Consider the following 288,358-nt stretch of genomic DNA (forward strand, 5'->3'; position numbering starts at 1 on the left):
AAATGTGGCTAGTGCAGCTAAGGAGCTAAATTTGTAAACTTGTTGAATTTTAGTCAACTTAAATTTAAATAGCCACATGTGGTTAGTAGCTCGTGTATCAGATAGTGCAGATCTGGACAACAGAAATAATTCTCCAATAATAAAAACACCAAAGCGGTTCATCACAGGCTGCTGAAATTGGAAGGGACCTTAGAGTTTATTGAGTATAATTCTCTTATTTCACAAATAAGAAAACTAAGGCCTAAACAGAAGAAATGACTTGCATAAAACCACTGCAGCAAGAGAGTGGTAAGGTAGACTAGAGCCATGGCCTGCCCTCCGGATCCAATGTCCTTTCCATTTCACAGGCTGCTTCTGGGACTGATGCAAAAATACCTGCAACTTTGTTTAACTCTGGGGTGTGGAATCAATGCAGCTTGTGGGCAAAGACAAGGAAAAGATCATATACCCCAACCCTGCCGCTAAGCGAGTCATCGCAAACATCACTGGGGAAGAAACTACATCAGATTTTGTAGTTGCAAATAGTGGAACCCACTCTAGTTAGTTTTAATATGAAAGGAATTGATAAAAGAAGAGTCAGCAGTTTGTACCATGTCTGAGAGAGGGTCCCAAAATCAGGTTAGGAGGCTATGCAGTCAGGAACTGCTGACAAATTACACCACCACTGCTCTGATGGGGGTCCTACTGTCCCGGGCACTGGGCTCAGGGGAACGGCCCCCAGTCACCAGAGCTGGGTAACGGGCTCCACCCAGATATCTGCTTCTTTAAAGCTGGACCTCACTGCTTCCTCGGCTCACCAGAATGTGCTCCACACGCCTCGTCCTTCCCCAGGTCCTTCTCATTAGAATATAAATAGAGGGGAGAGGAAATCTGAGACCCTTGCTACAGGGAAGGGAACCAAGTTTCTGCCTTCTACCTCGTGAAGAAGCCCCACAAAACAGAATATTCCCCAAGCATTAGGAAAAGAATTTTTAAAAAGGCACCACCATCCTGCTCAGCAGAAACCCTGACTCAGAGCTTTGTACATAACGTTTTTATATTGCAAATTTTCTCAATTATTTCATCAGTGGCTCTGTAATTTTTTTTTATGTGATTGTTTCTCCTTTTTAATTTCCACACAAAACTTTGTAACACAAACCATTTGTAAGTAGGGAACTTCCTGGGATATTGCTTACTGACACAGGGAAGAATTTTTATTCCTGATTAAGATTCTGACATGCCAAGACTTGGCTCTGAGCTTAAGCACCCAATACTCTTAGAAAATCTCTCTTTCACTTCATGGAAAATTGGTGTTCCTGTTCCTTGGTCAGGTTTCTTTCTGTCTCACCAAGTACTTCAGTGTGAAGGTAAAATAAAACACTGTTTCTATCTTCAGGTGCTTGCATTCTAAATCTTAGCTCTAATTATGAAACAAAAAGTTGTATTTCCTAGCTTTACGAATGGCTTTTCCTTGATTGTGCGTTGGCTTGATTGCTATAAACCTTTGACTATTTTCCAGAGCATCAACAAAGTTGGTCCCGGCATTCTGTCTCTCTCTTTTTTGGATGCTGCTGTGGGAGAATGAGGGCCTGGAGTTTCGTAGTTCGTCATTTTTCTTACCGCTCTTTAATTTAGCCACAGTCTTTTTATAACCTAATCTTGCAAGTGATATACCATCACTTCTGTCCTATGCTCTTGTTCTTACAGACTCACCCTGGAACAGTGGGGGAGGAACTACACACGAGTGTGACAATCAGGAGGTGGGGTCACTGGGACTCATCTTAGAGGCTGCTTACCACGGGACAGGACCAGGACTTCCCTCCAGAATCATCTTGGTTAAAAGCACAGTGTTTTAGACATTGAAACTAGAACCTGAGTTTGGAAAGTTTTAAAAGAGGGTGTTTAGCTCAGATAACAATGATTACTGTTTGCTCTGGTCTGTCACTGATACTCTGCTAGACGGTGGACTTACTGGAATGAGTCAAGCACAGCTTCTGCTTTGAGGATCTCCTGGCCAGCTGAATAGATCATTTTAAAGCAGCATGACTAAGTCCTGTACAGAGGGCCGGGGGGACAGGGGGAGTAGACTTCACTCCACCTGGAGGGTGAGAAGTGTTCCTATGCCACATAATTTTTGGATAGAACTCTGAGGGATGTGAGCTGGAGAGAGAGGGCTGTGGCCATGTTGGAAAGAACTCTAGGCAGAAGGATCTGCGTGAGGATAGGTTGGAGGCTAGTAATGAATGCAAGGTTAGACTTTCCGAGAAGACAATTCACACGGTTAAATTAGAAACTAAATAGGATAATCTGGGTAATTTATCTTTTGATAAATGCACGCACAAGGTGTTATGGGAACCCTTCAGAACTTCATAGGAAGAGGTAGGACAGTCCTGTCATGGGAGGTTCTTGGGCTAATTTTGTCTGACTGGAAAGTAGCTGGGTGAAAAGGTCACTTCTTACAGAATTAAGAGCAGGCATAAAACGTAGGGGATGAGAAACTGTGACGTTCCTCTATGAGGAACTGCCAAGGAGTTCCTTATGACTGGCGTGGACACTGCTTGGAGTAGGGGCTGCACAGTGGAGGGGAGGGCTTGTCGAGGGGTTTGTGTCATAAAGGGCCTGTTTGATGTTCCATCCTAAAGGGTTTGAACTTTGCTGAAGTTAAAGAGAACCACCAGTGAGGTAGTAACCTAATTATCAGGATGGTCACATGAGTACTCTCTGTAGTCCCTTATAAAATACTTTAAAATATCAAAAATACTTTAAATGAAAAACGTTTTTTCCCCTCATTTTAAAATCAACTCATGTTCATTATGGAAAATTGGAAAACGCCTTAAGGACAGAAGAGGGAAAAGCCCCTTAGTCTCACTGTAGCAAGGAGCTGCTCGTTCATATTTCAGTGTCTATTTTCCAAATATATTTCTATATATTCAAAAACCAGTCTCCAACTCTACAGATATTTTGAAATAAAATTGAACAATTTACATTTTGAAATTAATGTTTTGTAACATCATCTACTTCTTAGTTGAACACTGAACTGTAATGTAAATTGAAAAAGTTAATTGAGCACTTTTGTAATAATTTTTTAGATAGAATTTTAGAAGCTGGGTCAAAGAATATAGGTATACTGTTCTATTTGCTATATGTTGCTGAATTACTTTTGAAAAAGGGTTTATCAATTGTGTTACTGGTATTTTGTAATGGTCATTCTTTGTGTTATTTTTAGTGAATCACTTTTAAATAGCACTAAGGAGAGACTGTGAGAGCCCCCCAGTGGCCGAGCTAATTCCTGCAAAAACATCATCAGTGGATTAAAAAAGAATTGTATTTAGTTGTCAAATCTTAATGTCAAAAAAAGGAGAGTGACTAGAAATATCTTAGCTGTTAAAAAGGCCTTGTAATTAGAGGAAGAAATGGCATTTGCTTTCCTTTCAAATTCTTGTACTTTTGCTATCAGACTATGAAATGTTTTAAATTTCACTGCTGTGTAATATGAAAGTTAAGATTATATTGATTTCAAGTAGGTTTACAATCAACTGATTAACTATTTTTGGTATAAAAGCTAATATTTATTGAATATTATCTGTGTTAGGCACTGCTCCAAGCATTTTACATGCAGTAATGCATTCAATTCTGATAGCTATCATGAAAAAATTACTATTTTAAAGACCATTTTACTGGCAGGAAACAGAATATTAGTTACTAAACAGAGTTACTTAACAGAGAGGTTAAATAACTTGCCCAACGCCACACAACTAGTAAGTAACGGAGCCAAGATTCCAATACAGTGCCCTTGACCTCCCTGCTCTGATATCCCCCTTGGATCTCGGTGTCCATGAATGATCCCATTCAGGCTAATTTCATAAAATAGGATCTTTATTTATGTAAGAAACAAAGAAACAAAACTATTGGTATAATTGAGAAATGGGCTTCTCTTCTAGCCATTTTTTTTTACAGAATAGTATAGTGTTGGTAACATAATTTGTGATTTTATATTATGTACTGACTGAATAATAAGAGGAGACGTGATAGTTTTGGTCACTTTATAATTCATACATTTTCAGTAAAAGACTTAAAGACAAGTTGCTCTGTGTTTTGTTGTCTTAGATAGCTAAATGCAAACACCTCTTCTTGATATCCAAGCAAATTTAATGGTGTGACTTTCTAGTTAATTTCCCTTTCATCCTTACATACCATATTTCTATTATATTGTCAGAAAATGTGACCTCCAGTTTGAGCTAAAACTAAGGACTTTTACTGCTCTTCAGAAAGTGTGATCTCATTGCTTGGATTAGACATCGTACCATCTGAAACTTCTGGTAGAGAAGCAGATAAAGAGAATTGGCTCTTTGAAAGCAGAGAGATAAAACATTCTGGAAAAGACTCAAACCTAACACTCCAAGTAAAGCTTTTCATCATTTTGCTTTATCTCCAAGTGGACAAAGGGGAAATTTGAAATAATATGGCTTCTGAAAGAATGGCATTTTAATTGCACCATGAAGGCCAAGAAATGGGACCCTAAATAGGCAAAATTTTCCCTAGTGGAATTTGAAATTCTAGATGGAAGTTATTTGTGAATGTGCTGCTCTTCTCTTGATGGAGAGACCTTGACTGAGGCCAGTGTCTCGAGGTAATCAGAGCTTTTCCTGCTTGGGACCCGAGTAGCACACATCCCTCCTACTGAAGAAAGCTCCACTTTACCAAGCACAGCAGATGGGTACAGAGACCAAGAGAGGTCTTCCCTCTGACCTTGCCCATGTATGTCCTATGTTTTCATGCTTAGTTTCCTAAAGAGATGCATCTTTCTTAATATATGAGGAAATCTTTCACAGATAAATGTACATTCCATTTGGATATAGTGATAACACATTTGGAATTTGCGGTTAATCATGTTTGCCTACAAGTCATAGGCCCTTTTACACAGAAAATGTTTTTATCAGCTATGCAATGATAGAAGAAAACCACTAGTAGGCACTGTGAGTCCACTCCTTTGGCCCAGGCTTTGCATTCAACGAGCACTTGTCTGCAAACACGTTTGCCAGTATGACATGCATTTGTGCTCCAACGCTCAGGCTTTTTTTTTTTTTTATCTATGTATTTTTATTGAAGTATAGTCAGTTTACAATGTTGAGTCAATTTCTGGTGTATAGCATAATGCTTCAGTCATACATGAAAATACATATATTCGTTTTCATATTCTTTTTCGCCATAGGTTACTACAAGATATTGGATATAGTTCCCTATGCTATAAGGTATGAACTTGTTTACCTATTTTATATATATTAGTTAGTATCTGCAAATCTCAAAAACTCCCAATTTATCCCTTCCCACTCCCTTCCTCCTTTGGTAACCATAAGTTTGTTTTTTATGTCTGTGAGTCTGTTTCTGTATTGTAAATAAGTTTGTTTGTATTTTTTTTTCAGATTCCACATATAAGTGATATCATGTGATATTTTTCTTTCTCTTTCTGGCTTACTTCACTCAGTTTTACTTCACACTTAGTTTTATTAACTATTTTTAGGTGTAATGGTAGAAAGAACAGTTAACCAGTCTGTTTCCTTTGTTCAGTGCACATCTGGGGTTTAGGACGCTGACTGTCTTTCTAAATCTCCCCTTTAAAGCTCTTTGAATAAGAATAAGGTTGAGGAATTTATGCTCAAGCCCATAGGAAATATACTTCTTAGATTTTCCAAAATGGAAAGAACATTGAATTTAGGATTGGAAGGCCTGGAATTAGATTTCACATATACCTTACTAGTTCTGATATATACTATAGAAATGTGAAGAGATGGCATGGCAGGATTTTCTAAGAGAAAGTTAACTGGAAAAGCCTTTGTCTGGGAGGTCTGCAGATCCATTGTTGATATTTATCAGGGGTAACTGGACCCTGAGAGACTGATTCTCACAACTAAAGGGGTGCCTGGGACTGTGATAGACCTGGAATGTCAGTTTATTAAGTTATGCTATGTGGGAAGTCAGATTCTAACCACAAGGAGGGCTAGGGAAGGGAAGTAGAGTCACAGCCAAAGAATGTGGATGCTGTTAGGAAAAGCCCTTTGGCTAAGACAGCCTGAGGGACATCCCCACTTTACAGAGAACCTTGCCAAAGGGACCACACCCTCAGATTCTGTGGCCACAATGTCGCCTCCACATCCTATGGACAGTAGAGGATTCTCAGGGCCTCTCTGCTTCTTGCCACTTCTCTGTGCTTCCATGGCTGCCCAACTTCCTTTCCAAGGGACACACTCTCTTTATTTATGGCTAATTGAGTCACACAGGTATACTTTGCTGGCCTCCCTTGAGTGGCCTTTTGTATATCTATGCTGTGATCGTTTAGACCTTCATCTTAGGACTTTTTCTCCCATTAATAGATAATGATAATAATAACCTAATCATTTTAGTTTAAGTCTTTATCAAAGGCAACTCATATTTCCAATCTTTCTGTATTGCTTATGAATAATACCAACAGTAGCCAACATTAAAGAGTGCCCACCTGTGCTGGGCACTGTGCTACGTACTTTGTAAAATTATCTCACTTCATAATTCTCACAATGACCCTATGGGAGCATCTGCTATTCTGACTTAATAGATGAAAAGCCAGACAGTCACATAGGTTAAGGGATAGCCCAACTGATAAAGTTGGAATATGAACTCAGGAAGTTACATCCCAAGATCTTAACTTCACAACTCTTTCTGCCAGTTAGTGCCTGAGTTCTGATACCTGACTCTACAGATGCCTCTGTGTGTGACCTGTGGGTGATCTGGGCTTTGCTGAATTATGATTGGTTGAATTTTTATCATTAGAATATCAAGTGCTCATGGAGTCACAGAAGTGCAGATTTCAGACCTGCTTTTTCAATAAACTGATGTTGCTTGTGTTTTGTATTTCATGTTGTACTTCATACCAAAGCTCTTTTTTTTTATGTTGTAAGGAAATACCTGAAAACACCCAGGTCAATAGACCCTGGTGATGAAATGCCCCCGAACACAATGACTCGCTGAAAAAGGGACATCTTCCTGTAATATAGTAGTTTCCACAAATCAAACTTGTGTGAATTCGTAAGAGTGCAAAAGCAAGAGCTCTGAATCATCATATTTGTATATCATGTGTAATAGTGGCCCAGGTTCCCTGGGGCCTTACTTTGTACCAGACATTGTTTAAAGCTCTGTATGTGCACACATAATCACATGATCATCAAGAAACCTATGAGTTAGGCATGATTTTAATTCTCATTTTACAAATGAGGAAACTGAGGCCCAGAGAGGTGATGTAACTTGAACCCATGGCTAATAAATGGTGGAGACAGGAGTTGCAGCCAGACAGCCTGGCCTGCATTCTCTCCTGGGTAATTATTGCAGCTCTGGTTCTTGACACTCTGTCATCTATTACAGAGCCTTTTCAGTCTGTGCACTTGATTTCTTTGGGGTCTCCTCGAGGCCAGTTTTCCCTGAAAACAGGGTGATTTGCCCTGACACTCAGCATAAATATGGGAAAGCTTAGTACCTGCGATTTATGATCCATCTCTCAGAGTGCTGAGTAGGAAGTTTCATGCTTACTAGAATCCTTCTCACCTTTAAATCTCATGATTGTTGATAAGCCAACTATATCAAAGGGAGTTAAAACTGTTTAATGTAAATATAGCCCAAGGAGGACTTCTCCACTTGACACGAAAGTACATGTAATGGATCTTATTTGAATGCATGGAGAAAAGGTGTCTTGAAGCTGATGATGATGGCCACGATGGTGGTGGTGGTGATGATGAAGATGATAGCTTACCCTTGCAGACCACTCACTCTAGGCTACACAGTATTCTCAGTGGAGTACAGATACTAACTTATTTATAGTAAGTAGCTTTTAATGTCGAAATCGAACACTTTAGGAATTTTCAGAAAGTGATCATCAGGACAGGTTCTCAGGAATGGTGAGGAGGGGTGAGATGGGCCCGTGGAGTCTACTCCTTCCTTGCTATGTGAACTTGGGCAACTTACCCTCTGCTGTTTGTCCATGAATATCATGTGTGACATTTGTTCACAGAGGGTTGTTAAGAGAATTAAATGAGATAATACACAAAGTCAAGCACACAGTACGTGACACAGATGCATATATGTGAGTTGCTTTTGTTGTTGTCACCATTACCATGGCCATGGCCGCCTTAAAGATTTTCAACCACGGGGAAAGGATCATTTTCTTTCTACCAATAACCATGGTGTGCTGAATGCTTCGCATCTGTTCCTTGGGGCAATGCTCAGCTCATCAGTTACAATCCTGGGCGAGGAGAAACTGGCACCCAGGGAGTACCACGGTCCCTGCTCTCAGCTGGGAGGAAGGAGCGGGTAGGCAGAAGTTGAGCAGGGATGGAGCGAAGCGGAGACTCAAGGACTGAGATGAGAATGAAGCAGCAAGAAGAGAAATAATTCGCAGCAAAATACAACTCGCGCCCGACGCGGCCCCTCCTTTGCTTGGACCTGGATCGAAATATTTTACTTTCCAACTCTAACCGTGCGACGCCGGCGGGCGGGCTGCGGGATTGGCCCCCCTGCCTAACCCGGCTCCCCTCCACACCCCACTCCGGACCCCGCCCCCCGATTGGCCGTCTCGACCCGGGGCCGTCGCGGATTGGCGCTCGCCTGCCGGGGCTGCGGGGCTTAAGAAGGGGGGTGGGGGTGCGCTGCCCAGCCGAGCTGCTGTCCCCGCCGTGCGCCCGTCGCTGTCCCCGCCGTGCGCCGCTCGCGCCGTCGCAGCTGGGCTCGCAGCGTCTCGTGGCCTCCCGCCGCCTCCAGCGTCCCGCATCGCGCCGTCGCCGGCCAGCGGCTCGCGAGCGCGGGAGCGAGAGGACCAGGGCAGGCGCCGTCCATCCCGGGCGCGGGCACAGCTAGTGAGCGGCGAGGCGTGGGGACCCCACGCTGGCCACGATGGTGGCCACATGCCTGCTGGTAGTGGGCTTCGTCACGAGCTTCGTGGGTTGGATCGGCATCATCGTTACCACGTCCACCAATGACTGGGTGGTGACCTGCGGTTACACCATCCCCACCTGCCGCAAGCTGGACGAGCTGGGCTCAAAGGGGCTGTGGGCCGACTGCGTCATGGCCACTGGGCTGTACCACTGCAAGCCCCTGGTGGATATTCTCATCCTGCCGGGTAAGGACCCCGCCTTGCAAGTGGCTGCTCCTAAACCCTTACTCTCCAGGCAGACGAGGGAGGGGGCATTAGGCGGCGCTCACAGAAACATTTGGGGGCTGGAAGACTTTGGGGCACGTTTTGACACCTTCAGTTCCGCTTTGCTGTGGCGGCATTAGGCAGCCCTGAACTTAGCTTCCATAAGCCTCGGTTTTCTTATCTGGAATTTGAGATGACAGAGGTAGCCACTGGCCGAGTCACCCTGAGAAGGTAATGAACTGAGACATAGGCGCATAGTTGGAACTCCGTGCCGGTTTATTACCGTCGCCCCGCCTCCCCATGCTCCCACTGTCGATGGATTAGCAGTGCTTCATCCCGCCTTAGAATCCACCGCAGGGGCGAGGAGGAACGGGAGGAAAGCATTCCGGCGATCGAACAGGCGCAGGCTGTTTCCCTGTCCAAGTTAGGGCCCTCCTAGCTGCACCAGGTCGGTTCCCGCAGACCCCGGGCCTATCTCACTTCCCCCGTCCTTTGCCCTCGCAGTGGGGGCGTCGGCCCGCGGGCCGGCGGTGACTCTCCTTCCCGCCCCCACACTCTGGGGTCCCAGAGGGAAGAGCGGGCGCCCCTGGGAGGGCCCCCTCACCCTGGGGAAAGGGCCGCCTCGTCGCCTCCAGCTGTGCCTCGGAGTGAGGAGGAGAGAGACAGTTGCCTGGTCTCCACTCCCCTGACGCCAGCGGGACGCCCTATCCTCACCTAATGCCCCGTTGAAAAATTCTGGGCAAGTTTCCATTCAGATTTAAACCTCGAGCCAGTTGGGTGATTTGGCAAGGTCGGGGGCGCCCCTTCGGGTTCCTGCTTGGAATCTTGGTTTATCCCGGTCCTGGGCCTAAGCCTGGCTGTCTTCTGTCCGGCTAGCCTTTAACGATGGTGCGCCCTTAAAGGCCTATCCCGGTTTTCTTAACGAGCGGAGTAACTGGGCCCCGAGGCCGGCAGCCTGGAAGCCATCGGCTTTGTGCCTTCTTCCGAATGAGTCTTTAGCTTCCTGAGACTCTGCCCTTCCTTAAGCCTCCCCTCAAGTGCTTCCTATTTCCAGGCCCTTGCAGTCGGATTCTATCCCCACTTCCTCCTTGCTGCCCTGGTGTTTGACACTTATCCCCATCAGTGCACGTTTCAACTTTTTTGTTCGTTGTTTGTGAGTCAAGTTCTACCGCATTTAAAGTTCCCCAAAGATATGGATGGCTTCCTACCCTCTTCGCATCTTCCCACCCTCTTCGCATCTTCCCCTGCACCGGCAGTGCCCCTGATGCACAGCAGGTGTGTGCTCCATTTTGCCCTGCCCTGCATTTTTAACTTTCAGGATGACAGAGGTCAAGAGACCCCTTTAACTTAAGGTGGGCCCACCTTAAGTTAAAGCTGCTGTTGGTAGACCTGTCTCAGCGCTCACAGTCTGAGGATTTGGGACAAGATACTAACCTCTATGGACTGCAGTTGTCTTCTTTTAAAAATTAAAATCAAACCAACCACCTGACTTTCAGAATTGTTTGAAGGATTACACGAGATGAGAAATGTTAACCTCCTTAGATGTAGGAAATGCTCTAAAAATGGTAGCTATAATTTTTATTAAATCTGGGCATGGAATTTGCAGGACTCTGACTGTCACATAAAATTCTTCTCTGTTTCCCTCTCCTGAAGTTAAGTTTGCTGAGCATTTAGTGCCAAGTGGTTTATTTTCAGAGAACATAGACCATCCCGCAGATGGAGTACATTTTAGGGAGGGCCTAACGCTTCCTGCAGTCCCGTCCCTCACACTCTAGGTGGGGACAGGGACAGATCTCAGTCTCCATCTTTAGATTCTCAGACATGGCTTTGGCACCTAGCACGTGGATAGCCTGCACTGTGAATTTCAGAACTCAGGTCTCTAGTTGACTCTCTCCTTTGTCCCAGCTCTGGCTCTCCGACCAGCCACAGTGGCATAGAACTATGGTTAGAGGTCTTGTGTCAGACATCCTATGGCTCCTTTCTGGGGGTGTTCAAGTTAACAAATACTTGATTGATTACCCTTAATTCAGAAGAAACTGAGATGGGAAATGGTTGGAAGAGTGTCCTTGTGGAGTCTAAATTCTGGCAAAACACATCCTACTAAGAGACAATCTTGCAGTTGGGTCTTGGTGCACAAGGTAGGCTGGCCAGGTTTGGTATGAGGGTCCTGGCATGGGTGGCAGAAGCTGGGGCTCGTTTTTGGCTTTGCCATGAACTCTGCCTCCTCCAGGCCACTAGCTCTCCTTTTTTCTGAGTAAAGACGGAGAGTAATAAATACAACTCCCCCCTTTATTTTGAAGAAGGGAGAGTGTTTTAATGAGAAACAATATATTTAAGTTTGTCATGTTCTCCCAGCATCTTATCAGATTTATTTCACATAAATATTGTGCATATTATCATCTGTCTCTTAATAAAGTAGTTACTTGGCATTTTATTTGACAGTATAAAGTTCAGGTAGTTTTGCTTCATGCTTTTTATTCAACTTGTTAATTCCTTCATTTGTAATTGTGTGTTTACATCATCTGTTATGGCCACTATGTTAACTCATGAAGACCAAGGCAGGAGTCTGTCCTCCAGGAATCCCTAGGGCTGGATACATGCCTTTAAGGGATAATGGATCATTGTAGAAGCAGGCCCAGGGCACAGTGGTGGAGGCAGGAGATGGAGCCTGACCTCCTATAGGGGCAGGATTCATAAGCAAGACAGCCTGTGGAGAGATACCAGGAGAGGAAGACTGAGTCTTAGCTTAGTCTATTTAGGACCACACACTGTTTATATACAATGTGAATTAAAAGCACATGGTTAAGGGACAAAATCGTGTGATACACCTGGAGATAAAACTACTGCTCTGACACAGAATAATGCCAGTCATACCGATAATAATAGCTAACCTTTCTCGAGTATTTAGCATGTGCTAGGCACTGTTTTGAGCACTGCGTGAATTAACTAATTTAATCTTCATCAAACTCTATGGAAGAAGTGTAGGTACCATTATTATTTTTCCTCCATAGAAGAGGAAAGTGTCAAGACACAGCAGTTCAGTAACTTGCCCAAGGTCACACAGGTAGAGCTTATCAACAGCAGGCTGGAATCAACACAGACCATCCCAGAAGACTGCTTGGAAGATTTGAATTTTAATCTGAATCTTTCACAAGGTGATGTAATAGTGTAATTGGTCTCTTGGCCCCTTCATCTTGGAAGCTTGATGAATGGTCTAAACCAGGGGTCCCCTTTCTGTCTCTCCAGCCCCCAACCTCCTTTTTCGTCAGAGTCACTTTAATAGTTGAACATGTGAGGGGATCTTGGACCCCATTTAACATATTCTAAGTCCTGTAGTGGGGCAAGAGGGAGGAAGGCGAATGGTGCTGAATTACCAAGGGGCAGGGTTCAGGATCCAAGGGGACCCATGGCCTAACCCCCTCGTCTGTGCTCTTGTTTCCAGGCTATGTGCAGGCTTGCCGAGCCCTGATGATCGGTGCCTCAGTCCTGGGTCTGCCGGCCATTCTCCTGCTGCTGACAGTTCTCCCCTTCATCCGAATGGGCCATGAGCCAGGCGTGGCCAAGTACAGGCGGGCCCAGCTGGCTGGCGTCATGCTCATTCTGCTGGGTAAGACGGCTTTCTATAGAGCACCCCAACTGCGGTGAACGCAAAGAATCTCAGGTTTTGCTACTGCTTCACTGAGCTCAAGAGACGTGCACAAGGAAGGCATGGATACAATGTGTATCCCTTCATGTTTCCTGGGCAGTTGATGCAGAGAAATAAGTAATCTGTAAGGGTTACTGAACATGAAAATAAGTTAAAAAAACAACAAAAATAAAAGGATTTTGAGACACAGCTAAGAGAGAGACCAGAAGCACGTAAGAGAGTTACATGGTGGTTCTCCACTTAGGCTTTGCGATGGAATCCCTTTTTGGAAACACTCATGCCCAGGTCCCACAGCAGGTCAATGGAGTCATAATCTCTGGGCATCAGGCCAGGCAAAGATATTTTTTGAAAGCTTCCTAGGTGACGTTTATGTGCAGCCAGGGTTGAGAAGTTCAGTTAACATATAAAGAAAGACCCAAGAGAGAGGAGGGCAGGAGAAAAGTCAGATGTTGAGGGTGGAAGATCACTAGGTGATGATTCCATCTTTCATTCCATAAACATTCATTGAGCACCTGCTGAGGGCCAGGCACCCAGGTGGGCTCCGGGGATATTGGAAAAAAGAAAGCCATCTCTGCTTTGAGTGTACTTGGACATCTTGGTAGAGTGTGGTATGCGCTCATCTATAAAAGGTACCCAGGCTGTGCACACACATAGGAAGGCACCTGACCCAGACTAGAGGAGCTTCCCAGAGCAGAGGAGTCCAGCGATGAGTTTTGACAGTTGGAGAGAAGGTGGTCAGGTCATGGGTTGGAGGGAGGGACAGCACAGGTCAAAGGACACAGTGTGTGCTCGTTCAGTTTTTCTGATTACACCTGCATGCAGGGGGCTTGATTTAACAACCCAGGGAGGGTCTTCCTAGCTCTGCTGTCATCAGTGATTTCATCTCTCTCTAGTCTTTTTTTTTGAAGGCTAATTCCACCAGCACATTCTAAATCCTAATAGAAGATATGCATTTTAAGAACAGCAGCTGTTGTTGCAGAGTGCACTGATAATTCAGTGAGAAGACGTTAGTCTGGATGTGAGTTAGATATAAAGTCAGATTCTCCTGGGACAAGGAATTCCCATCCCCCAGCTGGCATCGGACTGTGTGTTTGAGGGGGAAGGGTAAGGAGTCAGGATTTTGTGTGGGTCAGTGCCACTTAGTGAAGGTAACCCACAGTGACACCAGTGAGGTGAGGGGACATGAGAGGTAGGGGTGCCATTTCCCTTGATTGCAAAGGGATGGAAATTTTTAGGGGCTTGTGAAGCCACAGAGAATTTAGAGGAGGGGCTTGTGTCTGTGTAGATGTGTATGTATGAAAAGGAGTGAAGAGACCAGAAAACCTGTAATTTCCAGAGGAGAATCTGGGCATGGACATTTTGGTTCCAGCTGCATAGAATGTGTGTGTGAGTGCCACATGGAACACACTGTCAGCATTATGTGCTTCATCCAACTCACAGGGTCCATTTCCATCATGCTTTTTGGTGGTCAGATCTTTGTATCTGAACTCCCTTTCCAGTAGGGAGACCAAAGCTCTACAAGTAAACTGGTTTGCAGAATCCAGGTGAAACCCTTCTCATCCGAGACGTTGGTGGTTGTTTGTAACTTTCCTCACATTCCAACAGAAGCCCCACAAGGCTCTCTCTTTGGCTTTGAGGATGCCAAAGCCAAAGCCAAAGCCAAAGGATGGGTCTGTTGTGTTGGGTGAATAGTCACCTTTAGAAATTCTAGCCTTCTATATGAGAGTCACAGAATACCCACATGTAAGAGAATACATTAAAAAAAAAAAACCCACCAAATCCAGTAGAAAAGAAAGATATAAAAGCAAAATCATACACACAAATTGGTATTTTAAAAAAGCCTGGGGGAAGGGTATAGCTCAGTTGTAGAGTGTGTGCTTAGCATGCATGAGGTCCTGGATTCAATCCCCAGTACCTCCATCAAAATAAATAAATAAACATAATAACCCCCCCCCAAATAAAATAAATATATTTTTAAAAAGCCTGAAAACCATTGAATTGTCCAGTTGAATATAAGGGTTACTGAAAAAAAATAGCAACCAGTTGTTTGGAACTTCCTAGCTGAATTAAATAAAGTCTACCTTTTTCAAGGGGGTTGGTGGGTACAGACAGAATCATAGAGAGTAAAGTGAGAGGAGGGCAGGCAGTGCTGTGAGTTCCTCTGCTTGCTGCCTGGAAGGAAATGACAGAGGGGGTGCTGAGTGATCTGCTACCCATTCCCCAGGGATCGGCTGCCCCGTTCTGGCCACTCGCTGTTAGGAGGGGACGAGAGCACCGCACCTGGCCCTCCTGTCGCCTTGTGTCTCCAGTGTTACCTATGTCCTCATTGATTGTTCCTGACCAGATTTATTTCCCAGTGGGTCACCACCTGCCTTTGGGTTGGATGTTGTTTTGACTGGACCGAGCTAGCTCTGGAAATGTAAAGCTCATTGTCTCAAGTGTGGCACCTGCTGGTCTCCTCTGGGTCTTCTCCGCAGGGAGCCCGAGTGCCTTGTTTCCCCTGCTGGCAGGGGGTGGGAGGAGCCAGGGAGTGAAGGCTCCCTTTGTGTGCTGGGGATGGGCTCTGTCGCTGCCCCCAGAGAAGCCAGTGCTGGGTGCTAGGGGTCACTGACAGTGCTCTACTTGAGATGTGGTCCCTCACCAAAGGGGGACCAGGCATACTGGGGTGTGGGGACCTGGGAACTGGAAACAGGGTGAAAACTCATCTTGGTCTGAAAACTGTAAGAACTATTAATTAACATCAATTCTTCCTGAGCCTGAAAATCTTTAATTGTTTTTCTGAAAGCTTAAAAAAATTATGTCAGCTTTATCTTCTTGGCAGTCTCAGTTCAGCGGTGTTTGGATTTGGTTCCTGCTGTGAGGGAGGGACTGGGAGCCTGATGCTGCCGGCTTCTTAAGCCAGATGAGTAGCTCAAGGAGCAGCAGGCTTCCAGATCCAGGATGGATCTGAGGCCAAGCTAATCTGTGACTTTTCAAGAACCCCTGCCAAGGCAGGAGGTACCTAGGCCCTGGGTTGCTGTGTCTTATCATTTGGAGTCAGACCAACTGCACTAGATCTTGGAACTACCATTTTCTAGCTGTGTGAATGGGGGCGGTTACTTCATGTCTCTGAGCCTTTAGATAAAATGGGGACAATACTGTCTACTTTTGAGGTTGCTAAAAATAGGGAAATGATGTACGTAAGCGATAAGTCCTCAGCAAAAGGTGGCTTTTTTTTACTGCTGTTGTTAGTGAGAGGAAATAGAGAGCTAACCTAGAAGGCAACTGGTAGTCCGTCTGTCTGACTTCTGCAGAGTCATCTCCACACGTGGAACTGGTAAGGGGAGACGGTGAGCTGTTCCTGGAAACACCAGGTCACAGCCTAGTCTAATGGAAGTATTTCCTTGCTTTACTTTGTAGAAACCAGAGTGTAGGATCAATAGTTTTGAGTTTTTTGCTTATTCCATTATGAAAAGCGCCACCATAAGCTACGCAGCTGAAAATGCTCAAGCTTAGTTCTGACTGAGTCTAATTCTCACTTTGCTGTAAGTTAGAAAGTACTTGATTTGGGTGTTCCTGGGGGAGACGGGGTAGGGAACAAAAGGAAAGGAAACGTATTTCCCTTCTTAAGTGGAATCCTTTGTCTTCTCTTCCCCTTTTAAAAAACATGGCCCCAGGAATCCTATTTGCATTGGAAAAAAAGTTTTTAACTTGAAACTTATAGCTTAATAATGAAATTGCTGTGAAATAAAGGGTATATTCAAATGTGGGACAAACTGAGCTTGTCATGCACGCAAAATAAGATGTCCTCAGGGACTGGGAATCCTTGGGTGTGGAATAAACAGTGATGCCCTTAATCCTGCAGCATTAAGACAATAGTTAGAAAAAGTCTTCTTCCAAACTCATTAGCTTTACACAAACAAGTTCCTAATCTAAATCAAATTCCATTTGGGTAGAGAAAAGTATGTGGCATTTTGGTGTGGTTGTGGCTTAAAACGACCTTATCAGTGAAACTGGAGGAATGAACTGCTTTATGAGGTCTCTCTTGTCTCTAAATTCTGTGGGTTTTTTTTTTTTAATTGACAACCACAAAGCTGACTTTGAAAAAGTGTTATAGGAAAAAAAGAGATAATGATGTGTGGAATAGAAATAAAGGGGGAAAATCTTGAAAGCAGGCCAGGAAAATAATGTACTCAAATATTCCACTGACTTGATGAGTGTTATAAATATTAGATCTTCATAAAAGTCATTGTCTAAGAGGTGTGGGTCCTTTGGCAGCTACATTTTCTTCAGTCAAAATTTAGAGAAGGACAAATGAAAAATAAAAATCCTCTGGTTTCAAATTATAAGGAAAACAACAAATACATATGACTCCAACCGACAGCTCGTTAGAAATCTCCTTGCTTATTGCCTTGAGTCAGCTGACTTCTTTGTGAAGAGCTAAAGTGAATTGGTAGTTACAGCACGGGATGTAGTAGCATCAGTCATAGAAGACAGCATTCAGTGCATTGTAAATGTTAAACGGAGGGAGATTTTTAAAAAAGTTTTTATTGTGGAAAATGTTAAACACACACAAACATAGAAAGCATAGTATAATGAATGCCCAGGAACCCAGATTCATTCCCAGTCATTCCCATCAACTCACGGCCAGTGTGCTTGGTCTTTGTACTTCTCCTTTTCTTCCATCCCCAGATTTTTTTTTTTTTTTGAAGTCAATCTCAGATATCAGATCAAGGAGGATTTTTTTTCTTTTCCTCCAGTATTACTAATGTAAGTCAGAATAATTTAAGTGATTTCAATGAAAATAGTGTTTTGTGCTAGAAATGATGTTTTTAAAAGTCCTTTCAGTGCTTAGTGCTGAAAGTGACAAAAGCTGGAAAACATGTGTTCATTGGAGGAAGGAAGAAATGTGAGGGTCTACTTGTCTCCTGTCTTTCTGGGCTTCATTGTCTGTCTATCTCTGTAGGTTGTTACCGTCAAAACCAAACACACCTGTACCAACTATGTTTAACTTCATCACATTTATTTAGCTCCATGTATTACCATGTATCATATAATCCCTAAAGAGATGAAAAGCTACACTTAATATTTCATTGCTTGAAAACTGCCTTTTCAAATATTTTCTGTGTTTGGCTACATCAAGATCATTGCTAACTTTTAGTAAGGTTGTTTTCTATCAACTAAAGTACTGATTGCATTAGATTATTTGAAACTTATCAAAAGAGGCAAACAATTTTATTCTATGAAGAGCAACGAATACTGCTTATGAGAGGACCCAGTCCAGATCAATCTATACCTACACAGTGCAGCTTTCTTCCCCCCTTCTTCTTTTGTTTTTTAAGATGAAGATATCCCCAATTTTCACTTTCTACCCTCCCACAAGTGGCAGATTTTTTTCCCCTCTTGTGCAGTTAACTATCGCATCTTCTGAAGGCAGAAGAGGAGAAAGAATGAAAAATTTGCATGTTAAAATTCCCCGACTTTTATTTCTAGAGACTTCATTTAAAAATAAATTCTCATGACATAAAAAGAAACAAAAATTCCCTTTATCTTCCTTCAATTTTCCTTACCTTATAGGTAGCTGTGACTTTTAAAGAACATTTTCTTATTTTTCCCCAAATATGGAGAGAATCATTACAAACTGTATGTGTGTGTGTGTGTGTGTGTGTGTGTGTTTGCAAATAGAAATAAATCTAGCAGGCCTTCTATGTCTTTAAGAAAGCCAAAAATTATTGCCAGTTCTATTAATATTTCACATCTTTTAGTTAAGTATGGTATGACTTGCATTTTTAACTTTACTGATTGAAATATAGTCCCTTTTCCCTTTAAATCATGCTGAAGCTGAGTAAACGCTCCTTCTTTAGTTTTTAAACATTCTTCATTGTGAGTTCAGTTGAAGGTCACTGTTCCCAGCAAACCCCTCATTTCCCTTCATGTTGTGTGGCGGTCTGTCATCTTTCAGTGGTTTTGATGTGGTCCATCTTTCAGAGCCACAGGAATTCCACCCAGAGTTCAATTATCTACTAGGAAATAAAGAGCCTGCCGGCACTCATTTGCCTTGTTTTGGATGCCTTGTAAAAGCAGGAAATCTTTAATGAGGTAAATCGAGAGCTTGTCGCTTTAAGTGTGTTAAAGTCACATTAAGGTTTTATAATTTTGGAAGTCAGTTTTGGTGTGGATGAGGTGGAGAATAGACTAGAAATGAGACGGTCTTTCATTTCTCCATCTGTCTGTCCATCCATCCGCCCATTCACTCATCCAGTCCTATGGGTTCATTATTTAAATGTTTAGACAGTTTTCTGATTTTTCCCTTTTTCTAGTGAATTATTTTGGAATAAAATCTAACAAAATCCCTGAAGGTTACTTTTGGAAAATTGAGGATGATTCTTTCCCTACCTGAAGATAACCTGTTTTATTACTTTGCTTAGGCAAAGGGGAAGAATTCAGTGAAATTACAGGCAATTAAAAAAAATCTTATTCTATAAAATCTGAACCAAATCTGAAAGTTAGGTGAGGCGTACATGAAATGTGGAGAATGCTTTTGTGTGTGTGTGGTATGTGTAAATACACAGTAATTGAAAAATAGAAAACTGAATTTGAACCATAACCTCTTTTGAAACAAGTTAATTGTTTATAGGAAAAATCGATTGACTTGAACCAAATCAGTTGGGATCAAGTCTTTTTTTTTTTCCTATGAAATTCAGCTCTTCTCTCCCCACCTTTTCCCTCTAATCAAGCTTGGGTGTTTGGAAACCCTTGCTAGGTTGCTGGTTTTGCCTCCTTTTGGCTTCTAGGTGTGTGTAGCTGGATTGTGTATTGATATGAAGAATCTAGAACAGTTCTTGTCTCTGGCTGATGGAGAAAAGGTATCTCTCTGTGCTTTGTTGAGAGTGTAACCATGACAATAGCCAAGTGCTTCTCCAAGAGTGCCAGATTTGGAATCTGTGTCCAGAGGAAGAGAGAAAAAAATACCTTTTCCTGTATCTCAACATAGTCAAAGCCTTGGGCTGGAAATCGACCAGATCAACTGGTCTTCTTGAGAATACTCTATTTGCAGGAGGAAAACATGTCTTCTCATGATACCTCATATAAAAATTGTACAGAAACTGGCATGATTGTGTTTTACTCTTTAAATAAAATGAAGCCATTAACACATGGGTAGATTTTAGCTTCTTAGATAATCTGTACAAACTCTGTAAATGTATGAATAGTTTAGAATTAATGGAATGAATTTAGGCTGTTAGAAAGCCAATTGGAACAATTTAGAGCCCCTAAATTCACTTTTATTATCTTTGAATTCTACTTGGGATCTATAGTTTTTTAAGGGTAAGCATTACATATACTTATGTATATGTGTACCCACTTTGTGGAGGCGGGCTTAGTCTGTTGTCAACAAAAACATACATGTTATAAGCTACACAAATGCAATAGGATAGTTTAAAAGGTCTTTCAAAATGGGTAAGACTTGAATCTTTTCTTCAGTTTAGAGCTAGGTGGGGGTGGGAACAACTCAGTGGTAGAGTGCGTGCTTAGCAAGCACGAGGTCCTGGGATCAATCCCCAGAACCTCCATTAAAAAAAATTAGAACTAATGTACAGGGCTATTAGATTTGAGTGTTATGTTAAAGAAAAATTACATTTCTTCTCTGTGGGCACAGAGACAAGTTAAAAAATTACTCAGTATGAGCAGAAATCAGAAAAAGTTTATTGAGTTAAAAGTGACAAGGTTACCCCAGGTAGCAAACATTGCAACCCACTGCTTTGAATTTGCTAAAGGCTTTCTGAATAATGATTGGACACATCATCATCATCATTATTTTTTTGGACTGTCAACTTTAATGTGCCATCCCAACTTAAAGCTTTGACTAAAATTTCTGTTCTGCTGCAGTTGTGAGAAATCAGATGATATTAAAAAAAGTATGGAGTTACTTTGTCTAAAGCTTTGTTGTTTAGTACATTAGCCACTAGGCATATGTGGTCATTTAAATTTAAATTAATTAAAGTTTAAAATTTGGTTTTCAGTCTCACTTGCCTCATAAGAAACCTTCAGTAGCCCACATAGCCCACTGTCTATTTGACAGGGTAGAGGTTTGAAATATTTTTAAGTCTTTATAGACTCCTGCCTGCCCTGTTTCGTTACTTTGCTTAGGAGAAGGGGAAGAATTAAATGATGCAGAGGCTGTTTCTTATCTTATTCTTTAAAATCTAAACCAAATCTGAAAGTTAGGCTGGTTGGTGCAAGACCATAAAGTTCTACCATTGTGACCCACAACAAATATCATCATTATAAAAATCCTTCAGTGGATAACTTCTTTTACTCAGAACTGTTCATGTGTGTTGATATCTTGTGATTGTGAACAGCATAATGCAAACTCAGATTCTTAGCTGATACTCCGCTGATGTCCAGCAGTACTCACCACAGCAAGGGAATTTGCATAGCTTCCTTGGGTCTTTGTACTGTGAATTGACCAAAATGAAAAAATGGAGTACAAATTGAAGTGGGCACCATCTTGTTTCTCATTTCTGAATAGCTTAAGTCATCCATCATGTCACTGGTATACACTGAGCACATACTATGTGCTTCTTGCTTAGCTAAACACTGATTTTACAAACATAAGTAAGACATGGACCTGGCCTTCAAGGAACTCAGAACTTGTAAAGAGATAATTATAATGCAATTAGGTAAGTGAAATAATAAAATTATATCAATAGGTATATATAGTCAAGATACATGTGTAAATACAAATACATATTTTTTGGACTTAAATGATTTGTTTCTAGGTTTTTACATTGGAGTTGTTTTGTCTCTGCCACCTGTTGAAAAAATACGGACCTAACAGTCTGACATAAGCTTTTGATCTGCTTATTCTGTAGGTGCAAACTTTCAGGTTCAGATTGCCCCTGAGGGATCAGAGCTGTATGTACTGAGTTTTGGGAGTTGGTTGGAAGCCAGAGGGGTGTGTACGTGGAGTAAGGGGAGCCTGCTCGCAGCTTGGTGTGTGATGGGTATGCCCAGTCACAACCCTCTCCATGTCTCCCCAGCTCTCTGTGCCATGGTTGCCACCATCTGGTTTCCCGTGTGCGCCCACCGTGAGACCACCATCGTGAGCTTTGGCTACTCCCTGTATGCGGGCTGGATCGGTGCTGTGCTGTGCCTCGTGGGTGGCTGTGTCATCGTCTGCTGCGCTGGAGATGCCCAGTCGTTTGGTGAAAACCGTTTCTACTACTCTTCCGGCTCCAGTTCCCCTACTCATGCCAAGAGTGCCCATGTATAAGAGAGCTGCTGGCCTGCCCACAGAGGTGCTGTCGATACTGGGCCCCTGGCCCTAGGTTTGCTTGCCACAGTGAGGGGGTGGGAAGCCCACTCCTCTGCTAGGCTCCAAAGCCAAAGGTCTAAAAAAGCATCCTATCTGGCATTTTGTAGTCTTAACACCCCACTCTCCTTTTGTTGCCTTACAAGAAATCTTTAGCTCAAATAATGCCACATATGTTTTTCATGGTCTTGCCCACTATTAGCTCTTCTCTCTTAGGTATTCTTTTGTCATATGTATGTATATGTATGTATACATATACATATATATATGAAAAAAAAGTTCCTCTCTCTCTTTAAATTTTAAATGTCTTGCAAACATTGCTGAGCTGGGTGTGGGTAGAGAAATAAAAGACACTTTCAAACTGTTACAGATGACAATGGGAGCCTCATAAAGATGCCTCTCTGTTCCCTCCCTCCTCTCAGCTCCAAGGTCATTTAGTTGTAAGCAACAGAAAAAGACAGAATTGGGGACATGGGGCGGGGGAGGGAGGGGAATCGTGGAACTTTCCCTCCACGGGGAAGTTTCCCTTTTGTAAGTTGAGGGCAAGGGGTGGGGATGTTTTTTAGTTTGTGGTTTTACATTTATCTGTACATACTTTTTCAAGATTGATCATTTTTATAACCATGGTTTTCCTGAAATTCTCAACTCGTCAGTATGAAGGAAATGAACCAAACAGACTTTAATGATACCATAAGTAACAGTACAAGTGAGTATAACTCTGACATTCCACAAAACATGTTTGATTTCCAGGTTTGTATGATGTAGTTTTTAATCCTACACTTGCATATGCTTCAACTTAACACATTTTTAAAGCTTTTCTCCCTTTCTCTCTATTTTCATTCTGTTAGCTGTCTTGAAGTGATATTGTTTAACATAAATTGTACTGTTGAATTTGGCTTTACGGGTGTAAACACTAGTGGCGTATCAGTATCTGAGGCCCTAAACTCTCCAAACATTGATGGTGCATTTTGTTCTTTAAATGAAATCTGTGCAATAAAATAACAGACTGTCTGCAAAACTGGCCTTTAATATTCTGTTGCATCCAGAGGTATCATCCATCAATATGAAATTTTTTCATTAATCTCTACTAGTAATTTATAGGGAACCTGGACAGTGATTCAAGAACAAGTCATTCTGCACTGCCCTGAATAATTAAAAAGTTATATTTTATTCACTGTATCATGGTGGTAATGCATGGTGATAAAAGTATAACCTAAATGCTCTCTAGGTTTCTTAAGTGGAGCGATGTTATGGATCCTCTGTCATAGATAAAAAGGCAGCCATTGTGTACCAAGTGCCGAGCATTACACGCTAAAATCCTTTATCTACTCTGAACACTTAGTAAAGAAATTGCCTACGTATAAAGGGAACTATAAAACAATCTCATTTTATTGGATCTTTAGGTAAAAATATCTCATGCATTTCACTCAAACATATGCATGTAGATGTTTGGGAATTTTGAAGAAAGACAAATATATTGAATGGATTTTTGTTTATTTTCTTTTCTAGAAACTCTGTCTAGTTATGAATCTGCTCTAAAAAAGAAAAAAAAGATTACAATCTATTTTGGCAGTATTTTTCCAAAAGTACTAATTTTGTTAGCTGATAGTATAATAATTGGCAAAAGTTTCCTCTTTGGAAATATCCATTTGGGTTAGTCATTTTTTTGTAGATATTTGTGTACATTAGGAGATTATAGCTTAGTGGAAACAATTTCTAAATTACTTATGGAGAAAAGACAATCTTCATGTTGACCAAAATATTTGCTGAGTTATGATACAGTGTTTGTAAGGACACAAGTTATGTGATGATGTTGGAGGGCCGTCCTTGCCTCATAAAAACTTGTCAGAGTGAAATGGCAGTGGACACGAATGGAGCAAGAGGCACTGAGGGGCGTGGACAAGGAGGGCTGTAGGTCCCCACATCCCTTGCCCTCCTCACAACCGCTGGCTTGAATGGGAAGTGTCCTCTTACGGATGCGTGTGCCCACTCACCCGCCTCCTTCTCCGAGGCTGCTGCCTGCCTTCTCACGTGAGGGGGTGTGCTGCCTGAGCCCCACTTTCCCCTGCAGCAGGAGGAGAGGCGCTCCCAATCTCTCCTAGTGATCGCTGCCGGCCTAGTGAGAGAATCCCATTTTGGAGGTCATAACTCCAGCACAGGGTTTTATTATCAGTGTGAGGGAGGCGGTGGGGGGGGGGGGCAGCTAGCTGTTCCTCCAGAAGAGCACTGTCCAGTAGAAATATAACATCAACCACACATGTGATTTAAAATTTTTCTAGGAGCCACATTAAAAAAGCTAAAAGCAAATGAATGAAATTAATTTTAATATATTCTATTTTAATCCAGTACATCCAAAATATTATCATATCCTCATATGGTCAGTTATTAATGGGATATTTTATGTTCTTTTTGTATTAAGTCTTTGGATTCCAGGGTGTGTTTTACACTTACAGCACATCTCCGCTGACACTGGCCATGCTGCAAGTGCTCAGTGGCCATGGATGGCTAGTGGCTGCTGGATTGGACATCATGGTTACAGAACAACACATTCTGTCTCAGTAACAAAAGAGGGACTCAATCTTGATGGTTTTAGCTGCCCTCATTACAGCTCCATTATAACCTGGCACTTACAGTGACAGTAATTGTCACCAGGGGAAGACAGTAACCCCAGTCACAGGTAAAACAGCAGACCCAAGGAGCTCTACCTGAAAAACAGGAAAAAGGGAAGTCCTGCTCTTTTTTTTTTTTTAAGTCCTGCTCTTGAGATCTGTTTGTGCTAAATCCTCCCCACAGTCCCCAGTGTATAGATGAGGAAAATGACATGTAGAGAGTGTAGGTTATTTGTCAAGGTCAAGTTGCCCCTATATAGAACTAATATTGGATTTAAGTCTAATTGTGAAGTCTTTGTTCTCCAGTATAAGAATCACTACTGGGACGTCAGGTGAATTGCAGATTCTCTCTCTTCACCCAGGACACCGACTCAATAGATGTGGGTTGGTACCCAAGAGTCTACATTTTTATTCTGCATCCCCAGTGATTCTGACGAGGTGGTCCCCATGCCACACTCTGATAAACAGTGAAGGGCAGGCCTCTTTCTCACATCCTTCTGTAGTGCAGCCAATCCCCTCCCTCGTCCCTCTTGGATGGTCCTCGGAGGCAAGATGACTGAGAGTTACATCCAGCTTCCCCTGAGTCTTTGTCCTGTTCTGAAGAGACCTGCATGCAGGGGATCTTTGATTTGAAATGAACTAGTTCTGCTCACGCTATCTAAGAATTTGATAGAAACCAAATTATAGAAAGAATGTTTCAAGGAAATCTCTGAATCTATGAATGCCAGTTACAACGACAGCAAAAAAAAAAAAAAAGAAGACTGTGTTCTTTAAGAATACAAGTTACATATTTGTGTTGAATTGGTGGTTAGGGATAACAATAGAACAAGGTTTGGTTTTATCTTGCCCTGTTTTTTCTTTTTTTTTTTAATTTCAAATCTGCGTGTCAGTGTTTCTCTATACAATGTACACAATGTAACTGCAACATCTTAAATGTTTGGCAGGACATTCATGCTCATGACATCACATGCTGGGAGGACAGGGAGGCCACTGTAGGGTTGGCCCCGGGCAGAGGGAGCATCAGTGCTGCCATTGAGATGTCCCCACAAAAGAGTGTGTGACAGCCAGATGTGCAGCTTCAAGGAGACTGCACCAGAATTGTGGGTGGAACATTGGCACATGCTGCTTAGGGCTTGAATAGCAGCTCTTGAGGAATCTATATTTCTCTACCTCACGCAGAACCTCAGAGCTCAGGCTTTGTGGCCCCGGGGCTGGGGGAGGGAGTGGAGACGGAGGGACTTGTCACTGCTCCATGCCCCATTGTTGAAATGAAAAAATAAGGAAATGTTAAGCTGTTTCTAGAGGACTGTGGAAGGTAAGAATTGCGTATGATTTGCATCAAAATTACCTTCCAAATGGCAACGAGCACCCGATGGTCACTGTCTGAGACTTTCTTTAATGAAAATATTATGTTGAGTTGTATTCAGCTTTGCTGCTAAAACTGTAGTGTGCATGCAGATCACCTGAGGGTCTGGTTAAAATGCAGATTCTGGCTCAGCAGGTCTGGGGTGGGGCTTGGGACTCCGCATAGCTAACCAGCTCTCTCATAGCTAACCAGCTTTCAGGGGATGTTGATGCTGTTGGTCTGGACTCACATCTGAAATGGTATATGCTCATCAGAAAATTTGAACCCTGTGGAAAAAGACAATTTACAAGCTCTTAGAACTTTGGTCATCTTAAAATGGGTTTTAGGAGCATCTGCTAAAATTATTTATTTGTTCATTCACTGGTTCTTTTGTTAATTAGTTAATTAAGTGAACATTTGATGAACATTTGTTAGGTGCCAGCCACACACTAGCCACCAGATATAAATAAGGAGCGCAAAGTCAACCCAGCCCTCTGTTAACTCACAGCCTAGAGGTATAGTCAGGAACACCGTGAATAATGATGCCGTGAGTTTCTTATCATTGTCATCTTTAATCTACTCTGGGAACATATACCATGACAGAGAGGGAAAAGAAAATACCAACAGAAGCACATTAGTGCGCTGATTAAAGATAAGAGCTTACGGATGTTTGATATATAAAGGCATCATGACCAGATCTCCTCCCAACTTGGCACCTTTTTTAAGGGTGTTGAAAGTCAGCCAATCCTGACTCCTTAAAGTCTGTCGATTTAATTCTGTGCAGCACAGTGAGGAAATGGCAGAAAAGGCTCCTCCAGGCTTCTGCACAATGCCCTGCTGACACCTTCTGCAGAGGAGCACCTTGTTTCTCAGAGCTGGAATTTAGTAGATGGTGTCAATACTCTCTTGTCTGAATGACTTAAAAACTCCCCCTGCAGGTGTTAGAGCTCAGCTTTTACTGTGATAGGTGCCACAGAAACAGCGGAGTCAGGTGACATCTGCATAAAAGGCCCTGTCCGGTCCAGTGAGCAGTGGGAAGCGGGGACTTGCAGCAGTGACCCCCGTGCTGGGGATGGCAGATAGTCTGAGGGCGCTGAACTGTTCCTAAGAAAGATATGAAGAATAATATTTCTTTCCTTAGTTCACCAAGAAACAAAGAATAAAAAACAAAATTCTAGGCATTCATTGAGTGACTGGTATAGACACACACATTCACATGAGTCATTTCATGGAATCCATTCTACACACAGGCTTGGCCTGTATGGTGGTTCCTGTTCACAAAGCCTCAGGGACCCTGGCTTCTCCCAACTCACTGCTTTACCAACCCTGGGGGTGGAGGGGCTCTTGAACCCATGGTCCAAGATGGCAGCACCTACCTACCTTGCAGGTGGAGAAAGGATCAAAGAAAAGGGGCAAAGGCTGAAGCTTTTGAAGCTGCCACAGGAATCTGCTTGCAGGAAGTCACAAAGCTACATGTAGCTGCCAGACAGCCAGGGAAATATGGTCTTTATCCAGGTTGGCTACATAATTTGCAGTGCCCAGTGTAAAATGAAAATATGTAGCTCCTTTTACAAAATACAGAAGTGTTAAAGGTACTTAAAGTGTAAAGCTTTCCCCCTTTTTTGTGATCTCTCTCTTGACTTGTCATGGTGTTTTTTTCTGAGTAAAGAAAAATTAAAATTTTAAATTACTAGCACTTGAATTTTACCAGTCTTTCTATTGTGCAATGTCTGTTTTAAATGCAAATGAAAGAGCATGCCACTTTCATGTGGAAACACTGAAATTCCACACTTTGTACTTGGTAGCATGTACACATATTAGGACTTCTTATGAGAACAGTGGAAACTTCCCACAAAGCTAACTCAATTATTTTTTATTTTACTTCTTGATGTGCACACTTCCTGCCAACACCCTCTACCTTCAGCTTACCGATGAGGAAGGAAGCACTGAAAGAAATAGGAGCAATAAGTTGCCCTATCTTTCTCTTTCCTTCTATGTCATCATTCTCATTGTAAACACAGGTTGGCGAACACAGGGAGTTAACACAAGGACAATGTTCCTTGGTCATTCATGTGTCTTAGAGCTCCATTGCCTTTGTTTTCTATTTGAAGAAAGTTGTGGTTTGAATGGTAAGTGTGGCCTCTGGGGACTGTCAGTGCACTGTTTACTCCATTTCAGCCTGTGCAGGCTGCTACAACAAATACCACAGACTGGGAGCTTATAAACAACAGAAATCTATTTCTCACAGTTCTGGGACATCCAAGATCAAGGCACCAGCATGGTCACCTTCTGATGAGGACCCTCTTCCTGGTTCAGAGCTGGCACCCTCTTCGTGTGTCCTCACATGGTGGAGGGCGCTCTGTGAGGCCCTTTATAAAAGCACTAATTCCATATCTGAGGGCTCCATTCTCATGACCTAAGCACCTCCCAAAGGCCCTACCTCCTAATACCGTCCGTTGTGGGAGCTGGGATTTCAACACATAAATTATGGGGAAACACAAACATTCACCATGAAACTCATAACACACACTTACCTCTGAACTTGCTTTGAGTCCTCCTGACTCCTGTGTACTGTGGGCCCACCGGAACCCTATGCTCTCAGGGCATCGTGAGCACCATGTGCAGATAAGGTGGCAAGAAATGGAGAACACGTGCATCACACGTATGTTCTTTGCTCACCCACATGCTCCACTGTCCCATCAGACTTCACTTACAAAACACAGGTTTCATGATAAAATTATGAAGAATCCAAGATGCCAACAGCAGAGAATTAAACCAAGTGCAGGGTCCTTCTGCTTGTGGGGCATGTGAGGCTATATAGGTCGCATGTCCATGAGGCTGGCCCTGGCCTTTATTCTCTCTGGCTCTGTGCCTGGCTAAAATTTTGATGAAGTCTGTGTCTGGAGTCTGAGGAGGACTCTTCCTGGTTTGCAGAGGGCTGCCTTCTGGCTGTGTCCTCATTTGGTCAGGATTGGCGGGGGTTGAGGAGAGAGAGAGCACGAAAAAGCAAGAGTGTGCTGTAGTCTTTCTTCTTAAAAGGATACAAATTCCATCGTGGGGGCTCTCCCCACATAACCTCATTTAAACCTAATTACCTTCTAAAAGGCTTACCTCCAAATACCATCACACTGAGGATTAGGGCTTCAGCGGATGAATTTTGGGGAGCACACATTCAGTCCATTCAGCTACCAGCATCATCCTTTTTTCTGTGGAGAAACTGGGGCTCAGGGAGATGAGGTAATGAGTCTAGGCCCCAGAGCTAGTAAGTATCAAGGTTGAGATTTGAACCCATCTCTTCCAGTGCTGAGGCCGGTTCTCATACTGCTACAGCATACTTTGAATTTACAAAACAAAACCAAATTATGTTTAACAAAATATGGTAGAATGAAAATGTCAAAATTAAGCATCTTTCTTATAGGGTATTAAAGAGAAGCAGGGGGAGGGTATAGCTCAAAGTGGTAGAGCGCGTGCTTAGCATGCACGAGGTCCTGGGTTCAATCCTCAGTACTTCCTCTAAAAAAAAGTAAAAAATGAGTAAGCTTAATTACCTCCCTCCCCACCTCAAAAAAAAAAAAAAGAGACACATACATTTTACTTAAAATTGTAACATAGAGTGCACCATACATGTATTTGTTCATTTAATTTTTACAGCAACTTCATGAGTTAAGGGCTATCATATGCCCATTTTATGGATGCAAAAACAGAGGCACAGAGCGGTTAAGTATATTGTCTAAGGTTCCATAGCCTTGCAAGTCTGACTGTAAACCTGAAGTATTACCCACCACTCTAGCTCTCAAGAGGAATTTATTCCCTAAGAAAGTGGAATGAATTACCATGGAAAGTCATTTAATGAATGGACAGATTCAAAATTAGCATAAGTTTCTTTAACATAAATATTCTCCCAATTGAAAATGTTGGTTTAGGGGTAGGTTTAAATTCTGGACCTGCTGGTCTTCAAAACAAACGTTCTTAGAAAGGGATCCTTTATCTGTGGTCAATTGGGAAATAAAGGGAACTCAGGCTTCTCTATGGTACAAAGGCTATTGAACATTTCTACCTCTGGAAAGAGGAAGAGTAGACTCATATTCTCCACTACTCCACAAATGGATTTTCAGGAAATAAGGGAAATCAGCTACCAAAGGGAGTAAACTCTCTTGTAGGCTTTGAAGTCCTAATGAATGACAGCGCTCATAATCTGCATGGAAAAAGCAAAGCTCAGAGGGGCACTTTTTACTAGGAATGGGCCACTGTGGTCACTGCTTGTTAGCAGTTCCACCATTAAGGGGGCGAGGGGACAGCGTCCAGACTGTGGGTTTGGTTTGCAACAAAGGCCGAGATGAGTGAGTACACCATGTTTTTAGCAAAGAAATCATTGGACTGGAAAACCTTCAAAATATCAATCATTCAATAAGGCCTCCTTAGGAAAACAATGCCGTGATTTTGGCACAGAGCTCCTTTGAAGTTAACTAGTTTGGGCTTAAAATTTGCAAATAAAATAAAAAAGAGCACTGTAGGTTAGGAGGTCTTTCTGAGTTACTTTCAGTCCCAAAAGGCCTCTTGAAGGGAAGTAGGGCCTTGATTTTATTTTAAAAAGTCTATCTGGATGGGAAAGGGAGAAGCAGGGTTCTGATTTCTTAGTCAGATCCTTTCCTCACCAGCCCAAGGAAAGCGGTCAGTGCCGAGACCTGGGAGGCTGTCAAAAACTCCCTCTGTGTAACAGAATTTGGAATTTAGTTCTGATGTCATGACAAGAACGAAAGAAACTCACTCTGTGTCAGGCGTTGTCACTGCAGCGCCCTGAGGACAGAGGAATGGGATTTGAGTTCTTGAGGTCTGTCTCTAGAGCCTGGAAGTTTCCCTAAGCAAACCTGATTTTTATTTAATAACCCTTTAGAAAGTAATTCTCCCCAAGTGTGTCTGAACCCTCTTTGAACCCATTTATGCTTCGGTGAGCACTGTCACTTGGAGTTAACATTGTTCCATATGTTTACCACCCAGGGGTGAAATGACTTATTCCTTTTATTTGTCCTCAAATTGTCTCTGGTAAGGCCGTTGCTTTATCTCATCAAGGGCTCCCTTGGTCACCACTAAGTTTGCTCATCTCCTCCCATAGGTCGAAAAACTGATCTCAGCGCCGGAGAAGGAGCAGCTTTTGAGATGCAAGCTTGGGGAGAAAGACAGGGGAAGCACTCTGCATCTACCGAAGATCTGGGCACAGCAACAAGTGAACGAGCTTCACATGCATCCATCTTCTAATCTGTTAAACTAAAGCTCCACAGAGTTTGAGAGAAGACAACAAAGCATGTTTCAATCTCATTTTCAAAACACTACATAGCTACATAATGATAAGCGATAAAATTGCCTCTAATTTCCCTCTATGTTCTTTTCACCAACTGGCTGAGTACTTTCTGGAAAACAGAATTTCATCATATTCATGAATTCAAATTAGTGTGTTCTTAGGAAAGGTACTAACACGTGCCTTTGTCTGGTCAAGTGAATTCATTAAATAAGGAGATCTTAAGAGTTTGCCAGAAAATGCCACTTAACTTCAATGTCTAATTTCTCTCCTATACATTTTCTTAGCTAGATATATAGTTTCCCATTCTTATCTGTTATTCAGTGCTGCAGTTTATATTCTAGTCTACTCAGTGCTGTAGTTTAAATTGTAGGACACCAAAATTTTTAGAGAGGATTTCTCTCCTTTTGATTATTACAAAATAAACAGACCATGCTCTTTTTATGTCTTTTTCACATACTGTGCACAGGATCCATGGACACTTTTTATATCTCTGCTATTAAATCTAATTAGAAGATTTTCGTTCTGCAAACTTTAGTTAACTCTCTCTCCTATTTCTAGGTATACCTGTGTATGTTTATTTACTTACCTCTATAGATGAGTAACGGTATTATTGTATTATGTGCAGTACAAAATGTACAAAAAATTAAAAGAATGGGGAAAATGAAATAACATTTTAATTTTATTTCATATTTTTTAATGATACAAACTCTTTCTTCTCTTTATATTAGTAATAATGTAATCATGAGAGCAATGAGCTTGAACCTACTTCATTATTTAACACTGAGATAAAAACATTCAGAAGTCTGATTCTTAGTTCAGTTAATTTCACTATTTGGTTTTAATAGCTACTTTGGCTGGAAAAAGGTACCTTACAGAAATGCATAGAACCATCACTGACTACCTTCTTCAATCAATATACTCTGGTGTCAATCTCCTCCACCAATTTTGCAAAGATTTGTATTAAAATTTGGCAATTCTCCAACTTCCTTGGTGACTTTCAGTTGTTTTTTCAAACTAATCAGGTCAATTTTTTTTTTACTTCTAAAAAATTGTTTCAAGATCCATAGAGACTCTTTGTAAAATTTCTTAATCAGATTTAAAAATGAAAAATTTTCTATGTGTACAGTAGAACTTTTTATAGTTGATACATATTATTTTTGGTAAGAAAATCACATACGTGAACAAACAACTGTTTTCAAAATGATCTCTCCATTGCACTAATTTTCTTCAAAAAATAGTTGCTTTTTCATGAATTGTTATAAGATCATAGATTAGCAGTGTTTATTGAAAATTCTTGCTAGACAGCAAACTTTTGTCCTTTTGGCTTCATTATTTTTGCTGCGACGGTTTTTTGGATTTCTTTGTAGGAATCTTTTAAAATGACTAGCTCTTTTTGTGTGGTTAGTTTGATAAAAACAGATAATGCAATCTATAAATCCACTTAAATGGGTATTGGTACCATATAAAACATTGCAACTTAAACGAAATAGCAAAGGTGGTGAGGGTGGGGCCGTTTACCTCTCCTCATTGAAGAGGATGCTCTGTCTCCAGGAGCTTGAAGACCCAGATGCCCAGTAGCCCCTCAGAGGGATGCCTGCTGAATATGTGGCTCAACAGCATCCATAGTAAACTTCATAGTGTAATACAAACCAAATTATGCTTCAGATTTAACACACAAAACATACTGTATGTTAATATATAAATGACACATTATAATATATTATAATAACAACGTATTATAATATATTGTTATTAACATCTAATAATATGTTAATATTATATAATGCTATATTGATATCCTGCTTAATTTTCTTCTTAATTTTTAGATTAAAATATTTCTAATATTTTCTTTTTACTCTTTTTGGGGGCTTCTGATCTATAGCAGGAGAGAGACATAAACAATTGGATTCAACATGTAAAATGCTACATACATTAGAAAAAAGAATATTAGGGGAACATGTGGTGGGGGAGGAGAGAATTGGGCAGAGGTTAAATTCGGGAAATTCAGAGGGGAGATACATTTGAGACGAGCTGGAAGGATGAATGGGAGTTTGCTGAGTGAAGAAGTGGTGAAGGGCATTCAAAGATACACAAGGGAACAGGAGAGTGTGCCCAGGAAACACTGAGGAGTCTGCTGGGTCCAAACACTGGACACCTGGGGGTGAGTTAGACATGAGACCAGGGAGATGGAGGGGGTGCAGGCTGTGAAGGGCTTTATTCTGTTGGTCAGTGGGAGCCACTGGAGATTTTAAGTAGCAGAATGACCTTAGCGAAGGTTGGATTTCATTTATAAATCATGAACAACATGTATATTTTGAAAATAATTACATTTTTGGCAGGTTTGTGTGAAATTGTTTAACCTGATTTAACAAATAATTATTGACCATATTCTGTGTGACAGACAGTATCCCCAAGGCCACACGAATGTATGTTGGCACATATTTTACTCGGTAGAAGGATTAAGCTGAATATTTGCAATTAAATACACAAATATCTTCATTAATCCTTTAGCATTGTGATGTCTTTTCAACATTCTTGTCATCTGGAATGAGTTAACACTAGCACTTAATACTTAACAATACATATGTAAGCCAAGTATCCAAGCTTATAAACTCCACTTGAGCATGGATTCCTTTTGCAGAAGGAATATAAAAATCCTAAATTTGTAAGCGCCAGTGCAGTGAGAAAAGTCTGTGGTATGGCTTTGAGAGGGCACATTCTATTATTTGTGTCATTGCTTGTGGGGAGGTGCCAGGGTGCCTTCTTGGTTTGCCATTTAGGACATGACAGATAATTTAAAGGGTCCATATTTCGTAGGAAATAAACATTAATTACATTTTATTTTTGAAAATAAAAGTAAAATATATTTTGAAGAACGTTTGGAAAAAATAGAAAAGTGTGAAGAAGAAAATGCAAAACTACCCCAAATCAGACTTCTTAGAGGTAACAATGGTTAATAATTTATACAATCTCCTAAATATTTCTCTATGTGCATATATCAAATATATGCATTTTCTAAACTAAAGACATATATAATCTCTACATCTGGCTTTAAAAATGTAATATAATTAATGAAGATTCTCATGTCATGAAACATTCTTTGAAGACATTTTTATATGGCTGTATAGTGTTGAGTTCTAAAGTTACACTGTAATTTATTTAAACAACCTCCAGTTTGGGACATTAGATTAATTCCATTTTGAGGGTTTTTTTTTCTCTGTAATTATAGAGACATTTTTTGGCATAAATGTTTGACCATATCTTTGATTGTTTATTTTCTTAGGATCAATTTCTCAAAGGGATTCCAAGGATCTGAAATCTGTCAGGGAGGTGAACAGTTGAATTTTTAAATAGAGTGATTGAAATTGTTTTCCACTTTGGCAAAAGTATAGGGAGGGCCTCTGGATGATGAGAGAAGACTTAACTTCTGTTCATCCATTCTTTCAACAAATATTCATTGAATGCCTCCTGCATCTCATGGGTGCCAAGGTGCAGCAGGAAGCAGGAGAGATGTGTTCACTGCCCTCATGGCAGTGCACTGGAAAGTTAGAAATCACGGGTCATCTTCTTGTTTACAGATGAGAAAACAGGGGAAGAGGTTTGCCCATGTTTACACAGCCAGCGTAGAGCCCGGGTTTACCTAGCCTGTGGAAAGCCAGGGTTGGAATACAGATTTCTCTCTTGCACCCCACTGTCCAACCCTCTTTGCACCTCACCAGCCATATCTCCCCTCAGAGCGATCTTGAGGGCATCAGCTCAGGGCTGGTTTATGGCATCTTCTGCCCTTGCTATATTTAGATCTAACTCTTGGCAAGGTTGCAAAGTGAATGGGGCCAAGTGTGTCTTTGGGACCCTGACCTCTCCCTTCTGTGCCATTTCCCCTCCTGGAGTCCCCCAACCCTCTCTCAGGCACCCAGAGACCTCATAACTTTCTCATGACTTGTAAAAACCTGCTTTCTGGGAAGGAACTGGTATCAGTCATTCATATCTCAATGTCAGTAAGTTAAGACACTATGTTCCTTCTTCCAAGGGGAGTTAATTGTGAAGACATTCAAAGATCTTTCTTATCGAGGAATGCCGGACTTTGTTTCTAGTGGAGGTATTTGGGTGTCAGGGAGCAGATAGGACAGAAGTGACCTTCCTCTGCTGGTCCTTAAGGCTCACAGCACATCTTCCCATACCCTCTCCACCACGATTAGTTAGCCCAACCCTCATCTTCTTAACCACAAGATCGACAAGCCTGCGTGTGAGATTTGAGGACGTTGTATCTGCACCTTGAACTTATTTCCAATACGTTAAAGGGGCTGCTTTGGATACAGAGCTTGGTAGAACAGGGAAACCCCATTGCTAGGAAACTCCCTTCCCCCTCCCCACCTGCCCTGAGGAGTGTCTCCGCTAGGAAGGAAATTCAATTACAGTCTTCCAGTCACCAGAATTGAATTTGGATGGACTATTTCCTCTTTGGATTCTGTTCCAAATTGTATTCCCGTTGCTGTGTTTGAAGTTAATTAGAGTCACAAATCATTTGTATTTCCCTTCTCTGAAGGAAAGCCTGCCACAGTACTTATCTCATCCAGTTAACTGACTTCCAGAGGGCTCATTCCTTCCTGAAAACACTCTAAATGGCTCTGATGGGTAAGCATCAGGCTTACACATATTTGTAATAAAAGCTTGGAGAATTCAAATTTCTAGGTCACAGAAATGGGGGCATGCAGTTTTTTCTCTGAGCCTCATAGTTTAGAGTCTTTCCTGATTCGATTGAGGCCATTGTGAGAATGGAAGGAAACTATCCTCAGGTAGATGCATGTGGGCTAAGGAGAGGAAGGGAACTTGCCACAGAAAGGACTCTCAGTGAACTGCTAATTGTTAGAAATTAAACATGGAAGAGCTGTCAATTTAATGCTTGGCATATGGGGATTCCTTAAACTTCAAATGGGATATTTAGTTTTTAAAATGATTTTGAGTTACAGCCTAAGGAGAGGATGCCTCTAAAACAGCTTTGATACCCTGAATAATCTTTTAATTTTGGGGGGTCAATTTTTAGAAATATGGGAATATATATATAACATAAAATTTACTGTATTAGTCATTTTTAAGAGTATAGTTCAGTGGTATTAAGTTCATTTATATTGTTGTGCAGCCATCATCACCATCCTCTCTCAAACTCTTTTTGTAAAACATCTTTTATTTAGTTATAGTCATTTTATAATGTTGTGTCAAATTCCAACATACAGCACAATTTTTCAGTTATACATGAACATACATATATTCATTGTCACATTTTTTTTTTGCTGTGAGCTACCACAAGATTTTGTATATATTTCCCTGTGCTATACAGTGTAATCTTGTTTATCTATTCTGCATATGTCTGTCAGTATCTACAAATTTTGAAATCCCAGTCTGTTCCTTCCCACCCACCGCCCCTTTGGCAACCACAAGTTTGTATTCTATGTCTATGAGTCTGTTTCTGTTTTGTATTTATATTCTTTTTTTTTTTTTTTTTAGATTCCACATATGAGCGATCTCATATGGTATCTTTCTTTCTCTTTCTGGCTTAATTCACTTGGAATGACATTCTCCAGGGACATCCATGTGGCTGCAAATGGCGTTATATTGTTGGTTTTTTATGGCTGAATAGTATTCCATTGTATAAATATACCACATCTTCTTTATCCAGTCATCTATTGATGGACATTTAGGCTGTTTCCATGTCTTGGTTATTGTAAATAGTGCTGCTATGAACACTGAGGTGTAGGTGTCTTTTTGAAGTAGGGTTCCTTCTGGATATATGCCCAGGAACGGGATTTCTGGGTTATATGGTAAGTCTATTCCTAGTCTTTTGAGGAATCTCCATACTGTTTTCCACAGTGGCTGCAACAAACTGCATTCCCAGCATCAGTGTAGGAAGGTTCCCTTTTCTCCACAGCCTCTCCAGCATTTGTCATTTGTGGACTTTTGAATGATGGCCATTCTGACTGGTGTGAGATGATCTTCATCATAGTTTTGATTTGCATTTCTCTGATAATTAGTGATATTGAGCATTTTTTCATGTGCTTATTGATCATTTGTATTTCTTCCTTGGAGAATCCCAAACTTTTTTCATCTTGCAGAATGGAAACTCCATATCCATTAAACATCTCTGTACTTGCCCCTCCCCCCCAGCCCTTGGCAACCAAATCACCATTCTTTTTTTTTTAAATAACATTTTTTATTGAGTTATAGTCATTTTATAATGTTGTGCCACCAAACCACCATTCTTACTGTCTATGATTTTAACTATTTTAGGTGCCGTATGTAAGTGGAGTCATATAGTATTTGTCTTTTTGTGATTGGCTTATTTCACTTAGCATAATGTCCTCAAAACTCATCCATGTTGTCAAATTATATTCCTTTTTATGGTTGAATAATATTCTGTTGTATGTGTAGACCACATTTTCTTTATCCACTCACTGATGGGACACTTGGGTTCCTTCCATATTTTAGCCATGGTGAATAATGCTGCTATGAATAAATACCTCTGAGACCCTGTTTTCAGTATTTTTGGATATATGCCTAGAAGTGGAATTGCTGGATCATATGGTAGTTCTATCTTTAATTTTTTGAGGAATTGCCAAGTTGTTTTCCACAGTGGCTGCATCATTTTACAGTGCACAAGGGTTCCAGTTTCTCCACATAGTCACCAGTACTTGTTATTAAACAACTTTTTAACTTCAAGACCCATGTGATGAGGTTGTATTTTGGAACAGTAATCCAATTATTTTTGATCCTGATAACTCCCAGTTGCAGGCTGTCCTGTGACTCTTCTTGGAGACAGTTCGTAAACAGGCAAATGGGCAACCCTCCTGCCAGTAAGATTAAATTAAAAGGCTTACTGCCCCCAGGAAGGAAGACAATATGTAAGGGAATCCTTGTTAGACTGAAAGAAAGTGGAAAGTCAGCCCATGCTGGTCCTGCTGGATGGCGGGGAGAGGAGGAACAGAGCTAAGAGGGAGAGGGAAAAGTACTTGTCCAGGTTACCCCTACACCCTCCGTGGGTGAGGATGTGATAGGAGTGAGAACAGGAAACATCGGGTTATGGTTATACTTAGCTGGAAGGGATATAAGCCGTGGTGTGCTTATAAATGTTTAACAGACAGCTCTCTGGCATAAAAAACAACCAACCAACCCTGATTTTGCAGCATTTTGCAATTCGCATGGTGTAAATACTCCCACCATGACTGATTTCAAGCCACCAATGCAAACTCACTGAACACGGAGTTGGGAAGAGATGTGTCATAGCACATGATCACGCAGCATTTCCCCAGAGAGATGTAACAGTGGTAAATAACCTCAGGAGCAGAGACAACAGTTACAGGTAGTAAAATAGTTACTTCTGAGTATTCATTACCTTTGTTTCCAATATAACCAAGTTTAAGAAGTTAAGTTTATAGAAGTTAAGTTTTAATAATGGTTGTGTTCAGCAGCTGACTCCCAAAAGTCATGAAAAGCTGACAACCATTCTGATGAGCTGGCTGCCGCACGCCACTGGCAGTAAGCCTCAGCGAGCAGAGTCCAGTGATGAGAGTGTCTCATTAGTGAGGCTCCTGGTGGCTGATACTTGGGCCCCAGGTGGTGCTCCTGGTTCCCCAGGCCCTGGGGTTGGGGGGATGCACGGGGTTCTGATGTAGAAGTGCTGAGGCCTCAAGTGGACCAGCAAGGCCTGGAGTCCATATGGGAAGCATCAACGTGCAGGAATTCTTATGGAGTTAAAAGCCAGGCCTATGGACTTTGGAAGTGAATGTCACCATGAGCACAACCTTTTTCAGTGGTCACCTGTCCAGGGAGCCATTCAGTGGCCATTCTGCAGCAGTATCCATTAAGAGTCCAGAGCACCCTGGTTCTCATAGGCAGGCCCCCCTCCCCAGCAGGAGCTCATATAGGTTCTGTTCCCAGATGCCACTTCGGAGAGAAGCAAGGGGGAGGGGAGGAAATCCCAAAGACAGAGGATTTATCCCAAAGAGATCTGATCACCTAAAAAGAGACCAAACTGGAAGACAACTGTGATTCCACAAATGAACACATTCAAAGTTTGTTTTTCTCTCCCTTGCTACTTATGTGGGTGGACCTTTGCAAAGGAGATTGAGGAGTTGTAGGAAATAAAGACATGGCAGGTTCTTCGCACCTCACTTGGTGTGGAAAATACGTAACCCTGATATGCCCCTCTGTCTTTTCTCCAGGTGCCTTCAAAAAGTAAAATAAATTAATGCTACTGTCATTAATTGGGTTTGAGACTACAGGCAGGTAATTTCCTGCCGCTTGTCCATAAAACGAATGCAGGCAATGAGTTGAATGTTCTGTGGTGCTGAGGGTGAAGCGGTGTGCGGCTGTGACTAGGTGTCCGTACTGGGATGGGGTAATTTCACAAGGCAGTGTAGTCAGCAGGGTTCCAGGTAGAGCCCTGTACCTTGTTAGAAGGAAAACAGTGAGAGGGAGATAGAACCACTTCCTGGTCTCCCAAGAGTCTGTTAAAATGGAACTTTCAGTTTCTTCATGGATGTAAAGTGAATTTAAAAAGGTAAGATGGCACTGACTTTCTTCAAGTTTAAATTTTAATAGTCCATTAGCTGTAATTTTTAAAATATTTTTATTCTGAAAACGAATTTTCCACAATAATGCCATTAGTTCAAAAAAATGAGCTCATTTATCTGGCTTTTCTACAAAGGATAATTGAAACATTTAAGGCAAGATTCACTTATTCATCTCCATTTTAGAATGGAAAGAAAGTAGCAGACTTCAGGTACTGGCTAAGGTTAACAAAATATGGGAAAGCTCCTTTTCTTTTTTTCCTTTTGGTCATTTCCTGTGTAAGAGCGTTACATTACTATGGATATTTTATATTAAGACACTTTTGTTTCTGACTTGCTTTATAAACCCACTTTAAAATTTAAAGGCACACAATAAAGCTTTATGCATTTATTAAAATATACACATTTTGGTAAATTTTCCCTTAGTTTCTTGATAAATCAATATATTATCAACACCACAGTCATTTAAAAATAAAACACACTTTATAACATATCTGCATATTATTTCTTTCTCCATGACACTACACACCCCATTGTACAGTGCACCAATGGGAATTAGAAACCACAAGACAAACAAACTTTAACAAATACAGCAAGTTCATACCAGGAGAAAAAAAAAAAAAGCAGAGAACAACACCAGAAATTACCATTTGCAAAAAGCAAGTTGTACTTCTCAAGGACCAAACAAAAGTGAAACAAGTTAGTAAAATTTACAAGCTGTATTTATAACTTTGGATATGAATTAAACAGTAACGTTTCCTTTCCACAGTGAGAAAAGCTAGAACGTGAGTCCTGTTGTAGATGGTGTGACTACATGGGATGAGGACTGTAGCTGCTCTTTAAAAGACCTGCAGCCCCTTCTACCAGCCCAGACAGTTGAGGTATTTATGCGCCATTAGAGTATTAACTGTGCCTTTGCTTTGGAAAGTGAGGGATTATGATTTCCAGGGTAGATTCTAGCCTTCGGAGTGTTAAGGTGAGTGTGGGAAACAAAACATCGGCAACCGCCAAGATCAATCAATAGGAAATGTGCAAGGAACAGCCTCCTCACCCCAATATCGGAATGAACACAGTCCTTCCTAGTCGGCACTTCCACAATTCCCTTTAGCCAGTCATCAATGCCAATGTCAGGAAAACAGGAAAGAAAAGAAAAGAAAAGAAAAGAAAAGAAAAGAAAAGAAAAGAAAAGAAAAGAAAAGAGCACAGAGGGAGTTCCTAACAAAAAAATGCAGGCTGCCCGTCTCCTAGTTCTAATATAAAGCCATTTTCTTTCCTTATTATACCAAAATGCACGCAGTGTTCTTGTACAGTAGGAAATTACAGCTACCCGCTTTCGGAAGACTTTAAGCCCAAAGCTGTCTTTGTGAAAGCCCTTTGTGAATTTTGTAACTCCATGCACAAAGCATGCGGTTTAATGATTTCTAATACTATTTTAGTTGATACTACAAAATACATGTTCACTTTTGATGGGCTTCACAATTTCCGCTAATCCCTTTCGGGCCTTAAATCCTAAAAAACAAAAACAAAAGCAAAGCAAGCAAACAAACGAAAACCCCAAACATTTTCTTAGAGAAGTAGTTTTGGCAAAAGGCAAGCGCCTAGGTATTTCACAACAATGCCTGAGTCACTGAAGCCGGGCAAGACGTCGAAAGCATTTTGGAAACGAGGTTGCTCCTCAGGGTGAAAAATATTACAACAGCCGCACCTCTAAAAGCTTAGCGAAAACAGAAGTAGACACAGGACTACCAGTTTTGTACACGAAAGGAGCTTTTTGCTACTCATCACCGTTGAGAAATGGAGAGTGAACGCCCAGGTGAAACAGCATCCACCCGGGGTCCCGCGGGCGGCGGCCTTGGGGGGGGTGGGCTGCTTCTGCGCCTGCGCGCTGTTTAATGATTGGCTCTGGGACGGCCGCGCCCCCACGGGGGCCAGTTGGCGCCCCGCTCTCTCTGAGGGACCCCAGAGGGCCCTGTGGACAAGTGTGTCCTCCGCATCAGGGAGGCGCCTGCACGCAGGAGAAACCGGGCCTGCGCGAAAATTCTGGCTAGAAAACTCCTCCTTGACAAGTCGAGTTCTAAACGGCATGAAAACGGAGTGCGAGTTCCATGAGGCGAATTTGGAGCATGTGTTTCCTTTGCTCTGCCCTCCCCGCCAGCGTAAGAAATGAAGGCCGTGCTCCCAGACCCGAGGGCTGAAACCCAGGAGTGGACTGTTAACCGCTGCCCGAGCTCGGTGAGTTGACCCTAGCCGTGGCTTCAGACACATTTCCTGATTTCTGACATCTCCACCCAACAAGACGTTCTAATCTGAGATACAGAATTGGTAAACCTGTGTCTGACCCTCAGTGGGCTTCCACTGACATCTTGGTCCTGGTAAAAGCTGGTGGAAAAGGGGACAGCAATTTCCTCCAGTGTTTTAGTCCGATCCTCAGGCTCTTGTAGCTTCTCTGTAACGCGGAGAAGAGGTCTACCTTTGTAAGGTGGACTTCCAAGAGGGATGTAAAGGAGGACAACTTTATCAACCCTTTTCAGGAGAATAAGGGATTTCTTTGAAGGAGTTTGTATTCTGTTTCCCAGTAATTACTGGGTTTGTATCCTGACCCATTCACAGGTTCTAGAGAAGCATGGATCATTAAATTCAACAATTTTTTTCCTGTTTATTAAACAGGCTCATCATGAGCGTTATGTGGACATTTGGTTAGATATTTGTTTGTTACTAAGAACTAGAACTTCACCTAATTCTGTCATTCAATTCCTTTCACTAGTTTTAAATGGGTTGCACTTAAGTTGAGTAAAACTTGGAGCTGAGGTTTTACTGTTTACATCAGATAGATATAAACTCTTGTTAGGTTTGGTTGTTTAAACTAACTGCTGAAAATTTTAAAGGGGCTGCGAATAACTCTGTGTCGTCTGTCCACGTGTTAAATGACCATATTTCTTGTATGTTATTGATGAAATCAGACAGGACTCAAAGGAAGAATCATACATTGCTTTGATATGGACAATTTTTTCCCCCTTTAATACATTAAGTCTGCTTTGAGTGTGTATGTGATTGACTAGCTCCTTGCCTTTGGCAGATGAAGCCACTGCCCCAGCTTAAAGTCCAGCCTTCCCTGATTCATAGTTTCATTTCCTTAAATGCCTCCCCACCCAAGGAGAGCCAGCCAGTTTACTTCAACATTCACATCTACCTGTGCGTGAGCCCTGACCTGCTTTCTCAGCAATATTGGCTGTAGTTCTATATATAAATCATGCACTCCTGTCAAATGAGCTTCTTGTTTTCCCTTGAAGGAGGCACTGTACAAATTGTTAGTCAGAAGACAGCTATCAGCCACAGCCTACATTTTACTCATGCTAATCTTCCCCTTGGCAAGCCTCTCCCTCATTCCTACCTGGAGAAATTCTGCCCATTCCACAAGGCTCAACACAAGGGCTGCATTCTCTATAATCTTTCCAGTGGAGGGAGGTCTTTTCCATATTTGAGCGCCACCCCCACCATGATAACTCCCTCAGCTCGCCTGTCACTTTCACTATTGTTCTTTATTTACATATCCTATTTCCCCTATTTCTTATGCCACAGCACATAAGCTCTGCACAAAAAGATTGTTAAATAAATATTTCATTTTCCTTTCATCCATCCACCTATGCATCCCATCTGATCATCAGATACTTATTGAACATTCCCTATATGCCAGTCACATGTCGTTGGCAAAATCTAGCTCTGAAGCTTATCTGTGGGTTTCAACGATATATGCTACTGCAGTTCTCTGCCCTCATGGGAAACAATTTGTTTTTATCATGCAGGAATACTTCTTGCTGTCATTACCAACAATTCCTTATTTTTTAAGTTGCCCCCTTGTTGGCAAATTTAGCAATGCATAGCAGGGATCTGCATTTGTGCACTAAATACACTTCTAGCTTTGTCTAGCCTTTCTATTTATATTTTTATTTGTCCCAGTTTCCTCACTGAATTCTTTTGTATTATATATATTTTGATAGCCACCTCACATCCTCTTGAAATGAAGCAGAGTACTAATAAATAGAATACAGTTTTAAAAAATCAAGTTATTGGCTCCAAACCACAAATCCGCATGATGAAATCTCACTGAAAGAGCTCTTGCTATAGAGAATTCAATAAAATATAGATCTTCCTTGGACTCTGTTCAAGGGCTAATTTTCTGAGGTAATTATAGGGTGATCTTACTTTTAACATAGTCCCACAAATGTGGTCTTAAGATAATTAATTAGGAAACACTAATATAATCATTCTAGTGATGAATGGTATTTGAAAACTGCATTGTGAAATCTGGGACTGTTTCACAGAGGCTGATAAATGTGAGGGAAAAACATGTCTATTTATCTTGAAAAACTTTTTCTATCATATTAGCTAATTAAAAAACATTCAGGTCATTGGTGAGTGAGATGACTAATTTACTTTAGGGCAATAAAGAGAGCAAAGCTTAAAAAATATAGAGATGCTGGGGAGTATGTAGCTCAAATGATAGAGCACATGCTTAACATGCATGAGGTCCTGGGTTCAATTCCAGTACCTCCTCTAAAAAAAATAAATAAGTAAACCTAATTACCTCCCTTCCAAAAATAAAATAAAATAAAACTAAGTTATTTTAAAAATATGGAGATGTTATTTGAGAAATGACTCCAAAAATGAGAGTAGTTATAGAGAGGATCTTCATGAAATTAATACCAGTAGGGTTAACCAAAGCATGTGTTCTCTCTTCTTGGGCTACAGAAACCTCATACCTCTCCCACCAGACAATTGTTACTCTAATACCTGCATCTCACTAGTGAAAGGAAGCTCTTTCACTCACTTTAAGATTTTGTTATTTTGCATTCATCTTTCCTTTTGAACACTTTTAATGAATATAGCCCCACCCCATCTATCTGAATGTATCTCACGTTTAAGAGATTGTATTTAAACTAGGCAGATTTGTAGAGTCGTAAGACCAGTTCAGAACTTTGTTTTTACAAAAATTGCTGATAACTAATTCAGTCCCCAAGGATATATTTCACACACCAGGCGCTGTATCTTTATGGTTAAGTTTAGGGAAGAGAAAACACGCCATTGCCAAGCATTACATTAAAATGACAAAATGACCTCAGGAAACCAGAGTTCTTAACAGCTGATACAGTGGAAGGCTTGGTTTATCTACATTCAACATCGTGGGGCTGTGAGCCTCCAGGGTTTAGATGTTACATTTCTTTTTTTTCCCATCACTTAGGACTTGGTACATTCTTGATCAGTGTTAGTTTCATAAAAAAAGTTTACCTCCTCTATAATTCCAAAGCATGCCAAGATGGTACAAACTTCAACCTTTAAGAAAGAGTAGACTTAAACATTAGTTGATCTCCTGGAAAATTTTTCGGATAATGCTAGATCCAGTAGACAGACAGAGCAAAGATTCTGCTATTTTGATCCCCTTTTAGGAAATTCTTATAAATATTTTAGCTTGATCCATATTGTGCCTTCACATACATGCATACACATCTCAGGGCAGTGTTGGAATCCCTGTAACCGAAGACTATAATGCACAGACCATATGTTTTCTCTTGTTGCAGATTTTCTCTTCTGACTTGTTTCTGAGAAAATACGTGTGGGTATTTGGCCCAAATTTAGACCTTACCAGGTAGATTTTTCTCTGGATTTCAGTGAAACTGCTCTGGGAAATAGTAGGAAAGATACATGTCTAAAAGAGAGCTACTCCAGGTAAACAAAGTTCAGAAGTGAAATGCGATCTCATGGAATGCAATTACCTAAGTAGCTGTGCTTCAACAGTTTTGTTTTCAGAGTAGCACCCACCAATCAAGTGGTTGCTTTATCTCAAAAAAAATACAGAATGTATAATTTTAGAAATCTGCAATAGAATTTGCAATGTGATCTCAGTGGCTGGGTCACTTCTCCTTGTAAAATTTTTTATCTGATCATAGAACAAACAGCCTACTTCTTCAAGGCGTATTAGTGCCATGAAATCATGCTCCCACTTTGCCATCCTTCATCGTATCAGCAGGAGCTTAGAGTCTGGGTAAGAGAAGTCATGACAGAGCGTTAATTTCTGCCAGTGCCCTTCTGGTCTTCACTGTAAGAGATGGTTATTTAGGTTTTTTCTGGGCATTTAGGTAGAGCGTTGATGGTGCTTCTTACCATATTATTGGGTCTGCATGACTGCTTTACAGTGAGTCTGAAATCTTTAGGGTCCTGGTCTCAGAGTCCCTGACCTTTGCCACATCCTAAAGTTCTGGTTTGGTGACCCGTGAGAACCTTGGCGCATAAAAAGAAGTATGCATCTCATTGAATTTGTTTTTGTGAGATTTCAGGACAAAATGTTGCCTGCTTAGCTGAGGAAGTGCCAAATGCCACCTGGCTTTGGGGAATGACTCTCAGCCTAGCATACTGAGAATAGAGCTGTGCCCTCATGGTCTCAGGTGGTTGAAATGCTGCCTTGTGCCCACCCCCCACCTGCTTCGGCACAACTCCAGGAGTAGCTGCAGCCTCAGTGTGGCCCAAGACCCTGCTTCTTGGGGTCATAGTAAGAAGCCAAAAAGATTCAACCAGCAAAGCAAAGGCCTGGGAAACATTTGCTGCCATCAGCTCTGATGGTTGCACCTAAGATAGAATTTCTTGTAGCTTCTTGTTTAATTTTTTTTAACAAGGGGACCAGTATGGGACCCTGGTTAAACCCTTCGACAGAACTGTCCTGAAGAGCAGAGGTGGCAAATGACAGGCTATGACTGGGGACTAACTTCGGGGACGGCTGGATTTTTGAAATGAGAGCCCAAGAAGTTTCCACCTTCTAGCCCACAGGTTAAGTTACTGAAAATAAATCATCATCATTTCTACATTTCTTGCATGTTCCCGCCTACTCTGGAGAGTAATCTAACTCATCGTTTGCAATCAGGGCCTCTGAGTTCTGTCTGTGTTTGCTTTTGCTCTTCGCTTTGCTGCTTGTCCGGGTGTTTGCCTGCGCATCTGACATTTGCTGGTAATAGAAGCCTTTGTCTTCCGCTGGCCCGCCCCAGTTCTCCTGGCTCTCGCCCTCTGTGGCGTAGGAGAAACCCTCCTCCACCGAGAAGGGGTCGTCCACGTCGTAGCGCTGGTACATGCTTTGGTGCAGGGCTGCTTCTCGGGCGCTGATTTCCAGGGTGCTGTTCCAGATGCCGTATCCAAAATAAATGAGCATACCTGCAGCGAGGGAGGGGGAGGCACAGGTGAATAAGCAGTTGCTTTGGGATCTATGGGACAAGCAAGGAGGTCACTCTTGATGGTGAATGCAGAGCTGGTGGTGGATGTGTTTTCTTCGGTCTACAGTGTTTTGAAAAGACTCAAATTAGATGCCATTTAAAAATTGGGAGATCTTGCATTAAGCAACCCATATTTACAGCTTCCCCTAAAAAAGTCAGAAGGTCTGACAACACTGCACCCATATTCCTATCTGGAGACTTTTGGCTGGAGGTGAAAACTGACTGCCTCTTTAGACAGGATATGGGCTCTTGAGGTCTCTACTGTCCCCACCTCCTATTTGACATCCAGCTCACTATAGTCACGTAGGTGCCAGACAGGAATTTGCATTTTCTACACTGGGTTAAATAGTTATGGGTCACTGACAGTGTATTCAACCTTCTCATAGCATTATTATCCCACACCTCTACTTAGGGACTCCATCTTTTATTTCACCACTTAGCAACATGCATATATTGCCCTACAATTTACTTTGCCATTTTTCACTTACCAGTGTCATAATACATAACTGCTGTTCAGAGCTGTCCACTTTCTTTTGTGGACTTTCAGAGTGTCTAGTGCATGTCACTGTTATGGCCCTTAGAACATCTATTGTGTGATTCTATCTTATAGACTGCAGAAAATTGGCACTTCATGTTTGTTGAATGAATGAATGAGAACTCCTGATGAGCGTGAAAAGTCCAGTGCAGCCGCCTTGTTTTGATGTCATTCCCAGAAAAGGAAAGAAACCTGCCTGCCTAGTTAAATATATCGCATTAATGTAGACCAATATTCCATTTCTATTAGAATTTTTAGGAAAAAAATGAAAATAGTTTGAGACCCCATTTTCTACCTTGAAAAACCCATGAAGGCTCAGGGCCTGGAACACTGAGAACTCAGGGCCTCGAACACAGAACTGTAGCCTTGGAGGACAGGAGGCATGAGAGTTAAGAGTGAGCTCTGGGTTTAAATCCTGCCTCCACCGCTATGAGCTGTGTAACCCTGGACCAGCTACTGAGCCTCTTTGTGCCTCAGCTTTCTCTTCTATGAAACCATGAGAGTATTGAACCTATACCATGGGTTTGCTGTGAGGAGGAAATGAGACAAGCAGTGGTTCTCAACCCTAGCTGCACCTGGAAGGTCACCTGGGAAGTTTTGGAACAATCCTGATACCTGAGCCTCCTGCCTGGAGAGTCGGATTTAATTACTCTGCAGTGTGACCCAAACATAGGCATTTTTAAAGCTTCACAGGTGACTACAGTGGTCAGCCAAGGCTGAGAATCCCTGAGATCAGGAACGTTAAAGCTCTTGATGCATGTGCTCTGCCGCCAACTCTGGCCATATCGTGGCCGGGCCCCTGGGGGCCCCTGGGTTATGCACCCTCCTTCCACGCCCCAATGTCCTCTTGGGCGGCTTTGCGAACCTTGCGGGCATCTGCCGGGCTGTTCGCTTAGAACCACAAGGTGAAGCTTGCTTTCTGCTCTGGTGCTTGAGGGATCCTGCTCCCTTTTGAATGTGAAGTGTGTCTTTTTAAGCTTGGATTTCTCCCTCCTTGTCTCAAATGACTCTCTCCCCTCCCCCTTCCCCCTGTGAAATCAACTTTCCAGGAGCCAAAGTAAGCAGAGATTTATAGTTCTAATTGGTAGTAAATCCTGGAGTTAATCATTTGCAGATGTAGCTATTACTTCTCAAATAGCAACTTCATTTTTCTGACTATAGATCTACTCTTTCTTGTCTGGGGGTGGGGAGTGGCCACAGCGCATAGTTATTATCCTTGTATAGAACAAGGCACCAAATTAAGGTCTCTTCTAAAAGGGCCAGTATGCTGCTTCTTGGAGAATGCCTCTGTTGGAAGCACATTTAAGATCTGAGAATAAATTTCAGAAGACCAAGTTTATCATCAGGCACACACCTCCATTTGCCCAGGTTTTCTTTCTTGCTGGCTTTTCTCCTAGACATCCAGGCAGGTGCCAAAGCTTGCCTCCTCTTCCTGCTTGGTGTCTATTATATCAGTTCTTTCCTCTTTGATCTCCTTCTCAGACCCTATTTATAAGACTTATTTCCCTACTAAGCTTAATACCATTTTCTTCTTTCCCCCTTGTCCCTAACTTCTCTCCTCTGTACTACACAGGTCATCATTCAAGCACTGCTTTGACGTCTGTTCTGACAAACCTTCCTCTGCCCCGACCAGGTATTGGGGTATCAGGTAGATTGATTTATGGGAATTCTCTGAGACCCTTTGGTGTGATTATGCATATAATAATTGCTATTTAGAGCTGAAAAAGAGCCTCTGTCATTTTATCTATCTGAATACCTTCATTTTACAGAAGAAGAAATGGAAGCTGGGAAAGACTAAGTCGCTTGAGTGGCTCTGAGAAGGGCAACCCCAGCATTCCGTGTGGACAGAGGAAAGGCTCTAGCACGTCCAACCCTCCACCGCGCCCCTGCCCCGGCTGGGCCATGAACTGTGCCTAGTGCAGTAAATATTCAGTATGAGGTTAGGTCTTATTTTTGGAGTGGCTGGGCCTGAAAGGAACACGAGTATGTGCGTGTGTGTGTGTATGTGTGTATATGTGTCTGTGCACAAATGTGTCGACTGTGATTACTTTGGGAAAGCAGTCCATGGAAAACTGCCACATAAATATTTATGGGCGTTTTAATGTTTGCTCCGAGCCCCCTACAGTTTCAAAGGTGTGTTATTCTGTCTTCAAAAATGCATTTCAAATATGAGTGCTATGAGCCAAGGAGGAACTGTGTGCCTGCAGCCTGACAGAATGGGTCGTCGGCCAGACAAACGCAGCTCCTGGGTCTTGACATCCTGTCTGCCTTCATCCCTCTTGCTGGCCTTTGAGTCAACTCAGGAAAGTGGTGTGTGGCAGAGGAGAATTGGAGACAAGGAAAAATGGAAGGGGACAAAGAAACAAGGGAACAAATGAAGGGAGGGAGGGAAGCAGAGGAGAGAGAGAGAAGAGAGAGAAACATGTATTACCATCTGTCGCACATCAACAAGGGCTTTGTGTCAGAGGAGTAAACAGAGCCGCTAAAAGCCTGCTGTGTAGAAGCAGGGTGTTTTGTTTCTGCTACTTTTTTCAGTTGGCTTAAAGAACTAGCATGAGGTAGTTTCTGAAAAATCTGTGGGGATTCTGGGAATCCTGAATCATCTGAACTAGACTTCACCCAACGCCTCTGGTGCTGAGGTCCTAGGATGATGCATCACATCATTATGTCGTACCTTTCTCCCAAAATGTTCTACAGATGTTATTTTGTTTAGACTCCTCCTAGCCTGTTTGGGAATGGTGTGTGTGTGTGTGTGTGTGTGTGTGTGTGTGTGTGTGTGTGTGTGTGTGTGTGTGTGTGTTGGGGGGTGGAGGAGGTTATGATTATATGCATTACACAGGCAGGAAACTTGGGGCACAGGACAAAATACAGAATTTTCCACAGCCGCAGTTAAAACCCTTCTGGGTCCCTCCATGTCCTAATCCAGGGTACTTCCAGCTGTTATTTCTCCCATCTACCAGGGGTGGCTGTGAGGTAGAGATTGATCAGAAACAATTTTGCTTGAATTTACTTTTGAAAAATTCAAAACTTACAGAGGTGGAGACACTTGAATAAAGAAGGCCCTCTACTCATCACTCGCCCCCTCCCCTGCCCCTTTCTCTTTAGCTCATTTTGAAATAAATCCCTTGCATCCTGTTTCATCTGTAAATATTTTCGTATCTAACTCTAAAGTAGACCCCTTTAAAAAACTTAGTATCATTATCACATCTAAAAACAAATAATGATTCCTTAATATCATCTGGTATCCAGCAGCATTAAAATTTCCCTGAATTTTATACAGGTGGAGATAAACTCTTCACCTTTTGAGGCTATACACTTATTCCAGCGATGCTATCATTGCTTGAAATAATTTTTGGACCCTGTATTTAGGTTGTCACTGGGATTGGCACCATATCTTTTGTAAACCCTTACAGATGGTAAAGTTTTATCTTTTGAGAGTGGACTTACTTCTGGCATAAGCCAGAAGTCAAGAATAAGCCTCAAGAATAAGATGGCTAATTGGTAAATAATATTATTTGTTCTATTTGATTATTTGATTCTCCTATTCCTTAAAAACTTAGATCCACTGTTTTGTAGTTACACATCTGATGTTTTAAAACTTAAAGTCAAGTATGATGTTAAAAATCAAACAGGAATCAGCTTTTGTGCTGAGCAGGGTCATGGAGGCCCCCCTGCTGGACTGGAGTGATTTTTTTACTTGATGGACCATGAACAGTAGGGGACAGTCAAGGCAGCAACTAGTTAGCAGCAGGCACAGAAGTGTTTCAATATTTTAACAACCAACATGGCTTGACTGGGCACCTGCTAATGGCCATGAGTCACGTGAGAGGCTGTTTGCGTTCAAGGGAAATATTCAAAGGGAGGCCCTGGCTTCTTTTCCAGGCCAAAGTTCTTCAGTGGAGAATGTGCCTGTGAGAGGTTTGGGTTAGATAAGATGAAGAATCATGCCTTCAGCAATTGAATGGGCTTTCTTTATGTGACAGAACACCTTGTGATTGGAAAGCCCTTTATAGAAACGTACTTTCTCGTCCATCATCCCAGAGGAGTTAAGAACTGCACCTAACACCAGTGATAAAAATGGCACTGGAACTCACATCTCTGGAGTCTAAATGGAGGGCTGCTCCCATCCCACCCAGTGGCCTCCGGGGAGGGTTTAAGGTTGCCAAGCTGCCTTCAATGCCAGGCTCCCCAGCATCAGCTGGAAAAATGCCTACTTATTCCCCCGGTGTTGGTGCATCCTGTGCAAATTAAGCAAAAGACCTCAAACCTATAAGTGAGAGGGGTAGGGTAGTGGCCCTCTAGATCATATGGGAAAAATCCTCGAATAAAAATTCAGTTCGGAAAAGAGGCTGGGTGACCTGGTGCTTGACAAATTTCCAACCCTGCAGGCACAAGCTCAGGTTGTGAAGCAGGTTCCTGATCTCTAGAGTCCCCCAGGAGCTTTCTGTCCTCTGCCCACGGCTCCACGCTCAGGGCAGCTGGGCCAGAAGAGGTGGGCCACCTGACCTCCGGCTGGGTGGAGCTGTCTCTTCCTGGGGCGTGCTTTCCAGCAGGAAGCCCTGCCCGCTGCAGATAACTGAGGCACTTTGTTATGTCCAGAGGTTTTTTTAAATTTATTTTTTATTTTTACTACTCTGGGATCAACTTTCCAAAACAGACACTTGCTTATGCAGAAATGAAGACTGGACGGTAATGAGAAGGTAGCCTCCCTTCCAGCACAATCCCCACCAACTCCCACTCTGCTGGTTATTTTTTAGATACCACCACAAGCCCTGTTGATTGTAATAACATTAAGGTTTGTTTAATACGGCGTGGCCAGGAAGAGCAGGCTCAGGATGGAATGGGGACCAGGGGAGCTTCTTTCCTGGCCCTGCAGCTGATCTAACATAAAGTCACCTTCTCTATGCCACAGTTTCCCATCTGCAAAATGGACCTGGCGACCCTTATTTTATTTGAGGAGTATAATGCCTGTAAGACAGAATGCAGTCCTGTTAAAGAATATGAAAAAGTCTAGCAATCCCACTTCTAGCTCAACAGAAGCCCAAGGGTAATGTGTTTGTGTGTCCACCAAAAACATGTACAAGAATGCTGATAGCTGCTCTGTTCGTACTGGACACATGCTAAATGTCCATGGACACCAGAATGGATAAATCCACTGTGGTACATTGGCACAGCAGAAGGCTAGACCACAAGGAGAATGAAGAAACTAAAACTACAAGCACAATGTGGGTGAATCTCGCAGAGGTAATGTTGAGGGCAGGAAGCCCATAGCCCACTCTTTCCTGGCTTTTCTCTTCTGGGTGCTCCACACATGCCTGCTCCAGGGCGTTCACTGTGATGGGCCCCTCTTCCTTCTCAGCTGCCACTGGGTGCAGGGCCATGGGTCACTCTGCCCCCTCCTCCCCAGGTATCTTCCTGTCTATCCCAGCACCCTGCCAGCCTGCAGCCTCCACAGGGTTCACTGACATCCCCCCTCCTTCTTGGAATCACCCTGACCCTGTTGCCACCCTCATCCTGGCCTCCATGATTTTTCTGAGTGTGACTTTTCTAAGTGTGACTTTGATGTTGAACCTGCCACTTGTTTTCTCGTCTCCTAAAAGGAGAATTTCAAACTTAGGTACAGAACATGTCTTGGTGCCCTCTCCAGTCTCAATTGGTGGCCCCCTTCTCTCCCTCCTCTTCCTATCATCACAATGGCTGTTTGAGTCAATTTCCAATAGGATTTCAGATGAGCACTCAGGCATAGACCATAAAGTGTGCCTTCTCTGTGGGATATTTATGTTTTGGTGTAGGATGTATGAGATCCATTGCCCAAATCACAAGTCCTATCTGTCCTCTAAAGCTATAGACAATAATTTGTTTTCCTCAGAGGGACTGAAAAAATTCTGATGAAAACTTGGCAGCACCCAAGGTAAGGGTGCCTGTGAACTGGTCTAAATGATGGTTAATTTACAGTAAAGGCCCACAGGGACCAGTAGACCTGGCAGATGACTGGAAAACACCATCGTGAAGTATTCTCACTGGTCCCTGCTAGTTTCATATTCCCTGAGACTCTGCCCAGCCCATTGAGGTGTTCTTTTACAAAACTGCATCATCTAAGAGAAGGAAATGAAGGCTGCTTTGTGCTCATTTTGTTGGGATTATTAAACATTTGGCATTTGTGTTATTTCTCTTGTTTGAAGGAAGAGAAACAAGTGCTGGGTAGTCTTGTTGGGACTGTGCCTCGTTTTGATCTGTGAGTTGTGCTCTTCTGAAGGTCAAGAGCTTAGCAAAACATTGTTACAAAAATGCTGTGATTAAGATTCATTTAGAGGAGGTTGGGGGGAAATGTGTCTTAGAAGGTTATCAAGTTATGACTCAGTCTAACCGTGTAAATCTTTACAAAAAAAGTAGCTGGTGTTTCACAAAAAGCTCCATTTAGAAATCTGCTGTTCTCCCCAGAAAATTTATGTTATAAATAGATTAAAAAGAAAAACCTGACATTTTGGAAGCTCAAAAGTATAGTGATGGGATATTTATTCTATAAGATTATCAAAGATTTTGTAAGCTAATTTGGAGTTGTGGGGTGGATGTATTTTATATATGCCAAAATAGGGAGTTTTGTGGTTAAATTATCTGCCCTGCTTGCTAATATCTTCTTATTCTTCTCTCTAGATCAGTGGCTGTCAAGTTTGAGAATGCATCAGAATTACAGAGGGCTTGTTAAAACCTAAATTGCCCCCAGGGATTCTGATTCTGTCTGTAGTTCTGAAATTGTCTTTCTAACTGTTTCCATGTAATATTGATGCTGCTGGTCTGGGACCACAGTTTGAGAACCACCATTCTAGATCATTGTAAATCTGGCTGCTCATTAAAATTACCTAGGGGAGCTTTCAAACTACCCAGTGCTTGGCCATGCCAGATAAATTGAACCAGGATGTCTCTCTTGGGGAATACTGGGCAGAGAACGTTTCAGAAGCAACTCAGGTGATGCTGACGTGTAGTCAGGGTTGAGAATCTTTGTTCCAGCAAAACTGACTCCTACACCAAAGATCATGATACCAGAGCAGTTAGCAGCTGGTGGCGGGGTGCTTGTTGAACTGCAGGCTCCAGTGCCCTCTGTCTGGCCAGCTCAGGCTGCAGGGTGGCGTGCTCCCACGTGAGGGAGTATCAGTTTCTGTATCAGAGCCGGTTTGAAGTCTGTGCTATCGGCAAGATTACAAAAGGTTCTCTGGGAGTTTTCTTCTGCCTGATAACTGGGAAAGCAGCCTGAGTCAGAACAGGTTCACACTGTACTTTGGCATGTGATAGCTAGCTAGTCTGAGGGACAATGAATCATTTTAGATTTTTAAAAGAAAGGCAGGAAATAAATAGTTTTTATTGCTTTCCCCGATACTTTCTTATTTAATCCCCAAACAGCAACCAGATCAAGGTTAGTAGAATTATCTGCATTTTTACAGATGAGTTCACTTAACTAAGGAGAACTTCCCAAGGTCACAGGGAAGTGGCAGAGCTGTGATTTGAGCTTGGGGCTGTCTGACTCCAAAGGCAAGGGCCCCTGCCACATCACCACTTTTGCAAAATTCATCTCGTGCTCCAGAAACATAGATATTATGCAAGACTGACTACATAGTTTTTGAGTCCCAGTGTAAAAGGAAACCATGGGGCCTCTTGTTAAAAAACTGTTGGGGATTCACGAAGACAGCCCAGAGCATCAAACCAGATGTGAGGCCCTGTGTGACTGCACAGGTCATCCACCCGTGAAGCCAGCTCTGATGTTACGTGTTAATCTGCACAGACTGCATATCAAACACTTTGAGCAAATAGGAAGGTCTGCTCAGAGGCACTCTGGTGGGAAGGTAGGAGCCCCAGGTCTGAGCCTGGAGCTTCTGGATTGTAGTAATAGCCCTGTGCATAACTTTGTGTTATTCCTGTTGACCTTGAGCATGGTACTTAACCTCTTGGAGGTCCAGTTTACTTTTCTATAAAATTGAGAGAGGGAGAAGTGGGGAAGTGGTGGACCATGTCAGTGTTTCTCAAACTCTGATATATTTCATTTTTATACCACATTTTTAGTACAGTTGCTGTGATCGTGGACTCTGGACCACACCACCTGAGTTCTAATTTGGTTTTGCTATATTCTAACTGTGTGGCCTCAGTCAAGGGCCTCAGTTTCTTCATCTGTAAAATGGAGATGTTGTGAGGGTTAAATAAGTTAATATATGCAAAGCCCTTGGAACGATGGCTGCTATATAATGAGTGCTATAGTATTAATGATTACTTTGATTCATATGGCACCTGTACGAGCACTAATATTTTTTCTTTAATTTGATTCACTTTTAAAATTTAAAAATAATCGCTAGATTCATGTGAGTGTGCATATTTTTCTAGTATATGTGAAAGAGTATAATAACTATATTTTAAAAAGTTCATTCATATACTGTCTCAAATCAGTCCAGATACTAACAATGGAATGGTCACCACCCTGTGGGTAACATTGTGCTAGATGTTGAAGGCTTCTTCTAGTCTAAATAGTCCAGGAGCAGATGAATAAATGCATGTGTATTTGTATCTGTGCCTTCACTCATTTGACAAATACATGACTCTAATATTTCCACTCACTTCATTTTCTACCCATAGAGGAATATTCCTATTGTTTAGCTTCTTGTTCCAGTGAAAAAAATGTTTAAACAGAAAAGAGGGATTGTGAATAAATCATATAAATGCTTTGAACTTTGACGAGTCAGTGGGGTCCTTTCAAGAGATCCCTTAAAGACTAACAAGGGATGAGGCTTAGAGTAGTGAAAAATTGGTACAAAATACTTACAGGAAGGCATAGTATGGCCTTCAGAGGTGAAGAATTTGCTGGGAGACATAGGCCCTTTCCTTTGAGTACCATGTTCCCCTTACTTCCCCCTACCTAAATCTTATCTTATAGGCTCAGTTCAAATTCTACCTCCTCAAAGGCCTTTCTGGCTATTCTGGCTGGAAGTTTCCTTTTTCTCATCTGAAGGGTGCTTTGTAATCATAGAGAAGTGTTGTTAAGCACGAGCTGTGTTCCAGGCACAGTGGTCACCATGCTGAACACCCATATCCCTGACCTCAAGGAGTTGGTAGGCTACAACTCAGTGCGTCTGTACTGCCAATTCATGTGTATTTGTCTTGCCTCCCTTAAGGCAGGGTTACTTATTCCTTGCTCTTATATTCCTCAAAGCACCTAAGGACCCTCTTTAACTAAGTATTTGTTATTGGAGATTCCAGGGAAATACAAAAATAGTAACTAAGGAAATTTAAAATTAGTCTTCCCTTAAACATCCCTCTCAAGTTATCAAGAGCACCAATCCCCAGACATTTCATTAACATCAGTGATTGTCATATATGATAAACATGTAATGAGAATATAATATAAATTGATCCCCAAGGGAAACTAGAAATCTTGGGAAAGATACAGGACTTCCTGAAGGCAATGAAAGTGAGTTTAGAGAAAGCAACTGTCATTCACTCAAAGCTGTGGACGTTGAGGACCTGGCAGAGTCCTACCAGTTATCAGCAGAAGAAGAGAAAATCAACAAGGATGATGTTGTGATGGGTACTTCCCAACAGAATAACTGGAATATCAAAGGATGAAGAAAGACCTTGGGAAAAGTGAAAAACTCGAATATTTTGTGAAAGTCAATAAAAAGTGAGGGCTGTTAAATGGTGCCATAATGTAATTTTGTCAAAAAATTGTGCCAAAAGCCCCATACTTATCTCATACTTTGCTCATTTAAAAATATGGCATGATTGCTATTTTAATTTAATTTTGTCAAATGCAAGATAAATACAATTTTTCATAATTTTTAGTTTGTCATAATTTTTAGTTTCTATAGATTCCAATCAGCCTTTCCCACCCTCACTTTTATATGTTATTTTTGTCCTTTTTAAAAAATATGGATTCATTTTTAAGTGGACTTTTTATAGTACTAATTATCCACAAGGAGAATGTCCAGCAATAGTATAACAGTATTCAGTGAAGTAATGGATTGATCAGTATCATTCTTCAGAACCAACAACCAAGATCATAACAGGCAGAAAGGGCACAATTGGCTCTTTTGACTCTGAAGCAGAAAGGAAAGATCCACAAAATCAGCAAGATTTCTCTTGGAATGGAGATGCCCAGTCCAGCTAGGAGGTGATTTTGGGATAAGCCTGTTTATGGCCTTAAAAGGGAATGCTCAAGGTTCCAAGGGAAGTTGCTTACCCACAAAGCACCAGACTGCAAACCGGATCCATGTGATGGTGGAGAGCTTTAGCATGAGATATATGTTCACCAGCATGGCAAAGGCAGGCACAAAGGGGAGACAAGGGGCCATGTAGGGCAGCTTCTTGGGGTTCTCTGGCTGCTGCAGGATCACAAACACCAGAGCGCTGATCAGCAGCACCATCAGAACAACCAGAAGGATGGCCCACCAGCTCTTCTCTGAGATGTAGTCGGAACCAAAGATGATGAAGGAGCAGAAGATGAACATGAGGATGAAGAGCAGGAGCACACAGACAGTCACTGTGTGCCCCGTGGCTGCTGTGGGCCGGTCCATCTTGCCTGGAAGGCCCAGCCGAATCCTCATGGTGTAGTAACGGGGCCCAATAAGCTTCTTTAACTTGATGAGATAAATATTTTCAGATTCGTCAGCTTCTATGCCTGTGGTCATGTCCACGGTGCCGTAGTTGGGGTGGTTGACGTTGTAGGTTGATTTGTCTGATTTCCCGATGAGCATCTCATTGTCTCCCAAAGATGGTAAGTTCTTGGCTCCACATGTGTTGGTGGCTGGGCCGGAAAATTCTTCCCCTTCACTCACAGGAGAACAAACTTCCTTCTCACAGTCAGCCAGAATGCCCTCCTTCTTCTTTGTGTGCTCCTCAGACAAGAACTTGACAAAGCCATCAATGTCACTCTCTGGTTGGTATCGAAGGAGCAAGACGCAGACAGAGACCAAAGTGTAGGCGAGGAGAGTGCCGATGGACATCATCTCAATCAAGTCTCTCAGGCTGACTAATAGGGAGAGAAGGGCTGCCAGGAACCCTGACACGATGCAGGCCACCACTGGGGTCTCTGTGTAGGAGCTCACATGAGCCAGGAACCTGGAGGGAGAGGGAAGCAGAAGGTTAACAGTGGGCTATGCACAGTGATAGATTCAGCATGGCTTAACACCCCCTGGTCCTGCTTCTCCAGTTTACTTCTGGACCCACTGCTTTAAGTCAGCTGCTATTCCTACCCCAGGCTTTGGTTCCTGGAATATAATTTAAAGAGAATTCCCTTTAATTCCTTGGTTTTGAGACAGACTTCTTTATTAAAGTTCCTACTTCATTATGTAGTATGACAGATTGATTGATTCTAGGAGGTATTTCAGAAATCTAAATTGAAGCCCAGGCTTTGCTCTGAAAAAAGGGTAGTTGGAGAAGTCATACAGTTGCTTGGAGGTCCTCTATACCTGTGTTACCCAAAAGTGTGGTCCACAGATCAGCAGCGTCAGCATCACCTTGGAGCTTGTTAGAGATAGGTATTTTCAGTGATTGTTGCTACTATTAGGTTCTGTTCAGAGGGTTTTATTCTCTCTTTGATTGTAACTTCGAACTTTTTCAACTTCAGAGGGACAGTTACCAGGCTTCAATGTGAGTGCAAGCCTCAGATACCCCTGGGATGGGTTCTTCCTTCTGGAGGCCACCCAGTGTAGCATTTTGGTACCCATCATCTTTACAGAGGAGCACACGATGTCAAATAAGAGGGAAGGGGGTAGTTGGGAGAACATATCAGGTGTGCTACATAGAAGGACCCAGAATCAAACTGAGAGGCTGTTTTAGGACCTAAGCTAATTTCACTCAAATTCTTTGCGAAGACATTTGACAAGTCCCATGGTCTATGTGACAGACACTCACATGAAAATTATAGTCCGCTGACAGTGGGTAACAGTCCCTGGACAGGGATGGAAGAATAGAATAAATGTCATGGAGCATAGCCCTTACCTGAAAAGGAGCCCATCACCAGCCATGGCATAAATGACCCTCGGCATTGGGAAGAGGGAGCCCAGCAAGCTGACTGTCAGTCCTGCAACTGACCCGATGGCCACTACGAATTTTGCAGCATAGAACCCGTGAGCCACAAACATCTCCATGAGTGGGGATTCTGTGTCAATGGCGTAATATGGCACCATCAGAGTTAAGATCATGCTCACCTGTTAAAACAAGAGGAAACATGGCGGGAGGTGGAGAGGACTGAAGCATGGATGGGTGTCCCATAGGAGAGGAAAGAGGCCTGCACTGGAGCTTGGATCTGCCACTTCTTGGCACCTGCCTTTACTTTAGAACAGTTATTTGGCCTCTGGAGCTCTTGGTCTCAGTATTTTCTCCCCACATGTGAATCTAGTGGGTTGGGCCAGGTGATTACTAATATCTCTCTCTGGCCCTTTCACATCTGAGGAATAAATCTGCAGGTGTTTCAGCTTCACGAAAGCAGAGCTACACTGAGGGTTCAAGTAGATATTATCAGGTAGGAGGAGCTGCAGCCAAAGGCAGTGCAGCCAGGACCTGGCAGTGACCTCGAGCACCTTGCCCACATGGACAAGACTCGTTTCTTTTGCACTTTCAGGGTCCCATGGGGTCTTATCCATACTACTTCTTACCCCAAAGGCCAGAGATCAAAACTCTGAAGATAAGTGCATAGTAGGGCCACAGCTGATTAACTGATGGGACTCATATTTCCATTCCCTCTCTGTAGCTCCGTCCCAGGAACCAGGCAGGCGAAGAAACAAATTATGGCATCAGGATGGAATCCAGTTCTACTCTGGGCTACAACACCACTATGGCTTTGCTTAATCAGGGCCTATTTCTCTTCATATTTCATAGATCTGCCATAACAACCCTCCCTTCATAATTGGCTCCAGGCAATGGAACCACCAGTCGTAAGGCCAGGTGCCCCCCAACCCTGGCCTGTGAAGGCCAATGCTGGCATCACAAAGGGAGTCTAGAGCTTGAAAAGGAGAGAGTGGTTCATTTCTAGATCACTTCTTTGCCTATATTCTCAAAAGCCAAGATCCTCCAGTGAAGCCATGGACCACTGGGGAGGATGGCATGGACTGCCACAGGCAGCACTGTGGCTCTCCTGGTGGTAGAGTGGCAGCCTGCTGACCAACATGAGACCTGATCACTGCACGACATGGTTGTGGCCCATATATTCTGAAAGGGAATCTGTCCCAGCAACGCCACCACTTGCAACGTCGCCTTTGGGGATGTTGAGGGGTACACTGGAGGAGAGTGGGATTGATTCTTACAGCAATTCTCATTGGGTCTCTTGCCTGCGTTAGATTAGGATGGGCCAAAATTTGGGTGCAGAGACTACTCTAGTGTATAGAGCACTATTCTAGGGAAGGAATTGCGATTATTAACGTCACTGTGTGTGCTGCAGTGCTTGACCCCTGCAGGAGGGGGTGTATGAGGGAGGAACAGCAGGGGAAATGCAGAAGAGAGTGTCTCTGCTGCCCCCAGCCCAGCTGTTCCTGATCACAGTCTGCAGAGAGAATCAGGGGTGGACGAGATGAAGCCGGGTGCATGTGTGCATGGGGAGGTGATAACTGACCTGGCCGGGAACGTGGCCGGCGGCCTGCATGCAGCACTGCTCTCGTGTTTTTCTGTTGGCTTCCAGGACAGTCCTGTTTGGCAGCTTGCCTTAGTGGTCCACTGGCCTGGCTTCTGCAGGCTGTTGCTAAAGTTTTTTTTTTTTTTGGCGGGGCTGAGGCGGATGTGCAGGGTGGGAAGGAGATTCTTGCCGCAGGAACAGCAGGGCTGATAGGGCGCACCCTGGCTGGTGACTCTTTCCTAACTGTGGTGACTGAATGGGTGGGACCCCCAGGACTTGGGGGATTTGTGTGACCACACTCCTGTTGGCTTACCAGCTGGTTCTTGCTGTTGCCAGGGGCCGAGGGGATGTTGGATGGGGCCGAACTATTTCTGTGAGAGATTCTGGGGTGGGACCTGTGAGATGACACATCAGAAGTGTGAGGAGTGTCTCAGGGGCGTGATCCTGAGGAGACAAGCCTGGAGGGTTCATTCTGAGGACTTCCCTGAGCAGGGAAACCTGAAGGGGTGAGCTTGAGCCAGTGTAAACAGATGGAGCAAGAGCAGAAAGACATTGCATTCCCCTGCCCCCTCCTAGACTTAGGGGAAGAGCACCTCTAGAGGACGATGTGTTCCCTTCCTCCACTTTGGGAAAGCCTCGCCTCTTTGCTGCTGGGAAGCTCCCAGAAGACAGAGGAGCATTGAGGAAGGTGCACAGAGGCCCACAATGCCTCTGCTCGCACACCCACCCGTTACTGCCAGCCTATGATCTGAGCTCCTTGGACGGCAGCCCACTCCCTGCACACTATTCCCTGGGCAGCAGCTGACACCAGGAGCCTGTGCAGAGGGAGGAGCAGGGGTGCAGGCCCTGGCTGAAGTGAGGGCCTGGGGCTTCTCCTGTCTCCAGTTTGGAGCCCTGATTTTCTTCTTGTCCTCGGCGGGTGGGGTGAGCTTGAGCCAGTGTAAAAAGAGGGAGCAACACGAAACATATGCATACAAACACCAAGAAGGCACAAGGAAAGGATTACTTCCTGACAGAAGGAAACCCAGCCCCAGAGTCACGTTTTAAGGTCAGATATGAAAAGACCATGAGGAGGGCCCCATAAGCATTTGGTACTTACGGACACATAGGCTGTCAGGCAGATGATGAGGGAGGCGGTGATAGCGTACGGGATGGATGTGTTGGGATTCTTGGCCTCCTCTCCGGTGGTGGCAATGATGTCAAAGCCAATGAAAGCATAGAAACATGTGGCTGCTCCTTGCATCACCTGTAGGGATGAAGACATTTGTCACACTCAGTGTCAGGGCAGCACCAGCGCCTAACATGTGGTGCCTACAGTTGCCCAGTGCCCGGCAGACACTACTGAGTGGCAGAGGGGTTAACATGGTGGGACTTGTGCTAAACGCTTGAGTTCTCATCGCTACTGTCTAGCTGTGTGACTCTGGGAAGTTCCCTCATGTGTAAAATGAAGATAAGGATTATAGCCAAATAAAACTAGGTCACTCAACACATTCAAATCAGTTTTGGAAATAAGCAGGGTTATGAATAAATAAGTTGGCTATCCCTACATCTTAGGAACTCATTAACTTCTTTGTGCTTTGTTTTCATTCTGTGGTTCTCAACCACAATCACAGGCTGTATGACTACCCCTAGGGAGTGTTTGGAAATGTGGGGAGGTTCCTGTGACTGTCACAGAGACATGAGGTGGGTGCTTCTGGCATTTAGTGTAGGAGACTCAGATGCTTTTGCACAAACTATCCTACCCAGATTACTGTTAGTGACCCTGGTCCATCGTCTCCGTGGCAACTTTCAGATCTGAAATTGTATAAAAGGTTTTCTGATCTTCAGACATTCTGTTGTCTTCCATGGGAAGACCGGTAGAGATGATTTGATTTTCCTGCTCTTTTTGGGGCCTTGAGTGACCTAGTTGGGCTATAAGGCAGGGGAGGAGATGAGGAGTGAGGCCGTGTGAAGCTGGGGAATGGTATCCAGTGACCTCTGCTGGATGTCTATCTCACAGGAGCCCATGTGATTCCAAGGATGGTTGGGACTTGACAAGTCAAGAAGTCAGTGAAAATCTTTCACTGAGGAGTCTGTGACTTTCTCCCAAAGAATCTGTTGAAGTTTAAATTATGTTTCCCCCAGTTAGCATTCTCATTATCAGCTGAAAGTAAGAAATGTGCCTCTTTGAATGCTTGGGGATGTCATTCTAGGGTAAGATGAGAGAGATTTTTCTGGGCTTGTGTTTATGGGGTGAGGGGACTTGGCAATATGCAAGCTCTAGCCAGGGGTCCGGGAGTGAGGCTCCTTATGGACTGGACCATTTTTTTCCTTTTCTCTGTATTTAGCTTATAAAGGATAAAATTGTAAACATGTGCCAAGCAGAAACCAGTCCCTAAATTTTCACTCTTACCTTTCCCACTGACTTCTCAATAAGTAAAAGACAGAATACTCAGAACTAGAACCTGCAAGGTCATCACAAAATGGAAGGGCATCTCAAACTTCCCAAAGCAACCTTTGCCCGTCTGTAAAATGAGTTAGTTTCTTCTATAGTCTTTCCCATTAGGACTCTAATGTTTCAGTTCTTTAACTGGTGGTTCTCATTCTGGGGTCCACACAATTTGAGGGGGTCTCAGAATTTTGCTGAGAAAAATTATCTTTTTATTTTCATTAACTTTCACCTGAAGGTTATCATTTCTTTCAGTTATAAGTGTAGGTGACAAACTAACAGAACCTGTGACTTTGTCACCAATAACAATCAGTTTCCCATGATGTTAGTTGTTGCAGACATCTTGAAATACCACTTGTGCTCATTGCTCCTTCCAATTTATGACGGTTATTAGATATAGATATTAATCTTTAAAGCACTAATAAAGAAACACATTGTTATATCACAATTTAAAAATGTTTTTACAACTATTTTTCAGTACACAGTTAACCCTTGAACAACGTGGGGGTTGGGGTGCCGACCCCAGCATGGTCGAAAATTCACTTATAGTGCCCCTCTGTATCCATGGTTCCTCCATGTACTCAGTTCCTCTGTATATGTGATTCTGTATCTGTGGATTCAACCAACCCCTGACCAGTGAAGTACCATAGTATTTATTATTTTAAAAAATCCACTCAAGTGAAACAGCTCAGTTCAAACTCGTGTTGTTCATGGGTCAACTGTAATGGATTTCTTTGAAACTCCTATGTAATTAGGTTATTCATTTATAAACACAGTCATCAAAAGGGGGTGCATAGGCTTCACCAGGCTGTCGAGGAATCCACAGCATACACGCACAAAAAGTATCTGTGAATGCCTTATCTATTCTAATAACTCAGGCAGAAAGAACTTCTCAAACCAGCAGTTGACACCAGAGGGCTACTTTCTGGGAGAGGTGATAACCCCCAATTTCACTCCAGTGAAGTCCTTCACTTTAGGACTTGGGAAGTGTCTTTGATCTCTAGACAAGGAGATCAAACAGATCTCACCTTATTGTACACGGAGGTTCACAGATTTGGAAACGTGCTTGTTCTCATTTGTCTAAAAGATGTTTCTGATGTTCAAGGATGAATGGATTCTGGGGTTCCAGGCTCGCTAAGCAGCCACAATCAAGAAAAGCCTTGCTTAAAGACAGCTTTCAGAATACAGGTCCTGCTTTCTCTTCCTTTAGCATCTTTCTTCCCTTAAACACATACACACACATACACACAACTCTTGTAAATCATATAGTGACCTTTTATGACAATCAGTCTGATGATGCATTGCTCCCAATTAGGACATCCCAGGTCTACAGTGCCATGCCAACTTGGTGTGATCAGTTCTGGATGGAAAGGTCATTGACACTAGAAGAGGTCCCTGCTGAGGACAGAAGGGTGGGGAGGTGCTAAATAAGAACTTAGGGCCAAGCTACCCTAGAAAAAAGTGAGAAGTCTGTAAACCATGCCATATGAAGAATAACTGAACAGTTGGGGATATCTAACTTGAAGAGAAGACTCAGTGGAAGATGCCTCCAGACAGAATTGGAGGGACACTTTCCAGTTTTGAAGTATGGACTATGTAGCAGCTGGAGGAGAGGTACACTGTAGGCTGCAGAAGGAATCCCATAGCCATGCATATGGGTGGGATAGGATTTGGTTAGGAGTGCAGATTTTGTAGACTGTCAGACCTAGGCTGGTTCTGTCACATACTAGTTTGGTGACCTAGAACAAATTCCTCACCCCTTGAGATCTCATTTCCTTTATCACTTATATGGAGATAAAAATCCTATTTATTTAACTCATTGGATTGTTACAAGGATTAAATGAGATAATATACTCAACCACAGTCATAGAATACAGTTGGTACTTATAAATATTGCTCTTATTGGCAATATTTTTATTACTGTTGTAAGTTTTTCTAGAACAGATGAACCTAAGGGCACAAACAGATTCCTCCTCTTCTTCCTCCTCCTTATTACTTCTCTTTTAAAGTTCACACGCATTTTATCAACTGCTTCCATGAACCAGGAACTGTACTTGGTGATGTGGATACAGTCAAATGCAAAAGTACTCTGGACTTGACCCGCTGGGGCTTGGAGCCTAGAGGACATTGCAGGACTCAAAATGTAACCTCGACTGTGGTAACAGGCTGAACAGGATTAATAGAGACTATGTATTTGTAAAACACAGACGCTACTATTTCCCAAATGAGTGAAAGAACAGATGGCAATCACTGATAATGATTAGATACCAGAAACTTAACTATGGTCAAGTTGGGAAGAGAGAGAATAAGTTTTGGAAGAGAAAGAATAAGTTTGCAAAGAGAATGTCTGTTAGCTTGAATTTGCTTATGTAGAGCTCGAAAGCAATTGAGGCTGAAGAATGACTGAACAGATGTCAAAGAGCTAGAGGTTCTGTGATAGGCAGAACACGAAGTTTCACTTGGATGGTGCAGATGAAATGGTTTCAGTGAAGGGGCTCTAGGAGGCAGGCCAGGAGGGCCTGAGGAAGAAATACCTCTGCCTCGTTTTCTCACCTTCTGATCTCCTGGTGATGCCTCCCACTGGCTAAGCCCAACAGGAAGCAACCAGCAAGGGGTCTTCTGGGGGACAGAACAGAGCCTGAGGGGTAGAGAGCGGGTGGAAGAAATGGAGGAAAACCAGCACACCTGCCAAGATCAAACAGACCCTGGCCTAATGAGATACAGATTAAATAAACAGATTATCAAAGAGAAGATAATACAATCAGCAAATAGGCTCACCTTTTTACTGAAGTTAGTTTGAATGAGTTTTTCTTGCAAGCAAATGATCCCTGACTGGTAACTACAAAAGAACCATGAAATGAAACTGTGTATGGGTGTGTCTCTACCCAAATAACCACTGACACTGCTTTCACTTCACCTTTTCCAGATCGCAGATCTGGCCTCTAGCATTTATGATTACGATACCTTTCCATGCCTGAAAGAACGTGTGGTACCAAGGGGTGAGCATCTGTGAATAAAAGCGGTGGGTGAAGTGTGTGTGCATGTGTGTATGTATTTCTGGGTATGTCGGTACTTTATCCTAACTTTCCTTTAATGTTTTATGTAAATAAAAAACAGTATTGATTTTCTAATTTGGTGACATAAATGGCAATTGTATTCCAAAATCAACCTGGTAGCTGCTCAGCCGGTGATCCAGGTCTGTCCTCCTCTCTACAGAGCTTTGTGGGGAAGCAGCTCGTGTCTCAGTTGCTGGAGGGCTGCTGCTTAATTAGTTGTCAAAAGAATGTCATTTGTGGCCTGCTACTCAGTGTCTGGAATCCCTAAAAGCTGTCCCCTGTGCCTTGCTGATGTTTGAGAGGTATTAGGGTGAGGCAGCTCTCCATATTCTGCCGTGGTGGGTCTGCCAGATGCCTAGGAAAAAATTAGGCACTTTTATGTAATTCACTCCCCAGGTAACAAGACAAAACTCCAACTTTAACAGCATTTCCTACCACTCTTATTCTCCAGATCTATTAGCAGCCTGTCCACAGGGACAGTGGAATGTGCTAATAGGTTCCAACAAGTGGATTCAAATGTGGAGACGTGGAAAACAACTTTTCCTTTGTTTGGAGGCTGTCAGCATTCCCCACAAATACTTGCTCTGAACTGTTTTCCTGGGAGCTATTTGTGCTGGTGGAGAGTCTTGTTTGGTTAAAGAGAAGCCGTAAGATAGCATCAAGAACAAATAACGTACAGCGAACACACATCCAGCAATGTTCAGGGGCTGAGGAATTGCAGATGGAAGCAGGGGTTCAGCCGAGGGCCAGCAGTTACTTGATACAGGGGAGAAAATGTTTGTTGTTCTTAAGCTCTTCAAGACCAAAGAAGCATTTGACCCAGAACCTGTAAGTGAGTAAACCATTCCTTAAGCTATTTTCTTTGGAAGGACGTGGTTGGAGCAGTGAAAGAGTAGGTTTCTGAGGGGTCCATGGCCAGAGGACAGATTGCTCATTAACTCTTTCAAAGTCCTTGAGACTTGTGTTTCAAGCCATGTCACAGTGTCCTTATAAACCATTCCCTCCACAGTGGTTCCCTCCATCCCATACTACCTGAAGGGGTTGAAGAATAAAGTGGGCTGGAACTCTGAACTGGTCCCCTTGCCAGGTAGGGGTCAGGTTTTCCCTCAGGAGTGAAGTTCACGCAGCTGCCAAGTAGACAACTCACTTTTGTTGACAATTATTCGATAACAGAGTAGGGAGTGTGTTTGTTCACTTGGTGGAGGGCATGCTCATGAGAAGGTGTCAGACCTTAAAAAATAGCATCTGTATTCAAAGTGGCCTTGCTAGACTGGAAAATTGACCTGGAACCAAAGCTGAGAAAGAACAGGTCTAGGCAGTTTGCTGGGGAGGAAATGTACACTGCAGAGATCCAAGGCCAGGCAGATAGCAGACAGGATGAGTCAGCATCATCTTCCCACTGGGCTGTCCTTTGTGCTCAGATGATGTTTTTAGTCACAGCCACTGGGACATATATTTGAATTTCCTGCAGGGAAAATGGATTGGCAAAAAATAATCCAAAATCTCAGCCAGCTTTTTGGGTGGCCAATGACAAGCCTCCTCCAGGTAGTAGGCTTGGGTTGGAGTGAGGTCAGTGGCCAAAGGTGCAGAAAAAGACAGTTGGTCCCACATATCCAAACCCAGGGGTAGAGGAATAAATAGAGACTTTTGCTCATCCAAGACTGGCATTGAATTTCAACTCTATTATGATCTAGATCTGTGACTTAACTTTTCTAAACTTCAGTTATTTTGATGTACACCTGGAGATCATTGTACTTGTCTTGCAGGGCTGTGGTGAAGATTAAATGAAAAGTGTATATGAAAGAGTGTGTCATAAGGAAGACCGTGTTAGGGATGGTATCCTTCCTTTCTTTTTTATGCCTGATTTCTGATCTTCTTCTCTTGCTGCAGAAGTTAGTGAGAACCTGGAATTGGGTAGATGAGGACCCCTTAAGCTCAGCTTGATCAGCTCCTTCCTTAATGAGGCAGCTCCCGACTGAGTGAAGATGTGAAGCCCCCGAGGAGGAGAGGAGACCTGTAAGGGGAATAAAGACCCCAGAACAAAGAACAAAGGGAGAGTCTCAAAGACTTGCTCATCTTCGTCAGCGTGGGCAGAGGGCGTTCACACAGAGCACATTAGCTCTTCTAGTCTTCACATGGGGCCTAGACTGCAGTTTGTACCATTTAAATAGGCTTGTTAGGAAAAGTCTGAAAATTAAACATGATCTGAGTAATTAAAAAAAGTTTTCAAATTGCTCTAATATGATGTGTCAGTAAACAATGCACGTTTGCCCTGAGTCAGCTTAACTATACTCCCATCTGATAAAAGCCTAGACCATCCATTGCTTTAATGTTTCTCCCAGCTCCCATACTCTAAGACTTTGTGAAGGCTTGAAGGAAATGAAAATGAAACCTGTCAGATTAATTACCATATTATTTTTTTTTTTTTTAAAGAAAGGCTCAGAAAGAAGGGGTCATCATACACGAGGCTCTCAATGTAGTAGAAGGGGCTTTAGAGCCATATATACAGCTGAGTGGGGATTTCAGTCCTGGCACCGACTAGCTAAGTGACTTCAGGCAAGTTATCCAGCCTCTCTGAGCCTTGGATTCTCCATCTGTAAGTTGGGGATAGCAGCACCTTCTGTGAAGTTTTGATATCCATGGAGTACAAAGCTGGGCACCCAGCAGGTATGGACGAATGCGAGCTCCTTACTCCCAACGTGATCGCTATTGCAAACCACACAATGTGCACATGAAAACATCTAAGATTTTATTCTTTTTTTTCCAAACATTTGGTGCAATTAGTTTTATCACTTGATAGATGAGGAAACCTGAAAGCACAGAAGTTAACTGTTGGCCAAAGTCTTACAGTAAGTCCATGACCCAGAAATTTTTACATTGTTAAGAAAATGGTGAGAACATTTTCGTGTGCTATGATGAAAATGCAACTGAGTTTTGGGAAAACATTCTTTCTTTATCAGTCTTATAATTTGTTGTTTCTCTTATTTGATAGGAAAGGAACAATTTGTATCGTAAAAAAATACAGACTTGGGAACCCAGAATGGGGTCATCAACAGTGTTTCTTTGTCTCTGCTTCTGGTTCTAACCAGTTTCAGGATTTATTCATTTTCATAGAGGAGGGATGAACTCCGTGGTCCTGTGGAATTCTTACAGATAAGCGGAAGACTAGGAATCTTGGCTTAAATTGCTTCCTTGTTTTCTTTCTCTGCATTGAACAGTGTGGCATAGTTTAAAATACACAGAAGTTACTTTGAGTGTTCTCCAAAAGTGATTTCTGGTCCCTGGACCTCTTCGAGAAAAACCAGCCTAAGCAAAAGCTACAAAAGCAAGACTGGTGAAATCCTGCATGGGCTTCTGTCATGGATCCTGGGAGGCTTTGCATCTCTTGGTCTCAGTTTCTTTACCTGTTAAATGAGGGCATGGGACCAGGTGACCTAAGATCCCTTCTAGCTCAAAATTCTCTGATTTATGTTCTACTGTTAAAAAAAAAAAAGAATGAGCTGGTGAATATTACCAATAAACCCATAAAGTAAGAATCTTAGTCATACTAGGGAAAGAATCCGGGTACAACTTAGAACTAGTACTCATTAGCATAGAGAATTTCCGCTCTGACCTTCCCATTTTTCTTTAGCAGAAACCACACCACCCGATCACAGGGATGAGACTGAAAATATCCTTTTGGTTCAGCACACTCTCTCGCCAACCCCCAGACCACACCAGGTGGACTTCTCTGCTGTAGACCACAGCACTGTAATGGGATCTATACCCAGTGCTCACTCGGCCTGCTCACCTGCCCTCTGACTGCAGTGGGACTCCCCACCTTGGGTCAAACGTTGAGATTAGATTTAAAAACTGTTTTTTTCATAGCTCCATTCCCAAGCAACATTCATCCCTTCCTCACCCGTCCACTGACCCGGCATCCTATACTGCGTTGTCTATTTATGGACTGTCTGTCCCTCTGAATAGACTGTAGAGAGATTCTATATGACTGAGCAGTTCATGTACAGGCTTTGGAGTCAGACAGTTGTGGCATTGGGTCCTGACTTGGGCACTTATGCTGTGTGTTTAATAGCAAGTCATTTGACCTCTCTGAGGGTGAGTTTTTTCCTCTGTAAGACTATAATGTAAATATTTTCCTTGTGCAGTTATTAGGAAGATTAAATGAGGTATTATATGCAGAGCACCTACTGTAGTATTAGGCATATGGCAAGTGACAAATACTTCAAATTTGTATAAAATAAGATCTCAAGGAATGTTTGTGAAACAAACAAATAAATTTAAAAAGAACCACTTCTTTGGGACATTCCAATTAAATTCAGATAAAAGGTGTTGGAGAGGGTGCCATGAAGGTGATGAGACAAGCAGCATTTTCTTGAAAATATGTCTTAGATTAGTCACAGGGTGGAAGGCAGAGCGTGCATCAGGTACACCAGGATTTAGGAATGGACTCACCCCTGACCAGCCGTGGGGCAAGAACTGGCCTCCAGCCCAGTGCTTCCCACTGATGAAGAAGAAGCCTGCAATCATGATGAACACCCACACGGCCAGGTTCAGCACGTTGAGCACATTGTTGAAGCCCACAGAATTCTTCACCCCCAGTGCGACAATGATGGTGACGACAATCGCGATCACCAGAGCCAGAAGGTCCGGGTATGACTGCTCTCCTTTCCCTAGAGGGGAAAGACGTGAGTTAATATTGTCTGGGGGGATAAAGACCATGCAGGCTCCCAGGCCCACCCAAGTGCATCTGCACTCAGCTCTGAGAAGGGTGGTCAGTTTGTCATGGAGGGAGACGGAACTCTGTGTGTGTGTGCGGGAACCTCCACTGTGGTCCACAAGTGTCTATTTGCATATGGGAAGGTTTTGGTATATAGGTGAGATGACCTGATATCGTGGACCAAAAATTGGGATGCTTGATATGACAATTACAGCAGTGCCTATGGAACCAAGTCATAGAACATGTCAAGTCAGGACTGTCCTGGGACATTCAGATGCATATATGGGTCTAACACGTTATTTGAACCATTTTATCTTCATTGTTGTTTACTTTATAGTCCATACATTTTCCATTTTATTCCATCAGTCTTCTCTTTATTAGCAAATTTTAAAATAAGTGTCTTTGAAAATTATTGGAAGAAGGGTGTCCTTTCCATGTGTGTGTACATGGTTGCAGAGAAAATCACCAGTGAACGTGCCCCGCCTGCTTGGTCTTGTCTGTTGGTCAGTGGACTCCTGCCCTCTATAGAGTGGAAACCGCACTGCCTCGGCAGTCAGCCTCCTGTGTTTCAGCTGGACCCTTGCCTCTAACCAGCTGTGTGGCCTTGGGCCAGTGCCTCCTTTCTCTGGATGTCATCTGTAAAGTGAAAGAGTTCAGCTACCTGATTTTGGAGGACCCTTTCAGACCTGAAATCCTGTGAAATCAGTATACTGAGAAAATGTGGTCTTTGTATTTTTTATCTTCTCATGATATCTGGGTGCTCAACATTTCAGTCAATTCTTCTGAGATAGGGACACCAGTCAAGTGACTTGCACACAGCCACTGAATTAGTCCCTGGAAGTTCTGGGGAAGACCCCAGAGTTTCCTTATCTACTGTGTAGCTTCCCATGAATGTAAAGGGATAGTCATCAGGATGGAAGGTGGGTGGCAGACCTGAAGCCTCAAGGTATTTGTTATGTGAGCTTCTGATTGTTTGGTATTCACTCATTTTGTTTCTTTTAAAAATATACTTTCTCATTCAAAAATTAATGTGTGCTTGTTTTTGAACAATTTAAAAAATCTTCTGATGAAACCACTGGAGAAGTTCCTTACAGTTCTTTTTTCTCCATTAGTTTTATTTTTATATAGTTATTAACGTGATGCACATACAGTTTGTATCCTTTGTCATACAGCATTACATCTAAAACATACTCCATGTTTTTTTTTTGAAAAAATGTTCAAGCATTTTTATTTATTTATTGTCATATTATTTTAGGGTTTTTTTTTTCTGGCCGGGGTGGGGAAGGTAATTAGGTTTATTTATTTTTAATGAAGGTACTGGGGATTGAACCCAGGACCTTGTGCATGCTAAGCATGTGCTCTACCACTTGAGCTATACCCTTCCCCCCATACTCCATGTTTTTACAACAGTCTTCCTGGTCATCCTTTTAGTTGCTGGCTACATAACACACTACCATAATTTACTTAATTGTTTGCTCCACTGTAGAATACTTAAGCTGTTTCTGATTTTTTTTGTTATTATAAATAAGGCTGGGATGCACATCTTTTCATATAAAGCTTTTATGGGAATTAAGTTGATTTCCTTAGGATAGATTTATAGGGGAAGAACACTTGGCAAAAAAAAAAAAAGGTATTTAAGGCCCTGCACACATTTTGCCAGATTGCACCCTGAAGGAGGACCCCATTTATTTGGCTAAGTTCGCACGTTGGGGTTAGAGGATGTGGCAGTCTCACCCAGGCCGTTGAGGGTTCCCACACTGTCCACCATCCAGTGGCTGATGGTGTGGTTGGTCAGGGAGTCAAACATGCTGCTCAGAGCACTGGCGCCTGCCGCAGTGCCAATCAGGTACTCCAGGATGAGGTTCCAGCCAATGAAGAATGCCACGAATTCCCCCACAGTGACGTAGCTGTAGGTGTAGGCCGACCCGGTGGTCTTGGGGACGCGGACTCCGAACTCTGCATAGCAGACGCCTGCATGGGACAAACACACATGGATGATGGATTTCCGGAGAGGAGCCAACCTTTGGTGGTTAACCATCTTGGGTAGAAAATACTGGAAATCTCTGGATCTTGGAACAAATACACAAAGTTTATGTATATGAATCAATTCAAAATCAGTTCTAATGTTTTCCAGTTTCACTTCTGAAAACCTTTTTAACCTGAATGCCAGAACTAATTCTAAGAAACTGTCAGAAACTGATCTTCTTCATTAGAAAAACTCCCATTTACTGGCTGTGTCTCTGTCATTGCTCCTTAGTGTCAGCTATCCTGAGTGAACATGGGTCTAACTCATTGTGACCCCCACAGTTGATGGCACCAGGGTTAGGTCATGTGTAGCACTCTTCTCTTTCATTTTTACATATTGCAGAGGCTGCTTCTCATTTGAGAGTGATACCTCAAGCAATTTTTGAAAATCCTGTAGTATATCTGGGGAGGGGATAATCAAAATGCAAATATAAATCAATGCCTAGTTATTAACTAGGAAATTTAGCACATGAAAAATGTAATTTAGTGAATACTTTTAGAGTGCCTACTATGTGCTTGGCATGGTGCTAATCGGTGGGAATTAAAGACAAGTGAGGCATGGCCCTGCCCTCCAGGGGATGTGTACCAGACTGTGTGAGCTCAGCAATGCAGTGATGTACAGGAACAAAGAGAGCAGAGTTGAGACATGTACATCGGTTGGCTTTCAGGTCTATGGAGGAATTAATTGCGCACAGAAAGTGGAACATGAGGCAAAGAAATGGCGGGGAGAGACAGTATGTTTTGGGTGGTGCGAGATGTGCATGGGGAGACTGGGGGGCGGCGAGGCTGGAGAGGCAAGCAGAAGCCATGTGTTTTCTAAAGTGGGTTAGGTTAGGGCCCACTTCCACCAGAATCATCTGTTGAATTGTAATTATAGGAGGTAGAGACCAGGAGTCTGCATTGTAACAAGCTCCCCACTTGTATCAGTGAAAAATAATGATATATTGCTTCATTTTTTTTTTGTTTTATAGAATTAGAGACCAAATTAGAAAGAGACTGGGAATACACCAAACTTCAGGAAGTTGGAAGAGTATTCTACGTTGTACTAGGAGCTCTGAATTTGGGGGCAGAGGGTGGGGTACCAATTGGGAGGACAGACATAAGACAACTTGGAGGAAACACACCAGGAAAGGGTTGTAGGAGGATGTAGAGGGGAACTCAAAGTCAACTTTACCTTCAGTCCTAGTTTTGTTAAGGGCCAACCCTGAGGTTCTCTCATCACAAATCAGGGAACAATGGTTCACTCTTTTGTGACTAAAGGGAACAGTTTTCTTTTCCTTTTGAAAGGAGTGAAATCAGTGCAAGGAAGCAAAAACAGAGATGTCAACAGCAATGACACAGCGGGTGACTAAATGTGATGCAGTTACTCTTTTCCTTTCCCTCGGTGGCATCCGTGTCAGGGTGTCCATATGGAAGGAGCACTGGACCAGCTGGGCAGCGCTCTCTTCTCAATTCTACCTCTCTTCCTTGAACCTGTGTACCCTGTTACGTTGCTTCCTTCTTTGTAAAGTAAAGGAGTTAGGCCGGGACGCTTTCTTAAGGGTCTCCTACCCTGACAATCTAGGATTCTATTGTTATATTGAATTTTGCTACAAAATATATTGAGCATAATTTACTTTTCTTTTACATTCATGACTATATTTTTCTGTATCCTGGAGATGCTCTCAAGGCTAGCAAAGCTGTTAGTCCCTACTTTGAATGGCCTAGGCTGCTGTTTATTTTGAGTTTCTATGTCAGCCCCCTTCCCTCCACTTTGTAAAATGGTTTTCTATCTCCTTCATGGAGGACAGACTGTCAGTTGTTTCTTCTTGTTGCTGTCACAGTCCAAGCTCCTCCTTTTCTAAATCGCTGCTTCTAGCACCTGATGTTTAAGTGGTTAGAGTGAGTCTAAAATTAAGAGGAAGTGGTCTCAGAAGGAAGGCCTGAGGGGAGGAACTCCTCCATGAGGGAAGTACAGAGTGTGTAAACGCTGAGTGTGAGGACCTGGTGACATTTTCTTGGAAGCTTAGGGGACATGTGTGTTCTCTGCTCCTGAAGAGCATTGAATTTGCATGTACAGAGTAGGTTTCTCTTTAAGTGCAGTGTGAGGAGTGGATTAGGGGGCAAGTAACTTATCCTTGTCAGTGTAGGATTTACAGCTTTACCCAGTAATTCTTTTCTTTTTAAAGTTGAAGCACAGTCAATTACAATGTGTCAATTTCTGGCATACAGAACAATGTCTCAGTCATGCATATACATACATATATTCGTTTTCATATTTTTTTATACCCAATAATTCTTATATACTATGACTTCTCTTCTCCATCCTTCTTTACCACCTGACAACGTGCAAGGCTTATACATAGAATTTTTCCAAGCAAAGCTTTTGAAATGGGCATTGATTTGACTGCTGATTTAATTTGGAGAATCAGCATTGTTGAATTTGGGTAATCAAACATTCTCTCCTTGATCTTTGATCTGCCAAATTAAATTTAAAAACACCCAATTCACCATCGGAACCCTTTCACCAAAGGTAATTAGCAGATTGCCAAATCCTCCTTAGGTCTTGTGAAGGGACCAGCCCCTTGCTGTCCTAAGTTGGAGGAAGAGGCCCTGTGCTGTGCACAGTGCAGGTGCACGTAGAATCTTAGTTGTTCATTTTCCAAAAACCTGCTTGGTTCCTGATGACTGGAGTCTGGGGAGAATAGTGGAAAAAACCAATTAGCCTCTAAGCATATAGGACAATTTCTGCTCCCAGAAGTCAATTCTTTGGGGCACATTCTGATTTTGAACATATTATAGTGTAAGAGATTTTATTTTGGCATCCTGATTTATCTGTATGCAAGAATCCAAGCTTTTAGTGGGCACTAGAGAGTATCCAGCCTGGTGCTAAAGCTCAGTGGTGAGGAGTCAGTGATTTTAACTGCAGGTGTCCTGGAAAAGCCTGGAAAATGTTGTCAGTCATTCAGTTTTTATTTCAAAATATCTCGTGTATAAGAGAGATACATTTCAAGGGTATCTTTCTAATTGTAGTAAGAAATGAAAACCACGGAAAGGGTTTTTATATGGTTTTTATTTAGATTATGTGGTAACGGATAATCCAAAGGCAACTTACTTGCCTCACATGGGTAAAAGAAGGGGCAGCTAGACGAGCCTCAGGATCCCTTCTAGTGCTCAGGTTCTTTGGTTTCACAGCTAGAATCAACTTGTAATCATCTGGGTCAATGGGAGAAGTCCTGAAGAAAATACTGCAAGCCAGCTGTCTCAGCTAAGGTGGCACTGTCTCCGAGGGGGAATTTTGGAAGTCTGTGAGGGTGTCTGTGGTTCTTATGATTATCGTGGGCACTCGTGGCATTAAATGGGCAGGTGCCTGGGCTGTTAGACATTCTGTCATGTGTGGGGCCGTCCCACAGAACAAGGCACCGTCTTGTGTCTTACATGATTCTGAAGGTCCCAGTGGACTTTCATGTAAGTCAAAACCTGTTTGTAACTTTTGAGCTTGAATCTGTCTTCATCTTACATATTAATACTAAGCACTTTTATTTGGCATGGCTTTATATACATTGAATTTTCCAGGCTGCGATAACTGGGTGAATTTAGGGACAGTTGTAATTTGTTTTGTTTGGAATTTGCCAGGAGTTGGTCACCATTTGGGAAAACCACATCATCAATGGCTCAAGACATGGTCTTTGAGCACCAAACAGCACGCCTGCGTGAGTGTGCGTTTGTAGCAATTGCATTCGAAGTGGTTCTATAAATGACAGCAGGCAACCAATGATTTCAGTATGTCCCCTAATGTCCTTATGACCCCGCATTCACACATTGAGATACTATTTTTGTTAGAAATTACTTTTCTTTCATTTATCTTCCCTACAAAAGGCATAATGATTTTTTTAAAAGTTAAGTATGTAGGAAGGTACCATTATCTCTAGTTTGCATTGCAGAATAGAAAAAAAGAATTGCAGAGTACTTATTATCTAAAGTTGATTTGGTGTACTGGGATAGAGAATCACTATTCTAAATGAGAGATAGTTCATGAATAATCTCTATTCAATTTAGTAATGCATTTAAAAATTTCTTGCCCCAGAGTTACCTTCCTAATCATATTTGCCTTATGCTATTATCAAAGTGATTTTGCATTCCTTGGCTGTTCATCAAGTGATTCGAGAGGGAAAGGCGTATTGATTCCAAAAGAATAACCATGTAGCTGGAGAAAATCAATACAGAGAACAACGTCGGGGAACAGATGACCGTGAACGAGTGACTGCATGCTGCAGACAGCATGATGGAAGTCTTTCCATTAGAGTTGTTCAAAGGTGGCAAGTCTAGGTCTCTGAGAAATTGGGGGATTCATTTCAGCAGGATTAGAGAGAGTGGGACTGATTCCTCATAGCCTGCAACTCAGATATCCTTTTCAGTGTCCACATTTTAAATATAAACATACATCTGGTTTTATTTTTTAATATCTCTGTTGTTTTGTTTTATTTCTATACCTAGAACTAGTTTTGGTTAAATTGACTAATTACCAGCCTAAAAATTAGCCCAACTTAGGATTTACACGTTGAAAAGAAGGTTGGGACAAGACACTAGAACATTCCATATTTGAAACACTACCAGTCCCCTTATGTGTACCCCAAATGATGTGTGATCTGAGGTTCAGAAAAATTTGGTTCCTTTCCATGTGAATTTCTTTTTAGCTCAGAGGGCCTATGGCTCTGTCATATATAGATATACTAGGCCAGCCTCTGGTTAGATTCTCCCAGAGTGCTTTCAAACAAGGGTGAACTTTCCAAACTGTGCCTAAGAGAGCATGGCCCAATAGTAAACATAATCACTACATGTTCTTCCCCTTCTAATGTCATCCTGTCACTCACAGCCTGCTCTGGTTCCCTGGTTCCCTCTTAGAACCAGGAGGCGGATTCTTCACCCTAAGAGGGTGTAAAGGAGAAACACCCAGCTGAGAGTAGGCGAAAGGTAGAGAAGGGTTTCTCCACTCAAAAAATACATTTTCCTCTTCATTCCACCACAGAGAGTAATCAGACAAATAAGTGCTTTTGAAAAGTGTGCTTTCACCTGGAAAGGTTAAATCTAATGGTTATTTACACCTGAATGCCAATTACTCTACTCAGATAGAGAGGTTTTCCCATTAACATGTGGTTCAGCTTACTAACTAATTCCCTAACGTATTTATCAATGAAGCTACTAGTTTCCCGAATGACTTCTGACTTCCTAATTTCCTTCCTTCCGTGCCTACTGAGTCAGGCACTGAGGTGAGTATCAGAGACATAAATGGTGAGCAAAGCAGATCTCCTGACCTTGAAGCATTTATATTCCAATCGGGAAAGAATTTAATAAACAGATGATTTCACAGGCTGGCATTTAATACTATAGAGTATTTATGAGGTGCTCTGGGAGCCCAGTGGTATGAGTGTGGTTCTTAGGGAGCATGTGTCTTTGGTTGCTGGGGAAGTGGGGAGGCTTTTGAGTTTCATCTTGAAGGGTGAGCTGGGCTTCGCCAGGCAGAAAAAAAATGGGAAAGACTGGTCTCAGGCAGATGAAGGGGCATAGCAGGGATGACATATGCAGGCTACTTTGGGGATTGAGGATGACGAGTCTGCAAGAGGTGGCCTGGGATCAAGTGTTGAGGGCGTGGGACATATTTAATAGGTTGGGGGAATCTAGCTGAAAAGGACTGGACAGTTCATCTACTATTGTTGTAAAGTTTTGTCTTGATTGTAAAACCCACTCTGCACGCACAGTCTGATTTGAGAGCCTAACACATAAATAAGTAAAAGGGTGGCTCTGTCTGAGGAGAGAGTGGGAGACCTGAGGCTAGCCTGCCCAGGATCTCCCCCAACCCATGCCTCCCCCAAATCTCTGAGCATCCTCTGTGGCCCCACAGGGCTGTACTGAGCATGCTGTGGGGAGGGGTGCCGGCTGTTCATTGGGGTTGTTCTCTTACCTGATAGATGCAGCTGAGCCCCAGACCTGAGGCTGCATATTCAGGTAATGATAGAGCTGGGGCTAGAGTGGAAGCCTCCCGATACCCTGTTCTAGGAGCTTTCCAATTCATTCCTTCATTTATCCAAAATGTTTGTAAGGTACCATCTCTATGCATCTCTGTTAGTGTTAGATTTTAGAGACCTAGAGGTGATTAGGAAGAAGATAGTTCCTTTTTTGTGAGTCTCATAGTCTAGTGGAGAAGACAGAGCAGAGAAACAACACTTATTATAAGACAAGAGAGGACATATTAGTTGCAGCAGGTGGGGAAAATGCATGGGCTGCTTCAAAGAACTGCAGCATTGAGTTCTGAAGTGAGGCCTTTGCACAGCCAGAAGGACTGTCCACAGGGAAAGAGGGTGTCAGGAGGTGTGAGAAGGAGTGGAGAGGAGTGTCCAAAAAAAACTGTTAGTCAACTCTACAGTGTTATTCAGGCCCTGGGATCAGTCCCATCTCCTGCATGTTGCTCAGAGGGTCTGTCAGGCCGCCTGAGGTGACCAGCCATGGGTCATAGATACCAGACCTGATTGGTTGTTTGGAATAAGCTGTATCTGTCAGTGAGTCCTCGTGCTTGAAGTCAGTTCCTCCTGAATGCCAATTATCTACTGACTCCCAGACTCAGGAAGGAATCAGCCGTTGGACAACACCAGTGCAACTCACCACTTAGGCCCAAATGTGTCTTTAAGGCAGTCTTCACCAAAGATAGCATTTTGCTCAGCTGGTTGCTATCCATTTTCCTTCTCATTTTCTTGGTGTTCTTAAAACATCTCTGTCCCATGTATAACTTCACAGCAGGGCCAGACCTGTTGTATATATTGCTACGGTAGCTAGTACTGCTTATGTGCAGGTTGGGAGTAGGGTATAAGGAGAATCACGGGATCTTAGAGAGAAATAGAGTGTGAATTTTCCTGGAAACATTTGTTTTCACTGAAGCACTGAATTCCCATGGTGGATAATGAAGTGTCCCCATCATTGCTGTCCCCTCTTTGAGAAGCAGGTTGCTGGATTCTGAGAATCATCTTTTCAGCCCTCTGTTATGTGCAGCGGGACCCTGCCATTCCTGCACCATTGTCCTTTTCCCAATGCTCTTGATCAGCCAAGAAAATTGTGGGTTTCTTTTCCAGGGAGTAATCCACCAGGCTCTCTCTCCCTCCCACCTTGACTGTCTCTTCTACCTGAGTAAACTTGGTCACTCCATCACCTGTCAGTGAAGCCCAGGCAATTTTTACAGATGCGCCTGGAAGAAAACCAGTTTGTCTGGGAACGCCTGTTTCTTTGCGTCTGAGAAGAGACTTACAATTTTTCTGCCAGAGCAGGCCCCAGGTGGACAGTAAGAGTCTTTGTTTAGGGGATGGGCAGCATCTTCAGTCAGGGGGTGTATGGCACTATTATTTTCTGAACCCGACAGGGCTCCAGTTAAAGTTGGGTGGGAAACAGAGAACTGGAAAGTCCCCCAACCCACAGTGCCAATGTATCAACATATAAGTAGAAAAGAAAGAAGCTGTCCTCATAGTCAGAGAAGTGACCCCCCCAAAATAGGTCAAGGAAGTTTAATAATTTACCGATTAAATGTGACCCGACTATCTGTTTACTTTCTTGTCCAGATCTCTCTCTATGAAAATATTTTAGAGCTGTTGGAAGTACAGTTTCCAGAACATGATGAATTCCAGTATCTATTGTCTGGTCATGCTGTTGTTAGTGTTGTCATTAGTGTACATTAGTTTATTTGATTGCTTTATCAAATGATATTAAAGAGGGTAATAATAATAATGATGGTCACGTGGTTGCTTTCAACCAAAGAATCCACAGGGTTAGCTGTTCCCTGAGCCCATCTTCTGGGCCAGCTTGGTCCCTCTTCATTGCCGAGGTGGCAGGTGGGCTAGAACTGCCCTTATCTCGGCTACTAATATTTTTATGTAGGTGACCGTGGGTTAACATCAAAGATATCCTTGGAGGGGAAAAGGTGTTACAAAAGGGAAAGGCGTATGTTTTGGGGCATCTGCCTCTGCTAGGCCCGTTGTACATGGTTCCTTATCTCATGTTCAGGTAAGCTGTGAGGGAGTGCTGGGGCCTCCATCAACAGCCCCTCTTTGCTTTAGGAGAAGCTGTGAGGTGTCATGGGAGCCACAAAGCCTCTGGAGAGAGACCCAGAGACAACTAAATGAGATAATGCACACAGATCACTTTGCCCAGTGCCTTACACACACTAAGAGCTTAATAAATGGTAACCAGAATTATTACTAACTGTGGCCTTGAGCAAGTCACCTCATTCACTGAATCTTAGTTTCTCCATCTAGAAAATGGTGATGGTGATGCCTGCTGTGCAGGCTGTCGTGAGTCTGGGCATACAGCAGGCACTCCTCCAGCAGGAGCTATGGCTGTTATTACAGTTGAGGAAAAAGAATATGAGAGCTTTACTTAGTGGTAGTTTTTGGGGAGTGTTTATGCAGGTGCCCTGCCTCGAAGGTGGGATAGAAGAGGGTTGGAAGCAAGTAGTGTTGGCAGGGATATCAGAAGTCATCTAGAGTCTTGACCAAGCCCTCTGTGTGCTTGATGCTCTTCTAAATCAGAGCCTGGAAAAATTTATTTCCAGGTTTTAAATCGTTAACCCAGAATCGTCTGTCCTATTCTACAAGTCCAGTTAGAAGTTGTGAGGGTGAAGAGAAAGTTCCATTTTCTCGCTCAGCCTTCCTGTATGAGGCCTACTGCCCCTCATCCGATGACTCTGATGACTGGGCCAAAAGGCTTTGTGCAGAAAGGCAAGGGGAGCAGTTGTTGAGGTGACAGCCAGTCAAAGGTTTTCCAGCCCATCACTCTCCAGGAGTAGGCAGTGTCTCTACAGAGGAAAGTGATATGGACAGAAATGGCAGTCCTAAGAAGCTTCTGAGAGGGGACCAGACCACCACTCCCCTTGGCTTGAGAACTTAGTGGACAGGATTAAAAGTGACTGCTAAGACAACACGCTTGAGCCCTTCTGTGGCCGCCTCAGCCCATTTGACGAGCAGGTGGGACCACATTCCAGTGGGACAGGCTGCGTTCTCAGCAGATGCCCAAGAGAGGAAACCCAGAGAATATTCCACGGGCCTGGATCGGCTGTCAGAGGAGAACCTTCCCAGAGACATGAGAAACCCCTCATAAGAGGAGCGCCATCTTGACTTTTTCCCAGACGAGGCCATTGTGCAGGAAGGGCAGCACTGGGCCAGAGACTCAGGATGTAGGAGACTGTTTGAGAGAATCTTCTGGGTGTGGGGATTCGGTTACAACTCCTGCTTCTTTCTAGGTCTCCTCCCTCCTGGGATACAGACACCTACCACGTTCACCTAGCCTCCCTCTCCTTCCCCCTTTCTACTCCCCAGCCCTCAAACTCTAGAAGAATTTGGTGTGAAATTTGTATTTAAAGGAATGAGTGTTGCTGCCTACTGGTCCATGAGGAAGGAAGGATGGTATGCATGGTAAACACTTCTGAGCAGGATCCGGGGCTACTGTTCTTCCTAGATTCACACCTAGATGGTCCTGATGGATTGTTCCCAGTTGGACAGCCCCTACCGATTGCAATAGCAGTGGCAGGATGTTAGCTGACTTTTCTACAGGACGACTGCAGTGAATAGAACAGTGAATTACTTGGATATGTTGATGGTCTCTTAACAGAGGCACTCCCACCAAGGAAAACACTGAGGACTCTTGGCCCGATTCATCATAATTAAAACATGCTTAGAAATGTTTGCAAAGGAGTAGGCATTTGTATCTATCTTTCACATATAGGAGAAATTCATTATATTGTTTATTTTCTTTAAAATTCCTAAGAAATTATAAACTGGGGTATTTATAAAGTCTCAAGATAAGTAAATATAACCAAGAACTATTACTGAATTTATTCCAAAATGGGAAATTTCTTGAGTTGATAGAATATAAAGATATATTTATGTGTGTATATACATACATATATGTAAATGTATACATTTCTATATATGTTTTCATCTACTTTGCAAGGGACTTTTGGGGCCAGATCCATGAAAATGGCCAGTGGTAAAGTATATGTGAAATGTTTGTGATGCATGTTAGCAGATCTTTGCTTTTCCCACACATACAGCCAACGTGGGCACTCAGTAAAGCACAGACACAGACTGTCCAGGGTGAATGCATTCCTTGGGGTGTTATATCAAAGGTTCATTTTATTGCTTGCTGTTTCTTCTTTTCCATGCCAGCTCTAGTTTTTGTGTTTGAATGCTGAGTGGCTTCCGAATCTGAACTATCTACTTCTCATTTGCACTAAGAATGAACCCAGCCTTGTTAGGATGGAGATGTGGCCAGCAGTAGAGTTACTAGTGATAAATTAAGAACAAACTTTACTAAACATTTACTGTGTGCACCAGCTCTACGAAGCACTTTACATACATGATCTTGGTTTTTATGAGATAGTTACAATTAAGAGGCTATCATTATCTCCATTTATAGATAATAGATTCAAGATCTAGGCAGGTTATGAGGACTTCCCAATCTGCTTCACTTGACAGAATAAATCTAGAAAATGACATATGTATGGATGTGGGAAGGAGGTCATGTGTAAAAGGATGAGGTTGTTCACAGGTAGGGGTGACTAACCTGGGGCCTCTGCCACTCCTGCTGCCCTGAGGGCTGAGGGAGCAAAACCTTGGCACACCTGTAATTTTTGACAACCTGCTTAGGAAGCTCTAGGTTAAATACATTTCCCAAATTACACAAACAGTAAACGGCAGCACAGGGCTTGAGGTGCAGTAGATCAGCTCCAGGACTGATTGCACCCAGTGCTCTGATGTTACATGGTGTTGGGATGTGTCTGCAGAGAGTTGAGACATTGGACCTTTCTTTACAAATCTTTCCCCTCCCTGGGTTCTTTATCGCCCTAACTCATACAGGCAACCTAATCCAGACTCTTCATTTTGCAGAGGAGGAAACTGAGGTCAAGGGATATGAATGACTTGCTCAAGGGTCCTGAGCTGCTGAGGGACAGCACTGGAACTAGATCCCAGGTGTCCTGACTTCTGACCCAAGCCCTTTGTCTCTTGAGTGCTCATGACTATTTCATGTGTGCCTGCATTGTTTCTTGGCATCGATGCCAAGCCTTTTGTCTTGGAGCTCTTCCCTATCTTCTGCAGCACCTCTGCTGTGCTGAACCCAAAGCAGGCAGCCAGTTCCTCCCACAGCCACGCTGGGTGCTTTTGGTATGCACTGTCCACCCTAGGAGGTGCTGGAGAGGATGTAAAAGAAGCCCAGATTCTCCTGGGTTTGCTGTAGAAAACTCATTTTCACAATCAGCAATTTGAGAAACTTGCATATTTCTATTATATTGTGCTCCCCCTTTTCTGAACTAGTAACTGACATCCTTCCTACAGGGCTGTCAATCCAGCCCTGCACAGAAGAGCTGCAAGCACTTCACAACAGCCTTCTCCCTGCTGACAGGTGACAGAGAGGTGCTGAGCTTAGAAGTCATTTTCCTGACCTGGGTTACAGAAGTTTTGATCTAGAAAAGTGCTCTCTTAATCAGTAGACTAGAGTAACCCACAGGTTCTTTTGAAACTCCAATAAGAATGAGGCTTTCCTTGATTCATTTGATTCTCTCTGGTGAGTTTTGAGGTGTGTGTCTGCATGAAGGAACGTTGGGTAACAGTCTCTGGAGCAGGAATAATCTAATTTAGACTCTCTTTTTGCCACTGACTACTCTGTGGCCCCAGACAAGCCATCCAGCCTCTCTGAACATCAGTTTTATCATCTGCAGAATGAATCTGACAGTGGTACTTATTTTGTAGGATTTGTTGGGAGGATGATTCATAACTGTTCCGCTGGTGCCTGGCATGTTATCTGTCCTCAATGATTAATGATTAGGCATACAACTGGAACACTGTATCCACCTAGCAGGGGGGCCAAGAAGATCAAATGAGGAAGTATATGCACTATCCAAATACTAGGGCACAGCATTTGCCTAATAATAAAAGCAATAATAATAATGCCTGACATTTAATGAGTGTTTACTAACTTATGTCTTAGAGACTTCATAAACATCAGGGGCAGTTACTATCATTATTAAGATTTCACTCTATAGCTGTGTATTTAGACAGTGTTCTGGAGAGCTAGGCTTCCAGAGGCTTGAAGACTGCCCTACATTTGTTCATCTTTGTGTTTCCTCTGCACCCTCTGCAAGTTTCTGCCTCTCCCCCCCCCCAGTATGGTTAAAAGCAGTTCTCATATATGTTTAGGGGAACAAGTAAATGCAGGTTTGTGGAATGAATGAGTGATCTTAGATCACTGAAAATAGGTCACAAAAGGACCAGCCCTCCTGGTGGGCACCTGTCAAGTCTGGCTTCAGTTTGAGGAGGGGAAAATGGTTTGTTCTGAAAAATAAAACAAGGAAACTCACCAGACTGTCTAAATAGTCCCTAAATCTTTAGTGATCTTTAGTCATGAAAACCCATCCTGAGATGAACACTGGAATGGGGAGACTGCTTAAGCTTTTTGAAGGTCTGCAGACAAGCCCAGGGAGGAGGTTGGGAGCCTCGTCTGTGGGAAAGGCATCTGCTCCACCAGCTCTGCTTCCCTCACCACCTCCCCAGGGAGTCCGTCACCAGGGCTCACCTCGTGACGGGTTAGAAGATGCTAAAGAGCAGTAGAGATGATCATACTAAGTGAATTAAGTCAGACAGAGAAAGACAAATAGCATCTGATATCACTTATATGTGGAATCTAAAAAAATGATACAAATGAACTTATTTACAAAATAGGAAGAGACTCACAGACATAGAAAACAAACTTATGGTTACCAAAGGGGAAAGGGGAGGAGGAATAAATCGGGAGTTTGGGATTAGCAGATACAAACTATTATATGTAAAATAGATAAACAATAAGGTCCTATTGTGTAGCACAGGGAACTATATTCAATATCTTATAATAACCTATAATGAAAAAGAATATACATATATGTATAACTGAGTCACTATGCTGTACATCTGAAACTAACACAACACTGTAAATCAACTATAAGTCATTTAAAAAAAACAGAAGATGGAAAAGAGCAAATGAGGATGGCAGGAAATATAAATTATCAACCCTAGTGCTAAGCCATAAACTAGGAGTGCCAAGAAAAATACTACTTGGTGTGATGGTCCTTTATTGCTTTTTAGAGCCTCTCATCCATTGCAATTTACTAATCCACATCTAATGGGAGAGATTGGATTCAAAGATCTCAGCGGCAGCTTGCTGAAGTAGAGGACCGTGAGTTTCGGAGTCCTGCGCTCTTAGATTTGAGTTCTGGCTCTGCACTAAATATCTGCCTGCCTCTCAGGGAGTTCTTTTAACCTCTGAACCCCTGGCTCCTCATCTGAGGGCAGAACTAAACTCCCCCTCGCTGCTCCACTGTGTTGGTGAGGATGGAAAGGAGGTGCTACATGAAAGCATTGTATGCAGCATTCTACACAAAAAGATTAGTTTACTGTCCCTCGTGGTGTTCTGTATGGATCCTCTTTACCAGAGTTTTCTGTTTCTCCTGTCACTTTTTGTCACCAGGATGGTATTGTAATCCATTATTCTAATGACATTATCTCAAAAACATTCTCATACATTATGTGTCTTTTCTCAGCTAGAAAGAGCATTTATCCTTCTCCCTCACCCTCCCTCATCCAGCCATGCCCAGATCCTCTCCATTGTAAGCTTCCTGTCAACAACCACTGTCAGGACTTAGGGCTTCATTGTCTTTCGCCTGTCCTGTACAGTAGGCACGTAGCCCATTTCTCCGCCTCTATTCTCTCCCCACTGCGTTACTGGAATACAGATCTAGTTGTGCCATTGAACTTCTCAATGACTACAGAATGATAGCTAACTTTCCTGCCTTGGCCCCCAAATCCCTCCTCTAGAACTCACTCTGTTTAAATAAACTAGCTTGGTGGAGCATTTTGGTTAGAGGATGATAGTGTTTGAGAATGGCCAGGATAAACTTGGTGGGAGATAGAGAGATACGTAGACTGCTCTGGATAATATATGGACAAGGGTTTTAGGACTTGACAGTGAGCAGGCTAAGGAGTAGAAGGTGAGTTTGAAGGAGAAAGGCTGCCCATCAGTGGGGCTGGAGGATGGAGCCAAGGGGAAGAGAGGGTTGGTGGGCATTTTCTAAAGACAGGGGAATTGGAGTATCCTATACTCAGTTGTAAGCTTGCTGTCTGCTGGGATGGACTGCGTTATATCTCCCATCTCTGGCCCAAACTTTCCATAAAATCCTCTGCACATATGACCTTACCTTGCTGGTACTTGGGGGAGAGGAGGGATTGCCATCTAGTTGGATGATGTGATAAATAAAAAAGGCAGAAGTAAAATGAAGTGGAGAGTGGAGACAGAGACTCCACGAAAGCAGAGACTCAGAGTTGGAGAAAGTTGGAGGAAGGCAAGCTCATGACTCCCTAGGTTTATTGAGGGAGACTCTAGATTTTCCAGCTGTACATTACTGGGAATCAGAACCAGTTTTACTTATATGTTTTGAAACAACTTGACCTCAGCAAACTGGAGGGCTTAGGGGCTATGCATCCATTATAGATATGGCCGTGACAGCTAGTTTTCCTTTTCTTTCCCACTGACAGAACCCCTGTGATACTTGGGTTGGCAGTATACGCAGTCAGAAGATGACATTTCTCCGTCTCACTTGCTGTGTCTGAGTATGCAGGTCTTCGGCAATGTAGTGGAAGTCATAGGAAATGACTTCTGAGGAAGCTTCTTTAAAAAGGGACAGAAATGTGGGAAATGACCTTCCTCAACTTCCTTCTCTGCTTCCTCCTTCTGGAACTTAGACAGATTGACTGGAGCTTCAGTAGCCGTTGTGGCTCTTGAAGTCACCTTGAAGATGGAAGCCAAGTATCAGATGGTAGAGCAGAAGGATCAAGGGGCCTGAGTGCCCGTGACTGCAGAGCCACAGTAGCACCTCCCTCTAGGCTTCTTTTTATACAAGAAAGAAGTGAAATGACTTCTCATTTTTAGCTTTCTGCTGTATCAATTGAACCTAATCCTAACCTGCTAATACTGGAGCAGGAAAGCAAAGTGAGTAAGCAGTGGGCTCTGGGTGAGACTGCTTTCACTCTCTTCCTTGCTCTGGTACCTCTTAAGCAAGAGCCTTCAGCAAATTACCAAACTTTTCAGAAGCCTCCTTTTTCTCATCTGTAATACGAGGATAATAACACCACTTACCACATAAGGTTGTTGTGAAGACTGAGTAAGATAATGTGTAAAGTACTTAGAACTCTTTTGGTACACAGTAAGTGCTCAATAAATGGGAGCTGCTGCTACTACTACTACTACTATTATTATTATTATTACTATTATTGCTGTAATTACTCATCTGGTTTAGTGTTCATCTCCAATAAGTGATGGGTCCTTTAGGGTAGAGACAACTTCTTATTTATTTTTGGTGCTGCCCCAGGACTGGCATGTGGTGGATACTCAGTACAGCTTTCCTGAACCATATCTTATTAGATTTTTGCTAGTATTTCTTATGAGCAGATGGTAACAATCATTGGTATTGTGCACCAGGCAGGGGATTGATGCTGTGCATGCATAGTGTCATTTAATCCTTACCAAAACCAACTGAGGCTTGGGTTAGAAGGGTTATTGTAGAAACTGCACGAGCTTAGGAGTCATTCAGACCTATACTCTGTTTGAGGTTCAATTTTATTACTATTAAAAGAACTAGAAATAAACTTTATTTCCCCACTCATGTTCATAGGAATCTCTTGGGGCAGGTTGCTTTAAATGGCCAGATTTCCCTGGCACGGAGGCTTTGCTTTGTGTTTCATCCCAAGCCAACTGAACTAGAAAACCTCTGTAAACCATCCTGCCTCCATCCCTCATCTCTCAACAGAGCTGTAGGTGGAAGGAAGAAAAATGATTTCCCCTATCTGGTTTATACAATCTGATATATACAAAAGAGTTTTTAAGGTTTGGCATGGGCATAGGGTCTGGTTGTGGGCTGCTGAGCTATTGAAGAGTAGATAAGACCATTTAGACGAAGGGTAAAGGTTACAGCACAAGCTGCTTCCTCTGATAAGTTTCCCTCCACCTGTGACAGGGCTGTGGGCAGTTATGGTGTTGGGGCAGGAATGGTAGGAGGAGCCTGGGAAGTTACTTGTCAAATTGTGGAGAAAGGTGCTCTCTCTCTTAGTCAGATTTGTTTCATGTTATAAGCTGGTTTGCCTGGTGTGAGGGATGATGACACTAGGACAAAAATTTGAAAAATTTAAAAAATCTTTATCATCTGCTGGCCAAATAGTCTCCATCTTCACATATGTTTCCTCTTTTGTAGTTCATGGCTATAGCAGAGGTAGGTCCTGGTTCCTATAATAGAGTAATTCTTAACCTTGGCTGCACATTAGAATTCCCTGGGAAACTTAAAAAAATACCAATCCCTCGGTTCTACCCTAGTCCAGTTGAATTAGAATCTCTGGGAGTGAAGCCTGAGCATTTAAAAAAATAAACAGAAAGTAAAATAAAGTTTCAAAATGTGTCACAAACTGAAAGAAAATATTTGCAAAAACATATACCTAATAAAGGACTTGTATCTAAAATATATAAAGAACTCTTCAAAGTTAAGAGAATGAAGAACCCAATTAAATAACGGGCAAAAGATCTGAACAAACACTTCACCAAAGAATATATAGTCATGGCAAATAAAGACATAAGAAATGTTCAAAATATTAGTAATTAGGTAAATGCAAATTAAAACCACATTGACATATCACTACACACCTTTTAAAATGACAAACAAACACGACAGACCACAAAAAACAACACCTGACAATTCTCAGGGCTGGCAAGGAACAGAGCAACTGGAACTCTCACATGTAGCTGGTGAGAGAGAAAAATAATATAGCCAAAAAAGTTTGGCAGTTTATTATAAAGTTAAACTACACTTACCACACAACCAGCAGTTCCACTCCTAGGTATTTACACAAGAGAAACGACAACTTGTGTTCACACAAAAACCTGTACACAAATATTTATAATGGTTTTATTCGTAATGGCCCCAGACTGGAAACAACCCAGTTGTTATTCAATTAGTAAATGAATAAACAAACTGTGGAATAGCCATACAATGGGATCCTACTCAGAAATAAAATGTCATGACTCGTTGATACACACAACATGAATGAATCTTACATGTATCATACTAGGTGAAAGAAACGAAACTCAAAAGGTTTCATATTGAATGGTTCCATTTATATGACATTATGGGAAAGGCAAAGTATAGAGACAGAAAACAGATCAGTGGTTGCCAGGGGTTGGCGGTGGCAGAGGGGAAAATCACAAAGAGATAACATAAACGAATTATTTGGGGGTGAAAGGCTCTTCCGTATTTTGATTATGGTAGAGGTTACACAACTGTATGTATTGGTCAAAACTCATAGAATTGTCTGTTTAAAAGGGTCAGTTTTACTGTATGTAATTGCAACTCAATAAAGCTGAGCCCCTCCCCCCTAATCCATTATTCAGAAACAAGTTCTCCAAGTTATTTAAATTCGTAGTCAGGGTTGTTATTTAAACTTCAGTTTCCTCATATGTAAAACTGGAGGTAATAAAACCTACCTTGAAGAGATATTATGAGTTTTAAATGTGATTATTAGTCAAGCTCCTAATACAAGACTTGGCACAAAATAATAATAACCACTTATTAGGTGCTTCGTGCCAGGTGTTGTACAGGCATTTTACAGACATCTCATTTAGTCTTTACAACAGCTCTGTGAAGTAGGTATTATTGTCACCATTTTCAAGGTGGAGAAACTGAGGCTCAGAGAAGTTATGCAACTTGCTCAGGGCCTCACAGCTGGTCAGTAGCTGAGCCAGGTTCCAAGCCTGAACTTACTGTTACTGATCACTGCTGAAATCTTAACTTCAAAAACCCTATTCTTTGTCTTCATTTCTATCCTTCTATTTCATGTTCTTAGTATTTTCATTTCCAGGCTACAGTGTTCTCAGGGTTGAGCCAGAAAGAGGAAAGGACCATGTATTAAAAAGTCTGAGGATAAAGGGAGCCTTGATTATTGCGATACAGAGAAGCAGTGGGAAGTTAGGCCAGGGAGAGGTGATACGGAGATGATGGTGTGGGGTAGAAAGAAGACATTGGAGGGGGACTTTCCTTGGGTTAGTGACAAAGATCATAGAGTGAGGAGCCTGGTTGAAGAAACCTGATCTAAAAATGCTGCTGACTTTGGTACAGTTATTTTGGTCCTGAGCCTGGCTCGGGGCTCTAGGAGGATTCTGGCCAGCCTCAGCTGGGAGATGAGCCAGTTACAAAGCATAGGGAAGTGTTATGGATGAGGCCATCTGCAGAGAGGGGTGTCCCTAACTGGGGGAAAAGCAGGGTTTTCTTTTGGTTTCTGTGCAGTAGTGAAGGCACCAAATACTGGGCAGTATCAGGGCTGTGGGTGGAGCTAGGTCAGTGGTGTGCTGGTAAATGTTGAACCACTCACTCTCTGAAAACAAACAACGAACAAACTGATTTGTAGCATTTGCCAATTTCTGTGGAGTAAACACTCCCACCACAGCCCCAGTCTAGGTTTATAGCACCCACGAGCACAGTGTCAGGAGTCAGGCTCCCAGAATGTGACCGGGCCTTTTTCTGGATTCTAAACACAGTGTAGCGCAATGAAAGATAAGATGTGCGGGATTCACCGGTGGGGCATCGTGGTCTGGGGGACTGGATCGTAATAGGGTGGGGCATAGCGGAGACTGTGCAGTCTGCATTGACTGGACAGGACTCCTAGCCATCTGCCCTTACCCTCTGTAGGACCCATGGTTATATGCCTGCCTTTTCTCCTAACATTGGTATTTTGTTCTGTATGCTAACATCTTTAGATTTATAAATTTCTGGTGAATAAGAATCTGGCAACTTCACCCAAATAATTTCTTTGCCAAATAAGTTTGAAAATGCTTGCAATCAGGCTAATAGAATTTCAAGCATCCACAGAATTTATTCATGTGAATAACTTATTTTCATCTATAAGGAAAAAAAATCCTCTGTTCTGCAGGAACCTCAATTATTAGGATATTCATGCATATTAGAGAATGAATTCAGGAAAAGATGATGGTAAAACTAACAAGGATATGAGCCATGACAGGAGATAAATAAAATCAGCCTGAGAATACCGTCCTCATCAAATTAGAAGAATGTCAAATATAAACCATACACTTTCTGGTTACATGACCCTGGTTTGTGTATCCCATATGGATGAAGACTGTTTAGTCTGAATGTACAATATAATGCAGAACTTTTCTTGGGATGATATGCATTAGTACACAGGACTCCTGATGTAAATTAGCATTCCTAGACACATTTGAAGAGGCCACAACATTCACTGCCAATACATGAATTGACCCGTGTGATCTGCCATCCAAAACTCAGCAAAGCCTCATGCTTTTGCAATATAACCATCAAAAAACAGGAAGTTTTCCATTTCTTTCTTTTTCAAGTCATCCATTGACCCACCCCTGGTATTCTGGGAAGATACTATGGATCGCAGCTCAAGAGAAGAGGAGGAAAAGGAAATAGGAGAGCTGTTTCAGAAACTATCAACATGCAAGTCCCGGTCCCTCATTAAAAAAAAAAAAACAACAAAAACCCTGAGTTTATGAGTCTTTCTCAAGGAGAGAGAAGGCACTAGCTGAGCTACCTCTGCAGAATATCATTCTGTCGAAGTGCTTCTGGCAGATGGTGCTTTGTGATTCTCACAATGGCTTTATGTTTCCTAGCTTGGTTTCCTCCTGCTTGGAGATCACAATGCCAGTCTGAGGCTCATCAGATCCCAATCATATCAGATTTACTGACTTGTCATTTTGTGACTATGCCTATCCATTCTATGTTATTTATATCCTGGCTATATCCACCATCTACAAAGGGATTGACCTACCTTCCCATGAAAGGGAGAGTTAGAATAAAAACAGAGCCATTAGAACCGGACAGGGCATGAGAAGTTGGACTACGGCTAGGCACCAGAATAATTATTTGGATAAAAAAAGCCAAAGAAAAAGGAAGCTACTTCAACTGAGCCAAAACCTAGCACTGAGCTCCCTGGAGTCAAGGCAAAAAGGGAGCACGATAACCATCTCTCTGCCACTTCATGCATCTCGCCACTAAATACTCTAGAAGCGTGGGATGAACAGTCACAGGCTGGCAAGCACGCTTCCCACAGGCCTTCCCCTGCACCGAGACCCTTACCTGATAATATGGACGCAACGGCTGCGATGATGAAGGACACAATGACGCCAGGTCCTGCCATTTCCTTGGCCACCAGGCCGGACACCACGTACATCCCAGTGCCCACACAGCTACCAACGCCAAGAGAGATGAGGTCCACGGTGGTGAGCACCTGGGCTAGCTTGGTGCCATGTGCTGTGGTGGCCCCAGTCCCCTCCAGCATGGATTCCACCGGTTTGGTGCGCAGGATCCTGGAGTGCATGGCATACCAGGCGGCCCCCCACTGCACTCTCCGGGGGTCCAGCGACGCGAGGAAGCCACTCATCCTGAGCGATGTGGGTTGTGGTGAAGGCCAACTGATGGAAGAGGGCGATGGGAGCCTTAGTGGATGCTTCTGGAACTCATCTAGTGAGCAGAGAGCTCCCTTTTAGGAAAGGTCCAGAGGAACTGAAAGTAGTCTTCTCCTGGGCATGAATGTCTGCAGGAAAGAGGAAGATGAGACCAGGTGACTTGGAGGCCTGGGTGGAGGTCAGCATACTGACCTGGTAGAGCAGCTCTGTCCTGTACTCATAATGTGGGAGGCTTGCATTTACCCCTTTGTGTCCCCTCCAGTCCTAAGTGACAGTCCAGAGTTTGCACTGTGCCGTATAGTCATTCTGAAGAGGGTGGTCTGAGTCAGGGCTCTGCCACCTGCAGCTTTCGGACCTTGGGTGAGTTACTACACGTTTCTTTGCTTCAGTTTCAACTGTGTAATGGGGATAATAAAGCCTCCTTCCTTGTGTTCATGTGAAGGTTAAATTAGTGTATATTTAAAAAGAGCTTAAGACAGTGCCTGGCATGAGGAAAATGCTCTCTGTCAAAGTCTAAGTGCTTCTTACCTGACTCCACCAAGACTTGGTCTGTGATCCTTGGGCATGTTCTTTGGCGACACAAGTTCTCATTTTTTACATAAGGATGTAAAATTAAATCTGTGACTCTCAAGAGGAGCAATGCCACCCCATGAAATTGTCTTAGAACTTTGCTGTCAAGTGAAATGAAAAATGTTTTGAGAAATTTTTGCTCTTTTGAAAGATTGGGGTGGAGGGAGTGTTCGTGGCATTTGGTGGTTGGGCCCCTGAGATGCTAAATGTGTGGGGTGGGGTCATAGTATTTTCAAATATCTCACCAGACATTCTTGTAGATGAAAATTCTGCTTATGATGTTCTGAACTTAAAATCTAACTCAGTTCTACGTGGGATTATTTTGAATGGTTTTAATATACAAGCACCTTAACTTTTCTAGGAAGGCAATCATAGAATAAATTGAAGAAAGATTGTAAATTCTTTAGCTTGGAACTTAAGAGGAGTTCATCACCGATTTAGGAAACCAAAGTTTCCTCATGCAACCGCTGGGGCTGCATCTCTGATTTCAGCTCCCCTGTAACAGCCTGCCACTTGAAACTGGCACATTTACAGTGATTTGTCATACAGTGCAAGCATCTTCTGACTTCATTTGTACTTTTCTGAGTGTTTACATACTGAAATATGTTATATACAGGTAGGTTGCCCATGAATTTTGCTTTAGGATATTAAAGAGGGGTGTGACGAAACATTTATTACAAAAAGGGTGTTAGGTCTGATGGACTTGAGAATTATTATATTAGATGATTTCTAAAGTTTTGTCAAGTTAGAAAACGCCAAGGTTATATGAAGTTTCTTTCTTTGTAAAATTCTATAAACAATTTTTGAAGGACAACTGGAACATTGGTTCCAAGTTCTGTGCTGATAACCGTACGACATTTACACTTACAGGTACCAGCCAACGTAATCTACCAACATTATTAATAAATACTACTTAGCAGTTAATGTAACACTTGTCTGCATCTAAAGGCTTTGCAAACGGCCTAATTAGAAGAATCAGGTAAAATGTGGCAGTTTAGTTCACAGGGGTTGAGTGATGGACCTACTGGCTTAATTTCCTCCTAGATTTGACAGCATTGCTTCATACCATGCTTTAATTTTTTGACAACATCTTAAATATCAGTACAGTTGGATAATGCCACGGTATATGCCATAGTCATTCAAAAGCCTAGAGTGTCAGCATTCTTTTTTTTTTTAAGATTTCCAGATTTGTGAGAAGATATATCACATCTATACCAGGAAGGCTGCAAGAACAGTTGCTTCACTCAAGCTCTGGAGCTCTTATGGGGAAATCAAGGTATATATCTGTTTAATTTCAACTCAGCCAGCATATCCTGAGAATCTGTTATGTGACAGGCATGGTGTTAGGCTCAGGGATGCAAAGACTTAGTTCCCGCTGTCTTGGAGCTTCCAGTCCAGAACAGGAGATGACGGACTCCCAAATCACAGTGCAAGGGAGAAGCTTTGCTTTTGTTTTTGCCTGAAAAGCTTTTTATTATTTTTCTTATTACAAAAGCATAGCATGGCTATTGCAAAAAAAATCAGACAATATAAGCAATGACATGCAGTGAGGAGAGACAACACAATTCGTCACAGGGGTAGAAAAAGAAAATCAGATCATTGTAGAGAGGGATAAGGGATATGTTACACGTTCAGTTGTGTCCCCTCCAAACTTATATGTTGAAGCCCTAACCCTCCCTACCTCAGAATGTGACCTTATTTGGAAATAGAGTCATGGAGGATGTAATTAGTTAACATGAAGTCATGCTGGAGTGGGATGGGGCCCTAATCCAATATGCCTGGTGGGTGTCCTTATAAAAAGAGAAAATTTGCACAGGGAGAATGAGACTTGAAGATGAAGGCAGAGATCAGGGTGAAGCATCTCAAAGCCAGGGAGCACCAGGGGTGGCCAGCAGACCTGCAGAAGCTGGGAGGGAGTGCTGGGACAGAGCTGTCCGCACAACCTGCAGAATGAACCAACCCTGCCAACACCTTGATCTCAGACTTCCAGCCTTCAACTGTGAGACAATAAATTTCTGCTATTTAAGACAGAATGCTTTGTTATAGCAAAGTATAGTATGGCCCTAGTACATGAATATAGGCTATGAAGGAAACCAGACAGGGTGAGGAAGGGGCAAGAGGGTCTCTGCGGTCATGGCATTGGCTCCCAAGTGGTGGCAAGGAGCCAGTCATGCCACGTGTCAAGGGAGAGTGTCCTGCAGAGCTGGGCCAGAGGGGAGATGGGTGCCTGCTCTGGGAACTGAGTGAGACTGGGATGGGTGATGAGGAGGATTTGAGTGCCATGTTAGAGCTTTAAGTTTGTCAACCAGTTGAATCCTTATAACCAACCTGCACTTACAGACGAGGCACAGGAGGCTGGGAGAGGTCTGGTAGCTCCTCGGAAGTCACAGAGCCCACAAGGGCAGAGCTCGGCCCCACTTCCTCACTTGCCAAGCTCATGTACTTACTCTCCTGCTTAAGGTGCTTCTGAGGCTCTCACAAGCCAAGACAACAGTGTTTATTCTAAGTGCTGTGAGAAGCCACGGGAGGGTTTTTTTCAGGGGAGCGTCACAATATGATTTACATTTTTAAAAGCTCACTGTAGCTGCTTTGCTGTTAACTGAAGAATCATGCTGGGTGATAAAGCAGCCCCAGGACTGATGTACAAAGGTGAGTGACGTGTGGGCCTGCTGCTGAGTGAGGTGGCGGTGTCTCCAACTTGGCTGCACAGCGGAATTACCTGTGGATCTTTCGGGAACACTGGTGCCTGGCCCCAACCCCAGAAATCCCAGTTTAATTGGTCTGAGGTGCTGCTTAGATACGTGATTCCTTACAGCTCCCCAGGTGATTCTAGCACGGCAGGCCTGGGGTCCACTGCCCTGGGAGTAATTGCTGGTGTGGAAAAGCAGATACTGCCTGTGATGGTTAATTTTATGTGTCAACCTGACGGCTAAGGGATGCCCAGATGGCTGGTAAAACATGATTTCTGGGTGTGTCTGTGAGGGTGTCTCTGGAAGAGATTACGTTTGAATTGGTGGACTGAGTGGAGAGGATCCCTCGTCAGTGTGGGTGCGCGCCACTGGATCCGCTGAAGACTAGAATGGAACAGAGAGGCAGAGGGAGAGCAAGCTCACTGATTCCGCTGGAGCTGAGACGTCCATCTGCTCCTCTCCTTGGGCACTGGTGCTCCTGGTTCTTGAGCTCTTGAGCTCAGACCAGGGCTCACCCCGTCGGCCCCTCCCGATGCCCAGGCCTTCTGATTCAGCCCGAATTCCACCACCAGCTTTCCTGGTTCTCCAGCTGGCAGACAGCTGATCGTGGGACTTCTCGGCCTCCATGACCTGTGAGCCCGTTCCTATAAGAAATCTCCTCATATGTATCTTTGTAAATCCTGTTGGTTCTTTTTCTCTGGGGAACCCTGACTGATCCATTGCCATTTTCCACTTGGAGCCACACGTTAGACAGGTGCTTCTGTTTTCTCTTCCTGGGCGGTGACTGGGCCTTTTGGCCACTGCCTTCTGCGGGTGGTAACTGTGGATGCTGTGCTTTCTGGAGACACCCTTTGGGATATTTGTCCTGATCAGCCTTTCATCAGAAACTGTCACAAGGGCACTGAGAAAAGTATCAGGTTGGTTAAGAGGTGATGACTTCTATTTGATAGATAATTAGAAATTGTGGTGAAAATAGAGAGAATCAACCAAAACCAAGGTTGAAGGCAGTGAGAATTCTTTCCTGGCTCTATTCCCTCCATGTAATTCCTCTGAGTAGCTTGCTTTATTGATGCAAACAGGGGCTTGGGGCATTTCCTTTCTCGGTTGGAAATTTACTGGAGAGAACAAAATGTACAAAAGAAAACATGCTTCTAAGTGACTGTTGACAATATCCATATTCATTACTCCCAGATTATGTTAATCAAGGAGAGTTTTGGAAGCTCATTGCTGTTGTCTTTCCAAGATGAGCAATAAATGTGTGTTGTGCTTTCTCTAGCACTTTAATTCAAGTTTCTCAAAATACTTCACAGCTATAACTAAGGAAGGCTGCAGGGCCTCTGGGAGACGGGAGTCATTGCGGTGTTTGCTGGCATGCTCGAGCGTTCAGCGGGCTCCAAGAATATGACGATAAAAGCAGGTTTGTGTGAGGATGAAAATAATTACGGCTTGGAAGTTCACCAGCTAGGTGGCATTATTGAATTAGGTTGGAGCCTGCCTTTGGAGGTGAGGAGAGGAAGGAAACGAAGGCTAACCAAACAATAAACAGCCTGAAGCCATTCCTGCCTGCTTCTGCGAATACACTAAGGGATTACAAAAACCCCTTCATGACATTCTCCAGGAGCAGGGGCCCAGCCCTTGCTGGAACATCTGGAGCAGCGGGGTCACTGGCTGGTGGCAGCATACCTTCCTGTGGTTGGACCGTTGGGATTGTGACAAGATTCTTCCAATCAGTGTCCCAGGCAAAAGGAGGTTACAGTTAGAGTAAAAGGTGCCGGTTCGATGAGCCCCTCCTGGTGACTGCAGGATCTGAAAGAGGCTTCTGAGGCCCCTCCCCACTGCTGTATCCTGGGTCGTGCACTCGCTGCTCCTCCTCCTCTGGGCTGAGCTCCTGGCTCTTGGTTAATCCAGGGAACCTCCTTCTGACCTTCATGCCTGTGGCTCACTTGGCTCATGCAGCCAGAGTCTTTGATGACAGATTCTCTGCTGAGGTCCTGGCTTCTGTAGCTCTTCTATTCTGTCCAAGCTTGCAAATTATGGCTGTATATTTGTGCCCCGACCGTGGGTGTGCTTGCCTGTCAGTCACTAGGATTTCACACGGGGTGGCCAGAGGCAGTTCAGATGTATGTGAATCCCAGGGCCTGCCCTGTCTGAACAGAACACCCTAGTAAATTGAATTGAGATGTGCATCCTGGTAAATGTCTCCTGTTGTCCCCAGTTTTGCTCTCTGTAGCTGTACAGATTGGAGCGAATCTGTTTACAGGAAAGTCTTCAAGTTTTGAAGGCAACTAACATATCTCTTGGAGTCTTATCTTCCCCAGACTAAACATCTTCAGTTTCTTCAGTGATCAGCAGTGTCTTACATGGTACAGCTTCTAGATCAATCACATTCTGATTTGTACTTCTCGGGCAGGCTGCAGTTTATCATGGTTTATGTTTTTGGACCATAACAGAGTGGTGAGGGAGATGTTTTTGATCGGTCTTGGCTGTGTGTGTGTGTGTGTGTGTCTGTATCCATGTACCTCCTAAATCATACAATGCTGATGCCTGACCAGTTCACCCAGATATACAATTGGCTTTAAAACCAGACTTTCTGATTTTCAGATTGCCAGTCTTCCCAATTATGTCTTTGCTAAGTGTTTGATTGATCAAACCCACTTCAAGTTATTTCTTGATCACCTGCCACATAACTTACCAATGCGCTGGCGCATTTACATTGTGGGATCTCAGACACAGCTGGCTTTGTTTTGCTTGGTCTGTTTTTAAAGGAGTGTTTGAATCTATGACAACTGAGTAGCTATGCAAAAGGGGTTGTATCATTTCAGCTTCCTTTTTGAAGCTTGCTGTCTTTTTCTGTTTCTAAAATGTTATTGAGTGTATTAATTAGCTTTTGCTGCAGTAACAACCCCAAATTTCAATATGCTACCACAATGACATCTCTTTTTTTTGATAATTTTAAAAAAGTTTTTAAGTTTTTAATTGAAGTATAGTCGATTTATAATGGTGTAGTTCCTGGTGTACAGCAAAGTGTTTCAATTGTATATATATTTTTCAGATTTTTTCCATTATAGGTTATTACAATACCTTGACTATAGATCCATATGCTATACAGTGGGTCCCCATTGTTTATCTATTTTGTGTGTAGTAGTATGTATCTGTTACTTCCAAATTCCTAATTTATCCCTCCCCTCCCTTTCCTCCCTGATAACCGTAAGTTTGTTTTCTATGTCTGTGAGTCTATTTCTGTTTTGTAAGTAAGTTAATTTGTACTATTTTAAGATTCCACACATAAGTAATATCATATGGTATTTGTCTTTCTCTGTCTGACTTCCTTCGCTTAGTATGATAATCTCTAGGTCCATCCATGTTGCTGAAACTGGCATTATTTCATTCTTTTTTAAGGCTGAATAGTATTCCATTTTATATATTTATATACACGGGCGCGCGCGTGTGCGCGCGCGCTCGCGCACACACACACAACTTCTTTGTCCAGTCATCTGTCAATGGACATTTAGGTTGCTTCCATATCTTGGCTTTTGGAAATAGTGCTGCTATGAACATTGGGTGTGTGTATGTTTTTGAATTAGAGTTTTTGTCTTTTCCAGATATATGCCCAGAAGTGGGATTGCTGGATCATATGGTAATACTATTTTAAAATTTTAAAGGAACCTCCATACTGTTTTCCTTAGTGGCTGTACCAATTTAGATTCCCAACAATAGTATAGGAGGGTTCTCCTTTCTTCACACCCTCTCCAGCATTTGTTACTTGTAGACTTTTTGATGATGGCCATTCTGACCAGGGTAAGGTGATACCTCACTGTCATTTTGATTTGATTTCTCTAATAGTTAGTGATACTGAGCATCTTTTTGTATGCCTGTTGGTCATCTGTAATGGCATCTGTCTCTTGCTGTGACTTTACTCCAGGCTGTGGATTGGCTTCAGGTCTTTTCCTTAATCTGGACTGTGAATCTGGAATTCAGGCTAAAGGAGCAATCCTGACCTGACCCATGCCATTCTCTCATGGCACAGGCCAAGAACAAGGGACTGGTGGAAATGGGAAATGCCTCTTCTGTTCCTGCTTGGAACTGACATTTCCACGAACTTTCCATTGGCTAAAGTAAGTCACATGAGCAAGACTGAAGTTAATGAGCTGTGTGGTTTATTCCTCCCATAGAAGGCAAGTGATTCACATGGCAAAGAGTGAGATTGTATACTTTTTTTATAAGGGGGGATTTGAATATTTGTGATGATAATATAACTTATCTCACTGAGCTCCTGCTATGTATGAGGCAAAGCAATTGTATTTTGTTTTTGAGGTCCTCCCCCCTCCCTGGAATGGGTAGAAGACTGTACATCTGAGGAATAAACTGAAAGAGACCTTGTATTCATTTGTGTAACTTCTTCCACAATCAATTCTATAAAGGTATAAAGATTTCCTTTAATGAATAGCATGGATCCAAAATTAATTTACTTCTAACACTGAGCAGAACAAAACAGTAAGAAGTCATTTTAACTTTATTTGCTTGAAATAACAAACTTAAAAAATTTTTTTTCAGCCTTATGAGCATAGTTGATCTTTACCTAGTCTAGGACAATATTTCTGTTTAAAAATGTTTTCCATCTACTTCCCTGTATGTCAGCAACATTCCAGGGGTTGAGAGTATTATCTGTGTATGTATTTGACAGAAACTGTTGGGAAGACACTGTCAAGAGAATGTTTGGCCTCTACTTAATGGGAGAAGCGAGGGAAGCTTGTTTAGAGATCTGGTTATTCAGCACCGAGGTACCACCTTCTCCTCCAATACCCTGTTCAGGGAGGATGTTACAGCCTGACGTCCCCTTCCCCTCTGTCCTCCCCCTGACCTCATGCCAGCGCTCTTCCTACTGCTCCATATTTAAGAGGGTTAACAGAGTTGCCTGCATTTTCTTTGTATGACATCACTGTCATGCCAGGCTTGGGATGATCCCTAAAGGAAAATGAGGCATTTGCCCAATTGTCTATGTGGTAATGTTCCTTTAAAGGAGTTGAGGGAAGAGACAAGGGTGTTTAATGTTCCTCAAAACTCTTCCTAGTGACTTGTCGTCAGTAAGAATTTCCACATCCCATCTGGGAGAAGAAGGAATCTCATTGGAGTCTTCTAGCTTTTCAGTAATCAGCTGGCTTCCTCAGCGATGCTCAGGAAAATCCTTAAGTAAATGTATCCCTGCAGCTATTCTCCTTGGATGTGCTAAGCTGAGTTGCCCATGAGAGAAGGTCCCTTACAAATCTGTGACTGCAGTTTGGATAACTGACTTTTGTCTTTGGGCTTGGAGCTCTTATTTGAAACTGCTTTTTTGTTCCCTGTTTACTGTGTCTTAATCCATACCCAGGCCTCTCTGTGCTTTGATTCAGTTATTCTGGAGGCTGGCCGCCTGTCTCTGCGATTCCTTCTAGTGCCCCCAAAGGAAAAGTCTACTATTCTAGAGTCTGCACTTTAAATCAGATCATTTCAAGCAGACCTGTCAAATTTTGAAAATGGCCATTTCTATGTGGTACAGCAATAAACAGAGAAGTGGATAGAATCTTAATTTTATCGATGTAGGTTATTATCCATGCTTCGTGAACTTTCAGTTCTCAGCATGACACCGCATACCCAGCCCAACCCCACCCTCGGTTTGTGCTGTTCTCCATACACACCATCTGCTTTAATGGGTTCAGAGCACCGCCTAAATGTCTGGCCCCATGTGTCCAAGCTGCAGAGACAGAGAGAGGAAGAAGACGCTCTTCCTTGCTCTTGGAGCTCCCAGGCCGGCCGGCAAGACATGCTAGATGATGAAGTAACCGCCTAGTGTGAATACCGCAGTTCTCCCCACTGATGACGATGATTTTACTTCTTAGCCATTAGTTTTTGCTGTTTCCCCCACCTTTCCTCCCAAAGCTACCCACATTTTCATGTTCTTCTGGCACTCAGCTCATATCCCATCTGTCATTAAATGTACAGTGTTAACCACTTGGGCCTCCTCTTCTCTGGTTTCCTATGGGACCCCCAACTCGGCATGTATTAAATTGTCTTGCCACAGATTGTTATACACCTGAAGGCTAGGATCTCCTTAAACTCTCCAAATGGTTTTGTCCTGCAAGGAAAATAAAATCCAAGCTCGTTACAATGGCCTATGGGGCCCTAAGCAGCCTTGTGGCTACTTCATCTCAGAGTTCATTGCCTGAACCCTCCCTTTTGGTTCAGCCACGCTGACCTCCTCTCTGTTCTTGAAACACACTGAACTCTCTGTTGTTTCTGGGCCTTTGCACTTGTTTCCACCTGCCTGGAATCTCTTGTCTCAGGGATTCACGCGACTCTCTTTTCCTTCTGATTCTAGTCTCAACAGAAATGTCACTTCTGCAGAGGGAGGCCTTCTGGGCCACTTGGGCTCAAAGCAGCCCTGGTCTTTCTCTCAAGTTCTATCATCTTTCTCTCTATTTATCTGTCATCTACCATCTACCTAGGTAACTATCCATCCATCTACTTATTTTTGAATGATTCCTCTCTATTTGGCACATATTTATTTACATTTTCATTGTGTGTATCCTCTCTCTATACTGTAAACTCCTTGAAGGTAGGGATTTGTCTGTCTGTGACCGCAGCAGGTACTGACAAACAGTAGGTAATCAACAAATGTTGGTCGAATGAAGATTTTTGCACAGTGCTAAAAAGAGTATTGGGCTTAAAGTCTTTCTTTATAAAAGATATCATTTACAATAGCAATTGGTAATAATCTCCAGTCTCTTGAGACATCTCTTACAATGCATGATGACCTCCTTTGTTGATTGCCTTTTGTGCATACAATCAAAGAACACAAAGCCTCTCAAATCATCTAATTTAATCTCAGATTTTACAAATGAGAAAACTGTATTTTCATTGACTGCCTTCACAAATCCCTCTGGGAAACCAAAGTTATCTATAATACCTAATTATAAACAAGTGCTATTTCTATGTTTTCGATCCTCCAATTTTAATTAAGTCAAGGGAAGACTGATTAAAAATCCACAATATTATAATATTAAAATATTTGACATTAAAATCTAGCTAAGGTTAGTTGTAGTTTTTAATGTAGGCAGTCCATGTAGCTCCTTGGAGACCTCGAACAGTCTTTCACCCAATCAGAGTATAAAAATCTCATAAAGTATGCTCCATAGAAGAGAAGGTAAATCTTTTAGTTTGCTTTATTGCTTTTTTTTTTTTAATCTGGGAAGAAAATAGTTGAGACCTTTGACAGCCTGGAATTTAACATGTTTTTGAAAATAGAGATTTGCTTTGCCCTGTGGGTGCACTGTTCATTTCTAGTTTCTGAGTCTACTTTGAAGATGACACCCACTTAGGGTCTGTGGATCCACAGGCCCCCAGGTTGCGCTCTAGATCCACAGCCCAGAGAACTCCTCTTTGGAGGCAGGTTCCTTTCTTGACTCTCAGCATGTCTTTTCATTAGGAAATCTGAAAACCGGAAGAGCATATTTCAATGCCAACAGTCTTTAACTGACAGAGGACTGCCAGATTTCATTTGGGGACATTTCAGTGAATTTCCAACCTATAAGCTATTTGACTGAAAAGTACTTGCTTCCAAGCTGTTAAATTAAAAGTTTTTGAGACTGCAAGTTCTTGAATGTATTCCTTGCAGAGCACTTCAAGGAGCAACTGTTAATGCAAATATAAATATTCAATAATATGGATCAAAGAAATGGGTCAAAGAAATTATACTTCCATGCACTGGTTTTAGGTATGTGAACTGACGAATGTTTTGGAAAGTCAATCTATCATGTGAAAATAATCAGGTGCAAAAAAAATTTTTTTTCCCAACAGCCACTGCAATATTATTTACGGTGGTAAAAATTGGAGACAACCTAAATGTCCAAAAATAGGGATAGAGTTAAATGGGTTATGAGACATTCAAAGAATAAAATTTTTAGCAACCAATAAAATGCTGTCCTAAAGTAATATTTAATGACACAAATTACTCAGAATATATTAAATTAAAAGCTATAACAGTAAAGGATATTATTAGTGCATAATATATGATCCAATTTCATTCTCTTCTGAAGGCAAAGTGCTGAAATGTGAAGAGGAGGGACCTGTGGGTGGTGGGCTTAGGAATGATTTCTAGTTTCATCTTTCCTGTGGTCAGCACATTTTTTTTTTAAATCGGGGAAAATATTTAATTAAAAATTAAAACAAAACACAGAAGATCCCAGAATAATGAGCATGCTCCTGTTCCTGGCCATGAAGAGAAACGCTTGGCTTTTGGAATCACACTTCTGTGCATCTCCATTACCGGGAACTGTTTTAGGATCTGTTTCCCCCTTGGAATTAGATTAGCCAACATTATCATTATCACTCTTTTCACTTTGGAGAGAGAATTTCCAGGGTATTTCCAGGGAAAGCTCTGACTTGGTTACAGTATCAGTCTTACACAGCAGACTGCAATCACCAGGAGCCTGGAGGTAGGATTTTCCCAGTTGCTACACAAAGCTCAGGCCAATTTGGGAAGATAGTAAGTATCTGCCCCAAAGCAAATACCTCAGTCCTATGACCTTGTAGATTGGTTTTCTTTCCTTCCATGTTGACTATCCCCCGTCTCCCAAAGACAACTAGTCCTGATTATTTCTTGGACTGTTCTAAGAATTTGAATTATTCTCAACAGGTTCATCTTACAAAACAAACAAGTAAAAACATCCCTCTGCCACCAAACACCGTGCCCCCTTTAGCACACTGATTGCCTGCTGTGGACTGAGTGTGTTTCCTGCGGGGCCCAAATTCACACTTCACTGTAGTGTGACTCACTAACAATATTTATGCGTATAATTAATCTGTTTGTTTTTCCAGTATAATTGTAATTGTTTAAAAAAACAATTTCTTTTCTTATTTTCAGTTTCAACCTCTTTACAGTTTTATTTCTTCTTACAAATGAAAACTGTTGCAAATTACTTGTAAAAACCTGCATAAAGGAATGAAGGAAAGCGTCACCTATATCTGGATTACGGGTGCCCTGAGGAAACACAACTGTCACCCAAACAGGGAGGTCAACGTGTTAGGTTTTGCCACACTTTAGCTATTGTCCTTCAGGCTGTCTCCATGCTTCGTATCTTGCCAGTTATCAGCCTTCTCCATTCTGCCTTCTGCATCTTCTTTGTCACCATCAGTGGCTTCTGTGTTGCTAAATTCAGTGGACCCATTTTAGCCCTCATCTCCCTCCCTTGACCTGTCAGAAGCATTCAACATAGTTGTTCACATCCTCCTTCTCAAACCTCTTATTTAATCTTACGGAAGTGAGAGCCATGCCTGTGTGTATGTCACGTGCAAGCTTGTCGGTGACCTCCTATCGTTTGTTTAGGAATAAACCATTGTGACTTTTTTTTTCTTCTTCAGTGTCAGATTTTGAAAGGAAGAATGCATCCTCTAGAGGGTCCTCCCTGCTGATACATCTTTCGTTCATAACATGGTGTCTACTATTAATGGAATCAAAGAATGATATTTACAAATGACCATGTATTTGGTCAGTGTGAGACAACATCAAGAAGCCATTATGCCATGATGCTAAAAGAGTGGCCTAGAAGGGGAAAAGATGCCCTTTTGTTCAAAACGAGAAAGAAATGGGAAAATCTGCTTTACAGATATAAAGAAGAATAAAAATATTCCTGAAGCAGAGGGTCAGATGGTTTAGAAACTTTCAGGTCCATCTGGACTGTTGGTCATCTGTGCACCTTGACGTATTCTTGGTGCTGACCTGTCTGAAATTGTTGCCCTCTCTGAGATCTGAAGCTTGGTTGAAAATGTAAGTTCCCTTTGCCAAGCTAGGCTGGTGGACCTGCTGCCCTGGTGCCTTTGACCCTTTCCCTTTCCCCAGAGACTCCAGCTTAGATCTGACCTACTCTTTTATGTCTCCCTTAGAAGCAAAGGCCATGATGACAGGTGTTTAGAACCAGCCACAGAAGACCCATTTTACTATGTTCTGCATCAATGAGATACATAGGAAGTACAATCTCTCTAGGACTGAGGAAGATGGGGTGGGAAATGAGGTGGGTCAAATTCTGTTTCATATTTTGACAACTGAAGAGTGTCCAAAAAATGAGCCTCAGTGTTCAGAGTCTGGTATCAAGAACACTTAATTGGTTCTACCTGTCATAGGCAAACACTGAGCATGGAATTTCCTGCCTGCGGTTTGGGTCTGACTTGGACCCCCATTCCATTCAGTTAATGAGGAATCTCCATGCAAAAAGGTATGAACCCCCCTTGGGGCACATAAAAGGATTAAAACAGCCTCCTTATTATTTTGAACTCTGGGTATCATTCTGTTGCAAGTGGATAAAGGGTAAAATAGACAAAAAAGAGTCTCTTACTGTGAGGCTAAACACGGAGAGTTTACATGGTTCTATATCTAAAATGGCAGAGGGTCTGCCCTCTCCGCCTTCTCGATTCACACACCTGAGGTTGAAATATTTGCCCATCTTCTTTTATGTGTCAGATGCTTGGATAACCTCCACTTACATAACAGCATTACTTATATGATGCTTACTATGTGCCAAGCACAGTTTTAACTGATTCTATATATATTATTCCTACAACAGCCCTGTGAGGGAGATATTTTTTTTAATCACCTCCTAATGAAAGATGAGGAAACTGAGGTAAAGAGCAGTTCGGCATTTGTTCAAAGTGATACACTAAGTGGCAGAGCTGGGGTTTGAATCCAGGTAGTGGAGCCCAGAGCAGTGAACCATCTAGACCAGCACTGTCCAGCAGCACCCTGTGTTGATGAAATTGTTTTTTGTGATGTCTGGTATAATAGCCATAACCACATGTGGCTACTGAGTGCTTGACATGTGGCTAGTGAAACAGAAGAACTGAATTTAAAATTTTATTTAATTTTAATGATTTAAATTTAGATAGCCACATATGGTTAGTGGCTATTAAACTGGACACCCCAGCTATAGAGTCTGTACTTAATAACTTTCAAAATAACATCAGGAATGCGGTGGTATCCTTTACAGAAGAGGACAGTGAGTGCCAGAGGAGTGGGGGAATTTATCCAAGACTCTGAAGCTAGACAGTGGAAAAGCCAGGAAGCCAGCCTCTAAAGCCACATGCTCTGGTCCCCAGAGATGCACTCCCCCGCCCCATTCACTGTCCGGGCTCCTCATCTCTTTCCAAGCAGGATCGGGAAGCATATCTTTCTTCCTTTGCCCAGAATCTCTTTTTCCCTTCCTCTATTATTAACACAGTAACAATAGAACAGCACTTTGTGACAGAACATCATGGTACATGTGGGGGATGTGGCATGACCCTGTAGAGTGTTGTTTTTTTTTTTCCCAATGTTTTTTAATTGAAATACAGTCAGTTCACAATGTTGTGTCTTTTTTTTTAATTTTAATTTTTTGGGAAGGGAAGGTAATTAGGTTTTTATTTGTTTTCATGAAGTACTGGGGATTGAACCGAGGACCTCGTACATGCTAAGCATGGACTCTTCCCAGTCCCTGTAGATTTTAATTGGCTAAATTGGAACCACTTAACTCGGTAGTAAATGGTGTACCTATTCTTAACAAGTACCTATTCTTAACTTTCTTAAGGGCTTATCTCAAACTACTGTTTTGTATTCTCTTTCTTCTTGGTTATTCTTCCCTCCAACCGACCCCAATTCTTTTATCACTGGTAACAGAATACATGCCCCCAAATCAAAACAGCCTTTGGTTAAAAGTACTAAAGTTATATCTATCCTAAGCCTTGCTATTTAATTTGAAACCACCTCCACCAAAAAAAACCCCCAAAACACAACAAAAAACTTCTTTCAATTAGGATCACATTAGCTAATATTATTATTAAAGGAAAAATATACAATAATGTATGATTTGGGAATCTGTCACTTTTCTCAAGCATAGTTTTGAATAAACCAACCCTGTGTTAACCCATGGTGAGCTGAGCAGTGTCCTGTACCCAGTAACCTCTCAGCGACTACCAGCATTTCATTGATTTGCCTTCCTCTACCTTCCTTTAGTGACTTAGGATTTATCTGAAGTAGGAAACCTCGCTTCAACTACTGGACATGAATGGGGAAAATAGAACTCTGTTCACCAAAGAAAAACCAAATTCAGGTACTGGTGCACCCAGGCTTCAAGCACCCATATAATCTTTTCTGGCATCAGTGCAGAAGAAATGCTGTGACTTCGTCAGCTAGCAGCCTGCCTATCGGATCACAAAGTGGTATTGCTATCTCATCTGGAAACAAGACTCATCCAGCCAGACCGGAGGCAGAATCTAATGTTTCCTGGTGGAGAGGAGCACACCAGTATTTCCAGTGACCTGGAAAGCAGGAGTTCATTGGAAAGCAGCTTGAGAAGCAACTGAGGAGGACTCTTTTAGGACATTGAAAAACCGGGGAGAAAGGGCATCTGTGTCTGAGTCTCCTTGCTGCTTCCAGTTCCTCTGTGACATAGCCTGGACTCGATGGAGCTCAAGTGATGCTTGAGTTATGCAACAACAGCCACCGTGATGGTACTTAAAAATCCAGAGCATTGACGTAATGTAGTGTTCTCATTTCCACTGACTCATTTAGAAAGAACAAATTCACATGATGGTGGGAAAACAGAAAGAGAAAGGGTAAGAAGGCATTTTATAATTCCTCAAGGTGAAATCTAGCATTTTACCTTTAAACAGAAGCTCTTTCTACTCCCAGTCAGACCTCCAAGCCACCTTCTGGAGCAATTCCACCATCAAACTGTGCTGTTCCCTGGTGCGCCCACCAATAAAGCAATCAGAAGGGAGCCCCCTCACACTGATGGACAGCTGGCTCTTTAAGGTGATTTGGACCAGCCTTTCACTTGTTCAATCATTTTTTTCTCTAAAGGCTGAACTTGAGCTAGTATTGTTGATGAGACCCTCAGTACCATGAATAATATCACATACACCGATCTCCTTGGTCTTTCAAGTTAGACCTCCGGGGTTCTCAATCCTTTAGAATCATTTAGAGCAATTTGGGGGGGCTTCTAAAACTAACAATGGCCAGTCCCATGCCCAGGAGATTTATATTTAATTGGTCTGAGGTGGGAACCCGGCATCAGTGATACTGGGAGGCTCCTAGGTGATTCCGGTGCACAGCCAGGGCTGAGACCCTAGATGGAGCAACTAGCAACCTCAGGTCGTCAGGACCCCATCCTCCTCCTCCTTCTCCTCCTCCTTTTCTTTCTTATTATCTCGTGCAGTGACTCAACAAGTCAAAAGAGCTGGTTCCACTTTCTGAAGTGGAGGGCTTTCCCATAAAATGAAAATTTGTATCTGTAAAACTTGATTCAGGCTGCATTTACAGAGTGCCTAATAGGTGCTGGGTGGTAGGAACACCAAGACATATAAGTCAGGGTTCTTGCCTTCTCCTACCCAGTGCTCCTGGGTACTTTAATATATGTAAATATCACTGGGCATCTTGTTAGAATACAGTGTCTGCCTTGATAAGTCCGAGATGGGGCCTGAGATTCTGCATTTCTAAGAAACTTCCAGAAGATGCCTGCACCTGTGCAGCTGGTCTGCATCTGCAGCAAGGTTCCATTGGGCCTTTTCATTAGCTGTGTCATGTACCTGCTCTGTTCTTGTGCACTCTTTGCCCAGCTCAGTTGTTCCCACACCTGACTGCACATGAGAATCACCCAGGAAACTTAAAAAACCGAAAGCACAAACCCAGCTCCTCAGGCTCTTCCACAGAGCTACTGAATTCACATCTCTGGGAGTGGGGTCTAAGAGTCAGTATTTGAAACAAAATCACAGACCAGACTCTTGGAACTGCTGGTTAGGTGGCTCCTACTGACCCCTGGCCTCACTCTGAGCGTCATCTCCGATCTGTGAATGAGTTTGTCCCTGTCACACCCCATAAGCTGTTATAGCACTCTGCACTTCTCCCTTGGAGTCCTCCGTGGGATATAGGAATTAATTGTGTCATTATTCATTACAGTCTGTGTCCCTTTTAGTCTCTGACTTCCATGAGGGTGGAGCTGTGTCTGTCTTGGTCCCAGCACCGAGCCAGGGACTTCTGGCGAGTGGTGGCACACAGGACACAGGAGTAAATGAGTTGACATACCTTATAAAGCAGTTTGTAAATATTTTCATATTCAATTGTCTTTAAGTCTGTAAGGCAGAAAATGCAGGTATTAATATCCCCAACCTACAAACGGAAAAGAGAGGTTTGGAGACAAAGTGACTCGTTAATTATGACCCAGCTTAGATCCAGACTCAGACATTGGCTTCTGTCTGCTCTCTGCCTCTCTCCAGGCTGCTCCTCTACCACTTTTATACTCAGCCTGACCTGGGGAAATTTGTTTTAATGTCCCCAAAGTGACACCTATTAAGATCTCAGAAATTAAGAATGCTAACAGTTATCCCCACCTGACAACCTACAGAGAGGCTTGAACAGTGATATAAAGATTGCATCCTTTGAGAATAAACAGAGGTTCCTGTGGTCATGTCCACGTTATACTTTAAAACGTGAGCAGGGGAGAATATATACATAGATCATTCAGCAAAAATCTCTTTCCCTCAAACCTACAGAGGTGTGGGGAGTCAATGAGGGCCAAGACAGGAAAGCAGTTTAAGCTTTTTATGGAAAATCTTTATAATTGCAGGGGCAGAGGCCTGACAGGTGAATGCTTCAATCTAAGGAAATGCCAAAGCTGGGGCTGCTATGGTTTCACCTGTCTGCGATTTTATGTGCTGAGAGGAAAAGAGGTAGATCTTGGGCTATAATTAAATGATAGTTGTGACTGGCCATGTGTGTAATGAGGGGTTGATGTGAAAATAGGTCAGAGGTCCTCAATACTATTAGCCACCTTTTTTTTTTTTATAGCACACATTACATTATGAATGTGGTGGAGAATCACACCCATTCCTAACCTGACATGAAATTCATAGATAACATAATTAACCCACAAACATTATTTAAGAAAAATCAATGTAGGTCTCACTTAGAAGTAGAAGGCAATTAATTTATAATAAAAATGCTCTCCAAACTATAAATGTTCAGGCACAATATAATGAAATACTCTGACTTGCCCAGAATCACTGTGATCCCAGCAGCCACAAATGATAAAGTTGTGGGCTCTTGGCGATCCAAATACTATTGATGAGGGTTTGCAGATGAAGTGATTTTCTAAAACTTCCAAATTAAACCTTGTATCATTTTCCCTTGATTTGTATGCTAGCTGTCTTTCTGAAAAATGCAGCACGTATAAATTTTTAAAATTGACTTAAAATTCACATGTCCTAAAATTCATTTTAAAGTGTATAATTCAGTGTTTTAGTTGCAACATTCATTACAATTGTCTGATTTCAGCACATTTTATCACCCCCAAAGAAACTCATAGCCATGAGCAATAACTCCCCATTGCCCCTTCCCCCAACTCCTGGAAACCACTAATCTACTTTCTGTCTCTATGGATTGGCCTATTTCGAACATTTCATGAAAATGTAGTAGTATATGTGGCTTTCTGTGTCTGGCTTCTTTCACTTATCATAGTGTTTTCAAAGTTCATCCATGTTGTATCGTATATCAGAACTTCATTTCTTTGTATGGCTGAGTAATATTCCGTGGTGTGGATATACCACATTTTGTTTATCCGTTCATTAGTTGATGTCATTTGGGTGGTTTACACTTTTTGGCTGTCATGAATAATGCTGCTATGAACATTTGCACACAAATATTCTAGGGTCTATTGGGTATATACTAGGAGTGGAGTTGCTGGGTCATATGGCAACTCTATGTTTAACATTCTGAGGAACTGCCAGACTGTGTTCCAAGGCAACAGCAGCATTTTGCTTTTCCACCAGCACAAATGAAGTTTCCAATTTCTTCACATCTTCACCAACACTTGTTATTGTCCATCCTAGGGAGTGTAAATTGGTATCTCATTGTGGTTTTCGTTTCATTTCCTTAATAACTAGTGACTATCTTTTCATGTGCTCATTTGCCATTTGTATATTTCCTTTAGAGATATGTCTGTTCAAATCCATGCCCATTTTTTGAATTGAATATTTGTCTTTGTATTGTTGAGCATTGAGTACTTTATATATTCTGGATACTAGATCTTTATCAGATATATGATTTGCAAATATTTTCTCCCATTCTGTGGGCTGTCTTTTCACTTTCTTAATAGTATCATTTGCAATGCAAAAGTTTTTGGTATTGATGTAGTCTGATTTATCTATTTTTTCCTCTTACTGCTTATGCTTTTAGTGTCATATCTAAGAAACTATTGTCTAACCCAAGGTCATGAAGATTTATGACCTTCGTTTTCTTCTAAGACTTTTGTAGTTTTAACTCTTCCATTTAGGTCTTTGATCCATTCTGAGTTAATTTTTTAATATGGTCTGAGATAAGATTCCTTTGTATTTGGATATACAGTTGCCCCAGCACCATTTATTGAACAGACCATACTTTCCTTCTTGAATTGTCTTGAAAACTTTGTCAAAATCAATTGCCCATAAATGTAAGGGTTTAATTCTGGGCTGTCAGTTCTATTCCATTGATTTGTATGTCTATCTTTATGGCATATGTAAAATTTATGCATAGTATTTACATGTAAAATGCAATATGTTCTGGGCTCAGACAATTGTCAACAGATTTTTCATCTGTATGATTGTCTAGTGAGATATTTAAATGTCATGTGAGAGGCAGGGCAATTCTTCCATTTATGAGACTGTGCAAGTACATCTAGCATTATTAGCTTCTGCCAAATAAAAGCCAGTGTGCCTCCCAGTCATTTTGACAGTTACAATGTCTCATAAATTTCTAGAATACCCCCCTCAGGGAGCAATATTCCCATTGAGAACCACTCTTCTAAAGGTACTTTCTGCAGCCTTCAGCCTATTTCCTTCTCTTTCTTCTCCAACCCATTTCCCACGTGGTTCAAATATTAGCCTTTCCAGGTTTCTTGTAATCTATAATGAAAAAGAACATGCTAATGCTTTTTAAAAAAAATTTTGGGGGGTCATTAGCTCTATTTATTATTAGTTCTTTTTTTAATGGAGATACTGGAGATCGAACCCAGGACCTTGTGCATGCTAAGCATGTGCTCTACCACTTGAGCGATAACCTCCCCCTTCTATAATGAAAAAGAATATGAAAACAAACATATGTATGTATATGTATGACTGAAACATTAGGCTATTCACCAGAAATTGACACATTGTAACTGAGTATATTTCAATTAAATTTTTTTTAATAGTTCCTTATGCCCTGTGAAATGAAATCCAAGCTTTCCAACATGGCCTAAATGGGGCAAAACGTTTTTGTTCCATAAGAAAAGAGGCAGTTTAAAACCCAAATGCCCCATGTGAGATATTCCAGGACAGTGGAAATTTCTGATGAAAGATAAGCAAAGGCTATGGAGAGATGGGGAAGCCCTGGGGACTAAAACAGCCACAGTGCAGGGGACAATTGGAAGAGTAAGTTTGTCTGAAGTTGCAGGGGCTGTGTTTAAATTATTTGTTTGCAAACATTGGCACTGGAGTCAACCTTGGACACTAGTCTTCCTGCTACTGCTCTGATGCCAAGCCACTGTTAAAAAACTTTTTTTGGCATGAAAAAACTTTTTTTTTTTACATTTTAAAATGACTCTTTGTTTGTTCCAAAATTAATACATGGTAGTTGGAAAAAACTTAAGAAGCATGGTTAAATAAAAAGAAACAGCGTCCGTCACCATGAATTCCGCTGCCTACAGATGGCACTGTGAATACTCTGGTGCACATGCTTCCAGTAACTTTCTAATATTTTTAACCCCTCCTTGGGGTGACTTTGATAGTCATTGGGGAAAACTGCAAACTTCAGAGCTGAAAAAGAAAAATAAGGTAAGAGCAAGAAGAGGGTAAACAAGAAATAGTGAGGAGTTTGCCAGCTCTTCTCTGTCCGAGGGCTGTGCTGGGCATGGCCAGGAGTGATTAGAGTATTGATTCTATTACATCTTGCCCTGCACAGCTGTGACGTCAGTAACACAATTCAGAGTGACCAGAATGAAATTAACCATGAGTCAGATGGCAGCTCTTGCTTTTTAAGCTAAGGAGAAATGACTTTTGTTGGGGTTTGTTAATACAATATTTTCTTTTCTATGTCTGTGTTTCATTTATTCAGTACGAAGTCCAAGGGGCCATGCTGAAACCTTAACCAATGCTCAGCATTTTCTTCTCCACAAACGGCCAGCACTAAACCTGTGCAATGTCTCTGGCACGGCTCCCCTCATTCTTCCTAGTGTCCTCACGCACTTCAGCCTTCATGAACCATGGCTGCCCTGACCACTTCTGACGGCCGATTGGCTTCTGCTTTCAGCTCCTTCCTCCCCATCCTCTCTGCCCTATGGCAGATGCTGCTCCTAAAGCCCAGCCCTAGTTATTACCTCTGCTCAGAAACCTTCAACAGATCCCTGATGCAAAAGGAATCAAGTTCATGCCCTTAGCAGGTTATTTGCCCCAGTCTCCTTTCCAGCCTACTATTCTGTTACTCTCCGATGGCTCCAGTGGAAAGCAACCTTGAAAGAGGCTGCCAACTGCTTTGAAAAATATTGCTTGTTTAGTGACATGAAACTTATACATGCTCATTGTAGACAATTTCAAAAATACAGGGAATGTAAACAAGAAAATAATAATCACCCATATCCCACTGCCTAGAACTAGCCACTGTTAACATTTTGGTGCAAAATGGTCCACATAATGCTCAAACTATACATACAATATTGTGTTCTTCAGTTTTCACTTATTATTATGTTATGAACATTTTCTCAGATTGTTAAAATACTCATAAAATATGATTCTGTTGGTTGTGAAATGTTTCATGATATAGTTGTGCCATAATTAACATAATCATTCATCTGTTGTTGCTACTGTTAGACATTTGGGTTTCTACCAAGTTTTGACTATTATAAATAATGCAAAATGAATTTGCTTGCATATACGTCTTTGACTACACTTTTTATATTTACTTAGAAGAGCTTCCTAGAGAATGGTACCTTATAATTCTTCTGCCTATTTATTAATAATTGGCATATTTGTTTTAGCTCCTTTACTAAGTATTTGTTTACCCTGTGCAAACTGGCACAAAGTTCTGCCCAAAGTGGGTAATTCAACCTACAGCTGTTGGTTGAATTAAAAGACAGCTCACCTCTGTGGATCTCAGTTTCTTTATTTGTAAAGTGAAAGCATTGAATTATGTTACCTTTTAAGCCATGACATTTCCAAGTTTTTGTACCTTCAGACTTAAGCTAATAACATATATTTAAGATATGCTATTCACAATTAGTTGAGACCACAGCCCATTTCTCATATAGGTAACTAATGTCCCATGGGGCTCAGGATGGCTTGCAGCCTGTGTAAGGACCAGGGTTAGATGTTGGGAGGCAGTATGGCAAGTTGGGAAGTCCATGGGATTATCTTCCCTTCGTCCTGGCTTCCATGTCTCCTCTGTGTGACCTTGGGCAAAGTACCTTGCCCTCTCGGGATTTCAAGTCTTCTTTTGTAAACTTATTAATCATACCTCCTTTAATGGGAGGACTAAAGGGGGTAATGTATGTAGGGCTCGGTATAATGGTGGGTTTTAATTGCTGTGCTATTTCTGTAATACACATTTCAGTGAATCACTCAGGCATCATGTGCCCTGCATGACGGCACACAAGTGTAATATACCAGGCTTGCTCTTTGAGGAAGGCATTAATCCTCTTTTTCAACATCGGCACAGTGAATGGTGAGTCACTGCATAAGCCTATTTTTTGTATATGTATTTTTAATAGCAGAATCTAGACACAGGTCCTGTGTGAGCATTCCCTAGAAAATCTAGAGGAACCAGGCATTGATTTTGCCTGACCCTAGGCAAACATAGACACAGCAAAGGAAACCAATTCATTGATTTTTTTTCAGGTAAATTATTTCAAGATCTACATTATCCTCATGAAATATAGCCTACCAGCCTCTCCCCCTACTCGCATCACAACCTTGTAACAAAAATAGTAAGACCACTAAGGCACTAAAGGAGGAAAGCAAGAGGAGGGGCCTAGAAGAGGCCAGAGGAATAAATGAATAAATGGGAGCCTCATTAAAGAAATAGCGTTCATGAGGCCTGTCTGGCCCCTCTAAGAATTCCTTTCTTTTCACCTGTCTCTCAGTCCTAATCGGTCAGAGAGGTGGATCAGCTCAGTGGGTTCTCACCACCTGCTCTTCCCAGTGGTTTCCAGGTGGATTATGCAGCACAGTTCGCCTGTTGAGTGTGTTGCTGTGCTAACTCCTGCCTTTTTTGAAATGAATTGGTTGGTCTCCTTCCTGGATGTAGGCTGTCTAGGACTCCCTAATGGGGTGTGTTGTGGGGGTTCACTGGGAGGCTTATCTTTTGGAAGGTGGAGTCCACTTTCCCAGAAACCGCCACATAATGATGGGCAGTTCTACTGCCCAGTTGAGCCCAAGTCCACAGGGATCAGAGCTGGGAGACACAGGCATCCATCAGCAGAGGCAGACAGGCTGAGCTGCGCCCAGTAAAGGAGGAAAGTGTGGCTGAAGAGGGCGGGGTGGGGGGCAGGCTATAAATAAGATAAATGCTTGCTGCCTGGGAGTTGCCCAGATCCTTTCTGTTTGAATCCCAGAGGAGACTTCAGAACAATGCTTTCCTGAGGAGTTTGGCCTGGCCTCCCTCTTGAGTTGGCACTGCCTTTGTGCCTTCTTCCTTCTAGCTGCTGGATCCTAAGAATCATTGTGTACAGCTGGAGTAGGGGTGGGGTGGGGTCTTCAACATGAATATTTATATTAACAAACTGATAAAAAGATTTTGGGAAAAAATCATCAAAATGGTTGGGTTAGCACACATTTTATATCTATAGTAGCAAAATGCACACTTTGGAATAAAACATTGCTGTGTTAAAAGCCTGTCTCTACCTTGTACTAGTGCATAGTCTTAGGTGCCCCCAAGCTTTCGTTTTCTCATGTGTAAACTGTGAGTAATCATAGCACTTATATTACAGGGTTGCTGTGAGCAATTATATAAAATGATGTATGTGTGATGCCCAGTCCAGGGGCATTGGAAATACTAAAGAAACAAACCCAAACAAATCCACAGACCAAGCATTTTATGATTTAAAATATCATGGCTTTAGGCCAGGAATTTTTCAATCAGCCTTATTTGTCACTGTCCCTGAGTTATGTAATTCTGTATTGATTTTAAGAACAGTGCATCTGGAGTTGCCTAATTTTGTTACCTAGGTAAGTTCAATCCCATTTTTCAAACCCTTACCAAGTGCTGATTCTGTCAGGAGCTGAGCTGGGGAGCTGGGAAGGAGATCAAGTGGTGGGACCTCTTTGAGCCTGTGCAGTGGAAGTGTCACTGGATTGGGAGACATAGATGGGAAGGACGTAATGAGACCTAGTGGATAAGAGTAGAGATCTGGCATCCAACTACCTTTGTTCAAATCCCAGCTGTGTCAACGATCAGCCACATGACCTTGTAACTCTCCACATCTTAGTTTGATTTTTCCTTTTGTGAAATTGGGGATAATAATAGCCTCTTCCCTAAAAGTACTGTTGTAGAAATTAAGTGAGATGCTTCATGGAACTTGCTTAGAAAATGCAGTGCTGATAGAAAACATCAGCAAATGTTGTTTAATCACTATCTTTTGAGAGGTAGGAGCCCTGATTCTAGTCCTCTCTTCTCCACTGCTTAGGTTTGTAATCTTGTGCAAGACTCATGTCTCTGAATCAAAATGGGAGGAAGGGGGTTACTGTATTGGCTGAGCTGATTGGTCCTGACTATCAAAGGGAAATTGGGTTGTGCTACACACTGGAGGCAAAGAGGATACGTCTGGAATATAGGGAGGAGCTCCCTCAGAGCATCTCAGTACTCCCTTGTGCTGTATTAAAGTCACTGGTAAATGCAGCAACCCAGTTCAGGTAGGACTGCTCTGAGCTTTGGTAGTCTCAATTTAGAAAATGAAAGGGCAGTATGGGAGGGATTAACTACTTAAATTCCCTTTCAGATTTATAATTCTCAAGTTCTAAATCCCCGTTCTACTTCTAACTTGCTGTGTTTTATACACCGAAATATCTGGGCAAATAGCCAGTTTTATTTTCAGATCACCATGGTAGATGTAAGTAGCTCAGTAATAAGACTGGCTGAAATTCAAAGAGGAAACACACCCACTTGGTATGAAAAATGTCAAATGACAGAGTTAAACATGATGTTTTTCCTACAGTGTCCTTCTGAATGGAGAATTACAAAGTTGGATTTCAATGACTGGGCTTTTTCACTGGCTATAAATATATGGTTATAGTATAAGAATGGCTTGTTTAAGCTTCTCCTTACACCTAAGCAGAAAGAGTGGCAATTCCTTTCTGTTATAACAGTGCTTAGTTCTGATATAAATAGTTCTCCCTGCGTGTGGCCCTGTTCAGCTGAAGGATGTGAGCTGTTGCTTTTCATGCTAGGAACTGCCTGGCTGAATGACTGTCCTGGGAGGTTTATATAGGAGTCCAACTGCATGAAAGTCTGTTTCATAAAACCCACAAATGACAGAGTGCTTTCTCAACTTGTACCTCACAAAATTACTAATTAATATGTTCCTACCAACAGAACATATTGTCAGAATTAATGCTGATAAAGTGCCTGTTTAAACAGAACATTACTGATTGAAAAGGGTTGTTTCAATTTTTAAGTGTGTTCAGGGGGAGAAGATAAAATGCAATTCTTTTCTCTTTTATTTAGAAAGGTGGGTCGGCATTAATTAAAATCAATTTCTTAAGCGATTGTAAGATTCTCTTCCAGATACCAGAAAAGATCTATTTCCCATAATCAGTAGAACTGATTGATTTGAGAAATTCAGTGTTACTCTTTTTCCTTAAAAATTTTTGTTACTATAAAAGTGATAATTAACTATCATTATAGACAATTTAAAAAGTAGGAAAAAGACCTGTAGTCTAATACCTTAACATGCCTACTGTTATACCAGTTTAAAAATTATTTTTATGTAAGAGATGTAGCATTCGCAGAGTAATTTTTTGTTCCTTTCTTTTTTTTCTAGCAAAAATTGTTTTCACCCCTGTATCACTTATTAGTTTTCTTGATTCAAGAATGGGATGCTGATTAATCCCTGTTCTAATTGAATGCCATGGATCTTTTTTTAAATTACTAATTCTAATGACTGGATTATAAACAAGCAAATAGATTCAACTGATGACATGCAGAGTTTCTCTCTCTCCCTCTCTTGAATTTGGGAGGCCACATTATGGTTGGCTTTATTATGTGTGATTCCAGTCTCATAGGGTGTGTAATTAACAACCAAATTGAACTGAACCCTTTTAGTCCACTGGAACTTCAGAGGTGAGAATGACCAGCTCAGTCTTTGCCAACTCTCTGGCCTGGCTGAGTCATCCACTGGGACCAGGAACTTCCTTCCATGACAAAGCACCTATGGCTGTGGCTGCTGGGATCTCCAGTCTCTGAAGAAACAAATACAAATAGGACTGGGCTGGTCAAAGTGTGTGAGAGCCCTGCGTGTGGTACCTGATTGTGTTATCCCCCATCTCTCTACATGCGATTATGACCGCCACAATTCCATTCTCATGAATTACTGGGAAAACTTTTCTCTAATCTCCTCAACCTCACTGAGGCCATCCTACTGCTCTGATGTCGGGCTAGGCACAGTGCCTCAACTTTAAAATAAAACATTAAAAAATTTAAATTATGAAATATTTCAGATATACACAAAAGTATAGAAAGCAATATCATCCCCTCCTGTTTAACAGATTTTAACAATTTTGCTATGGATCTCTCTTTATGAAAATAAATAAAAGCTACCAGTTAATAGCTAAGACTCCTCTATTTCATCTCACCTCTCTTTCTCCATGGAGGTAACTACTATCCTGGAGATGGTATACATCTTTCCTATGGATGTTTTAAACATTTTTTAACCCCATAAATTGTATCCTTATAGATTATTGTTTTGTATGTGTTCATAATATTTAAAAATAGTATCAACTAGCTTTTCACTCAAATTTTTATTTTGGAGATTGATCTGTCTCTATGTCTAGATAATCTATTTTAACTCAGGTATAATATCTTACTGTATAAATATACTAATTTATTTTCTCATTTTCCCAATGCTAGCAGTTTGATTATTTCTCTTTTCACCATGAATACAAACAATGCTGCAGTGAATATCCTTGCATTATATGTCTCCTTATGTGTGTGGTTAGAGTTGCTGGAGTATAAAATGGGGGGACCTTTAACTTTACTAGATATTGCCAAATTGCTCTCAAAAGTGGTTGCAGAAATTTATGCTTGCAGGCATGTGTAAGACTTCTTGTGGAAGATGCTAAAATATCATGGGAAATGCAGACTTCCTGTGCTGTTTCTCTCCACCTCTGATAGCCAATGTAAAATTTGCTTCAAAAGAGTATTTAGAGGCAAGAATATACAATGGAGAAAAGATAGCCTCTTCAGCAAGTGATGTTGGGAAAGTTGGACAGCTACATGTAAATCAGTGAAGTTAGAACACTCCCTCACACCATAACACAAAAATAAACTCAAAATGGCTTAACGACTTAAACATAAGGCAAGACATTATAAACCTCCTGGAAGAAAACATAGGTAAACATTGCAAAAATCTTAGCAATGTTCTCCTAGGGGAGTCTAACAAGACAATAGAAACAAAAGCAAAAATAAACACCTCAGTAACAACAACAAAAAAATAAACAACCCATTCAAAAATGGGCAGAAGACCTAAACAAACATTTCTCCAATGAAAACATACAAGTTGCCAATTGGTGCATGAAAAAATGCTCAATATCACTAACTCTTAAGGAAGTGCAAATTAATCCTATAATGAAGTATTATCTCACACTAGTCAGAAGGCCATCATTCAGAAGTCCACAAATGATAAATACTAGAGAGGGTGGGGAGAAAAGGGAACCCTCTTACTCTGTTGGTGGAAATGTAGTTTGGTGCAGCCATTATGGAAAACAGTATGGAGAGTCCTTAAAAAACTAAAAATATACGTACCATTATGATTCAGCAATCCCACTCCTGGGTATATATCTGGAGAAAACTCTAATTTGAAAAGATACATGCACCCAAATGTTCATAGCAGCACTATTTACAATACCCAAGGCATGGAAGCAATCTAAGTGTCCATCAACAGATGACTGGGTAAAGAAGATGCGGTACTAATTCTATTTTAACATTCACTCTGCATTCTAATTTTTTTTATATGTGGCTTATAATGCACTGTTATATTGAATCTGTGGCTTGTCTTCTTTTTTTAATAGTGTCTTTTATTGTACAGAAATCTTTAATGTTAATGTAGTCAAATTTATAATATTTTCCCTTATGATTTACTGTTTGTATGTTTGTGTGTAATTTGTGTAAGAAATCCTTCCCTATTCTGACATCATAAAGATTTTATTTTATACATTTATATAAAATTTTTTAATTTAGCTTTTCACATTTGAACATTTTATCCATTTGACAACTTTTGCTTTATATATTTTGAGGTTATATTATTAGGGATATACAGTTTCAGAATCATTATATATTCTTAATAAGTTTTTCCTTTTATCATTATATTATTATCATTTTTGTTTATAATAAACATATTTTATCTAAAATTATTTTGTCTGATATTAGCAGAGTTATAACATCCTCTTTTAATTAGTATTTGAAAAATGTTGATTATATTATATCTATCCCTTAATGTTAGGCCTTTCTGTGTCTTTTGTTTTTCAAGTGTATACCTTAAATAAAATATTAAAAATCTACCCTTAGAACCTTAAACTTACTCACTTAATATGTTTAAATTTTTGGAGTACCATAATATTTAGATTTATTTCCACTATAATATTTTGTTGTGTATTTAGCATGTCTTTTTCCTTTTTGCTTCTCCCCTACACCTTTTTTTTCCCATAGGACTGAAGAAGTTTTCCTTTTTACACATTTGGTTATTATACAATCTATTATTTTTCTAGTTACTCTTTTTTTGTTAAAACTTTTTTTTTAATTGAAGTATAGTCTGTTTACAATGTTGTGTCAATTTCTGGTGTACAGCATGATATTTCAGTGGAACATATACATACACATATTCCTTTTCATATTCTTTTTCACTTCTACAAAATATTGAGTATAGTTCCCTGTGCTATACAGAAGAAACTTGTTGTTTATCTATTTTATATATAGTAGTTCGTATCTGCAAATCTCAAACTCCCAATTTATCCCTTCTCACCCCTTTACTTTCTGGTAACCATAAGTTTGTTCTTTATGTCTGTGACCTAAAATATGAAGCTAGTCAATATCTTTGCCTACTTTCTGCATGCAAGAAGTGCCTTTAACTCCGTTTGCTCTTACCAGTTTCCCTCATTCTTCAATGTTACTGTTAGCTACTATTTATTCCTATCTTGTTTTTAAGTCCCCACTGCCTTGGTCATTATCCTCTATTTCTATTCTCCAGCTGTGTGTTATCTTCTCCTTAAGCTTTATATTTCAATAGCCATATTTTCATGTCTAAAAATTCAGTTGGTTCTTTCTCAGACCATTTATTTTTTACCCATGACATCTTATTCTTTCTTTGTGATCCTCTCCCCCACTTCCTTTCAGTTTTTAAATTATTTTAAACTCATTTATTTCATAGTCTTCTTTACATTTCCTGTTATCTCAGGTTCTTGGGATAACCTCCAGTTCTTTGTGTTAACTCAATTCTGACTCATGGGGGAGTATTTCTTTATATGTTTTATAATTTTTGATTGTGAGTTAATTTCAGTGGAATTTGTTTTGTCTGGGACCTCCCATCTGACCTGGGCTGTGGGAGCTTCCTTCCAGAATTGTTTTGCATTTTTATTCTGCCAGATGCCTCATGGGTGTTTGTGGCCCAATTTTTTATATTGAATTCTCAGTCTTGGGATTATCATACTGAGTTGAGTCATGTGAATCTAGACTCCAAACCCTTGCATGGAAAGGCTTGAGGTTTTGATTTTTCATGCTACATTTTTTTTTTTTTTTGGTCTCTATTCAGAACACTGGGCAGAGGTAAGCTTCTTTGATGAGCACAAATGCAGTGGGTAGTATTTTTCAGTTTCTCCTTCCACTACGAATGAGGTCCTTTGAAGATCCTAGATCTAAGTAGGGGTCTCAGTTCCAAATATTCTCTTCCAGTGGGCCTAAATCTACAGTCCCTCCTACAGGGGCCTTCAAAGTCAGCTCCTTAAGCATTGGTGCCCTGTCCTGGGTCTTAGAACTTCTCTTCCCCTCGCTCTCCCATTTTTTTTCATCCAGCTCTTTCTTTCACTGCTTCATTCTCTGAGCCTTAATCGATGCTAATACTGCTTCTGATAGTACATCTTGTGACATCAAGTCCCTTCACAGTCTAAGCCCCACACGGGTGTCAGCTCCCTGAGGACATGACCCATGTTTTAGTCTTTTTCAGGATTGAGGTAGAACCTAGCAAACTTATTGCAACAAATATTTATTGATTGATTCACAAACTTCCCAGTGTGGGCAATTGCTGTGTGTGTATCTTCACACAAAATATATAAGCTGTTACTTAAACTGATACAGTTGGGGGTACCCCAAGCTTCAGATCCTACTGGGGTATTGTGGAGAGAGCACTGGACTAAGAGTCAGAAATCCAGGGTTTTAAACTAATCTTTTGTTAGAAAAATTGTGTCTTTAGACAAATCAATGTACCTTTCTGAACCTCAGACTCTTTGTCTAAAAATGAAAACAGTATATTCACTCTACTTGCCCTGCAGGGTTGTGAAGAGGATTAAATAAGAAATGCCGTGTGGAAAAGTAGTATGAATTTGAAAAGGCTATGTGTAGCGTTTGTTGATAATGTATTGTTGTTTGTGGGTCAGGACATGGTTAACCACAGAGTCAGTAATAAAATTTCCCAGTTCCTCCTGGGAGTTATTGTTTATGCTGGTGTTGTCTGGTTGCCGGCCTTGCTACAAGAAATACTGTTTTCGCTTGTCAAACTCTCTTTAACGGTTAACATATTGACCAAAGCAGCCCTGTTGATATTCTGGATGGCTGAGATGAAGCTTCATTTTTGGCTGTTTAACTCAAAGAATTGCACCATATATCATCTTCTCTTCTAGCAATGTCCTTTCAGTTTGTTTAAAGTCAATACAACATTTACTACCATGATGCCTTTCTAAGCAGAAATGGGACTCCCTCCCATCTTGCCTCCACTTCACCTCCTCCCTTCCTCTCCACTGTGCATGCAGCTCCTCTGAATAGATTCATACCCACAGGGCTCCTGCCACATAGAAGGGACACTCACATCACCTCAGCAAATACCGGTTCCTAAAGGTTGTGTGTGAAGCAAGCTTTTCCAAACAGAGTATCTTACTTTCACATTAAATAACACACATTCCCCCTTTGGTTTTGATCTGCACCCAGTCAAATCCAGTCAGCGCTGGATTCAGTATCCATCTCTCCATCAAGTTCAGTCTCTGACAGACTGTAAACATAAGCTATTTAGGAATCCTGCTGATTCCTTTTATTAAATGAGGAATCCTTGCCGGTAAATAACCCCAGCCCTATCTACCGTTAACACGTTCTTGGAATGGATTTTCACGTACGAGGTGTGTGTGGGTGTGTAATCTTTTATCCCTGTTTCATTTTTGAGTCACTACCCCTTTGAACACATAGATGACAGAAAATTAGGCACAGATCCTCCCTCCAGTGTCGTCAGAAAGTGCTGTGAAGTGGAATGCTGGTGAAATAAACTGCGGTGAATGTTACCTAGGCAGGCCCTGACCAGTGGGTAATCACAGTCACATAAATTATAGGTTCTCTCTGGAGAACAGAATTATTTTTTGAGTCATTTCCAGAGCCTCTGAAGTGGCACTTCCTGTTGTTAGAGATCTATTGTGCTGAGGTAAGATTTTAGCTGCTGGCTCTGTGGCAGAGACATGCAGGAATGAGAAAGCACACTCCCAGGTGCTGGAACTGGGAGAAATAATTGGATCTGAAACTCTCATTTCATCAATAAGGAAAGTGTAACCTGAAAGATGTGCCCAGAGTCACACTGCAGGTTAAAGATGGAAATCCCAGGACCCAAGAGGTCTGCGTCCAGTTCATTGGCTTGGTTTTATTTGATTAGGTTTAAGTTTTCACAGTGTAGAAGTAATAGACTATAGTCTCTGAAGTCAGACAGATCTGTGTTAGAGTCCTTGCCCCACCTGTTACAAGTTTACAGTCTTTCTGAGCCTTGGTTTCTTTATCTAAAAAGTGGGCATAAAAACGCCCATCTTATAGGATTATTGTACTAATTCATGTTAATGTATATAAAGTGCCTGGTACACACTAGATTAAAAGACAAATATTCTTGTTAATACTCGAGGATATGGGGCTAGACCAACTCCTACTTCTAATTTTAATAGTGACTTAACGCTTTTTATAACACTTTTTTGGGACCTAAGTCTTTCCTCAGCTCTCCAGCTTTGGGCTCATGTAGACCCACGTAGGCCTCTCTTGGGAATCGAGTGTTTGATTTTTAAAACATTTCTAGCCACCCAATAATCTGATTCTTGTCACAGAATCCTGGATTTTTAGGAGGAAATCTCTAGTCTCCTTAGGCTATGAGGACCAGGAGAAGTAGATTCTCACTTCCTATACCAGCCTGGTTCTCTTTCTTTTAAGATAATAAAGTTGCCCTTGGAATAGTAACCAGGCTCGTGTAGGAAGTGAGAAACCCAAGTAGTGGGTCGGGAGCCCTGGGCTGGGGGCAGGGGTGGTGTAGGGCAGCAAAATAGGGGAGACTGGAACTGAGCTCGGCTTCAGCTGAGATGAGCAAGACAAGGAGCTGATGGTTCTTAAATGCAATAGTAGCTCAAGAGACTAAATGACTAATTCAGGGTTCCATCCTTTCCTTGAAAGTGAGGCCTCCATGGCTCTGCTGACTCTCTGGATCTGAGCAGGCCAAGCCTTAAGCAGAAGCAGTTGCAGATAGGAGGCTGCGACTGTGTGCATACATGTGAGTATTAATTATTGTCAAGCTAAACTATAGTAAGACTTGTGTAAATCTTCTCCCTCTGTATGATTTTTCTCAGGGAAAAGGGTTGAAAACAATCACCTTGCTTGGCTTGCAGGCAGCGAGGGAGAGAGTTGCCTAAAATATCTGGGAGCCCGCAGCTTGGCAGAGAAAGAAAGCTGTGATAAAAAAAAAATATATTAGGAGGGAGGCTGAGTTCAACTTCCTTTTCTTGCTGGTAATGGGTTGAGGGGCACCAGCAGAAAAACGTGGAAAAGAGCTGGCTGGCTAGACCCTGGACCCTTCTTGTCCTGTCAATAAACAGATGATCTCAGCTTCTTGTCCTATTGAAACAGCCCCTTCCCTGCTGTCACCAGGAAATGAAGGGGAAAAAATGGAAGTGGGGGAAAATACTGCATCAGAAAAATAATGGAAAAATATAGGAAATGGAGGGAGGAAAAATAAAGGGAGAAAACCAAGCCTTTAGGAGCTTTGGCATTTTGTACAGTGGTTCACCCTGGAATTGAATTGAATTGAATATGGTCCATGAAATGCATCTTTAATAATACACTGCTGCTGTGATAAATATCCAAGATGGAAAGAAGTATGGCAGTCATCCATGGTAGCCTTTCTGTCTTACAGATGAGGCATCCCAGGCCCAGAAATGCAAAGAGACCTGTGCGAGGTGAGGCGCACATGGCTGGAGGGAGGCTGACCTGAAACCACCACCCCTTTTGCACTTCCCTGTGGCGCATCCTTGGCACCATGGTTCAAGGCACGCAAAGCTCATATGGTTTTCCCCGTCTCAGCAGTTCTGCCCACCCCCACCAACCCATTTACCACAAGATGGGAGGGGCTTCTGTCAGTTGAGAGAAGAGGGGAGACACTGAAGTCAGGTGTGAAGCCCAGGAGGGAGGGCGCTCTCTCTCTGCAGTCCTGGAGCTGTGCTCATCTCAAGATCTGGGCAACGTGGTTCAACACCAGCCAAGAAATAGCAACAATGGCCCCTGATCCTACAGCTATGAAATGCTCTTTTTCTTGTACATTTTTCATAATTTAATCTCTGGCTTGACTTTTCTATTTCCGCCGTCTCTCTCTGTCTCCCTCATCTTTCCCACTCACTGTCTTCTGTCACTCTTCTGGTCAAAACTTCACTGTACCAAAGCCTTTGGTGGCTCCCACTGCCTGTGGCTTAAAACCTAATCTCCTTAGCTCAGCATTCAAAGTCCAGGAGAGAGGAGCTTTACTAATCTTTTTTTTTTAATTGAAGTGTAGTCAGTTTACAGTGCATCAATTATTTCTGGTGTTCAGCATGCTGTTTCAGTCATACATATACATACATATATTCGTTTTCACGTTCTTTCTCATTATAGGTTACTACAAGATATTGAATATAATTATCTGTGCTATACAGAAGAAACTTGTTGTTTATCTATTTTATGTATACTAATTATTGTTCAAAAATCTTGAGCTTTACTAATCTTATAGCCATCAAGCTTGTAATGAGATACTTCTCCAAAAAACTCCAAGCAACTGGGCAACAAATTCTGGTGAGGATCACCTTATAGTTCATTAAAAACAAAACAAAACAACTAAAAACACCCACAAAAACCCAAAAAGCCAACACTGAGGTCTTTGCTTTAACATTTAAAGCAAAGTTTAAAATGGACCACCCTGAGTGATGTGATGCAGTCAAACCATAACTTACATTTTAGCATTCTATTTATAACTGATACTTTCCTGCTTTTTGATGAGAAACTGGCCATGCAAACAAGCTAAGATGAGAGATTAGGTTGGCAAATTTATTTTATTTTCTAATGACAGTGGTTTCCCCTTGACTTTTAGAGCTTGTTTTTGTTTTGTTTTAGTCTTATGCTAGGAAGGGCTGATGTCCTTGTCTTAAGAGGAGATAATTACCTTAAAAGTCCAAATAGTTTCCTGTATATAAATTAGGCTTCTAAGCTTGGTGAATTTGGGATCATCAGTTAATGGCTTTGTGATGATGCCTTTTGCCAAGTGACTTCTGAAAATTGGGGACATATTGAATGATTCAGAACTGAGAAAGAGCCATCTGCTTATTTACATGTGAGATGTACCTCTTATTCTTAAGCCTGGGACACTGATAAAGACTTTGATTGGGGGGAAGGAAATGCATCTCACTTCTCACTGCCCAGTAAATGCGCCTGCGCCTCCCACACCAACTCTTCCTTTGAAGGAAAAGTACTTTAGAAACAATGCAATCTCTCCTCCCTCCTTGTTTGTTGACTTGATTTTCTTTTTAACTCTCTCATTCAACATTTTTTTAAATATCCTGTAGTCCATCAGCAAGATTAGACTTTAGAATTCTCTTAAACTGAACAAAATGGTCTTTCAAAGTACTTCCCTTCCTTTCAAATCCCCCGTTCTGTTTTGCTTAATAAATATCCCTTTTGCCATCAGTTCTCCCATCACAGCTTATTAGTCTTTCTGTACAATGTTCTTGCTTTAGGGTAATCACATAATCTCAACCTTTGCTGAAAAAAAATGAGTTCCTGTAGGCAAATGAAAATGCACTTCAAAGTTCTAGAATATTAATTTAAGCCTAGAGATGTATTGTGCATCGCTGACTGTTCAGGACAAATTTGTCTTCAGAAACTGTTCACAAGAAGTTTGAGGATCTAGGCCGTTGTTTCTGTGAGTAGTTCCTTGCATTACAGCGGTCACTTGGGGCTGTACTTTTGTTTATTTGGCAGTTGCATGGGAAGAATTCAAATCACTTCACTGATTAAGAAAACTAAACCAAAACGATCCATCTTGAAGGCAGTCCTCCAACCGTAGGCAGTTGGGACTTAGTATTGTTTTTATTTTAGCAACAATATTCTCAACAGTGGTTCCTATTTTTATTAACAGCTCCTAATCGGTGTTTTTTTTTTCTCCCATTGTAGCTTCAGTTTTTAGCAGATTTGTTGAAGAGTGAATAACTAAATGAATAAAGAGCCACTATTTTTCTCTTTCTTAGATGGAGTGACTGAGGTCTAGAAAAGATATGACTTACTCAAAGGTCCACACCAAGTCTTTGGACCCCTGGGTCTAATCCTCTGACAAGACCATGAAGGTAGACCTGCAAAGTTATTCTTATCATTTATGCACTCATGTGAGACACATTAGGCTTGGTCTGCTTCAGGGAGAATTTTTTTAATTGTGGATAGGCAGTAGGGATGGGGAGGATTTGGGTGTCAGATGGCACAGCATTTGAATCTTGCTATCAGACTTTGGACAACTCATTTAAATTCGGTAATTCTCATGTGTAGAATACTACCAACATCACAGGATTAAATGAGTAAATGTGAGCTGTTGTTACTATTATCAGAGGTATTGTGATGTAGCTATGTAATTGTCCTTGACTTTAGGAACACTCAGTAACTTGCCATATTGGAGTCACATGTGTAAGGAGATGACATCATAAGTCTCAACTGACAAGTTCTCCCCAGATTCTTAATGCGCTGTGTTGGCACCATAGTATTATTTATAATGGTTTGGAATAGACTTGGGGGCAGAAGAGAAGAACACAGGCTAGTCACTAGGGTAGTATTGAAACAGAGAAGCCTTGTTTCTATTTTGACAGTCAAGTTTTATAGTGGCATGTTTTAGTTGTCTATATTAGGAATTTATTTCTGGCACGACAGTCTCTACTCATTCAGATATTTTCTTCCTCTGTGTTGTGATGCTGTAATAGAAAGTGTGTCAAAAGTCTATGACTAGGAAAGAACTTGAAATGAATCCCAAACCGTCTGTGTAGTTTGTGCCTTCTTGGAACCAGGATAACTAGTCAGCTCAAGGAGAGCGTAAAAATAGTTAAAATGGTTGTGTGACCTCTTTCAGAGGTAACGATGTCATCGTCTGATTTTTAAAAAAAACCTTTTGAGGGTTGATTCCTTTGGCATTTTTGTGGATGAGTCATAGTCACCCCGTGAGTATTTTCTGTATTGAGAGTGACTAATGAATACAGTTTTAAATGTCAGGGTCCATACACGAAGACTACTGACAAGGATCGACCAGACCCAGTGCTCTCAGAGCGAGGTCAGACCATGGCACCCTCTGAGGTGGAGTAAACAGAATCAGCACAAAGTACAAGAGATTTGCCCCTTCCAGAAATAACCCAACCACTAGGGTGGCTTGTTCATGACTGATGGTTAAACTGGGACATCTACCAGAACTCCCTAAAGGAGACTAGCATGAAACCAATGTAAGATAGGCTGTGAGTTAAGAATTTTTAACATGTATGAAATAATATCCTGATAGGAGATGGGAGATACACCAGACTAGATAAAGTTTCTATCTTCTACTGAACGAATTTTCCAAAATTTCTCCAACACAAGGGAAAGGCACAACTATTTGAAGGGCACAACTATTCTAGTAACCGGAAAGATATTCTTGAGTGGAGTTTGGAAGAATTGTCTAGTCCCAGTTGTAGCCTGGATGGAACATTTCCTGAGGCTGTCTGTCCAACTCCTTTGATCCTGAAGTTGTGTTCAGAGTCACCTTCCATCACTCATTTGGTTTTCTTACTATCCTGATACCAGGGTGGAATGGCCTGGGTGACACTCACAAGCATCCTATGTTGTAAATGACTATATTGGCATCTAGTTAACAAATCAAGCCTCCTGGGATTTGGGGAGCATGGCTTGATTCTACAGAACTAGATGACTTTGGATAGAACTGATAAAACTGAGTTTCCATACATAATAAGCTTGGTCAGGCTGTGAGACAATCATCACCCTACAAAGCCCTGCCTGAGAAACCAGTTCTTAGGTTTTTTTCTTCCCTGATTCTCTTTTCAGTATAATCTTTACTGAAACACCACCTGTTTCTCTCCTTATATGGTTCCATAGAATGAATTTAAACAGAAAATGAGTTTCATTGATTTTTCTTAAAAAGAAATACTATCATTATAAACTTTGTGTACATTAAATTAAATGCACCACACTGATCAATTCAGGCAAAACACCTTGCCCCTGAAGCGGAAATGGTTTGGGAGTTGTCTTTTTTATTTTATTTTTTAACTTTCTAGGCGACTACCAATCTTGCTTAACTCTATCCAATAACCCTATTATCTGGTCTCTGGCATTAGAAATCTAATAACCTGCCATTTACAGTGAATTTTGGGTGAACTTTGCTCCATAATCAAGTGATGGGAGCCATGAACCCTGCCTTCTTTTTTCTTGGGTACACTGTTTTCTGTGGTACAAGGAGAATACCTTGATGGCATTGATCACATATATCCTCTAGACTAGAAATTGTCCTCCATAACCAGCTTCATAATATGATAGGTGGACCAGTACAATGTGGGTGACAGTAAATTGTAGGTATTCTAACAAGGTCTAGAATGAGCCTCTGAGCACAGTATAATCAGTCATTTCCATCTACCTTATGGAATTATGCAATGAATGGGTGGGTGGAGAGTGGGAAAATGCTCTGTTATTTACCCTTGGAAAGCAGCAGCTTGGTGTGGAGGGAAAAGCATGGGACTGGGAGTCAGAGAATCTAGTCTAGTCACAGTGCCACTTTTAGCTGTGCAGCCTTGGGCAAGTGGCTTCACCTCTCTGGCTCTCAGTTTCATATCTTGTCAAATGATTAGTAAATAACTTCTATTAGATGTGTATTGGATGAGAAGTGGCCAGAGAAAGGAAAGTGGAAAATAGGCAATCTCAGAACCTTCATGTTCTGAGACTAACTTAACTATGAAGTGAACTTTAAGACCATAAGCTTGGATAAATTATTAGGAGTGTGCAGATGGGTGAAAAATTTAACCCTGTTACAAAGAGGGCTGGTGCTCCAGAGTCTGAAATCCTACTTCTGACATGCGCTGTGTGCAGGGAACTTCATCTTTCTGAAGGCTCCCTCCTCTAGAAAATAGAGAGGTAGAGAGGCTGTGATCATTTATAGGCAAGCATGAACAGCATATTATTTACAGAATCACCAGAGATTAAGATGCCTTCTGTTCAGGCTGTGCCTCTGTAATCTCTGGCAGTTTGAAATGAGGAGGCAGGGGAGGGTGTGTGAGGCGGGGGAAGAATGCCATGCCCATGCATTGGGTGTGCCGCTTGTCTGCATTTCTGAAGAGAATGTCGTCGTGTAGAAGCAGCCTAGGATCTGATCTCTCACCTGGTTATTATGAAGGAACCATATCCTTATAGGGAGCAATGGAAAACTTGGGGCTTCATGAATACTTCATAGTCACATTGTGTGTTACACTGGATTATGCTCAAATGATGGATAAAATTCCTGAAGATAGTACTAAGCAGGGCGAAATGCTGTGAGGATGGACTAGGCTCTAGTCTTTGTCCTTTTACTAATTTGGCTGTCCTTGGGCAAGTCACTTAACGTCTCTGGGTTTTATTACTTCAATTGTAAAACATAGGGAAAGGAGAAGGCCAGCTGGGATGATTTCTGAGGTTCCTTCTAGCTGTGAGGTTAGACTTCATAATTCTGTTGTCTGTCATGAACCAGCCTTGGATTCAATGGTATTCCCAAAATGTTCATAAAAACCCTTTCCAAAGGATAAACTCTAGGCTGAATAAATATATCCGCTCAGCTGCATTCAGGTTTCTTCAGAGTGTTTCCAATATGACCTTCCACTATTCCCAGCCAGGTCTCTCCTTAACCATGGTAGTCTGCACATATGTTGTTTTCATTCACACTTCTAGTATTTGCTTATGGGGTTCCCATTTCTGCAATAGCCTTTCCTTTCATTTAGTTACATGAGAAAATACTACATGTCATTCAAAGTACAGTTCAACTGTAATTTCTCTGTGGAGGTGAATCATTCCCTGGTCTTTTTTGGAGGCTCCTATAACATGTTATAGCATATGTCACGTCTCATAAATAGTGGAGTTTCCATGTCTGACTGCTGCCATGTTGCTGACTTGATTTCAGGGATTGTGCCAGTGCTTAGCTAGGCCTATGCTTGTCGCAAAGTAAGAACAGAACCCGATGTTCCTCCAATGTACTGCAAAGATGATATTTTTCAGAATCGTAATTCACTGATTTTGGGTCCTCAGATAGCCAGCCAGCCTTTATTCTGGGCCTTGCAATACGGCCATGATAACCTAATGGGACTCCTAGTTCCTGCTGAAATTGGGAGGGGCTTCTTTTTTTTTTTTAATATAAATGATATATTCAAAATATACATAACATAGAATACCTAAAAATAGGGGAAAGCAGTAAGATATTAAAGCATTTAACTCTGATTTTATAAATTTTTTAGCAATTTTTATGGGCCAGGTTCCTTCACAAACATCCTCTCTCTTTTTTTTTTTTTGAAAGGGGTTGCATGTACAAACTTCTGAAGGCCAGTTTGAAAACTGTTGATCTCTGAAAATATATTTTACTTCTCAGTAAAATTATTGGAATCCCAGTAATTCTTCTGAGCTGCTGTAGACCTCACATGAGTGTAGTTGGATGTCACATGGGGAAGGATGCCAAAAGTGAATTCTCCCTGACTGCATCGACTGAGGAATTAGGAAGCACGGACAGCATCTTACCTTGAACACTGTTTCTCAGTGGAGGAGGAGTCCTGCTGGCTTTCAGGGGGATACTTTTTAATGTGCAGGGTTAGTGCAGGATATTCAGCATTCCTGATCCCAGTCCACCAAAGCCAGTAGTAGTACCCACCCCCTTCCCTGGGGTCTGTAACAATTAAAAAAATACCCTTTAGTGAGATAGCACTGCCCTGAGGTTGAGAACCATTGATTTTAGAAGAAACCAGGAGGCTGCCCATATCGTAAATACCATTTTCTGGACATGCAATCTTAGATCTAAGATCTTCTTAATCCTAAACACTTTGATGTAGCTGTCAACTCTGGTTCAGGACTGGATATCAGCAACTTGAGAGCTATTTTTGACTGAGAAGAACTGAAAGGATGGAAAATCCATTCCTTTCTTTTGTAAAGATTTTATGATTTACAAGAAGTTTTAGCGAATGCTGTCTCATTGGCCCTTCTTGTGATAGGGCAGTTTTAGTACACATTAAAATCCACAGTGAGATAGATGAGTATTGTGATGTATTGTATTTGACTGGTTTGGTAAGGTAGGTTTAAAGAGAAGAAAATGAATTTCACACATGATTTTGGGAATTTTAGTTTTACTTTTGACTGAAGCCCACCACCAGGAAATGACACTCTGGAAGCGCTCCCTCCCCGCCTTAAATGTTGTCTAGATTGTCAATCTAAGTCAAAAACGTGGAGGCAAAAGCCAGAAAACTCCACTGAATGGGGAAGACGTGGCAGGCTGACATTTGTAGCTTTAGAAGATGCTGGATCCTGTAACAACATTCATTCATTTCTGGCAATGCAGGCAGTTCATACATTCTGGGAAAAGCAGCATCCTGCAAGGCACCAGGATTCAATACTGAACCATTGAAGCAATTGATTGATGGCATAATTTGCAAAACGACAAGAGCCATCTTGCAGAAAGACAGTGCAGATCCCTATATATCTTCATCAGAACCAGAGACCTGAAGTTCTGTTCACCCTCTTGATTGTTCTAGCCAGAAAATGTAGGTAAAGTAAAAATTCCCCAGAAAAGAGTCTTATGTGTTAAGTGGCCTAAAAATGATACACATCAATTATCTGAGAGACTAGTGTTTTTCAAAGAGGCATGTAGCATGGTGCTTAAGAACACAAACTTGTTAGCTGTATGAATTTGGGCAGCTTATTTAACTACTTTGTGATCTAGTTTTTTCATCTGTAAGAAGGGGATAATAACATTACCAACATTGTAGAGATAGAGTAAATGTAAATAACTCTTAGCTTTTATCATCATCGTCATTATTGTTCCTGGGTGAAGTACTAGCATGAAATGTCAGGGCTTCCAATAAATAATGATGTAAAAATAAGAATCTTCATTTATTTTTGATTATTTGGGCTGAATGTGGCAGCATATGGGCTGTTCAAGTCCTTGGCCCCATTTTCATAGAACCATAGAACGTTATAGCTTGCAGGACCTGAAACACTATTTAAGTCAAATTTCCTGTTTTAGAGATGAAGATGATGAAAGTAAGAGGAGTTATATCCTTCTTCAGATTCTTGCAACAAGGATTCTGAAGTTTTGAGTGCTTTTCTTCTGGCTCACAGTTCCACGCATGAAATTTCTACCTATTGACTATTCTTGATCAGTAGTTCACCTGGTGGGGGGAGTGCGAGAGAATCTGAAATCCAGATACATGCACTTTCCTATCCTTAGCAGCTCAGGTAAAGATTTGGCGGCTAAACTCTTTGATAAAAACAAGTTTTCATGATGAATAAAAACATGCACGATGTTAAAAGATGCAAAGAGCAGTGGATTGAGAGAGAAGGCTCAAGTCTTGCTTCTGCCTCTGTGATTAACTTAGGTGACCATTCTCAGCCTCAATTTCTCTGTTTGTAAGATAAGAGAGTTGGGTTATGTGATTGGCAGAATAATATTTGTATAAATATATTCTCTAATGAACAATTAAGTCTTTACAATTTTGAGAACCATTTTGTCATCAGAATATTCAAACACCTGAATGCAATTGTTTCTTAATTTGCTAATTATTTTAAAAACAAACAAAGGAAAAATACAATTTAAAAAAATGAACAGGCAGTGGAAACCAGCTTGCTCATTTGTAGGACAGTTCTTTGCCTTTGGCAAATGAGAATCAGTTAATTCCAGGCATTTGCTTATTGACTTGCTAGAATAGAATGATCTGTGTTTTTCTTTCATTTTTGTCACTAATCACCAGTTAAAACTTTTAAAGAGAGGCTCAGTTGTTCTTGGAGAAGGATAATATTCTGTGACCTGCCAGACTGTGATGTCATCAGCTCTCCCCTGATTAATGTATGTGTTTTCTTTCTAAGCTAAGCTCCTTCTGAATTTAGGAACAATAGTAACTGTCTGCAACACTCACGAAGGCCAATCAAATACTTCCTCAAAGAGATAAATATCTCTTTAAGGTAAAGTGAAAAATAACATACAACTCCATTTAAGTATTAAGTTTATGAAGTTGCCTCATCATAGTGAAATGCAAGACTCTTGGGCTGATCTGTCCCTTGTTCTCTGGAGGAGGACAGCAAGACACAATCCTCAGTAGCAGTCTGTCTTGGCCATCACTACCTATGTCTTGGCCATCACTCCTACCCAGAGGGGCTAGGAGTGTGGTTGTCAGGGTAAGATTTGATGTTCTATATTTGTCTCCTGTTTATTTACTAAAGAAAAATGCCACAGGGAATACTCATTTTTTGGGTAGGTGAGTGTATGGCATGAACTGACCTGGAACAATGGTCTGAATTCAACAAATATTTATTGAGTACCATGTGCCAGTCTGTAGGAGTTTCAAACACCTGTGACCGCAGCATTTCTGTGCTAATATAGGACACTCCTCAATTACTTGATTGATTAAGCAGATGTTTGTATGGTCCCAGCATGAATTTCAAAGCTACATTGTCAGTTTTGCTTATTTCCTTGAACATAAAATTGGTTAAATCCCTCAAGCTAAAAATAGTGAAAATTAAACTTTTTTCAACTCAGAAATAATATACTTTCTCCCTTCCAAAATCCAGACCCTTCCAAGAGATAAACAACTCCCATGAAATGAATAAACCATGATTCCCAACAAAAGATGTTTACCATTAAAGCCAGAATGATCTGCTAGAGGCCAGGGTTGACAATCTCCCTATGTTCCCTTTTAGTAATGTTATTCCATATGCAAGAATTGCCTGAAAATGGTATGCTTGACCAGCATTAGGCTGAGAGTACATCTCAGCTATTTCTCTGGCAGAGTATCTTACACATTGCCATCCATTCCTTTGTTAAGATTTTAAGATTGATTCATCTATCTGTCTGTCTGTCTATCTATCTACCTACCTACCTATTATATTATTATATATAGTTTACATTATATATATTTAATATATATATACTTGAATTCCAAATAAGAACCTTTAGGTTATTTCTAAGCTGGAATTTAGGAAACCAGCAAGACAGTAAAATGGATGGAACATTTTACTTTATTTTATGGTAAAATGGAATCCATATGAAGCAAACTCCAGAGGTCACCGGCTCCTTCAGTGAGACCTGTGCTCTCTTTGCTAGCCTTATTGCTTGAGCATATTTGGGCTTTTGGGGATGTCCTAGGCACAAATGGCTTTTTCTGCTTTCTTGGTAGAAGTTTTAAAGCAAAGTCCCAAATCCTTATTCCCAATTTCACATTCTCAGTTGCTGTGAGAGTGTTTTTAGGATTTTCCAAAGCAGCATTGTGCAATGGAACTTTATGTAATATTTGAAGTTTTCTATATCTGTACTGTCCAATAAGGCAGTCATTAGCCACATATGATTTCATTGAGCACTTGAAATATGGCTTGTGTGATTAAAAGCTGAATTTTTAATGTTTAAATTTTTATCTTATTAAAATTTAAATAACTTCATGTGGCTAGTGACTACCATATTGGACAGAGTGGTTCCAGAAAGTTTAAGATTATGGTTCTCAGGCCAGCACCCCAGGAACAGTATCTTTGCAGGATCACTCAGTGAGGGTGCAATAGAAGTTATGTATTTAATTACGAGTTATGCCTTAATTGGTTCTAGAAGAAGTTTGAAGGAGAATGTCCTTATTAGCACTAAGAAGGCATAAAGGGATCTTTAAGTAAAGGATAACAAATGATAGGAATATGTTGTGATAAATATTAAGAGATAAAAGAGCAGAATAGTGCCATTTGAATTGAATTTGAATTTCTAAATTCTATATGTTGGAGCAGGATAGAACTATACAATTTGATATAAAAATTTCATCCTTGCCAATGAGATTACTAGGGCTATAAAAATCCAATTAATGAAGGTGAGATTTTTATAATGGGCTGAAGGAGAAGCGAGGAGACATGAACAGAGCATCAGGTCTGTTGTATGTTAGAGTGGACTAGAACTCTAGGACCATTCATAATGAAATTATTTAATTGACCTAATTGTGAAAATTCAATGAAATGATTCATGAAAGAACTTAGCATAGTGTCTAGCACTTGATAGATATTAGGCCTTATTATGATTATTTCTGCCAAGATCTTTTTGAGGCCTCTTCCAAATACCTGTGAGTACATAGGAAGGTGCTTGGGGTAACTGAGTTTGGAAAAAGTTATTTGTTGAAAATAGATCATATAGGTAGAAATATAGACAACATAAAGGCACGCAGAGAAATGCCATAGCACCATCCACATCTGCAAATTGCTGCCATAGGGAGAACAGTTACTGAGGAAGGTGGGTCAGTAATCTCAGTTATGCTGGGTCAAATGACACTGGAATACTGAGGCCAGAGGGGGAAGAACAGAAGCAAAAAGTAGGTAAGAGGACTGCTTGTATTTTAAATGTTTATAATTACTGAATATAGTTCACTCATGCTGATATTCTTGTCAAAGATAATCAAAGAAGACATCATGGAAGAATACTGGAGGCACCATGGGGGTAGTGGAAAGAACACTGGCTTTGGAGTCAAGTCAACTGGATTCCAATCCTAACTCTTCAGTCATATGACAGACTAATAACTGTCTTTTAGTTCCCGATTTCTTTTTATAAAACAATGTTGCTTAGTGGTCTTTAAGGTTACTCACTCAAGGGTGTAATTCTAAATATGAAAGCACAAGTGGGTTCTAGTCGTCCAGATTCCCTGAAGCCCTGCTGCTTTTTCAGGAAAGCCTGCTGTTTTAGTCCTCTAACATGTTTCTGTTATCCTGAAGCTCAAGTTGTGTGAACAGTGGTGTCTCAAGCAGCATGCACAAAAGCAGTTGGTGTGGTGGGAGTGAGTGACAGTGGGTGGGTGAACAGATTAAAGAGGAAAGGGTTGGAAGAGAGAGTAGTGTGTGTGTGTGAAAAAGCAGGCCTTCTAACTTAGACAGACTCTTGCTGTATTCACCACTAACAGCTATCCAAAGCCAAGTGCCAAAATAAGGGCATGAAAATAGCTTGGACTTCAGAGTTAAGCAGACCTGAATTTGAATCCAAGTGCTGGATTTGAAAACATAGCTGCAGTTTTCTTTACTTTGTGATACTTATGGTTAGCAGCTATTGTGAAGCTTAAATGAGATAATATGACCCAGCAGATGGTAGGTTAAAGTAAATATTCTCTTAACTTGGTCTCCCAAAATTGGCTTATTTGAACACAAAATTGTTCCTCATCTAACCTATAATGTAAAAGACTAGTCAGAAACACACAGGACTGCTTAGAGATCTATAGCTAGAGGATGTAAATAATGAGCAGTGGGGAAAGAAGGGTGCTGAAGAGAGAAAAAAAATCTTAGCCAGGAATATGAAACCCAGTCTCTCTGTTAATGAAGCCTCTGCCTTTGTGCAGCCTCACAGTTCTCTGGTTCCTGAAAGCCACAGAAGTGTTTATCAGAACAGTAACTCTAACTGCATTTCCAACACTTTACCCACAGGAAGATTCATCACGTAGGCAGTGAAACAGAACGAGGCACCACATTCATCCCCATTTGAAGTTAGCAGAGCTGGATCCTAGAATGATACCGGCTCTTGTTCCTCTACCCAGGAGTGTGGAAAACCTCCTTTCAAGAGAAGTCCGGGAGAAGGCAAAGAACCAGGGAGTGTACAGCACCTTTACCCGTTTCTCTAGGTCGCTCTAACGCAGTTTCTGCTTTGGAGAAATATTGGCAGCAATGAGCCACCAGTCCCCCAGCAGTATAAGCTCCCGCCTCAGAGAACTTTCAGCACCGCGGACAGCGCTCAGCCCCGCTGTCTTCTCTGCGGCCCAGACTCCAGACATGCTATTCTGCCCCTGGCATTCTCCTGGACCCCTTATTGAGCGGAGGGGAAGAAGGCTGGGGAGGCAGTTTATCATTCTGTGTTTCTTGGTCAACTCCAGCTAGTGACTGACCCCATCACTTCGGCGAGAATCCCCCTCAAGAGACAATGCCTTTGCACCTCTCGGTTCAAGACAATGAACCAAGCTTGACCCAGGTAGTTGGGTGAGGAATGCCAGGAGCAGGCGAGAGCTCTGCAGGTCCAGCCTTCCCATAAATTTCCTCTGCCTTCACTTCGCTTCTAGTCGTTTGGCGACTTCTATCTTACTTTTCAATCACAATACAAAATAATGGCGGGGCGGGGGGAGGTGATTCAAGAGCGAGAAGAAGGTTTGGGGCTGCGTCCAGCGAGGCCACCCTACCTTACTCCGGCCCTCTGGATTCCTAGGACACTGATATGCTTTGGAATGGGGGAAGAGAGGAGACTCTGACTAGGTGGAAGTGCAGTCGATAATCCTCTCCCCAGGGCTGCCCCCTCTGGCCAGGGAGCTTCCCTGGACACTTCACCCATCACGTCCCCCTCGTCGCCCCTGGCATGTCACTGCTCTCCGGGGACAGGTGTCCCTCGGAGCACACCGGCCTGGCAGGTCACTGGGCTCAGCTACAGTCCGTTTGAAGAGTTTGCTCTCAGGTAAACAGACAGACGTTGTCCCCACCCTCCCCTCGGGCTTCGGCCGGAAAAGCCTCTCGTCCTTTCAGTGGGCTCCCTCCGAGGCCGAGAACCAAGCTGCGCGAGCCGGGTGTGTGCTAAAGCGGCGGGGAAAGGACGGGCCCGGCGTCTGTGGAGACCCGAGCAGCCCGGACGCTGCTCGCAGCTCCCTCCTCCGCCTCTTGCTCCCGCCGCGCCTGAAATGTATTTGCCCCAGCCCCGCCTGGCAGCCCCGGCGTGCCCCAACCCTGGATGCTGTCAGGCCCCATTCTAGGCCAGAGTCTTAGAGACCCTGACCTAGCTTCTTCCTTCTTCCAGGGGACCCCTTCCCGGAGGGCGCCCTCAGCCTCTGCGCCATGTTCCTGCTTTCCCTCTCCGGGTCGCTCCGGCTCCTAGGTTCATTCAACGAGCGAGAGGCGATCATCCTATTCCTGAGGGTCCCAGCTCGGATGCAGGGAACACAGAGGGGGACAGACTGCGGCGAAGGGGACGTTCACTCACCAGAGGGCTGAAGGTGATGAACTGGCTGCTGGGACTGGTGGCCGGTCCGCACTTACAGCGCCAGGCTCTGTCTCTCCCACTATGATGCGGAGTGGTGGTGGTAAAGGAAGGCAGGAGGCAGCCGCTGCTGCCGAACAGCTCCTCAATTATTCAGATTGCCCCCCCTATCCTGCACCCCTCCTAGCGGCCTGTCAGTCGTCCCTCCAGCTAGCCTGTCTCCGCCTTCCTGGAATCACGTGAGCTGCCCAACCCCTTACATTATCTAGCTTAAGCCTCTCACCAGACGCCCCCACCCCTCACCCCCAACACACACACACACACACACACACACACACACACACACACACACACACACACACCTCTCTCTATCTGCCACTGTCAACTCCCTGCCCTACTGAGCCTCCAGGTGCCGCTTCCAGTATCTCAGGCTGAGACTGAGGAGCAAGAGATGGGGGCAGTTCTCTGTCCTGGGAAGGGACCAGGCAGAACTCTGCAGAACCCACAGCCTCTGCCAGAAGCTCTACTTCTACTGGGCTTGGCACTGTTTGAAGCTGGCTACCCAGACCTGCTTATTGCCCCCTGAAATCTTCCTCTCTCCTCCACCAAGCCCTTGCTGCTCTTAAATTTCTTCCACCTCCCTCAGCATTACTGAAAAGAAAGGATGGGAGAGACTGATTTCTCCTCCCCTCCTAAAAACAAACAAGACCTTCTTCCTTCTCCAAAGCTCAAATAGGTCAAGTTTGCCTTTGAATTCTCCACATCTTATGAGTAGAAAGAACCAGGATTTGAAATTTGAAGACTGACGAGGAATTCCACTCTGTGTGACCTTAAGGGTATCTAACTTCTCCTAGCCTTTCTTCTCTCATCTGTGAAATGACTCCCTCACAGAACTGTTGTGAGGATTAGAAATGATAATATTCTTAAAATTGCCTAACTCTGTGCTGGACAAATATTTAGAACTCAATCAATGAGAGTTGTTCCTCTGTCTCTGTTAAAATAAATTTCAGAAAACAATGAGATTGTGATTTGTGTCAGTAGAATGAAGGTATCTTTGGAAACTTGGAAGGAGGCATCTGTGAGGTCAGGTTAGACAGGTAACATCTGAGTGGGGACAAGAGATACACAAGGCTTATATTTTTTCATTGGTTCTGTTAAGATGAGTATCCCAGAGCTATGTTATGTCTCAAAAGTATAAGGACTAGATGGTACAAACCCAGGCATGTTTGGCCTCATCAGAGAATGAATTATTGATCATGCGTTGAATAGATTGATGTAGATGGAAAGTACCTACATGAATTCTTATATGTTTGGTCCAAGCCCTTAAAATACATGGGAGCTAATGAGATATAACTCCCTGTCCTTGGAAACAAACTCGTTGGGCTTGTGCTTGAGGAGAATACTGGCTGTTTGACACCTCACCCCTCCCCTAGAATGGAGCAGTTCAAATCTACCTTTAGGTTGTGGATTCTAGCTCAGAGGGCCTGGGTTCTCCCCAGAAAAATGACTAATCAATGCCAGGACAGTCTGGGAAAGACCACCTGGCTTAAGCTCATTACTGCATTGGACCAACATCCAGGTCTGAAGTCTTGAGACGTCCCCGTAATTCAAGCTTATGAGAGTCCTGCAGGGTACATCAGACCTCCTGGGATCCCCAACAAGCTGTGAAACGTTTCAGCAAAGGCGTAGAGTTAAAGACTCAGAAATTTGGAGTCTTAATGCAAGCTCTGCTGGTTACTTATTGTGTGATCTTTGGCAAGTCATTCAAGCTCTCAGAGCCTTATCTTTACAACAGGAATAGAATGTCTGCCTTCTCAATGAGCTAGTTTTAATGTTCAAGTGGGATAATGTATGAGAAGCTATAGCATGAAAGGTGAAGAGTAAATAAATGCAAGCTATTAACATAATAGACTAAAGGAAACCCTGAATTTATTCTAGACCGGATGCATTATGGACATGAAGGGATAGGAAGATGTGATTTGTCACAGAATGAGCAGCTCCTAAAATGTCAGTGTTTTTCCTTAAGTCTATGTGCATGCATATAATTCAAGGGATGTGGTGTTCTGAGTGCTGTGTTTTTACATTTTCACTGTCTTCTGTGATGGATTTCTGTATTAAATCTCTTTTTTTTCCCCCTGGCTTTTCATTTTTAGAACAACACCAGACACAATCACAGTGGCTATGAGTATTTTATATCTGACATAAGTTTGTGGCTGTATTTCTGGACAACAGGTTTAGACTTTTTTGCCTTTCCTAGGTAAAACTGATTTGGGTTGGCAATTCAAAATGGGTTTGATTTCAAAGAAAAAATATTCAGCAGCTAGGAGTAATTTCTAGTTAGTCATCAACACCTCAAATAATGATATGCATCTCTAATCCACTGCCAATAAACTCAATAAAATCTTCACGCAAATCAGGAGCCACTGAGGAATTCCCCTACCTCTAAGCAGACTCTAGTCCACTTTCCTGGTTTTCTTCCTTTTAATATTCCTCAAGTGTCAATCAGACCTCTTTATATTTAAGGACACCAAAAATCCAGATACATACAATTAAAAAAAAATGTCCAGGACAGGTGAAATGCTACCTCTGACTCCTACATACTCTGTGTTGTGAGGAAACATGAGAAATGAAAGAATAAGCATGAAATAATTTAATTTTCCCTCAGAAATGGTTTTTATGAGCAGTTACTTGGATGAGTGTAAGTTTCAGAAAATTTTGGACAGTTTCACCAGAAATTACTCTGGGACTCTGAATAACTTTTTCAAGCTAGTTTTCAATGCCCAAGTCACCTTTCCCAGAACAGGAGAGAAAGGAGCTTGGGGGACAGATCTTGCATAGATTGCAATAGAAAGTTGCACTTTAACAGGATTTCTTGATAAGGTTTCCCTTGGGTCCTACTCCTTTACTTACAAGCTCTTATCTTTTGCCTGTTGACTGTTGCCTTTATGAGCTACTGCAGACACTTTCCAGCTGTAGACAGAGCATTAATGAACCAATGAATAGAAATGCAGTAGATAAAAATGTAATAGAGCATTTAGAGCCACACACAGCGGGAACAGTTGATGCATATCTCAGTTCCAGGGTTAAGCAATGATACTACAGAGTGACTGCCAATTAGATCTTGAAAATATACGTCCTAGTTTTCTTTTTCCAACAATTGGAATATAGAAATGTTGATTCACTTATTCAACATGTTCTAGACACTTGAGATACAGCCACGAACCACACAGGAATGGTTCCTGCTCTCCCTTGAGCTTACAGTCTAGTGGATTGAGTCAGACCCTAATCAGGTAAACAAAGAAGTAGAGATAAGTACCATGATGAAAACAAAATAGAGTGATATAACAAGGAGCAAAGGGCATCAGTTTGGTTAAGTGGTGCAGAACTGACAGAAGCAAATGCCAGGGGCCCAAAAGTTACTACTTTCCAAGGAAGGAGCAGTGACCTCTTACCTAAGGCCTTTTGCCAAAAGTCTACATCATTAGCAGGGTAATCACTAAAATCCTCCATAACTGACCCACATGGATGATAGTTAGGCCACAAGGAGATTGGCTACACACATTAATGACAATTAGCTGTTTTTATCTCATGATTCATGATGATGGATACCGATGCTTTCTTCTAGAAGGATCCCAGGCTCATCAGTGCCCTGACTTTTTTCCTCTAAACAGAGTCAGAAACTGAGAAACCAGAAACACTGCAACAACCTGGCCAGAAGCTGGTCAAGATCCTTCCAGAGGGAAAGGTGGCTTCTGGGCAACAAAAGGAGAGGAAAGGACACAGAACCAGAACCCAGCATTCATAGGCCCACAATAAAGATATATTAAATAAACAACCCAATGCTAGGATTCTACCAATTGGACTGGAATTTTATAAGCCAATTATCTATGAGTAATTATCCTCTGGGTATCTAAATTCCAAGAGGAAGAAGGGGGATGCTGACCTGAGCATGTTCATTTCATTCCTCCCAAATTCACATTGAGGTACAGCACTCTCCTCACCCCAACCCCGAGCAGTGGGAATAAAGTTCCTTAATGATGAAGCTGTGGAAAGAAGTCAGGAGTGTCAAACCAACGGAGTTCCCTAACATGGAAGGAAACATTAACAAATACTTCTTCCCATTTATTATGCATTTTCTTTAAATATGTTCACTTTTCCACTTAATTTATTTTAAAGAGGTGTCTATCACTACTTTAAATAGAAAACTGGCATCAGATTGCCATAAATATGAGATAATCACTTAAATAAACACAATGAAAATGAAACAATGCTATTATAGTCAAGCTAAATACTATTGTCTGTCCAGGAACTTGAGGCTTGCTTTCTCTTTGTTAAAAAAGAACATTAGCAACTGTTAAAGAGGTGTTAAAGACACATTGGCCTCAACCTGAGACTTTCTCCATGAAGTAATCAGAAACATTGAAAGACAAGTGGAAAAGGATGGCTCTCTCGCTGTGTGATTATAAGTCATTTAGTGCTGAGTCCTAGCACTGTCAGTATTTCTCCTAATTTTAACACGGATAGGCATTTTCTTGGGATCTTGTTACAAGTACAGAATTGGATTCAGTAGGTCTGGGGTGAAACCCAAGGACTTGAATTTCCAACACAATCTCAGTGCTGCTGGCGCTGCTGGTTCTTGGGCCACTCTTGAAAACCAAGGATCTAAAGTGCCAGTAATGGTGTGTGTCCCACATTTTGGGGGTATACCAACTCTTATTTTATAGATGGGAAGAGTGAGGACTTGGAGGCTGTAAATAACCTAATGTCCTATCATTAACTGCTAGATGAGCCAGGTCTCAAACTCATTTCACAGGCTTCTCGTTTCTCAGTCCAGTGTTCTTTTCCAAAAGATCTGTATGGTCACTGACTTGCTACTTGGGCTCCAAAAAAACACTTTTTCAAGAGGCTGTGGCAGGAAAGCCAGGGTTTGAACCACTGTATTCTGTGGTAACAGACATGCTCAAACTCTCAGTAGCTTAAAATAACAATACGTATTGTTCACATTACGTCTCCACTGTGGGTCACTGTGGGTTCTGCTCCATAAAGTGTGAGTCACTTTATACCATCTTATGGTGCCCCATCTAAACATGATACTTCAGAGTTGACCTTGGTGGGCAGGACCAAAGCTGGAGGACCTTGCACCAGCAACCAAATGATCTGGCTTGGAAGTGATGCATACCACTATTGCCCGTGACCCATTGGCCAGAATATGACCCCACTCAACTGCAGTTACAGGCAGTGGGTGAAGAAGTATACTTCCATCTGCCTGGAATAAGAGTCAAATCAGACACAGTGAACGCTTAAAGTCCTTACCAAATATATAGTTTTTCTGTCACTAATAATCTTTGATTCTGTTATCTCGATCTTTTCTCTCTTCTCAGGATCTCCCATATCCAATGTCCCCAGGCCAGTGGGGCCACTATTAGCTTCTTTCCCTCGGACCTACCCGTCCTTCTGTATCATACAGAAGGAAAAGGCAGTATAGTGGCAGAGGGGGCGCAGGATACCAGGAAACTTTGGTGATAGCAGAAGCATCAAAAGAGACAGGCCCAGTCAGGGAAAGTGGATGGGAGAGAGGCAGAGATGGTGCCTGGGAGAGAGAGGGGCAGAGAAAAACAGAGGCAAGGGAAAGGAGAGGAAATAACCATTTCTTGAGGGCCTACTAAACATTAGACCTTATATTAGAATATTTATATAATTTTGTCCTTATAACATTCAGGTTATTACTGGCCTGTTTTACACTCCAGGAAACAGAGGCTCAGAGGGCTTATATAACTTGTCAAGGTCAACACAAAGGCTAAACCAGGATCAATGCCAGACTGTAAGCCTAGAGTCTTTCCCAGGAAGTCTAAGAAAGTCACTCTTACAAAGCAAGGCAGGATTGGTCCTGAAGAATAAACTACTTGTTTGCACTGACATTGGAATTCCTAAGACTTGGCTTTGCTATAGCAGATGTGTGCAAACAGCTGAAATGTCCTGATTCCGTAATGTCCTGAATCCACTACGTGGGATTATACAGTCTTCCTGGGAGACCAAGCTTCTTCTGAAACCACTGAGGGGAGGATATAAGGTCAGTTTGAGTGTGGGGGAGTCTTGCTCTGGAGCCTAAAGGAGATGGGGGCTAGAACAGTCCCATATACTGGCGAGGTCAAGGTGAGAGGGAGCAGGGACTCTGGAGTCACATAGACCTAGGCTTGTATCCACACTAAACTACTTATTAGTGATGTGGTATTTGGTAACTCATTCAAGTTCTCTGACACTTAGTATTCCAGTCTGTAGAAGGGGATAACAATTCCTAACTGCAGAGTTGTGGTGAAGACTGGAAACAACCTATACAAAGTGCCCAGCTCAGGTAGTTGCTCAATATAAAGGCTAGTCTTACTGTTATTGGTAACAAGAAGATGCCTTCACCTACCTGAGTGAGTTCAGCCATGGCAGTTTCTTGTTCTGAGCTTCCATTTGTTCTTCAGAAAAATGAGGGAATGGGAGCAGATTTCTCCTAAGAGCTCTCCCCTACACTCAGCTCAGTGTGCCAGGAGTCATGGGGTTGTCCTGTGAGCCGCTGGGGAATGGTCCTGGTGAGCAGCCATACCCTATGCAGCACTGAGAAGGGGAACAGGTGATGCTGGATGAAGAGTCTCTGGGCCCAGTGGCAGGGTTCCTGGGCCTGAGACAGTAGCAGGCTTAATTTTGTTGCCATTGCCACCACCCGATTACCCATTACAACAACAGGCAACATAGAGATGGCTGTGGGCCTCGGGTGGTCTTTTCAGCCCCCTTGCTGATATAGGAAAGGCCACACTGCTAACAGAAGCAGTGGTTGTGGAGACAGCCGCCACAGCAGCAGCTTTGAATACAGAACAAAATGTCAATAAGCACCAGAGAGAAATTGGAGGGAGAGGAATGGTGCTCACATTAATGGGATTGTTAGCTTACTCCTGTCTCAGCAGCCCATGCTATTGCCATCAAGTGGAGGACGGATTATACTGGTGGTGGGCCAATTACGTCCACAGCAGATTTCCTTCATGAGATGGGCAGGCAAATCACTACCCTCTGAGGAAGTATCCATCAGGTAAAACAGTGATTATTTTAGTGTCAGCCTTTTAAAGTTATGTATTCACCTGCTGTGTATAAGCTTTCTCCTGTTTAATTCAGTGACTTTCAGAAAATGAGACTATTTCATTCCATTTACTCATTTCTTAAAGCTCTTAAGAAGACCAAAGACTCTATAAAGCATTCCAGTGCATTAGATGAAAGTGATGAGACAATTTAGAAAAGGGAATGAAGTTCCGGTTTCTGTCTCATCCTGGTCCCAGCTGAGGAAGGCCTAAATCCTCAACCACAGATGTCTGTTTTCAGAATCCCCAGGGAGGGAGAGTTTACTGGCTGCTCCCTCCCCTTTCTTCCACAGAATGTTATAGTGTTTAATTATCTTTGCATAAAGGTTTTTTGTCTCATTGTCTATGTCAGGTACTAGGAGTGCCTTTAAGATGATTCAAGGCAAGAATCCATATGTCTTTCTTGGAGGATTCAGTCATCCCACTCCTTGTTAGCCTTCTGCCTTCAGATTGGCTGATCACTCTGGGCACTGGCTGTTGGCTCTGTGTTCAGCTTGGTCTGGGACACCTTCTCCAAGTGATTTGGAGCAACTACCAGTGAACTTCCAGATCTTGAAACATGACTCAGCCTCTTGGATCAGGTCCTGAACCAACTGGTTCTGACCCTGCAGGCCCCACTTTTAATTATCTCGCCAAGCCCGGTCTTATTGCACAGGAGATATACACTGATTTTTTTCTTGTTTTGATCTATGTTTATATATCCATGTTCAATAGAGGCTTGAGAGTCTATTAAAATGCTGATTAAATAGGAGGCACTGATCTAAACTATAAAAATGCTGTTATGAGAAATAAGAATGGCTCCTTTTATCCTTTCTTCTGACAAGTAATTGCATAGGTTTGCTTCATCCATGAGGTCTGTTTCCAGTCTTGAGCTTTTCCTTCTGTCCTCTGTGATCTCCACCTTCTGATGTGAAGATACAGTGATGCAGATGATGATGGCCCTGCAGGACAGTGGCGACATCTTTCCTCCCACTCCCCACATCTCAAGCCCCCTACCCTGGCTGAGTCTGCTGCTGTTCTTTTCACTAGGTTTAGTCTAGGAAACATTTGTACCAATTAATGTATCATCAGAACAAGTACTTTAAGCTATAATGGGAAATGAGGCAAATAATCCCATCTCACAATAGCTTAAAAACTTTAATTGTTTTGTCCAGAACAGATGCTGACAATGGCTGGTTTAACAAGCAAGTACCCATCTCCTTTGAATTCTATAAGTGGCTTGAACATGCCTGATTCTTTAGTAAATGAACTCTGCATAAAACTTGGACCATCTCACACATGCCAATGCTTTTGGCTGGTTAGGAATCCTCATAAAACAAAAGATAAAGGGTCAATGTGAAGGAGAGCAACAGTAGAATGTTTGCCGTACTCAAAAAGGCGATGTGACCTCTGGCTTTGAGAGAGGTGTGTATCTAGTCAAGGGAATACCACAAAATATTTTGAGAATTAGGTCTAGGGTAAGTGAATTACAAGATGAAGAAATCCCAAGTTGTACAGATTGTGTTCATGTGTGTGTGGTGGGAAAGTAACGTTCCATGATGTGAGAGGTGGAAATAATTGTTATGCCCTGAGACCTCCCCTGATGAGACTTGGTTGGATTTAGGAAGTTATTGGAGGAGATGTTTATTTGAACAAAATGGGAAAGATGCATGTACAAAACTGTCTTTTGGGGGGATAATTTCAGCCCAGTCAAGAAGACCAGAAGACTTTTAAAAATAAAAATTATAATGGTTAACATTTACTGGGTGCTGACTAGATGGGGTTCAGGAAGGTCATAGATATCAGTCATTTGTTGACTGAATTAGTCAAAATAAACTGTGAATAACCAAATTAGTGGTAGAATCTGATGCACGCGTTTTCAAGGAGAACTTCAGAACAGCCACCCTGTGGAAAATTCATTAAATCAACATCAAATAGGTATTTCCCAAGAGCCGGCTGTGCACAGTGACCAGGCTGGACCTTTGTGGTAAACAAAAAGAGGAAAAACAGAACTGCCTAAAACTGAGTTACTTAGTAGAACTAAGAATTTTTTTGGATGTACACCCTAGGATGATGTGTGTGAATGAAGACCAGGTGGAGGTGAGGAGAAATTTGTGTCCAGCAGTTTGGCCAGCTTAGCTGTGATCTGACCTTGAGTAGGCAGTAAGGAGAACATGGCTGTGACTTGGCCTTTTCAGTCTTCCCTGTGAATGACTTTCTAATAGAAGGCTCATGTAACTGGAAAGTTAGGGACTTGAGGTACAGCTGGGTCCAGGTGCCGAGAGAACAGCTGAGAGAACATCACGAGGGAGTCTGTCACCATTCTCAGTTCTGTTTGTTTCCAAGTTAGCTTCACCCTAAGCCAAGCTCTCCTCAAGGGTGGCAAATAGCCACCAGTGACCCCAACACCTACATTTTACCAGGTTAACAACCCCAATAGAAGGAGAGTATCTCTTTTCTAATAGTTCCAGCACAAGTCCCAGGGCTGATATTGGACTGCTGAAGTCATTTGCCCATTTCTTAGTTAATAGCTAAGTTCAGGGAAATGGAATGTGATAATTGGCTGTTCTATGCCCTCTTCCCTCCATGGTTCTGGGAGGTGGGGTTACTACCACATAAGCCACATGGACTGGGAGTGGGGATAAGACACTGTTATTAGGAGAAAGGAAATAGGTTCTAGGTAGATGAAAACAATGGAAATTAAAACTTATTGGTCACAGAATTCTTTTCTTCTTGAGATTACTATTCAGTAGAACATTCTTGGGGAAATGCAGTTTTAAGTGATGAGATACCTAAAAAAAATCTCGTAGTATTCATGGTCTTGTGCCTAGAGATTCTTATCTGACCCCATTAAAGTTATTTTTAAATAAAGATAAAAAATGCATTGCCTGATTTTATATGCCCCTAGGAACCGCCATATTGACAATGATAATAGTGATTAAATTTGTTCTTGAAAGCACCACTCTGCATTTGCTCAATGCTGTACATGTTATTAAGTTTTTCCCCCAGATACCATCTCATTAACTCTGAGATGCTATCAACTGTAGTTAATTACCCAGTGACCTCAGCTACCAAACATCAGTCTTCTTGTTATTAATTGTCAAAATATCATACCTGATTCCCAGCCCCCTTTAACTCTACCTGTCACCTTGCTGGACTCAAAAACTCTTAATGAAGATGTTAAATGTGCTAATTAAGTTTGCCTTGGTGAAACTACCTTTTACTTTAGTGCCATAAGAAATTAGCAAAGGAAAAGAAGGAAGAAGACTGTCAAATTACTGCCAGCTGTCAGTCTGAAAAGTGACAGAAGGTAATGGTCCAGGCTTATAGTTATTTATGTTCTAAAGAAGTGGCATTGGGATGGCTTAGTTGGAGCTGCCACTGATCACTGGGTAAATCATTTTTACCCAAGAATATATAAATGTATGCATGCATATATCTGTGAAGATGCATTTAGTTGCAAGTAAAGGAAAGCCTAACTCAAACTGACTTGAAAATAAAGGGAATTTATGACTCTTATAACCCTATGTCTGCCTTAGACCCTTTTTAGGACAAGATGGATAGATCAATTGATCAATCCTGTGTAGGGTAGTGTTTAAGATTTGTTTGATTCAGTGGCTTAACACAATCATAAGAAAGAGCTTCTTTCATGGTGTAAAAATGGCTACCAGGCTCCAGGCTTCACATCTGAATCGTATGCTATCCAGAAAGAGAGAATGACTTTCTTTCCTATGAGCCCCCAGCAAACCCTCTCCAGTCTCATCAGCCTGGATTAGGTCATATGCCCCCTTTCTGATCAAAAGTTAGAACCAGATGTTTGGATTATGCCATTAATATGCCACCCCTGAAGCCAGACTTGAGATTACTTCCCTCAATCATATGGGGGCTGAGTGAACTGGGTGGCTACCAAGAAATGGGAATTGGATATGGGGGAGGCAACTTCCAGAAAGCCCATTAGAGTAGGAGTGTATTATTGTATTCTCTCTCACTCCCTCTTTACCTCTCTCTCCTTTGAAATATTGTTTATCTTTATTCTACAAAGTATTTCAGGCATACATGGGCCATGATGGGAAGGGCCTGGGGATAACAGAAAGAGCACTGGATTTGTAATTCATTGGTGCCATATCCCATCTCTTTGACCTGGGGCAAGTCCCATATCTCATATCTGAAATTCAACTTCTCTCATTGGATAAATGAGAATATTTACCTTGTTCACCTTACAAGGTTGTTGTGATCAAAGAAAAGATCATGGATTTAGTAGCATTTTCTAGTTTACAATCCAAATGTAAATCATTATTATTTTTTTCGTGGCTGGCATCATTTAATGAGGAAGAGAGATTTCAGAGCAATCACTTAGGGCAGCAGATCTGCTTTGGAAAAGGTTCTATCCCAAACCTCCAGTTGCAGGAAAAAAAAGCAGCAGCAGTGGCTTTTAGATACATGGTGCTAAGAACTGGAAACAATGACTTTGGAATAGCTGGAGAAAGACCAGATGGATGCCTCTATGATGGAAAGAGTTATTTTTAGAAACATGTTCAGTGTCCTAGGATAGTGTCATGTGGGGAGAAACTGCTCTGCAGTATAACGTACTGCATGTACTAGTATTCCCCTTGGAAAATCCAGAGGTAAAAAACATCGGTTTGGGGACAGATAGACACCAAATTATCATGTAACCTTGAGCCAAACATTAACCTCTTTGATCCTCAGCTTTCTCATATGATAAAGGAGATAATAATATAGACCTATAGTATTGGAGGGGAAGTTTACAAGTTAGTGGCATACAGTGCCAAATGGCACCTGTCACATATTAGCTACTTACTAAATAATAACTCCTCTGGCTACCTTCAGTAATCAGTAAATGTGTAAGTAGACAGTAATAAGAAGACCTTATCTCTGAAAGTCTCTAAGCCTCAGAAGTTCATAAATGTTTTGAATAGAACTCTTTAATTTTCTTAATACTAGGAAAAATGATTTGGAGATAACACTAAGATATTTAAAACCAGGCAGTTATGTCTGAACTTCTTAAAATGTCTTAGCATGCTTGGCTCTATGTTTCCAAGTCAATTTCTTTTACCAGAGTGATTTGAATATAAAATATAAACAAGTAGCCATCATTTATGCCTACTTCTTACCTTTTGAAAAGTTTATAGGGTTTCTTTTTAGAAAATAGCTATCCTTTATTTTCAAAATTCAAGAAAGTTTAATGGTTCTTAGAAATTTGGGAAATCAATTTTGGCCTTTATATGCTGGGAATTTATGCTGGCCAGTACATCTGTGAATTGATACTTCAGTGTTAGTTAATATTTGTAATGATGACTCTCAAGACTTTGCTAGTATCATGCATGAATCATCAGACATGGATTGAGTAACATTCAAGATAGATTTAGTGTCAGATGCGTTTTGTTCTGTTTGAATTCTTTGAAATCTGTATTCATGGCACAAATTCTATCTTATCACAAGGTATTTTTATAGGTTGAACCTGAGAACTTTGTTTCTTGGCCTGGAAATACTGCAGAAATCTCAATCCAATTGGGAATTCCACATAGACTTTGTACTCTAATAAAAGTTGTAATTGTGCAAATGAATAGAAGTTCATGTTTAAGGATGACTGTAAACATTTATAAACAGTAATAATTACCCAATACTGTGGGCTAATAGAAAGATCACAGGCTAAGAATTAGGAGGTGTAGGATCTAAACCCTTGAGCAAATCACTTAACCTTCCTGGTTTCAACATCAAAGCCTTGAGCAAATCACTTAACCTTCCTTGTTTCAACTTCTTTATCTGTAAAATAAGGGAATTGCACTAAATGATTGCTGAGATGCATTTAGATTTTAATATTTTATGCTTCTATTTTAATGTGTAATAGGTAGTGTATGTTTTTAATAAAGAACTTAATTAGGCTACAGTTGGAAAACTGGAAACAGCTTGTAGCAAATTTATTAACAGTTACTGCCCAAATTTACTATTTTTAGTTTTAAGTAAGACATTTATCTTTATAAAAACAATTGCTGTTTAAAACCATTGAGTAAGGAACAAACTCCAAATGTATAACTCATCAGTATTTCTGAGATTCAAGTACCTTATTTTGGATAGGCAGTTATGACTATAGCAAGTTGTATTGATAACTGAAATGTGAACAGGTTCATTTTGAGCAAATTTGCTACCTTCCCTTATTAATAAATATTACATTAATTGCTTTCTTCAATCTTGATATAAATGAATAACTTCAATTATAGAGATTGTCATCTATTTATGTATATGCTGTTATAGCAAATGTCTATCAATTGGCTAAAATTCATTAATAATACTCTAATCAATATTTATGCATTTGTTGACACATCTGCTTATACCCTCTAATGGTCTGTTCCTTATTTAACTATTAATCATAAAAATATTTAGCACAACAACAAAAAAGCTTTAAAATGTCTAATTATGATAAGCATGGGATCAACAAACTGCTGAATGTGTAAATAGCCATCAGTAAAGACGGCTTGCATACAATTCTAAAAAGCCAGCATTGAGAGACAGTAACCTGTTGGTGGACTTTGGTCACGGCATGTTCACTCAAGCTGCAATAGTATTTGTGATGGAAACTCCCCCAGGAACAAATGTAACAGCATCAATTTCAGCTGATTAGACTGCTACCTTAAATATGCACCAGCAAGTAACATTTAAGGAGACACCTGACATGTTATAGAAGCTGGAGATCAGACACAACGAGGAATGTATTCAGACTTAAGCAATGGAAAGTCAAAAGATGCATGATCTGTGTCAAGCAGCAAAGCTGACATGATTGTTGAGGTAGAGAAGACATGCTGTGACCCTTACTATGACACCAAGCTTCAATAGAGAATGCAAAGATGGATTTCTGCGAAAGCAGGAAAAAAAGGAAATTTTAATTATAGTTACTGTGGTGAATAGCTAAATATGGAAGTATCCTTAGTGTTAGCCTAAATCCAGGAAAAAACTTATTATTACTCATATGGCCATTTGTATGTTATTTTCAAAGTACTGTCTGGCCCTAAGAAGTTAATAGTATGGCTCTCATTATAGAAAGAAAAAAATCTTTTCAGATCATGCAGGCAAAACAAGTAGGGACCAATGCCAGATGTGTCTGACAAACTGACAACCAGAACCACCAAACTCAAATCATTGTGAATAAAAAGGGAATCTACCTATAATCCAAAGGTAGGTAAAATTTATATAACTTAATAATTTACTCTTTATTTTCCTGATGTTTACTTTATCTGTCTTCACTGCATGGTAGCTTCATGCTGATATTGAGGAGTTGTCCTAGAATTAGATCGCACATCTACTTATGAGAAAATTAAAAAGGGAGAAAAAGTATTGCTTCTGGGGACCTTCTCCAGAAGGTCAAGCAATGGCTTTTCAGGAAGCCATGAGAAAAATTCCTTTTGCATCTAATTAACCCAGTTGACATCATGTGACTAGTATGGAGCCAATTATAGCAAGGAAGATGAGATGGCCTTTAAATGAATCAAGCCCATCTCTGGGGCTAAATGTGTGGAAGGCTTCTGTCAATACAAGGCCATGTGTGGGAGGAATGGATACCTGCAGAAAATTAGGGTTTTGTTAAGAGAATAGAAGAAAGAAAAGAATGGATGCCCACACACCAGTCTAGAAATCTGTCCTCACCAGCTGTATGAGATTGGGCAAGCCAGCTACACACTTTGAGCTCTATTTCCCTTATCCAGATAACAGGGGCTACTCACATACTTGATATCCATTTTCTATTTCCTTAGTAACAATACATTCTTTTTGTTCTGGTTGGAAAATTGCCATTAAAGTCTATACTCAGTCTATTCTGCCACTAAGGCCTTTGGAAAATCTCCTTGAAAGGTGAACTGACAATTGGTATGTGACTTTCTTGTCTTTCTCTGTTTTATGTTGCTCTCTACTTTGAATCATGATGTAATCATTAGTGCCCAGGCAGCCAATCTAGACCAGGAGGTGATCTTGAGAATGGAGACCATGTGTAGGGATGATGGAACAGAAAGATTGGAGGACTCTGTTTCCTTTATGACTGTAGAATTGCCAGTTCAACCTCAGACTTCCTACCTGAGCATTTTTTTATGTGACAGAAAAATTAACTGATAAATCTTTTAAGCCACTCATATTTTAAGTATTTGTTACTAGTAGTAGAACACATTATTCCAAGGATCATCTCCAATCATCAGTGTATAATAATATGTTAGTAGAGTTGATATCACTATGGCAAGTTATGGTCACTCAAATGGATGACCTGTCAAAGCTCCCATATGCCCATGCAAAAATTTTTTCTCTTTCAATGGAGATTTTTTAATGAAATAAAATTCTAATCAATTAAATTATCATGCTTTTTGTTTATTTCTCAGATGAATAGTTGAAAATTCAGAGCATTCATGAGAGACTCTGAATTTGCAAAAAAAATTTTTAAAAGAGTAGAATTTCTTCTCCATATTGCTTCACTCTGAAACAATCTGCATTAGAGTTCATGATTCTTTTAATACTTCAGTACCAATTTTTCACGGAAAAGTGCATCATTTTAAAGGAGAGCACTTCTGTGCTGTTGCAAAACTAAGTGAACAGTTCTTAAAATATCTTAAGTCATATTAAATTTGAACTGCTGCTTAAGTATGTCTGGGGCTACTTAGTGATAGTAGAAATGACTTAGTGCTTTGGTAAGAAGTTGTGTTTATGCCAGGGGTTATTTGTGAATTTTTTTCCTGGAAAAATTACACTAAGGTATATTTGCATTCAGCTTCTCTTAAACTATCTAGATAGATGACTTCCACAAATGGAGTATGACTTGTACTCTCCTTTATGCCTCCATGTTCAAAGATAATGATGTTCACTTATGCCTGCTCTTGCTTCCATCTTACTCACTTTGAATCTGTACTCTGACTTCAATACCTGCTTGTGACTCATTTGGCTTGGAGCACTCGTATATGCTTCTCCTCCTCCTTCTTTTTCTTTTTATGATTTCTTTTTTGATTTCAACAGTTAACATTACTTTGAGTGAAATTATGCCCCTTAAGCATCTGGCCCATTGAGACTGAAATTCCCTTTCACGATCTTTTCAGCCATGCTCAATTCCTGGACCATATTTTTTGAATGGATGTAAACAATTGTTATAAACAACGAGGTCCTACTGTATAGCACAGGGAACTATATTCAATACCTTGTAATAGCCTATAATGAAAAAGAATATGAAAAGGAATATATATATATATATCATATATATATATAACTGAATGACTATGATATGCACCAGAAGGTAACACAACTTTGTAAATGGACTATACTTCAATTTAAAAGAAGGATTGTTTTATGTTTCTTCTTTCAGTTTAAGATGGTGGCCTGAGTGGATGAGGTGGGGAAGGCTTGGGGTTAGGGAGGAAGCCAAGGAAGACCAAAGAAGTGATAGTGGTATTTAGTCCTTGATTTTAGTTTTAAAACCTGTGCTTCCTCTAGATTTTCACTTAGACTCATCATCAGGCTCTAGATCTCATTTATTTAAGCAACCACTTATAGGGCCTCTATATACCAAATGCCATGCTGTTTACTAGGATTAAACATATAGAAGATACAATATTTGCCTTCCAGGAGTTTACTATCTAATGGAGGAGGTGGAGAAGTACACTGAAAATTACAGTTCACTGGGGTAGGTGCTATTAGAAAGCTCTAAGAGAATCAGGGATTGCATAAAACAGTTGTTTATGGCTTTCATTTCATGAACTTGGAAATAAAGTAGGGGTGGGTCAGTTAGGCAGAGATGGTCAACACTATTCCAGACATTATTTTTAAGTACCTTTCACCTGCTGAAGACATTTTCTTTAAACTCGGTGTGGTTCTAGAATGATACTGTCCCCTGCCCTTGAACCTAGTAAACCAACGGTTGCTTTCCTTGGTGCTGAAACAGATAATTCTGTATGGGTAAAGCAGATAAATACAAACAATGCTAGTTTTTAAAACTGGAGTTAGAGAATGAAGATATTTACCTAGACGGCAGGCTAAGTAGAATGTGGGCAGGTTTTGTTTTGACTAATAGAGAAGGAAGTGTTTGTGAGCAGTCATCACTGAGAAACAGAGCACAGGTCCTTCATTGTCTAATTACTTTTATGATTCACTGGCTCCAAGGAAGGCTCAGCACACTAGTGTGGGGGAAGCACAATGAGTGGAGGTGCTCTCTGCCTCCATGTCCTGATGCAGCAAATGACATAGATATGTGTAGACAGCTGTGGGGTGGGTGTCTGGAAACACAAAGTACAGCAGCTGTTCCTGATCCCACTTTCCCAGCAGCTGTTGTCAGGGTTGTGGCCGAGACTGTCTTTATAAATGCACCAATTCTGGGGATACATTAAAAAAAAAAAGTTTAAATATGGAGCTGCTTTCTATCCCTTAGTCAGATGATGTCTAGATTCTTCTGTCCCAAAGGGCTTGTATCTGTTTCTTTTCTTAAGAGCAGTGTGGAGACAGCACAGTCAGTTCCAGACAGACCTGGAAGCTCAGGTTATTTGTTTGCCAGCTTTATGATTTTAGGAAAATTAATTCTCTAAACATTGGTTTGCTAATCTATAAAATGGAATAAGGAGTTTAACTTGTGGAATTGTAGCGAGACTTTTCAGGTATAGCACATGTAAAGTACCAGCACAGTTCCTGACTAATAAATCGTGTTATTAAACTTAAATATTACTATTCCTAGTAAGGTTTTTTTTGTTTTTTCTCTTGGTGATGAGTGTATGGGTAGAGAATTAGAAGATACTACCTTTCAAATAGGATCAATATAGTCTCATTGCAGGTGGGTCTGGAGCACCTTTATTCTTTTATTCTTGCTGGGAAAGAAGCCGACTAGTAGGTATATGGCAGAGACTAGGGCAGTCAGGAATGAACTCATTACGGCTTTGAAGCTAGATTTCCCATCCAAGTAGTCTAAAATGAGTTCATCATTCTTGGATTTCTTTTTCTTCTTTGTATTCTGGAGCACAGAATTGAGTATGTTATACCTATTCCTAAGTTCACACCTCCCTGTCTCCTGAGTCCATGCCTTATTATCATCATTAGCTCAAAGAAACTCCTTCCTTTTTTATATTTTATTTCAATATTTTCTTCCCTTGTTCTCTAATCCCAACCTTCTTTCCTCTATCACTCAAAGATACCCACTCTTGCTTAATTTATGAATATTTTTCTACTTTACTATTCATGTCTATTTACATATATGTATATAAATGAAGACATATAGTATTGTTTTTTTTAATATACAGAAATGGCATTTTGTCAGAAATCTCATTTGTTTCTTATTCGAAAGCTGAGAATTATGTTTTGAACTTCATTTTCATTGCAATGTGCAGCTCTAGTTCATTCTGTCAGATACCTGCATAGATTTCCTTCTTATGCATCTATTGCATTTTACTTATGAAATCCTCTGGTGGTTGTTGACTCTTACTTTTTACTATTTCAAACCAATTAATATTCATTTACATGTTTCCTTGTACACTTGTCTGAGAGTTTCTGTGATTATACATCCAGGAGTGGAATTACAGTTGTCAAGTACACACGTGCTTTGTAGGCTTGGCTGCTTTAAAAATGGCTGCTCTTGTTTGCATTTCCACTAGCAGTGTAAGAGGTTTCTCTTTTCACACATCCTTATCAGCACTTCATATTATCTGCTTTTTTTTTTTTTTTTGCCAATCTTATGTGTGTAAAGTGGCATCTTTCTATTGCTGTATTTGAGTTTCTCTGATTACTGGTGAGGTTGAAAATTTCTTTACATAGTTATTAAATAATTGTGTTTCCTTAACTGTGAATTTTTATTAGTATTTGACTACTTTCCTGTTTGTATTGCAGAATTCTTTATGTATTTTAGATATTAATCTATTGTTAGTCATGAACATTATAAACATCTTCTCTCAGACCGTCACCTCTCTGTTAATTTTGTCTATTGTGTCTTTTTAATGACACTATAAAAAATCTTTTGAATGGAATAATTGAATTTTACCAAAAATATTAGATTGTGTTATAATTGGAATATAACATAGGTATAAAAATTTGTACAAATCATGTGTACATCTCAATGGTTTATCGTAAAGAGAACACTCCTATGTTCATTGTTCAAGACAAGTAGAACATTATGAATGTCTCCCTTTTGCTCCCTTTTCTTTACTAACCCCTCTTTCTTCCCTAAAGTTAACAATGGTGTTATATATTTCTCTATAACAAATTTCCCCAAACTTAATGACTTAAAATAATAAACATCTATTATCTCATAGTTTCTGAGTATCAGGAATCCAGGAGCAGCTTAGCTGGGTAGTTTGAGCTCAGGCTCTCATGTAGTCAAGATGTAATCAAGGACTGTAGTCATCTGAAGACTTTACTAAGACTGGGTGATCCGCTTCCAGAAGGCTCACTCATATGACTATTGACCGGAGTCCTCAGTTCTTCACTGGCTGTTATATGAGGCTTCAGTCCCTCACCACATGAGCCTCACCCTAAGGCTGCTCAGAATGTGTTAGCTAACTTTCCTAGAGTTGGAGTAGGGCAGGGTGGAGGGAAGAAGAGGGAGAGGAGGAAGAGCCATAGTGACTTTTTCTGATCTAGTCTCTGAAGTCACACATTGTCATTTTCACTTTATTCTATTTGTTGAAAGCTAATCTCCTAGTCCAGCCCACACTCAAGAGGGGGAGAATTAGACTCCACCTTTTAAAGGGAGGAATATCAAATAATTTTTAAAAAACATTGCTAAAACAACCTTTAATTCTAATATTGTTTCATTTTTCTTCTTTGTGAACTTTATAGGAATAGAATCATACAATATATATTCTGTATCAGTCTTCTTTCATTCAAAATTATGTTTATGGGATTTATTTTTAGTATAGCAGTATTCTGTTCACTTTAATTTCTGGATAGTATTCCATTATATAAATATATCACAGTTAATTTATTCATGGACATGAGTTGATTCTAGTTTGAAAATAACACTGCATGAATGTTCTTGGACATAACTCTTGGTGCACATATGTATGCATTTCTTATGGGTATGTACTTTCGAGTAAATTCCTGGGTCATAGAATATGCATATATTCAATATTAGTAAATGATGCCAGGGAGTTTTCCAAAGTGGTTATATTGATAGCAGTGTATGAGAGTTCCAGTTATTCCACATTTTTGTTAACACTAGGCATGATCAGTTTTTTTTAAATTTAGTCATTCTAGTAAATGTATGGCAACATCTTATTTTAGTTTTATTTTGTATTTTCCTGATTACTAATGAAATTGAGCTCCTTTTCATTCATTGACCATTTAGATAACTTCTCTTGTAAATTGTCTCTTCAAGTCCCTTGATCACTTTGTTTTTACTGAGTTGTTTATCTTTTTCTTATTGATTTATGGGAATTCTTAATACATTTTCATCATATGAATTGAAAATATCTTTTCCCACTCTGTGGCTTGTTTTCTTCATTCTCTTAATGGCATCTCTTGATGAATAGAAGTTGTTTTTTACTTTAGTCCAATTTTTCAATCACTTCCTTTGTTATTAGAGCTTTTTTGTATCTATTTAATTGATCTTTCTCTATCTCATATTATGAAGATATTAGTCTATATTATCTTCATTAAATTTTAATGTTTTATTTTCTCCAGATAGATCCTCAATCCATTTGGCATTGATTTTTGTGTAAGGTGAAGTAGGGGTCATTTCATTTTTTAAAACATTTAAATAAATAATTGACTCAGCATTGAAAAGATTATTCTTTCTCACTACTCTGCAGTGTCATCTGTGTTATACTCCAAGAGTCCACATGTGTGGGGGTCTGTTTCTAGACTCTGTATTTCATTGATCTATTTATCTATCCCCAAATCAATACTATGTTCTATTAAAAACTGTGTCTTCATATGTCTTGAATCTATTCAAATACTTCCTTTTTTAATAATTTATGATTTTTGCTTATTCTTGACACTTTGCACTTCTTTATTAGATTTGGAATCATCTTGTTCTACTTAGAATTTTAAGTTGGATTACATTAAATACTGAGATCAGTTTTGGGGAGGCTCATTTTATTTACAACATGGAGTATTCTAATCCACAACATGCCTTACATTTATTTAGATATTCTGTGATTTATTTCAGTAATGTTGGTACAGGTCTTGAGCATCTTTTGTTAAAATTATTCCTAGGCAATTGAAATATTTCCTAATTATTTTGCTTATATATAGAAATACTACTGATTTTCAAAATAGTGACTTGGTATCCAGTAACTTTGCTAAATTAAGTTATTAATTCTAAGAGTCTACTCTACTGTATCATGGGCAGATAACAACAGTTTCACTTTTATTTTCCAAACTTATACATTTATTTATTTATTTATTTACTTATTTACTTATTTATGCATTGCACTATCACTTCCAGCACAATGTGTAATAGGAGGAATGGTAGCAAACATGCTTTTTCTATTTCCAGTCTCAGAATTTGAAATTTATGCCTAGTTCTTTGTATTTACCTTCATATTTAGGTATTTAATCCACATGAGGCATTTTTTTAAAAATATCATGAGAGGTAGGAATTCCACTCAATTTTTTCTACATATTGATATTTTTTCCCAGTGCCATTTTCTAAATAATATGTTCTTTCGCTATTGATTTGACCTGTCATTTTGACTATGTACCAGGTAAACAATGAAGGTCACTTACATCAGTATGGGAGTGATAAATTTGGTGGGACAGCCAGATTCTCGGTATTTTTTGAAAGACCTTTTTTCTAATTTAAGTGTTAATACAACCCACAAATACAGAAAAGAGTGCACATACTCTGAGTGTGACAGGAGAGTGATGAGGGTTTCTAAATGTTTTCTTGGCTTAAGAGTACTTCATTCTTATCATAGATACTCTTTGTAAGGAAGGGCAGCAGTTCACTATAAATCTGCTTGATACTAAGAGTCAAGGCAATAATGGATAACCTCCTGACACTATCATATGAAGTTGTTCGTGTGCATCTGATCTGTTGGCAAAGAACAGCAGAGGAAATGTATATCTATGCATGCAGGCTGCTCTAAAACGAAGCTAAATAAGTTCTTTTCCTGAAAGCTTTAAAAAATATATGAATAGATGTTGGACACTGTCAAATGCCTTTTATGCATCTACTGAGATATTTGTGTGGGTTTTCATAGGTAGCACTATAATGTGGTATTGATAGATTTTCTAATGTTCCCTGCATCACTGTGTTTAACCCTTCATGATCATGATAATGTTATATGTAATATGTTATTCAGTTCAGTTAACTAATGTAGTAGATGCTATTTGTGCCCTGCTCATATCCACTCGGGATGAACCACTTCTGTGCATGCTGAGCCAACTACCAGTATCTGTGATTCTTGGCCTGAGAGTTTTCTCTAGTCACTGGAACCTCCTCTGTCTGTACAGGTCAGGCTGCAAGTACCAGAGAGTTAACACTTCTCCTATCCCAGGAGCAGCCCTCAACCAATGGCTGATGGAATTGAGAGGATAAAGGACCCTATTTCCATGCCCCTTGGGAGGGATAAAACTGAGACATGTGTTCTACATTGGTTCCTGCTAACCTAATGGATTAAATGCAAGTTGCCCATAATAGTAACTTGCTTGAAAATGCACTTGCTTTTTTCTTTCATCCTCTTACTTCACGCACTTACTGGTATTTCGTTGAGTCCCCTTCCAAATAAATCATTGCCCATGAATCCTTATCTTAGGGTCTGCTTCTGGGGTATCCCAAAATAAGGTAACTAACATTTTCTTTTGCATTTTGTATCTATGTTCAAAAGTAAAATCAGTCTGTAATTTTTAAATCTTATATTGCCCTTTTCCAATTTTATTATGAAGGTTCTACAATCCTAATAAAGTTAGTTTGATAGCTTTACTTTTACCCCTTATATTAGAGAGTGATTATCTATTCTTCAAAAGTTCAGTAAAACTCATACACAAAACCATCTGGGTATGATGTTTTGGGGGAGGAAAAAGGGAGCTTTGATTGCAATCATAATTTCCTTAATAGCAATTGGTTTATACAAATTTTCTATTTCTTCTGTGTCAATTTTGCCATATTTTATATAATGAAAGAAAGTTATTCATTTTATCTAGGATTTCAAATATACTGATTTATAGTTGTTCATAACAGTCATATAAGTGTTACAGTGAAGCTGGCTTATACTGGTTAATGAGAGATGATGATTTTTAAATTTTCAGAGACTCCATGAGTGGTTAATGTCACCCTGGTAATTGGCCATGGTGGGAATATTTACACCATGGAAACTGGCAAACACCACGTATTAGGAATTTTTTTTTTCTGGTGAACTGATTGTTATAATTACCAGCACACCACTGGCTATTCTCACATTTCACTGGTCCCTTCTTCTCCATCTCCTTTATTGATTTCTTCTCTTTTCCTTGACTCAACATTTCAGTGTCCCATTGCATAGTCTTTGGTCCCCTTCTCTTCTCTGTCTACACGGACTGGCCCTGGTGGTCTCATCTAGTCTCAGGGTTTTAAAACCCACCCATATTCCCATAAGTCCCAAATTTATATCTCCAGCAGCCTGGACCTTCTCCTAAATACTAGACTCATTTGGCTGGTTGTCAACTCAACATCTCTTCCTTGCTATCTAATAGACATCTTAAATTTAACATGATCAAAACCGACCTCCTGATATATTCCCTCAAGCCTGCTCCCCTGGCAGGCTTCCCATCTCAATCATTGGTAACTCCATATTCTAGTTACTCACGCTGAAAGTCTTATAGTCATTCATGATGTCTGTCTTTCTCTCATACCCTATATACAATCTGTTAGAAAATCATGTTAGCTGTACATTAAAATATACACAAATCTGCCAATTTCTCATTATTCTACCCTAAGTCCCCACTATCTCTTAACTGAATTATTGCCATAGCTTTCTAATGGGTTTCCTTATATCCACCCTTTCCCTACCTAGAATGTATCATCAAATCCTTCAGGTAGCTGGAATGATCCTTTTGTCAGCATCAGGTCATGCTACTCCTCTGTTCAAAACTTTCTGATGGCTCCCAGTTTCACTCAGAGTACAAGCCAGGGTCCTTTGTGATGGGCTTCACCTTTACCTCTCTGACCACATCTCCTGCTAAATTCCCCTCCCCTCAAGGCCTGCTCCAGTCACACTGATCTTTTCATTTTTCTTCAAAAAAAAAAAAGTCACAAAACCCACAAAACAACAGGCAAGCTCCTCCCTCAGGGCGTCTGTCTGAAATGCTCTTCCCCCAGGTAACTACACAGCCTACTTCCTCACTTGATTCAAAAAATATGTTTATTATTTATGTTTCTCCCCTCACTGCAATCTTAGCCCTACAAGGGTAAGAATTTTTCTGCTTGTTCACTGATACAGCCCAACAGTGAAGCAGAAGATTGCTGGACATACTGGGGTGCTCAGTACACATCTGCCGAATTAGTGAAGATACGACCTTGCCGCTCTTGTTGAGTAAGGTTCAGGGCTATACCTAGTCTCTCCAGGGTGGTCTCGGGTCACACACTGTCTGTGCTGCCATGTTGCACCTTCTGAGAGCAGCTTCCATGCTGTCCTTTCCTCTGACTGGAGGAAGCAGACCTAGTGTTCTTAGCAAAATAACAGGCAGTTGGAACCACTCCATCCCTTCTTCACCATCTGTAAGTGTGAGATCCTGCTTGGAATGAAAAGAAACTTTATTCTTCGCTGGCTGAGAACCCCACTCTCCTCTGGGATCCCCCAAATTGGGACTGAGATTGGAGATTGGAGAAGGCAGATTTAAAGTTTGGGTAGGTTTACCTGTGCTTACCAGCCTATATTCCCTGAATTAATGGTCTCTATTTAAAGAAAAAAGAACCTACTTTTAATTCCACCCCTGAAGTTAGAAAGTTAGTCCTTAATCAGGCAAATACAAACAGGTAATGATTCAGAAATGGGTTTAACAATTTATTGAGGAGATTCAACTCAGTGGAGTATAACAGTTTTATTTTTTGCAATTACCTCTTTAAACTATGCTCTGATAAGTCCTCCATTTCCTGTTTCTTAACAGCATCTTCAGCTGATTCCGTAACTTTCTTGTCACTCTTGCTAATGAAAAGTCCAGTTCAATTTCAGAGTCTATTAAAGCTCATCCTCTCTCCTCCCTGCAGCACAGGCCGGAGCAGTGACCTCTGGATTATGGAAGCAGAGGGGAGATGCACACATCCTGCCCTCTCCTCTACTAGGTCTCCATCTTTTGGGGTATTAGCAGGCTGGAAGGAGAGATGGTGCAGGCAGAGGTCATCTTACATCACTGGCCACATGAGTGTGGCAGGGAGATGTCCCTGAACAAGCCCTGTTTTGATATGGTTCTGTTTGATGCTGGTGGCCTGGTTTTGCACGGATACCATTCAAGGTATTTTTTGAGAGTGGCATCAAATTTTGTCTGATTCCCTCCTCATTCCACCTTTGGTACCAAGAATCCCTCAGTGAGAGACCACTGGGTCTCTTTTTGGTCTGGCTGGTGGTCTGGGTCTCTGCCCTCCTCTCCTGATAGGACATCAGTTCACGTGGCCCAGTGGCTGCCTTGACAACCATATGTCTCCTCCCTCCTGCTACAGTTTCTATGCCCCTTGCATGATGTCGTCAGAACCCCCGAGGTCTGTCCCACACCCTCTGAGAGTCCTGGGGGCCTGGGCTGAGGCTGTCCCAACGATCATTTCCTTACATGTCATGATACATTATAGTTCTGTCTCATTCTGATAACCTTCCTTAAGAAATATCCAGACAAGAAGCAAGTGCCAGTCTCTAGATTCAGGGTTATCTCCTCTCCCCATCAGTGACTGTCAGGATATCCTAAGAATTCTGTCATCACACATCGGCCCTCCCTGGAACGCAATGTCAGAGCAGGATTTAGATCCCATAGCTCAGCAAGCATACATCTGAGGGTGAGGTAACAGCATCACTTCTTGTGAGCACCTCCAGTATCCATGAAAGGTTCCCTTGGAGCCTCCTCTCCAGCACGTGGCACGAGGAGATGTGGCAGCTGTGGGTAGATGTTTCCTTTCCACAGTAGAGAGATGTCTGGGAAGGAGCTTCCCAACCAGGGACTACAATTCCCAACCCCTTTGTGTCTAGGCCATTTCCTCCTACAACTGCCCAGTGGAAGCTTGAGAAAGTTTCAGGAGAGCACAGTCATCCCCACAGAAGCCCTGCCTAGATGTGAATATAATGTTGCTGTACAGCAGGTCTGATGCCTCAGTTTCCGTGCAGCCTCCCCTCCTTGGAAGCACGAAAGCAGAGGAGGGAAGAACAAGTGATGACAGTGTGGAGTTTCGTGCTACCCATGCGCTTTCCAGATGCTCTCTGGCTCGGCTGAGCGGGAGCTGGTGCGATCTTGTAGATAGGCAGTGGCTGGGATGCTGGGCCAGCGTTCCAGTCCCAGCTTCCTCCTCACTCCTGGAGTAACTGGGAAATCCCAGATTGGATGTAGGTGCTTCCCTGTAGGAAGGGGAGTGGTCCAAGTGCCTCTCATTCGAAACAAATAGGTGTTCTAATGAAAACCGGACCGAGCCTTCAGACAGGATGGAGTTTTGCTACTTAGATTGACTGGTTAAGTCAGGGCAGCAGGGAGAAGCAAAGAAACAGACAAACAAACCAACCTGTGTGAAGAGCTTGGCTCAGCTAATCCGAAAACAGGTCTGATGTTGCTGGGTTTGTTTTTTTCTTCAAACATCTGTGATATTGTTCCTCCAGGGATTTAAACTGTAAAAATGGAGTTGGCAACCTCTCTTTGAATTTTCCCCTAGGATTCTGGGCTGCAGGGAAAACCCAGCCTGGGTCAATGGCCTGGAGAATTGTCCTGAAGAGTCACCTGGCCTGGCATCTGTCACAGGGACCAGCAGTCAGGGGGCAGCCCTGCTGCCAGGGACAGAAAGCAGGGCAGACTGAGTCTGCTGTTAGCCTGTGACCATGGAAAGGAGACCTGCGTAGTCAACCCGCAGGACACCAACACCATCGTTTGTTCTGCTTTTAAACTCTGTTGGAGCCACTATGTAATCTGCCCCAAGTGATTGATCGTTTTGAGGAACTGATTGGCACTTGAGTTTCTTGGGTCTCTTTTTTGTGTTCCTGGAATTCAGAGCACCAAAAATATCATTTTACTCTGTTTCATGATATATCCTTTTGAGATGTCTACAACATAGGCATTTTGTAGAAAACCTAAGGGTCAACACTAATATAGAACTGACTTTAAAAAAGCAAGAGGACACCAAAATTCTCTTTGTTCCACAAAACGTATATTTACTCCCGCTATATTTATCAGCGAGCGTTTCACTCACTGTGTGTCACCATTTGAGGGAACAAAGGCATCTTTCTGGCTCTAGTAATCTCAGGATACCCAGTGGCTATAGTGGGCTTGGCCAGCTGACCAGCTCCAATGAAGCCGGTTTTTGTTTCAGTTTTCCATTTTGTTTATTCCTCCGCTGTAGTAATAGCCAGCATTGGAAGAGGGCCTCACTGCTCCTACAGCGCTGTTACATGCACTGCCTAATCAAACCCTTGCAGTATCTACAGAGTACGTTGAGCAGAATATTAGTAGGAGCCCGTCTGTGGCGAGTCACATACTGGTTTCATCATCATGTCACGTGGATCTGGTTGCCTTGGTGTGGTTCTGGGTCATACGCTTTTTTTACCTATAAAAAAGGTGTACAAAATGAGACAAAAAGTAGGAAAGAAAGAAAAGGAGGAGACATTGGGTAAGAGAAAGCAGAGAATGACGATAGGTCGGGGTGTTAAAGTAACACCTAAGTGTTTAACCAACTGGGAGGCTCAGCTGTTGGAGTTGAACACTCCATCAGGTGGACCTGCCGACTCCCTTCTCTTACCTATCACAAAGCCGGAAATGACCTGAGCATCTCGTGGGGGCACTTACTTCAGTATCTGCTGCCTGAGCTGATTACCATGGATGATTTATAACGCTTCCTCCTGAATGGAGGAGTTCTTGTATTTTTATATGTATGAATCTCACTTGCCTGTTCTGGTCATAAAATAACTGGTAACAAATAACGCCTTCCGACAATCTAATTTTCTCTTGCCTAGACAATTTCAAATAGCATTAGGGAGAATATTTTTCCACTAAATTGATTGAATTAGTGTGTTGCTTTGGTAACATGCCTACTGTATTATAATTTAGTGAACTAATTGTTTTCCCAAACTCAGGGAAGGTAGACCCTTGCTCTGTGCATGGCACCGGTGGCAAAGACTAACTGTTGCTTTCTCCTTCATGTGTTCTGAATTTTTTTTTTTTAAATAGGAGATTGTCTGGAAATCTCTAGAAAATCATGCCACATTAGCTTCTATATTATTATTCACTTTGATATTTAATTATTTGCTGCCTTTAACATTGTTTCAAGCATCTATGGCTTAGCTCACTGACTCAACCGAAAACTCAAGGACAGGGCTGTGGACTAAATTATGTCCCCCTGAATCCATATGCTGAAGCCTTCAAAATGTCACTGTATTTGGAGAAAAGTCCTTTCAAAGAAGTAATAAAATTAAAATGAGGCTGTTAAGGTGGGCCCTAATCCAATCTGACTGTGTCCTTATGGAAAGAGGAGATTAGAACACGTGAGGAGGGGTGTGAGGGATGGACATACATGGAGGAAAAGCCACATGAGGACACAGCTAGAAGGCAGCCATCTGCAAGCCGAGGAGAAAGGCCTCAGAAGAACCCAAACCTGCTGGCATCTTGATTCCAGATTCCAGAACTGTAAGAAAATCTGTTGGTTAAACCACCCAGCTGGTGGTATTTTGTTATGGCAGCCCGAGCAGACCAGTGCAGACAGTGACACACTTCCCTGATGCATCCCGCCCCATGGTGCCTCACAGAATGCTCAGCACACGATTTAGATGGCACGTAATAATACCATGTGCATTTATTTTAATTTTTATTTTTTAGTATTTAGAAAATCTGGTCATGAAATCTCTAGCGGAATTCACTCCATATGCAGTAATTTCGGTTTGTTGGCCATCAGTTCTCTATCTTCAGTAACAAAGACTAAATCATCTGTTTGAATAGATAGTGTAGGTCCATGGTGAATATTTTAAGCATTGTGAAAGGCTGTATAGTAAAAGGTAAACCTCACTGGCACCTCAGTCCATCCATGCTCTTTTCTGGAGGCTGTCATCATCACCAGTGCGGGCTTTGTCTGTCTTTCCAGATACCTCCTTGCTTAAAAATGTGTGTGTGTGTGTGTGTGTAACATACATTATAGATATATAACTTACATATTTATGCACATAGATGCTTTACGAAAATCTCCCTATATATACGTATAAATATATATCCTCCTCTCTGATTTTCTTTTCTGTTATTTTTAAACAAATGATAGCCTAATGCACATATTTCTACTTTTTAAAGAGCATAAATTTAACAATATATCTTGGGAGTGGTTCCACAGAGGACATCCCAATCCACCACATTCTCTGTAACTTACTTTGTTACACTTACTTTAAATGCATTATCCTCCCTGCTTCCTCCCTAAATAACCTACACACTTCACATGGATAGCCACATGGAGCACAAACAGGAAATATAACTTCTAAAGAAGCTCATTCTTGCTGCCATTTCTTGATAGGAATATTTGGATGATTTAATCAGGCACTAAAGCTGAAGACATTAAACAGAAGGGCACAGTTTTTAGGCAGGCCTGATAATCGGGAATAGTCACAGCCAGACTTTCTCAGCATGTGCTTCTAGTCAGTACAATAACTGCAGGTACACACCAGCAATCATATTTATAGCCGGTGTGCCCTCTGACTTTATTATGCAATTAATATTGTACCAAGAAATAATACAATTTTTAAAAGAATCATGCATAAATTCACTATGCTGGAAAACCAAAGTGTTTTTCCTTGCTCCCTACTAGTACTTGTTCATTTGTATACATAGTTTGATAGTTTTGATTACAAATCAGAGCAAATATGTATTCTGCTTTTTACTCAAAGTGAATCATAAGCACTGCTATTTGTTACTATGTTCATATAATAATAGTTTTACATGGTTGCATAATAGTCTATCCAGTTGATGTATTGTTTCCTTTAACTTAAAAGATGGGCAACTATGTTATCTGAGCTATAATTAAAGATTACAAGAAAATCAATCTGACACATATTAATAGTTTACATAAATGTTATTGAGCATGTAGTAATTAATTACAAAATGGAGAGCAGCTGACATAAATTATAGTAACTATTCTCTATATCTTATGAAATCAAAACATTTTAGGAGAGAAGCTATAGAAAAGGAAACTGTTCAGCTGCCCTCCTGAAAAAGGAATAGACCTTTCTGTTCCTTTAAGCATTGGTTTCAGAAAATGAAGCTGCATTGTCTTTCCTTTCCTGCAGCTGGACCTCTACTTGTACAGAGGTGGAGGAAGCAAAATTGTGAATTGTGTTCCTCAAATCAGATTAGGTTAATTAGACTGACTTCCTAACAACTAGCCATCAATTCTTCTGAATAATTAATGGTCTTCTTTAACTAATTAACTTAGCAAATATGTATTGAGAAGAAGATAACCTCTGCTCCCTTAGTGTTTACAGTCTAGGCAAGGTGTAGAACAGTAACCAAATAAAGTAATTACAAGCTTTAGGAAGTGCTAAGAAAGAAATAAACAGGGCAGTATCACAGATAGAAGTGAAGGCGGGGCATCTTTCAGATAGGTGATCAGCAAAGCCTCTCTGAGTGAGTCACATCGACGCTGAAACTTGAAGAAGAAAGAGTCAGCCACACAGAGAGGAGGAGAAAGAGGGAACAGTGGGGCAAAGGCTATAAGGCATGGTGAAACCCAGCAGGCTGACTGTGGCCAATGGGACTGCAGTGCACTGGGCAAGAGGAAGGCAGCCCTGGGTGAGATGGGGAGGAGGGCAGGGCCCCACCATGCATGACGAGGTCACCATGGAAGGAACCTAGATTTCATTGTATGTACAATGGGAAACCAGATGTAGGTTTTAAGCAGGTGAATGGAATAACAAAAACCATGTTTAAGAAAGAACTTTTGGCTGCTGTGTGGAAAATAGATTTGGGGGGTAGTCAAGAGTGGCAGTGGAGAGAATAATTTGGAAGAGGTTGGTGTCACCCCTATGAGAGGTGACAATGGCTGGAACCTCAGTGGTGGCAGAGGTGATGGAGACTAAGGGATGGGTGGATTTCCATCAGAGATAGAACTGACAGCGGAAATGGCTGTGAAGGATGAGGGAAAAGGAAGATGTCAATAATGACTTTGGGGTTTCCAGGGGGCCCCAAATTTAGAAGTCAAAGGCAGGAAATCAAGAGTTCTCTTTGGATCTTTAAGTTGGAGACGCCTTATGAGACATCCAAGTAGCGTTGTCAGCTCAGCAGTTAGATATATGAGGCTGAGATCAATTTGGGGGTTGTCCACAGTCTGATAATATTTAAAGCCTGAAGACTGGATGAGACCTTGAAGGAGAATGTGTAGTTGGGAAGCGAAGGGGGCCCAGGACTGAACCTGTAACCTTCCCAAAGATGCACAGTGTTGACCAGAAGTAAATCCCCACCTGGTGGGACCTCAAGCTCTCCAAGGATTCATCATGTAGTCATTATTAACTGCCTTCTCCACGTCTGGGAAACTATCCAGGGAAATTTTTTCCTTTCAGGTGTTTTAGTTTCTTTCCTGCCCATCTCTCTTAACCTTGGTATCCTCTGACCCTAGGAACCCTTCTATAAGAAAAAGAGAAGCAAGTGTGGACAAGGTTGTTCACGCTTAGAGACCATGTGGCCTGTCACCTTTAGCAGTTGTACGTTGGAAACTCTGAATGGCTGCCAGAGTATTTTGCCATTTGCTTCTCTGTTTTCAGGGGTATGAGTAACAACAGTGGGTCCTCCCTGAGAGCCAGAACCCCCAGGCTCTAACTTCTGCACCTTCCAGTAGCTTGTGGGTCAGCACTTCACAGCTTAGATGCTCTATAGTGAGACTATAAAGTAAGGAGTCAGAAGGGACCTTTGAAAGCAAAAAGTGTAAGCCTCCCATTGTACAAATGACGGGATTGACCCACCCGGGCCCCCACCCCATGAAATGGAAGGTATTTCAGGTTTCATTTCAGCAACCACTGATCAAGCAAAGCTCATCAGCCTTCATTCAATCCAAGAGATGACTTCACTGTGGATCCTAAGAAAAGACCAGTGCAATGTTTAAACTTCTCTAATTGGAAAAAGAAACTGAGAGCATTTCCAGGCCTGAAGCACAGGTATGCTGAGAAATGCCCGACTAGTGCTGAACTTCCTCCCAGCCTGAAGAAATTAGGTAGATTCTGTATCCTGGGCGATCTCCAATGTGAGACCTGCATCACAGAGTGTGCAGGCTCCGAGTATGCTGTACTGTGAGTGGCCATAAAAAGAAGGCAAGAGGGCCTGTAAATTAGAGAGATGGGTTTTGCATTGGCCTAAGGAAATCCCAAGCTACACAAAAGGCACCATCTCCATGTGGCCGAATAACAATAGTCTGACGTGTTAAATAATCGGTAAAGCTTGCTCTTCCATAAAGACTTCCATAAAAACAAGAACCAGAGGATGTAATGAATTCAGGGGGAAAGGATACTGTTTAATCCTTTCTGAGAAATGTCTGATGAGACCAACACGCACTGTTTTCTGATTCTCTCTTCTCCACTTGATATTTTGCACTTGACTTATACGAAGAAGTATTTCAATGCCTGTTTGTAATTTCAGTGAATTGAGGCACATACTCCTCCTCCTAGGATGTCAAGATTCATAAATTTTGGGTGCAGCAGGAGCTTTAAAGATAATTTAGTGCATCTCTCTTACTTTCCAAAGACAAAACTAGAGAGTAAGGGGTTTGGTCAAAATTACAGTCATTAGAGAGACAGGCCCACCATCCAGGACGCATGACGGATAGTCCTGCTTTTCCCATTGTTTGAATTCAAACTAGTAGAGAGCTGCTTGGCATGGGTGAGATTTTGTTTTCTTTGTTAACTTTATTTTATACAACTTTGACTTTTATTCTATTAAAAACTTGTGGGGACATAGGAAAAAGGAAAAGATACTTGGCATATAATCACTGTTAGCATTTTAATGTATTGCTTCCCAGTTTTTTTTTCTGTGCGTATTTTAAAATAATTGTTATTTAGTGTGTTTAATATAATTTTCATTTTTTCAGTTAATATAAGCATTTTTAATGAATGCAGAATATTCAGGCAAATGGATTTACTATAATTCACTGAATGTTTCTGTGGTTGTTGGGCGTTTAGGATGATTCCAGGTTTTTGCTACTGTATATAACAATATTTTTATACGATATGTACATTTCTTATGGCATTTAACTTTCCTGACAGATTATACCTTCAATATGGAACTCCTGAAATGGAATTAAACAGCCATGGTTACTACTACTTAAATAGTCACAGAGTCATCGGATTCACTCTTGCTTTACACCATTAAGTGTAATCATTAAAAATATTTGCTAATTTCCTCATCAAAAATGACAATGGTTTGAGCTCTCATTTCTTTTATGGCTGCTGAGTCCTCTTCTACACATCTTTACTCTTCCTACCTTAAGCTTTTTAGCTTTTTAGTTGCTTATAGTTCCCTGAACACAACAGCCTGTTCCGTGGATCTTGTTTTTAGATCTCTTATGATAAAATAGGAACCCCTTGAAGATAAGGTATTTTGTTCATCTATAGGTTCCCAGGATCTTGCCTAGCATACAGTGGGTGCTCAGTAAATATGTATTCAACAAATGGATGAATGAATGAATGAGCACATGAGGCTGAACAGTGCCCCCGTGTTTGTTTAGTAGCTGTGATTTCTGAATGCACTGCCTGGTTATGTCCTTTGTCCATTTATCATTGATTTTTATTGATTTTTACTAATATTTTAATATGAGAAAATAGAAACTCGTTGCCTGTCACATTTGGGCCAATAATTTTTTCCAGCCTATAGTTTGCTTCATATTTTCAAATAGAGAGAAGGTGGGCTAGTAAATATGTTATCTCTTGCTGCATTTTGTCTACTTAAAAGGTGCTAAGAAGATGGTGGCAGGGGCGGGGGGCAGGTGGGAATGAAGAAAGAGAGGAGGGGAAAAGAGAGAGGGAGGGAGAGCAGAGGGGAGAGGAAGAGAAGAGAAGAGAATTCTAAGGTAATGAGTTCTGAATTCTGAGACAAGTCAGACAATTTGGTTACTCTGTTGAAGCAGATTTCATGGGTCGACTGTGTGAAAAGAGTAACTGTGTCGACCACATTTCTCACCCTCTGAAGCTGAAAAGGTCAACCAGCCCCTGCATGCAGTGGAAAACAAATTCTCCTCCATATAGAGAAGTAGGTTTCCATTAAAAGATACACAGAGAGACTGAGTAATTTCTTAATCTATTCCATTTGTAAATGAGAAAGGAAAACACTCAGTAGTTGTCCTTAAATCGTTAGTGAATCAACCCTGCCCGCAGGAAACAAACCCATACCACCCTGTTTCCATTGAAAGGAGAAAAAAGACTCCTCTTGCTTTTTTTCCCCTTTGTTGTCAGATGTGCTTTTCATGTTTTTAAAAACATATCAAAAATTGTATAATCATATTGTCCCTCTGAGTCTGTTGCTGGATTTACAAACTTTAATGTTTTTCTGATTAATATTTTATAAAGCAGACAAACTCATAAAATGCACACTGTCAGGAGCCTTCAAGATAACATCAACCCCCTCTAATCAAAGTGGAATTACCCAAGATTGTTGGATCTACTTTTTGGAAGAGGAGATTTCTGATTCACAGGCAAAAACAAAATCAAATACACCCTCCTCCCCTCAAAAAACCAAACCAAACAAACAAAACCAAAAAAACAAATAACAACAAAACTCCAGAGCCTAGGAGGTGGCTCTAAACACACATTTGAAAGATGAATAAATGATTGGCGTTGCCCTACCTTGGATGGTGGTTGTTTCCAATGTGTCAAGGGGCTCCCTTCACCTGTGGCTTTCCGGGTGGGTTCAGCCAATGAGGAGTCCCAGAGGAGTTTGGAGGGATGGAACAGAGTGATGTTGGGATATTGATTTCCTTGGCATCCTCCCTGCGAGATTGCCTTCGGCTGGCTGCTTTCCAGAGGTCGCAGCACCTGTCAGGTGATGCTCTCGCCTGGTCCGGGTTCCAGTGGTCCCCTGACCCTCATCCCTTCTGCCTAGGAGTTCTGTGCTGTCCCTCATGGTTCCTTCTCTGCACCCTGCCCACACCTTAGTGAATACACCTTTATTAAACTCTCCTTGAATTACCTGATTTGAATGTGTCAGCCATTTCCTGCTGGTACACAATTGGTATGAAAGGTCATGGGGTGTGTGCATGTTGTAGTGGCTGCTCCCTAAAATTCAGCCTGCCGTCTGCGCACCAACCTGTGTGCCCTGGAGGGAGAGGGGCCTTTTCCTAATTCGCATACAGGAGAGTGTGGGCTAGTGGCACCTTGGGCTGAGTGTATGTATATGAGGCTCAGCTTTTTAAAGAAGAAAATCTGCTGATAGATCCATCTTCGCTGTTGTCCCTCCCTCCCTGCTTATCCTGTGAGCTGTAGCTTTGTCTGCAGCCTGAGTGAGTCATTTCTACCCACAGCTGCAGCCACAAAAGCAGTAACAAGGTGTGTGTGTGGGGGGGGTGGCGTCCCCATTGCTCTCCAAATGTTGACTGCTTTGGCTGTTTCTACAGAAGCAGAAAGACCACAAACCAATAACACTTCCTCTGGTTGTTGGGTGTTTTGTTTTCACTTGTTCCTTCAGTTGTGTTGTCATGCAGACTTACTCTCACCCAACACATCCTCTCCCTCGCGTGATGCACAGTGGGCAGAACCAGTTCTAACCACTGCCATCTTTAGTGTGAACGATGAAAGCTGATCTAGAGGACAGAGCATACCTCAGTGCAGTGAAATGACCTGCCCTTACCTCACCCCTCTCCCTGGTGGGATGTGAGACCCAACCCTGTGGAGTGGGCTTGGGCTTCCAGCCCCTTTATTGTTCAAGTTCCCTTGCCATCCATCACTGATGATTTTAATTGACTTCACAACTTCTGCCTCAGTGCCTGGAATGCTCCCAAGGAAGGATGCTGTGAATTGCACGTTAGAAATAGGATGTGTCACTCCATTCGATCTGTCTGTCTTCAGTGACTGAGGGTGTGCTGGCTGTGGGGAGGGAAGGAGACAGTCCTCTCTCCTCATCCACACACAGGAATTGACAGTTACCTGGGTTACTAGACTGGGCTAAGGTCCCTAAATTCGACTTGGTTGTTCCGTTCAGATATTGATTTCTGTTTTCCTCTCCCCTGTGCTTTCTGAAGCTCATCTGACCCTCTGACTATTCAGCTCCTCATGCAGCACAGGCTTCTCCCTGTAATGCTCATGTCGAACTGATTTTAGATCAGAATCCAACAGATCCTTTCAGCAGTACTCAAAGAGATGAAATCACTAGCTGCAGACTGTTCTTGCTGCTGAAGAGAGACTGGCTAGATTTCAGCAGCAATAATTAATTTCAAAGAAATTTTCCATCTCTAGGCCTTTGCATCTCATTAATTATTTTCAAGGTAAATTGAATTTGCTTTACAGGATCTTAGAATCCCACTTTGCAATAAGCAATTTAATGTGAAATTGCTGACCTGTACTTGCCTAATCTAGCCATGGGTTCCTAATCCTTCTACAATTTAGAGTTACATCATCTTAGAGCTGCAACTGAGTTTTCCACTAGCATAATGATCACTTTTTTTTTAAACTTGTAATGAGCAGCAGTATTACTGAAGTGCACAGGAAAGCTTCAGCTAGTTACTGAGAATTACAGAATATCAATCGTCAACTTCTGTGCTGTGGGCGGGTGGCAGCATATTAGAAAATGAAACTGTAGGTCATTTGGGGAAAATATTTCAGTGAAATCCACCAACCTGGGTGATGTGCTGAATCTTAAACCAGAAAGAAAGAAAACCAAACCAAACCAAACCAAAAATGATTGTTTTTCTCTTTGAAGGACAGATAGCAACAATTTTAAATGCTAAATAGCATCGTCCTAAATCCTGGCAGGTGCCCCTCAGGGACTGTTGTCTGAACTGCCAATCAAGTCACTTGCTTTCCTGCCCTCTGTCCTTCCTGCCTTTTGCACCTTTCAGTCAGTGTTCTGCAGTGATTAATAGAGAGTTGTCAGCCTTTTATTTCAAAAGACTTCTCTATAATATTAGAACTATATTAGGGTTATTTACAAATCAATCTGCATTATGGCTTAATATCATCACACCTATATGGCAGCCAGTGGTAGGCAGAATCTCTAGACTTTTGACATTTCTGTTTGGCCCTAAGTTAGGTCCTTTCTGCTTCAAAGGTTGCCAAGTGCTTTAGAAACCAATTCCCCTGGAGGCCCCTTGATCCTCTGTGTGAAGAAACAGTCACGGCAGTACGAAAGAGTGTGCGTGGGGAGTCAGGAAGATAGTGGATGAAGAGCCCACAGTCCAGCGAAACAAGAGATGTGCATGTTTAGGAGCACCCTTACCCTGAGATGGAACCCAGAACTTTAAGAAGGGTTCCTGTCGGGTGGGGCTGAGGTTCCCAGAAAGGAGAGGGTAGACCCCCGGTGATTCTCAACCAGGGCAGTTTTGTCCCCCTGGGGACATCTGACAATGTCTAAAGATGATTTGGGGTGGCATAACTTATGGGTAGGCACTATGCTCAAAACAAGAGCATGGCTTAAAGCAGTCATAGGCCAGGAGCTGATGGATCCAGCCATTTACCTTCCTCCCTCACCAGCTCCCGCCTGCCTCCTGATTGCACATGGGTCCTCATACCACGTCCACCTCTAAGGTCTCCTGTTCACTCCCAACCTCCCCCCCCAATCCTGAGCACAATGTTTCCCCACTCGGCACCACGGGCATCATGGCTTTGTTGGGGAGGGGCGCCCTGTGTCTTGCAAGATGTTAGGCAGCTTCCCTGACTCTGTAAATCACTTCCTCCTTTTGTGCCTCACTTTCTTCATCTGTTAAATCAGTCAGTTATTCAAATGACAAATATCTATATTCTAGGAGCTTCCTTGGACTTGAGGATACCACAGTGAAAATGTCCCTGCCCATAGTTAGCTTACATTCTGTGGGGGATAACATGATAAAAACATAATTAAATAGAAATTTAACATATTATCAGGCAGAGAGAAGTACTATGAATAGCAATAAGCAAAGGAAGGGATAGAGTAGTCATAGGAGCTATTCTTTTAGCCAGGAACATCAGAGAGGGCCTCTCTGAGGAGGTGACATTTCAGTCCTCAATGGAATGTAGGAGCAAGCCATGAAGTTGTGATGGAAGGGCATTCCAGGCAGAGAGAACAGAGAGGGCAAAGGCCCTGAGGCAGGAGTGGGCTTGGTGTCCTCAGACCAGTGGGGCAGAGGGGGTGGCAAGGGCTCAACCCAGTGTTTTGTTCTAAGAGAGGAACCTTTGGGAAATTTCAAGAAAAACAGGTGGATTAGAGGAGTGTCTTCTGTGGCTGAGATTCTGCTGGCTGAGGAGCAGCTGTAGTCAGTTATTCTGAGCCCCAGTTGCACACCAGGGTCACCTGGGCTGCTCTGTGCACAGGTTCCCCTCAAGACCAACTAAAATCAGAGCCTTTGGGGGTGAGATCATCAATATTTTATAAAAGCTCAGCAGTCGATGCTAATGGGTTGCCAGAGTTGAGGGCTTCTGATTTAGATGAACCCAGTGGCAAGAACTAAAATCTTTGTTAGGGGTTAGGAGGAAGGTAGCAGTTTCTTCCTGCGGTAAGAAGGTCGTTGCGTTTGAGCTGGGTGGGGAGGACTTGGACATAGAGAACCAGGCGCGGTGGGGGCGGCAGGTTCCCGATGATGAGGAAGCAGCCTGGCCTCCGAGGGCGGGTGTGGGGAGCCCAGCACAGCAATACTGTGCCACCTGGACTGGGCTCACCCCGCGGAGCCAGGCCTCTGAAGCAAGCGGCTAGAAGTGGTCTATGTCTGAGCTTGCTTCACTTTCAAATTTCCCTCAGTCTGCTTTTGTGGCCTTGATTGTTCAGCTTGCGCTTGCCTCCTGCTTTGTCCCTGGAGCGCACGCGTGCGTGCGCACACACATGCACACACACACACTTGTTTTTCTTGGCTTTTTGACTGAATGACAATTACTAGGAACAGGTGCCATTAATCAATCCCCCTTCTCATACCCATGCCAGATCAGATTTCCACATGTGATGATTATGACTCTCCTAGTAGCCAATAGTATTTACCAGGCAAGAGGAAACCCTGCCTTAAAAGAGCCGTGCCTTGCCTCAAATGGCAGCCTGTAGTGGACACGTGCTGGGAAAGTGATCTACCAGGAATGGAGAAACCTCCCAGCCATAGGCTGAGGGGCAGACCTCAGCTTTACAACCATGAAAAAATGGGAACTTTCTCTTGCCACGTACTGTTTCAAGTAAGTTCATCAAGAAGGAGTTTAGACCTCATTCTGTAATTCAGACAGGAAGCCATCACAGGTTTTTGGCAGAGAAGTGACAAGACTTCCCTTGTTGAGCAGTTCTGTAGGAAGATGATCTTTCAACAACATGTAGGATGAATGGGAGTGAGGTGGGGAGATCACACATCAGATAAGGTAGGAAGTGCACAGACTGGAAGGGCTTGAGGATGTATGATCCTACGCTGCCCTGCTGTTCTTGGGCGAGGCAAGTTGTGAGACTAAGAAAAGGGATTGGCATTCCCAAATGCTTTGGATGCTGCCTTCTTTCCTCAAGTCCAACACCCACAAACATCAGGAGAAGCTTCTTTGGAGACCAAACTGGTCACCACACAGCATATGCAGCTAAAGTAGCAATTTAAATGGAAAAGGAATTAATTACCATCTAATTTGCCTAGCCTGTTGTTTGACTGTGCACATGGCCAAAAGTCCAGAGCAGAGCTCCTTAACTGATAACTGGCAATGCCTTCCCCCTTGCTCTGGGAGAAAGTGAGTCCGATCAGTGGTGCTCTACTAAACCATAGCCACTCAAGCCAACAGCAACAAGGGAAGGGGCCAGGGCATTTCTCACCCTCTATCCTCCAGCCCCAGGCTCCTACCTGGTGAAGATGTCCAGACTTAGCCTGCCGTCTGTGTGCAAATTATATTTATTTATGAAGCTGAATTTATACTTCAACTAAACATCAATTTATCAAGTATCTTAGTTTGAAAAGGAAATGTTTTTACTGTGTATATATAAAGATTCTGAAACCCAGTAGCACTCCATGGAATGTACTAATTATAATCAAAGCCATTTGTAATGAAGAGAAACAAAATGAATAAACACAAGTCTGTCCAATGTTGGAGCCTCAGGAGAAACTTCATTGCTATTACTGACGGACACTATTGTAATGTTGAAGCCAAAAGTAGCAGATGTCTGCAGAGAGAAATAAGGGGCTTGGAAGTGCAGCGCTGATGAGCTGGCATCTCATCTCCCTGCTAAATTAGATCTGGGCCTTCTCTTCCTAAAGAGCTTAGGTCTTGACTTGGCTTCGGAAAAGACAGCTGTCAACAGGGTGGCCACTGGTAGATAGTGGGGCCAACTGACCTCAATGTAGTGAGTCTAGTTTCTTCATGTTTTCCCAAGAAACTCTTCAGTTTCAGAGTGAAATGTGGAAATGCCTGGCTATCAGCTGGATACCAAACTTATAGAAAACAAATACCACTTGGAGCAACATGGTGGCCCAAACCAGATCCACTGTGGGGCACATCCAAACAGTGGGTCTAAGCTGGAGAGAAGTTTGAGGATTTCTTGGGGGAAGTGGCTGAGCCTAGATCATGTGGGTGATTGATGGAGGCAGAGAGCCTCACCCTTACAGAGTTTTCCTAGAACTAGGCTGGTTGGCAGGGTTGCACCACAGCACAAAAAGCCGAACGATGCCAATCTGCTCTCCCAGGACCGGTATTGGACTAAGTACTCCCAATTTAAGGCTCAGTTGAGGCTTGGAAAATGATGGGGCAAGAATGGGCTTTGTTGTAGGATGTGGTCCATCCTAGAATGGGGGGATGTTGTCAGGGAGATGGAGTTCATTTTGCAGTTAAGACCACCCTGTGCTATGCTTGAAAATTGCTGGATGCCATTCTCTCCACTTATTTCACAATTACTCTGCATCGTGTTACCAGCCAGTGCTTCCTCCTTTCCACGTTTATTCATGAATGAAATTTTTCCCACAGTAGATTCCAAGGACCAGCTTCATTAGAAAAAATATAATCAGAAGAAAGTATAGTAGTCACGGAATGACACCTGGATGTGCATTCCCTGCCCATGGCCCTGTGATGGGGCCCCCGTCTCTCCTTCCCACCCTGTTGGAACAAAGGAAGTGCACCTTCCCAAGACCTGTGAGACGTTATTGGGGACCGCCACGTGAGCTTCTCCTTTCAGAGACACCTGGCCACGTTTTAGAGGCCACACTGTGCTGAGACCACGTCCTGGCCTCCTCTCAGCCCTGCAGCACCATCCTGGAGTGGAGGGGTCTGGGGGACACCACAACCCGCTCTGTACCCAGCTGATTTGGTGCAGGCGCTTTACTCCTGAGGACTTGTTCATTGAAGAGTCACTGTGTCATCACTGCACCTAGGGATTTCCTATATCAGACTAACAACTTTGATGTCTTCCCCCCTTTTCTGATGATACATTGACTAAGGCAAGCCATCTGAAGCTCTGATGTTGCTTCCCCCCCGAGGCTGAGGGACTTTGTTGTCACCAGTAGGCCAGTGCCTCAGATCCTGTGACTCAGTTTTGGCCGGGGGTAGGGCACCCAGGCTGGTGGGAGCCAGGCCGCACTGGGACGTGGGACTTCAGGGCAGCCACACAGCACCCACAGGTTCCCCCGGGGACCCCTCAGCCTCAGTGCTTAGACATGACTTTGAGTGCAGAGCAGGAACTGGGCCACGGGAGGGCAGAGGTCTCTTCTAAGTTCTCATCATATTTGCATTAGCTTGTCTAAACAGAAGCAGAAAGTTGCTTCTGTACTTTACAAATGAGTCAAAGAAGACTGAACAAAGGAGCCATGATCTCGAAGGGTGAGAGTGGAGGGCAGGGGTTGGGGTCTGTGCTTTAGCTTTTAGGAAACTGTAGCTTCACTCCCCATCATGGGAGATTGAAGATGGTACAGGGCTCAACTCACAGCAAGTAGGTCAAGAAGGTCAGAGCTGAGGAGGGTAGTACTTCCAGCGGTGCCCTCCTCACTGTGGGGCAGGCTGAGACTCAGTGGGAACCCCTGCCCAGGACCAAGCTGGCAGAGCCCTTGGCCTGCCCCAGTCGCTGCCTTCAGAAGGTTCTGGCAGAACTCTGGTGAGAAACAAGGGCCACACGGAGGGTGTTGCCCTCTCAGGAGGCTGGAGAGATTGACGCACAGCCATCTTGGTGAGGCTGTGGTGTGGCTGGAACTCACACAGCCTAGCGGGGTGCAGTTGCTCAGAGAGGGTTTATGCTGTGAGGTTTGAAGTGAGGCGACCTGATGCCCAAGGAGCGTGGGTGACGTATGTGGAGATGTTTCCTTGGCTTGGACGTGGTCTGCTGTGTTTGAAGACCCTTCTGCAGAGGTTGTGGCAGCAGCTTGGCAACATCCTGCCTCTCCCTGACCCCTGGCAACAGGCTCTAGTTAGAGTGACTGCTGAGCTCCAGTCATGCCCAGGCCGTGAGGGACCCCGGCTCCAAGTCCGCCATCAGCTCTCGCAGGACTTGGCCCACCCCACCCCCCACCTCCCACTCTCCTCCCTGCCTTCCTTTCCCTCTCCCCTGTTGTCTTCTCCCACCACCTAATTCCATTCGATCCCCTTCTTCTGTTTGCAGTTTTTTCCCTCCTCTTCTGAATTTTTCTCTTTCCAGGCTCTAAGAAATGTTTTGGAGAACTTTTATGTATATACAGGTCAAAAATAAGGAGGCCTGAAGACATTTAGATGGCCAACAGACACGTGAAAAGATGCTCAACATCACTAACCATCAGGGAAAAGCAAGTCAAAGCCACAGTGAGATATCCCCTCACACCTGACAGAATGGCTATCATCAGAAAGACCACAAATAGACAGTGGTAGGCTATGGAGAAGAGTGAATGCTTCTGCACTTTTGGTAAGATAGTAAATTGGTGCAGCCACTATGAAAAAACATTTGGAGGGTCCTAAAAAAATGAAAAATAGAACTACCACGTGATCCAGCAATTTCTCTTCTGAATATGTACCGAAAGAAAACAAAAACATGAATTCAGAAAGGTATATGCACCTGGATGTTCACTACAGCATTATTTGCAATAGCCATGATATGGAAGCAAAGTGCCCATCAATAGATGAATGGATAAAGAAGATGTTGTGTGTGTGTGTATATATATATATGTGTGTGTGTGTGTGTAAAATGAATGTCATATATATATATAATATATATATAATGAAATATTACTCAGCCATAAAAAATGAAATATTGCCATTTGTGACAACATGGATGGACCTAGAGGGTATCATGCTAAGTAAAATAAGTCAGACAGTGAAAGACAAATACTGTATGTTGTCACTTATATTTGGAATCTGAAAAAATACAACAAACCAAACAAAAAGAAAACAGACTCATAGATACAAAGAACAAACTGGTGGTTACCAGAGGGGAGTGGTGTGAAGAGGTTGGGTGAAATAGGTGAGGGGAATTTAAAGGTACAAACCTTCAGTTACATGATAAATAAGTCACGGGGATGTAATATACAGCATAAGAAATAGGGTCAGTAATATTGTAATGACTTTATATGGGGACAGATGGTTGTGAGACTAATCACAGTGATCATTTCATAACATATGCCGATGTCAAATCATTAGGTAGTACACCTGAAACTAACGTAATATTGGAAGTCAATTATATTTCAAGCAACAGAAAAAGAAACACTTGAGAAAGACACAGGACTGTATTACAGAAATGCCTATCTCCACCTTCCCAGATTTTTAAAACCTTATACACTGAAAATTTTCAGATATATACAAACGTAGAGAGAATAGTGTGATACACCCCCATAGACCCATCACTTAACTTCAACAATTGGCAACTCACAGCCAGTGCTGTTCATCTCCACCCCACCTACCACATGCCCCTCCCAGATATTTGATTGAAACAAGTCTCACACATCACATTATTTCAGAGATTTTAGAGACGACTTTTTCAGATGACTGAAAATTATCCTTCACTTTTCAGAGGTCAGGAAGTTCAAATGGAGAAAGAAAAATGAAAACTTTAGGTAAAATTATTACTGTGATTAAAATAAATTGTTATCAACTTGTTATATGCCCTGACCACCCTCCCCCTCTAAAAAAAAAAAAAAAAAAAAGGGAATCAGGAGCCCTGGCCCCAGGAGCAGCTCTGCCCTTTAGCCAGCTGTGCCCCCCTTGGATAAGCTACTGGTTTCCAGGTTGCCACATGGCCTATATATTTATTTAAGTTTTTAAATACATATTAATATGGTTCAAAAACTTTAAAATTTTGCATTGAAAATTCTGCGTCTCCTCTCCAGCCATGCAGTTCCCTCTCTCCAGGCAAACAAGGCCATAGCATTACCTCCCAGAAAGATAAACAAATACACACATACACAGTGGATTAGTGCTCCTTCCTGCCTTTCTGTACAAATAGGAACATGCTGTGCACACAGTTAAGCACCTGGTGTTCTTCATTTAACCTATTTCAGGGACCTGTGCACACCAGCACATGGACAGCTGCCTCATCCTCTCTTCCAGGGGTTTAGTATTCCACTGAACAGCTGGTCCTCTCCTGGTGGACACTGATGCTGTTTCAGTCTTCCCTGTGCGGCATGCTGCGGTGAATAACCTTGCTTGTACATCCTTGTGCCTGGGTGAGAGCAGATCTGTGATATGAAGTCCATGAAGTGGAATTCCTGGGTCAGACAGAGAGCAGACAAGCACAGCCCAGTTAGATGTGTGACCTCGGAGAAGGCACTTGTACTTCTGAGCCTCGGGGTTTTTTTTTTTGTTGTTGTTGTTGTTGCTTTGTTTTGTGAAATAGGAGGGCTGGCCTATGTGACTTGCAGGGCCTTTCCACCTTGGGAGTCCTGGGATTCAGAACCTCCCGCCTGGGAGGAGTTTGACAAGGAAGCCTGCTGTGGCCCTTGTGATCTGCCCACAGACAGAGTGTCCCTGGGTGCAGGCCGCCACAGCCAGCTGGGAGCCAGAATTCATTCTGTGCACAGCCAACAGAACAGAACTTGAAGAGACAAGTCCCAGGGCCGGGACTGACCTCATTTGTCCTCAAGTGGCATCTCTCGTCTGTTTTGACTTCTTTAAAGGTAGCTGCTTTGTAGGCTCTCTGGAAATCAGAGGGGGCGTGGAGACATTTTTGCCTTAGTTAATAGAATTGAGGGAAATGAAAGGGATAAATATACATAAGATGAACAGAGTGAAGAATTAACCAGGACGCTGGAGTGTAAGAGGGCATTAATGAGATATTTACCAAAAGATTATTCAACAGTGCAATCAACCAACCAATGCATATTTTGTTGGTACATTGACGAGAAACAAGCCTGTCTGATGGCTTTTCTCTCACTGAATATTGAAATTGTGTGCTTGCTAGCCTAAGTCTTAGGATAGCCACAGCCAAGGTATGGACTTTCTGCATGTGCTCTGATGTTATCACCAATCAGAATCAATGTTTGACTTGCGAGATGCCAGAGGATCACTCAAGCAAGCCTCTTGCTTGTGCACACCTAGATGAGGAAATGGAAATGGAAACCAGAAGTGGAGAAATGCACCAGGGCTGTGGCAAGTGAAAGGGAAAGGGCCCTGGATGCAGACGCAGGCACTCGGTGGGGTGGTGAGTGGGTGGGGCAGTGGAATGTCCATTATGGCAGGTAGAGCAAAGCATCTGAAGGCACTGCGACAGGTTTTACTTCCCAGGAGCACAGCCGGCATGCGTGAGGGGCCCAGTGGTACACAGAAAGTGGAGTGGTTAGTTGGGGAGCAGGTGGAATTCAGAGATCCAGGTGAAAAGCCTTAGGGAGGAGGATTAGTAGGGGCTCCCATCTTGGATGTGTCCCTGGGCAGGTTGCTGACTTAGGCTCAAGGGCAGGAAAAAGGCAAGTCCTCAGACTCCAAGAGCGAGGCGTTCCATGGGGACAGGGAGCTGGGCAGCTGTCAGAAGTGGGACCCTAGCAAGAGTGATTTGATTTTGAGCAGTAGCTCCTTCTATCACCCTGTCTCGGTTCCTGGGAGCTCTAGAGGCTTGGAGAAGGAAGCCTGAAGATGGGAACACTGCAGCCCAGCACACGGAGAAGGGAGCGAGGAACCAGGAGCTTGTGACTACCTCCTAAACAAAGTCCCCTCAAATCCTTCTCTCTTCCTCCTGCAGACCACCTCTGCCCTTGTGCAGACTCCCAAGTCCCTCTCTAGGACTAATGCAATAGCTTACTTGGTCTCACCTTCCTCATCATTTCCTCCCTCAACCTGTTCTCTACCTGGCAGCCAGATCTGAGCACATCCTTCCTCTGCTTAAAATGCTCAATGGCTCCTCATGCCCCACCCCTCAGGCCTTAGTGATGGTGTTTCCCTTTTTTGCAGCCTTCCCTTGAACACCTTGGTGCTCTAGGAGTACTAAGCATGCCATAGCATTTCTAGCCTCTGAATTTGTGTTTGCATCATTACCTTTCCTTAGAACTTCCCTCTATGTCTTATTTACCTGGATGACGCTTATTTTCAAAACTCAGTTTTGGCTTTGTCTCCTTCAGAAAGGCTCCCTCTTTCCCAAGAGTGGTCTGGTCCCCGTAATCCCTCTATTGCAAGGGTTCTCAACTTTGGCTATATGTCCAAATGGAGAATTTTTAAAACTGCTGATGGCTTACTCCAGACTTATTAAATCAGTAAGTCTATCTTACACATGCTGATACATTTAGCTAGGGCTCATAATGCCTGCATCTTATTTCCCAGGGTTCAGAAAAAATATGTATGTGTGCATATTTCTCTCTTTCTCTCTCTCTACCTAAATGTCAATATGTTTATAAGTGTTTATAATACCATTATTCTACCTTTTTGGTGTTTGAAATTTTTCAGAGTAGAAAATTGAGAAAAAATTATTAATTCCATCCAGATTGGCCAGGTCATCTGTCTTTTTACAAGCTCCTGAGTGGTGCTCCTGCCCAGAGCTGTTGAGGACCATGGCATTCATCATTTGCCACATTATTTGACAGTCTCTTTGTTGTGACTCTGACTCCTCGAGACGACGGCTAGATCTTTGAGATTCTATCTTTGCAAGTGCCTGGCATGTACTAAGTATTTAACATATTAGTTGTATGTAACTGATATATCCAAGGCAGATAAGTGATTATATTTATTATTCACTCAATCAATCTTTCATCACTTATTGAGTACCTGCTGTTTCATGCATGTCTGAACCACAGTGGGTCATGTGATGCTCTCAGCACTGTTGACATTTGACCAGATAATCCTTTGCTGTGGAAGGCTGTCCTGTGCATTGAAGGATGCTGCTAAGCATCCTTGACATTTACCCACCAGATGCCAGTGACACCCCCGCCAAGTTATAACAGTCAAAAATGTCTCCAGTCATTGCCAAATGTCCCAGGGGGCAAAATCACCTTCAGCTGAGAAGCACTGAACTTCAAGACAGTTTGCCTTTAAGAAACTTCAAGTGTAATGAAGGAAATGGACAAACACATGCAGTGAAAGACAAGGTGTGTGAGGGACTGAGATGTATCGCATACTGCTAAGGAGCACAGGAAGAGGGAAAATGAGTTCCATCTGGAGGCCTTTGGGAAAACACTGTGTGAAAGAACTGGATCTGGATTTTGATGCCTTATAGGAGGGGAGCTCCTTCAGTGTAATTTCCTTTCTTCAGCTTCTGCCACCTTACATGTCTGCAGTCTGTGGTCACCTGTACCGTCTTCTGGTCCTCGTTACAATCCCATAACGTAGACAGAACAGACATTAGCTCTATTTTATGGATAAAGAAGTGGAGTTTAAGCTGGTTTATATAACTTGAGAGGCAATAAATAGTCCATAGCACAGAACCTCGAGCCAGCCTCCCTGAGTTCTGTCTTACTTCATCACTTTCCATCCGTGAGCTCTGGGCTTGTTTCTTTATCTCTTCACGCCTCAGTGTCCTCATGTGGAAAATGGAACTAATAATAGCTCCCATCTCATAGGGTTGTTGTGACACATGGACATGTGTGAGAACGATGCCTGAACTATTAAAAATCCTACAGAGACATTTGCTGCTATTATTGTCATCATCAAGGCCATGCAGCAACTTGATGACCGACGTGAAAATAATTTGGATCTGCAGTTTCTTAGTCCAGTGTTTCCTCCATCTCAAAGTCTTCTTGCTATTTGAGGAGAAAGGATCATTAATGGGCCAAACACCACTGCTGCGGAAAGCAGATCCCAATCACCATCCTCTATTTAAACTTCACCGCCCAGTAGGAATATCATGCAAGCCACATATGTAGCAGTAGATTTTCTAGCAGCCACATTTAAAAAAAAAGTAAAAAGAAACAGGTGGAATTAATTTCGATAATATATTTTACTTAGCCCAATATAGCCAAAGTATTAGCATTTTAATACTTAATACAAAACTATTAGTGAGATATTTACACTTTTTCACACTAAGTCTTAGAAGTCCAGGCTGTACACATGTGGCACACCTAACGTGGACTAGGCACATTTCAAGTGTTCCATAGCCACACGTGGTTTGTGGCTACTGTACTGATCAGTACAGGTATTCTAAATACAGCAAAGAGCATTTTTTTTCGGTGACTGGACACATATTATTTCAGACTGCGCAGAGGTGGTAAATCAGAGCAAATAGCAGAAGTCTTCTTGAGTTTTATTTGCAGGACACTGAATTCTCTCCTTGGTTGTTCCTGTCCCAGCTTCATCAAAAACAGCCAACTATATATTTCAAAAACTAGGTGCTCAGTAATTAACCTTTTCACTCTTGGTTCAACTTGAGTACAGCTTTCAATAAATCATGCCAAGGCAACACCAGACGCTATCCTTGAAGCAACTCTTGAGCACATACAACCTTGGAAGGCCCCAAGCTCCCAGCCAGATGAAGCCCCACTGTAATCAGGCTGCCACACCCTCTCTCTCCAGGGCAAACACAGAACTGCTTTCCCTGTCTCTGCTGGAAGTTAGCTCATATCACCTCCCAGTGCCTCCTGAGCAAGCTGCCATCGCTTGTCCTCTGCCATCCCTGGATGAGGGGATGAAATGGAGGCTGAGAACAATTACTGACTTGAACTGTCTGAGGCCAGGCAGCAGTTTGTTACCATTGATGGAACTCAAGCTGTCAGACCCCTTGGTGGCCTCTTTGAAATACTCTGCAGTGCAATCCTTGCACCATCCCAGCATTTTTGTAAAAGCAGTGTCTGGGATCATAGGAGCTACATTCTCACTAAGCATGGTGCTTTACTCAATTGATTTAAACTTCACAGCCACCCTCTGAGACTGTCATTCATATTATCCCACTTTACAGATGAGGAAACTGAGGCACAGAGCACTACATGGCTTTCCTAAGGTCACAGATTTAAGAGACAGAATCAAATCCAGACAGAACCTGAGCTCCTTGCCGCACCATGGTGCCCCTTTTGACTAGGTTTGGCCCACCAACATCTTCTTCTCAGTAGGTAATGTAGGCTTGTACTCTGTCCTCAGTACCTGGAAAGGGGCATGACACTAGGTGCTCAGGAAATATCCATTGATTAACTGACTGTCAACCTGTTTGCCACTGGTGATGTCCAGTGGGGTTGGGGCAGAGGCTGATGCGCCAGGATTTCTGCACGCAAGAGAATGTGCACGGTCCCAGCCTTCATGGTCGGATGCAGAGAGGAGAGCTTGGCACCGGCTACCCATCCACGGGCCTTCCAGATCCAACCTGGATGTAGCAGGTTCCCGTTTCCCTTCCTCTTCCTACCCCAGGCACTAACTCAGACTGCCTGATTCCAGGCTCCGTTTTGTTTCCACACTGGCTGATGGCTGCAGGCTTGTCCTGAGAGAAATTATTCTCTGCTCCCTTTCCGCTCACCCTCCAGCACCTCATTTTCTGCATCTGAATAACTCCTGATTTTCCTTCATCTGAATAGCAGGCATAAAGACCAGTCGGGGCTCCCTTGAATGGGAGTGTCAGAAGGTGCAGCCTTGGGAGGGCCCCGGGGAAAGTCTGGGAACCTGCAGCCTGGCGGCTTTGCCTCCCCTCCATGCACATGCAGGCTCAGGCCCGTCCCTCGGAGGTACACAGGCCCTTCCACACCAGGTCTGCAGCCTTCACATCCCTGCATCCTGCTCTTGGTAGGACTAGGGGGTCCTGGGAGGAGACACTCAAACTCTGTGGGGAGAAGCTGGGGAAGTGGGCAGTGAATAGGGTTTACACAGGACCAGTTCAACTAGCACTCGGGTTTTCCCCTTGAGTTTGGTATCTTGTGGTTCTCAGATGAGGATGTTTCCGTGATACCGCAGGGCAATGCTTGACCACTTTACCCTCTGTCCCTCTCCCTCTCACACACACACCCCCACACACACCACCACCAGCACCGAGCCTCAGAGCTGAGGTCCTTGGGAATATTACTCAACCATAAGAAAGAAGGAAGTCCTGCCCTTTGTGGCAACATATATGGACCTTAAGGGCATTATGCTCAGTGAGTTAAGTCAAGTAGAGAAAGACGAATACTGCATGGTATCACTTACATGTACAATCTGGAAAAAAAAATAAAGAGAATAAAGTCAAACCCATAGAAACAGTAGAAAAGTGGTTGCCAGGGGCTGGGACTAGAAGAATTAGGCAGAGATTGGTAGAAGGGTACAAACTTTCAACTATAAGTGAAACTGAGGAGGACCCTGTAGGGCCCTCCCAGGTGCAAAAGACCCTCCATTTCCTCTGTTTCTTGTTTGTAGAAAGAAAAGCCTTTAGTCTCCTAGGCCTTCCCTGAGTTCCAAAGAGCAGGCTCAAGCAGTGAATAGGACAAGAGAGTCACAGGACTTCTAGTTCATCTGATGTGTATCTTCGAGTTGTTCTGCAAAAGCAAAGACCCCTGCTCAGTGAGGATGGCTGACCACAAGCACATGGACCCCAGACTGGCTGGAACCAGAAGGCTGAGATTCTGGAAACTTTACCCTGTTACCTCACCACCAACCAATCAGAAGAAAGTCACATACCCTGCAACCTTCACCCTAACTTTGCCTATAAAGTCGCTTCCCCAGAAACCGTCGAGACGCTCAGGTCTTTGGAGCACAAGCTGCCCGTTTTCCTTGCCTGGTCCTTGGAGTAAACCTGTCTCTGCTCCAAACTCTTACGGTTCAGCTTGTTTGGCCTCACTGTGCATCAGACACATGAACTTGGGTTCAACAACATAAGATGGATGAGATCTGAGGATCTAATGTAAAACACGATGACTAGAGTTGATTGCACTGTGCTGGGAAACCAAAATTTGTGAAGAAAGTAGAACTTAAATGTCTTACAAAAAAAAAAAAAGGTAAATATATGAGGTGATGGATGTGTTGCTTAACTGGACGGTGGGAATCTTTCACCGTATGTATGTATATTAAATCACCACAATGTACACTTTAAATATCTTATAATTGTATCAACTATATACCTCAATAAGCTGGAGAAAAAGTGGCATGAGGACAAACCTGTCAGAGGACTGAATGTCACACTTCCAAACTTGATTAAACAAAGCCATCTGGAAACTGTCTCCCAGAGGCTGTTACTCTTTAACTCCCTCAAAAGCAGGGTTAGTGGTGCTAAAAGCAGAATGACGTTTAGCCACCTGAGTAACACCAGCCCTGAGGTGCAAAGGCCTTGATGGAAAAGCTAGCCTCTTATCCCAAGCCTCATGAGACTGGACGGGGTTTGTGGCACCTTCCGGGCTTTGAGTTGTCAGGTGCCATTCACCCCTTCCAGGGACAGTCTGGTCAGGATGCAGACCTCAGACAGATCCTTCCCTCACCGCTACCTCACAGTTCAGTCTTCCAAAGGGCTTCAGTGCTTTCATTCTCTGCCCACAGAGGCAACTGAAATCAGGAGACTCAGATACATCCTGGACGAAGGAGACACATACAAGTCACCCTTAACAGGTTGTGGAAGTGGTTCACTGGAGGTGGAGGTGGGCCTGGGCTGCCCGGGGAGCCAGGTGAGGACCATGTATCACAGATGGGGAGGCACAGGCTGGGTTCCTGGAAAAAGTAACCCAGAGCTGAGTCTGGAAGGATGGGTAGGAGTCAGCTGGGGCAGCCCGAGTGCAGCAGCCAGCCAAGTGTGCCGATGTGGTCAGCATTGCTGGACGGTCAGGCAGGACACACCTTCAGCCCCAGGAGGAAGCCATTCATAGAAAGCCTTGTGCGCTGTGATAGGGAGCTGGAACTTCATCCTGCAGGCAGTGAAGCCCTGGTAGAGAGTTTTAACTAAGGCAGTAACCTGGACAAGTAATAGTTAATAGCTGACATTATTGAATGAATACTTTTTATATGTCAGGCATTGTCCTAAGTACTTTGTATTTGATTAAGTCATTTAATCCTTAAAGTAGCTCTATAGAGCGCATACTAATATTATTCCCATTTCACAGATGAGGAAACTGAGGCATGGAGTACCCCACCAGACAAAGCTCGAAGTTATGGAGCTGGGGTTTGAACCTGGGAAGTTTGGTTCCTGAGCCCACTCTCTTAGCCACTCTGCTATTGCTTCTAATTTTATAGCCATCTCTTTTGAAAAGGTGATTTATAATAAAAGTACATATACAGAGAATAAGCAAATAAAAAAATTCAAAATGAAAGCAAGAACAGAAACATGGCAAAGCACAAAGAAGTTGATAGCAAGAATCCAGCATGGATAATCACAGCACTTGAGCCCTAGCCTTCGCCTGCACTTTCCAACAAGGAAAGTGCAAAAAGTGTCAGGATACAGCCCTTGTGCTCCTTGCTGGGTGAGGGGGAGCATGCACATTTATCTGGAGAGAAACACTGCTTCCTTGTACGGAATTCAAGAAGGAAATTTGATGTCTAATCCCTGATACTAAGTTCGATACAAGAGATTAAGTGTTTTAGTTTCTAGGACCGCTGTAACAATTTACTGTAAATTTGTGGCTTAAAACAACAGGAATTTATTTTCTCATAGTTCTAGAGGCTAGAGGTTCAAATTCAAGGTGGCAGCAGAACTGGTTCCTTCTGGAGGGTTTGAAGGAGAATCCACGCCTCTCTCCTAACTTCTGGTGGCTGCAGGCAATCCTTGGAGTTCCTTGGCTTGTAAATGGCATCACTCAAATCTCTGCTCCCATCTTCACGTGGCCTTTTCCCTGTGTGTCTGTGATCCCTGTGTCTTTCCATGGTCTCCCCCTCTGTATCTCAAAACTGCCTCTTGTTTCTCTTGTAAGGACACCAGTCACTAGATTTAGAGCCCACCCTAAATCCAAGATGATCTCATCTAGAGATCCTTAATTACGTCTGCGAAGACCCTATTTCTTAGTAGGGTCACATTCATCCGTATCAGGGTTTGGATTTGGACGTATCATTTTGGGGGCGACTATTCACTACAGAAGGCATTCAGTAGCAATTCTGCAAAATAATTAGAAGTATTTTTTAATGGCTGTCTCTCACAGTGATAAAAGCCAATGATAGAGTTTTGATTGCAATTCAGCCCACTTGAGACAGGTAGCTTCATTTAATTGGGCCACCAAGGGGCTTATCTGTCCTCCTGAAAGTGTTCCTAAATGGAGGGTCTTTTGAGCTGTGTCTCTGGTGGAGAGAACTTCACTGTAGGTGAACTCAGGTGATAAACAGGACTCTGTATGAAGCAGAGTTTTTGGTCAAGGTCTGTTGGTGGGAAGCTGCCTGATCTAGTAAAGAAGTTTCTAATTAGGGCCACATTTGAGAATCACCAGGGAGATTTTGCAAAATATACATGCCCCAGTTAGACCCAAAGCAATGCCATCTTTGTCCTTTTCTTTGATATGGATTTTTGTAATGGGAATCTCCATTTGTGATGGAATGGTTGGGACAAACAATTCCAGGCTCCTGCTGGTTTCTTTTCAGTGTAATGACAGGGAAGAGGGGGCACGTGTGCTAGGTGCTTTACATACTTTATTTGTTGTTGCATTAAAACACACGTAACATAAAATTCATCATTCTATATAGAGTATAATTCAGTAGCATTTAGAACATTCACAGTCTTGTGCAACCATCACCACTATCTAGTTTCAGAGCATTTCCGTCATCCCCAAAAGGACACGCAGTATTCATTAAGGAGTCACTCCCATCCCTCCTTATTCCCAGGCCCTGGCAACCCTTGAGCTGCTTTCTGTCTCTGGATTTACCTATCCTGGTCACTTTATATAAACAGAATCATACAATATGTGGCCTTTGGTGTCTAACTTCTTCACTTCACATGTTTTTATTCATGTTGTGGCAAGTGTCAGTATTTCTTCCCTTTTATGGCTGACTAATATTCCACTGTATGGATATACTACATTTTGTTTACCCATTCATCAGCTGATGGACATTTGGATTCTTTGCACCTATTGGATTTTGTAAATAATGTTGTGATGAAGATTTATTCACAAGTTTTTGTTTGAACACCTTTTAAAAATCCTTTTTATATACTTTTTAAAGTAGACTTATTAATGTCTTATTTTACAGATGAAAAAATTAGGCCTAGGAAATGGTACCTGTTGAAGTCATCTAGCTAGTAAGTCACAGAGCTGGAATACGAATGCTGGCTTCTGTCTCCAGATTCTGGGCTCTTTCCTCCATGCTGTAAGCCGCTTCTGAGAAGTCGGATCTGACTTGTCCCCTGCGGTAACCTTGGAATTGCACTTTCTTACTTTCTATTCTCGACTTTGGATACTCCTCTTCAGACATCCAAGACGTGTTATGTCCGACGTGAGCTTTGATGTCTCTGTCCCAAAAAAGCAGGCAGGACTTGCATTTATCAAAGGAAGAGATTTGTGTGAACGGTTCCTTGAACATTTTATTATAAAGGATTACCCAAAGTATAGTTAATTCTTTTAAAGTGTGTAAATATACACCCTGAATTTTTGTTATGATAAATATTTCCTCCCTCATCATGATAAATGTACCTTATCCTCCTAGGATCCACTATTTTTTATGCTTATCAGTGTGAATGTAGGATTTATAGGTGTTCACTTTCAAAATCAGTCAAACATTAATGACAAAAGAAAACATTGAAGTTACTGTCATCTTGAGACTTGAGGAAAATAGGGTGAATGATGTAAAAAGGAAGGAACTGTGAAGCCTTCCAAGAGAGCCAATGAGATAGGAGTTTGAGATGCCTGGCAGTTACTGGAAGCAAAGAAAGAAAACAGGGTCCCAGCTGAAGAGTGAAGGTTTCCTTGTAATTTGGCAAGGGTCAGCAAGGTTGGCAGCCAAGGCTAGAGTAATCCGTGATGCTCTGGGCTTGAACTGTGGGAGCTGGAACTTGGGGTTTTGGTGTACTGCCCGGAGGAGAATTCCCAGCTGGACTGGGGGAAGTTGTGTTTGGATTCCTGCCAGAAAAGCCTCAACATTCTCAAGGACTAAGTAGCCATTTGGGGCTTGAGAGAAGTGGTCTGAATGAGCCAGACTTAGTTAGGTTTTGCCAAGCAGTTTGTCTGGTTTATCTACTGTTGCAGAAAAAAACCCATCCTAAAACAGTGGCTTACAACAAAAGCATTTATTATTTCTCATAGTTTCTGTAGGTCAGGAACCAGGGGACAACTCACCCGGCTGGTTCTGGCTCAGGGTCTCCCATGCAGTTACGGTCAGTCAGCTCTAGCTGGAGCTGGAATCAGGAGCAGCTGGGGGCTGGCCAGCGTCTTTCTCATCAGGTGTTTTCACGGCTTTTCTGAGGGGTCTCTCCACATGGACTAGCTCGGGCTTCCCTCCAGCATGGCAGCCTCGGGCTTCTTACATGACTGCTCAGTGTCCCAAGTTGAGTATTTCAAGAGAGAGAGAGACCTGGTGGAATCTGTATTGCTTTTTATGACCTAGCCTTGGAAGGTGGCAAAGCATCACGTTCACCATACTCTGCTAGTCGAGGCAGGCAGGGGGCCTGCTCATGTTTGAGCAGAGGGCACCTACCTAGACTCCCTCTCTTGGTGGGCAAGTGGCAAGGTTCCAGAAGAGTATGTAGGGCTGAGAATATTTTTGTAGCCATTTTTGGAAAATGCAATCTGTTACAGTAACTAAGTGCCTTTTTGGGCAATTTACATATTTTGTTATTCTCTTACTTCTTCAAGATGCTCTGCACGGTTAGCACATTGGAGGGACACCTCAGTGTGAGGAGAGGGCAGGAGACCCAAATTCAAGCCCTGATCATGAGACTGTAGAGTCAGAATGTTTATTCACTCACTTCTGTTTGTTTTAATAGGCTTTATTTTTAGAGCAGTTTTAGATTCACAGCAAAATTGGGCAGAAATTTCTCATACACCCCTCACCCCTACTCATGCATAGCCTCCCCTCACCCACACCCCCAGAGAGTGGTACATTCATTACAGTCTACATTAACACATCATTGTCGCCCAAGGTCCATAGTTTACATTAAGGTTCACTCTTGGTGATTCTATTGCTTTGAACAAATGTATAATAATATATATGCACTATTATTGTGTCATACAACATACTGTCACTGCCCTAAAAATCCTCTGTGCTCCACCTGTTCATCCCTCTCTTGCCACAACCCCTGGCAACCACTGATCCTTTTTACTGTCAAAATAGTTTTGCCTTTTCCAGAACATCATATAGTATGTCATACAGTATGTAGCCTTTTTTAGATTGGCTTCTTTCACTTAATAATATGTATTCAGGGTTACTCCATGTCTTTTCGTGTCTTGATAGTTCATTTCTTTCTAGTGCCAAATCATACTTCTTTATCTGGATGTACCACAGCTTATTTACCCGTTCACCAACTGAAGGACATGTTGGTTGTTTCCAAGTTTTGGCAATTAGGAATAAATCTGCTGTAAACATCCATGTGCAGGTTTTTGTGTGGACCTAAATTTTCAACTTCTTCAGGTAAATAAAGACATAACTTGCTGAATCATATGGTAAGAGTATTTTTAGTTTTGTAAAAAAAAAACTGCCAAACTGTCTTCCAAAATGGCTGTACCATTTTGCATTCCCACCAGCAGTGAGAGTTCCTGTTTCTCCACATCCTCACCAACATTTGACGTCGTCAGTGTTCTGGACTCTAGCAATTCTAATAGGTGTGTAGTAGTTCATTCATTCTCTCAACAGTTATTTACTGAGTGTCTACTATGTGCCAGATAATGCTGTCAGCACTTAGACCACATCAGTGATCAAGATAGACATAGATCCCTGCTTGCATGTGGCTGCCATTCTAGTAGAACACATATTAAGCAGATTCTATATGCCAGGTTCTCTTCTGAACACATTGCGTATGTGATCTCATTTAATTCGCACAGCAACTCTATGAAGTAGGTACTACTTTTATCCCATTTTACTCTGGGACAGAAAGGATGAGTAATGTGCCGAAAGTCACACAGCTGGCAGGAGGTGGAGCCACGATGCGGATCCAGGTGCTCCAGCTCTGGAGTCTCTGCTCTGTGCTGTGCCGCCTCTTGATCGGGAGAGGACCTTGGGGGTCAGTTAGTCCATCCCCTTAGTCCACAAATGTGGACTCAAAGGTACCAGGTGGTGAGGTGACTTGCCCAAGATCAAGCAGCTGGTTAATATCAGGACTGGTACTGGAAGCTTTTCCTCTAGAACATGACTGTTTTCGCTGTACCCTTAGAATTCTGTGAAGAATTCTGTGAAGGATGAGGGCTTAGCTATATCCTCATTGCCCCGCCTGCCACCCCGCCGCCACTTGAAGGCTAGTTCTTTCACTACCATTTTTTTCTATATTGTCTACTCATCAGTAGTCCTTGTTCTGTCCTCCATTAATGGGTAGGAGATGCTCTGCTCAAGTTCACGAATGATGCTTTCCAGCTTAGCACAGCTCTCATCCGAAAGTGCATTTTTCTCCCTCCTGGTCATCCACGAGACAGATGCTTCATGTGGGTCCCTGGGATCATCATCACTCTTGTCAGTTTTTGCCTCACTTTCCTCAGTGAGCCCAGATTTCCCCAAGGCAGTGCCACCGTGACACCCCTACCAAGGACCGGTGAGGAGAGAGAAAGCAGGGATTAGTTGTTCCTTGTCAAGCAGCCGTCTCTGTTCATGAGAGGCCGAGCGCGACAAGGATGGTGCTCTCACATCTCTCATTTCCCGGTCAGAGCTGTCTTAGTCACCTGCGGCCTCTCAACTGCAAGGAACCTGCCAGGCGTAGGGAGCAGAGCGGGGCACAAATGTACAATATGTACCCTTGGCACTGGGAAAGGCTTTTGTTCTTCTGATTAGTGGATTTATTTAAATGAAAAGTCCTAAAAAAGGCATAGAAATTAAATCACATTTGGTTATTTATTTTGCATGAAATTGAAACTATTCTGGAAAATGTGAGAAGGATGGCTGCCAAACTCAACTTCCAGACTGAAATTCTGCAGCTCAACTCTGCCGTCCCCCATGATGGGGCATTTAGGTAGAACTTGCCCACAGATACCTTTTGTTTGGGAAGCTTGGTGGCTTTTTAAAAATATAAGCCAGTACATAAAAGAGAGATTTCTTTGTAGCATCATCTGAAGTCAGGGAGTGTGATACCTCCAGCTTGGTTCTTTTTCCCTCAAGATTGCTTTGGCTATTCAGGGTTTTTTGTGGTTCCATATAAATTTTAGGATTATTTGTTCTGGTTCTGTGAAAAATGTGTTGGGTATTTTGACACGGATTGCATTAAAGCCATAGATTGCTTTGAGTAGTAGGGACATTTTAACAGTATTTATTTTTGTAATCTATCAGCACGGTATATCTTTCCATTTCTTTGTATCATCTTCAGTTTCCTTAATCAGTGTTTTATAGTTTTCAGAGTATAGGTCTTTCACCTCCTTAGTTAAATTTATTCATAGGCATTTTATTCTTTCTGATGTGATTTTAAATGGGATTGTTTTTTCCTGCTTTCTCCTCTGATAGTTCATTATTAATATATAGAAAAGCAACAGATTTCTGTATATTAATCACAACCTAAATGTCCATCAACAAATGAATGGATAAAGAAGATGTGGTGTATATAAATACACACACACACACACACAATGGGATATTACTCAGCTGTAAAGAAGAATGAAATTTGCCACAACATGGATGGACCGGTAGGGTATTATGCTTAGTGAAATAAGTCAGACAGAGAAAGAAAAATACTGTATGTTATCACTTATATGAGGAATCTAAAAAGTAAGCAAACTACTGAATATAACAAAACAGAAACAGACTCACAAATGTAGAGAACAAATTAGTGGTTACCAATGGGGAGAGGGAAGGGGGAAGGGGCAAGATAGCGGTAGGGGATTAGTAGAAACAAACAACTATGTATAAAATAAATGAGCTATAAGTATATATTGTACAGTACAGGGAGTATAGCCCATATTTTATAATAACTTTAAATGGAGTATAATCTATGAATATTTTGAATCACTATGTTGCATGCCTGAAATTAATACAATACTCTAAATCAACTATACTTTTTTTTGAAAAGTGAAGAGTTTCACATAAATTAGGAAGGCTTGGCGACACTGGCGGTCGGTCTTTTGAGGCCTGGGGAGCAGGGAGGAGAGCGGTAGCTCCCCATGAGATGGGCCCAGGCTCCCCCACACCCACTTGTAGTCCCCCTTGCTTATTTTTTATTTTGTTGCTTGTGCTTTAGGTGTTATATCCAAAAGCTTCATTACTGAGACTCATGTCAAGGAACTTTACTTCCATGTTTTCTTCTAAGAGTTTCATGGTTTCAGGCATAAACCCCCTTTAAAACATTAAAAACAATCGTTTTCACAAGTAATACATGCACATGGTACAAAATTCAAAAGGCTAAAGTGAAAAGTAAGTCTTTCTTACCCATTGCTGAAGCCACTTAGCTCCCCAGGGACACTCTGTTACCAGGTTCTTGTGTATCCTTCCAGAGAAATGTTATAAATATATAAAATATATGAATATAACTAAATATATGTATGCTGTTTATACAACATTCACACTGTTTTCTAGCTTCTTTTTCACTTACTGTACCTTGTTCCACAGCAGAAAGAGTGGCCTTTCTTTTAATGGCTGCATGATTTTCTATTGAAGGATACGCCATAAATGGATTTAACCTGTCTATTATCAGTGCTCATTGAGTTTGCGTCCATGCTCATGCTATTTGAACACTACTGAGATGGTTACAGTGCGCATGCACAGTTTGCTGGCATGCATGTATCTGTAGGGTAAGTCCTAGGACGTGGGATTGTCGTGTCATGGGGTATGTACAGTTACATTTCAGTAGACACTGCCAAACCACTCTCCACAGAAGTACAGTTCAAACTAAAACAGATTTGTTAAAACTCTATTGAAAACCTAACCCACCTATTTAGAGATGTTCTAAGAGAGATGTTCATGGTCCTTTTTTATTCTCTGCCTTTATTCACTGGCCTGCCATATCAATCTTGAAATGGAAATAGTTACAATTTCCAGAGTTGTTTTGAGGATTTACTTGGAGAGTTTGGCCCTGCTTTATCCCCTCTCCCCTTCAGAAGGTTTCTGAGAGAATCTTCTTCAGTTATCTGTAACAGGCAATGCCGGGCTCTGACTGCAGGAGCAGGTGCCCACACGTAGAACAACTTCTGCGGTCAGCCAGCACGTTCTTGAGCATGTATTGCTTTGACCTAAATGAGAAATGGTCTCCTAACACCTCTGTTTGAATGTTTTACATTGTTAAACACTAATCAATTAAGAGGTTCATTTAGGCAAAAGAAAAAAATGAAAGCCGCCCTTCTTTGGAGTAAAAATATTGACTTATCACCAGTGAAGTGGAAAATGACTTGTTTCCTAGCCTCAAGTTAATCAAAGAGCAAATGCCATTGTAAATTGAAAAACATCTCTTTGGATGGTCTGGTATTATGACTGCAGTGACTCCTGATCGCTTCCTCATCATCTCGCACGTCACCCCCATTTTTTATCCTTCAGATTAACTTTTTTTGTGCCCCATGTAGAGGCAGAGACTATTATCAGTGACATTCCAATTGATTTTCTTTTTCAAATTCCCTTCTGGGTTACTTCTCAATGTCTTCCCACAAATAGAAGAGTATGGTCAGGTGAGGGCAAGGGACATGGGCACCAGGCTGTCAGCATCAGGGCTGAAGTTTTGTGAGAGGTTTGAGAGCTCCCCTTGGGACTTTGCCTTCTCTGGCAGGAGGGCAGCTGATCAGCGATGAAGATTCTGGCAAGTTCAGTCCACAGTCTAGGTTCCTTACATCCTCCCAGATAATAAAGGAACTGAGTGTCTTCAGATTCATATGCAAAAGATCTCTGTGCAAATGAAAAGACTAGTAATTATGAAGAATAATTATTCTAATTTTACAGCTTCAAATCTTAGAAACCGTCATTGGTACATAACTACTAACTTCCAAACGTCATTCAGATTTCACCAGTTTTTTCATCTATCACCTCTTTTTTTCCAGTATGTAAGCTAGGGTACTTGGAACACTTAATTATTGTGTGTCCCCATTTTCTTATGACTTCTGACAGTTTCTCAGTCTTTCCTTATTTTTCATGACCTTAATGGTCTTAAGGAATGATTGGTCAGGTGTCCTGTACAGTGTCTCCCAATCCAGGTTTGTCTGATGTGTTTCTCATGATTAGACTGGGGTTATGGGTTTGTAGAAAGAACATTACAGAGGTGAAGTGTCCTTCTCCTCACTTCAGAGGGTACGTGCGGGATCCAAATGGCATCACTGTTGATGCTCACTAAACTTTATCACATGTTTAAGATAACATTTGCCAGATTTCTTCACTGCAAAATTAAAAACTCTTTTCCCCTTTCCATTTACCCTTTGGAAGCATGTCACTAAGTTCATCCCACTCTCAGGAGAGTATAGTATTAAGTTCTTAAGTTGGGAGTATCTTTATATGTTTAATGATATTGTTCATAAAAGAAGAATGGTCTCTTCTTTCCCACTTATTTATTCAATCACTTATTTATATCAGTATGCCTCATGGATGTATATTTATTTTGTACTTTGGTTATAATCTGATAATTATGTTATTAATTTTATTACTCAAATGGTTTCAACTTTGACCATTGGAAGCTCTTTTAGTTGGCTCCAAGTACCTTTGACTTGACCCCATTCTTTTGTTTTTTGAATACTCCCTTACTCGCTGGTACTACAAGATGCTCCAGACTCATCTTCTGTTTTCTCTGCCTCATACCTACAATCAGCCATCTCTCCAAGGAGCCTTGGCTCCTTTTAGGAAAGAATGGCATTAGAAACCAATATCTGGATGTTAGGTCCACTCATTGCTGCTGGAGCTTAATTGTGAAATAGGAGGTTTTGATCCTCCTGCTTTGATTCTGGTAATATTTCAAGCCTGTCTCCCCTTCCCATTCTCCTGTGTAACCACAAAAGGAGGAATAAAGTCATCCTGCATATACTAGCAACAGCAGAAGATGTTACTGGCTGTTCCCAGATGTATGACTACCCTCTTTTTTCCTACTCCACGGCATGTACAAGATGTTTTTCATATACACCTAGTTGGGCTCAACTTGATTCTGGGATTGGGCATCATTTTGGCTGAGGAGATGGCAAAGAGACAGGCCAAGCCGATGGTGGGTGCTAGGGAGTGGTAAAGATATTCTCAGTGAAATTGCGTTTCCCTGTGTCACACTGAGCACCTGCACATTGGCCCTATGTAGTCTTTCCTTCTTGGGCACGATGCCTCTCTGAAAAGGTCTGAACTCAAATGTTTTCAGGAACCAGGCAGATAATGTAACTGAAGTGAAGACGTGGAAAAGAATAGAATAGAAGAACAGAAAGGAGCCAAAGGCAGTGGCAAAACGAAGAGAGTGTGCTTAACCTCAAGGCATGCAAATTCTTTTTTTCCCCCTCTCTATAATACTCTGCTGGCCAAATTAAATATTCTCTAGCTGAAACTGGCTCTCAGGTGCTCTCTGGGGGAAACTTGGTGTCATACTTTTAAGCAGAACCATCTAGAATCATATAGGCAAGACTGAGGCTTGTCTTTCTGGGCAATACTAACCCTTTGCTGATGTCAGTCACTTTTGACCTTAATGCAGCTCCTCCTCTTGCATTTCCTTGCAAGATCCAAAGAAGGAGAGTCTTCTCTTGGAAGCCAAGAGCTCTGGATCTCAAAGTTTACTCACTTGTCAGAGACACTCCAGCTGACCTCACCTTATCAGCCTTGGAAAGTTATAGTGAAAACTGTATGGCTCATCTGTTGGCTCTCTTGAGATAGATTATTGCCTGTTGTTTACACAAACCTTGATGTATCAGTCAGGATAGGCTAAGTTATGCTGCAGTGAGAAACAACCCCCAAGTCCCAGTGACTTAACACAAGCTTAGATCTTGCTAGGATGACCATACATTTTGAATTGTGCCTGTTGTCCCTTTCACTCTCAAAATTGTTCAATTTGGAATCCTAGTTCTCAATCATGCTACATGTCCAAAGCAAGTCAGAAGAAGGTTTAGTCCACTGTAGATGCTCAGGGACTCGAGCTGGAAGAGGCATCTTGGCATATGCTTTCAGCATCATTTCAGCAGTAGAAAGGGACTGTGACAATCTGCACCTTGACTTGTAAGGCCACCACTCACAAATCACTGGCTGAAGATAATCACATGATCACATCAAATTTCAAAGGAGAGGTGAAATGCAATGCCTGAATTTGTGAATAGCCCTAATGACTACCTGACTTAGGATCAAAGATTTTATTTAGTATTCAGAAACCACTGATAAAAGTGAACTTTATAAATGCTTCACCTGATTTTGTTATAAATGTTTAATTAAATAGATCTTGTCTAGCTGAATCTAATAAACCATGCTTCCTAATCCCCAAACACTCATAAGTCATTGTGAAAAGAAGGTACTCTGGGATACGCCATCTATGTGTGTCCTTGAGTTTTGTTCTGCTTTTCTCTGCCATACATTACTCGTGATCCCACCTTGCATTCAAACTCCTCCACTATAGTTCTTACTCCTTCTTAACCCATTTTTGCCTTCCCCTAACCCTTAAGCATAGTAAGCTATCTCACCTGTGCCCTCTCTCTCTGGCCATGGCTCCGCAGGCAGAAATAGTTCTTCAGATTTATCTCAGCCCCTGAAACTCTTGTTCTTCAACTTTCAGATTTTTCTTGATGCAGTGTGATAATTTACATAAACCAATCTATAAAATGTGTTTTAATAAACAAAAAGTAGGTCACTAATAAAGCAATTGCTATAAAAGTTTACGCAGGAAAGATGCCAGGTATTCAGATGCCAGGAAGTATGAGTCCTGCCGCTGCCCTCTGCTTAAGGTAGTTGGACCCCACATTTAAAAGGATCCCTTGAGTGGATCAGGAGGGGAATGTCTAAGATAAAGAAAAGTGTAGGGAATATGGAATGGGGCTGTGAAGGAGACTGGTAGGGTATGTGAGGGTTGCTACAGTGCAGACCCATAGGAGTTACCATGATGCCTGTCACTAAATATCTGAAATGCCCAACTGCATGTGGCAGTGGCACTGGTACCCTGAGTGTGGTACTGGTATTGGTGCTGCCGGGTGATGCCACCACTACCATGACTGCTACTTCTGCTTTATTATGATAGTTGTTATTTCGTTGGAAGGATTCTCCTGATTTCATTCAGTTAGCTCATTGTCTAATGTATAAAAAGAAATAAATTTTTAAAGGGCACTGGAAATTTTCCTTTATTGCTAATTTCAGAAGCTGATGATGAATGGCTTTTGCAGAAAATTCATATGAGCTGTTCATTAAAAACACATCATGAAACTTGCACCCTGACTGGCAAAGAACCATAATCTGACCCACAGAATTCGATCTTCAAAACCTTGGGGAAGATTTTACGTCATTAATAGAGAGAAACTCCTTACCTAAATCATTTATGACCTCCAACAGCTGTATTAATTTATGGTTATATCCTTTCTCAGTTGCTAGGCACAACCATCTTAGACACACACTCAGGAGCTTGGGAACTGGCCAAAGCAGTTAGGCAATGGATGCTATTGCGAACACAGACATATACTTTTCTCAGTAGAGTTGTTCATTTCCTGCTACAGTTTAAATGCCAAGTGTGTAAATCAAAGGACAACAGGGTGGCATAAAAAGGGCTATCCTATAGTGAAAGACCTTTTTAGAGAATAATAAGCAATCTGACATACCTTGGCCTCCTAAACTTGGAATTCTGTCACTTTGTTGCTTAGAATCCTAGCAACTGTGTTAATGTTGTAAAATTTTAATGCTTTATTGAGGGTGAAGAAAAATCCATAAATAGGAAAAGAAAAGCCTTTGCTTTGCACCTTAGTCATTCCCCTTCCCGGTCAGTCCTCTTTAATCAGGCCTAGTACTTGGAAGCAAAATGAGACTGACCCATCCATTTTCTCAGTCCCCAAAAGTAATGTTATCAAGAAGTGAAATAGAGAACCAGAAATAGAAAAGAGGGAGAAATCATGGAGCTGAACAGTCTGTACCATTGGATAGTTGAGTTGCCTGCAGTGTAATGCTGTTGATCATCTAAGTCAGTCAAATACCCATTCTCTGTATCTTCTGTCTTTCTCTTACTTTGAAAGCTTCTTATCCTTCAAATCACTTATCATTTTGAAAGAGCTGGGCAGAGGAGGGGCATCTGGATACAAGACTCTATGAGAAAAGCAGAGAAGCCAGATAACCAAGAGAAGGCTTAATGTGAGTATGGGAGGCAAAGCATTTACCCCAGTGAAGAGGACAAAGAGGGTGAAGAGGGTAGCTGTGAGGTTCCCACTGCGGCCTCTGTGCTCTTACGTGGATCTGCTCCCTCATCTCAGGTTGGTCAGAGGTGGGAACACGAATCGAGACGGATCATGGAGACTCTTCCCAGCTCTTTCAGACTTGGAATCAAGAAAGAATACAGCCTCTCTCTAATAGCTGAATGCTATTGAATGCCCTGCTAGAGAAGCAAAGATGGTCAACAGAGAAAGGCGGAAAGAAAGATGCAGTTGCTTCAGACAGAAAAATAGTTCTTGGCAGCATTCAAGTCCCTGGTTCCAGTTGACTTTGAGACTCCATTGCCCTTTTCAATACTCTAGTTTTCCATAATATAGCACCAATAAAATCCATTCTCACTTCAAGGCAAGTTTAAGTTCATCCTTGAAACCATAAGTATTAATGAAGACAGTTACCAAATCCTGTTGAAGCTCTTCAATGACTGGGTCTCATGTTCCTGCTTTTTCCATTTCATCTACTATATGATGTGGCCCTGGGGGCAGAATGTTGTCTTGCTTATCTTTATGCCCCTTCTGACCTAGCACAATACCTGATACAAAGAAGGTACCAAGAAAGCTTGTGCTGAGGTGGTGTCCTGCAGCACACTCCAGTGGCCCATCTGTGTCTCTTCAGCGCTGATTCAGAGACCACCTATGTCTGTCCTATCCCAGTGATGTGGTGGAGGCCTGACCAGGATGTAGGAGCAAGTGTGTGACCTAAGAGGCCCAGGCTTGATTTTGGCTCTGTCATCAAACAGCTTTCCATCAACACATCTGATCCACATTTCTCATCACTTTTTGTCCACGTGAGAAGGATGAAACTGTTTCTTTGCAATCTACTCTGTGCCTCGCTCCAACAGGTTGTTTTCTTAGACAAAACAGTGAAAGTAATTGTAAACATGGATCAACAGCGTGGCATGTCCCCTCAGCACGCACCTTGTGAAGAAGACAGGAAATCTGGGGAAAACAGGAAGAGCAGAACCATACAGGCAGGGTGGGCTCTCGGAAAACCTGCCAGAAAGACACACATCTTCTACCAAGGTCTTCGGTCAGCCCCCTGCCTTCTGCTGACCAGAGGGCTGAGTTCAGCCTTTTCCCTTCTCTGACACTCCCTCCTCTTCTATTTCATTCCAGGGCATCCAAGCCCAATGATTTGTTTTGGAAATGTTATCATTTGTTAGCTTAGCTTTTATCTCAGTTGGATGCCTTTCCTGTTTCACTGCTTTCCTTTCAAGGAGGCTGAGCCAACACTTGACTCTGGAGTTTTATTCAACACACCCCTGTGGTTAAATGAAGCTGAAGAAACTTTGATTAACAAGCCTACCCAGGTTCGACTATGGCTGAGGGTGTGTTTCTGCCACTCTCTGAAGCCTGAAAGAGAGATGAAGTGAATGGAGCTTCTGTTTGGAATACTGGCCTGGTAAATATACCCCAGCAGGGTGGAGCCAGAGGATGATCTGCTTGTGTCTGTGTGGCGCAGTCTCCACCGTTATCAAAGTTGTTACAAATGGTGATGCTGGAGTCGTGGTGAGAGTTCCAAGATTTCTGCACTGCCTAGACCTGTTTCTGATGATGCAAAGTTGGCCTTTCCAGGCAATGCAGAATTCCTCCCTGGGATTCTGGGGACTTCAGAAATGAGGAAGGAACAAAAGGAGGTTAGGAATACAGAGATAATCCCATCCCTAGATGGTAAGAGGTACCTACAAAATGATTGGCAAAGACTAGGGCTGTTGGAAATATTGATAATCATTATTGTCATTGTCCTAACACTTTGTATTTGAGTAGTGTATTTTAATATTTTTAAGAATTTAATTTTACAGATTACTTTCATAATTATTAATCTATTTGTTCTTACAAAACCTTGAGGGCTAGAACTATTCAAGGAGGGGGAGGTCATGATATAACGGCACTGATAATTTGTAAATGCCTTAGAAGGCTGCAGTCATCAGCTCAGGCTTATTGTAGATGGAAAGAATTTAAGAGCCAAAATGTAAATGAAACATCATAAGAATTGGAAGAAAATATAAGAAACTAATTTCAGCATTTTGGTGGGAAAGAAGGGCAAGTTTTGCTTGTCAGTTCATAAAATCCAGAAGCCCTACAGACTGGACTACATGCAGGCTTTAAAAAAAAATGTTTTGTTCTCTTATCTGTCCTTATGAGAGTTTCATCAGATATCTGGGGATCCTTGTCCGTCTGCTCATGATTAGGAACAGGGGAAGAGCTGACTGGAAACTGAGTGTGTATGTTGTGTTTACTGACACTGAATTCCCTGTTGGGGATCCTGGGTGGGCCATTTATTGAGGAACTCCTAAAGTCCACATATTAGTTTCCTTTTTCTACTGTAAATCAGCACAAATTTAGTGGCTTTAAACAACACAAAATTGTTGTCTTAAGTTCTGGAGACCAGATTCCTAAGTAAGTCTCATCAGTCTAAAATGAAGATGTCAGCAGTGTTGGGTGCCTTTTTGAAGACTCTAGGGAAGAATTTGTTTTCCCATCATTTTCAGCTTCTAGAGGCAGTTTGTATCCTTTGCTCCTGGCCCACTTCTGTCTTTAAAGCTGGCAACGGCCGGTTATGTCTTTCTCACATCTCATTACTCTGATCTCTTCTGCCTCCCTCTTCCACATTTAAAGACCCTTGTGATCCCACACTAGAATAATCTCTTTGTTTTAAAGTCAGTTGATTAGCAACCTTAATTTCCCTTTGCTACATAATCTAACATATCCACAGATTCCCAGGATTAGGATGTAAACATCTTTGGGAAGCCTTTATTCCACCTACCACAATGTTTGTACACTCATATATGTTCAAGTGCATACAAAAGTACGGGAAGGACATACACCAGAGGGTTGCCTCTGAGGAGGGATTGGACAGTGAGTGAGAAATAAGGAAGAACTGTTATGTTTTGCCTATGATATGATGATAGTCACATTTATTTTGGAGTGTCAAACCTGAATTTAAAGATTTATAAACATACTCATAAAATATTTTTGAATTTTAATTTATTTATATTTGTCATTTGAACATAATGTATATAATATTATGGTATAATAAGAAATACATATTTTGGCCATTCATCCTGGGCTCTTGGCCAGAGTCTCTAAGCCCCTTGTAATTTCCTAAAGGATAAAAGTAATAGGAGCATCTTTGGTAATATTTAGTTTTTTGTCCCCATTTCTGAGTTAGCTCCAGATCAATAAAAGTGAAAGGAACATCTTTTGTTATTAATAAGACCCTTTCAACCACATCTAAGCTTCTGTTAATGAGGTGACTGCTGGGAAGCCCCTAGGATGGGGGGATTGGTTGCCAGAGGAACCAACCACATGATTAGAGGGTTAACACTTTCTGCTCCACCCCCTAACCTCTGGAGTAGGGAGGGGGGCTGGGGACTGAGCTAATCACTAATGGCCAGTGATTTGATCAGTCATGCCTAAGTTATAAAGCCTCCACAAAAACTCTAAACAAGAAAGTTTGGAGAGCTTCCGGGTGGTGAACAAGACGGCATCCACATGCTGGGAGGATGGTGTGCCTCAGACTCCACAGGGACAGACGCTCCTGGGTCGGAACTATTCTGGACCTTGCCCTATGTATCTCTTCATCTGACTGTGTATTTTCATCCTTTAATAAATCAGTAATAATAAGTAAACCTTCTGAAGTAGAGAAGCACTCTTGTGGGATTGAGACCTTAACCTGCAGGTCTGGGCTAACTTCAGGTAGTTAGTGTCAGAACTGAGGTAAAAGTAGGACCCTCACTTTGCTGAGAACTGGAGAATTGCTTAGTGTGGGGAAAAGCCACATATTTGATGTCAAAAGTGTCATGAGGGTAGAGGAAACTGTTCTGTTTTAATGTATAATCTCAGTTTCAATATAAAATCTCAGTCCGCAGTAAGCAATACTACACTTAACAGGTTCAATGGTAGAATTATTGAGAGATCAATGCATAACTGTGGGTTAAAAACAGAGGTATAAGCATCCTATTAACAAACAAAATCTGCCCCTTTGATCTGTTAATAGTCACTATAAAAGTGAGCAGTAGCATATAAAGGAGTGTCTTACCTGCTTCAGGGAAGTACCCTTGTGTCAGATGGAATGAAATGTGTGTATGTATGAAGTCAATGTTGAAATTTACACAAAGCTGACATACTTCCTGTCACATTCTTGTGCCTTGATTATAGACTGTTAGTTATCTCATCAGGTGCTTGTATTTGACTGGTCTTAAGGAGTTTCACTCCTTTCATTTCTGACAGACCTTCTTCAGTCTTCTTTGTCTTCATGGTCTTTCCTTTTTTTACCTATCCTTATACTCCTTGAATCACTTAGACTTTTGATTAAATAAATACTTTAAAATATTTGAAAGTATTTGTATACATGTATGCTCACAGATGCATATAATTATCACAGATGCTTTTATGCATTACTTTCAATTATTTTTTAATAAGTCACATCAGCTTAAAGTGATACTTAAAGAAATTCTAAGTTTACTTCAAAAAACTAACTGCTTGAACACATGCAATTTGTTTAAAGACTACTTACATCCCATCTATCAAGGTGAACTCTTGTAAATTAACAGCTGTGGTTTTCTCATGATCACAGAACGCTTGAACATCCATTGGTTAGAGTGAATATGTGGAAAATCACACCAGGCTCTGCTCTAACTCTTTTAAAATAAAAATATATATGAGGGTTTTTTTTTTTCCTTTCCCTTTTTCAAATGTGTGTGAAGGGAGGGGTGGTTCCCATGTAGAGAAGAACTGGAGTTTGTGGTGGAAGGCACGTGGTAGGAGTAAAGCAAAATGGCTGCCCAGCGCTAGCAGATCAAGAAGAGGGCAGCAGAGGTGCTGGCCAACTCAGTTTATGGAAGCTGGTTTCTCCCTGTGGCCCTTTGGGTGGCCATCCAGAGGAGACGCTGAGGAAGACCTGCATCAGGGAACAGAAGGGATGTGACTCAGGGCTGAGAAGTCAGAGAAGAGTGTCCTGCAGGGAGTTTTCATTTCTGCCAGCATAGAGAGAGCAGGAGAGAGAGACTCTCCCCTTTCAAGAAAAGTCCAGCAGCAGAAGCAGCAGCCTTCAGGGCCCTGTCTGCCGAGGAGCATGTCAGTGGTCCTAATAAGTGGTCACAGCTATGACCACAGCAAAACCCCTAAGCTCTCTTGACTTCAGGGACCAAGTCACCCACTGGTGTACTCAACCCTTGGCCCATTCATTCTATAAACATTTCATCCAATCTGCTTATTCACAAGCATGGCATACTCTTTGTCAGTCTTTGTGTTTTCTCTATATTGTTTTCTATTTTTAGGTTGTCTTCTCATTGAGGGATGAGCCTATGTTTTTATAACTTCTTATGAATATGCAACAAAGACCAAGCACAAAAGCTCTTTAATGATGAGGATCAGAACTAGAGAAAGGGGGAGATTTCAGATTCACATGCATCTGAACAATTCTCAGAGAACTGAAGTATTTGAAAAAGGGAGTGGGAAAGTTTTTGTTGTTGAAATTTTTGTCATTGCTGTTTTCCAGTAAAACACACATCTTTTTGTATCCAATACTCTTGAGCAATTTATTTTAATTAAATATGTGAAAAGAGACAGAGTCCACATATTCAGAAAAGATATTTAAAAATCTAAGTAAAATTCCGATAGAGATACTAAATTGAACATAATGCATTTAATTCCATTTCCTCCAAAAATCCCACTAAAACATCAATAAGATGATTTTTAAAGCATAAACTCACAAGGAAAAGAAGTGGAAGGGAAGACTATAGCAACCAAATTTTGGAAGCTGGGGAATTGAAGGAATGAGTGACAAGTGACCTTAGGAGACCAGAGAAAGCTGACTCTTGAGCTGGCAGAAGGAAACGGTGAGGAGAAAAAAAAACCTAGCAGACCCCTCAAAGGGCTCAGGATTTGGTGGCACCAAGACCTTTCGAAGTGGGGGCATGTGTGTGATCAAAGACAACAAGATTGACTGAAAGTGCATTAAAGAAGCAGTTAGATCTGGAGAGCCTCTGCCCAGATCCAAATGACTGGCATGTGCCTCTCCTCCATCTTGAATGAAGACTGGAGATTTATTTTCTGGATACTGTAACAGAGGGTCTCTGGCCTGGGGGACTTAATACTGATTATTGCAATTTTTATTTCTTCATAATTACCCCCTTACCCCTCTACTTCCCACCAAAAAAAAAAAAAGCCTTATTGGCCTAGAGTAACTATTTTATTACGCTCACAGATTCTGTGAGTCAGTTAATTCAGACAGTGCATGGCAGGGACAACTTGTTTCTGCCCCACATGTCTGGGATGGTTGGGCGCTGGGATCATCAGCTGAGGTGCCGCCACTCAGCACGTCTGGCAGTTGATGCTGTGCGGCCCCAGCTGGGCTTGGTCAGCCAGAGCACCTGTATGTGATTCCCAGTGTGGTCTGTGTGCCTGGGCTTTTCTGGGCTCCCTCACAGCGTGGCGGCTGGATTCCTAAAGCAAGTGGCCATGAGAGAAGAGAGGAGTATGTAGCTTTCTTGTTATCGAATCTCTTTCAAGATATGATGTTCCAGAAAAATGAACCCAATTTTTGGTTTTGAATTATCTGTTCATATCTCGAACAACCAAAAAAATCACAGCGTCATCCTCAGGGTTGGGGGTTTCCATGTTTATCAGAGGCTGCTTTGGCTTTGATTCTAACTCTGACAGTTAATCCCATAGAGGCCCCCCTTTGACCTCCAAAATTTTTGCAGAGACCTTCTTTCACGTCAGCTGCTTTCAGAGCTCAGTAGGAATGGTTTTCCTGCAGTGCTTTAAGTTCAACCTTTAAGATGTTTTGGTCACTGTGAGATTGACATATAATTATTCAGATAAGCATTTATTGTATTTTGTATTTAGGTTGTAAATTCATCACTTAAGAGTCTGCTAATCCCAACTCACTTACAGAGTGTTCCTGAAATTTGGATATCCTGATGTGATGTTACTTGAGGTATCTTAGTTTTAGTCAAAAGTCTGCATAGCAAGCAAGTGAATTGAGAAAGAAACCCTGCTTTTCTACCCAGGGTTCTTATAATCTTATAAAATATAATATTATTAAAAATATATAAGAACATTAAAGAACACTATATTTAAACATGCTACTCCCTTAGAGCAAGATTTAAAAAAATAAACACCTATGTATATTTTTAGCACCTTATTACTAAGCCTCGTTGATTATGGTTTCTAAAATTTCCTATATCTTTCTGTAGGCACCACCCTGGCATTTTTCTCTCCCCTATTTGATTTGCCACTGAAATCATGGCTTAGCTCTGCCATGTAGTAACATAATTGTTCTTAGAGCAATCCATAGTTGCTCTCTGTTATTTCAGTCATGTTGCCATTCATTTAACTGGGGAACTGTGAGTAGAGCGAGAAAAACACATCAGTTCTCTTCCCCTCCTTGGAGGGGTGCCTCTCTTTTCCTTCCACAGAGCAAAACCAGAAAAAGTAACACTGTGGTCACACGATAGTCACACAGCAGTGTAAAAACCTTCTTCAATCAGAGGGAAGATTGTTTTCTGAGAAGCTCTCACTCCTCCCCTAAATTCATAAACAACTCCTCCGTAGAATCTGAGAGGATGCTTCCAGCCTCCCAGAATTTGCAGATGAGTTTCCATCCTTACCAAAAAAATTATCAACAACTGTCAGTTACAAAGCATTAAATATTTTAAGCTTGATTTCTATTTATTTTTAAATGTTATTTTTAGAACTTTATGAATTTTTTTAAGCATTTTAAATCTCACCATCCTATGTAGTTCCTCTACACACTGAGTTCTGCTTGATTGATGCGACTTCCTCCTGGTTTCCAACTCTGCCCCACCAGGCGCACTCTGAGCTGCTGGTCCCCTCCCCACAACCTTCCCATTCTGCTACAGATTACAGGGCCTCTCCTGGATCTTTCCTTCCAGTCCTACTTCCATCCCAGCAGCACAAGAGTCAGCTTCCTCCTTTAGACGGGGCAATGGTGGATCCAAAAAGGAGGACATGCCACATTGCTGAGTTGGAACCAGCTGAGAGCATCTCTTCAGGCCCTCAACTCACCATCCCACTATGAGAATAAACAGGCTCTGAAAGGGAGGATTAGAGGAGATGGAGACTTTTCTACTTGGATCCAGCTTGGGGCTGGTGATAGGCAAGGAGGTGGCGATGATGATCATTAACTGTTAGAGGGGTACCTATGGGCCAAGTCTGGAAATCCTGGGGGATAGCCTTCCATTCACTGTGGACAAACAGTTCTAATCCCAGCCTCCATCCTGAGGAGCTTTGGTGATGCCGTTGACAGTCCTGCTGTTGCCACATCCTAAGACGTCCTCAGGGACACAGAACACAGAGTCCAGGAGACTTGCAGATTGAGATCAGTATCGACAGGCTTTACAGGTATAGCAAGAAGAATGCAAATATAAAGGCATACCACATGCACCTCACTCAGGAGCCAAACTATTTAGAATCAGGAAAAATAACTTCTTATTCTCTGCCAGGACCACTGCTCTTACAATAATGGAGATTAATTGGCAAGGGTACACTATGAGAGAGCAAATTTTCCCAAATTGATTGAGGGGCTCCTCCTCTGAATTCTAGAAGCTCCACGTGGGCGACTCTGCCATCGCCCTCGTCCCATTCTCCTCTAGTCATCTGCTGCTTTCCTTTCTTCTCCACTTGGCTGGAACCTCTTTGAGGGCAGGCACCATGTTCAACTCATCTTAACCCAATGCTGATACAGTGCCTGGTCCAAGGCAGGCACTCCGAACATGTTTATTAAATGAAAGCTTCAATGGGTGAATATGAAAGGGGGTGAGAATTTTTATTAATCTAAATTTTGATTAGGCAGATATCTTTGCAACATAGAGATCTATTGCATTTCTTTTCCTTTCTTTTTTTCCCCCCAATTTAGAGTCATTGCTTTTAGAAAGTTTCACCTTCTTCAAGTCCAGAGAAGATGCTCCTTCATTTAGAAGCCTCTTCCAGAAATCGAGCAAGCCTAACCATAGGGCTATTCATCTTTTGCAGTTTGGAGGATTTGTGTGAGACCAGCCTCATTTGTAGGGGCTGACCCTATCATCGAATCGAGCGGACGGAGGAAGAAGAAAGGGGGAGCCAGCCAGGTGAGAAGATCGTTGCATAATGTCTCAGGAAACTGTGGAATTAAATCTAGACAGGTGAGTGTCAGACTGACGGTCTGTCCAAGGTTTGCATGTCTTTATCCCTCCCTAGACTATCAGCTTCTTGGGCAGAGGTGGAGTCTTCCCTGCATTCCCAGCACCTGGGGCAGTGTAAGCAGAAACATTCGAAGATGTTTCATGTTTTGGAGGCAGACCAGGAATAGGAATAGGAAGGCCAATATACAAGAATGATGAGGAGGTAGGGTTCTCTCCCAGAGGACTCCTGGCAATGCGGGGAGAAGGAAGGGAAATAACTTTTGTTGAGCACTAACTATACACCAGATATTGCAGAAGGTGATTGCTTCCAAAATTTCTGAGACATGATTTGTCCCAGATTAACAATATTTCTGAAGTTTGGGTGTCTAACTCCAAAGAGCAAAATAATAGAAAAATAATTTTCCAGGTGTGGTAAAAAACAAACAAATCTTGAAAGAATTATGTCTTTAAAACTTTTATTTTATATAAATACTTCTTGCAAATCAAGTGAAAAATGTGGTATGTATCCATCATTACTTTGCATAGACTAAAAACATCTGGATGTATCTGAAAAGGAAAAAAAAATGGCATGTTATGTAAAACCCTAAATCTTTAGGCACATAAGCATGTGTACAAAAATAATACATTCAAATAGAATTTCTCATAATGAAAAATCAGAATTTGTAATACTCACTCATCCCCTTAAAACCAGTGATATATATACAAAGAACAAATTTCCAAAGGATAAAACATATACATATAAATGTAGATTTTTTTTATTCTTTGGAAAAGCTTGCTGATCTGCAGCAAATTCCCTCTTCCTTGGGAGTTGGTATAATTGCATCTGCAGAATCAAAGGAGAGAATGATGCAATGGTTCCTCGGAGAAGATTTTTCGGTGCCATCTGTTTCCTCCAGCAGAGTCTGTCCTTTCCAAACTCCCCTCTCAGCTTGTGCATCTGGAATGTCTCCATGAAGTCTATAAGGTTTTCACAATGTCACAAGCTTGGGCAGAGCCATTCTGGCCCACCCACCAGGGCTCTGACCCCTCTGTCATGAGCCATGGTTGACATCATCTTGCAGCCCAAGAAGCCAGGGATCTCAGCATCACCCCGTTCCCCAGGGGAAGCCTCCCCTGCCCAGACTCCCCAGGAAATGATCTTCTATCTTATTGTACTAATCCTTACACTAACCACCATTTTACATGAGAGACAAATGACACTCAACGGCATTTAAATACTGTTCATTTGCCCATAATCACACATCCTGGGACTGGAATCAAGAGAGTTAGGACTTGAATCAAAGTCTATCCGACTCCAGGAACTATGCCCTCTTTACTTCACTGGTCTGGGAGATTTGTGGATGAAAACAACATGGCATTAGGGGGATCACTGAGCAGTGAGTACAGCTTTTCATCCACAAATTTGAGTATAGAAGAAATATTCCTGCTTCATTTGTCTATAATTCAATAGAATTTGTATGACAAGGTCCCATTCTGCCAGATGTAGAATTCTTAGTCAGTCCAGAATGCCTCACTCCCACCTTCCCTGGTTCCACCCAAGGTCTGGGAGGACTTTGGGGTGGGAGGGGAGGCATCTGGTTCTTAGTTGTCATCTGCTAGCACTGGGGCCCACTAAGACATCCATCCTGCCCTCAGGTCACGTCCAGCGTTCCTCAATGTCATAACAAACAGCCTTCATGCTGAACAATTTTCTCTGCTGCTTTCGTGCCTTTCTTAGGCCCATGATGTTCACCCTGCAGGCCCTCTGGGGATTGTGTGGGACCATTCTCCACTTCAGGCTCACACTGGGGCTGGGGAACTCTTTGAGGGTCTCCAAGGTCCTGTCCGCTTAGATGTACCAAGTAGATATTTCTTCCTGGGAGTATTGGTGCCTCTCAGGTTATCTGCTTGGATAGCAGACCACAGGTCTCCTCTGCTCTCAGATCCCACCTTCTGGTCTTCCACCAGCCTGTAAAGTAAGCTCCTCGCAGGCAGGGATTGTGTTGAATTCACCTGTGTATTCGAGTGCTTATCAAGACTGGCAGGCTAAAAGGCCGTCTATGAACGCTTGGTGTCATCTTCCTAGATGTGAAGTCATACCTACTTTCTCCTGTTGTGTATGATCTGTTTACACAGCTCATCCAGTGTTCAAAAGGTGTATAATAGGATGGAGAAGATGGATTTCAGATCATGAACGGCCTCATTTAGGGACTGGTTTGTCACAACTTACAGCGACAGCCACATTCCAGGAACTCAGCTGTGTGTTCTAGGGTAGCTTCTAGCAGGTGCTGCTGGTCTCTCACCCGCATGCTCTCAGCCCTACAACTTCAGTGTGTGGCAGTGGACCTCCAACTCCCATGCTCCATTCCTTCGCTTGAGGGCTTTCCCTGGCCACAGAAGTGGCCATGTTGCTCACCTATGCCCCAGGAAGTGCCAGGGTATTCACGCCCTCCAGCAGGGGCTTTCAGTTAGTGACTAACAGGAAGGACCCCGTGCCTGGAGTGGGATATCTCTGAGGCACATTGACACTGCCTCCACGTAGTGAAGTTTCAGTTACCCACGGTGGTAACTGGCTCCGTAGGCATCCTTACTGGCTTCCTTCTCTCACCTTTCCCCTCCTTCACCGCCAGGTAGACTGCTTGCACCTGAATCTTTGTTTCACAGTGCTTCTTGGGGAACCCAACCTAAGAACAAACTTACAGATCCTGAGGTAATTTTTTGTTCTGGATTTACTGAATTATTTTAGGAATTATATATGAAAATAATGGGAGAGTACTGAGGGAGGAGGAAATTGATCTGGATGATCACTGTGGGTTGACTGTGAAGCAAACTGCCCAGCTTTCCTTCGTAGGACTTTGCTTCAAAGGTGTTTCTTTAGGCAGACATTTCTTGCTTGCTATATATAAAAACACTAACATTTCACAGAAGATGTGTGTGTGTGTATTCTCTTCTAAAGGCATAATATGAATGTAGGTAAACATTTTTGCACATAGATGTTCAATGAAGTATTTTTAAGTGAGTAGTGAGGTATTGAAAATAACCTTGGTGGGAGGAGGGTATAGCTCAAGTGGTAGAGCACATGCTTAGCATGCATGAGGTCCTGGGTTCAATCCCCAGTGCCTCCAGTAAATGAATAAACCTAATTACCTCCTCCCTGCCAAAATAAAAATAATTAAATAATACAATAATAAATAGATAGATAGACAGATAGAAAACAACCTAATTAAGGACCTAGTTAAGGAAATTATGCCAAAATACGGTTTGTCTACTAAATGGAATATTATGCATGCACTTAGAATGTGTATTTTAAAACATGAAAAAATGCTGGTAATATAGACTATGTCAAGGACACTTCTTTCTTTACCCACTGCTAGGAGCAAGGGCCCTGCCTCCACAAACTTCTGCGAACAGTTCTTGTGGCTCCTTGAGAGTGGTGACTTCTGAGAGGGAGGTCAGAAGAAGGTGGAGTTAGAAGGACAATAGGCATGCAGTCTGGCAAAGAGGATAAAATTTGTAAGCATCACAAATTGAGGAAATGGGAAGGCAATCAAAAGGAGCTGCACTGACTGAGCTCTCCCCGCTCCACCTCCTAGGGCTGTGTCTGCACCCCTGAGCCTGCCACATGCCACACACCATCCTAGCTGTTTAAACATCATTTATAATATTTCCGACAATTGTCTATGAAAATATCACAATCTCTATTTTTTCAAATATGGAAAGTAAGAATCAGATTGGTGTGAGCAACCAGCCTGTGATCACCCAACTAGTATGCAGAATTCTAACTCTAGTATGTCTATTGCTTAGAAATCAGGGCCACAGATAGAAAAATGACCTTTCCCATGTGATGGGGAAGTGATTATCAAACTCCAAAATACGACCAAGGAGTGTATAACTGCAAGAAGTTAGAAAGACAGTCCTTCTAATCCAGGTTGGGCTGGCTCCTGGTGTGGCCACCTGCAAGGTGACCTTGTTCTCATCTTGTTTCTTGTAATTATCTATTGAACTGATGGAAAACTTGCCCCTGAATATGGCCACAAAAGCTTGGCCTTTGCCTGCAGTTCAGCCAGTTCTCAGGGCAGCAAACTATCACCAAACAGGAGTTCCAGCTGAGAGGTAGGTGTCTAGCTAGGTGCCACAGCCATCTGCCTCTCTGAAAGGATGCTTTTTCTGGCTCTGGAGAGGTGCACCAAGTTGCTGAGTTGGCTCTTTACTGGCTGGAGGGAGCACATTTCGTACATTTCCTCCCAATTCTGTTCATTGATGTACCCAGAGTATTTTGAAATCAGCTAGTGTGTGTGTTTTTGCATCACAGAAATCAGTAAACACTGCAGATTTCACTGCAGAGGGCTTTTATCCTAGCGATCCAGTTTATTACTGGGTGTCTCCCTGAAGGACCAGAGGCTGCCTGGTAGACACTGCCATCTGTCCTGCTGTGGCAAAGACAACGTAGTAAAACACTGGGTAATGTCAACTGAGTCTACAAACCTATTGGGGTTTTAGGAAGCCTTTAAGTATACTTCCTTTCCCTGACCCAGTTTTTTTTTTTTTTTTAAGCACAGGTGCTTTATTATTATTTTTCAACTGAAGTACAGTCAGTTATGTGTCAATTTCTGATGTACAGCACAATTTTCCAGTCACACATATACATGCATATATTCATTTTCATATTTTTTCATTAAAGATCATTGAATAACAAGGTATTAAATATAGTTCCCTGTGCTATACAGCAGAAATTTGGTTTTTTAAAATTTATTTTTATATATAATCACTAACATTTGCAGATCTCAAACTCCCAAATTTATTCCTTCCCACCCCTTTCCCCCAGTAACCATAAGATTGTTTACTGTCTGCGAGTCTGTTCCTGTTTTGTAAATGAGTTCATAAGTGTCCTCTTTTTTTTCTTTTTTCAGATTCCACATATAAGTTATATCATATGGTTTTTTTCTTTCTCTTTCTGACTTACTTCACTTAGAATGACAATCTCTAGGTCCATCCATGTTGCTGCAAATGGCATTATTTTATTCTTTTTTTATGGCTGAGTAGTATTCCATTGTATAAATATACCGCATCTTCTTTATCCAGTCACCTGTTGATGGACATTTAGGTTGTTTCCATGTGTTGGCTATTGTAAATAGTGCTGCTATGAACACTGGGGTGCATGTATCTTTTCGAATTAGAGTTCCCTCTAGATATAATACCCAGAAGTGGGATTGCTGGATCATATGGTAAGTCTACGTTTACTCTTTCGAGGAATCTCCATACTGTTTTCCATAATGGCTGCATCAAAATTCATTCCCACCAACAGTGTAGGAGGGTTCCCTTTTCTCCACACCCTCTCCAGCATTTATCGTTCATGGACTTTTGAATGACAGCCATTCTGACTGGTGTGAGGTGATACCTCATTGTAGTGTTGCTTTACATTTCTCTGATAATTAGTGATATTGAGCATTTTTTATGTGCCTATTGGCCATTTGTATGTCTTTGTTGGAAAATTGCTTCTTTAGGACTTCTGCCCATTTTTGGATTGAGTTGTTTGTTTTTTGTATTAAGTTGTATGAGCTGTTTATATATTCTGAAAATTAAACCTTTGTCAGTCTCATCATTTGCAAATATTTTCTCCCATTTTGTATGTAGGTTTTGTTTTGCTTATGTTTCCTTTGCTGTGCAAAAGCTTATAAGTTTAATCAGGTCCCATTTGTCAATTTTTGCTTTTATTTCTATTGCCTGGGTGGACTGCCCTAGGAAAATATTGCTAAGATTTACGTCAGAGAATGTTTTGCCTATGTTTTCTTCTAGGAGGTTTATTGTGTCTTGTCTTATATTTTAGTCTTTAAGCCATTTTGAATCTATTTTTGTGTATGATGTGAAGGAGTGTTCTAGCTTCACTGATTTATATGCTGTTATCCAGTTTTCCCAACACCAGTTGCTGAAGAGACTGTCTTTTCTCCATTGTATGTTCTTGCCTCCTTTGTCAAAGATTAATTGACCATAGGTCTGTGGGCTTATTTCTGGGCTTTCTATTCTGTTCCATTGGTCCATATGTCTGTTTTTCTGCCAATACCGTGCTGTTTTGATGAATGCAGCTCTGTAATGTTGTCTGAAGTCTAAGAGGGATATTCTTCCAAGCTTTGTTCTTTTTCTTCAATATTGCTTTGGCAATTCAGGGTCTTCTGTGATTCCATATAAATTTTAGGATTATTCTAGTTCTGTAAAAAATGTCCTGGGTAATTTGATAGGGATTGCATTAAATCTATAGATTTTAACAATATTGATTCTTCCAATCCAAGAGCATGAAATATATTTCTATTTCTTTAAGTCATCTTTAATTTCCTTAGTCCATGTTTTGTAGTTCTCCATGTATAAGTCTTTCACCTCCTGTCCCTGACCCAGTTTTGAATCAATTGGGAGATACAGAATGGTCAGGGAGATGGAGTCCAACATATCGGCTCTTTTGCTGGTAAAGGCTAGATGGTGAATGTGGTTTAAGTGCAGCAAGAAGGAGCTTCCAGTACAGCACCCCAGAATCAGGCAGACTTACCCACCTGGTCACAAGCTCATCTAGACAGCCAGCAGCATCCCCATATGGTACTCTCCGATTGCAAAACTTAGAGCATAAGAGAATCAGAACAGAACACTCTGTCTGTGAGCAGCTGATTCCCTAGAGGACGGAGAGAGGAAAGGACTGAGCTCCTGTTGCCTGATTCCTCTCCCAGAGCCACTAGGAAAAGTAGTCACTCCGTTCTGGGGAGGAATCAGTGAGGGAGTAAACAGTAGAAGCATCAATCGCATCGAGTGCCCACCCCATGGAGGAGGATAACCACTGTCCTATGAAACCTAAAAACAACCAAGTGGGAAAGTGATGAGAAATGTAAACTGGATTCTTTATTGTGCAAAGCAAGTATCACATTGAGTTGACATTAGCTTCTCCAGGCAGGGGAAATTAATAGACGAGAGAATTTAGAATCCACATGTTGCATTCACAGCTGGAGTTTTTTTGACCTTAACTTGAAGTGTAAGACCATCACAGCATTGCCTCCACATGTGGCCAGTACACAATTCATTGTACTTGTGAGAGTATAAGCGTTGAAATATTTTTTTAACCCCAGTGAAATGGAATTAGGCATCAGTTTCTGGAATTGCCATGGTTTTCTTCTTGCAAAAGGCACACATTCCACAGCCTGTGTATCTCAGCATACAGAGCTGCCCCTCGGGCGGCCACAAGAAGCCTTGTAGACTGGATTCTGCCGGTCTCAGTCTGGATACACTTCTGCCTTTCCAGTATTCATGTTTTTAAGAGTATCACGTTGTCCTGTAGCTTGAAGAATATATAGTGGTGTTCTTATGCACACACACACAAACACACACACACCCCTACCTTCCAAACATGACACTGCCGACGGTGTCTACACAAGAAAATGCAGCCTATAAAAGCATTTATGTAACCTCAGAGTCCCCTCCAAGCCTGAGACATCCCGCCTAATCCAGCTACAGGTGAAAAATTCTTGTGGGACCTATCACAGACTAAGTTTTGTCTTTCCCTCTTCTCGTTAGGGCCTTTACCCAGAAGCCTCTGGGATACCTGGTCTTTATCCTGATACCACTGACTTCCACTCTTTCCACTGGTTGTGAGCTGATGCAACTTTACACCATCTGGTCATCAGTGTATATGAGAGGTGGCATTCTGCAGTGAGTCTTCACAGTTTTGTTTTTTTTTTCTAGTGCATAGTCACTCAGTTCTGACTTAGAAAATGTGGAAATATTTGCCCTTATCAGTCTGCTGGTATCCTGCCTGCTAAAGCAGTCTAGACCAGAGAAGCTTTGAACTGTGTGAATGGGCTGGCTTCCAGACTTAGCTGTTAGCTCTATTTCCACTGTCCAGAAACTGGATATCCCTTTGGAACAATGAAAGGGATATAACTATTTCCATAGACCTTGAGTTTAGTGTGCAAGATAATTCCTAGTTATTCTTGATGTGCTTTTATATACTCATGTCTCTTAGGGCATTATTATTCAGAATATTTACTAGGTGGCAAAAAATCAATGACAATTTGCTGTTTGGGACATGACTTTGAATCCTGTCGAATTTCTCAGGTGCAAGTTGGGTCATGATCTTAGCCTCCTTCCACTGGCTTTGTGAGTCTCCTGTCACAAAATGATCTATAATCTCTTCTGGGTCTAATTATGCTTGGACTGTAATTTCTAAAGCTTTGGATTTCAATTAAAACTCTAACGGGAATAAACTTTAGATTTTATGGTTAGAGCCTTTCTGATTGATTAAATTAGATTGCTCATACCTGCAGAAGATTTTCTGATTTTACTAAATATAAGCCTGGACTTTATACTGAAACTCAGTATTTGCCTCTTCGTCTATTCAATAACTCCTTACTGAATGTAGTTCATTCAATAAGCAATGGCTCTGCACTGGGCCCTAAGGGTTAATGTACACTCAGGAAACAGAGTGAAGACAAAGACATGCTGGCAAATAGTTACAATTCAATAAGTATTATTACGGCAAACGACTAGAAACCATGGAAGGATGGAAGAGAGAAGTAGGACTGCCTGGGTGAGTCATGAAGCACTTGAGCTAAACTTGAAGAATGAGGAGGGATTTTCTTCAAGAGGACAAATAGGGGAAGAGCCTTGCAGGCAGAGTGAAGGCTCAGAGAACATGGCGTTTGGGGAACTGAGAGAACGTCAGTATTGTTGGAGTGCAGGGGGCAAAGGAAGCAGGGGGTGAGGCTGAGAGTGTGCCAGCTGCTGTTAGAACTGCTTTAGCTTGGTTATCTTGCCTCATTTTGACAACATTGTGAGGGTGGTATCATTAGCCCCATTTAATAGACAAGGAAACCGAGGCTTAGAGGAGTTACCTAACTTGCTCAAGATGACTGACTTGGTAGATGTTGGAGCTGAGATTTGATCCACTTACAGAAGTGACGTTATTAATCGCTAAGCAGAACTGCCTCCCCCATGTTTCTCTTCACAGTCAGGCTCATAGACAAACTTTTTTGGCTTTCAGTCTCACCAGGTAGCTGCCAATGTCCCCGTTTATAATCAAGATATTTTTCTGTACAAGGTCAGCGAAGATAGCTGGTGTGTGGAATGTGGCTATTTTACAGCATCATCACTCCTTGACTAAAAGGAATGCGGATCAAACCCCATTCCTCCAAACACAACAGTCGCTGCATGGCAAAGGAATTTCAAGTTCAAATCTGTGGCTCAGTAGTTATCAGATAATCAAATTGTAGCCCCACCAAAACTGGGGCACATCCTTATAGTAGCTATAGCAGAGTTTGAGCTATCCAGGAAGTTTTGAAGAGAACCGTTGGAAATTAGAGAGGTGAGTGTGTTTTTAAAAAGCATGAAAAAAACAGGTGCCTTTAGCACCCTGACTGCTCTGCTCCTCCTGAGTCTCTTCCTTCTCCGAACACTTTGGCCTATGCGTGAGGAGCCAGCTGGCCTGATAGAAATGCCAGTGAACCTGTAGTCCAAGACCTTAAGTTCAGTCACTTAAGTCACTGTGGGATCTTGGACACAAAACTTTCTCCTTTTTATTTCCTTGCCTACATAGAAGAGTGGTAAAAAGTGTAGGTCTGGGGCCATACTTCCAGAACTCAAATCCTAGCTTTGCCATTCCCAGTTCAGGCAAGACGCTGACCAGCTTGTGCATCGGTTTTCACATCTGTAATTTAGGAATAGTAATAGTACTGACCTCATGGGATGATTGGGAAGAGAGACTGAGATCATTTGCAGGAGGCCCTTAGAGTGATGTCTGATGGGGAAGGAACACAATAAATGTTAGCTTGCATTCTTGTTGTTTTCTTCTAGTTCTGGGCATCCTTGCTCCTTTCAAGGCTAAGTCCTCTTGCCCATAAAAAATCCTTTTTTCTCTTAAAATTTTTTTCCACTTGAAGAAAGCCAGTGTGAACTTCTGTGTATTCTAGGACACTTGCTGGCATTGCAAGTGGCCTTGGTGTAGCACATTGGGCAGCTGGTGTCCTTCTTTTGCTGCCGCTCCCTGAGACCAACAGGAATCCATTTTGTTCTAGACAAACAATGGTGGCCTTATTTCCTGTTTGTTCTGTAGTGAGAATTATTGTCTCTTCGCCATAACCAAACATTGTGATCTTTGCATAATGGAAAAACAAATATTGATGAACTTTTTGTTTGTTTTCCTTAATGAGGGGAAACCTCCTATCTTAGTTGACAAATTCTACTGGAAATAAATCATACTGCCATGGAAACCATGCCTAATCACCAATGAAATGTGTTTGCTATATATGTTCTTTAAGTGTGCATGCTTGAAGCATTATGTTTTAGCACACACTTGACTTTCAATTCTGTTTCCATAGTGTTAAACTAGAGCCCGTCTGCTGACTGCTTCTCCGTTCAGTCTTTTGGGATTCCTTGCTATCTTTGGGATGTTGAGTCATGTGGTGGAAACCACAAAAATCTTGTGATTAGTTCTGGCTGCGCTACTTCTGTCCATGTGTCCTGGGGTAGGTTTTCCAATCGTTCTGATCCAGTAAAATTATAAATTCTCTGGACTATAAAAATAAAGACAAGATCTTATAAGGCTTGGGTGAAAATCAAGTAAGGTGATATGTGCATAGGCATTTAATACATCCTAAAATGCTACACAAAGGTAAAACAGTTTAGCTTTCAGAAAAGCTACTCACTGCATGAAATATATATCAGAAAAATCTTTGGGGTTCTTATTTTTGCCTTAGACATTGGTTAAGAGATGTATGAAGATGTAGGGGATGAATGCAGACCTCCTAGGATGAGCAGCCCAACACCACCCGCTGCCTCTGTAATCTTGGGCAGATGACGTGACCTCCCTAAGCTTCACTTTCTTCATCTTAAAAATGAAAACAATAAGATTTATATCCAGGGTTACTAAATAGATTAGAAAAAAATTACAAGTTGAACACAGATCTTGGCAGGTAAAAAGGAACTTAAAAATGGGATTTGCTACTGGAAATAATGATGCTGTGCCCAAACCAATGAAACAGATTCCAAACTGCTCAGCAATTTGGAACTTGATCTACCAAAGGGAATGCCATTTGTATGTGCTCTTTTGATATGTGCACCTGAAATTTCTTATCCACTCTTCAACAGCGTTTGTTTAGACATAACAAATACTCATGAATTCTGCAACAAACATTTATTGAGCATCTACTAAATGCATGGAAAGATGAATAGAAAGATAAGATTCTTGCTCCTCATAGTGTCATCACCTGTGAGAGTAAAACAAGCCTGAGCACAAGTAACTGCAACGTCGGTGGTCAACTCATTGCTAAATACTCATATAGCAAGTAATCTGGTGAACATTGTGATAGCATGACCAAGAATGCAGAGCTGAATTCTTTCAAGAAGAATTTCCTGCATAGGGGTCAGTGAAAACTCAGAACAAGAGAAATAGATGCCAAGGGTCATAGATACTAACTCAGCAGTGAGGATTTTTTCTTCCTGGAGTAGGACTCTTTGCTTGGTCATCATAGGTAACACCAGTCCAGGCCCTGGGTACCCAAATGGTGAGGCAGTGCAGCCCAGCAGACAGAGGACAGTCTGGGCAGTCGCTCGGACCTTGATTCGAGTGCTAACTCACCTGTTTGCTGGCTGTGTGAACTTTGGCAAGTTGCTTAACCCACTCCAAATCTTAGTATCCTTATTTTAAAATGGGGGTGATAGTAAGTATTCATAGGATGGTTGCGAGGCTTGAATGAGATAAAATGTGTGAAACAACTGAAACCTCGTATGTTCTTAATACCTGGTGGTTATTTACTGTTGCTGTTGAAATTGACCCATCTCACAGACCTTGACAGAGACTGCTCTGTGAATTGCTTGTTCTGGGTGGGGAGGGAGTCCAGGACAGGGTGAGCGACCTTGAGTCCACACCAGTGACTTCTGTCTAAGGGCATTTCATGGAGCTGGGAATTAAACTGTCTGTGGTGACTTCATAGAATAGCAGGTGGTCCCACCTCCTACGGCTATGCCTTGGGAACATCTGGTCAACTAGAACTGAACAGTGGACCTCATCAACCCACCTGTGTCATGGAGAGCTCTTGCCCCATCTTGTTCTGACTTCCTGTCCTTTGCCTTTTCATCTTAGGCACACAGCCCTCTGGGTGCCTGCCAAGAGTTTGAGGAGCTCATAGCAACAACATAATCTGAAATAATAACCCAGAATATTCCAGCCATAAGCTTCTGCCCACAGTGGAAATCTTACTTTCAGGTACAACACACTGAAACAGTCGTGCCTCCATTTCTTTTTATACTAGATAACTTCCTTTTTCATTATTGTCTGTTGAATGAAATGAAAGGAAAAATCAGTTAAATTATGTCTTTGATATCTCCTAAAAAAATGAAATCCTTTTAGTACTTTAGGGCCAAATAAACCACCATCACCACCAACAGCAACAACAATAAAAGAACAGAAAAAATCAAGTAAGAGCTTTGGACTTAGTAGCCATGGTCAGATGTGCCGGAGGCTGGACGATACGGTGAGAAATGAATGCAGGATATAACCAGCCTAGTGTGACTTCTCTGTGTGATATGTGACGGCCCTGGAGAGCTGATAAGGATGAGACCCCATGAAAGCCTTGGGTACAAGAGGCAGCAAGCTAGGGGCTGGTTTCTCCCTCTATACAGGCAGCACTAACTTCTACACCTCAGACACCAGGGAGCTACATCCACTCATTTATGTGTATCTTTGATATATAGTTTGCTGTGTGTTAAAGAATGCTTTCTCCAAATATTAGTCGTCTTTCTTATCCAGTCTTCTAATCCCATTCCAACCTTTATGGACTGGCCTAGCTGCGAACAAGAAAGACCTGGTTTTATATTCTGGCTCTGTCATTTGATGACCTATGATCACGGGCAAGTTCTTTAGCCATCTGGCCTTAGTTTTCTTATCTGTAAAAGCAACATATGCTTCTAAGAGTTTTTCTGAGCATTAAGTGACCTGACACAAAGGAGATGTCTGGAGTGCCCAAACAAGGTGATGCTCAGTAACTTAATTTTCTTCCCACCTCTCCCATAGCAAACCAGGTGGAATGACCCTTAGCCTCACCTATAAATTGGTAATAATCCTATTTTGTTGATTCTAAGATAACTTTTGTCATGTAAACATCTTACAATTGGAGTCTTCATGGTAGATGGCGGTTGTGACATGGCCATTACGGCCTGTGAATGTGTGAACTTATTGTTATTGTGGTACTGTGACTGGATGACTCCTTCTGACCCTTTGAGAACAATCAGAGGAAGAGTTGTGAGTCCTTGCTGGGGACAGAAAATTTTCCACAACTTCAAATAGCATAAAACCAATGTCCTAGAATCAAAACTGAAAAATGAGTATCAGCAGCATGAAAGAAAATCTCAGAGACAGTAGGGAGCACCTTTTAAAGAACAGCAGAGTCACCGATGCGCTTGATGGACTGGAGGACGATGTCAAGGTGCAAAAACACAAGCTTTCTTGGACAACTCAACGGAAAAGTAATCCAGAAGAGTCAGACTCCAATAGGGAAGACGTTTTCAGAGCACCTTAATTAATTTATTTTGCTATTACTTTCCTTTCAGTGTATAAAAAAATGGTATGTAACAAAAAGCTATGTCTGTATGAGTCTAAGAATGCTCTTTTGATATGTGCACAATAAAAAACTTAGTGATAAGAGAGCATTGTGTCAGAATTTAACTGGCAATATTTGTTCAATTTTAGTGGTACATAAAGTGACGATTCAGTTTACAACTAGTGGCATCTTAGAGTCAATGAACTAAGGTAAAAGCACTGCCTGGTTTGCTACAAGAAATAAATGAGACAGTATGTGGGAGAATACCTGGCATGCAACAGTCATCCAGGATATGCTGAGTCTTACTCTGAATTGGCAGTCAGAGACTCTTAGAGTTAGAAGTGGCAGCAAAGGCCATTCTCCTGGAATGGTTATTTTCTTTGGCCAGTTACACTGGTGCCAAGTGCATCCACAGACCACTTGGAGGAGTTTCTCAAATGTAAATATCACATGACATCAATCCCCTGGCCACATGTGCCTGGGACAGAGCCTGGAGCAGCTGCTTAACCAGAACAGCCATCTCTGTGCTGGTGCTGACCTGGCACTGGAGCTTGGTCTGACAGATGTGCTCTGTGGGGTGGCCACTGACTCTCTAGAAGAAAAGACTCAGCCAACAGTAGAGTGGAGAGGAATCCAGGGGACCCACCAGACAGTAGAAGCCTTGAACAAGAAGAACTGCAAAGAAGCAGAGCCCAACAGAGACCTGAATAGACATTTTTCCAAAGGAGGCATCCAGATGGCCACCAGCAGACACATGAAAAGATCACTAATCATCAGATGAATTCAAATCAAAACCACAATGAGATATCACCTCATACATGTCAAAATGGCTATCATCAAAAAGACCACAAAATAACAAATGTTGGAGAGGATGTGGAGAAAAAAGAACCCTTGTATACTGTTAGTGGGAATGTAAATTGCTGCAGCCACTATCAAAAACAGTATGGAGTTTCCTTAAAAAACTAAAAATAGAACTACCATATAATCCAGCAATCCCACTCCTGGGTATATATCCAAAGCAAATGAAAACATTAATTTGAAAAGACACATGCACCCCAATGTTCACAGCAGCACTATTTGCAGTATCTAAGATACGGAAGCAACTCAAGAGTCCATCAACAGATGAGTGGATAAAGAAGATGTGGTACATGTATGCAATGGAATATTATTCAGCCATAAAAAGAGTGAACTTTTGTTCATTTGCAACAGCATGGGTGGACCTGGAGGGTATTACGTTTAGTGAAATAAGTCAGAGAAAGAAAAATATTGTATGTTATCAGTTATATGTGGAATCTAAAAAGTAAAAGAAACAAATTAATATAATGAAATAGAAACAGACTCACAAACATAGAGAACAAACAAGTGGTACCAGTAGGGAGAGGGGAGAAGGGAGGGACAAGATAGGGCAGGGGGATTAAGAGGTGCAAACTATTATGTATAAAATAAATAAGCTACAAGGATATTTTGTACAGCACAGGGACTACAGCCAGTATTTTATAATAACTTGTGAAGTATAATCTATTAAAAAATTTGAATCATATTGTACACCTAAAAAACAATATAATATTGTAAATCAACTGTGCTTCAATAAAAACAAATTTAAAAAGAAGCAAAGCCAAAGAAACAAAGTATCAGAGGAATAAGAAAAGCAGGAAGAGAAAGAAGCAGAGATGGAGGCGATCTGAAAAAGCTGGGTTCACTCCAATCCAGTCTAGAGCTGGGATTCAGTGTAACCCATTTCTCAATTTCCCATTACTTACAAGATTTTTTTACAAGGAATAAAGATACTTTTTAGCTGGTTCTTTATAACTCTCTTTCCTTGTCAATGGATTCATTGGTCTTGTTCCTTAAAACATCTTTAAAACATCTACAGAGATTAAGTTTGTAGCCAATTCTAATGCCTAGGGCAATTAAAATAATGAGAACATTTCCATATCTGCATTTCACAATAGCCACAAAGACACTGTCCAGATTGCATTTAATTTTCAGCAAATTGTCTAAGGCAATGATTCTTTTGCTTACGAATTTTGGGAAATGGTAATTTCCCTTAATGTATGGCATACTTACTATAGTTAAAAGCGTATACATTTTGTTCTTAGTTTAAGTTTCCAAAAGCACAATCTGTATTATGTTGATGCTACATTTTATAATTTATGTAACACATTTATAATTAAATCTATGTACTCTTTGTATATGTAACTCTATATTTTAATATAATTATATATATATATATATATATGTAATGTATATGCATCTGAATATCAGGGAGGAAGACACTACCCCACTGAGTAATACCATGTTCCAGGCACTGAGCTAGGTATTTTATACTTTTTACTTTAGTCTTCACAAAAGTGGTTAGAGGTAAATTCACCTTTTATAACAACATTAGTAGTCGCCTTTATTTCTGGAAAATTGTTGCCCAGGTGTTTTAGAAGCCATTTCTAAGGAACAGAAAGTTTGTCACATTCTTAAAGTGAATACCATCCTTTGTAGCTGTCCCTCACTGGCCAGGAAGTAAGTAAACTGAAGCCAGTGAAGACGTCTTTGAGTTATTGTAATAATTTACTTAATTCTGAGCAGGACTAAAATGGAACCAATTACCTGGAGAAGGAAGGTGCAATATATCAACTACTGGCATCATTCAACTACCTGTTTCCTTCTAGTTCTGTACTTTCAAGTGTGTGTTTGCTTAGGCTTTAAATAGGTCTGCTGTTCCGAACCCATTTAGGTTTCCTTTACGCAGGGACACGTAATAGTAAAAGATGTGCAAAGTTTTGTTGGGATAGTAAGGGATGGGGGGACAGTCAAGCATGGATCGGAATATAATACATATTTCTTGCCTTCAGGAAACTTTAGTCAGGTGGAGAACAGATACTTACAGAGGAAAATAGCTGTTAATTCAAGGCAGGCTTTGATATGGTATATGAAGGCTTAAAGCAATAAATTAGCCCTGTGAGTACATAGAGGAAGGGAAAGATGTCAGTCAGGGTCTTGGCAGGAAGCAGGAAATTTGAGGAGACTTTAATTCTTTAAATAGGCTATTTACAACAGTGAGTGTTGGAGGAGGAAACCCACAGAGAGAGATCAGGATCTGGGGAGGAAGGGAGCCAGTCCACGGCACCCCCTTCTTGGGTCAGGAGGAGGCTGGAGAGGGTGGAAAGTGAATCTGGAGGGGCAAACAGAAGACACTAGCCCTGAAAGAACTACCGGGTCCTGGAATGTTCTGGCAAAGGCTCGAGGAGATAAACTGGACCTCAGCTTTGAAAGAATGGAAGTTGGACATAGTGGTGTAAGAAAAGGCTGAGGACACCGCATGCAGAGTGAACACAGGACATAAAGGGTCAGACATGGGAAGATGCACACTCTGGGGTGACAGGGAGGGAAGAAGTGGGGCACAGATTACAGAATAGTTTGGAGCCAAATTATGAAGGCCTTGAATGCCAAGCCAAGGAGCTTGTACCTGATCCTGAGAACAACAGCCGGTGAATGTTTTAAAGTCAATAATGAACCTACAATGAAAAAATATGAAAAGGAATACATGACTATACTTCAATTTTTTTTAAATGGAAAAAAATAAAATCAGTAATGAAGCTAGCATCTTAGAAGAGTGACTCTACATCAGTGAGAAAACCAGTTTGGAAGAAAAAGGCACAAGTGGCAGGATGTTCAGCTTAGATGTGCTAGTCTGACATGAGGTAATGGAGGGCAGTGGGACGGAGAAGGGGAAGAAACAGGTATGGGACGTAACACTGGAAGACACGGGCCTCTTAAAGGCAAGGCTGAAAATCTGCTTCTGGGATGTTCTTCCCTCCCAAAAGGTGATCCTGATTGAAATGTACCATCAGTGAGCGAGGACAAATGCCCCGTGTGAGCTGACCAAGTGCCCCTCAGGTCGAACTCTCACCAAGATAGGGCTGGTTGGGGTGTGAAAAGGGCGTGACCGGATGGAGAAGATGTGGTTTGAATCACTGCTCTGCCAGGTGTGAGCTAGATGTCCTTCAGCACATGACTTGGACCCTCTGAGCCTGTGACTCATGACCTCAAAGTGAGATACTATTATCTTTGCCTAAGGAGGTTGTAGGAATTCATTCAGTGAGATTTGTGGATTGCAGAGAACCACACTGGGGTGAGGACTACATGGGGGTGAGGGTTAGGGATACTGTTAGGCTGGATTCCTCTGAAGATCTTGTCTGTCTGAGCAGGGCACGTGGAAAGCAGCAGGCTCTTGCCAAAACATTAAATTAAGTCCCCATTCTCTTTCTTGCCAAAGCTGCTGGGTGATCAGATTTGACTGATTATTATAAGCCTCAGCCTCCCAATTACCCCTCCAGTGCTGGGGAAGGCAGTACATTTTATCTGACAAGGTTTTTTTTTTTTTTTTTTAAACCTTGATTTATTTTCATTCTCCCAGCCCATGACCCCAGAAGGTTTTTTCCTGTTGTTTCCCTGAGCTTGTCACTATTGCTAGTTTTGGCTGAAGAAAATTTCCCCCAATGCCTGGTACTCTTTGGTCTGGGTATTTAGCAACATGCCAAGATGTAGATTAAAGCAGTGAGTCCATTTGAATATAATGGATGTGAAATGTGGTTATTTTTACATCCTTGAGGCTTGTATGCAAATGCCTCTATGGGTTCCCCAATGAAAATACTGCTTTCGATTTTAAGCAGTTTTTACAAATAGTTTATTTTCTTTCCTCCAGACAGTGCCTACAAATCTAATAATAGCTATCAATAACAAGACACACTGAGATGTACACATTAAGTAACTAGGTAGTCGCCCTCACCAGCTAAAGCTCAAAACCACTGAGCCCAAATTCATGCTTTCACGAAGTACAAATGACCTCCTGCCATGGAATTCTGTGATTGGCTTTGAATAATTGAAACCGTGACTTTAATACCTCTAAGGCCAGGGATCCCCTTTAGCTGATCCCAATGACTTGGCAATAATTTGGGGGGAGAAATGCAGAAAGTGGTAGTTAATAATAGAAAATCTGAGTCTCACTGCCCTGATTTTTTTTGTAGTCCTCAATGACTGAACTTTTTACTCAACACTTATTCATAAGTATTAATGAAGCCCCTGCTAAACCCACAGCACTGTGCTGGATACTTGAGGAGAAAGGCAAAGACTTATGAGATATGGCTCCTCTCCTCTAAGGGCTTACCGGGGACATTAGACCCAGGTAGTACCAATGAGTGACTGTCCTCAGTCTCGCCTCAGTCATGTGCCCCATAGTCATACCCTCAATGTGGCCATTCTGTGCATCCCACTCTAAGACCAACTGACCCTATCTTTTCAGACCGCTTTCTCTAACATTCAAGCTGCAACAGTTCTTCAACCTCACCAGGTTGACTCCATCCCTGTCACTGTCTCTCACCCCTCTAGGTTCTGTACTCCCCCCACCCCCCACCTTCTACTCAGCTCACACTCCATGGTCCGTCATTAACAACTGCTCACTTTTATTCCCTGTCCTTCTTCACATTCCCTTAAAGTCACTTTTCCTTCTTTTCTTTCATGGCATCAGCTTGGTAAAACCATGCTTAAATTCAGCTCCCCTCCTAGTCTTCACCTGTACCCAGCAGCTGATTGTGGCTGGAGACAATTTCCGCAACGGCAAATCTCATTTTGAGTTCATGACTCCCGGTGTCAGTGGGTCCGTAGAGCTGCTGTCAGTCCTTCTCCATTGTCAAGATCCATTCCATCCTCGACTTCCTTAGATAACTATTTTTCACGTTCTTCTCTCTTCAAACCTCCAGCATCTCCTCCATTCTTTCACCGCTTTCTATTCCACCGGAGGGAAAAAATAGAAGCTCTCAGAAGAGAATTCCCCTATTCTCCCATCTCCCACTTCTCCCAGCTAACTCTATCTGTGCATAAATGCCCTCCTCCCCTTCTTTTTGCTCTGGATGATCTAGCTGGGTTCCTATCTAAAGCCAAGTTCTGGGCGCGAGGTATAGCTCAGTGGTAGAGTGCACATTTAGCATGCACAGGGTCCTGGGTTCAATCCCCAGTACCTCCATTAAATAAATAAATAAAACTAATTACCCCTCAGAAAAACCCACAAACAAAAAAATGTAATAAAAATTTGTTTTAAAAGCCAAATTCCTCCACTGTGTACCTGATTGCATTCCTTCTTACCTGTTCATGAATATATTTCCAGCAGTTATCTCTTCTTTCCTGATCAACAGTATTTTCCATTGGGTCATTCGCAGTAGCATATAAACATGCTGAATTACCACATATATAACAAAAATAAAACAAAATCTGCCTTGACCCCACTTTCCCCTGTAGCTACTGGTTTGCTTTACCGAAAATCTCCTTGAATGAGCCTTCTAGACCCAGTAATTCCCATTCCTCTCTCCAGTGTCTTTCCTAAATACACCTCAGGCTTTCATTCTCAAAACTGCTCCTTGCAAACTGCTCTTATCAAGATCTTCAGCCACCTCCACCTTCCAGACGCAACAGCCGTTGCGTTGCGAACGATTCTCAGCCTTCACCTTGTTCATCTTATTGGCAGCGTTTTACACGGCTGATCACCGCCTCCTTCTTCAGCACTCCCATCGCTTGGCTTCCAGGGCACCACTCTCAGCCCTCCTCCCTGGTTGTTCCTTCTCTGTCTCCTTTCCTTGTTCCTCCTCGTTTTCCCCAAGCCCTGAACACTCTTTCTCACAGCTTTAAATTTCCTTCTGTGCTTTTTACCCCCAAATTTGTATTTCAAGCCTAGACTTCTCCCTCTAACTCCAGACTCACATATCCATCTGCCTAATGGATCGCCACTTGGGTATGGAATAGATAGCTCACCAGATGCCAGAGTGAACATGATTCTCCCTCTGCCCCAAATCTACTCCTCCCAGTCATTAAGACCAAAGACTTTGGAATCATTCTCGACTCCTTTCTTTCTTTCCCATCACATTCTCAATCTATCAGAAAATCTTTTTTATTCTTTCTTCAAAATCGATCCAGACTCCACTTTTCATCACTTCATTATTACCATCTTGTCTAAGCTACCATTGTCTCTCACTTCTTTCTGAAAAAGTCCCTTACTTTCTCTCTCCTTCTGTCCTTATTCCTCTGAAATCTATTTTCAACACAGCATATGGAATGAGCCTTTTAAAAATATAAGTAAAAGAATGTAACTTCTCTGCTCAAAACCCTCCTGTGGAATCCCAACTCACTCAGACTGAAAATTAGAGTCCTTCCCATCAACTACCAGATCATACCTTCCTGACCTTATCTCCCACCACTCTCCCTGGCTTACTGTGCTCAGCCACACTAGTGTCCTTCCTAGAACATGCCAAGCTATCTCCTGCCCCAGGGCCTTTGCACTGGCTATGCCCTTTACCCTGAGATGTCATCCCACAGGTTTCTCATGGCTCACTCTCTCTACTCCATTATTACCTCAGTGAGGCTTTTCTTGACCACCTGATATATAATAATAACCTTCCCACTCTGGTACTCCCTTTTCTTGTCCTGTTTTATTTTTCTTCATAGCACTTATCATTATTTGACTTACTGCATATTTATTTACTTATTTATTAATTATCCTACTCTTCCTACTGTAAGTTCAGTGAGAGCAAGACTTTGTTCACAGCTCTATTTCCAGCACCTAGAACAGTGACTGGTACAGAGGAAGTACTCCAGAAATACTTCTTGAATAAATGAATGAATTAATTAATAAATTCAAAAATGCACATCCGTAACCTTTACTGCTGTTTTAGAGAAGGTAGAGTATCACACACTGAAGTCGGAGAAGACTTTGATGAGATAGTAAATCTAGACACTGAGGGATGGGGAGAATTTCGATAGGGTTAGGAAAGCATTCAGCTGACAAGCAGGTAAAAGCTAAGCATTGAATAAAGAAAACTTCAACAATGTATCTTGAGCATCTACTACGTATGCCAAGTACTTTAAGCTCATTATCTTATATTACCCTCATGATCACTATAGCCAAGAGCTACTATTGCATCCATTTTGTAAATAAGGAAACTTTGTTGCAGGGATTTAAAAAGCAGCTTTCCCCAGAATCTATAACTAATAAGTTGGAAGCCATCTTTGCAGTTGAGGTTTAACTGAATCCAGAGCCTATTCTCTTTCTCTTTTCATTTCTTTATGATCGTCACTATTACTGGTGTTATCCAAGCTCCTACTCTCTCCACCTAAAATGCTCCCTCCCGCACTATGTGATGAATTATGACCCTTGTTGGGGCTCAATTAGGCGATACATCAGAAATGGAGGTACTAACAAATGGATGGGATTCTCAAATCCTTCTCATTAACCTAATGGAAGTTAAACTGCTCTGAGTTTACTTGCGTTGGTGGCAGCGTGGAATTTCAGCATTGTGGCTGGCACTATCCACTTCTCTTGTGGTCATCTCTGCATGAAACGTCTGTCCATTTATTTCTTTGCTGAGGCTGAATGGAATATTCCATCATTGGAAAATAAAGCTTCAAGTTTAAAATTGAAATCTTTATTCCTATTTGATGAATTGGCAAAATCCTTAACAATTTGGAAGGAAGTGCTGTTTTTGCTGCCATCAGCTACAAAGTGCTGGACGCTCACAGTGCAGTTTATCAGATTTACATAGATTCCAGGTGAATCTGATCCAGGAGCTACAAAAAATGCGTATTAAGCTAATTGTTATTCTATCCTCTCTCCCCCAATATCTCTGATACGGAAAAAGCAATGGCATCTGAATAGAGTCAGGAATTAAAACGTGGCTTTGTTCACCACTGAAATTCATGGGACTGCCAGGGAGGGGAGAAGGGAAATTTTTTGTTGTCTTTTCCAAAACCCATTACCTTCAGAATAACATTAAAAAAAATTTTTTGGTCAGTTTTGCTGTGGCAACAAACAACCCCAACATTTCAGTTACAACAGCAAAAATTTCTTTCTTACTTACATTACAAGTTAGTCATGGGGCATTGTGGGGTCAACTATGGTTCTGCTGCAAGGGTCATTCCAGAACTCAGCTGAAGAAGCAGGTCCTCTATGGGATAAGCCATTCTGGTGCAGAACCAAAAAAGCAAGGGATACGTTGGAAACAAAGAATGGCTCTTAAGGCTTCTACTCAGACATGGCGTATGTGATTTACATGTCATGGCAGAAGCAAGTCACACGACCAAGTCCAGTGTCAGTGGGGCAGAAATGTAAACTCCCGCTGGAGGCACTGAAACCACCCAGCAGTGACTGGAGGTGTGTGCTTCTGTCGCAGGAAGAGTGGAGAGCTGGGAACCATAATCACGTCTACCACACATTTCTTATCCTAGCATTCAAAACTCCATGTGAGAGCCAGCTTCATGTCCCTCCACATCCCTTATTTTGCCTCTGCTCTGGTCACATAAGCTGGTCCCGTCTCCCCTAAACCATATGCCCTCACACTTCCACGTCTGTTTCCTTAGCTAGAAAGGCAATTCCCTCCATTTTCCACCAGCTGAAGTTGCTCTCAGCCTGTAAGGTCCAGCTCAAATTTCATATGCTTTATAAAGCTTCTCTCGATTCCCCAGCTGAAATGAAACACTTTTCCCTTAGAGTTAGTAGGGCAGGCTGGTTGTACCTCTTTCCAGCTTTAATTTTAATCTTCCTTGGCAAGTCTGAATAAAAAAGCTTCTGGAGGGCAGAACCCAGGAATTCTGTTATGTTGGAATTTCTCTCCAGCTTCTTTGAGGTCAGAGTCTTGACCATAATAGATGCTTAATAAATTCCACTGGATGACTAAAAACCTACATATTCACCGTCAAGCTTATCCATAATGTGAAATTCTAAGTCTTTTCTATAGGAGGCATATGTAGACAATTCACACCGAGGACTCTTTGGGGAACTTTCCTCAGTCAGAAACAGTCATGGACACTTAACTCAGCAGGCAAGATACCAGACTCACTAAGGTGGTTTTCCCAGGGCGAGCCTCATACATTGCACTCTGGATGTGCTGACCCCAAGGATTTCCCCAAATGTGGGGAGCTTAACTGAATAATTGGTGATAGTGAGGGACTATCTGTTCACACTCTCCCCTGGGAAAAAAAAGAAACAGTTATGGAGATGATCCTGTTGGTTCCATGATCTAGACTCTACCAGTCTTGTGTGTGTGTGTGTGTGTGTGTGTGTGTGTGATCTCTAACTTCCCACCAGTAAGGCATTGTGGGCACCCTGTTTTCACAGCAACATTGCTTCCCTTGCCAATGATTGCTGCATTGAGAAGTGGTGTTTCTTTCCTTCTTTTTCATTGCAATATTGTCTTCTCACATTGGCATTCTACCTCATGCCCTTGTCCATGGCCACTCAGTAGGAGGGGTGGTAGGGAAAGGGTGGGCCACTGGAGAGAGGCTGCAGATGCAATAGAAAGAGAAGGAGCTTACAGCCAGAGAATCTGAGTTAGATCTCACCTCCGCTCCTTACTATCTTTGTGGCCTTAAGCGAGTCACTTGACTCCACTGTCCCTTCAATTTTCTTATTTGTTTAAAAAAAAAAAAAAGAAAAGAAAAGGAGACAATTAGAAAGATAGAAAAGGGTGTAAGGATATTGTACAAGCACTGAAGTGTGAATAGAGCCTAGTAGCACATCACAGGAGCCCAGTATCTTCGTGGCATGTTTTGTGCTTAAAAAAGCAGTGCTGTACGAGTCCCTTGGTCCATAAGGGATTACTGGCACTCTTGGTGTCATTATCTAAATGGTCTTGATGTGTTGCCAGAATGAAAGAGTCCCTTGGTTCCCAAACAGCTTCTTCAGCCTCATCCCATCTGTTTATCCTGGGCCTTAATAAATCCATGAATGAAAGGAGGGTTTTCAAACTTGATGATTCTCATCCTGTCTCATGTGAAAAATCAAGGATAATAACTCTACCTTTCTGGTTCCTGGGGAGAAAGCCAGACTTTACCAGGAAGTTGGGAAGGCACTTACAGTCTCCTGACTTTCCAGGTCACTTATGCGACAGCTGCCCACTCCACTTCATGGTCAACATATGAAACATCCATGATCAGAGACCTGGACTCTCACTGTCAAACATGCTCTTTTCTTCTTTTACCCAATAAATGTGCTGAATTTTATGAAAGAAGTCTGCAACGTCCTTTGAAGGGGTAGACATTGTATGCAAAACTTTGTTCTTCTGTCCTGAGTGGGCAGAAAGTATTGGTTTTATCAGATTTCACAGGAGTCTAGAGATGCCCATTTTCAACAACTCTCTCCTTTTTTTGTTCATAGTAATTGTGTAAGTCAGGGTTGTCCAGAGGAAAATAGAGAGAAAGAGAACCAATAGGATGTGGGATATATATTGGTTCTCTTGCTCTATATATGTTATTATAGATAGAGGGAGAGAAACAGAGACAGAGTTATTTAAGGAATTGGCTCACACAGTTATGGAGGTTTGATGAGTCCAAAATCTCATGGGGTGGTCTGGCAGGCTGGAGACTCAGGGAAGAGTTGCAGTTCAAGTCCAAAGGGAGTCTTCAGGCAGAATTCCTCTTTGCTTGGGGGAAGTCAGTCTTTGTTCTATTAAGATCTTCAGCTGATTGGATGAGGCCCACCCCCATTATGGAAAGTAATCAGCTTTACTCAAAGTCCATCCATGTAAATGTTAATCTCATCCAAAAACACCTTCACAGAAACATCCGGAATAATGTCTAACCAAATATCTAGGTACCGTGGCCTCACTAAGTTGACACGTAAAATTATCACAGTAATATAAAACAGCAAGCAGCCGACTGACATGAGCTGTAGCGTCATAGGAACTAAAAAGAAAGCTTTGAGAACAAATCTGCCCTCCCTATCTTGCAGATAAGAAAACCACAGCTCAGAGATCACACACCTGTTTAGCTAGAAAACTGAAACTAGGTTTCAGATTCCGGACTCTTTCTGTGACTGCCAGATTTCGTATTGGTTATTTAATTCATCATGAGGTACAATTTAATGTCCTTCCATGAAAATTAGACAGGGTCAAGTTTAGACTTGGGTTATCTGTGTGGCAACTGCTAAGCAAATTGCAGTTAGACCAAAGTTTTCCTCTTAGCCCAATGTAAAAAGAAAAATGTAATTTGAGACAATAACAAAAAAGGAGGATGGAGCTTGATAGGAGCAGAGCTACAAAAGAATTGAATACAATACAATTGAAGCTGAATTGGTATTAACGCAACCTAGATTGTTATATATTTAAGGTATTAATTGTAATCTGCTTTTCTGAGGTCATCCAAGTCATCCATGGAAGAAGCCAGTGAGTAAATTTCCTGGGCTGGAAGGATTTTGTCTAAATGTGTAAGAAAAAATTTATGCTTCAGTGGAAAACTATGCCTGCCTTGTCTAAAGCACACATTCTGGGTTGTCTGATTCTGATTCCACGGGAGCTATTTTAATCTGAAAACTGCAGATGACTGATAGCAATGCAAACCAATTCTTATTTATAAATATGCAAATGAATTCTGTCCAGGAGAGGGACGACCCTTCCCCTCCTCCAAGAAAAGGGCAGTTTCGCCTCCATTTGCACATTTATTTCAACATTCCTTTGCTCTGTATAAATTTGGTTCTAAATCTGTGCTTCCTTGACTTCTTCTTTAATCCATTTATAACGTCTGCCTGGTTCTCTCACTTAATTAATGAGTCAAATAGAATCTTTACCATGTGTTCATTTTATGGCTCTAGGAGAGTCATGATTTTGCCTTTTTTTGAAAATTATCCTTTAATGAATGTCACATCTTTCCCAGCACATAAAAGAATGCTCTGCTGAATTAAAATCGACCCTCTGCTCAGCATCCATTCAGCTCCACTCTGCTCTAAATCTTCACACTAAAACAAAAGTTCAATTAGGTTTTCACAGGGTTTGCTGCATTAAAATCTGGGGGGTGAGGTGGGGGAGGTGATCAAAGTGGAAATAGAGATTCTGACAGCAAAAGAAAATAGACTGAGGAAGACATGGATGAGCACACAGATTTCTTAACCACTTAGTAGAGGATCTGAGAAATTAGGCTGAGATGGGAGGTGGTGGAGAATAGGATAAATAATGGCTCAAAGCAATTGCCTCTGAGTCCCGCCCAAATCATCACTTATCCCTCTAATGAGCGGTTTTCCTCCACCCCCACACTCCACAGCAACTCCTAAAGTGGGTTATTAGCAAGTGTTTTGGACTCCATTCATCTCAGGAACATTTTAGTCAGCACAGAGCCTGGGCTCTACCCTCTCCTTGGAAACAGCCAGGGAGGACGTCCAGAACTCAGGGCAAGTTCTCAGGAAGAGAACAGAAAAGTGGAGAGCTCTCTGTCCTCCTGTGTTCCCTCTGTAGCCTGGATCCCCACAAGCTTTCTAGGCATGTTGGGGCAAAGAGGGGGAGGCAAGGGGACGTGCAGGACATACTCCCCAAGCTAAACCCAGAACCACCCTCCCTGCCTTGCTCGGAGGATTCGAGCTGCTTCCACATGGCCTCTGCTATTAAAGTTTGCCTGTTGTGTTTGTCCCTGCCAGGTCACTCTGTGCTCCCAGCTTCTCCATGGCCTTGCTGGATGTCTGTTGCCATAGCTACTACTTTTCCTAAAGATGCCTCCGCCGTCAGCATCATTATCTGTTTGGCTTCTTGCTGGAGGGTCCTGCTGCTCATTCCTTCCAGACTGTAGAGTTTTCATTGACTCCAGAGGATGCCCCGTAACTCCAACTCCTCACCATCCTCTCTGATGAGGAGTGTGGGTAAAGCTTCTGGGGCTTTACCGTCCTTTACCCTAACTTACTTTGGCTATTCCGTCCCCTGTGGCCACATCAGCACTCTAGATCCTCATCTTCTCTTTTCTGGGACATGCAACAGTCTCCTAAGCATTGGATTTTGTTGAGGGAAACAAGCCCCAAAGTTCTAGCGGCTTAACACAAGACAAATGTATTCCTTGTTACTAGGTTGACAGGGAGCTCTCCCTGACACAACCTTCCAGAAACACTGAATGATGAAGACTCATTGCTGCCTAATATGTGGCCTCCAAGGGTTCTGGACCTTGAGGGGAGTGGGGGAAGGTGATGGAGAAACCTTCCCATCAGAGTCGAGCTAAACATTGCCTTTCCCTTTATGGAGGGCACTGACACTCCAGTCAGAAAGGGGAACGAGAATGGACGAACATGCGTGGGAGGCCCTTCTGGGCCAAGCCTGGGAATGGTACACGTCCTGTCTGCTCATTCTGTCAAAAGAAACCCAGTCATGTGGCCACACCTATCTGCAAGGAAGTCTGGGAAATGTAGACTATGCTTGTGTCCAGAGAAGGAAGAGTGAGTTTAGGGGATCAAGGGTGGTCTCCACCGTAAGGCTCCCACCTCCCATCTTGTTCCCTTCCAGTCCTTTGTCCCAGCTCCTCTTCAGAGGCTGAACATGGAGAGCCTCCCAGCCAGTGGGTAACAGAGCCAGCACCAACCCGGGTTTGGCTGATTCCAGACTCCACGTGCTTCCCCACGTCTCCCGTCTCCTATAGTAGCTTTCCGCATCCCATCTTCACCTCTCCATTGTGTTCTCCTCTTTAAATCTCATCACGTTCTCCCAACTGGGGCGGAGTCTTGGGAAGGGGAATAATCCATTTGTGTGTTGTTTTTTTTTAACCCAATGTGAGCCTGAGTGTTAGTGTGAAAATCGTTTTCTTTCCCACATCTTCTCAGCTGCCTTGCTTCGCCTCCTCCGCTGTGTTCTCAGCTTTACAAATCCCCAAGCTGTCATCGATGGCATGAGGCAAAGTTTAGCTCCGCTCCAACAGAAAGGTCTCCCCATCGCTGCCCCCGCCCTGAGGGCCAGGCCTCCCCTTCTGCCGCACTTCTTGTCTTCTAGTCTCTCTTTTTTCCCGACCTCTAGTCTGTTGGTCATAGCAAGTCACAAAGCCAGTCCAGAGTTCACGTGGGAGGGGAAGTAGATTCCACCTCTTAGCAGGAGCGCCGGCAAAGAAATTGTGGCCAGCCTTGACTATCCACAAATACGGTACAAATGAATGATAGTGAGAACGGGCGTCTGCACAGGGCTTGGGAATTGTGATAGTTTTTACAAACTTTGTCTCCTTTGAAAACATTGGACTTAAAAAAAAAGTTAGACTTTATTTTTACTCCCATTTTTCCAAATGAGGAAAAAAAAAAAAAAACCATGGCGTAGTGGAGTTAAGTGACTTGCCCAATATCGCTTGTCTAGGAAGTGACCAAGTGGGGGCTTATGTTAGGTCTCCTGTCTGTCTGATTTCCTGCTTTTCCTTCTCACTGCTTAGTTCTAGCCCTAAGGAAACATGGAAAGGATTCCTTTGATTTTCCACTCACATTTATTTTGGCAACCCCCAAAACAAAACAGCTAGAGACACTGAAGAGCTATGAAAAACAGACTGAGGGAAAAGATGAACTAAAACATACATTTATGACCCTAAATTGTGACTTCTAGGCTTTACTAAAACTGTGTTGAATAAGTTAAAGTAAGAGGCAGAGCCCTGAGAAAGCTATTAACTACTGCGTGGTATGAAAATGGTTTTCACTTATCAAAGGAGTGATTACAGACATTTCAAGGGTGGATCTGGGCGAGGTTTCCTTTGAGCCAGTGACTGGCAATGTTAGGTCCCACTGTACACATCTCAGTATGTTATTCTGAAATAGCATCTTAGTGCCCAGAATGGGGCCATGCCAGCCACTTTAGCTGATGGTGAGAAAAGAAGGAAGAAATAAAGGAGGAGGGACAGGAAGGAGGCAGGAAGACATGGTGAAGCAGCTTAGAGAAGCCCAGGTCTCATCTAGCTACCCGAGCACTCTGCCATCCCCAGCCACAGTGCAGGCAGAGCTCTGTGAAGTGCTGCCCGGGACATGCTGGGGCAGGTTGCTCTGCAGAAGAGGACCCAGTGGAGAGGCAAGTGGGAGCTGAAGTCCAGCCTGGACTCCACTTTGCAACCAGGCACTGCGAACAGACTGTGCCTACTCAAGGGGTGGGGGGAGTGGGAGGGAGAGTTTCCTGCTTTTGTTTCTTTCCTCGTGTCAGGTACATGGAGGAGGTGCCTTTTTCTGATTGGTCACAAAGGCACCTTAGCTGATTACTGCAAAGTAGGCTTCACTTTCATAAATTAAACAGCCATACTCTGGCGCTGCCCTTTCAAAAACCTGTCCTCCCTGACCTCGGCTCTCGTGTGGATCACGCAGTCAGTGGCCTCGCAGCACGGAAACCTGCCCAGACTGGTGTGGGGGTTTTCCCCTGGCTGTTGGACAGGTCACGCAGCCCCTCTTCCTCCTGTTCCTGTCTGAAATGAGGGAGCTGGACCAGGTGACCTTAGTGTCCTTTCCTGGGTATAACATGCCATGGCTCATAATTCTGTGAATGACAGTAAGTCGGGGAGTGGGCAGACTGGAAAGGCCAGTCTGAGCTTCTCTCTGGGTAACTTCCCTTTTTATGTTCTTCTGTCTGAACATACTGTGGGCCCTACCTAACACCTGTAATCAGAGAAAAAAGATTTCACCTTGAGATAAGATAAAGACTAGTAAATACAAGCAAACAGCAGGTCTCGTCCTCTCCCTCAGTGCACTTTCTTATCTAAACACACACATGTACATGTGTGTGCAAACAAACATGTGCATGCATGCGCACACACAGATGTACACACATACACACGCTGAGCTGAGGACAGAGCTTTCCTCATTTTCAAAGCGTAAGCAATAAGATACAGTTTCCTAGATGTAATCATTTAAATGCACTCCAAATGTATTTCTCTAAAACCCAGAAGCAACTGAAGTGCAGAGGATCCCTGCCCAGGGCATTTCTATTTACATGTCTCCATATACAATTTTTAAAGGAAACAGTTCATATTAATAAAGGAGTTGGTTTGTCTTCCCAGCTCTCTCCTCACAGTAAGTGCTAGCAAAAACCTCATAAATCATTCCACACCGCCCAGACTCGCCTTTGCAACACAAAGGGAGCCCTACTCCATTTTGAAGCTTTCTGTTTATCTCCCTACACTTAATACATTTCCATTATTTATATTTTTCCTTAAAGCAAATGGTTCCCCAGTGGCCCGAAGCAGGCAGATGGATGCTTTATTCTTTGTGCCAATAGATTGTAAGGGGTGGGAGAGAGAAGCGTGGAGGTGGAGAGGGTGGGTGGAGAAAACCAGACTTGTTGGATTATGAAATGCATGGAAATGAGGGAGAGGGGAATTTGGGGGCAGGGAGAATAAAGGGACCGATCGATACTGATTTGACACTTATCTAGCAAACCACCTGCCTCTGTCTGCTAGAACGTCCACCTGGACATCCCACAGGCACCTTGATCATCAGTTAGTCCCCAAGTGAACTTATTCCCCCTTGCTGCACGGACATGCCCTGCCTGTCCCCCACACAGTAAACAGCACCCCCATCCGTCCAGGGATTGCCTGTGTTACCTCATTCAATCCTCACATCCGTCCATGAAATAGAAATGATCACTCCTAGAGAACAAATGAGGAAACTGCGGCTCAGGAAGGCTAAAAAGTAAGACAGTCTGCTAGGGCTTCTGTAACAAAACCCCATGGACTGGGTGACTTACACAGTAGGACTTGATCTTCTCACAGTTCTGGAGGCTGGGAATCTTAACACCAATGTGCCAGCAGTGCTGGTTTCTCCTGAGGCCTCCCTCCTTGGCTCACAGACGGCTGCCTGCTCTCGGTGTCCCACACGGCCTTTTTCCCTGTGCACCTGAATCCCTGGTGTCTTCTCCTCTGCTTGTAGGGACACCAGTCCTTTTGGGTCTGAGTCCACCCACATGACCTCGTTTGACCTTAATTACTTCTCTAAAACTCTATCTCCAGGGATTCGGAGGCATAGATGATATAAAACTGAACAAAAATAAACCAGGTCTTGGCACATTTACAGTCCAGTACTTACTCAAAGTATTAAATTTACAAATAAATGAAAAAGGTATAATCAAATACAATAAATGACCACTGTGGTGAGTATGTGGAGGTGAAGCAGAGGTTGGTTGTGTCACAGGAGTGCAGCAGAGGGGCAAATCTGGTCCAGGAGGTTGTATGGATGCTGTGATGCCTCCTGGCTCCCCCTGTAGGACAGATGACTCATTCTCCCGCTACCAGTGTGGGTGTTGCAGGCTCTCTGTTGAGTCCCTCTGCAGAAATTGCCTTCAGTCAAAGAAAGTCTCCTCACCCAAAGTGCCCCCTCCCACGTCCAGTGACTGATCCCTGTTGGGAGGAGGGGGCATAAAGATCGGGCCTCCCCCTTACCTTCTATGCTCAAGATGGACAACTCTGAAGGGCCATCCCAGCTCTAGGGTAACCTTGGAACCAGCTCAGTTCTGGACTGCAAACACATTGCAGTTCAACTCCTCCCTCTGCCCAGTCTCCTGTCGTTCCCTACACATGCTGATCCCGAAGACACTCCCAATGGACTTGCTTAATGCAAATCTTCATTTCAGATTCTGTCTTCCTGAAAAAACAGAATTTGTTTGCAAGGGCTGCCGTAACAAACGACCCTGGGCCAAATGGCTGAAACAGCAGAAGTGCACTGCCTCGCAGGTGCAGAGGCTAGAAGTCTGAGATCAGCGTCAGCAGGGCTGGTTTCTTCTGAGGGCCAAGGGCCTCTCTCCTCCGCTTGTAGATAGTTTATCTTCTCCTATGGTTTTCCATCTTGTCTTCTCTCTGTGTATCTCTGTCCAAATTTCCCCCTTGTATAAGGGCACCAGTGATTCTAGATTAGGGCCCAACCTAAGGACTTCATTTTAACTTGACTTTTGTAAAGACCTTATCTCTAAATAAGGTCACATTCTGAGGCACTGGGAGGTTAGGACTTAAACATATGAGTTTGGGGACCACAATTCAACCCAAATACCACTTAACGCAAAGGTTTTTCTGGGAGGCAGCCTTTGAGGAATGGCTCTGACTAGATGAAAACTAGAGCAGTGGGCCGGGATGGTGAGAGACCTCCCCCCGGGAGAGGGGACATTCTACACTCCGGCTGAAAGTGGGATGAAGTAAGGACACAGCCAAGGACAGGAACTTGAGGTGGCCAGGAAGGGTCCTGATCATTTGTCCACAAGCCATTCACAGCGCGGCCCAGCTGGGCTGAATGCCAGGATGATACCCAGTGGTATCCTGGCATTTGCCAAGCAGAGGTGCTGTTCCTTGCAGAAGGTGGATTTGTTTCTGTGTGCACTGTGATTGAGGGGAGAGCTGAGTTTGGCTGGGTCAGAAGTTAGCCTTAGGCTGAAGCCAAAATATACCAAAGGGATTTTTGAGCTCTGCAAATAAGCAGAGCGAGGCAGGGATGAGGCTTAGCCATGAGGAGACTGAGTGGAGAGCAGTACTCAGAGGAGAAGCTGAACAAAACAGGACAATTTGTAACCAAGGCTGAGAACACTGAGGTCCCCTACCCACCCCAGCCCTGACGGCATGAACGGAGGAGAGGAAGGAGGGGACGGATATTGCCGTGTTTCCCCTCCTTCACAGTCTTGCCTTCTCCTGGTCCCCACAGAAAGGTGCTCTGACTACAAAATAGGGGCTTTTAACCATTAGGTAATATGGAATAAACTGTCAGAAGAGGCCAGACCAAAACTACTCGAATAAGAACATCACTATGTGAGGGGCCAGGTCTTAGCTTCATTTTATTCTGAGCCTTTGGCACATGACACACAGTCTGGCACATGGTAGGCCTATGAGGAATACTCGCGTGTTTGTCCCTCTGGTTGTCTAAGAGGGCATCCCAAGGACACCATGCATTTCCAGGTAAATCCTGTGAGTCTGTCATTCCCTACACGTGCTGGGAGAGCTGCCTCTGGAAAGGGGGAGATTATTGCAGTTCACTCTTTTTTCAAATCTTGTTAATGCCGATTTTGTTTCTGATGTATTATTACTACCTGAGGCTATTTACTAAGGAAACTGAGACTAAACAATGCACAGATCTTGGAATTTAATAGCTCTTCTCCAAGGAGGAAATCAAATTCTTTCTAAAAAAAATATCTAAAATACATGGCTTAATTATACAAAGAGGGCATACTACCCAGGAAGATGTGGATATTTTTAGAGCGTGTGTTTTGAATCTTTTATTTTTGGTCCTATCTTCCTGGCTAAGCCACATATTAAACTTTCCCTATTTTCTGCCTTTAAACCTTAAGCTTCTTGTGTCTTTGAGCAGGTTTGCTTAGAAGGATACCCAGAATGCAAATCTTCCCATCATTAAACGCTATACTATTTATCTAATCTATGGTTTGCTGGGTTTTGTATTGAGTGGTACTGTAATACCAAGAAATTGTCAGGCAAGCTGTATTATTCACTCCCAAAGGGGCAGTTCTCAGTAACTGAATTAGAAATAAATAGCTGGGGGCCTGTAGAGTGATTTTTGGTTTTGCCGCTCCTTTAAAAGGTGGCTTTAGACAACTTGGGCAGGAAACAGAGGTGAGGCCTGGAGTTCTCCCCAGGGAGAAAAAGTCTAATGGAAGTAGGAGTTGCTGAGAGCTCAGAGAAAGGGCAGAGGTGAGTGAAAGACACATTTAACACAAGTCATCAAAGGTGCAGGTGGCAATACGTGGAATCGATTGACCAGAACTGAGAACGTGGTTCAAGGAAGAGGCATGCTGGCTAATTTTTCACTGAATGTTAGATATGGACAATTTTACCTTGTTGAGTGCTGGATACTTTTGGGATTCCTGTAAGCATTCAGGAGATTTATTCTGGTTCATAGTTAATTCCCACAGATACAGTGTGATCCTTCTGGGTCTTGATTTTAAGGTATTGTGGATGGGACCAGAGCAGCATTTATTCTAGAGTTAATTTTGTTCCTCTCTGGAGGCAAAGATCTTTTTGGTACTCTGATGTGGAGTATGAGGTTTTCCATGCTGGCTGGTGGGATCCGAAACTATTGGCTGCTCTGTGTGAGTCCCAGCTATGTTCTCCACAATCATTTTGGTTGGTTCATTTACTAGCCCCTCCTAGTTTCACGTGCCAGTCAGTCTGAAGCTGAAGACAGTGGGGGCCTTCTGTAGATGTCCGAGGTTCTCTGTGTGTACAGCTTTCTCCTCTCGGCCACTCTTCCCTAGAACTCCAGCTGCCTTGGCCACCCTAGACTTCCCCCTTCATCGCTTCACACAGGGGGACCACCAGGACCACCTGCACTCCCCTGGCCAGGGCCGCAGCCTGGACATCCTCTGCAGGCAGGAACTGGGGCAACCAGAGCACTCGCTGTCTTTCATTGCTGGTGTCCTGTCCGTTGTCCTGGTTGTTTCTTACACTCTGTCTAGGTTATTTTTTTAGTTTATTTTTATTTTATTTTTTTCAGATGAGGGGGTAACATCTGTCCTTTTTACTCCACCTTTGGCTGGAGTGGACATTCACTTACTTTTGTGAGCAAGTCCAGAGTCAGCTTAGATCATCGTGTCTTGATAAAACGTCTTTATTCACAGCCAATTTCACTTTCTTGACACTGCCTCATCTTTCGGTTTCATTAATAATGGACAAAAAGTAATCCACAGGATCTCTGCTGATTCTCCTTTCTGTTTATTGTGATACCCTTCCTGAAAAGACCAGGGCTAAGCAGTAGTGTTTAAGTAATAAACCAGAGATTGAAGTGTCTTTAGTTAGACATCTCTTGCTTTCATTACTCCTTCTGCCACTGTCTCTATCAGCAAAATAGCAAAGATGAGAGATATGTGTTAAAAAAGACATTTTCAATTTATACTATGCCTCTGTTACAAGGAGGGTGCATTTTCTTGTAATTCAAAAAATAACAAAATACACAATAAATAATATCTGACCCACAAGGCCATCATAAGTATGCACTGAAATAATATGCATGCTCAGTAAAGTAGAGTTATAATTGGGCCCATCATTCCACTGTTCCAAGTACAGAGCAATCATACTCTAAACAGCCAGTTCAGTTTCACAGATAATAAAAGTGTGTCTTCCATAAAAGGTCCAATTTGCATTCTTCACCTTCTTCAATGCCCTGGGAGTATTCCTAAGGACCCAGTGAGGTTCTGCAAGAACTGTTTGGAATTCCTTAAAAGCGTATGGACGTCGCTGTGCAGATTTCCACTGAATGATCTTTGATTAGGCAAATCTCAAAAATGCTGGTGAAGGGAGACTTTAGGTTAACTTTAAAGTGGGTAGGGGCTTGATTCGTGAGAGTAACTCGTTGAGGAGAAATGAGGGACGGAGGCTCTACAGCCTACTTAGAAAGGAAAAAATATCAACTTGGTGATGAATATTTACTGCATGCAATTAATCTTGAACTAGTTACTGCCTCTCATTCTTTGAATTCCTGGGTCATACCCCACTCAGTTTTCTTCTCCATCTCAACTCCTGACATAATATTTGAACAGGTATTAACAAATGTATGGCTCTTTCCTCCACCTATGGGCAAACATTGCGAATTTACCATGGTACTCTTTCTATCTGACCCTTAAAATGGGCTCAGAATTCTCAACACAACGGTCCCAGCAGCCAGAATATTCCATCATAGTTGGCATAAAATTGGAAACCTCGTTACCGTCTGATGAAGCTTTCAACGTTCATTTAAGAGATTCATCCAACAATGTAGCCCTGCAGTTCCTGGACCTCCTTATTTTAGTGACCTCTTCTCCACTTCAGGCACCCACTCCCACCCCAGAAACTGTCATCAGTTGTAACAGATGTCTTAATAACCTTCCAAGTGACAACAGTCTTCAGCCTTTTCAGTGCTCTCATGATTCCATGTCTGCCCTTGTTCTTTGATCATGGCACCTCCATTTTATCCAGAAGTTCCTTTCCTGGCTTTTCTTGCCAACACTGGATCCCATGGTGAGAGCCTAAACCAGTCTTCGCCAGCATCTTCTAATTCCTTGCCACCACCCATTCCCCCGTCTCTTGCTATACTCATCCAGCAAAACACGGTACCTCTCTAGTGCTGCAGTTCTTTTTCCTTCTCCGAGCAGCCGAGCGCTGGTGCAGACAGTCCTGCCATCACACAGATTCATGCACCAGCAGACTCATGGCTTCGACCCTCAGCCAGGCTCTCAGTGTTGCCCTTGACTTTGATCAGTTCCTTCGTCTATTGCTCTCAGTGGCTCTTTCAAATTCTCTCCTTCCTCTTTAAGGCTTTCTCAATCCCTCCGTTCCCAGAAAACAACCTTGTCTGTTCCATTACTGAGAAAAACAAGGCAACAGTATTTTTCTGACCCCTTCCATTTTCTGAAGTTTCCCTGCCGATATATATATAGTAATGCCTGCCCTTACCATCAATATGATAAATGGCACTGCCACATTTACTGCTATTATTCTCAAATTACTGTTCTTGCCAGAGAATCCCCAAAGCCTTGATGATTGAGTCTGCCCAAATTCTTCCTACCAACTTCAGCTGGACCTGGATGGCTACCCACAATGCTGGGATCTGCTTGGGGCAGGTTTACCTCTTTTGGGTCCCCAAGGCTACTTTAGCACCCTCTTCTGAGAGAAGGGGGACCCTCTGATTCTCAGCTGATTCTCTCAGATCCTCTCCTTTCCATTCTAGAGCTCTTCCTTTATGCCCATCACTGAGGAAGTAAGCCCCTCCCTGTGACAGCCCATCCTGCGGTTTATAGCCCTGGACCTCATCCATCAATTATCTTCTCTATTACCTGCATTTTTCAGTCTCTCCCTATTGTATCCTTATTGAAGTCTGTCACAGCCTTAAAAATAAAACAGAATAAAAATTTAAACTTCCTATCCAGTGAAGGTACTTCTTCATCATTCTCCTTCCTTTCATCAGAAAACTTTATGCAGGTCTTTACTATTAGCTTCCATTTCCTTAAAATCTATCTTTCCTAACCCCCTAAAAATGTGGCTACTGCCCCCACATTTTTTCTTAAACTTCTTTCTTGAAGGTTAACAGTAAGTAACCTACAAAGACCAGAGTCTCTCTCTGCTATTTTCCACCTAAAACCCACACTAAAAATCTGTAATTTTTTATTTTCCTCTTTTCAAAAAAAGCTTTTTTTTACTCTAAAATAACATATGCATACAAAAATGTGCACACCACATAAATATAGAACTTGATGGATTGCTGCCATGCACCCACTGCCCAGGATAAGAAATTAAACAGTGCCAGGATCCCAGGAGTGGGCTGTGACCCTCCCACTCCCTATCCTGCCCTCCTAAAGGCAACCACTGTCTTGACTTTTATGTCAAGTACTTACTTGCTTTTCTTTACACTTTTACCACTAGGGTGCCTCCCTTTAAGAGTTAGTTTTGCCTGTTTTTGAACTTTACATAAATGGAACCACACAGTATAATGTTTTTGGATCTGGCTTCTTTCACTCAACATAACATTTGTAAGATTTATCTGTTTTCTTGTACTTAGCTATAGTTTATTTGTTTTTATTGCTCTTATAGTGTTCCACACTATATACCACAATTTATTTATCCACTGTGCTGTTGATGGCCATTTGGGTTGTTTTCAGATGGCGGTAATATGACTAGCGCTGCTATGAACATTCTTGTATAAGTTCTCTGATGCGTGAGCACACATTTCTTTTGCAGATACGCCTCAGAGTGAAAGTCCTGAGTAATAGATTGCATGTATCTTATACTTCAGTAAACAATGCCAAACTGTTCTCCAAAGTGCTTGTTCTAATTTACACTCTCACCAGCAATATGGCAGCTTCCATAGCCCTAAATTCTCACCAAAAGTTGGCATAGTTTATTTGTTTTAGCTACAAAGGTCAAGGTGTACTTTTAATTTGCTCTCTCATAACTACTAATTGGGAAGTTTCACACGTTGGACATTTGGGTAAGTTTATTTTATGACATACCCCTTCAAATCTTTGCCTGTGTTTCCCTGTGTTGCTTTCCATTTTCTTCTTTATTTGTAGTACTTTTTTATAGTCTCCATCATATCCAGCATTGTGTGTTGCCAACATCTTCTCTACTCTGTGCCTTGCATTTTCACACTCTTAATGGTTATTATTGAAGGATAGAGTTTTTAATCAAAATTAAATTGCTTGATCTTTTCTTTAAGGCTAGTCTTTCGATCTCCTAACCCTTACTCTTGAAGTCCTTTCTTCCCAAGGTTTCTGGGACCCTGTGTTTTCTCAGTTCTCTTCTCCTTTGCAAGGATCCCTCTCAGTTTCCTTCATGGGCTTTTCTTACCTCTGGCATCTTCAGTGTGGCTCTCCCCCTTTGTAAGGTGCTGTCTTCTGCCTCTTTGCTCCACACTTTTCCTCCTCAACTCTCACGTCTTGGAATAGCATCCCTCTCCCCAGCACCACACCAGTGTATCCAAGGGCTAAGCGGTTCAATTCAACGATCAGCTCCACAACATGTGCAGAGCAATTTCTCAGTAACAGGCATTATACTGGGCGCTGGGGCTGTTAAGGTGAATACCACACAACCTATTCCTTTGGGCAAACCACTGAGTAAAGATACTCATAATCTGGTCACACTCATGTCTCATATAGTCCAAAATCATCAACCCCCCACCCCAATTTCCCTACATGCTCTTACTGCCAAGAGAGTGGCACCATCATCCATCTAACTACCCAAAGTACCAGGGTCATCTTGGACTCCTCCTTCTTCTTGTGCATCCAACATCCAGTGATGTGACAAGTCCTGTTTGGTTTTTTTGGTTTGTTTTTGAAAATTATGTTTTATTCAGTGGACAGACTGAGGACTTAAGGCTGGGAGACAGCCTTTCAGATAGCTGAGACTGTTCCCAAGTCATGTTCATTTTAATTCTACCCTTTAAGCGTCCATCTCTTTTTCCCACTTCCGCTGGTGGCCCTCACATTTAGTTCCTCACTCTGCCTCCCACAGGGGCCGAGTTGACGTCCTCACTAGTATCTCCACTCCCAGTCTCTTCCCCTCTCGCTCGCCGGCTCCATGTTCACTGGGTCATTTTACCTTGGGCACAAGCCTTCAACAACAGTCATCTGAAGTGCTGTCTTATTCCTCCTATTTCCCTGAAATCTGAATCTTTAAGAAAGAAAGACTTACTCATTCTATCAGCTAGCCTGGACTTCGAGGCTCTCAGTACTCCTCTAAGTGCCCTGATTTGATTGACCTGAGCTGAAACAGCACACTAGTGTGGATGACTAAGGGATAAAACATATAGCTTCAGCTCTCAGTGTCATGGAGGCCAGGAGCACCTGAGAAACTCTCTCTGGCCCTTGTCAGAGATCCCAGAAAAATCCTCTACCTCCCAGTTTTATCACATCCTCCAAAACTTCATGATTCCAGATTATCTTTCATCAGGATCTTTGTTCTCTGCTGAGAAAATGATCAGGATAATTCATTCATGTTGTTCACTTAGTCAGAAATCTTCCATGAAAAACTCCCCACAGCCTGTCACTCAAGCTCTTTAGGATCTGACCCCAATCGACCTTATCAACTTGATCTCCTACTTAGCATACCTACTGCCAAGTCAGAGGTCTGGCCATGCCCCTCATGTGCTCTCTGCTCTCTGGCCTTGGATCAGGCTGTCATATCTGCCTACAAAGCCTTCCTGCACCATCTCACCATGTCCAAATCTTACATCTCCTTCAAGTCCTGGCTCAAATGCCCCCTCTTCCGTGAAGCTTCATTGAGGTCTCCAGCCAGGAACACTTGCTCCTATTCCAGACCTCCAGCACTTAATTGCTACTTCCGGCACCACCGATCATTCTCCCCTTCTGCTGAGTACTGTAGTTGGCTGTTTACATATCGCTTGTCCTCTCAGACCACAGACCTGTGTCCTCCTCATCCTGGTGTTCCTCGCAGCCTTACAGAATGCTTCCTGCAAGGCAGATGTTTCGTATTTATTGTATGATTGAGGTATTTACTGAGGACATGTTATAGGCAAAGCTCAGTGGTAGGCACTGTAGAAAAGACATAAACAAGTATTATCCCATTGCTTCTCAAAAAACTTGCAATCTAATAGGCACTTACATAGATACTACGTAAATTAACTGTAGTGAATACTGATTTGTTATACATTTCATAGACAAGGTTCAAAATACTGTAATGTTAGTCCTGTAAACTAGTCTTTTTCATCTTATAAAATGCATAGAATCCTTTCAAGGGAAAAAACTATTACAAGTCACCAGCATTCACTTGAACTACTTTTATGATACCTTACCTAAATAGGAACGAAGTATATGAGTTATAAGTATAGCTCTCGATACCTATAAAATCAAAACACATTTATAACTTGTAATCAAGCAAAATAATTCTATCAACTCAGCCAGACCACCTTTAACCAGTTAGGAGGAGCTTGGTGAAGAGTGAGCTGGGGTCACAGAGTCCTTTGACTCCCAGGTCTTCCTGTGAAGGCTTCTGCCCATTGAACTGCTGGTTGGGAACATTCATTCCTGGGAACTGGAGCTTCAGGGTGGGGTACAGCAGAGTCTGTACCTCCACTTGGAGCAACAGGTGAGACAGAGAATGGCAGAGGCAGCCAAACAGAGGACACCCTCAAGAACAGGGATTCCAGAAACTACAAAAGGTTGAAAAGGCCAGGATGGATCCCAGGAAGCATATGAAAGGAGTGCTCAGAAGAGTGGTCTTGGAGAAACTTGACTTCGCTTCTTGCTCTGTGCCAGGGTCTCTGCTAAACACTTGCTATTCATTTCATGAACTGATGAGGTACTCAGCGCTGTTACCCCAATTTTATAGATCAGGAAATGAGCACTAAGGAAGTTTCCTAATTGGTCCAAAAATCACAAAGCTGGAAAGTGAGGGTCTGAATTTGCAGCCAGGGTTGCCTAACCCCAGATCTGAACCTGTGACCAAGACACAGGACCACCTCTTGGCTGGCCTCTTGGCCCCATATACTTGTTTCCATTTGTTTCAAACAGCAGCAGGGGAACGTTATCAAGAAGGTAAACTCCAGTCACTCAGGAGAAAGCACTGAGCATGCTCTCCAGAGCAGTGCAGGGGAGAGGAGGAAGGAGAGCAGGGTTGCATGTATTTTAGAGGGAGCCTAGAGTAAGGCATGCTCACAGGGTCTGAATCTCAGAAGGAGCTCCTAAGAGTTCTCTTGGAACATTGGTTTCAACTCCAGATATCTTCTAAACTTGTACTGTGTGCCTAGCCTTGCACTTAGTGGTGGTTCATTCAGAATTTTTGAACTGCCCCAGAGGTTATGACAGCTCTGATGATGTGATGAGCAAGGTGAGTCGAATGTGTAAAACAGAGACCTGGGGTTGGATAAGCTGGTGTTTACCAGAGCCATTTAGGGAACGGGGGAAAGCTCTCCCTGAAGTAGCTGGTGCTGACACCCATCTGTACCTTCACACTGAGAACAAGCTCGGTGATGATGAGTCAGTAATACACACTTATATGTTTCCTAAGAGCATGTATTTGAAACCTACTGGGTACATAATAACTTATGCAGATTCCAAATAAATAGAAGGCATGGTCCCTCCTTTCTCTGGTTGTTGATGATACAGCTGAGCAGACATAAAGAAGACTTAAGCTGACCGAGCAACACAGACATTGGAGACTCAGAACGACACCAGCCACTCGCAAACATTACTGTGCGCACAGGCAAGGCTGGTTGTGGATGATGTAATGAGCTAGGCAAAGGAATACTGGTGTTCCCCCCTACTCCTCTTCCGAATCTTTCCCTTGCATCCCAAAGCTAGATTGGAAAATAGAAATCTGATTAAAAACTCATTCCCTTAGATTTTTTCAGTTCTAGGGGACCCAGAATGGGCTCACTAGGGTGTTAAGGGCTTAATGCCTAAGTATTCTAGGAGCCCCAAGGGATGAAGAGATCAACAGATGTTATCTTTGAGAATAAGGACAGTATGTTTGGGTCCCTATCACCTGGAGCAGTGTCTGGCACACAACAGTCGCTTAATAAATGTTGGTTAATAAATCAATGCATGGTGATAAAGGGGCTTCAGAAGCTCAGTGAAAGTAGCATGGTGGTCAGGTGGGAAGGGGGGAACTTGGTAGCAGCTGCCCGGAGCTCCTGCTGCCCCACAAGACACAGGGCTGCTGCAGATTCGCATCAGGATGACTGGGCTCCCCCAGGGACCTCGTGCTGCAGCCCTCCTTTTGGAACAGGTGCTGTCCCGCTCTCTGATTTCGTCTGGAAAGTGGAAAAGAAAAATGAGATTTTGCCTGAAGCCATTTTTCGAAGATGAGAGAGAACCGAGTCATTCCTACCTGTCACTGCTGCTTGTTCAGTTTGAACGAGCAAGATTCAGGAATGAGCAAACCGTTAACGTAAAAACATAAAAATCAATATGAAATGCAAACTCCTGCGTGATGTTTTGAAAACATAGTTTGGATGAAACTCAAAACCAGTTTGCATTATCGTTTATCTTGTTGTCCCTTTTAGCTCACTTAGCTTTCTACTGGGAGAAGGTACTCAGAAATCTACTACTAGCCAAAGATTTAGAAAGTAAATATCATGCCTTCAGTGAAAAGGAATTTTGAATATAAAATAAGATATGACAAGATATCTTTCCTCCTTTAGATGCACAAGCAAATTTGCTCTGGTATTTATAGATTTCCTAACCTGTGACTCCTGTTCCAGGAGAGAGCAGCAGCCCACCAGGGACTTGCTCACGTGAAAAGGGCACTTATTATATTAACTCAATTAGATCCACATTAGAATCTGTTCTCCATGTGGAAGAAGCCGAACAATAGTGCATAAAATCACTGTAATTTGAGGTCTTGAGCAGCGTCCTAGGTTTCAAAATGACTCACAGGAAAATAATGAACAGCCCAAAGCTCATGAATTCAGACAAAAATAAGATCTCCATAATTCTTTCAGTTGTGTAGGGTAATAAGATTTTAGTAGTCGCCAGAGAAATAATGAAATAATGACTAATTTATGATGTTTGTGACAGAGAACAAGTGGGGAAAATGGCCCACAATTCTCGAGTCATTTGGCAGGAGCTCGTGACACATTGCCAAGTAAAAGTGGGGATTTCAAACCATCATCAAATGTTACAGAATTCTTTTTCCTATTTACTCATTTCCCTCAGAATTTATTGATAACATTTGAATTCTTACACTTACATTGTCAATGGCAAATAATAAATCAATTTGGGGAGCAATGATAACTACTCATCCTTTGCATATATAAGCAATGTATACATGTATATATATACACACACATATATGTGTCAGATTATATGCATGTGCATGTATGTCTGCATTTTTCTTATCGCATCCTCTTCTGAATGCACTATGAGGACAAATTGTCCTGGGAAGTCTCAATACTGTGGAAAGATATACATGGAGTGCCACAGTCATCATTTTATTCCACTTTTATTATATTCTCCCCCTTGGAAACTTCTGGAGGAATTAGCTATGCAAACTCAGAATATTAAGAAATTGCTGGTCAGAAATAAATGGCCATAATGAAACCACTCTACTGATGAACTCTGGCCTTCTTCATAGTTTCCTTTAATGAAAACAAGAGAGTCGCATTAATGTGTTGGCTTTGCAATTTCTTCACAAATGAAAGAACCCTCTTTTCTTTTCCCTCCAGCATATCTGAGATTTCTGCATGCCTGGCACCTAAATCATTTTCTGGTTGAAATGAGTACAGGCAAGTTCTGAGACCATTCTTTCCAGGGCTATCACAAGAAAGAAGTGATGACCCACATGAAAATACCCATTTTCAGATTTGCTTATTTGACAATGATAATGATTGTGATAGGCTGAATTATATTCTCCCAAAAGATATGCTGCAGTCCTGACCCCCTGGTACCTGTGAATGTGACCTTATTTGGAAATAGGGTCTTGCGGATGTAATTGGTTAAGATGAGATTGGAGTAGGGTGGGTCCTAAACCCAATATAACCAGCATCCTTAAAAGAAGAGAAGAATCATGGACACAGGGAAGACAGCCGCAGGAAGACAGAGGCAGAGACTGGAGTTATGTTGCCACAAGCCAAGGAACACCTAGTGGTACCAGAAGCTAGAAGAGAACAAGGAAGGATCTTCTGGTGGCTTTGGAAGAAGCGTAGCCCCACCAACACCTTAATTTCAGACGTCCAACCTCCAGGACAGTGAAAGAACAAATTTTTGTTATTCTAAGCCACCCAATTTGTGGTACTTTGTTACAGCAGTGCTAGGAAATTATCATAATGGTTATTATAGCAATAATATTAATAACCATAGCAGCATCCCATATACTGAGAATTTTTTCCATGTGCCCATAACAATTCCAAGTACTTTTAATTAATCAGCTAATTCCCTGGTCTTATGGTAGTTCCTATTTATTACCCCTCATTTTCCAGATGAGGAAGCAGGCATAGAAAGCCAAGGAAAGCCTGACTGAAGTGTGCAAGGGGAAAGTTGCTATCACGTAGATGAAATAAACGACCTGAGCAGCCTTCAAGCGTAGGCATCTTTCCAGCCCAGGCCTCCAGGGTGGGGTGGGGTGTCCCGAGATGTCTCCTCTGGCCTTGATTTTGCAATAAACTACCCTGCGGTGTTTCATGGGTATCCGTTCCCTTATCTGTAAAAAGAGGGGACTTGATGATCTCAGAAGGGCTTCCCCGCCCGAAATCTCTAAGATGCCACTCAAGACCTGTGACTCAAATGGTCAAATCGTGACAACTTGCAAGGGTTTCAGAGGTCCCCTAGAGTTGGGTCAGACACTGCATGAGATTGGCCGTGCAAATTCTCACGGCACAAGGCTCTGGTTTTCCACTCAGGCGCATGGGCCCTGGTCATCTGGCCCCAGGGCCTGAAGGATCCACAGGACATTGTAATGCAGGTGGCCCTGCCCTGGTCAGTGCAGGTGGTCGTCCGTCCTTTGCCACGTGGCCCTCGGTGGGCAGTTCTCAGCTGTGGGGGAGAGCCTGGCCACGTCAGGAGGCAGGGACTTTCCCAGGGAGGCAGCAGGCACAGAGGGCCTGATGAGAGCACGTCTGTGAAGCTTCTAGATTAGAATTCTCTTGAAAACAACGTCTGTTCAACCTCTTCATTTATTTCTAAACCTATTCCAAACATCACTTCAGGTTCACTAAACGCTAACCGGTGAAGCTCTGGCCAGTCGTGGCCACACCTCCTGGTAATGCCCATTTGGTCTCCCAGCCAAATTCTAGTACCAGACAAATAATCCTCAAATGTGGTAAACACAAGAATGCCTGAAATTCATCACCACGGCTGTGCTGCAGTGCTGGTCCCTGATCCGGGCTCTGCTCCTGTGAACGCCTCCTCCCACTCACTCACCAACAGCTCAGCCTCGTTGATGCCTCAGGGGCTCTAGCACCAGCTTCTTTGTATCCTGACCTGACAGAGTTAGAGTACGCTAACCCCATGTTTAAAGGGGTAAAACCTGTCAGGTACGAGGCATCTTGGGGTATAAACTAGACATAGACAGGTAGACTCCTGGAGCAATACTTGCAGATTGAATCCATCCTTACGTAGTTTAGAAACAGCATCATCGCAGTTGCAATAAGTTAAGATAATGTCATACTGGAGTAGAGTAGGCCCCTAATCCAGCGTGACTAATGTGCTCATAAAAAGAACACCATGTGAAAAGAAAGATACACACATAGAGGGAAAATGATGTGAGGAGATACAGGGAGAGGACAGCCAGCTGTGAGCCAAAGAGAGAGGCCTAGAACAGACCCTTCCCTCGCAGCCCTCCGAAGGGACCAACCCTGCTGACACCTTGATTCAGGACTTCCAGCCACCAGAACTGTGAGATAAGACATTTTTGTTGTCTAAGCCACTTCACCGGTGGTACTTTGTTACATGGGCCCTAGCAGAAGGCCACAGTGGGATATCAGTGAGGATTCATGAGTTATTGCACATAAAGCACTTTCAGTGCTCTCTGGCTCTAGATCAGCAGCATACAATTGAAGGCTATTATAGAAAACAAGCTTGTGGTTACCAGGAGTGGGGTGGGGGATACATTGGGAGCTCGAGATTTGCAGATACTAACTGTGATATATAAAATAGCTGAACAACAAGTTTCTACTGGGGAACTATATTCAGTATCCTTCCAAAAGTATTAAAATAGGGGAAAACAAAATAATTGGCACCTATGAAAATATGAAAGGAGTATCTGTATGTCCCTGTATGACTGAAGCATTATGCTGTACACCAGAAACTGACACAGCATTGTAAACTGACTACGACTTTTAAAAAAATTGAAGGCTGTCATTGTCGTTGTGGTTGTTGCTGTCTTTATGAACGCTCTAGACAGCTAGTAAGTGGAGCAACAAGGGGCTTGTTGGCTCTTTCAAGTACAAATCCCACATTTAGGCCCCAAAAAGCGTCAGGATGTTTTCTGACGCCCTCTTGATCAGAGAGCCTCCTTAACCTAGCTCTTCTCGTACCTTTCCTTTACTTTATTGAATAACTGATTCACGTTCACTAAAGAAAACCTTAATTTTCAGAAAGAATAAAAACATAAAAACCATCTCCTTGAATTGCTCACATCTCAGAGGCAACCAATTTTGCCATATTTCTTCCCAGTCTTTTTTTTTAGTATATTTTTATTGAAGTATAGTCAGTTTACAATGTTGTGTCAATTTCTGGTGTACAGCACAATGCTTTAGTCATATAGGAACATACATGTTTTCATTTCATATTCTTTTTCACCATAAGGTACTACAAGTTATTGAATATGGTTCCCTGTGCTATACAGTATAAACTTGTTGTTTATCTATTTTATATATGTATATATATATATATATGTATGTATCTGCAAATATCAAACTCCCCATTTATCCTTTCCCATACCCTTCCCCTCTAGTAACCATAAGTTTGTTTTCTATGTCTGTGAGTCTATTTCTGTTTTGTAATGAATTCACCTTTTTTTTTTAAGATTCCACATATAAGTGATATTATATGGTATTTTTCTTCCTCTTTCTGGCTTACTGCACTTAGTATGGCAATCTTCAGATCCATCCGTGTAGCTGCAAATGGCATTATGGTGTTCTTTTTTATGGCTGAGTAGCATTCCATTGTATAAATATACTACAATTTCTTTATCCAGTCATCTGTTGATGGACATTTAGATTGTTTCCATGTCTTGGCTATTGTATATAATGCTGCTGTGAACATTGGGGTACATGTGTCTTTTTGAATTAAAGTTCCCTCCGGATATATGCCCAGGAGTGGAATTGCTGGATCATATGCTAAGTCTATTTTTAGTTTTTTGAGGAATCTCCATACTGTTTTCCACAACGGCTGCATACTTTTGATACTTTTCTTATACAATCGGCTTCATTTTCTCTACATGCAACGTAATGCCCTGTTCTTTTGATCAGCATTGTATCATAAGTATTTTCCATGCCATTCAAATATCACATAAGCATAACTTTTCATACCCAGATAGCCATCCATCTTATGCTTATACACAGATTTACTTTTAGCTTCCTTCCATTGTTGTTCATTTGCCAAATGTTTGTAACATCCGGACTGCTTTCTTCTTGTGCCCGAAGTTAATGTCTTGAAAATTGATTTTTTTCCTCATATCTCACCCCCTGTTTTTCCCATTAATGCCCTTCTCTCTTTCCTCCTCATCCTGCTTCTCCTGATCTCTGCTTTATACATTTATATTTATAACATCTTTTCATTAATACCACTGTTGCATTTAAAAAGAGTTTTTTTTTCACACTCTTCATCTTGTATGGTGTCCACCATAATCCTCTGGGGAAAGCAGGGGAAATAGAAACTAAAATTCAGAAAAGTGATTTGTCCTTGAGTCAGAAGACTCTTCATGCATTGTTCACCTGACACCGCTCTAATGATGGTTCTTTGGGCACGTGTTTTAAAAAGCTGCACAGAATTACATGTAGGTTTAGGAAAACCTTTCATTGTTCATGTGTATGACATGGCTCATGCATCTCTCAACAATGGTTATAGGTTCTTCCAAGGGTTTTAAAATAGTGGGAAACAAAATAGTTAGCACAGATAAGCTTTAGCAAAGGCCTTAAGAAGGCATAAAGTAGTTATGTGTGGTCTTTCAAACCTCATCAGCAAGTGTTGTGCTGGCCTCAACATATAATTCCCCACCATGCTTTGAAGTGACCCCACTCTTAAAAATTAGTAAACGCTGATTTGCTGATGAGTATTGAAGATGGTCTCCTGTGACCTCCAGCTTTATTAAGTTCTCTCCCTGCAGGGAAGTATTACCCCTCATAATCACCCCTTTCACTCTGTCTTTCCAGGTTTAAAAAGCAGCTTTGTGCCATCGTGAGGTCAGAGTACCCCCTTTGTGCGGGTCTTCCGGGGACCAGCAGGCTCCCCAAGGAATGTGAAACAACCAGATTACCTAGGACTTCTTTCTTTCCCAGAGGGTCTCCCCGAGACAGCAGCATCTCTGAATTTTCTATTTCCTTTTGTCAAAATAAATAAGGAAACATCTTATTCTTTGTATAACCAAAGATGAAATCTTTGCCATTTCTCTTTGACTTTATAGTTTTTCAGGACAATGTTTTCAAAGCCACAACTTATTTCAATAGTTGGAATAATACTAATGTTTCTGGATAATAATAGCAAACACTTTTAGAGTGCTTGTCATGCATGCTCTTCTGAGCACTGTTATGAGCAGTTTTCATTCGTTAATTTAATCCTCACAACAACTCTATAAGATAGATTCAGTTACTGCCCCATTTTACAGATTTGCAAACTGAGGCACAAAGTTAGTTGCTTTGCCCTAATTGACACATACAGTGAGAGCCTGAGGGGGAATTTGGAAAGGACAGTCCAGCTGCAGTTTGTGTTCTTCCTCTACATTATGAAGAACTCCTAAGTACTGTGCTGGTCACTCCAACCACATCATCTTATTTAATCTTCACACAGTGTAGATTTTACAGATGAGGAAAGTAAGGCTTAGTGGGGTTAAGCATCTTTTCCTGATCCCACACTGGTAAGCTCAGAGGGAAGAAACCGATGTGCCTTCCTAGTTCCCTGGTAGGTAAAGCCATTGGCCCAGGGATGAGACATCCCAGAGGATGATCTGAATACTGATCATAGGATCTTCCTAGAAACAAAGTGGTGCAGTCAATAAACAAAGTCTACATAAAGCTGCTCGGCCATTCTCTGTGTGCGGCTGCATTTCTCCTTAGGAAAATAGCTTTACCAACACACAGAGCTAAATAAGTCACCAGGGAGCTAGGACGCAAGGGGGATGGATGACCGTCTGCAAACAGACACTAGAGAGAGAGAAACACTCCAGGGATGGGCTATTATTTTCAGATTAGGCAGAAAAACAGAGGTGATGAGGCAACATACAAAGAGATTCTTCGACCTTGACTGCAGGCAGGAAGTAAAATTCACTTTAATCATTTAATAAAAAGCACTCTACAGGGGTGGGTATAGCTCAGTGGTAGAGCGCATGCCTAGCATGCACAAGGTCCTGGGTTCAATCCCCAGTATCTCTATTAAAAATAAATAAATAAAAACGTAATTATGCCCCTCCCCAAAAAAGTAAAATTTAATTTTTAAAAAAGCAGTCTTCAAGAGACCCAGTCTTACGTGGTTATTTCAGCAAGTATCTTTCCCTTGTGGAAAAACAAGCTTGGTTTCCAATCATTTTAAGCTTGGATCTTAGTGCCGTGGGGAGCATGATTTGACAGGTAATGAGACCACAAAAGGAAATGAGAGCCACTAGCCGAGGCACAGTGAGAGCATGGAGCAGCTGGTAGAGGAGAATGGTGTTTGTAAAGCTGTGGGGTCGGGGAGAAGAGGCATTAATGAAGAGAACAAGAGGGAAGGCAACTTCTGAGCTTGGTAGCAGGAAAAAAGATTCTTAAGCACAGAGGAATTTCTTTTAAAAATGCCACTGTATAAATTGGGGTTACAGATTATTTTTCAATTAGTGCCAGGGAGAGTTTTATACAAGAGCAACTTCTCAGTCACAGCTGGAATCACCTTTTTTCAGAAACACAGTGCCTGTGGTTATTTTATTGCACTCCAGGAGATATTGTTGAAAATAGCAAGCTAGATTTCTTTATGAGCTCAGTGGCACCGCAGATACCTGAGCATGCATTGTGGTGCCATCCATCCTAATCGGACAAGCAGTCAGCCATGAATCCAATCCTGTTATTTCTCTCGTATGATATTTCATCCCAAGGTATACCGGTCAGTCACACTTCCCACTCCAAGGAAGCAGGAACCACTCTCAGCAAGAAATATTGATCCTTTAACATTTCAAAACTAAGTCACGTCCCATTTCTTACCCATGGTAATTTGGCCCTTTCCCTGGGCTCTGCCATGGTGTCCACATGGCTCTTCACTGGACACAGAAATGAAAAATGAAAAACAATGCAATATGAAACTTTCAGGTGAACCATACATCCTTGGGCAATGGGATAACAAATACACTGTTTTCCTGTTGTGTACCGTTTGTACTCTGAATCATCTGGAACCTGACGTAAAGTTCAGGTTGATTGGAGAGACCCGTGTGGCTATTTCAGCTTCCCCATTGTTTCCAGTCTTACAGGGTCTGGTTGGCTGCTTGACAAATGTAATTGAATGATGACCACAGAGGGAGAAAGCCAGAATCTGATTTGAGTTCTCTGAAGAATGCACTGGCCACTCAAGCTGCAAGGTTATATTTTTCATTTTTAGGGAGAGATATATACGCTCAGGGGAACCAGCCAGAAAGCCAAACCTCGTGGAATCACAGCACTCCAGGGGACCATATGAGGTCCTTTTGTGTCCATCCTTGTGGTCTTCAAAGCATCCGAGGAGACAGTTCCATCCATTTCACAAAAGTTACCGTTTTCTATTGAGAAATTCTTTACATAGAATCTAAAATGCCAATGCTCTCCTCTTCTCACTTTGTCTCTTATTCTCCTTGTCCCTTCTCCTGTTTTTTATATTTTCTTTTTAATTTTGCTGTTCTTTTCTGGACCATATCTAACATCTTGATACTCTTCAATGTTTAGATCACCTCTTCTTTATAACTTGATATTGCCCTACATATGTATGCTACCAAAGGTTAATATTTATTAATTTCTTCATTTTTGGTCCTCCTCTGGATCCTGAAAATTTCAAAAACAGCTTCACGCTGCTGACCCTTACTTAAACCACAACTGTTTTCTATTGTTCTCTCGCTTCGTAGCTTGTAGTTTGGGGAGCTGTGTGAGGTTTAAATTAGGTTGACTTTTTCTGATTGTCTTATAGTCACCCCTTCCGAATTGTGAGGTAACTAGCTGGTTCATATTTGGCACTGACAAGCTTAGGATGGTACTTTCAACTTGGTTATTTAAATATTGATTTTTTTTTTTCAAAAGATGCTAGAACCAGCACTTCCTCCAAGTGCCCCTTGAAGCTTAACATAAATCCCAATATTATTATTTCCGCACGGAACAGTCAGCCTATAAAGTGTCACAATAAAGGTGAAGCAAAATTTTAAAAGCCAGCTAAGGAAACATAAGAGAAGGAAGAACTGCATTGCAGACAAGTTAACACATGAATTGTGCTTTAAGGAACATGGGGAGGAAGGTCCAACTCTTCTATCTTTGGATTCAGTGTGAAACTCAGCTGTCATCTCATGATACTCTAATAGCTGACCTCCAAAAAAATAACAATCATGCAGAAAGGAGACAAGACATAGGGGAGCATTATCCTCTCAACTGCTTGCGTGTTTCCGCAATAACAGCAATAGCCACTGGTAAGGTGTCAGGTATTTGAAAATTGCTAAGAGTAGATCTTAAAAGTTCTTATCGCAAGAAAAAAAACTATGTGAGGTGATGGATGTTAACTAAATTTATTATGGTGATCATTTTTCAATCTATATATGTATCAAATCATCATGTTGTACACCTAAAACTTACACAATGCTATATGTCAATTATATCTCAGTAAAACTGAAAAAATAGGGGGAGGATATAGCTCAGTTGTAGAGTGTGTGCTTAGCATGCACAGGGTCCTGGGTTCAATCCCCAGTACCTCCATTAAATAAATAAATAGATAAACCTAATTACCTCCCCCCACCAATAAACAAACAAAAACAAACAAACAAACAAATAAATAATGTTACACAGAGTGGTGTTTTTTAAACTGAAAAAAAAAATGGTTACTATCCATTGAGAACTCCCTATAAACTATGCATTGTGCTAATGCTGTACGTAAATGAACCCACTTAATAATTACCATAGGCTTAGGTTCCCCGGCATTTTTATCCCCTTTTTATGAATGGGAAAACTAAGTTAACAACTTCTTGAAGGTCACACAGTTAACAAGTGGTCAGGCTGGGATTCAGCCTCAGGTATGCCTGACTCCAAAGCACATGCACTTAACCACCAAGTTTTTAACTCCTATGCTCTCTACCTCCTGTGAAATCTTGTCTCACAATTAGCAAACACATCATCTTGCTCCAAACAGGCCTTCCCAAAAGACAGTGATCCTAAGCTGAGCAGGTGCCCTATGCATTCCAGCAGCTCAGCAGGCCTCTTGCCCTTGTATATGAGGTGTCCACCTCCAGAAGCCAGGCACGAGCTCAGCGTGTGGCATCATAGCACGTGACAATTTCCCACCAGCCCAGCCTGCCCCTTAGTCACCAAAGGCACAGCCCCACCTGCCCAGAGTCCCACTCACAACCAGCAATGCTCAGGCCACCTGAGATTTGTTCTGCCTTCCCACTGCCACCTGCCTAGCCCCAGGACGTCCCTCCCAACCTTGAGAACCACATCCTCAAGGAAGGGAATTCAGGGTTGCTGAGTGCTGTCTCTGCGCCAAGAACTTTACTAGACATATTGCTTAGGTAATATAATTTATTAATAATTTAACAGCAATAATAATGAGGTAATGCATGTAAAAGTACAGGGGTCAGAGTCAGACATGGGTTTAAATCTAGGCTTTGCTGCTTTCTAACTCTAAGACCTTGAGCAAGTTAATTAATCTGAATCTCACCTGTAAAATGAGGATAATGGGGTTACTTGAGGACTGAATGAGATGATATATAAAAAGCCCTGAGCAAGTGTCCAGCTCATCATAGGTACCCAGTAACTGCTGAAAATTGAGGATTAAGAAAGCAGTTAAAACTGAGACTTAGAAGTCTTTCAGTACAACAACAAGAGTGAACTGTAACGTCAGCTATGAACTCTGGGTGATAAGGATGTGTCAGCGTAAGTTCAACAATTGTAACAAATGTACCCTCTGGTGGGGATGCTGATAACGGGGAGGCTGCGGATGTGTGGGAGCAGTGGGTATGTGGGAAATCTCTGTACCTTCTGCTCAGTTTTTGCCATGAACCTGAAACAACTCTTTAAAAAATGAAGTCTTAACAATAGCAACCAAAAAAAGTCTTTCAAACTAAATCTCCTACTTGCAAAGGAAATTGCAGTTCTACCCATCGATATTTTGGGGGGTGGTCTAGAGATTATAAATTGTATAAATAAAGTTTAGTTTGAAGTTTAGTCCTCTATATAGGAAAAACTGTAATAAAACTTCACTATTTCTGACTTACAGATATTAGATACTCCATTCTTCTCCCCCCACTTTAAAATAGACAGATTTTCATGTAACATGTCACTACATATTGTTTCATGGTGGCTGATGAAAGACAGTGTGGTGCAGGCTCTCCCACCTGGGGAGGGTGTGGCGCGGGTGTCAGCACTTCATAACCCTCCACCAGTGATTCTAGTCATTAGCAGCCAAGTTTGAGAACCCCTGGTTTAGGGAGGGCTTGGAGAGAGCTCTGGTGCTTGCTAGCTGTACGGCCTGGGCAAATCACACCACCTCCCTGAGATTCTGTTCTTTTATCTATAAATTGGTTGGAATAAAAATAACTACTCTGCAGGGCTGCTGCAAGATGACAGATATGTGTGAAATGTCAGTCAAATGGCAATTTCAATATATAATAGCTATTTTTAACATTTTAATTGAGATTTGTATTCAATAAAAGTAATCAGTTTTGAATGTACAATTTGATGAGTTTTGACAAATAAATATAGCCTTGTAACCACCCCTCAGTCAAGATATAGGTGGTCCTTGCTTTGCACAGTAGTGTGAAACCATAACTGAACCCACAAGCTGAGATCATGCAAAGTGAGTTAAATCAATAATGGGGGAATTTTTTATTACTCCATTACCTTCAAAAATCCTTGTCAAAAACTCAAAATACTAAACACTCTCTTGCTATCAGTTATAAATGAATAGAGAAACTAAAAAAAATAATAATAAAACAAATACTTAGTACACTCTAGTTGAAAACATCCAAAAAATTGAGAGCTAAGGTATTTTATTTACTTGTAAAAAGCTTCTCAAGAGTAGCTTGAACAGTGCTGGCCACCTTCTTGTCATGTAATTTATGATACAGTGTGAGCATCTTTTCTACACCTTGGTAAACTGTCACACTCCTTTCTAAGTTTGGATCAGCTTCAAACATTGACTCCTTTGCACTTGTTTTTTTAATGTATATATATATATATTTTTTTTTTTATTAAAGTATAGTCAGTTTACAATGTGTCAATTTCTGATGTACAGCATAATGTTTTAGTCATGCATACACATACATATATTCCTTTTCATATTCTTTTTCATTTTAGGTTACTACAAGATATTAAATATAGTTCCCTGTGCTATACAGATAAAACTTGTATTGTTTTATATACGGTAGTTAGTATCTGCAAATCTCAAACTCCCAATTTATCCCTTCCCACCCCCTTTCCCCTCTGGTAACCATAAGTTTGTTTTCTATGTCTGTGAGTCTGTTTCTATTTTGTAAATAAGTTCATTTGTGTGTTTTTTTTCTGTTTCCTGTTTTTGTTTTAGATTCCACATTATGAGTGATATCATATGGTATTTTTCTTTCTCTTTCTGGCTTACTGCACTTAGTATGACAATCTTCAGGTCCATCCATGTAGCTGCAAATGGCATTATTTTATTCTTTTTATGGCTGAGTAATATTTCATTGTATAAATATACCACAACTTATTTATACAGTCATCTGTCAATGGACATTTAGGTTGCTTCCATGTCTTGGCTATTGTAAATAGTGCTGCTGTGAACATTGGGGTGCATATATATTTTTGAATTAGAGTTCCCTCCCAATATATGCCCAGGAGTGGGATTGCTGGGTCATATGATAAGTCTATTTTCAGTTTTTTGAGGAATCTCCATACTGTTTTCCATAATGGCTGCACCAAACTATGTTCCTACCAACAATGTAGGAGGGCTCCCTTCTTTGGCATGTTCAGTATCATGTAGCTCATGAACCATCTTTCTGAGATTAGTGCCTTTAATGTGGGGTATTTTTGTTTTGTTTTTTACCAGTATCACTTCTTCTGGGACATCTTCATTCTTTTAATCACAGCCATTTTCCTCATTTATGTCCACGTTAAGTTCACCTGACCTGCTTTCTCTGGCTGCTTGTCTAGAGTCTCTCCAGTGGTGGCCGTGTCGGCGTTCCCACCATCAGCCATTTCCGCTATACCCCTGCTTACGTTTGGCTTGAATTTCACTTCCAGTATTACCACTTTTCATTTCTTTGCTGCAGTTTCATCTTTTTTGGCCAGTTCCCTCTTTCCGTTGTCCATTTTTGTAAAATGTCACATGGGTCTACCACTGGGAGACAAGGCAGGAACACAAAGAAGTCTGTGAGTGAACCGGAGAACAAACAGGTGGCCACTGAGCAATAGTCAACACCCGGAAGGAGGCGCCGTGCTGGCTCACTGATGCGGATGCACACCTGCTCTACACAGTGGCCTGTGCACTGAGGCGCTAGCTGCAAAGTGTGTAACTTCAGCAATTACTCACAGCTAAGATACTCTGGTAACTGAAATTTGAACAATGTTGCTGGAGACTGGTGTTTATTTAACTAAGTGGTGATAACTGAAATTTGGGCATATCAATAGCACACACACCAAGGACTGCCTGTATTAAACGTTCCCCACACCCCAAGTAGCTCTCTGGTACCCACGAGCAGGGTCCACCCCAACCCCTAGGTCCTGGCAAACACTGACCTGCTCTCTGCCACCATAGTTTTGTCTCTTCCAGAATTTCACATAAACTCAGTCAAGCTGTTTGAAGTCTGTCGTGTCTGGCTTCTTTTACTTAGCATGATGCTTTTGAAGCCTGCTTACTTTGTCGCGTGTACATGATGGCTATTTTTCTCTTTTCTTTTAGACTACTAAACCAGTCTTTCATCTTAAATGAAAATACAATGAAACAAAGTAATAGGTGAAGAAACTTCCTTCGATTTCACAGCCTCCCCCTGGCCTCCCCTAGCTCTTTCCACTTTGTAGCCAAACTTTTGGAAACAGTCATCCTTTTACTTTCTCTTCTTTAACTCCTTCCTCAAGCTGCTGGTTTCAGCCCCCAGCCACACTGTTAAAGCTGCCCTTAACAAGTCCACAACTTCCTTTCTGCTTCCGCCATGGACATTTCACCCTTATCTTTCTTACCTTTTTGGCCACACTTGATGCTGTTGAGCACTCCTTTAAAATCTCCGGATCCTCTTCTTCCGTCTCTGACCCATCTTCTCATCCCCTACTCTCCGTGGGGCCCCCTGCCTCAAAATGCCTTTCACGTAAGTGCTTCCTAGGGTGTAGTCCTGGGACCTCTGTCATGGTCACGTGCATCCCCTCCCTGGACTATCTCAGCTTTCCCCCATTGTTTTCTCTAGCTCTGACCACTTTCCTGAATTCCGGACACATGCATGCTATTTCCCATAAACATCTGCATCTGAATGTCCCATAGATGCCTTAGAATCATATATTCAAAATTAAACTCATCATTTTAATGCTTCCCCCTCCAGAACAAAACTGTTCCTCCATCTGTGTTCCCAATTTTAGTGAATGGTTTCGGTATCGACCATTTATCCAAACCAGAAACCCAGCTTCCTCCCTCTCTCATACTCCCAACCCCCCATGAACAATAGACCACCAAGGCTAGCCAGTGCCACCCCCAGCGCTCGGAATCTGTACATGTCTCTCCATGCCCATCCAACAAGCCCACTTCCAAGACCATTATATTTCCCCATGACCACGCTGATGCCTTGTAATGTTTTCATCACTGTGTGATTTTTCTAAAACACAATCTGATCTTTTATCTTCCTGTTTAAAACTATTTAATATGTCTCCATCCCAAGCTTCTAAGAAAGAAAGGCCCTCCGTTACCCTGGCCTCAGCTCACCACTCAGACTTCACAAATAGCCACTTGGGGGAGATCATCTGGCCCTTTGTCCCTTGTTTCTAACCAGCAGACACTAGGAACATCATGAGCTGACAGGTCCTTGGCCATTTCCCACGAGCCTGGGTCTTGGCAGATGACAGAGCTGCCATTTGCTTCCTGTTTCAGAGGACCAGCTAGAGCCTTTACCTCGGAGGCAGAGGAGCTGCGTGCAGCCAGTGACAGAACTTCCAAGGGAAGAGAAAGGCAAGATAGTGGGAAGAGGAGAGGAACTTGGGGGGCCCATCCGGAAGTGCAGGACTGCAGTGAAGGGACAGAGCCTTCCTTGCTCCACCCAGCAGTCCTGCATCCTGGAGGAGGTCAAAAGGCTCCTAATGAGGACAGAAGCATTACCGACCTCAGAGTTCACATCGTGATAGTTCAGAGCATCTTTCCAACCAGCGAGCTTGGGTTTAGGGTAAGGCTAAGAGACCATGAGGCAAATGCCTGTCTCTTCCCAGCTGCCTGAATCAAAACAAGGGCCAGACATCCGAACCTGAGCAGGGACCACAGGGTTCAGTTTACCACTGAGTGTTTCCAGTTACTGTTTTTTTCTCAGAATTCCTTTCTACACCACACCTCAAATCCCAATTCCTCTTTTCTGAGCAGAGTTATCTCTTTGTGGAAGAGGCTCTATTACCAGCAGGACCCTTGCAGAGACAACAAGACCACATTTCTACTGCTGAGTTACCCAGGAGGCAGAATAAACACACATTCTGGCCTCCTGCAAATCAGGGGCACAAAAATGTTTTTAAAGAATTTGGTTACTAGTCCTAAGAAAAGATGTCAAAACAGTCATCATAGGAAAAATGAGAACTTCATCACACTTGTTAAAATTTGCTTTATAGTTTCTTTTTTTTTTTTACATTTTTTCTTGATTTATAATCATTTTACAATGTTGTGTCAAATTCCAGTGTAGAGCACAATTTTTCAGTTATACATGAACATATATATATTCATTGTCACATTTTTTCTCTGTGAGCTACCATAAGATCTTGTATATATTTCCCTGAGCTATACAGTATAATCTTGTTTATCTATTCTACAATTTTGAACTCCCAGTCTATCTCTTCCCACCCCCCGCCCCCTTGGCAACCACAAGTTTGTATTCTATGTCTATGAGTCTATTTCTGTTCTGTATTTATGCTTTGTTTGTTGGTGGTGGTGGTGGTGGGTTTTGTTTTTTTGTTTTTTTGGTTTTTTGTCGGGGGGTGGGGGTTTTTTTGTTTTCTTTTTTTTTTTAGATTCCGCATATGAGTGATCTCATATGATATTTTTCTTTGTCTTTCTGGCTTACTTCACTTAGAATGACATTCTCCAGGAGCATCCATGTTGCTGCAAATGGCGTTATGTTGTCAGTTTTTCTGGCTGAATAGTATTCCATTGTATAAATATACCACATCTTCTTTATCCAGTCATCCGCTGATGGACATTTAGGCTGTTTCCATGTCGTGTTTTCATTTTAAATTACACATGAAGGCACACCAGAGATGTTAGTCCAGCCAGTTCTGCTGGATGATAGGTGCTCAGAGACCAGCCCACCTCTGACAGGCTCTTTGAAGGAAGTCAGAGCAAGCAACCACACTCCTGAGCAAAGGTGGGTTTCTTCTCATTAATTCCTAGACACAGCTGGAGCCAGCAAGAGGCCTTCAGAGGTCACCTGACACCCCTTATCTATCTTTCATTGAGGAAAGTGAGGGTCGGTGAGGTCAGGGGCCTTGCCTAAAGTCAGGTGGCTTCCCTGAGATCAGGTGACTTACTCAGAGTCACACAGTTAAGCTTGTCTCAAAGCCAAGACTGAAATCCTGTTCTGACTCTGGGGTAGTATTTCCTCTCAGTATCACAGGTGGCTCAGCAGGAGTCCTTGGTCCCATCCTCGCCTCTACTCCCAAGCAGCAAACGCATCACTCTGGAACTTGCAAACCGCTTTTGAATAACCAGAACCTGCGATTCTATCATCCTCAGCTTACAGAGTGGGGTCATGTTGTTTCCTTCTCTTTACGGGGTGGGGAGACTGGGGGGGGCACTGATGACTTCACCACAGACCATGCAGTGAGTCAGGGACTAAGCCAACTCCCCAGCTCCCAGATCCCTGGTTTTTCTTTCTGTTTCTAAGTCAACTGAGCTAGTCAGCCTCCCACGCTGTAAACACACCACTGAGCAGGGAAACAATGAGGCTGCTTATTTAGAAAAGACCTGCTTCCCTGCTGAGTGTCACTACATGTCTCTTTTTATGCACTTGAACAGTCTGTTCCTGCAGTTGGCTACTAGGAAAACAGGCAAGAGGGATGACTGTGAAACAGCCCCCTTAAAGGGCCTCGATCCATCCTCACTGACACAAAGCAGCCCACTAAAGTCTCAGGTGAGCAAGAGGTGAAGTGGGGACCATGGCCAGGGTCTAAGTCGTTAGACCATTCAGACAGATACACCTTTATTAGATCCCGCCATTAGGAAATAGATACTACCTGTGCCTTGGAGAGGAAACTGCCATCTTTCTGAGCAAAATCAAACCCTGAGCTTGCAAGGTAGCCATGAAATAGGGAAAGATTTATCTCTGTTTCCCCTTCCCATTAGGCAGTGTTTCTCAAACTGTAGAGAGCACATCTTCAAAATGCACATATTTGGGCTTCACTCCGAGAGGAAGGGAGGTCTGGGGGAGGGCAGGATGCCTGGACACCTGCATTTCTAACAAGTACCCCAAGACCGCACTTTAGATACACTTCCTCATTGCTGCTGCTGCCGCTGGGGAGCCTCCTGGGGGTGCTTTTCCCCATTTATCGCTCTTACTCATGTGTCTCCCCTTCCAACCAAGGCTGGATCATTTCAACAAGGCTGTGCTAAAGGCCTCAGAAAGAAAAAAAGGAAATAAGGAGAGAGTCACTTGCAATTAAATAATCTGGTTTGTAAGAGACAGTTTTCTCATCTTCAGTGTGGGGTCCCCTACAGGGCTATCTCTCAGCTGGACTCCGGACTGTCCATGCAAGAGGGCAATTTTTACCACCCACCTGGGCATGCCTTCAGGCATATGGAGACACCCTGAAGTCCAGACCGAGGAGAGGAAAGCCAGAGGAGCCACGAGTTCCCACTTCAGCCTCCCCGCAGTCATCTTCTGAGCTTCGCTCTCCTGTCTATGAAAGTACTCACCCATCTCAGCAGTTGATCCTGGGAGAATCTAAACTGGTCAGAGCAAGAGATAAAGTTCCCCAAACCCTCATGATTGTACCTACACCAGTGCCACATGTGGATAAACGTCAATTCCAGAAAATAAAAAGAAGGAACGTGGCGGGGGTGGTATTAGTAGAAAGAGTCAGTTCTTCTCAACTCATTCTGGACAGATCCTGATGAGAAGATCAGGGTGATTTGAGAGGCAGCAGCTTGCAAAACAGGCTGGATTTGACATTTTAATTTAGCCATCTGTGCATTCAACCAGTAGTTTGGGGGGCCCATTATGTGCTAGATCCTGTGCTAGGGATTGTCAATACCATAGAGCAATCAACAAGATAGGCTCTAGCCCCTGTCTCCATAGCACATATAGCCCATCGGGCAAGATGACTAAGACAGCTAAACGGGGGCCTCATCTAGTGGTCCTCAGACCACATCTGGGCCTACACAGCACATTAAACAGGGCAATTCTCATAAAAATATGGATTTCTAAGTTCTGTTTAAAAATCAGGGAAAAAACAGCAAAAGTGGGCTTGTATTCCCCAATGGGAACACTTTCTGGAACTGAGAAGTGGCTGACCATTTAGAGAAGCACGCAGTCTCCAATTTACCATGCTCCCCACCACTCCTAATTGTCTCATTTGTAGCCAGTTTCACCCATTTGACTTACCTATTCTGTACCCAAATGCACTTGAGTTAAAGATTCTTGTCTGGAATCACATGGAAGAGGATCTAATCTGGTCTGAAGAATGAAAGATGAACAGGGTTTCCCAGCTGATAAGAAGCAAGGAAAGGAGTAGGTTAGGAATATGAGGCAGAAGAAACAGCATATGCAAAGGCTCGGAGATGAAGGCTGGAGAGTCTGAGAGCAACAGGGGAGATGTGCTTGAGGAAGGGAGACTGTTGCTTACAGGTCGAGCTCTAAGTGATGGGTAAGAGATGGAGCTGGAGAGGAAGACAAGGGTGAGTCATATTAAACATGGACTTTATCCCATGTTACACAGTGAAAGACACCAGAATATTTCAAGCTGGATAATGGCCCCCATCTGACTGTTTTCGGAAGGCTATTGGACTGCTGTGTGGAGAGCAGATTGGAAACGGAGCAAGACTGAGTTGAGAACAGGTATTTTGGGACATTCATGAGCAGCCTCCTGTACAGAAGCCACTCAGGAATGCCAAAGGATTGTGTCCTATCTTTTCTTCCTCCAATCCCCTAACCCCTCGGCAAAGCAGAGCTGTGGGCACAGAGCAGGTACTCAGGGAAGGCGCTCAAACTCAGGCAGAAACGACGGAAGTGTTTCAGTCCTGTGGTCATCTGGCTTTGCATAAAGAGGGTGCTCCAGATTTACACAGAAGGATGGCCTTCTCTGCTTGACCCTGTGGGAAGATTAAAATTTTTTTAATAAAATAAAATGTGAAACCATTCTGAAGCCATTGCCCTTCTCTGCCAGCTATTCAGCTCATCTTTGATTTGCGTGACCCCCGTGCCTTAGACATGACTTTCTTGAGAGGGAGCACATCACAGCTGCCAAGTCTCCCTCAGATGTCCATCAAGTTTAAGGAAAAGACGTGAGAATCTGGCAGGTTAATGAAAGGGGGAAGGTGCATAACCAAGTGTGCAAGTGAAGTGGAAAAAGGATGCAAACAGCTAGAAAAGGGCAAGATTTTCTACATCAGGTGGTGGAGGGGAGAGACTATATCAGAGGAAAATTTTTATTTTTCAGCCTGACCTAATTGATTGGGCTGGAGGTGTAGATTCATTAAAAATCGATTTAGAGAGACAAGATACTGCTCATTTCAAAAGTACAGCTCCACCCTCCCAACCCTCCTCCTCCACCGCAAAATGTCAAGTCCCAGCGTGGGAGAAACCCTCTAGAACTCAGCCTTATAGTGCTCACGTGGTCTGCTTGGATTTCATCCACTGGAATATTTACTTTGGATAAAATGCAAGTTCTCTGTGGCTTTCGGGGGAGGGGGGATTACAGCGGATGGAACAAACAAGGCATTTAGCAGATGAACTCAAACGCCAAGTGGCACGTTCCACTCAGATTGATTGATTTTCCCACATCCGTTCTCCCCTTTGTCGGATCTTGTGTCATCTGGTCTTTTCTTGCGGGGGGTCATCTGTTCTTTATTCTGGGATCTCAAAGCTCTTTTTGAGCAGATATTTTTCTGTTCACATTATTGCAGAATCTTGAAGTGCTTTGCCACCAGTCAAACCAAGATGTCCATGTACCTGGAAGTGAATAGTAAGGAGTGGAGCCCAAAGAACAGGGTCCCAGGTTGCTTTGCCTTATATGCATCTAACCAGTGTTCTCCAAGAACCCCTACCCATCCAAAGGCTCACAGCGTCTGAAAGAATAAACGCTGGTCATTCATACTCCAGGCAATAGGCATTCTCCCTCACTTACTATAATAGGAAGGAAATGTATCTGGCAGGAAGCATCTGGTAGTCTACAAATCAAGGAGTGCCTGGCTTAGTTCTGATGTTTATTATTTTAGCTGAAGACCACACATCATAGCCCAAATACCTCAGTCCCCATCTTATGTGCTTTAAACCAATAGAGTGAATCCTAAAGACATCAGTCAAGCTCCGCAGAATCCTGGATCTCTAATTTCACTCAACAAATACTTATGGAGCCTCTGTGATGTTGCCAGGAACTGTTCTGAGGACAGCACTGAACCAAACCAAACTGGCAAGTCTGTGCTTACACTGAGCTGGCATTTTAGTGCAGGAAAAATAGACAATAAGCAGATAACTACAGGGCGCGGCAGGCAGTGAGAAGTGTGCAGAATAAAGCAGGATGACGGGTCTGAGGCAGTCAGGAGATGCCTCTCTGAGCAAGGTGACCTTTGAGCAGAGACTAAAAGGAGCCAGGGAGCCAACCACACAGAGTCTGGTGGAAGAGCATTCCAAGGTTAAGGCAAAGCAAAGGCAAAAGTCCCGAGAGGAGTTTCTGTAACTCTTGCCGTCCTGTTATACGGCCTGGGACACGGAGTCATTCCACAGGCCCAGAAGGAAAGGGAGCTGCCTTTCCTTCTCCTTTGTTTCCCTTCCTTCTTTGTTTTCCCTCTCTGTCTCCCCCTCTCCCTTCCCTCCTCCTGGCTCCAAATCTTTGCTTTCTGAGTAAGCATCTCCAACCCCTTTGCTCTGGAGCAACCGCACGAAAGATGAAAAACCTCGAATGTTTTCATGGCAGGACAAGTTCCCCTTTTCTGGAACCTGGTGGCTCCTGAGGCTGGAGGGATAGAAGGTAGGCTTTCGTATTGTATCTCAAGTTTGGGAGAGAAGCACTCTGTTAGCGTGATAAGGTTACAGCCGATCCTAGAGGATGACCTAGCAGGCACTGTGTTTGCAGGGACAATCCCAGGTCAGGATCTGAAGGCGCGTGTCCCCAGTACACAGCCCCCAAGGAGCAGAGGATGGCTGGCTTGTTATACCAGAGATCAGATAAAAGAAGAGGCAGGACCTAGGGAGTGGGGAGCAGGTAATGAAAAGGCTCAGAAGGGGCAAGTGACTGTGGGGGATGGGGATGCACAAGGGAGGTGGTGCCGCAGGGTTGAGCTCTGTTGACTGTGTGCTTAACCTCAAGGGAGCTCCCACGAGTCTCGGGGGGAAGTCCATGTGTCTGTGGATGGATCTGTGGACGAGGTGGGTGGCATGGAAATCTCCTTCTGAACCTCCACGAAGTTCCCCCACTGCATACCAACCCCTAACCCCTTCCCTCATCAACTCAGCATGTATGGGTAGGCTTATCCCTTGAGCCCAAAGAGCCAAACTCGGAAATGTAGAATTCCATGTATCTGCTTGACTCGTTGATTATAGCCTTTTATTGTTGTTGTACTGATCATATCATCTCCTCTTCTGGCTTTAAGGGGCATAGTGCATGGACTGCACTCTCAAGACAGTTTGGAAGCTGGCATCCTGTTCCCCCGGAGTAGAGTGTACTGACAATTCTTTGCTATTTTGCTTCTCTCTCAGTTTTATCAACCTTTCTTCACCAGCAGAAATCTCTTATCGTCTTTTAAATGCACTTACAATTCCCTCAGCATTTGTTAGTTAAAAATGCAACACCATTGGCACTCCTTAGTACCAGCCTAAACAGTAATTCTATTCATTTGACTGAGTGGTGTATTAATGGCTGCCAACCGAATTTCCTTCCACATCTTTACAGCCTAACTATAGTGCTAGTAAATTAGCTGCTAAGTCTGCATCCTTATTTCATCTATCAGCCTCTCAGCCATCAGCTCACACACACACACACACACACACACACATCACTGTAGAGCTGTCTTGTGTTCACTCAGGGGTGAGCGTTCCCAGGGATTAGTTTGAGGGACACCTGTGTGGCACATTCACAGGGTCTTCCCTGCAGTGTATAAACTGAGAATGCAGAGAACTATGGCGCCAACCTTGCATAATCCTTTGTTAATCTTGGACATATTGTCAGGCGACAGGTGATAGGATCATTGCATGTTGGATGTCAGGATGTCTCACCTGTATCTGGCGTATTTGGATTGCACACAATTTCTCTCATTTGTTCTCTTTCGGTGAAAGAGATAGCCCTTACCTAGGAAAATCCTTATCTACCTGAGCACTGATTATTACCCTTCAGTCTTGTTTTCTCTAGGATAAATTACCCCGCTTCGGGCTATCTTATTTCCCAACCACTTACTCACTTTGGATGTCTCCTCCCTGGGCCCCCACATAGCACTCAGTCTGCAGTGATCCACAGCAAACAGTTACCTTAAGTCTGTTGTCTAGGCAATAGGACACAGATCAATTGGTCACATAGCCAACTACACTATATACCAAGGCCCTCAGGGACAGGTGGACACACAGCTGGTCAACTTACTGTGTGTGACCTCTGATGGCCAAGGTGGTCATCCATATTCTTCCATATTTGTGGGAGAGGATGCGACTGCCCCCACAGAGGGAGCAGTGCACCTTCCCTGGGAAGCATAAGGACCTCCCAGCAGCTTTCTCTTCCACATTGTACATGCTCTACTGTTACCCATTCTCCATGCTGGACCCCCACTGTATCCAGGCCAGCTGGAATCATATATATATATGATTTGTATAATGTCTAATGGCAGATGTTATGGATGGAAACTTATTATATACGTAAACCATCTGGGCGTTCTAAAAGAAATTGAAATCTCAGAATGTGGGCCAACAAGAGATTAAGAAAACTGAAACAGAGGAGAAGCAGGTTGGTTTCACTCTCACTGCCAAGGAATTCCAATGGATTCTATCAAACTACCCTCTCTTAGGAGTCCATCCAGCTGATTAGAGCCTCATCAAGTCCAAACCAGCCAGCTGCCCAGCAGTACACCCAGATATGAAGTTCATCTGTGCCCACAAAGTCTCTTCCAGGACCACTCTAGTGGTAAGATTTACACCAAATCCAACCTAATTATCTCAGGTAAAATGATAAAATCAGAGACAGGCTGGCCAACCACCCAGGTGTGCCTAGGAGTAAGGGGGTTCCTGGCGTGCAACATTTTCCATGCCGAAACTGGGAAATTCTGGGAAAATCAGAATGAATTGGTCACTCTCTCAGAGACCATAATTATGTAAAGAGTAAGCTTAAGTGTCATGCTGCCATCTCCAGTGCTGTGCTAGCTCCAGGGAGATGCTTTACTTGGCTGTAGATATGGACAGCCATGGTAGTCTTGTGTGCACTATATGCACTCTGAGGCTTATTTAAATTTCAAAAAATTAAGATGTCTTCTGCAAATCCTTAGAACTAAATCAGTGACACTCCAAAATTAGCTTTAAGTGATAAAATTTTATGTAATTATGACAATCATCTCTAAAATAAGTGATTAAGTGCTTCAATAAAAAAAGGAATGGTCTGAAAACAAATCTCTCCAGAATTATAAATATTCTCTAAGATATTTGCCCAATTAGAAGTTCTTTGAGTCTAGTTTTTATATTTCTTGCCAACAAAGGTTGCTTAGCAACAGTCAGCCATCTCCTTTCCCTCCCACCTTGGCAGTTGCAGGCTGAAGGGAAGGAAAGCTGCTGCTCTGGGATGGCCTCTTCTTCTCAGTTCATAACGGAAAAATGAGGGTTGTTTAAATGCGATGATCCCTGAGGCTGGTACCAAGGTGTGTACAATGCGAAGGATTGTTACTAAAAGAAGTTAAATTCTAATGGTACCGTAACTCATTAAAACACACAGAGGAGTAGCAGAGGTTCAGGCACCAGTACTTCTGGAAGGGCAGTTGTTTAATTAGCCTAGGATCTTTGTGCCCCAGAATCTTCACCCAGTTATCAGCTGGCGGAGAGGGATGGAAACTGACTCTGCTGAGGAGCATCCTTATGCCCCGCCTTACCTGGGTGCTAGTATAATGGGGCTTCTAGAACTGGACTTGGGCTGGCTCAGGTAGTTTTCTGTTTTTAGTTTTTGTGGAGTGCCTGATGGAAAAAGCTTACATTGCCCTGAAGAGACTGTTGGTAGAAATATGAATATCAAAGGAGATTCTGGTGAGGACTCAAGGAAAAAAGGAGCACTATAGAGAAAGCTTCTATTGTCTCAGAGAATACATACATCATCGTGAACAGAATGTTGCTAGAAATATGGGTGTTAAAGATGCTTTTTATGAAATCTTAATTAAGTTGGCTGCTATAATGAAATACCGTAGACTAGGTGGCTACAACAGATATGTGTTTCTCACAGTTCTGGAGACTGGGAGGTTCAAGACCAAGATGTCAACATTCAGTTCCTGGTGAGGGGTCTCCGTCGGACTTACAGATGACCACCTTCTCTCTGTGAACTCACACGGCGGGGAGAGAGCTCCGGTCTCTCTTCCTCTTCTTAATAAGGACACTCCTCCCATCATGGAGGCCCCACCCTCATGACCTCACGTAAACCTAATTAATCCCCCAGGCCCCATTTCCAAATACCATCACATTGGGGGTCAGGGTTTCAACGTAAGAATGAGGGGGTGAGGGCATACAAACATTCCGTGACAGAGGTCACAGGCAGAAGTGAGGAACATGCTCTTGGAAACCAAGGGAAAGGTGATCCTCGTTATAAAGCAGCAGAGGACTTTGTTGAGTTGTGTTCTGTTGGATGAAAGTAGAACTTAAAAACAATGACCTTGGATATTTAGCTGAGCAGATTTCCAAGCAGAGTGTTAAAGGTGCAGCCTGGTTTCTCCTTGTTGCTTAATAGTAAAACATCAGAGGAAGGAAGGAACCACTAAGCAGAAAGAAACCAACACTTAATGATTTGGAAGATTCTCAGCCTACCTAGATGGCCCAGTCTGGAAACAGAGCCACGGGTGTGGCTGGACGGCCATTTTCTACAGAGAGTAGGTATGCGACTCATGGATCCAACCAACCATCCCAGCAGAAGCTGGGAACACGGATGCTGTTATCCAGGAAAGGGCTGTGCAGGATCCTCTTGTCTGATGTCTTGGACCTCCATGAATTGCATGGGAGGCTAACATGTTTCCTGAGAATTCTTTATGAACAGAAACGCTGCCCACCTGGACTGAAAGGGACAGAGATGAGATGAAATGAGGGAAGAATGACTTTGAGGGCAGAGCCAGGACCAGGGCCATCTTCCTCTCAGCTCCAGAGGGCAGGCTGCCATCCAGGGCCAAAACTAACACAGAAGACGTAGACTAAGCATGGCAGACTAATCCCCGTCAGCGGGAAATTTGGACAGGAAGTTTCGCTTTGGGGTGTGGGTGTGGTGCATATCTGGTACAGGAGCTTTACGTATTTTATGTAATTTCGTCCTCACTGAAGACTCAGGCATCAGTTTTATTCTCCTAGTTTTACCTGCTTGGGGACCAAGCCACTGTCTTCAGGTCTTACACCTGGGAAATGGAAGAATCAGGGTTTAAACCCAGGTCTGATTTCAAAGTCTTCTGTTCTAGAAGAGGTACTGAATTTGGGACTTTGTAATGACAAAAAAGAAGTTAAGTAAAATTAACTAAACTCATTCTGTGGAATGGAAACTAAATATAATTTACTTTTCAGTTATATTAGGCATGAATGTGTGTATGTGTGTGTGTGTGTGTGTGTGTAGAGATTTGGTGCACAAAAATACAAGACCAAATACCCAATGGCCCCTCCAGGACATGTGCATATCTACATTTCTGTATCTATGTCTATATTCATATTTGTATCCACACCCATATTCATATCCATGTCTGTGTGTGTATGTACGTAAAACAAATAATAAGCATTGACTTAGTAATGACTTCTAACCCTTCAATCCTTCTCAGCTAGGAACTGCTGAAACCTTTAGTCGAGGATGGCCAAGGGAGAGGTCTCTTTTCCATTCTGTGTCAATCCACATTCACCAGCCTCACCAGCTGCATTTGAAATGGCTGCTGCTTTATAGCAGAGATTTTAATACTGTTTTAGAGAATTCACAAATCTCTTGGCAGAAATGATTTTTAAAGTTCATTCTTTAAGTCTTCATTACATGCTGGAATTTAAGAGGATTTACTCTTCTTTCGTACATTCGGCAAAATGCCAGCTGAATTGCTTATTATCTGGAAGATGTCCTTTCTCTTTAAATGGCATGGCATCTCACTGCCGATCTTTTGGAGCTTTTTTACTCTGTTATGTTCTGTGTTGCTGTACGTGGTGATAAGGAGAGTTTTACAGACTTGTGCCTTTTGAACTGAGAAACAAATTCTAGGCTGATCCCCTCTTTAAAATGTCTCCCCAGAATAATAGAACCTGGATTTTATGCCACTTTCTGATTCCACTATGAAGTATCCTCCTCTGTGCAGAAAAGTAGCATTTCACAGTTTATACATTTCCTGGCCATTATTATATACACTCTATTAAGATATAAGGAGCCAAAATAAAATTCTAAGAATTCGAAGTAACATTGATTTCAAGATCCAACCTCAAATAATCACAGAAATTTAAGTCTCTGCTGTTACCACAGCCTTACTTTCGTTGTTTTATTTCATTCTGTTTTGTTAAGAGAGGTGGGTATGGTTCTCTTGTTTTTGTCTGTCTCCCAGGGTTCCTGGGCTACTTGTAGTTTTTTAAAAAATCAGTCCAAGTGTATCATGAAGCAGCAGCTACAGTTTTTGCCCAAAGGTCCACAGAGACGTCTGCCGGAGGCCCTCTTGTTTTAAAGGTGAAGATCTGACAATTACCTGTGTAAAGCTCCAGGAGAGTCTGCTGTGTTTACTTGTGTATCTCCAGTGATCAGAAAAGCACCTGGCACAAAGACAGTGCTAAATAAAGAGAAGAGAAATTAACTTACAAATTCTAAAAATGCCACAGGTGTAGGCTATAAACTCAGTTCTAATAAATTAAATTTCACGTGATTTTCATCAAAAGTAGGAAAACCATATGGTGCGTTGATAATTGTACCTGCTGTATTATCAAATATACTCTTGATAGGAGAGAATTTCTGCTTTGACCAAGTGTTAATGCGAATGGATTCCTTCACTTATAACTTTACACATCTGATGCTTGGAAGAATTTCCACAGACTGGCTTCTAGCTCTGTACATTTCAAACCATGTGTTTCCTCTGCAATCCAATCCCAAGTCCTGGGTACCACTTGGATGCGTATGATCTCTGACACTGCATCCTCATGTCAAGATGTCAGGTAAGTTGGGCCAAAGTCCTATAGGAGTTTTCTGGAGCCATTCTTATACCAGAATGGCTAGAAATATCAAAACCATATGTGGAAATCATTGCAAAGCATGTGAATATATCCAGCAAAACCCAAACCAAAACATATACTCAACTCAACTGCCCCAAGACAAATACTTATGGCCAATCGAAATTGCTGGACACAGGGGCAGTGTGATGGAGGGGAGGTCAGAGTGGAAAGAGATATGATTAAAATATTTACTTTGGCAGATTTTACAGTTTAGCTGCATTGGCTTCATGGTAAATACACCTTTGATTTATTCAGAAGTGAGCGTGTCACCACAATCTGAGGAGAAGGCAATGCTAGTAGCTAGTGGGCGTCCCAATCTTTCCTTGGACCGGAGTATGAAAGGTAGGAGAGGGAATTCCTCCTTCTGCTGAGGTTGCTAGACTGACACAGTAGGATGAAGTAGCAATGTGAGGGCAAACAAGGCCACAAAGAGGGAAACGGCTGAGAGGGAAGAGTCACAGAGAGAAATTACCCCACTTGAGCTCTTAACCTGGGCCATGTCTGAATCAAGCTACAACCCTGAACTCTCCTGTTCTGTGAGCCAACACACTTCCTTTCCAACTTAAGCCAGTTTGAATCTAGGTTTCTGTCAGTGAAGCCAAGAGTCCTGACTAATACACGAAAAGGTAGGCTGTCAGCATTATTTTGCTAGTAGAAGTCTCAGATCATCTCATGTTGGCAAGGATGTGATGCAGTCAGAATGCTCATATATTGTTCGTATCAGGGTAACTC

General features: G+C 42.1%; 2 protein-coding genes, 1 non-coding gene and 1 pseudogene across 3 annotated transcripts; 2 read left to right on the forward strand and 2 right to left on the reverse strand.

The window, feature by feature from the left end:
* Positions 1-8,694: 8,694 nt before the first annotated feature.
* CLDN11 (claudin 11) lies at positions 8,695-23,092 on the forward strand. The gene is made up of 3 exons (XM_006200817.2): positions 8,695-9,118; positions 12,579-12,743; positions 21,803-23,092. Exons 1-3 carry the CDS (start codon positions 8,893-8,895, stop codon positions 22,033-22,035), a joined length of 624 nt encoding a protein of 207 aa, XP_006200879.1. The 5' UTR covers positions 8,695-8,892; the 3' UTR covers positions 22,036-23,092.
* A 21,804-nt stretch (positions 23,093-44,896) lies between these two features.
* SLC7A14 (solute carrier family 7 member 14) lies at positions 44,897-142,437 on the reverse strand. The gene is made up of 8 exons (XM_006200816.3): positions 142,225-142,437; positions 93,697-94,153; positions 73,206-73,442; positions 71,207-71,424; positions 62,370-62,516; positions 59,662-59,870; positions 57,902-58,779; positions 44,897-47,088 (listed from the first exon to the last, which is right to left on the reverse strand). Exons 2-8 carry the CDS (start codon positions 93,998-94,000, stop codon positions 46,766-46,768), a joined length of 2,316 nt encoding a protein of 771 aa, XP_006200878.1. The 5' UTR covers positions 94,001-94,153; positions 142,225-142,437; the 3' UTR covers positions 44,897-46,765.
* An 81,785-nt stretch (positions 142,438-224,222) lies between these two features.
* LOC116279960 (ATP synthase membrane subunit K, mitochondrial pseudogene) lies at positions 224,223-224,408 on the reverse strand (annotated as a pseudogene).
* Positions 224,409-240,674: 16,266 nt separating this feature from the next.
* On the forward strand, positions 240,675-240,841 carry LOC116281508 (U1 spliceosomal RNA). The gene has a single exon (XR_004190963.1). It is a non-coding gene; the product is annotated as a U1 spliceosomal RNA (small nuclear RNA).
* Positions 240,842-288,358: the final 47,517 nt, after the last annotated feature.

This window comes from Vicugna pacos, chromosome 1 (genome assembly GCF_048564905.1).
Source record: "Vicugna pacos chromosome 1, VicPac4, whole genome shotgun sequence".
NCBI classification, from domain to species: Eukaryota; Metazoa; Chordata; class Mammalia; order Artiodactyla; family Camelidae; genus Vicugna; species Vicugna pacos.

What these genes read in the sequence shown, in the direction of transcription:
- SLC7A14 (XM_006200816.3), bottom strand. Translation starts at nt 94,000, where the DNA reads ATGAGTGGCTTCCTCGCGTCGCTGGACCCCCGGAGAGTGCAGTGGGGG. An exon ending in CGTTGCGTCCATATTATCAG is followed by an intron (nt 73,443 to 93,696) that starts GTAAGGGTCTCG and finishes TGTCCCATGCAG; the next exon opens with GCGTCTGCTATGCAGAGTTC. An exon ending in TGCCCCACGGCTGGTCAGGG is followed by an intron (nt 62,517 to 71,206) that starts GTGAGTCCATTC and finishes TCATCCCTACAG; the next exon opens with GTGATGCAAGGAGCAGCCAC.
- CLDN11 (XM_006200817.2), top strand. Translation starts at nt 8,893, where the DNA reads ATGGTGGCCACATGCCTGCTGGTAGTGGGCTTCGTCACGAGCTTCGTG. An exon ending in GGATATTCTCATCCTGCCGG is followed by an intron (nt 9,119 to 12,578) that starts GTAAGGACCCCG and finishes TCTTGTTTCCAG; the next exon opens with GCTATGTGCAGGCTTGCCGA. An exon ending in CGTCATGCTCATTCTGCTGG is followed by an intron (nt 12,744 to 21,802) that starts GTAAGACGGCTT and finishes ATGTCTCCCCAG; the next exon opens with CTCTCTGTGCCATGGTTGCC.